General features: G+C 37.0%; 5 protein-coding genes and 1 pseudogene across 25 annotated transcripts; 5 read left to right on the top strand and 1 right to left on the bottom strand.

Moving 5' to 3' along the window:
- The first annotated feature begins 38,909 nt into the window (after positions 1-38,909).
- LOC132679155 (large ribosomal subunit protein eL30 pseudogene) lies at positions 38,910-39,245 on the top strand (annotated as a pseudogene).
- Positions 39,246-49,367: 10,122 nt separating this feature from the next.
- Positions 49,368-59,371, top strand: STEAP1 (STEAP family member 1). 3 transcript variants are annotated; one of them, XM_060633867.3, is made up of 5 exons: positions 49,368-49,481; positions 53,245-53,356; positions 55,621-56,133; positions 56,719-56,883; positions 59,010-59,371. In XM_060633867.3, exons 2-5 carry the CDS (start codon positions 53,276-53,278, stop codon positions 59,265-59,267), a joined length of 1,017 nt encoding a protein of 338 aa, XP_060489850.3. In that variant the 5' UTR covers positions 49,368-49,481; positions 53,245-53,275; the 3' UTR covers positions 59,268-59,371. The 3 variants fall into 3 exon arrangements, with proteins under 3 accessions (XP_060489850.3, XP_060489849.3, XP_060489848.3); XM_060633865.3 differs by having other exon boundaries at positions 49,390-49,481; positions 53,271-53,356; XM_060633866.3 differs by lacking the exon at positions 53,245-53,356 and having other exon boundaries at positions 49,384-49,481.
- On the bottom strand, positions 50,118-217,081 carry FAM237B (family with sequence similarity 237 member B). Of its 10 annotated transcripts, none has more exons than XR_009610371.3 (14): positions 212,032-212,862; positions 198,071-198,233; positions 190,477-190,622; positions 190,250-190,326; positions 187,655-187,747; positions 184,878-184,979; positions 182,249-182,354; positions 182,046-182,103; positions 120,860-121,040; positions 118,851-118,916; positions 101,191-101,353; positions 54,127-54,250; positions 52,922-52,972; positions 50,120-52,169 (listed from the first exon to the last, which is right to left on the bottom strand). XR_009610371.3 is itself a non-coding variant. In XM_078442487.1 (5 exons), the coding sequence occupies exons 2-3, from the start codon at positions 188,754-188,756 to the stop codon at positions 187,726-187,728; spliced, it is 408 nt and encodes a 135-aa protein (XP_078298613.1). In that variant the 5' UTR covers positions 188,757-188,759; positions 190,250-190,403; the 3' UTR covers positions 182,295-182,354; positions 184,878-184,979; positions 187,655-187,725. The 10 variants fall into 10 exon arrangements, 2 of the variants coding, with proteins under 2 accessions (XP_078298613.1, XP_060489852.1); XR_009610366.3 differs by lacking the exon at positions 212,032-212,862 and adding an exon at positions 216,606-217,081 and having other exon boundaries at positions 50,121-52,169; XR_009610368.3 differs by lacking the exon at positions 212,032-212,862 and adding an exon at positions 216,606-217,081 and having other exon boundaries at positions 50,122-51,580.
- On the top strand, positions 91,496-110,325 carry STEAP2 (STEAP2 metalloreductase). Of its 2 annotated transcripts, none has more exons than XM_060633838.3 (5): positions 91,496-91,603; positions 97,987-98,511; positions 101,521-102,048; positions 104,462-104,626; positions 106,582-110,325. In XM_060633838.3, the coding sequence occupies exons 2-5, from the start codon at positions 98,020-98,022 to the stop codon at positions 106,867-106,869; spliced, it is 1,473 nt and encodes a 490-aa protein (XP_060489821.2). In that variant the 5' UTR covers positions 91,496-91,603; positions 97,987-98,019; the 3' UTR covers positions 106,870-110,325. The 2 variants fall into 2 exon arrangements, with proteins under 2 accessions (XP_060489821.2, XP_078298611.2); XM_078442485.2 differs by lacking the exon at positions 91,496-91,603 and adding an exon at positions 93,932-95,372.
- Positions 119,476-180,758, top strand: CFAP69 (cilia and flagella associated protein 69). Of its 4 annotated transcripts, none has more exons than XM_060633834.3 (23): positions 119,476-119,815; positions 130,630-130,689; positions 132,517-132,582; positions 134,950-135,059; positions 137,696-137,772; positions 140,108-140,206; positions 143,605-143,754; positions 143,859-144,036; positions 146,097-146,220; positions 149,040-149,088; positions 149,180-149,301; positions 152,222-152,438; positions 155,295-155,459; positions 158,820-158,935; positions 164,113-164,231; positions 167,945-168,026; positions 170,937-171,129; positions 174,079-174,216; positions 174,843-174,919; positions 176,250-176,447; positions 178,150-178,236; positions 180,124-180,228; positions 180,541-180,758. In XM_060633834.3, the coding sequence occupies exons 1-23, from the start codon at positions 119,696-119,698 to the stop codon at positions 180,709-180,711; spliced, it is 2,823 nt and encodes a 940-aa protein (XP_060489817.2). In that variant the 5' UTR covers positions 119,476-119,695; the 3' UTR covers positions 180,712-180,758. The 4 variants fall into 4 exon arrangements, with proteins under 4 accessions (XP_060489817.2, XP_078298609.1, XP_078298610.1 ...); XM_078442483.2 differs by lacking the exon at positions 119,476-119,815 and adding an exon at positions 119,880-120,077; XM_078442484.2 differs by lacking the exon at positions 119,476-119,815 and adding an exon at positions 119,880-120,077 and having other exon boundaries at positions 143,862-144,036.
- A 32-nt stretch (positions 217,082-217,113) lies between the features above and the next one.
- Positions 217,114-243,550, top strand: GTPBP10 (GTP binding protein 10). 6 transcript variants are annotated; one of them, XM_060633859.3, is made up of 10 exons: positions 217,114-217,232; positions 219,785-219,978; positions 228,027-228,118; positions 228,891-229,032; positions 233,361-233,434; positions 234,864-234,916; positions 237,064-237,171; positions 237,741-237,818; positions 240,296-240,419; positions 242,225-243,550. In XM_060633859.3, the coding sequence occupies exons 1-10, from the start codon at positions 217,200-217,202 to the stop codon at positions 242,473-242,475; spliced, it is 1,149 nt and encodes a 382-aa protein (XP_060489842.1). In that variant the 5' UTR covers positions 217,114-217,199; the 3' UTR covers positions 242,476-243,550. The 6 variants fall into 6 exon arrangements, with proteins under 6 accessions (XP_060489842.1, XP_060489841.1, XP_060489847.1 ...); XM_060633858.3 differs by having other exon boundaries at positions 228,888-229,032; positions 242,225-243,549; XM_060633864.3 differs by lacking the exon at positions 242,225-243,550 and adding an exon at positions 241,896-242,204 and having other exon boundaries at positions 228,888-229,032.
- The last annotated feature ends 243 nt before the right edge of the window (positions 243,551-243,793 follow it).

A 243,793-nucleotide genomic window follows, 5' to 3' on the forward strand; every position in this document is an offset into this window, starting at 1 on the left:
TCCACTGTCTTCTGTCTCTTAGGCCTCACGTTTCCCCTTCTCTGCTTGCCTTGCTGCTCCCCGGCTCCACTTGGGGTAGGGAGCTTCTCCTGACACCTAAGCAATTCTAAGATTCAACTTTGGTCTTCATCCAATCATTGTTTTTCTTTTCAGATGTGTACTTCTAGGTACTTGGGTTGGAAATGATTTTTTTTAACTTTGAGCTGTGAGCTTTTCACCTCTAAAAAAGTTTTGCAATAGTGCTCTTTCAATCTGTCAGCGAATCATAAGGTGTTTGTGCTTTGTTCTATGTCTAGTTTATGTCAACATTTTGGAATTCAGCCATAAATCTGGAATGTCTCTCATAACTCTGAGATTCTGATATTCTGTGGCTATTTCTTAAATAGATACTACCTGCCTAGAATTATATCAGGCACTGAATTTTGGAATACAATGAAGGGAGAAAATATTGGCAACACATACTTATTAGATGAGGGAGTCACAAGAGGCTACCTGGGGAGTACTGTGAAAGAGGTTTAAATAAATGGGGTGAGAGATGGGGAGAGATTATAAACAGTTTAACCTCAATAAAGGAGTTCCAACATGATTGGTAACTTTGGACAAAAAGTTAACAAAATCCTTTCCCTTTCTGCACAAGATGCTAATCTTCAGTTAATTTACTATTCCTCTGATAACCTAGTAAGGGTAGGATTTTCACTGTATAGCTGCATAACATTACTTATAGGAACATTACCCTTGGATAAGGAAGGAATATAAATGAACTATAAAAAACTGATGAAGATGCCATACTTTGGACTTACCTGAATGTAGTAACTTTTTTTTAAATTTTTTTAATGTTTACTTATTTTTGAGAGAGAGACAGAGTGTGAGCAGGGAGGGGCACAGAGAGGGAGACACAGAATCTGAAGCAGGCTTCAGGCTCTGAGCTGTCAGCACAGAGCCCGACATGGGGCCCCAACCCATGAACTATGAGACCATGACCTAAGCCAAAGTCAGATACTCAACTAACTGAGCCACCAGGTGCTCCTGAATATAGTGATTCATAACTGGTATGTCCTTGCAAGGACCCTAGAAACTATGCCTGCAGGGTTGTTATAAGAGCAACTTGCCCCTGAACAGTAGAAGACTTCTAAACCAGACATCTTCCTTGCCCCTGGGCTTTTGAACTGCTACAATGGCCTCTGAAGAGGTAGACCTGATGCTACCCTGTGGCAACCTGTGTCTTGGTTCTTTAAAATAGGTTGGTATTAATCCAGTGTTGATAGTCAAAATGAGTCGGAATGTTTAGTTGGGCTTAAGAAGCCCACACAGGGCATGTTGTGATAGCCAATGCACATTGACCATAGTTTCTTGTATGGGAAGATGACCAAAAAAAGCACTTCAGGATGAGTTGGGTGTTGGAGGCTAAAGTGATGTTAGGATTCAGGGTAGATTAGAGAGAAGAGTGTGGGATGCATGGTTGATTAAAGTGAAGAAATACTGGAGGCATGAAATAAAGTTAGGTGGCTCTTTTTTTTTTTCTTTTTCAACGGTTTTTTTGTTTTTTTTTGGGGGGGGGGAACAGAGAGAGACAGAGCATGAACGGGGGAGGGGCAGAGAGAGAGGGAGACACAGAATCGGAAACAGGCTCCAGGCTCCAAGCCATCAGCCCAGAGCCTGACGCGGGCTCGAACTCACGGACCGCGAGATCGTGACCTGGCTGAAGTCGGACGCTTAACCGACTGCGCCACCCAGGCGCCCCAAAAGTTAGGTGGCTCTTAAGATAATGGGGGCCTAGGTTAAGGTAGTGTTCACCGGAAAATAAAAATAGAACAAAAAGGACAAATCTTCGGAGATAGCTTGCAGAAAAAAGTAACTTGGTAACAGATAAGGTAAAAAGATAAAAGCAGAAAATGTAAAAATGAATTCCAGCATTTCTAACCTGAGAAATGAGCATGGTGGAGAGGTCACTGACAGAAAAACAAGTGAAAAAGGCAAGTTGCTTATGAAGAATCAATTGACTTCTGTATCTGTCTTTGTGTAAGATAATGGCAAAGGCTTCAATAGGCAAAGACTTCATCATATTGACAGGACTGTGGTAGGTCTTGGCTACAGACATAACCATCTTTACATACGGTGGTGAAACCATGAAAGTGGGTGGGGTTTTCAAGACACTAACTGCATAGAGAGAAAAACCAAGGCTTAAACATTTAATGTTGGGGTAATACCCAGAATTAAAGGGTAGAAAGAGGAAGAACTAGCAAAAAACCCATCGAAGTAGGAAAAGAGCAGTAATATCCATGGAAACTGAAGGAGGGAAAGATCAGAGTAGTAATGGTCAAAGTTCTTTTCGGAAGGAAGAAAGGAAGGAAGGAAGGAAGGAAGGAAGGAAGGAAGGAAGGGAGGGAGGGAGGGAGGAAGGAATCAGTAGGTACCTTTGAAAAAGAAAAGCCAGTATAGAAGTAACATGTCGAGGAATTAAGAGGTCATGAGAAGAAGAAAATTGGAACCACATGTGTAGATCACTCACCAAGTTATTTGGCAGGAAAAGGAACAGAAAAACAGGATGGCAGCTAGGAGAGGCAGAAGGATAAGGCAAAGATCAGTTGAATATGTGATAGAATCATGTTTGAAGGCTGATTAAAATTAATAAATGAACAAATAGATAAATTAGTGAGGGATTGGCCAATCATCAATCAACTGAGCAATCAGTAAAAACATTATTGAGGAATACTGTGAATCAAGCAATGTACTAGATGCTGGAGGGACACAAATATGGCATTATTACTGCCCCCCCCCCCAAGTAGCTCACTGCAGGGTGGGAACACAGGGAATAAATACAAACTAGATGTAATGTGGCAAATGTTACCTATGAAAGGGCAGCCTAGGCTGAAGGGCTGAGGCAAGGCTTTGCATGGCAGATGGCTTAAACTGTGAGTTATAAGGATAGGTAGGGGTGGAAAGATGAATAAAATGGGCTATGTAGGCAGGGAACAAACATAGTGTGTGCAAAAGAACAAGGAAATGGAAAAGCTGGCAATTTTGAAAAACAATAATAGTTTTATATGCATGGCATATAGGATGGAAAGTAGGGACTCAAAAAAGACAAAAGCCTGAATTAATAAAGTCAAAATGACAAATGCCTTATAGTCAAATTCTAGAGCTCGATTTGTTTTGAAACCAATTGGGATTCACTAAAGGGTGTAAAGCAGAATACTATGGCCTTTAAAAGAGGTTTTTCTATGAATACTGTATTCATTTCCTATTGCTGCTCTCACCAATTGCTTCAAGTTACTTAGTGGTTTAAAACAAGATAAATCTATTATCTTACAGTTCTGGAGATGGGTCTCATGAGGCTGAAATCAAGGTGACAGCAGACTATGTTACGTTCTGAAGGCCTCAAGGGAACATCTATTTTTCTTGCCTTTTCTCCTTAAGGACCCTCCCACATCCCTTGGCTGTGGTCCCCTTCCATCTTCAAAGCCACCAATGTCCTGTCAAGTCTTTCTCATATCTTATCACTCTGCCACTTTCACTTCTATTGTCCTCTTCTACATTTAAGGACTCACTTTTAAGGACTGCATTGGGCCCTCCTCAGATAATCCAAAATAATCTCCCCATATCAAAATCCTTAATTCAACTGTCTCTGCAAAGTCCCTTTTGCCTCACAAAATAACATATCCACAGTTCCAAGGATTAGGATGGGGACCTTCGAGAGACCATTTCAGCCTATCACAAATGTCTTACATATTTTTACTCCCTTTATATCTGGCTTAACTGAAGGCACTGCATTTTCATATCTGTTTCTGTACTCCATGTGCTGTAAGAGCATACATCAAGCAGCCTCTAGAAAACTCCACTGTACATTTGTGAAAGAAGGGGAGTGAAAAAGGAAAATAAGGTTTAAGTATTATAATGAAAATAATTTTGATCTCATGAGCTGCTTGAAAGGGTCCTAAGAACCCAGGGATCTCAAGACACACTTTGAAAACTAGCTATACAAGCAATTTATAGACTACAAGTATCTGAGTATTACAGTATCTAGCAGAGTAATTCACAGAATTGTTGCAGTAAGGTGAAAGACCTTATTATTTCCTCTGAGAATGAATTCTTTTTGCTTGGAATATGAAGTTAGAATATTTAACTGCCCATCATCATTAGCTGTTTATAATGAAAATATATATATTCTTATGAACTCTATTATGGGAATATGTCATTTGTACCAATCAGAAATACCTCCCTCCTACATCCTATATGTATTTTCTCAATTCTTTTCAGAGCAATTTGTGGAGAAAGGATTTTGAGAAATGCACAGTTAGAAAACTAGGTGAAACCAGCGCACCACTGTATAGGAAAACAGCTGAAATAACAGGTATTCTTAAGGGTTTTCTCAAATTACTCAACCCTAAAAATCTGAGTGAGGAGAGCCTGGGTGGCTCAATCGGTTAAGCAACCAACTCTTGATTTCAGCTCAAGTCGTGATCCCACACTTCATGAGTTTGAGTCCTGCATCGGGCTCTGCTTGGGATCTTCTCTCTCCCTGTCTCTCTGCCTCTTCCCCACTTGTACTCTTTCTCTGTCTCTTTCAGAATAAATAAACTTGAAAAAAAATCTGAGTGAAACTCAGTAGGCAAAGTTCTAGATGAGAGGGAGAATGTAAAAGAAGGCAGGGTGTCTCACTGGAAGATTCATTTGCCAATGATAATGGAAAAACAAAGGCCATTGTCATTTTTCTCAAATCTAACATGAAGGACTAGCAAAAACGAAAACAATTCAGAATTTTTCACAGTCCCAAAGATCCCTCTGTCCTCATGTATGAAATGATATAAGCTTCCCAGGACATTATATATTAGCCAAATATCATGCTTGGAAAACAAAGCATTATTTGCAAAAATAACTACCAGGGGTTTTAATTAAAAATGGCACCTGTGGGAATGCAAGCTGGTGCCACTCTGGAGAACAGTATGGAATCTCCTCAAAAAACTAAAAATAGAACTACCCTACGACCCAGCAATTTCACTACTAGGCATTTATCCACAGGATACAGGTGTGCTGTTTCGAAGGGACACATGCACCCCCATGTTTATAGCAGCACTATCAACAATAGCCAAAGTATGTAAAAAGCCCAAATGTCTGTTGATGGATGAATGGATAAATAAAATGTGGTGTATATATATATATATACACACACACACACACACACACACACACACACACACACACACACAATGGAGTATTATTCGGCAATCAAAAAGAATGAAATCTTGCCATTTGCAACTACGTGGATGGAAATGGAGGGTATTATGCTAAGTGAAATTAGTCAGTCAGAGAAAGACAAAAATCATGACTTCACTCATATGAGGACTTTAAGAGACAAAACAGAGGAACATAAGGGAAGGTAACAAAAGTAATATAAAAACAGGGAGGGGACAAAACAGAAGAGACTCATAAATATGGAGAACAAACTGAGGGCTACTGGAAGGGTTGTGGGGGGGGGATGGGCTAAATGGGTAAGGGGCACTAAGAAATGTACTCTTGAAATCATTGTTGCACTATATGCTAACTAATTTGGATGTAAATTTTAAAAAAGAAAAAAAATGGCACCTGGCTTGAGGTGCCTGGGTGGCTCAGTTGGTTAAGTATCTGACTCTTGATCTCAGCTCAGTCCTGATCTCAGGGTTGTGAGTTCAAGACCCATATTCAGTTCCACACCCAACCTGGAGCATTAGGCTCCAAGGGCATGGAGCCTACTTAAAAAGAAAGAAGGTGATGGGGTGGTTCAGTTGGTTAAGTGACCGACTCTTGATTTTGGCCCAGATCACTATCTCCTGGTTGGGGAGTTCAAGCCCCATGTCAAGCCCCACAGAGCCTGCTTGGGATTCTCTCTCTCTCTCTGCCCTTCCCCTGCTCACACTCTCTTTCTTTCTCTCTCCCAAAATAAATAAATAAACTTTTTAAAAAATGCCACCTGGCTTTCTTTCCATGATGCAGTCTGTCCCCCCTTTCTCTTAGAAATAAAAAAAGAAGATGAAAGCCAACAAAAAGACTAATTGCCAACATATTGCTAGAAACAAGGAGTATTTTTCCATAACTATACCCTACCAATAATACTGAGCAAACTTATTGAGAAACACAATTTATGACTCATGAATACTTTGCCAACTGGAAAAAAAAGATTTCCCATCCTAAAATATGTAGGGAAGGTACACAATCAATCACTCACTCAAAAATTTAGGAGCTGTATGAGCTGAGTAAAACTGAGCAGTCACTCCATACTAGTGGACATTGTATTTTGAAGCAGCCAGAGTTGTGTACCTTAGCTCTCCCTTCAGTTTCTCTTTCTTGGACAGATCTACAATAAACAACAGCTCAAAAATAGAGAGGGAACCCCTATGTTGTCATATGCCTCTGGGGTAGTGTAGACCCCACTTGTAAGAACAAACAGAAATGAATAGAAAGATCTCGGGTAGCTGTACAGGTCCTGCCTTGCTTCCTACTACTGGATTTTTAAAGCAGAACTGGTAAGAGAATAATGCACACTTCATTCAGTCTGGCAAAGACAGATGACTGCTAGATATTAGGAATTAGACTCATAACTACACAGCTACCTGGTTTCCGTGGAGAATTTATGTGGAATTCAACTGCATCAAGTTGGCTAATTCTAGTCCAAAAATTTTGACTATTTATAAACATCTCATGTAGAAAGAGCTGTCTCCATTCCAGAGATCATAGAGAAATCCTGGTCTTTCAATGTATATGAACATGAATTTTAATCCTGGCTTCTGCATTCTAAGCCTTAGATTCATTATCTATTAAATGGAAGTAATAACCATTAATGCCTGGAAATATCCAGCACAGGGTCAAAGCTGGAGTCAGCACTCAGTAAGTGATGCCTATTATTATAAGAAAAAAACAAAGGGAGGAAAGTTACGATGAGTTTAAGCAAAAATATTGAAGATCAAGTAAGAGACTACAACATAATAAAAGGGAAAGCATGCCTTTAAAAATGATTAATATAGGAATTGGAGGAAAATGTTTACTTTTTTAACATTTTATTTTTAAGTAATCTATACACCCAACATGGTGCTCAAACTTAGAACCTCAAAATCAAGAGTCACATGCTCTACCAACTGAACCAGCCAAGTGTCCCAGGAGGAAAATGTTTAAATACAATTACACTTTCTCAAAAAATTAAAAAGACACAGCCTCTATCAAAAAGAAACAGAAATCCAAGGGGACAACAAAGTAAAGTTAAAAGTAAAGATGGCCAGGGGTGCCTGGATGGCTCAGTTCATCCAACTCTCGATTTCGGATCAGGTCATGACCTCATGGTTCATGGGTTGGAGCCCTGTGTTGGGCTCTATAGTGTGACAGTGTGGAGCCTGTTTGGGATTCTCTCTCTCCCTCTCTCTGTCCCTACCCCTCTCTCTCTCTCTCAAAATAAATAAACTTTAAAAAATAAACAAATAAATAAAAAAAGATGGCCAAAGGGAATCTAAAGGATACATTTTAAACGTGGGTATTTTAAAGGAATATAAGAAAAATATATAGATTGTTTTACTGGTGATAAAAGTTACAGAGATGATACGGAGGAAAATAGAGTAAGTGATGAGAAGTATAAACTTGAAATGATCTCACAGAATGCAGAGGAGAAGATTAAGAAATAAATGAAAAGGATGAGAGTAAAGAAAAGAAAAATGAAGATTAAAACTCAAACTTCTTGATTTTCCTGAAAAAGAAATAAGAATTATTAGAACAGATGCAATTTATCTAAGACTAAGAAGTTCCAACTATATGGAACTTCGATCAGAATGATGAAGTCAAGAGAGAAAAGATGAGGAGATTTAAAAAAAAATGGTGATGGACAGATAAAGACCTTACTGGATGATTAAACTACTATAAATTATGCATAATATAAAAAAACAACTACCTGAGCACGAGACAGTGAACAAAAGTAGACAGAATCTGGTAGGGAGCATACGTTAAAGGAAGAAAAAAAGGGAAGCTGTCGGAAGTAAATTTTGAGATTTCTCTGGTGTTTAGACTGAAAATAAGTGCAGTTGACATACACATTGGAGTTGGCAGGCACAGGCACCAGAAGAAAAATGCACAGTCCTTCCTACATAAGCATACATGTTTAGAAAATCAAAGCATTTTTCTCATTAGGTCTTATTGACCAGGATGAAGTTATCTCTGACCCAGAACATATTCCAAACTAAAATACATTAGTGTCAAATACTTAATCCATAGGTAATATGATTTTAACTCTCCCAAAGAGAACATAATTACAATAATAGTTTGTGGGTTACTCCTACCAGAAAACGTATGCTGGCACTGTTTTTTCTTTCTTTATCCTGAGATAAACAAAAATTTAAAACATCACCCATACAGTTATAATTTTTATGATTTTAGTTATTGTTTTTAAACAGAAAAAGCACAGTTATTCTTCAATTCAGTTGATGCTCAAAAGTAGTACAAATAAATGTCCAGTGACAATCCACGTTCAGAGATTCACAGAATATGGATACAAAACAATTGCCAAGGGAGTGTCAAATAATCCACCTGTTTCCAGAGAGTTTTCTTCCAAAATATATTTATCATAAAGTTCTAGTGTCACAGGCATTTTTAAGTTATATTTACTTACTGCTCAAGTAAATAAAGGAAATGCTTAACATATGAGGCATAATTAGATTTTCTAAGATCTTCTATCAGAGGTAAAGTAAGTTTATAAAAAATATAATTGCTTTTTTAAAAGCATTATAGTAAAATCATAATTTACATGATTTATAAGTAACATTTAAAGAAGTAAACCACTTTATAAAAGGACAGATGGGGGCGCCTGGGTGGCTCAGTCGGTTAAGCGGCCGACTTCAGCTCAGGTCACGATCTCACGGTCCGTGAGTTCGAGCCCTGCGTTGGGCTCTGGGCTGATGGCTCAGAGCCTGGAGCCTGCTTCCGATTCTGTGTCTCCCTCTCTCTCTGCCCCTCCCCTGTTCATGCTCTGTCTCTCTCTGTCTCAAAAATAAATAAAACGTTAAAAAAAATTTTTTTTAAATAAAATAAAATAAAAGGACAGATGTAATAAAAAATACTTAAGACTTCATATAAAACCATTTATTTTCCATTTACAATGTCCCATTTAATTACATTATCAGATACAAGCATTTATCACTAAGAACAGTTTTAAATCCTTTTATGAACAATTTATCCAAAGTACAAAGTGATATAATTATCTTTTAGGTGCATTTTGCAATAAAGTGAACCCTTTTCATGGTTTCCTAAAGATAAAAAGAAAACATTCACATTAAAACATTTTACCTGATTTATTATAATGGAAGATTATGTAAACAAAAAAGCTAATTTGATAAATCCAATTATAAAATTATATAGAAATATGACACCCTAGAAAAAAAACCATTCATTCTACTTCATATGTTTTGAAGAACTACATTTCATGACTTTGGGGGAAAAAGATACATTTCAAGTTGTTAAGTACTCTCCCCCCCGCCCCCGCCAAAAAAAAAAAAAAAAAAAAAAAAAAAGCAGTTGCTCATGTTGCTATTCCTACCTCCAACCTGGGTTTCTCTCTGGCTTTTTCAAGATGTTCTGATGTGTAGTCAAGTTTAAGAACCATTGGTATGGAAGACCACTCCAACACAGATCCAACTCTCAAGAAACCCATGAACATATCAACTGACATTTATTTACAGTTTTTGCTTTTTAGTCATTTCATGGCTATTGTATATTTTAATTTGTGTAAAAATATTTCTATCTCCTAGACAGAGATTGAAAAGTTAAAATCAAAATGTTTAGCTTTGTTCTAATTCCTTGAGTAAGCAATACTTCACAGTCAAAAATCCAAAATAACAAAATTGACTCAAAAATGGAATATTTGTATATCTTTTTTGTGTATTTTGAATTTGAGGTACATGGGTGGTTCAGTGGTAGAATTCTTGCCTGCCACACAAGAAGCCTGGGTTTGATTCTCAGCCTACACAGCACACCATCTCCTTGGGATGCCTGGGTGGCTCATTCAGGTAAATGATGGACTCTTGATTTTGGCTCAGGTCACAATCTCACAATCATGAGATCAAGCCCCACACTGGACTCCACGCTAGGCATGGAGCCTGTTTAGGATTCTCTCCCTCTGTCTCTGCCCCTCCCCTGCTCTCATGCACTCTCACACTCTCTCTGGCTCTCTCTGAAAGAAAGAAAGAAAGAAAGAAAGAAAGAAAGAAAGAAAGAAAGAAAGAAAGAAAGAAAGAAAGAAAGAAAGAAAGAGAAAGAGAGGGAGGGAGGGAGAGAGGGAAGGAGGGAGAAAGAAAGAAAGAGAGAGAGAACATAAAGGGTCATTCACATTGAAAATGGAGGTATCAACGTTGAAAATGGTGGCATTAAAGCAGACCAGAAAAATGAAACATTGCCATTATTAAAAGATATAATGCAAGAAGAAAATGTAATAGTTATGAATCCATACATCAAGTGGCAGGTCATTCTCCAGGGGGAAACAATAGACCAAGGACAATCATCAATGAATAGTTTTGTAAAGCTGTAAAAATTCAAAAATAATGAAGGAATAAATTGGGAATACAGTGGGAAAATAAGATCAAGTTCATTCATTGGTTCAACATCAAGTCAGTCTCAAATATTCTTGACATTGTTTCAAATATCTCCATAGTAAGATTCAACACTTAATAAGCAGTGGAGCAATTATAAAAACTGCAGCCCAAGACATAAACATAGCTAAATGTTTATTTGACTATAAAAGCAACATTCAACCAGTTTTTCTATTTCTAGCTACCTTCTATGTGGAGGGAGCTCCACTAGCAGAACATTCCTCCTCAATCTTTCTGCCTCATTCTCTCCTGAGAAGTGCCTTAGCTTATTATTCATGTGATGGAATTAGGAACTCACCATCAAGCCCCAGCCCATTTCTCTCTACCATTATGCTTGAGAGTTGCCTGAGTATAGAGAATATAACATCGCTTCTGGGCCTTTTGGCTAAGATCAAGTGGAGAATATAACATCCCAGCTCTTCTTAACCATATATTGGATCTAGTGCAGCCTTCCTTAATGTGGGCAATTCTGACATTTAGGGAGGGATAATTCTTCATGCATTACAGGACTTTAAACCCTGCTCTCCCTGTCCCCCCCTACCCCCTACCCCCCCACACACACACTAAATGCCAGTACTTTCTACTTATTGGGACAACCAAAACTTTATATTAAAAAATCAACTATAGAGAAGAACACCACCACTCCACTCTACCGCTCCCTACCCTCAGTTGTTGGCTTCAATAAAAGGCTCTTCCACAGAAGAGTCATGTGACTCTCCAGACTGCTCATGACCAGGAATGATATATTTGCCTAATTCTTGGATTCAGTATTAGTAAGCCCACCTGCCTGCAGATAATAAAAAATAATTGCTAACATTTATTGAGTGTGTACTATCACAAGCACAATCCTAAGCATTTAAATGTATGTAACATTGAATCCTGAAAAGAAGTTTTAAATTAAATACTACCATCTTCCCCACTGCATAGTACAGACACAAAAAGATCATGATCCTAGCACCAAGTACTTGGGCAAGGAACATTGAAAAAAGAGTCAGATATAGGGGAGTCAAATATTATATGCAGGCTATGTTTTCTGATACAGCCAGGTAATGGCTTTAAACTCAGGAAGTATTTTATAAAGCACTGACCAAAGAGAGTTCTTGACCTCTATAACATTAGTACTATGGAATGAATGTTTGTGTTCCCCCAAAATTCATATGCTGAAGCCCCAATCCCCAGTGTGATGGTATTAGACATGGGAGAGGCTTTGAGAGGTAATTATGTTTACAAGAGGTTATGAGGGTGGAACCCTCATGGGGTTAGTGCCCTTGTAAGAAGAGGAAGAGACCAGAGCTCACACACCCCCACCAATGATTGCCCTTGAGCGCTCTCTCTCTCTCTCTCTCTCTCTCCTTCCCTCCTTACCCTCCCTCCCTCATTCCCTCTGCCATGTAAGGATACACAGCAAGAAGGCTGCTATCTACAAACCAAACCAGTGTCTCTCACTAGACACTGAATCTGTAGGCCACTTGATTTTGGACAACTAGAACTATAAGAAATAAATGTTGTTTAAGCCACTCAGTTTATGGTATTTTGCTATGGCAGCCAGAACTAAGACAACTAGTGAAGAAGCATGAGAAGGAGAAAATATGGAAGTCATGAAGAGTATGGTACCCTGGAAGTCAAGTGAAGAAAGTTTTTCAAGGGTAAGGGGGAAATCTACCATGTCAAACACCTGCTGAAAAGTCAATTAGAATGAGATCTGAGAGTCAATGACTGGTGATATGGAGGTTACCAATGACCTTGAGAAAACAGTTTCAGTAGAATGGCATGTGTGTGTGAAGGGAGCAAAAGCATGATTGGGGCAGGCTCATAAGACTATTGGGAAGAATACAGATAACTTTTTTAGAGAATTTTTCTACAACAAAGAGCAGAAAAATGGGGCAGTAGTTAACAGCAGGAGTGGGGTCAAAAGAGGTGTTTGGTTTTTTGTGTGTTTTTTTGTTGTTTGTTTGTTTGTTTGTTTGTTTAAGATGGAAGAAGAGGGCCCAATTCCTGGCTCATAGGCAGCCATCTTTTTGCCATAACCTCACCTGGTAAAAGCTCAGGAGGGATCTCTCTGCTGTCTCTTTATAAAGGCTCTAGTCCTCTTTGTGAGGACTCATGGCCTAATCACTCCCCAAAACCCCACTTCCTAATACCATCACATTGGGTGTTAAGATAACATAAATTTTGAGAAAACAAATATTGTCTATAGCATTCCACCCCCGATCCCCCAAAATTCAGATCCTTTCACATGCAAGATACATTCATTCCATCACAACAGCTCCAAAAGTCCTAGCTTATTCCAGTATCAACTCAAGAGTCTCTGTCCAAAGTCTCTAGATATCATCTAAATTAGATATGGATGAAACTAAAGCTATCATTCATCCTGATGTCAACTTCTCTCCAGTTGTGAACCTGTGAAAACAAACAAGTTATGTACTTCTAAAATACAATGGTGGGACAGGCATAGAATGGACATTCTCATTACGAAAGGGAAGAATCAGAGAGAAGAAAGGAGTAACAGGTTCCAATCAAGTCCAAAACCCAACAGAACAAATTGCATTAGTCTTTAAGGCTCCAGAATAATCCTCTTTGGCTCAATGATCTGACTCCTAGGTCCACTGAGGTGGAGGTCCTGCCTTCCAGACATATTTGGAGCAGAGGGGCCTGCCTTCCAGACTGACTGGGATGTTGGTCTTGATCCTATATCTTTGGGTGGCCCTGTCCCCATGGTGTTTCTCTGCTGAGGACCACAATTTGGTGAATCTGCCAGGAGGCCCTGTCCTTTGAAATCTAGGTAGAGGCAGCCATGACCCCATGGCTTTGCTGGGCACAACCCAAGGCTCTGGGGCTCAGCAAAGCAGTAACTGGGCAGCCAGGGAACTGCAGCACTAAAGTGTGGAGGGTGAAGTCCCAAGAAGTGAGGCCACATGCACCAAGTTTCCAAAGATGCCAGACCCTCCTTTGAAACCTCTCTGCCTCCCTAAGCCATTTCAAGCCTTGCCCCACAAACCCACCCTGAATGGAAGTGATGGGAATGACAGCTCTGATGATCTCCAAATTGCCATATCTTCCATTTTCTTAGATCACAGTTCCTAGCTTCTGTTGAGATGGCTGATCCATATTAATCTTATCCAAGAGTCATTTGGCCATACTTCACATTCTCTTCCAACCACACTTTTTCATTTCTTACAATATGAATAGGCTGAGAATTTCCTTTGTCTTTAAGTTCTACTTCCCTTTTGATCAAAAATTCTGGTCTTTAAATCATTTCTCTCTTCTCATATTTTACTATAAGCAATCAACAAAAGCCAAGCTGCTCCCTCAATGCTGTCAATTCTGAATCTATTAGAAATAACTTCAGCTAAATATCCCATTTTATCACTCCCAAGTTCTATATTCCACAAAACACTAGAACACAAACCCAATTTGGGCAAATTCTTTGCTACTTTATAACAAAGATGGCCTCTCTTCTATCATCCAATAACATATTCTTCATTTGCATCTGAGACCACATCACAATGGCCCTTACCATCCATATTTCTAACAATATTCTGTTAAGGATTACTTGGGTATTCTCTAAAAAGACTGAGGATTTCAGTTCAGCTCTCCTCTTTTCTTTTTGAGTGTTCAGCAGAATCCCTTTTATTGGTCCATTCATAGCAATGCAGGGTTTTCATTCCATGCACTTCAAAACTCTTCCGGTGCCCACCCATTACCCAGTCCCAAAGCCACTTTCAGATGTTTAGTTATATGTATAGCAGCACCCTCCTCTAGGTACCAATTCCCTGTCCAAGTCTGTTCAGGCTGCCATAACAAAAGTATTATAGACTGGGTGGTTTATAAACAATAAGAACTTATTTTAGTTCTGGAGACTGAGAATAGATCTACAGTTTCAAAATTAAGGAACTGGCAGATTCAGTGTCTGGTAGGAGCCCTTTCCCTGGTTCTTAGATAGCTGTCTTCTTACTGTGTCCTCATGAGGCAGATGAATCTCTTTCATAAGGGCATTAATTGCTTTCAAGAGGGCAGAGCCCTCTCCCAAAGGCCCCACCTCTTAATACCATCACAATGGGCATTAGGATTTAACATACGAACTTGGGGAAGACAAAAACATTAAGTCTATGGCACTTCTTCTCCCACTCACTTATTCTATTCCAGCCACATTAGCTTCTCATTGTCCATTGAACAAGCCACACATTAGGGACTCTGTTTTAACTACTCTTCACCCAGAACACTCTTGCCCAACATTTGTTCATTTCCTGCAAGTTTTTGTTCAAATCAAGGCCATCATCTGGACCACTCTACTTATTACTCTAACCTGTTCTCCCCACCCAGAATTCTAATCCCACTTACCCTGCTTTCCTTTTTCCTTTTTCTATAGCCTTTAAAGCCTCCTAAACCTTTATTTATTTGTTAGTTCCATTGGGAATTGTCTGTTTCACCAACTAAAATGTAAGCTCCATGAAGGCATAAATCTATGTCAGTTTTGATCACTAATGTTTCCCAATGCCAGGAAAAAATGTCAGAAGTATTGGAAAAGAGCAAGAGTGTCTTTTCAGTGGAATACTGGACATTTCTAGTAAACCTTCTGAGGATTTTCAGATTCCACGAAACGTGTATACCTTTGATCTGTCTTTGATAGATTCTGTATGAGTAGAAGTTAACTTATTGAAAAACTAATAGTAATACAACTACCTTCTTCCATAGTAATGCAAATGATTTCTGTTCACAGCAATGCAAATGCATTTTGTTCCCTATTTCTTATTGGTTTCATCATTAATGAGTTAAGAAGAATATTTGAATGTGTTCATATTTTGTTTCTATCAATGTCATATTTTCACCTTTTTGAAAATTATCCTTTAGTACTTTTGCAAATCACCCACTGAGATGCCCAGCTGCACTGACTTGATGGAGCCAGGTAAACTGGGTTGCCTGGGTTGCATACTTCATTAGCTATTTACACCCAGCACATCTTTTCTTGGTTTCCACATGAAGCCAAGGGGCAACATTAACTTTGCTAATGGTTTCTCTAAGACTTTTGTTTCCTCTCTACTGAATGTGTTTTGTTTTTGCTTCTAGTTTGTACATAGTAAAGTTATTCCCTATTAGGGTGGCAGCAGTGACTGGGAATTTGTTTTACAGTCTAACCATTTGGTGAACTTCTTGGTGGATGATGAAGATGCATTTTCTGTGAAGCGAAAGATAAGAGAAATCTGATTTGTTAGTCCTTTTTGTTTGCTTGTCTATTTGTGAACACAAATCAGTTAGGATTTCATACCCATTGAGAAGAAGAAAGTTCTCTGAGATATGAACCAGAGACTTGTTTTTCTCTGTTTATTTTTGACCAGTAGCTAAAGTTATACAACTTAGGCTGAGCTATCCATGTGTCTGAGTATCTATATGTCTATAATTGACAAATGTCTTGACCTCTTGTTATGTGATTGCAAAATGTTTTCCTATCTCCAAATAGTATTAAGATATTAGATTATAATATCTCTGAAACTGAAGGAGTTCCATTCTAATTAGTTTATAGAGATTGATATCAAGATTGTCTAAGCAACCATCATCTGTAGCATTCCCATAATTCACAAAACAATAAGAAAATTGAACTTCTAAGGAAATTAAACTTCTAAATGTACTGGACATTTAAGGGAAAAAATCCTGTTATGGAAACTGTTAGCTCAGAAATCTTTTAAGAACCCAAGATCACATAATTAAGGTTTAGTTATATGGGTTTAATATTTTTTTAAATAAGCTATGTCTTTTCTCTAATGTATCAGAGTTACAGATAATACAAGTGTACATTTTATTTCTTTTCCTTCTGTGTCTGTTTTACATCAACTCCTTTTCTTTTTTTTAGCCTTTCAATCCCCAAAGTTGCCAAAGACTTAGAAATATAGCAGAAGAGATTACTGGGTGTCCTTATTCACCCCACCCAAGAGTTCTAATGTTCTGTAAATGTTATAAAAATTTATTTTAAAAATACTACAGAGGAGAGATATGTGTTCAAAAACACAGAGTCATATACAGAAACAAATATACTGGACAAAAAAACCCCACCATATATGCATTCTAGAAGGTAAGAAAACTATTAAACTATTTACCTGTCATTTATAAAAAAGCAAGTCTATAAAAGAACATAACGCCCTTCCAGTGGAATTTTGGTCATTTGTCTAATAAATTCTCCAGTAATATCTGATTCCATGGGGTGGTGCACCTTTGATAGTCTTTGATTGCCTAATCTATTTAACAAACTCTTCAGGGATAGAAGTTAACTTGTAGAAAACTGAACAGTAATACAAATGTTTCTAGCCCATAGGAATTTAAATTATTCCTTCTCATAGAGATGCAAATAAATTTCATCTGATAGAGAATATATATCTCTATAAATCAAATTATCTTTGAATCAGTTTTAACACTTTACTGGTTCCCTCATTAATTAAAGAGTTAATTTAAATCTTTGGCAGATATTCATTTTATATTTGTATGAGAACCATGACTTCGCCTTTTTAAAAATTACACTTTATTACCATGAACCTAGTACTTATGTAAATAAAAGACAATGAATCAGAAATATATTTTAATTGAATTTGATTATGTGATAGCAATCATAATAGTAACTACTCTTTATTAGGCTTTTAATAAATAGTACCAATACTATGCTGACACCAATATTTTAGTCATTTTTCCAATGACCCTGCATTTTTACAATACCCATTTTTTAGGTGAAGAAACATGTTCAAAACCATTATGTTGCTCAGGATAACAGAATTGGTAAATTGAAATCCAGGAATCAAGTGCGGATCTGGCTGATTTCAAACCTATTTCCACTAGCGGTGCTGCCAGACAACCTCGTAATCTCTCTGGATGTTAGTCTTTCCCCTGTTACCTAATGGCAACCTTTCCCACAAGTTTTTAATTTTTTTTTTAACGTTTATTTTATTTTTGAGACAGAGAGAGACAGAGCATGAACAGGGGAGGGTCAGAGAGAGGGAGACACAGAATCTGAAACAGGCTCCAGGCTCCGAGCTGCCAGCACAGAGCCTGACGTGGGGCTCGAACTCACAGACTGTGAGATCATGACCTGAGCCGAAGTCAGCCGCTTAACCGACTGATCCACCCAGGCGCCCCTCCCACAAGTTTTTAATTTCTGTACCTTTCCCAGATACAAGCCTTCATCCATTCAAGTGATTTCAAGTGTGTTCAATATATCATAAGGTAAACTTTTAATTTGAGAAGTCAAAAGATAAAAATAATACAACAGAGCACTAATTAAAGTAATTTAAGAAAATCAGCTAAAGTAATTAATAAAGCATCCAGTTAAAACACTTAGGCACCCCATTGTGAACGGGCACATTTGAAACAAGAAATAAATGTGAGGGGAGCCCCAATAAAAGAAATTAATAACCCCTTTTAACATAACAAGTGATAAACTGAAATTCAAGTAAAATAGCAATGCAAATTAGGTGTGAAGAGTGTTGTAAGTTTGAAATTAGGAGGTACAACAACAAGGTAGGCAAGAATGAAAAAGTGGAAGAGTCTGAAACCCAGAGAAAGCTGTCTGCAGGGGCAGTGAGAGATGGCTTCTAGACAAAGGTCTCTAGACTGAATCTTCACAAAATGATATGGAGGACACAGGAAAACTACCTAAAAAAACTTGGGTCCTCCAACCCTCTATCATATAACTGCCCAATTAATTCATCACCTCATTGTGCCTACATAATGCAGCCAGAAGTTATGATGACAGGTGCCAGCTTCAAATAAACATCAGAAGGGAAACATACACACACACAAGGAGAGTGATAATCCCATGCAAGCCTAAAGTATATAAATTGGGTAGCCTTTTCATTGGGAACTTAAGATATATCCTCAATCTTAACTTTTCATGAGGCAGATCCAATTCCAGGTGACGTAAAAAAGGGCTGCCCTAATTTGCTTCACTCCTGAGGTCATGTGATGGAGCTTGGAACTTCAAGTCATAGATAACTAGGTTTAAGTCTGGTTCATCTGCAGCTCTGTGACTGTGAGCAAATTTTTTATGTCTTCTAAATCCTGGTTAGATGAAGCAAAAGAGCAAAATAATACCTCCTTCATTAGGTTGTAGTGAGAATCAAACACAATAACATACTGAGTACCTGGCATGTGCCTACCACAGAAAGTCACTCAACAAATGTTCTCATTCCTTTCTCTCCTTCCTACAAAGTGTATCTGTTTGGGGAATGTTTGGGGGATCCCTTGCCTCATTTAAAATATTCTATTCCCAAGACAAGTTATGCCTACTGAGTTTTTCCCAAAAGCATCAAATCACTTGAAACCTTATAGTTCTATAGAATTGATTGCACCCCCCAACTTTTCCATGTCTTCACACATTTAGAAAGAAATACTATTTGTATGGTACACTGGGATTAAACATCAAGACTGATTACAGCCAGAGGTAACAGGCTCTTCCATGACCCATTTGAGGCACACAAGTGAGGCATGGATCACGTATTAGAACTCTAAAATGGTTCTCCAAGTGTGGTTCCTAGACCAACAGAAACCTGTTAGAAATGCAGTCTCTTCACCATCCAACTTGTACAGAATCAAAAACTCTGGGATTACTGTTCCACAATTTGTTTTAATAAACCCTGCAAGAGATTCTGATGCACACTGAAGCTTGAGAACTGTGTATGCCCTATACAGCTCTCTGAAGTTCTTAAATAACAACACTTTCCATTTTATTGAATGTTCTCATTTTTTAAAAAATCTGGCCTTTTTAGTGATACATGGGACCCTGAGTGGACTCTGATTAAGGGCCCACTCTCAGAGTATCTTTCTCCACATAAAGCATGGCATTTTCAAGACCAGTGACAGAGCTCTGTCCCTTCTACAGCCCAGCAGCAAAGTGTCCCTTCAAGATATGGAGGTTTAGTATTTGCAGAGACGGAAATAAAATACAATGCAACTGGAAAATACTTGATTCTTTAAAAAAATTTTTTTTTAATGTTTATTCACTTTTTTGAAAGAAAGGGAGGCAGAGCGTGAGGAGGGGAAGGGCAGAGAGAGAGGGAGACACAGAATCCCAAGCAGGCTCCAGACTCTGAGCTGTCAGCACAGAGCACGACACAGGGATCAAACGCACAGACTGTGAGATCATGACCTGAGCCAAAGTCAGACACAACCGACTGAGCTACCCCAGGTGCCCCTAGAAAATACTTGATTCTTAAAAGTCTTTTCCAGGGGCGCCTGGGTGGCGCAGTCGGTTGAGCGTCTGACTTTGGCCAGGTCACGATCTCGCGGTCCGTGAGTTCGAGCCCCGCGTCGGGCTCTGGGCTGATGGCTCGGAGCCTGGAGCCTGTTTCCGATTCTGTGTCTCCCTCTCTCTCTGCCCCTCCCCCCGTTCATGCTCTGTCTCTCTCTGTCCCAAAAATAAATAAAAAACGTTGAAAAAAAAAAAAAGTCTTTTCCAAAGGGTCTCAGGTCCTGTGCTGCCCCTTAGAACCTACTTCCTTGAGCACCTGTGTACCTTGATCTTTTGTCAAAGCCATTCTTCCCTAGAAGATGAATGAAATTTCCTACGAGAGGGGAGCCCTTGACCTTTCCTACTCCATTACATGATGAAAATTAAAGTTAAATAGCCTAATGGAGAAAAAGGGAATTTATTTCATATTTAATAATTAAAGTCATCATGATGATCAATTGAAAGTGTGCAGTGTATTAGGTCACAAATGTGAAAAAGAATTGTTCTCCAGATGAAAGTGCCATCTTTATTATAAAGTAAGCATTTTAAAAAAGGACTTTTACCATTCACATAGCATCTCTCTTATCCCCTCTGACCACAAAATGAGAGACTTGTTCTTTTGCTGTGAATAATATCCAAGTGAAGGAGTCACAGTAGGGATGAGACTAAGTACAGCTCCAAAAAATCTTAAAAGATTGATTCATCTTTTGACATTTTGGTTTCTTGTGTACTTATTAAAAAGTGTACCGGTTTAGTGGAATAGACCTTAACAAATGTCAACCTCAAGCTTTTTTACATTTTTTAAAAAACCAATTCCACACGTCAGCTGCTTGCTTATTCATACTTCCAGTTCTGGTCCAGCCTGAGGAGTGTGCACTTAGCGGTCACTGGTCTCCACTGAACTTTCATCAAAGAGGATTTAATGTCTCCCAGCACTCTGGTTAAAGATTTATCTTTGTTGTTACACTACATTATATTTTGTGTGTTCTCCTCCTCTCACAAATGAATGTTATTCATTTCTAGTTTTAATTTTGCTATTTTATACTTAGATTCTACAATATTCATTTCTAAAAAATGTCCTCTAAATTTCATAATGTTCTCTACCAAATAGTCTTTAAATTAGCCACAGTCAATAAACAATTTACTCTCCCACATGTTTTGCTGGATGTATTAATCTAAAAAGGGCTTTATTTAATCCAAATATGAAATTGAAATTTTACAGTGTTTATATCTCTGTCATTCATATGCAAAATAATGTCATTATTATTGGATCTCAAAAGATATAATCTACTTATTTACAATATTTAAAAGCTATGTTTTTCCATTACTTTGTTTTGTTTCTGTGTTTTCTGTTTGCTTGTTTGTTTGTATGTTAATTTCCACCTTTACCAAACAAATGAATTTAAAATGCAGGATGGGTGTCTTTCTGTCCATAATCCAATGTTTCCTGTATAAACATAAAGAATGGTAGCTTCCCATCCAATTAAAAAATGGGTAGAGGACTTGAATAGATATTTCTCCAAAGAAGACATACAGATGGCCAACAAACACATGAAAAGATGCTCAACATCACTCATCATCAGGGAAATACAAATCAAAACTACAATGAGGTATCACCTCACACCTATCAGAATGGCTACTCTCAAAAAGAAAAAAACTAAGTGTTGGAAATGATGTGGAGGAAAGGGAAACTTCATGCACTATTAGTGGGAATGCAAAATGGTACAGTCACTGTGGAAACCACTATGGAAGTTCTTCAAAAAATAGAACTACCATGTGATCTAGCAATTCACTTCTGGGTATTTATCTAAAGAAAAAAAATACATTAATTCAGAAACATATATACACCTCATGTTCATTGTAGCATCATTTACCAGCCAAGATATGGAAGGAACTTGAGTATCCATCAATAAATGAATGGATAAAGAAAATGTGGTATATATAAATAGTGGAATACTACTCAGCCATAAAGGAAATTGAGATCCTGCCATTTGCAACAACATGGATAGACCTAGAGGTTTTTATGCTAAATGAAACAAGTCAGACAGAAAAACAAATACTATATGATTTCATTTATATATGGAATCTAAAACACAAAACAAATGAACAAACAAAACAGAAACAGACTTAAAGATAAAGAGAACAATTTGGTGGGGAGGCAAGGAGGGAAAAGATGAAATAGGTGAAAAGTATTAAAAGATACAAACTTCAACTCATAAAATAAACAAAACAGGGGTGCCTGGGTGGCTCAGTGGGTTAAGCGTCCAACTTCAGCTCAGGTCATGATCTCGCAGTCTGTGAATTCGAGCCCTGCATTGGGCTCTGTGCTGACAGCTTCAAGCCTGGAGCCTGCTTTGGATTCTGTGTCTCCCACTCTCTCTGCCTCTCCCCAGCTCGAGCTCTATCTCTCTCTTTCTCTCTATCTCTCTATTTTTAAATAAAAAATAATAGTAAATAAAATAAAATAAGACAGTATGTAAATATAGCATATGGAATATACTTAATAATATTGTAACAATTTTATATGGTGATAGTAGCTAAATTTATTGTGGTGATCACTTCATAATACATATAAATGCTGATTCACTATGTTATACACCTAAAACTAATATAATATTGTTTGTCAACTAACAAAAATTTTTTAAAAATTTTTAATTAAAAGAAGAATGGTAGGCTTCCTTTGGTGATTTTATTCTTTTTTTTTCTTTTTTTTTTTTTTTTTTTGAAAGACAGGGAGCACAAATGGGGGAGGGGGCAGAGGGAGAGAGAGAGAGAAAGAGAGAGAGAGAGAGAGAGAGAGACAGAATCTTAAGCAGGCTCCATGCTCAGCACAGTGCCCAACCTGGGGCTCAATCCCACAACCCTGGGATCATAACATGAGCCAAAATCAAGAGTCAGAAGCTCAACTGACTGAGTCACCCAGGCGCCCCCTTTGGTGATTTTACTGAGAAATTCTAATTTACATAGCCGCAGACAATAAAATGTAATGAATTTGAAATCAGAGCTACCTAATTTCTAATTCTAGTTCTACCTCTTAGACAAATTGAATGACAATGAGAACAATGCTACATTTCCGGTGAATGGCCTATAGCAAGCCTGATAGCAATTAAAAAGTAGTTTTGGGGTATTTGGCTGAGACCTGTCACCCACTTGGCTGAGACCTGTCCGTGCAATCACCCAGAGTGATTCAGCCGATCTGGCTGGCAAACAATTATCCCATTTTTTCCTCACCACTCAGAAGCTGCATTCTAGGTTAAAACTAAAAAGAAAAACATAAAGGTATTCTTCCCCATTTAGAAAGAACTACTTTTATGTATCAAGAGTATAAGGACACGTAACCACTGTCAGAAGGATGACAGTGTAAGAACTGAGATGATAGAATTTTGACAGTAGATAATACTTATTTTCATCAATATTTTTAGAATCAGTTTCTTAAAAAGTACACACAATTGGAAAATTCTTCTCACACTAGAAGATTTATTCTTTATACTACCATAGCAAAGCTTCCAAAAAGTCCTACAATAAAGAAAATTTTCCACAATGTTTTAGCTTAGGATTTCCCAAGCTTCTGTAGTTATGGACCCCTTTTTCCCTTGGAATACCTCTAAACACTATGTTGAACTAGCTTCCAAAATAAGAGCATTTGAAGACTTCTGATCTGAACTAATCATTGCATACATCTGAAAACCTAGGGCCAATTCTCTATAAATACCTGAGTTCCCAGAAATCTATCCCACTTGGGGCCCCATTATCCATCTTCAGTGTTGTGAAGTTTTAACTCAATTATGGACTTTATTTGACCTCTGAAATTGTCTTTTCAGAATTAGATCATACATATATGTATTAAATAAAATAACCTAGCTCTTACCCACACTGCTTTGTATCACAATTGCACATAATACTACCAAACCTAGGTTTAAAGTCCTCTCAAATCCTTAACTCTTCCATGAAATTCTCCAGAATGCTTTACATAGACATCCAAATATATGTCCCATTTGATGACCCAGAATTGCAACATTATTTGAAGCTACTTGAGGAAGGAGGAAATTGAGTTTGTTTCCAACATTCCATCCATGTTCCATCTAGACCCACATTTACTAGACTACACTTCTTAAGACAAGAAGATAAAACAACATATTTTACCCTCTGACATTAAAATGTCATAGAGAAAGATCCATCTGTAGTTTAATGATTTCTGAGAACTAGGTCATATGCATCTTATTACCACATAATTTGGGCATTTCCATACAGTCGGAGTGAAGATTATAGTACAGCTAACAAATGCATTCAAATAAATGTAAAAAGTCAGTGCGCATTATTCAAATCCAAAATACATTAAGAGGGGTTTTATTGGCCTGTATCATCAAGAGAATTTCCTCTCCACTTAGTTTACTTGCATTGGCACAGCTTTAGGGAAATGAATCTACAGATAATGCTTTACTTTAAATCAAGCCATGGAGGAAATCCTATATTTCTCATTTATTTCCTGCATTGTCTTAACTTCCATTTCATAAGAAAAATATTCCCCAATAAACTAGAGTTAAAACTTGGATGAGACGGGATCTAGCCAAAGAGCTTCTTAAATTCTATAGTCCTCCAACAGACATAAATTCTGGGAACTGGAGAGTTCTCCTAACTTCTCGAAGACTTTTTTAAATTCCCTTTTATTGTTTGTCATACTCCTAGTCTCAACAAGTTCTCCAGTCCATGAGGATGACCTAATTTCCCTCTTGCAGCTCCTAAAATCGTGGCTCCGTCTTGCTTCAGTCTAAGTTCTTACCGAATACACTAAAATTGAGCTGTATTCTACTCTCCTGTAGTGCCAATTCTGTACTTTAAACTTAGAGAACATGTAAATCTCAAAATTCCTTAAGTGTGAGATTTTATCCCTACTTCATTAAGCCTATATATTAAGTTCATTAATAAATAATTTATTAAGAATGAAGGGAAGTGTATATCCATATTACCATCCTTGATATCTTTTTTTACACAGGCTTGGGGAAAATAATTTGAACAACACATTTATTGCTAATGGTAGTTCACATTTATTAGGCACTATTCTAAGTTCTTTGCATGGATTAGTTCATTCAATCTTCACAACCATCTCATCAGGCAGGTACAATTATTATCCTCATTCTATAGATGAGAAAATTGAGGCACATAAGGTTAGTTAATGTGACCCAGATTAAACAGTTAGTGACAGCCATGGTATTTGAACTCAAGTAATCTAGCTCCAGAATAAATGCTTTCAATTACTACACTATAGTACCTCTTTTGAAATCGTGAGCAAAAAAGTCAATCATTTGAAGTCCCCATATTGAGAGATACTAAAATTAATATTTTAAGTATTCTTTCAGGTCTTTAGATACATTTTCACTCCCAAGATGGCTTCTTCACTCATATGCCTGGCACCTTGATTTCTCTCTCCACATGGAAACTCATCTTTTAAGGACTCAGGGTTGTCACACTTCTTTCATTGTGGCTCAGGGCTCCAAGAGAAGAAAGTAGAAGCTGCCACTCTCTTTGGGCCTAATCCTGGAAAGTGGTGGGGCTTCACTTCTGCTATGTTCTGCCAGTCAGAGCAGTCACAGAGTCTGTCCAAATCTGAGCAGAGTTCATGGATGGCCACACCTTGATAGGAGGAACATCAAGAAATTCTTGGCCATCTTTTGTCTGGCACAACACAATTAATATATTTTAATCCGGCTTTCAAGTGCGTCTTCAGACACATAGCCACATATACTGTAAATTTGAAATAAATGGAATTATGAGACAAATGCTATTTTTGTGGACTCCTCTCTTTAAGTAGTTGACTTTTCTCCTCCCGAATACATGCCTACTTTCCCCAGCCTGGCAACCAATGTTAAAATCCTTTTCTGCAGTCATATAATCATATGTTTTACACACACACACACACACACACACACACACACACACGTCTTTATGTAGTCATTAAACAGCTGACAGGGGCGCCTGAGTGGCTCAGTCAGTTGAGCATCCAACTTTGGCTCAGGTCATGATCTCATGGTTCACGAGGTGAAGCCCCACATAGGACTCTGTGCTGACAACTCAGAGCCTGGAGCCTGCTTCAGATTCTGTGTCTCCCTCTCTCTCTGCCCCTCCTCCATGCACACTCTGTCTCTGTCTCTGTCTCTGTCTCTCTCTCTCTCTCAAAAAATGAAAAAAATGTTTTTAAAAAATTAAAATAAAAAATAAAACAGTTGATGAAGACTCTGCTTGATCAAACTTTAGTTAAGCTCCTCTAAAGCCCTCTTTTCAGCTAGGCTTCAACATTGAGCTTCAGTGTGTGTCTGTTTCATAGCCCAGTTGTAGCAAGAATCCTAAGTCAGTGTACAGCAAATCCATACCTGATATCTGATCCCACAGTATACAATAAAAGTCCTCATCCCCTACATCAGATATCTGATCACCTTGGCCTGCCTTCGGCAAGAGTCCTGTCAAGTTGGCGTAGCCAGAATCCTCCCTTACTCTTAATGTTTCCTCTTAGTCATATTTCACCCCTTGGCCCCCATGCTGCTCTTTGGCTATAAATTCCCACTTGTTCATGCTGTATTAGGAATTGAGCTCTGTTCACATGGAGGTCTTTTTTCCCCTATTACAACAGTTCCTGAATAAAATCTGGTTTTACTGCTTTACAGTTCTGGTTTTTCTTTAACATAATACCTCTCTCCAATGTACATGGAAAAGAGTTAACATTATTTTTATTGGATATATATCTATGTTATTAATATAGCAAAATGCATTCAACCATTCCCTTTAAAGATAGAAAGTGATATTCATGAAAATTATGGAAATAAAGTGCTGATGCAGAAAAAGATGGTGGATTAAACAAAGGTGTCTACTCCTACCCCTTCCTAAAGGTTTATTGAAATGCATTCACAGAGAACTTACTGTAATCTCAAACCTACAATGACAGGGAGAGTGTATAACAGCAACAAAATCTTAGAAGCTAGAAAGCTGATGATGTTTGGTCAATCATGTTTCAGACCCGAGAAAATGAATTCCTGTCAGTAGTAAGCAAAGCCAAGAACCAACCAATTTATACTGTAAAATCACCAAATATCACAATTGGTGATTGGAATATCTCTGGAGGAAGGGTTGAATGGGAAACTAAGGTGTATTGATTGTAAGCCTATTTAAGAAACAGGAGATATGACATCATCAAGATCACAACATGGGCCATTTCTGGCTTCCGTTCTCCTCTCAAGAAGAACAGTTACCAACTATCCACAGATAAGACACCATTGTGAAAATCCCAGAACCTGTAGTGAGCCTGAGGCACATCCCTGGGTGACAGGATCAAGGAGGACCATATTAGAAGGGTAAAAGGAGCAGTTTCACTTTGACTTCATTGCCCATCCCCCAGGCCAGCACAGCATCACAAGGATGTGGCCTTGTGGCCTCACCAGTGGGAAAACAGAGTCCAAAGTGGACATCAGTTGCCCCAGCATTGCAGGACACTTTTCAGGAGACCCGCTCAGATCTTTCATCAGGAGGATCACTGAAAGAATCTCCAGGCTAGACCACCACGGATCAGATAGGGAAAGGGGGCAGAGTTTATAGCAACTAGTGCTTAGAGCTTGAAGGATCACATTCTTTCTCACAGCTATGCCTGAACAGAGATTTCATCCAGCAGCTCTGCCCACCTGCAGAGCCAAACCAGTGGCCTGGTCTGGCCAGGGAGCTTGGTGGGCAATTCTGTCCAATTTGGATCCCCAGCCAATGGGCTCTACCTGCCATGGAGACTGTTCTATGGCCCCATCCAGTCAGGGAAGCAAATTCTCAGTTCTATCCAATGGCAGAGCATAGCCTCCAATCCTACCTGATCACAAAGCCCAGCCTACCATGTGATCCAATAATTCCACTTCTGGGTATGTAGCTGAATGAAATGAAATCACTATCTCAAGGAGATGTCTGCACTCCCATATTTATTGCATCATTATTTACAGTAGCCAAGATATGGAAACAACCTAAGTGTCCATCAATGGATGAATGGTAAAGAAAATGTGATAATACACACACACACACACACACACACACACACACACACACACAGAACTATTATTCAGCCATAAAAAAGACAGAAATCCTGCCACTCACAACAACATAGATGGACTTTGAGGACATTATGCTAAGTGAAAAAAGAGAAAAACAAATACTGTATGATCCCACTTTTGTGGAATCTAAGAAAACTGAATTCACAGAAAGAGTAGATTGGTAGTTCTCACGGGCAGGGAGAGGTAGGGGAAATGGATGAAGATATTCAAAGAGTACAAACTTTCAGTTATAGGATGAAAATTTTTTGGATCACAAGCTCCTCAGAAGCTTCCCAGGTGTAATCTAAAACTAGCCCCCCTACAGAGAGGGTAAAGAGACACTAAAGAAATAGGCAGGCCCCTCCAGGTTGGTAGATGGCAGTTTCACTAAGCAAAGGGAACTTACATACAAGGCTTAATTTGGGTGGCAAGACAAGTAGATCTCTGCACCTGTCTACCAAATCTTAAAAGTTTATATAGAGGCCTTAACTGGGTTCAGTCACACATACAGGCCAGATGGCTTCAGTACCATATCACTATCTTAAGGCTGTGTCCTTGGAGCAGCCTTCAGGAGCAGAGAAAGCAAGTGCAACTCACATTCCAAGGATAGGAGAAAGGTGAAGAGCCTCCAATTGCTAGGGTCCAGCTCATGGGGCAACTGCTGGTCAGGTCTTTTCAGTGATCTTCCCCAACAGTATGTTTTGGAGATTAATATATAGCATGGTGACTACATTTAACAATACCATAGTGTTTATTTTGAAGTGGATAAGAAAGTACATCCTAAAAGTTCTCATCACACACACACACACACACACACACACACACAGGTAACTATGTGAAGTGTTAGGTATGTTATCTAACCTTATTGTGCTTATCATTTTGCAATATATATGTATATCAAATCATCACCTTCTATACCTTAAACTTACACAATGTTATATGTCCATTACATCACAATAGAACTGGGTGGAGAGGGAAAGAAACAGATCTCACCTCCAATCAGAACAGGCAGAAGATTGCCTTTCTCCCACCCTGGCAGAAAACTAGAGGTTTAGTTTTTAAAGAAGGTAAAATAGAAGATGTGGCAGTTACTGCTATGTGTTCACCAAAATCAGTTTCCTTTTCCTTCCAGGAACACAGCGAGACAACATTTGCTGGTCTCGCCTGCAATGAGAGGCAACCATGGACTGAATTCCAGCCACTAGAATATATGAGTGGGAGTGATGTGTGCCTCTCATCAAAACTTCCCACACATTTTTCCCCTTTTGGCCAACCAGATGCAATGGATCTAGCATAAATTACAAGGCCATAAAATTGAAATAAACTGGTTCCCTAATGTGAAATAAGTCAGACCAGAAAAAGACAAATATGGTATGATATAACTTACATGTGGAATCTAAAAAAGCCAAACTCATATATACAGAGACTAGAGAGTGGTTGCCATGGCTGGAGAGTCAGGAAATGGGGAGACGCTGGTCAAGAGCACAAACCTCTAATTAAAAGATTAATAAGTTCTGGGGCCTAATGTGTAGCATGGTAATTATAATTAATAACACTGTATTGTATACTTGAAAGTTGCTAAAAGAGTAGAAGTGAAATGTTCTCACCACAAAAAAAGAAATAGTAATTACATAGCATGATTGAAGGTGTCAGCTAGAACCACAGTGGTAATCATTGCCCAGGAGGTAAGTGAATCAAATCAACATGCTGTACCCCTTAAATTTACACAATGTTAGGTGTCAATTATATCTCAGTAAACCTGGGGGGGAAAAAGAAATCTATAAAAGTTTCTTAAGTTGAAAAGGATGTTCACTAACTCCCCCAAATGGGTATAACTTTCTAATAGAGTAGGTAGAACTGGGCTTGAAGTTACAAAAGGAACTTATTGTTGACTGCGCTATATTCTCCTGACAGCATCGTTCTGTCACACAACTCTAGGGGACACTATTCACATGGATAATTGTGAATGATGTCCCCTGGATTTATGCAATATGGCGGCCTGAATTCCTTTTCAACTATCTCTGTTTTATTTTTTTTTTTTATTTTTTTTTTTTTATTTTTTTTTCAACGTTTTTTATTTATTTTTGGGACAGAGAGAGACAGAGCATGAACGGGGGAGGGGCAGAGAGAGAGGGAGACACAGAATCGGAAACAGGCTCCAGGCTCCGAGCCATCAGCCCAGAGCCTGACGCGGGGCTCGAACTCACGGACCGCTAGATCGTGACGTGGCTGAAGTCGGACGCTTAACCGACTGCGCCACCCAGGCGCCCCCAACTATCTCTGTTTTAAATGGCAATAAGTTGATTTAGACTTTTCTGCATTTAAAATAAATGACAGAGTTCTCAAGGACAGTGCCATTTGGGTGAATTAGTGCTCAAAATCTCTGCTCCCCAGTGCTCCATTCCCATTGTTCTCATCACATGGTATTGCAATTTCTCTGTTGATAGGCCAGTTTTCCTCACTCAATTCCTCAAGGGTAAAGAGAAGAAGATAACAGGGAGAAGGATGTCCCTTTGCTTTTCAGCAATGAGGACACATGATGAGGGAAAGAGCAATGTGGGGAGAGTCCAGGTTTTTCTCAAGCGACTATTTTCTGAAAGATCAAAGACGTATCCATGTAGTGTGTCAGGTGGATAAATTTTGGCCTTAAAAAAGTGAATCCTCTGGCTGCCTGAATAACCATATAGAAAGCATATAGAAAACATACTGAACATTACATTAGATTTTGGGTAAGCAAAGTGTGAACTTTTACTGTATTAAACCATTATGATTTGGGAATTTGTTTTAACAGCTAATATTCTTTATACCAACTTAGAACCTATCACCCCAAAGTGAGGAGCTTTCATAACAAAACAACAAAACCTAAATTATGTGAGGTTGACATGGGGTTCAAGTAAACAAACATGAGGGTATGAATGGCCAGAGACCCTTGTAATACCAGGCAAAACATTTGATAAAACTGCTGTCTGCAATAACTTGAAAGACAGGCGACTGCCTATGAGTCTGGAGCTCCAGGGGAAGTGGTTGGAAAGTGTTAGAGAGATCATACATAATGGCTACTATTGCCTGCCGTCGGCAAAGTATTGCATGTAAAAGATGAGCTCAGGTAAGAATTCGTCTGGTTTTCAAGTAATGACAGAAAAGAACAGAGAGTCCAAAGTCAGAATGCTTTTCAGGGTTGGAAAATCCGTCTCTTGGTTCACCAAATACTAAAAGATAAGATTTTAAAACACCTTAAGAAACAAGAGTCTTTTCGGCTAAGCAAGGAAATTCAGCCTTGCAGCAGATGCCAATAAGGGTGCCACCTTCCAACCAAGACACAACTCAAAGTAGTCATTCTTAAGTTGAGCAATGTGAGAGTAAAGAAATAAACAGGGAAAGCTTAAGAAGTATGTCCAGGGAATTTCTATGTGAGTGGTAACCAGTATTTGGAACTTATTGAAAGTAATAGTTTAAAAACTATCAAAATTTTGATAGAATTGCCAAAGAAATCATGACTCTGGTTTAAAGAAACCTGATTTGGAAAAGTCTTACTACAGCCCTCCAGAAGGAAAGGACAATGAGATTTACACATACTGCCAGAGAGTTACACATTCTCTGCCAGTATGCCAGAGAAGACATACTCATCAAAGTCTATGTCTGATGTGAATATAAAAGGTAATGGAGGAGAAAGAACCTCCTAGAAGGAGAGCCAGGGGCCATGAGGAACAGAGTCAGGGAAATTCCTCTCCAAAAGCAGAATAAGAGCCACACAAGAAATGTCTGTATCTTCAGGCTAGGACACTTCTATAATGCTTGCTTAACAAAATTTCAGAATCTATACACCAGAGATTGTTGTGTATCTCCTACCTTTTCTTTCCTGAATAGAATTTTCTTTGTGTTTATCCTGTCCCTGCTCTACCATTACTGGGGTAGAAGAAGAGTAGTTCCCTTGTTCACCTGTCAGTGCTTCACAAGTAACCACGTCCGGCCCTTGTAGGGGGACTGCATATCACTCAGAAATCCCAAAGTAGGAACTGGATGCCATGACCAGATGGGTTGTCTGCCTTGGGGAGGGCTGGAGGGTGATATGTTCTATGTGTGAGAGGAAAATAAGACAGATCCTAAGTGGCCAGCAGAGCAAATGATCGCAGAAGTCTCTTTATGTTCACAAAACCCTCGTTTTCTCCTCCTGGGCACATGCTAGACTACATGTTCCCAACTTGCTTACATTTAGGTGTGACTAACAGAGTTTGACCAGTAGGATATAAGTGTGATGATGTATACCAGTTCTAGGTCTGGCCCATTAAAACCTCCCGAGGTGATCCTCCCTCTCCTTTCCTATCTGCTGGCTACATTCAGAGATCTGGATGAGGATCCCAAGGACCTCGGGGATGGCACAGCCACAAGGTCAAACAAACACAAACAGACAACAAAAAACTTGGGTCACTGTAGAACCAGGAAAGAACAAGGACAGTGAAGAGGGGACCATCATCAGAGAGTTGAGAAAATTGTTTCCAGAACAAAAGAGTATAAGCTCTATCAAAGCAAAAATTGTACCAGATAAAGGTGAATAAGTAAAGAAGACTTTATTCAAGGCTACTGCAACAGAGAAGAGAGGCCAGAACCAAGTCTAGTTCAACTCCTCCACCAAAATAACCTTTAGGAGAGGCTTTAAGACCTAAGGTGGGGGTTCATAGACCACCTGTGTTTGCTAATTGCCTTACCCAAAGTAAGTAAATTTGCTTGTATCTTTATGATAGGAGTTAGTTTTATAACTTGAAGCAAAGTTGTTTACCAAAGTTAGACTTCTACTCTCCCACAGAGAAGGAGAAATGGGGGGCCTGATCTTCCTCAATGATTACATTTCAAAGGGAGGGTTCCCAGGTCCTTGAGAAAGACAATCAGGGATGTAAAACTGGCAAGAGGCCTTTTTAAAATTTTACACTGAGACTCAAAGGACATCAAAAGAATTTACAATTCCAAGTTTTCTAAACTAAATTACCTAAGAAAAGGAGGGAAGAGGCCTGGAGGAAGAAGTCTGTCTAACTAAAGTTTAGTCAAGCTGAGAGGAGCATGAAGTCCTTATTGCAAATGTCCAACAAAGTCTTAGGACAGTGGATGAAAAGAGACCCACAAGAAGGCATGTGATTGTGAAATTTCAGAATAGTGAGAGTAATCAAAGATCAAGAAGTTCCTACAGAGAAAAAGCAGGTCACATACAAAACAGAAACACAGATGACTGAATTTCTCAAAGTAATGCTAGAAGCTAGAAAACAATGGAGCAATGCTTTCAAATTTCTGAGGGGAAATAACATCCAACCTAGACTTCCATACAGAGCCAAGCCATCAAGCAAGTGTAAGGGTAGAATTAAGACTTTCATACAAAGTGTCGATTTGTTTCTCATGCCTTCTTCCTGAGGAATCTATAGTTCAATGTCAGTGAAATAGTTAACCAAGAAAGAAGGAAAAGAGGAGAAAAGAGGAGATTGCATAGAAAAGAGAGAAAGAAAAAAAGAATCTCTAGGTGCTAGTGAAAGGAGATCTCCAGAAAAGAAGCATGCCTCAGGCTGAGGGGGCCACCATTCCAGAGTGAAGCAATCAGAAAACACTGAATAGAATATCTGATGCATCAGAACATCTTGGGAGGAGGGGCACCTGGGTGGCTGAGTCAGCCGAGCATCAGACTTCTGCTCAGGTCATGATCTCACATTCAACGTATTGAAGCCCCGCATCGGGCTCTGTGCTGACAGCTCAGAGCCTGGAGCCTGTTTCAGATTCTGCATCTCCCTCTCTTTGCACCCCCCCCCCCCGCCACTGACGCTCTTTCTCAAAAATAAATAAACATTAAAAAAAAAAGAACCTCTTGGAGGAGATTTAGGCAATTGGTGCCAATTTGGAAATGAATTGATAGTGAATATATTAAAAACTGAGCAAGTCACAAAAATCACTGTTAACCCTTGGAAGACTAAAAAGTTGTATAAGAAAAGAAAAGTTATCATAGTACACTAAATATTTCCATTGTGAATACAGTTATAGAGTTATAATAATATAATCAGTGAATATTTCTCTAACCAAAAGTACAATATACATGTACATTGAGTGGGTGAGGAGATAGGCAGGGTCCATGTGCTGCAGGGATGGGGAACATAAGAGAGCTAAGTCCTCATCTAACATAATGGGATATCAACATGAAATTCAATGTAAAGTAGGAATCTGTAAGTTATTTAATTATTGCCTCTAACAGAGGGAAAGGGGACAACAGAGCCAACATGGACAGCTGGTTTTCGAAGAGACAAAAGTCTTATGAAATTATTATACTTTTATTTTAAAAATTTTTTTTTAACGTTGTATTTATTTTTGAGACAGGGAGACACAGAGCATGAACAGGGGAGGGTCAGAGAGGGGGAGACACAGAATCTGAAACAGGCTCCAGGCTCCGAGCTGTCAGCACAGAGCCTGACGCAGGGCTCGAACTCACGGACCGCGAGATCATGACCTGAGCCGAAGTCAGCCGCTTAACCGACTGAGACACCCAGGCGCCCCGAAATTATTATACTTTTAAACTGTAAGCATGTATAGTTTGATAAATCCAAAACAAAAATAGAATAAATAAAACAGAATAAAAGAGTAAGAGAGTATTTTCCTCACCAGAGAGTAAAGCATGCTATTAAGCCATTGTAGTCAAATCAATTTGTTGCTGGCATGGTAAAGGATGAATAGTTAATAAAACACAAAAAAGCTAAACCCAACTAGATTCCACTATATATGGTAACTTAATTATGAAAAAGGTGATATTTGAATTCTATAGGGAAAACATAGCTTGGCACAAACCACCACTCGTCTGAAAGAAAATAAAATCATACCCCTACCTACCACAACATATAAAAACAGCCTTAAGACACCTTAAAGACTTAAATATACAATAAGGGATTTAAATTTTTAGGAAAAATAACTGTAAGTAAGGTTTTTTAAAGAAGGTAAGATTTATTTGACTTTACAAAAACAAATTGTTATGTGGGCAAAAGACACTATAACAAAATCAGTGAAGAAATAACATGTGATCTATGAATATATGCTTGAACTTGCAGGCAATTAGAGAAAAGCAAATTAATTTTTTTTAACATTTATTTATTTTTGAGAGATGGAAAGAGACAGAGAGACAGAGCATGAGCAGGAGAGGGGCAGACAGAGAGGGAGACACAGAATCAGAAGCTGGCTCCAGGCTCTGAGCTGTCAGCACAGAGCCTAATGTGGGGGTCGAACCCACGAACCATGGGATCATGACCTGAGATGAAGTTGGATGCTTAACCGACTGAGCCACCCAGGCGCCCCAAGAAAAACACATTAAAGTAGCCATATTATGAGTTTGTACATATACCAGATTAGCCATTTTCTTTAGTGAAGCCTACTTTGATGGCATTGCCAGGAGAAGGCACTGCTAGCAGAAATGTGAGTCATTGTAAGAGTGTTTTTAAGAAACAATCTGCCATTACCAGATACACTTAAAATTCATGTAGCCTCAGACTCAGAAATCTCCTGCATGGATAGCTACCACATAGAAATAAAGTGCCAGTGGGTAAGAATATCAGTACAAAGATGTTTATTGTAGCATTGTTTGAAGAGGCAAAAACTGTCAACCTCTTACAGGGTTTTTTAATGGCACCACTGATGAAAACAGCTGTTTCAATAGGTTAAACCACAAAAACTGAATCAACAGACTCAGTTCCATTTAAACACCATCTCTGACTTATCAAGAAAGCTAGTATTTCCTTTTTTACACCCTGTCTCTTGGTTTCAATCATTCACACACTTTCAAATCTCTGGACCCCATGTCAGCGAAATCCCTGGAACCCACAAAAACGGTCACATGCCCAAAGCTTTTCATCAGAAAGCAACCACTCCATTTCTGTTTTCTGCACTAACCACTGTTTCCCTTTAGACCATGCCTCCTTTAATAATATATTGCTTTGAGAGTCCAGGAAACTGAGTAATGATTATATGGCTAAAAAGCAGCCGTATCTGGTGTAGTCCTACTCACATGTGAAAATATTGTCTTTCTCTAGAAAGGCACCACCAAATTCTCAACAGAAGAATAACTCCACTTGCTTCATGAAAGTACCACTCATTCTTACTTCCTTCTTTCTGTTCTACCACTTCCACATTTCATTCAATAAATACGTACTTTTGTCAGCGGCAACCACAATAAACATAATGTTATCACAGTTCCAACTTTTGTCTTCACCCATATTGATGTATATATCTGAGAGTGGGAAGAAAGGCATAATTGTTTCTAAAAGATACTTACTGGAATAGTGAAATGAAAAATCTCATTAGCAACATATAAAAATGACCTATAAAAGGGTACAGTGACTCTGGGCCCACAAATAAAATTTTGCAATGAAATTTTAAAGGAAATGGTCCTTCCATTTTAACAGTCTCTAAAACTTCAGAAACCATTCAAAGAACAACTCCCCACTTGCCTTTGTCCAGTAGCCATGTATATAAAAGATAGATGCTAATATACCTACATAAGTAAGATTTTTCTCTAAGGAATACTCAGAAAGCATAACTCTATCAAAAATATATTAGCCCATAAAATCAAGTTACTGCTATTCATATTTGGGATCTTACTGAGAAATAAGTCTCTATAAGGTTATATCATAAGTAAAGATAATAGAAAGCATCTTGAAGAGGTCACACACAAAAGAAGCCATAATTCTCTCATAATAGGGAACAATCACATTACAGGTAGCCTTTGTAGGAAGAGATGTATTGAATGCACCATGAACTTGAGGATACTATGCCAAGGAGAACAAAGCCTCCATGTAAGTTGTCCTTTTGATTTAAAGTTATAATACCTTGCCCTCCCTCAATTCCATATGGCATTATATTTCAGCAACTCAAGGCTCTGAAGTGAGCTCATATAATACAGGCAAAATCTACCTCAATCTCATGCTTGCAAATATCCCAATTAACATCAAGCGATGTGAGCAGTGGTAAAACAACACAAGAAGCAGAGTCAGGAGTCCTGGATTCCAGGCTGGGAGCTCTCACAGACTGACCTTGAGTAAGTCCCAGAATTCATTTTTCTTTCATGCAACGTGGTTAAATTAGATGATCTCTAAGTCTCCTGCCAGAAAGTCTACAACTTTGGGGCAGGTTGTAATCAGGACTGAGGAACTTAACAGCTTCTTCAGCCTCCAAATGCAACTGAGGGCCGCCCTTCCTCTGCCCTTCATTCCCTCATGTATCTGATCTTTCTTGCTTTACACTGCCCTTTCCTTCCTCCTACTGCCAATTCCCTGCCTTCATTCAACACTGCCCTCCATTATTCTCCAGTAATAATGGTAACATTCATTGAATACTTTCTATGCACCACACAGTTCACATTCATTTTCTCATTTAATCCTGAAAACTACCTCATGAAATAGGGTAAATTATTTTCTCATATAGACCATGAATCTGAGTCTTAGAAAGATGGTTTTTCCTTCACTCTACCTCTGATCGCCACATTCCAGTATATACAATAAAGTAATGAAGCAATTATTAAACACCTGGTATGAAGTCCTTGGCCACAGTGACCAGAATAAAAGGATCACATGGTGAAGGGTGAATAGTTAGTAAAACACACAAAAAAGCTAAACCCAAATAGGTCCTGCTATACATAGTAACTTAATTATGAAAAAGGTGATATTCTGTAGGGAAAGCATAGCTTGGCACAAACCACCACTCATCTGAAAGAAAATAAAATCATACCCTTACTTACCACAACATATAAAAATAACCCTAAGACACATTAAAGACTTAAATATATAATAAGGGATTGAAAATTTAGGAAAATAACTATAAGTAAGATTTTTTTAAGAAGGTAGATTTACTTGACTTTATAGAAACAAATTGTTGTGTGGGCAAAAGATGCTCTAACAAAATCAGTGAAGAAATAACCTGTGATCTATGAAGATATACTTGAACTTGCAGAACTTGCAGGTAATTAGAGAAAAACAAATTAAAATTAAAATAGCCATATTATGAGTTTGTACATATATCAGTTTAGCAATGTCTCAGCTCACAGCTGCTGTTCATGATTCTTAAACAAATCTTTTAAGTAATGCCTGAGGTTAAAGTGGGGCTGTGAAAGCTGCTTGGGGAATGGGGTGATTTCTTCCCTCCTACAGTAACCTGCATAGATCACGGTTGTGCTTCAGCTGTAGCAGAAGCTTGGGTGTGATGTGTCTACTTTGACCAAGGACAAGATCCCCATACTCACAGAAGCTAATATTCAACAGGTTAGGAACCAGAGAAAAACACTTTGGTCACGAAGACTTTGTTCCCTTTTTAATCAATTGACTATAAACTGCTCCAATTTTTCTATGCATATATTTTAGACTCACTAAGATGTTATGAAAGTTAAGGGGAACTATCAGATGCATCACATTGTTGTTGCAAAGAAAAGCTTTGTGCGCTTGAGCACATTATCCTCTCTAAGCATCAATTTCCTGATTTATAAAATGAAAAAAGTACCTATTTTCAAAGAGTTTTATGCACATTAAATAAAATAACTTCTATCACCTCTTAGCTGTTAGAATGGCTATCACCAAAAAGTCAAGAAATAGCAAGTGCTGGTAAAGATGTGGAGGAAAAAGGAATCCCTGTGCACTGTTGGTGGGAATGTAAATTGGTGCAGCCACTGTGGAAAACAATATGGAGGATCCTCAAAACTTTAAAAAAAGAAGTACCATAGGATGCAGTAATTCCGCTTCTGGGTGTGCGTTTGAAGAAAACAAAAATACTCATTCAAAAAGATATACACCCCCCCCCCTGCTTATTGCAGCATTATTTACAACAGTCAAGACATGGAAACAACCTAAGTGTCTGCTGAAGGATGACTCAATAACTAGAGTGTGGAATGTATGTGTGCACATGCATGTGTGTGTGCACACTCGCGCACAATGGAAAATTATTCAGCCATAAAAAGGAATGAAATTTTGGTGGGAATTGTTCCTTTCTTGCTCCAGCCATCTTGGCAGCTGCTCTTGGTTGGGTCCATCCCGCACCTAAGGCAGGAAGATGGTGGCTGCTAGGAAGACAAAAAAGTCACTGGAGTTGATCAACTCTAGGCAGCCACTCATTACAAAAAGTGGAAAGCACATGCTGGGATTCAAGCAGACTCTGAAAATGATCAGACATGGCAAAGTGAAACTGGTCATCCTTGCCAACTACTGCCCATCCTTGAGGAAATTTGAAACAGAATACTATGCCATGTTGGCCAAAACTAGTGTCCATCACTACAGGGGCAATAACACTGAATTGGGAACAGCACGTGGGAAATACTACAGAGTGTGCACTCCAGCTATCACTGATCCATATGATTCTGACATCTCATTAGAAGCATGTCATAACTGACTGGTGAAAAGTAAATCATGCAAAATTTTTCTTTAATAAAACTAGCCAGAGCTTGTTTAAAAAAAAAAAAGTGGGGCACCTGGGTGGCTCAATGGGTTGAGCGTCCAACTTCGGCTCAGGTCATGATCTCACGGTTTGTGAGTTTGGGCCCGCATTGGGCTCTGTGCTGACAGCTCAGAGCCTGGAGCCTGCTTCGGATTCTGTGTCTCCCTCTCTCTCTGCCCCTCCCCTACTCACACTCTGTCTCTCTCTATCAAAAATAAATAAAATGTAAAAAAAAAAAGAAGAGAAAAGAAAGAAAAAGAAAAGGAATGAAATCCTGCCATTTACAGCAACATGAATGGATCTTGACGGCATTATGCTAAGTGAAGTAAGTTAGACAGAAAAAGACAAATACTGTATAAGCTCACTTATATGTGGAATCTGAAAAAAAATTTAAAAACTGAGCTCATAGATATAGGGAACAGATTGGTGGTTGCCACAGGTGGGAGGAAGGGATGGAGAACAGGTGAAGAGGGACAAAAGGTACAAATTGCCAGTTATAAAATACATAAGCCACAGGATGTAGTGTGTAGTGTGGTTACTATAGTTAATAATACTGCATTGCATACTCGAAAGTTGTTAATAGATTTTAAAAGTTCTCATCACAAGAAAAAACACTTTTTGTAACTATGTATGGTGACAGATGTTAACTACACTGACTATGCTGATCATTTTTCAATATATCCGAATATCGAAACATTATGTTGTACACCTGAACGTAGCATAATTTTATAGGCCAATTATACCTCAATAAAAAATAATAACTTATGGAAATGCTTGAAATGGTAAGAATTTGGTACCAATAAAATCAGTGAATATTACATGTAGATAGTAAAGGATAGTATGTAACGATACGCATATATATGTATATGTATATACACATAAGCAAACATAGATGATGTTTAGACACACACAGGAGTGAACATACCGAATCTGATGCCTACTATAAGCCTCATGGAAATTCTTAAAAATTTTTTTAATCTCTATGTATTCTTGAGAGAGAGAGAGAGAGAGAGAGAGAGAGAGAGCCAGGGAGGGACAGAAAGAGAGGGAGACACAGAATCTGAAGCAGGCTCCAGGCTCTGAGCTGTCCGCCCCGAGCGGGGCACGGGGCTCGAACTCAGACACCATGAGATCATGACCTGACCCTAAGTCGGTCGCTTAACTGAGCCATCCAGGGGCTAAGCCTCATGGAAATTCTTTAGACCTTGGAATATGCGCAGCTATCATAATACCAACACAATCACAAAAAATGCCATCCTTCTCTCTTACAGTGAGTTTGAAAAAATCTGGTGAAACAATGTATGCAGAAAGCAGCAGAGGCAGATGCCCTGGGCTCTTCATGTTCACCACAAAGGGCTCTGGCGCCACCGTGTGGCCACATAGCACAGCAGCCCACCACTGAATCAACTCTGCAGAAGCTGTGAAGTCTGGACTTTGCAAAGGCCCCCTTTCCACACTGAGAAAATGAATATGGTTTCCTTGGTAAGAACCCTATCCCGCCTCAGACGGTAACAGTGCATAAAGTTCGCTTTAATTGTCCACCAACCTATTTCTGTGTTTTGTGTTTAATTATCCCAACTGACCACTCTCCCTGTGAAGTTCATGATGTTCTTAAGGATTCTGTAGCTGCCCTTATCAGGGGAGATAAGCATGTTGCATGATGGACTAGAACATGATCAGGAAAAGCTATAATAGAGGTGTGTAGACAAAAATGAGGGCGTTGGGGGAGGCTAACTTGAATACAAAAGCAGAACTAAAGACAGGCCGACAGTAAGGGCTGAGTGGGAGAATTCAACTCAATTTTTTTTTTTTTTTTTTTTTTGAGCTGCAGTTACTATGAGTCATGCTCTCTGCTCAGGGCTAGAGATATGAAAAAAGCTAACACTTTAACAAGCTCACTGAGGAACGAGAAATCTTCAGGAAGTCCTAAGGAATCAAAACCAATACACTTAGAAAACCTCTGGTTAACCCAAGGAAGCAGTGCTTTGGGGGAAGAACCCTACCAAGTTTATAAAGCTAATTTCTAGACATAAACATGTTGCTAGACAAGAGTAAACTTCAATCGATATATGCCACTTCTGGTTTTGGAGAGAAAACAAAATCTTTCTTTTTCCCCATGAAAAAACTTTCACTCTTCAGAGGCCAAGTTCAAGAAACATCCACTTCTCCACTATATTTTCCATAACAAACTAAATGCCAAATCATTGCTCCATCACTTCCATGAATTTTAGGCACCTCTGTCTGTATTTTATTACCCAGTTCTTGGTTCTAAGTGCTTCTGCAATTTTTTCACTAGTGAACTCAGTTATTCATATATCTTATCACCCCATTTTACTCAAAGGGCATACATTCTGAAGACAAAGAACAACTCATCAATTTTTGCAGTTTTTTTTTTTTATTTATTTAGAGAGAGAGAGAGCATGTGAGCAGGGGAGGGGCAGAGAGAGAGAGGAGACAGAGAATTCCAAGCAGGCTCAGCACTGTCAGTGCAGAGCCCCACACGGGGCTTGATCCCATGAACTGTGAGATCACGACCTGAGCCGAAGTCATGAGTTGGACACTTAACTGGCTAAGCCACCCAGGCGCCTCATCAATTTTTGCAGTTTCAGAGTCGTACCCTCCAACCCGTTCAGCTGGTCTTGACTCCCATCAGACCAAGGCTCACTCACTGTCCTTCACCCCTCCCCACAAGACTGTGGGCATCTCACATTTCTCTTCTTTCTCCTAATCTCTGAGAAAAAGGGGGCCCCTGCTTCTGCCCAAAGATAATTTTTCTGCCATGTTCTGCTTCTCCTCTCTGTTCACTTTTCTCCAGTACTTAATTCCATCAACTAATCTCTTTTTTTCATAGATCTTCAATCTCTCTCTACATGGAGCTCTCTTCTTCTCAGCCTATAAGAAGAATCTAATCTCTCTCAACCTTGAAAGAATGTTCTCTAGCTGCTGCTCCAGCTCTCCTTCCTTTTGTATCCAACCTATCGGGGTCTGTTCCCCACTTCTCCATTGCTGCACTCAGTATGGCTTCCTCCCTCAATGTTTGCATACAGTTAACTGAGTCATCTCAAAGGTTGAATCCAACAGTCTTTTTTACTTCTTACCTTATTTGACCTTTTCATAACACTTCACACTGTCGACCACTTGCTCCTTAAATTCTCCCCAAGAAGAAGCAATTTATCAGCTCTTTGCGATATACTATGTTCTTTACTAAGCCTGAGAAATCAAATGAAAAGAAATGGCCCCTGCCTCTGAACAGTTGACAGTTTAGCAGAGAACACTGAGTACAAAGAAAGGAAAGTGCAGAAGTCTCTGAGTCTTCTGGTTCTCCTACTGAACTTTTCCATGTTCCCCTTTCCCTACAACAAAGGTCTCTTCAATTTTTTTATCATATACCCTATCTATGTATACATCCCTAATATACTTATAAATATAAGCACATATATATACAATCATAGGCTAAAATCTGAACATAATAAGGTAAGATTTGTCACTATCTATGCTAGATATAAATCCACATTTCAAATGGTCTTCTGGATGGCTTTCCCAAAAATTACTTTGTAATGAAACTGACAAAGAGGTTTAACTTGAAGTAAGAAAAAATGCCAGCTCAAGGATATTTATACACTGTTGGTGGGAATTTTAACCGGTACAGCCGCTATAAAAAAGAAAAAGAAAAAAAACAGTATGGCAAGTTCCTAAACAAATTAAAAATAGAACTACCATATCATCCAGCAAGCCCACTTCTGGATATATACATATATATATATATATATATATATATATATATATATATATATATACACACACACATACACACACACACACATATATATGTATATATATGTGTGTGTATATATATATATATATATATATATATATGAAGGAAATAAAATCACCATATTGAAGAGATCTCTTGAGGAGATATATATTATGCATTTGATATATTATATATACTCAAATGCAAACACATACACACACATTGGAATATTGTTCAGACATAAAAAAGAAGAAAATTCTGCCATTTGTGACAACATATATGAAACTTGAGCACATTACGCTAAGTGAAATAAGGAAGAGAAAGACAAACACAGAGAAAGATATCACTTACATGTGGAACCTAAAAAATGAACTCATAGAAACAGAACAGACTGGTGGATTCCAGAAGCCAGGGCAGGGGTGGGGAGGTGTGGAATGGGCGAAAGTGGTGAAAATACAAACTTCCAGTTATAAGGTGAGTAAGTCCTGGTGATGGAATGTATAGCATGGTGACTATACTTAATACTGCATTGTATATTTGAAAATTGCTAAGGGAGTAGTGCTTAAAAGTCCTCACCACAAAAAGAAAATTGTTAACAATGTAAGGTCATGAATTTGTTAACTAACCACATGTTACATGTCAATTATATCTCAATGAAGCTGACAAAAAATAAAAACAAAAGACAGCAGCAACAAAACATGCCAGTTCTTTCACCTTCTTTTTGTTGGCTTATGCTTTCATTATAGATATTTATCTTCAAACTGCAATTTCTTTGCAAGAGTCTTTTAAATGACTGTTTAAGTTGACTTACAGAATTCAGCATAATGATAGATACACACACACACACACACACACACACACACACACACACACACTGCACTTAATGAGTATTTATTAACAAAGTAATATGCATTAGGGCTTTGGTATTTTCTGTGCTAAGAAAAAAATATGTTTCGGGTCCTTAGGAAGACCTTAGAAACCCAAGGTGCTGAAACTGGAAAAGCTGCTAAGAAGGGGCTCTGGGTCACTTTGCATAAATACTCCTCTCTCGGGAATATAAATAACATGTCATATAGATTTGCCTTCTTGGTACCCCTAGTATTGCTTTTCAGTTATGGCATCTGGCTATTTTTTCTAATTAAAAGGAAAAATTAATCCTATGGTAGCAAGGAGCTTCATAGTGGAACCAAGCAGTGTTCCCACTGAGTATTCACCACGTCCAGCCGTACCTGGCAAGCCAGCAGGAAGACCGTGTGAGAGATCCTCCACACAAGGATGCTCATGGTCAAGACATATAAGGGCTTGCTTTGGTACTAACACCCTCCAGTGTAAGACTAAGCTGTGAGTCACAAGTTTACCCTGAACCTTCAAACAGGCTTCAGAATGAGGAAGACATTAAGCCCAATGAAGGAAGAAATCAAAGTTCCCAAGCTTGGTATGAACACAAGGATCAGAGTTGGAGGTGAATGGAGAATGTGGCGGAGACTTCTAGCTGTTTGCCAAAATTTGCTACCCATTTCCACGCTAACAGACCTTAAAAGCTGGCCACTGGGCCAGAGACTACATTTCTCTGCCTACCTTGACACATGACTAAATTATCAGCAATAGAATGTGAGAGAAAGTGCAATTTCTGCCTCGATAATTGCTTTGGACTTGTACCCTCTCCTTTTCCTGCCAGCTAGACCATGGATCTGCCTATGCCACGCTTCAACCATGATGCCAAGAACAGTGCCCTAGGAGACAGCAGAGCTGCCAGATGGAAGGGGTCAGTATGGTGTGCCTAAATGACGTCGTGGAGCAGAACAACCTCACCAACATGGAATACCCGCTGCAGGACTATTACAGGACAGTGAAACCACTTGTTTAAATGCCCTATTTGGTCTTCTTTGTCCAAGTAGCTTAGCCAACACTCTAACGGATACCGAGGGGAAACTGAATGGATTACTGGATGGTTTCTGTTAACTGTTACTCTCTTGAATCCACCCTCCCCCCACCCTAACCAAGTACAGCCTGAGGAAACTTTGGCTGCGTTATAATTGTGGTTATAGAGGTAGTGTTAAACAAGAGAACTGGCATCAAGCAGACTTTGGCTGAAGTCCCAGCTTGACCTCTAAAAACTATACAACTTTGATTGAGTTACTTGAACTTTCCAAGCTTCAGTTCACCTGTAAGCAGAGGATTATAGCAATACAGTGGGGATACTGAGAGGACCAAACACAGTCCTGGGAAAGAGTAGGAATTTCAGAACTGATAGCGTCCTTTCTTCTGGAAGCTCAAATCCAGGAATCAGTAGGCATGGTTCTTTATGCCAAGGACTTTTTATAAGCCAGAGTCCATTACAAGAGACTTTAGGTCTAACTCTACCAATCAGCGTTCTTGAACTATCTATTGAACCAGCTCCCCCTATCCAACACTCTCCAGCTCCCCATTTCCTGCAACCCAAAACAGGTAAGGCTGTGATTTCTGTGACAATGACAACTCTGGACCTACATGTTCCTATAGTAGAAAACAAGAAGGATACAGACTAAGGAAGGTGGGTAAGAGTGTGTCCTGTGTGAAAGAAATAAGTAACAATGGATATTTGCCATAGTTTTTCTCTAAATGATGTCTAGACATTCATAGGCTCCATATATATGTGCCCAATACAACTTTTCTGAGACCAAGGGCTAAAATCACCTTCCACAAACATTTACAATGAGTCTATTCCATCAATCCCTATGTTACAAGAGATACAAGGATTAAAGTTGGCAAGGTCTCTACTCGCTTAAAGTTCACATTTTAATGAGGATAACAGAAACACATATAAAAATCTTTAATATAGACAGACTCTAAAAAGTGCTATATCAAACAAGCTAGGGTATGGGCTTAGCTACTATAACAAAGAGGACCCAGATGGCATGGTTTAAACAAGAGTGTATTTCACTATCACATAACGTCTGATATACACATGTGGTGAAAGGAGAAATTGCCTAGTTTAAGTAATATTATGGAAATTGTGAAATCTATCCCCTTGGTCCTAGTGCTTCTTTTTCTTCTAAGATACAACCCTTTTACAGCTCCCCAGTGTAAATCTTCAAGTTACTGACATTTCACTCCCTATACTAGAACATATTTTCAAAAAAAGCACTGAAATATTTATTTATAGTAGGATGTAAATAACTGGTGAGGCTTAATATGGTACCATTTCCAGGGACTTTAGCCCTTTGATGAATTACAACAGATACAAAGACAATAGGGGTGCCTGGGTGGCTCAGTCGGCTAAGCATCTGACTCTTGATGTCAGCTCAGGTCATAATCTCTTGGTTGGTGGGATTGAGCCCTGCATCAGATTCTCAGGCTCTACACGATGGTGTGGAGCCTGCTTGGGATTCTCTCTCTCTCTCTCTCTCTCTCTCTCTCTCTCTCTCTCAAAATAAATTTTTTAAAAAAGATCCAAAGAGAATAGAATATATTTCGTCATGGAATTCTGAGCATCATTAAACAGTATTTGGGCAGAGATAGATCTGTGAGCACCAAAATAAACCAGCTATTCTTAAAATCTATCCAGAATAGATGTTGAATGTTAACAGTGTTGGTAAAAGAACAATAAATTGGGTTGGGGTAAATTACGTGGAAGAATTTTTTAATCCCAAACCCAACAGTAGAACTTCTGTCTACTCCCAACCACCTTCACAAACAGACTTGGGGACAAACTAATCACACACAGTACTTTGATCATTAACAGGAAATCTTGAGAGAGTGAAGAGAATTTATCATAGAAGGGTAGCAGAATTAGAAAATTAGGCCAGTAGACCTTTACCATGTGTGCATTAAAATGATCATTTTGACAAAATATTTCTTCATGAATTTCAGGTAATTTTTGCCTTGTCTTAAGATATATCTGACCATTCTTAGTAAGTAGACTTGGAAGTATGTTGATCATAATTTGAATTACTGTGCCCTTAGGAGTTAGTTTGATTTCCCAAGGAGATAAACTAAATAAAGTTCTTATCATCAACTTACAATTTACTGTGTATTGCTCTTGTGATTATTTTTAATGGTGCGATCATTTTTATTTTATCTTTTACACCATCATACTCCATTCTTCTTAAATGGCAGTCATCCCATCAAGTTCTAAGATTAAGTTGCTTATTGGTCAGAGAGAAGTATTCATAGATACTAAATTATTGTTACTTTCCCCATGACATGTTCGTGTGAAATCACTAGTTTAGTTCAAATAACACTGAAGAACTGTTTTGTTAGTATACTCTCTTGCTATAGTTTAAGTTCATCACAAAATATTCTGAATCATCCATATTCGATTGTAGCTCACAGTTGAATTCCTATTTTAAAATTCTCTAGTGCTTATGTGTCATGCCAAAACCGGTAGTCTGATTTTCAAAATTTTCAAAATTCAAACCGGTAACACTGTTTTCCACAAATCATACTGGTTTTAAAAAGTTTGTGCTATATAGAGGTTGACTCAGAACATTTTACATGCTTTGGCTTTGTGTTTCTCAAAAAAAACAAAACAAAAACAAAACACTTTTTCTTTATCTCATACCCAAATCACAGGTCATTTGTATGCAAAAATTGCAGAAATTTCATTTGTAATATTAACCCCTGATGACTCAGAAGAAGTTCTTTAATACCATGGTTTTTTAATCCAACATTGTGTTGCCTTTATAATATCTACAAACTAATTTGTAAACAACCTCATATTTTCAATCTTTTCACTTTGAAATATAGGGTTGCTGGAGAGGAGGTGGGTGGGGCAGATGGGCTAGATGGGTGATGGGCATTAAGAGGGGCACTTATATGGGTGTTATATGTACACCATGTATACATGGGTGTTATATGTAAGTGATGAATCACTAAATTCTACTCCTGAAACCAATACTACACTATATGTTAGCTAACTTGAATTTAAACTAAATTAAATTAAGCTTAATTTAATTTTAAAAATTTTAGTTTAAGTATAAAACAAAACATTTGGGCTTGATTTTACAGGTTTTAATTAGAAGAAGAAAAACAGTTTTAGTTGGAATTTTCTATAATTAGCCAACTTATATTAATATAATAATAACTTCCTTATTCTCTTCATGTGCAAAACATATTATTAAAAAGAGAATGACCTTTGTTCTACCAAAGCTTAAAAAATGAAAGCAATATTGCTTTGCTCAATCATTTAAAACCCAAGATCATTTGAAAAATTCAACAATGCTTAGACTCATTCTTAATTCTTTGTGGTTTGTGCAATAAATACAGAGAGATTTTTTTTTTCCAAAACTTTTTTAAGTGATTATTTTCTAGTTTCACTAGAAATAAAGTGTAAGATTCTATTTCTACCACAAGGCGTCAGTCCATGGTAATTTAATCTTCAAAGGGCTTTAATATTACCCTGTGGAAAGTCAATGAGTACAAAAAAAAATACATATTAAAACAGGCACAGCCCTTAGTTGATTACAATCATGAAATTGCAGTTGAGAGTTTATCTTCCTTTGTTTTTCTAATCAGGTTAGCTCTGGGGATGTTGTGCACTAACTCCCCAAATGTTGCAATTCAGGTTTCAGACACGCTAACCCTGAGGCTGGTTCCAACTCAGAGTTAAATCCCCCGCACACATTCTCTTTCTCCATAACCCTCATTTTTTTAAAAACACCCCAACACTTTTAAATAGTGACAGTAGCTTTAATTTCAGTTTGGAGTACCTGATTGGGTTAGGTATGGGAAGTTGGCTTTAATATATCAGAGGCGAGGAAGAGGAGCTAGCATGGAGTTGAAGGGCTTATGACAGAGTTTGTGCAGTTTAGCGTGCAAGATTTGCACAATTTAGGGGGCAAGTCACTCTCAGAGATTCAGATTCGGATTCCTCAACTGTAAATAGCAGTCACTTGCTGCGAAGTTTTAAATGGACTAGCTAAGCTCTAAAGCAGTCCATGTCATAGTGTGATCTGAGAGTGCTCCAGCATCACCTGGGAACTTGTTAGAAATGAGGAAACTCAGGTCCCATCCCAGGCTTGAGGATCAGGAAACCCTGAGGGAGGCCCCAATCAGTGTGTTAGCAAGGCCTGCAGGTGATACGCATTAAAGTTTGAACACCACTGCTCCAAAGAATTACACCAGTGTTCGTTACTTAGATTAACCAAAGTGGGAGGCCGAGGAGCAGACCTGAGGCAGGAGACAGGGCCATTTGAAAGAAAATTGGGAGCAGCCAGGTTGCAATGTGGGGATACCCTTGATTGGGTCTCTGGGACCTCCGAGGAATGCCACTCCAAGGAGCCGCGCGGACTCCAGGCACCTGCAGGTGGCGCTGGACGGGCCACTGACACGGAGGCGGGGTCTGCAGCCAGAGTGCAGGCTTTGGACTCCCAGGGCTCGGACGCCGCGTGGGGCTGGCACTTCCCCGCAGCAGTTGCGCCGCAACTTACCGTCCGGACGGTTGCGCCTAGAAGCGGGTGAGTCCCTAGAATCGTCCCAGCTCGCCGCTTGCTCCCCGTCTCCGGGTGCCCCTGGGAGGGCGGGCGCGGGCTCCCAAGTCTCGGGAAGGGTGTAGCGGGTTGCAAGCCTCCCAGCCCTGGGGCGGAGGCGCTCCGGGGCGAGTGTAGCTCAATTCTCCCCTTATGCGCGGCTCCAGGGCGCGCTGCCCTCCTGCCTAGCTCTCCCCGGAGCACACTGCTCCGTTGTGGCCGGTCCAGGGGCTGGGAGCCAGGGACTCACAGGAAGTCTTTTCGCTAGGGGCTTGGGGAGTATGATGGGTTATTAAGTTTGTCCTTCGGTTGGGTTCTGATGGCAAGTTTTCCAGCTTGGCAAAATCGCGGCGGGTTTGCATAGCATTGAAGAATGGTACATGGTGCTTAAAATCGTGTGACTTGACTTCAGGTTTCCTAGTAACAGGAAGTTTTCATTTTAAGTTCTGGGAACATTAGTCCTACTCTTTCAGGATCTGGTTTGAGATTCAAGTTCTCTCCAAATAGTGGATCAAGGCTTCATATATGTCATGGGTCAAACCCACCAGAAGGGATTTATAGACATAAACATTTACAAACACTTCTAAATTTCTTTCCCTGTATTAAAAAAAAAAAAAAAATCCCACAATATCCTGACATTGACTAAGATTTATTTAACACAGATATTAAGCAATGCTTTAAAAAAAAAAAAGAAAAAAAAACAGCCCAGTGAAAAAAACATCTCTTTACATAGTTAAATGTGGTGAAACAAGTATATGCTTGAAAGTTTAGAAGGTTTGGAAATGCAAAGCAATTCATATTGTATTCTAGTCATCCAGTTTCTTCATATTCTAAACTCTTTGACAAAAACATGAGTCAGTTGGGCTGTGTCAATATTTAGCAGGAACGTCAGGTCAGCAGCCATCCTGGTACAGCAAAACAGAACAGTCGCATCAAAAATATGTTTTGCTTTTTAAATGGGATGAAAGTTAGAGAACTTTGGGTCAAATCTGGAGTTCCAAACATCTGAACACTATGTAGTTTCCTGGTTTTTTTTTTCTTTCATGAAAAGATTTTACTGTAGAATTTAAATTATACATTTGGTTAATGTCTGATGGAAACCAACATATTTGATTTGACTGGTATTTTATTTTCTTGGTTTCTGGCACAAATCTAACTGTGGACCACAGAGCCAACAGGCTCCCTCACTGCCCTGGACTTTTCCTTGGCCTTGCTCTTCAGTATGGTCTTCCTACAGTGCAGATGAATGGGTGGATACTTCTCCAAGGCCACTTTGCCTTTTCACCCAGATTCTGTATGAAGTGGCCCTCACTCAGCAAATGCTGCCAACTTGCTTGACGCCCCAGGACCAGGTCTGCAAGAGAGCCCTCACCCTTTCCGTGCCACAATCTGTCTATAAAACTGCCTTCCTTTAGAATTCATTGCATTACCATGCGGTTAGTTGTTGAAATTTCTGCCCTCTCCCCTAGACTTTGAGGTTTTGAGAGCAGAGGCTCCATCTCATTTAACTTCACATTCCCACTGCCTAATATTATTGTTCACAATAGAATTAATGAGTTTATATTGAATGAGTGTAGATTTGTGTGTTAACATCTTTGCCATCCTACAACTCAGAGTTAAAACATCTAAACGTAGTGCATTATATTTTGTTCGATTACAGTAGATAAAACTTCTATTCTTATTCGTAGACACACACCCACCTCCCAGAGTACTCTATAATGTTGGTTAAATCACTAAATGATTTGGAATAATATTTATTAAGGAAATAAACTGTGAGCTCCTCCAGAACAGACATAAAGTCTCATTTCTTTTTCCTCAGTGTCTATTATAAAGTTGAGTTCCATAAATATCTGATGATTGGCATATGCTTTACTCAGGAGTCTTTAAAATGCCAGTGATAGATACCCTATTGAAACTAAAGCAAAAAAGGAAATGTATTGGCTTGTGTGACTGAAAAATTCATTATCTGGTCTCCGGAACTCTAAATACTTAAAATATATCACCAGGACTCTTCCGTGTCTTTCCCCATTTCTTGCTTGTACTTTCGTGTGTTGGCTTTCTCCTGTTCTGTTGAAGATCTCTTCCTCCTTACGGCATGTAGAAGAAAGCATAGAAGGCTCCAATCATCCCAACTTAAAAACATGTTAAAGACATCTCTTTATCTTCCACTTCCATTTATAAATATCAGAGAGGGACTCTAATAATTCAACTACGGTTGTATGCCATCTGTAAGCCAATCAGTGCCATCAAGGAAACAGAGAACTGTGATTAGCCAAGACTGAGTCATATGCCAAAGGAGGGCCATTTCTCCAAATGGAGAAAATGTGGGCAGAACAAAACAAATATCCTCAGCATGAACACTGCAAATTTTCAAGATAGATAATATATGGAAAATGTTCTCAGAGCACTTCAACAAAGGCAAATGGTTGGCATTATATAAAGATGGCTCCTCTTTATTTTTTGAGAAAAGCAAACCTTTAAAAGTTGGAGAATGTGGGCGCCTGGGTGGCTCAGTCAGTTAAGCATCTGACTTCAGCTCAGGTCATGATCTCACAGTTCGTGAGTTTGAGCCCCACTTCAGGCTCTGTGCTGACAGCTTAGAGCCTGGAGCCTGCTTCAAATTCTATGTCTCCCTCTCTTCCTGCTCCTCCCCCGCTCATGCTCTGTCTCTCTCTCCTTCAAAAATAAATAAAAACATTAAAAGAAATTTTTTTTAATAAATAAAAGTTGGAGAATGTTTAAAGTATTTTAAGCTACTCCTGGAAACAACTTTGCACTTAATAAAGTATTATAGGTGGTCTAAAATTCAGGAACACTTGGAATGTTTCTGTCAGTCAAGTTGTTGTATATCTAATCTGTTTTTCTCATTGAAGTGCAAATTGGTGAGGTAATCCTCAGAAATAAATTTAGAGCTAATAAAAAACAGTGAATAATATTGTAATGTTTCTCTTCCTTAAAAAAAAATAATAATAATAATGCCACCCCAAGCCTGAGGAGGACCTGTGAAGGGTGTTAAGAAAGAGATTCTTTTGTCAGGCAGGAAGTTTGGAGAATTGGCATGTCAGTGATTGAACACGATTCAACAACCCCTGTGGAAATATACTAACAGTTCATGTCTTACCTACAAAAACCAACCTGTTACTCCAATGAGAAAATGACACTCTGAACATACAGCTTTTGGTCCTTTATGCCACTATCAGGGTCCACCTTTCCAAAAGTGTCTGTTCTGTTTACTGTCTGAACCTCAAAATACATTGTCCCCATAAAGTCATTTAATTATTTCAGATTCCAGTATCAACCCCAAAAGTCTATTCAACACAACTTCCTAAAGGATAATCTTACATCAGCCAATTCCAACCTCTACTGATAGCATTGTGCCTCAAAAAAAAAAAAAAAAAAAAAAAAAAAACATTCCTAATTCTATTTACCTTTGAGCAGAGTTGGCTTTCCTCTAAATGAGCACCAGGAGTCAACTTCTTCTAAAATAAAAGGTGACATCTGACTCTTTGAATTCCCTATAGACATGTTTGTCACTCATTGCACCAATAGTCAACAAAGAAAAGCAGTTACTGTTGACACAAGGGCACTAGTTTGAGATTCTTACAGATTATGTGAGGTTAAATAGTAAATCAGTCACTATCTGTATTTTAATTATACTTTCTAGGCCACTCACGTCCTAATGTGAGTAAATTTTTCATATTGCCCTATCTATCCAACATTAGACTCAAAGAAGATAATTGTGTTTTCATAGGTGGCTGAAGCAATTCTATTTTACAGAATTAATGGAGAACAGACAAGACATTACAAACCAAGAACCTTGGACAATGAAACCTAGGAGAAATCTAGAAGAAGATGATTATTTGGTAATATAATAATAATAATTAATTAAAATCTAGAAACATGATTTTAATGCTGTCCTCCATCTCCTAGGGTTGTAAAAGTGATTTTCACCCTAGCTGCCTGATATCTTGACTCTGATTCCTGTCACTGATATTGTGATGGGTGAAGGTATAGTGTGGTATGTAAGAGAAAGTCTACCTTGATTGACTTGTCATGGACTTAGTTGAATAACCTCAAATAAGTCACTGAAAATCCTGGGTCTTGGTTTTTCAATAAAATGAGAGAGTTGGACTAGTTCATCTCCAAGGCCCTTCCAATTCCTTCTAACATACTGTGGGTCTAAATTTGTAGAAAGAGTCACCAGTGCCCATATAACAGTAATTTTGTGAGCATGCATTTTTTTTTCCATAGGTATTATGGCAGCTTACCAAGAGATCATCAAGTTAATTGATGATTCACCATTTAAACAAATAAATTCCATTTTGGAATAAGAATCATTTGTCCCACTTTTGTGCCACCTTACATTACTCGACTGAAAAAGTGTTGGAAATTTTTTGTTCCAAACCCTTTTCACCTTTCTAAATGGTATTGCCTGCAGTTGTTACAGAAATTATTTTACCTTAATTATTTTAATAGGAAAAATAGTATATATAATAATTATATTAGTGTTACTTATTTATATTATTTTTGTTAATTATTTTAATGGGAATAATAAGATAGTACTAGCACACATTCTATAAAATAAGTGTGCATAAAATAAAATCATCTTCATTTTTCAAGTTAACCATCTTACCTGCTGTTCTATAAATCTTCATCATTAACCAGAAAATTGATCTCAGTCGATTGTACTTAGATTGTTTTAACATGCAGAGATGACAGAAGCTGTATCATGCTCAACTCCCTTCTAAATGGAGCACCTGGAAAAAGCATTGGATGTAACAGTGATTTATCACTGAAAGTAAAAGTCAAATGGCAAGAGGCTACTTTTAAACACTAAAAATGATAGAGAACTATGTGAATTAAGGTTATTCTGCATAAAATGAGGAAATGAACAAGATCATGACTAATATTTTGAGCACTAAAATTTTATGGTTCTACATATAGAGCTCTAAGAAATGAGAAATAACATACTGGGTGAAAAAGCAAATTTATTAATTAAAGCAATACAATATGAAACATTCTAAGTTCTTATTTAGAAGTGTTGTTTTGTTTTGTTTTGTTTTGTTTTGTTTTGTTTTGTTTTGTTTTGTTTTGTTTTACTTTGCTGGTATATCAGTCAGTTGGGGAAATGACCAAATATTCAAAGCATTCTTCTTTTGAGTTGTTGACTGCTTAGAAATGCAACTGGGTAAAGAAGTATAACTTTCTTAGGAAATAGATCATCCCTATGGGATTTAACTACTTATATAAACTTTGCACCTTCTGATAGAGTAGTTGTCAATCACTAATTACACAAATGAGATATTTTAGAAATATAAAATCAAAGTATATCATGATGGAAATTAGATATTTTCATAATTGTAATGACTATATTCTTCTTGATCCTTTGTACTTGACTTAATGAAGAATTCACTCTTTAATTCTTTGTGGAGAGTTGCCCAGTAACCAATAAAAATATTATAAAACAAATACAACTATCTATGTAACCTACAAGTATTATTTTTACCGAGGATTCCTGAATTTTTTTTTAAGTTTTTCAATTTTAGTTTCCCACTTACATTATTCTATTCGTTGGTGCCTTCAACATAGAAACACAATGGTGTGAGCTTTAATGGAGATATCTTCGGTCTTAACAAAGCATGTATCCTTCTGTCTTACAGAAAAATGAGTAACAGAAACTAATGGAGAATCCTAGAGGCATGTGGGTGGCTCAGTAGGTTAAGAATCCAACTCTTGGTTTCGCCTTGGGTCATGACCTCACAGTTAGTGAGATCGAGCCCCGTGTTGGGTTCTATGCTGGCAGTGCAGAGCCTGCTTGGGATTCTCTCTCCCCCTCTCTGCCCTTCCCCACTTATGCTCACTCTCTCTCTCTCTCTCTCTCTTTCTTTCAAAAAATAAATAAATAAAAATTTTTAAAAAATTTATAACGGAGAATCCTAACATAGCTAAGTCTACCTTTGATCAGTGCTACATAGGACTATGACATCTTCAGCTAACCAGTATCCAAAAGCAAGGTTCTGAATGTCCTTTTTTACTAATAAGCACAATGAGCAAAATAGGTAATTAGTTGAAGAGAAATCCCATTATTTTGTTTAATTTTTAAATGTTTATTTTCTTTCCATTGTAGAATAAGGACTCAGGCGAGACCAGCATGCTAAAAAGACCTGTGCCTTTGCACACGCACCAAACAACCCATTTTGATGAATTTGATTGCCCCGCGGAGCTTCAACACAAACAGGAACTCTTTCCAAAGTGGCGCTTGCCAATTAAAATTGCTGCTATCGTATCATCTCTGACTTTTCTTTACACTCTTCTGAGGGAAATAATTCACCCTTTTGTAACTTCCCATCAACATTATTTTTATAAAATTCCAATCCTGGTCATCAACAAAGTCTTGCCAATGGTTTCCATCACCCTCTTGGCACTGGTTTATTTGCCAGGTGTGATAGCGGCAATTGTACAGCTTCATAATGGAACCAAATATAAGAAATTTCCACATTGGTTGGATAGATGGATGTTAACAAGAAAACAATTTGGGCTTCTCAGTTTCTTTTTTGCTGTACTGCATGCAATCTATAGTTTATCCTATCCAATGAGGCGATCCTACAGATACAAGTTGCTAAACTGGGCATATCAACAGGTAGGTGACAATATTGATAATATCACTAAACTAAAAAGTCTAAGTCATCTACAGATTAACTCTATCTTATTTTAATATCAATACCCCAAACCTGTCTTGAAATGCTGTGCTGGGAATGTAATCTGCATTTTTAAATGTTTTAGTGTAACTCTTCATTGGGGCTTGTTATAAATAGTTTTACGCTGAGGATTTTTTTTTTCAGTTGAAAATAGTAAACTACAATTTGAACAACATAAATACGTGTTTTGTTCATGGACAGAGCCACACAGCAACCTTCTGCCACCCTCATGAGATTACTTTGTAACTCTAATTGTTCTTCACCACATAAGCATGCACATTACAATTCTAAGCATCAAATAACTATTACATAAATTAATAAAACAGATATGTAAATGTTGCATTCAAGGAAAGAGACTGATGTCTCCTATGTCACTTGGCTTAGAGGAATGCAAAAAAAAGTCACAGATTTGTGGAAGCTCCAAGTTAGTAGGCCCTCCCGTCATAGACGGAATGTAGAAAGAAGGAGGCTCATCTGCCAGAAACCAATGTTGTTTGCATGCCTTTCCTCTTTTTACCCTCTGGTAGGTCCAACAAAATAAAGAAGATGCCTGGATTGAGCATGATGTTTGGAGAATGGAAATTTATGTGTCTCTGGGAATTGTGGCACTCGCAATACTGGCTCTGTTAGCTGTGACATCTATTCCATCTGTGAGCGACTCTCTGACATGGAGAGAATTTCACTATATCCAGGTAAATTATATACAAAAGAACTCTGGCCCCTCAGAGAGGCAAATCTTTTTGTACTTATAATATCATCAAGTATATTGACTTTACACCATAAAAAAATGACAGATGGTTTTCCAATAGCAAAAATCCCACACTTGTTCCAATCAATAACGTGCTCTCCAATCATTTTTCCCTGTTGCTTCTAAATAGAAGTGTTTTCTAGACATAAATAAAAAGGCATTACTCGAAGAAAAATATTCTAACACTTGAAACTTGTTAGACAATTTTCTACTCACCTACTAACTACAAAGGTGATATTTTAGGAATTTAATATCCACAGTTTTTAAGTTCCCCCAAAATGAAAATATTCTTTTGCCTGTCCCCTGATTTTATTTATGCCTTTAAAGTTACACAGCTTGGTACTATCCATAAAAAAGCATCTCTCCTTGAAATACAGAGTTTTATCTACCGAAGATATTCTAATATCTAATTTTAAAGGCTGCTTTTTCCAACTTCCATTTCATGTAGCTCTCTCACTGGAAGTTGCTGTATTCTTGGAATTCAAAACTGTCTCAGATTTACTGAGGTTAATCTGCTAGTGGTAGATTACACCCTAAGAAGAGCAATGTGCCAGAATTCACATGGGGGATTCATGTCTGACCAGAGTCAAGGGACTACATTTAATTTAGTCACAGGCATTGCCAAGATTTTTTAAAGTATATTGCTTTAGCTTTTATGGGTGGGCATTTTTGGAAATTCCCACAAAGTCAGACATTCCCCACTATCTCTTCTACAGGTCTATACATATACTTCTACAGACACTTTATCAGGACATCTGATGAGGTTGGAAAATATGTCTCCATCTGAATTTTTCCAGTGGAGCTTAGAAATGGCACCACATTTTCCAAGCACAGTATTTGCTGATTTTGTAGGCTCAGCATGATAGGCATTAGAGTTCTCCATTCCTCATTAAATAACTTTCTTCTTACATTTGCTCTGCCTGTCACACATATGCTGAGCATCGCTTCTCAGATTTAATTAGGAATTCACACACTGCATCTTGACATTCCAGCCCATTCCCACTATGTACACAATACCTAACCCATAATAAGAATACAGTACACACTTGGTTAACTTGATCTTCAGCCAATCACATGTATTTTTCAATTAATAACCTAGAAACTTTTCACTTACAATTCAAGAACTAGTTACTGCATGATTTACCTTGGAGATTTATATTTGAAAATATAAACTTAGCTATTTGATTGTATTCGTTGGGGCTTAAGAGTGCTTACTGCTGAATAATTGTGAGTTGGATTCATTCTGGCAGGCTAATGACCATTTCCAGTAAAATGAATCAAAGTCAAAACTTATCTGGAAAAGCTATTGTCAGAATGCCATAAAATTACGTAGGTGAACAACTGTTTTTAAGCAACTTTTTCTGGATAGTGCCGGGTATCCCAGTGCAAGTTGAAAATTTTCTTCACATCTTCATGTCTCTATGTGTTGTTCAAACAGTGGAAATAATTGTTGGTGTTTTTCTACTTTATCAGGATGTTTGATTTTTAACATGGGCCAAGTTTATTCACTTTAGTATCCATGTACCAAAATCAGAGTCACTTACTTTAGTTGCTTTCATAATTGGTAAAGATCACTAATACCAAATTGATTTTTGCACTAATCTTCAGTCAACCCATTAGTATTTACTGAGCACCCAAAATGCACAAATCATTGTGTTGATTCTGCAGGGACCCTGTGATGAGTAAGAGTCCCTGAACGTAGATGTCTCTTGATAGAATGAAGGCAAATGCTCAAGAGACAAAGCGCCATCAAATAAATGTCATTAAGACAAATGAACAAAATGTGGAGAAAAGGAAGACAGTGTTATTGATAGGCTGAGACTGAGAGGAGAGTGATTGTGGATTCTCTTAAATAACCTGGGGACAAAGACATTACCCAAAGTAAGGCGGGGATATGTGAAAAGAATGGAAAGATGTGAGTGGACGTTATTGAGAAATATGATAGGGAAATAAACACAGGTGAATGAAAGAATTGCCAAGCAGCAGAATATATCCAGAAAAGGTCAGAAAAAATAAACTCTTACTGAACCAATCCCACCAACATAATCTTTTTTTTTTTTTCTTTTGCAGAGCAAGCTAGGAATTGTTTGCCTTCTGCTGGGCACTATACATGCATTGATTTTCGCCTGGAATAAATGGGTAGATATAAAACAATTTATATGGTATACACCTCCAACTTTTATGATCGCTGTTTTCCTTCCAATCGTTGTCCTGATTTGTAAAGCCATACTATTCCTGCCATGCTTGAGGAAGAAGATACTAAAGATTAGACATGGTTGGGAAGATGTCACCAAAATTAATAAAACCAAGATGTCTTCCCAGTTGTAGAACTACTGTTTACAAACATTTTTGTTCGATACTGATGTATTTTACCATAAACATTTCAAATTTGTATTTGTTTAATAAAATGACCACTTGAGGGTCTTCATGTATCTCTTTGGTTATGAGTCATGAGTTTGAAATATGTGTAGTTCTTTGTAGTTTGATTCAAAGCAATAAATAAAATAATCTTCAGCACATTCTCTATGTTCAGTAGAACTAACCATAATAAAACAATCGCATCTGATTTGTCAGAATGTATAGCATATTTATAAATAACAAAAGGCCATGAAGTACAAGTCCTTACTACTCACTAAAAGATATCATGAGACATTAAAAAATGTATTATCTGAATCTACCATGCAAGTATATCTAGTATTTATGACTGTTGTTAAAGAAGTTTCATTTTCCTGTAGTGTCTGAGTGGCTCATCAGTTAAGTATGTGACTCTTGAATGCAGCTCAGGTCATGATCCCAGGGTCATGGAATCAAGTCCCATGTGGGGCTCTGCACTGAACATGGAACCTGCTTGAGATTCATTCTCTCTCTCTCTCTCTCTCTCTCTCTCTCTCTCTCTCTCTCTCTCTCTCTCTCCCTTTCCCTTGGGGCGCCTGGGTGGCGAAGTCGGTTAAGCGTCCGACTTCAGCCAGGTCACGATCTCGCGGTCCGTGAGTTCGAGCCCCGCGTCAGGCTCTGGGCTGATGGCTCGGAGCCTGGAGCCTGTTTCCGATTCTGTGTCTCCCTCTCTCTCTGCCCCTCCCCCATTCATGCTCTGTCTCTCTCTGTCCCAAAAATAAAAAAAATAAAAAAACGTTGAAATAAGTCAAAGAGAAATACCATATAATTTCACTCACGTGTGGAAATTAAGAAAGCAAATGAACAAAGAAAAAGAGTCATACATAAAAACAGACTCTTAAATATGGAGAACAAACGTGGTTGCCAAAGGGGAGTTGGGTGAAATAGGTGAAGGGAATTAAGTGTACACTTAGCGTGATGAGCCCTGAGTAATGTATAGAATTGTTGAATCACTATATTGTACACCTGAAACTAACATAACACTGTATGTTATACTAGAATTTTAAAAATAAATATAAATGAATGAATGGATGGATGGATGATGCCATGAAACAGAACAGGGAATTCTACAAGAGAAGATTTTTTAAACAAAACAAAAACTGTGAGTGTGTTCCGTATGTTGTATGCTGTTTACAATCATCTCAGTTGCCAAGGCATGCGGTGTGGTGTTTCAGTTTCAGCATATACACATGTAACTATGAAAGGCATACCGTTTTGGACAATGGGGGAGGGGGGAAACGAAGGTATTTCCCTGTTCCTTTGATAAGCTGATTTTCTTTTTTGAAACTTCTGATACAATTAATATGGTTGTGGAGCATAGTTATACAGGGTCTCGCCAAAGCACAAAGAACAGTACCTAGAAAAGCTGCAGGCCAGGAGCCCAAAGTCTTTCTCCTCACAGCTCTCCTTTCTACTTAAAATGAAGTCTACCTAGGGTTTATTTTCTGTGAGCATTTTTTCTTTAGGAATTTTACAGTCTTTCATTAAAAAAAAAAAAAAAACTGTTAAAATGATGTATTTTTATTATTTTAATAATAAATTCATTTAATGCTGTTTTAAGATAATACGAAAGCAATTTATGATTCTGATCTGATTTTCAGACCATAGACCACATGTCTGAGGAAGCCTGTAAAGAATTATGGCCTATTAAGCACAGGATCTGTAAAATTAAACATATAAATTAGTAACAAAAATATGTGGTTTTCATTGGTAACATTAACTCTGGAATTGTCTTCCAAGAAAATGAACACGTTTTAGTAGCTCCTTTTTCTAAAACTGGTCTTCAAAGCACAAGTGTTAGAAATTTTCCAGTTTGGACTTAATGTTAAATTTTACTCGGTTAATTAGAAGTCCTCTTTCTTCATGCCAATTTTTCCAGGTGTTTTCAAGATGCCCTTTGAAGAGGTAATAAATTATTTGATCCATTTGTGGAAAATAATCCTGTGCTTGAGTAAATTAATGAATCACTGATTTGTGACCATTACACATGACCTGAGGCTAAAGTTCAGTCCCTTCTCAGCTAATTCTACTTCTTCAGCTGGTCAGGGGGTCCTCACGTTTATTGTTAGTGAGTATGTGACATTCCCAGGACTATTAATGGATGCCCACTTTAACTGTGCCAAGAACAAGTTGCCAGTTCATGCAGCTGTAAAGTTATTGACCTGGAAGAGACCAATGAGATCACCTGAGCTGCTAATCCCTTGCCCGGAGGCATGACCTCACTGAAATGAGGCTCCCTCAGCAAAATGTTTGTATTTCTGGACAATACTAAAGAGAGAGAAAAAGGAAAAGAAAACACAAGTGCCGGTATTGTAATGTGAGGAAGCTGCTGATCTTCCAGAACCCATACTCCCCTGCACATCAGCCAGATCAGGGAGTGGCTGGTTGGACAAGATCTGAGAGTCAGAGAAACAGGAAGCTAAGCTCAGGGATTACTGATGCCTTGGCCCATGACCTGGGAAATGATTTCAGACCTCCCCTGTCTTGTAACTTGAAGCTATTACCACAAAAGATAAATATAAATGGACTTACACCGTGGAATTATATAGTGTAAGAGTTGGAAGAGTAGGTTCTATTTCATTTTGTTAATACAACCTTTTTAAGCAAAATCCCTAACAAAAGCCCAGCGTGTAAGAGAGGTCAGTGTTGGAGTGGGCTTGTAGAACCAGAAGTGCCTTGTTACTTCTTCCATCCTGTTCCCAAGCCCCTGTGACAACTCGGGCTGCAGGCCCACAGTTTGAAAACCACTTCTTTTTACACAGAAGAGGAAACTAATCTTTTTGTCAAAGATGACTTATTCGCAAACACAGAAACCTACTCAAAGTCTCTCAGGTAACGGAGGGAAATCTTGATAACATAAAGGGGGCACTGAGGGGCACCTGGGTGGCTCAGTCAGTGAAGCCTCTGACTTCAGCTCAAGTCATGATCTTGAGGTTCATGAGTTTGAGCCCTGCATCAGGCTCTGCACTGACAATGCAGAGCCTGCTTGGGATTCTCTCTCTCTCTCTCTCTCTCTCTCTCTCTCTCTGCCCTATCTCCCCCACAAAAAATAAACTTAAAAAAATAAATAAAAGGGAAACGCTGATAGGACCCACAGGTAAAGGGAATGATTTATCCTTCCAGGCCCTAGGGCTGGATCCCACAAGACAGGATCTAAGTGCATCTGCTTGTTCCATCTCTGCAGACAGATGTAACCATGATGTGAAGTTCAAAATGGGTTCTTCCCCTTTTCTCAAGTTTGGCAACTAGGCCCACAGCTGAGAACCAAAAGCGCTAAGTAGTCCTCCTTCTAATTTCAGAGAACAAGCAGCTGTGGATCAGATGGGGTTTGCCGAGAGGTGCTTTTCAGCAGAACCAACACTAAAACTTCTCAACACTGCCAATACCTGTAAGAGGACAGAGGGAGGGGTGAAGGCCTCCTTTGGTCTGGAAGATGTAGGTTTATAAAAAGAAACTATGCAGACGTCTTACCTCACTTTACCTGAGCACAGATTAAACTCTTTACCTACTCTTCATCCTCACTCCAGATGGGCTTGTCTGGAAAACACATACAACTACCACACTGACAAGCTTTGCTTTAAATTGATGATAACAAATGATACATGAACTCTCAACCCTCAGCCTACAGCCTTTGTGTATTTCCATAGTCAGTTTGTTTTTCCTCTTGTTAAAACTGTATCATGCTGTCTCTCTGCTCCGACAATAATAACCTAATAACCTCTCCTCCTACACTTAACTGGTACTTTTGTTTGTTTGTTTGTTTGTTTGTTTTGTTTTGTTTTGTTAGGAAATAGATGTACTCAAAAGAGAACTGTCTCATCTTCTAAAAAGATCTGTCTACCAATGTACCTGCACCTGGTACCTGGCACCTGCTTGGTAAAACATTGTCCCTGTCCCTAAGGCCAACTCTTCTGTTTCAGCACCAATCTCATCCCTTTTTCTACTCGAACAGCTTATACACATCTTTCCTGTGTCATCAGTCTCCACATCTCTGCTGTAGTCTTCCCGTCAGTATGTGAGCATTACAAAATAAATAAATAAAATAGTTTGAACCCCCTCTAGTTCTTGACCCATTCCTCAGAAAACTTAAAATTCCTCCAAAGACTTGCCTACTTTGATATTAATCTATTCAGCTTTCTTTTGATTAATATTTGTATGTCATATATTTTCTCATCCTATTATTTCTACCTTTTCTGTTTTCCCATATTTTTAGGTGTGTCTCTTGAGAGCAACACACAGTTATTATTTTTTATCCAATCTGGTAACCTTTGCTTTTAATGATAGCATTTAGGGGTGCCTGGGTGGCTCAGTCAGTTAAGTGTCCAACTCTTGATTTGGGCTCAGGTCATGATCTCATGATTGGTGAGATCAGTCCTCACACTGGGCTCCATGCTGCCAGAATCCCTGCTTGGGATGTTCTCTCTCTCCCTCTCTCCCTGCCACTCCCTCTCTCTCTCTCTCTCTTTCTCAAAATAAATAAATAAATAAATAAATAAATAAATAAATAAATAAATAAATAAAATACTAAAAGGAAAGAAAGAAAGAAAGCAAGAAAGCAAGAAAGAAAGAAAGAAAGAAATCTAGTCTGGGAGTTATTTTTTTTAGAACTTTGTAGAAAGTTCCACTGTTGTCATGAAAGAAGAGAAATCTCATTCTGTTGCTTCATGCGTTTCCTACAGCTACTTTATGATTTTTTTTCTTTTTGTCTTAGTTTTAGGAAATTTTACTATAATTGGGCTAAGTGTGGTTTTCATTCTACTTATCCTAGTTGAGGTTTTTAGTGCTTCTTGCATCTGTGGTTTGATATTCATCAACAGACTTGGAAAACTCTCATTGTCTTTTCAAATACTGCTTATGTCCCATTTTCTCTCTCCTCTGCTTCTTCCAGGTCCCTAATTATTCACGCCAATATTCTCACTATAGCTCCTATTTTATGACATTCTTTTTGTATTTTCCATACCTTTCATCTCTATACTTTATTCTGGCAATCACTTTTGCCAATCTCATAATTCACTAATTCTCTCTTCAACTCTGTCTAATCAGTTATTAAATCCATTCACTGAGGGGTTTTTTAGGTTTATTTATTTATTTTAAGTAATCTCTACACTCAGTGTGGGGCTCAAACTTATGATCCCGACATCGAGAGTCACATGCTCTTCTGACTGAGCCAGCCGGGTGCCCCCCATCCATTGAGTTTTTAATTTCCGTAACCACGTAAATTCAGTTTTAGAATTTCAGTTTGTTTGTTTTCATGGTTTACAATTTCCTGTCAAATTCCCTAATCTGTCCTTAATCTCCTTGAATGAATTAAGAATCCTAAAGATAAGTTCATGATGCTCCTATGAGTCTATTTCTACTATTAGGAGTTTCCCCCACCCTTGGTTTTCACTCCTGTCATTTTATCTCCTCATACGACATGTTATTTTACTGATTGCCAGACACTGTATATTACAACATTGTAAAAAATAATTTGAGGCTTTAAATTACGTTGTCTTACTCCATAACAAAGTTATGTTTTCTTCTGGCAGGTAGTTAAGAGCACTAGCAATGTAGTGCTTAATTTCATTTTAAGAATTGAGATTATTTGAAGCTGGGCTACAGTCGCTGCCAGACTTGAACTACTTTTGATTTATATTTATTACTTAGAGTCAGTTCCTTGGGATTCAAATGCAAAACCTGGTAGAAGGTGACTACCTAGCTCTCTCCCTTGGCATACTCTGGATTACATATTTTGTCCTAACAGTCTCTTGAGGCTGTTAAAAATCCTGTTGAGTTTCTCAACCTCTCAGCTACCTCATCTAATTAAAAAATAGACTTTGGTGCTGGGTTTGTCTCTCCGGGTCTCTTTCTTCTTCCAAAACTTATTATCCTTCACCCTTTTGTTAGCTATCCAATACCTTCAGGCAAATAGTTTTTATAATTAGGCTTGTTTTTCTAGTGGTTCTCAGTATTGGTACATATAACTCAGCAAGCATTACCAGAAGCAGAAGTCACTGGAGAGAATTGACTGTTTATTGTCATCGGTCCTCTTCTTCCATTTTCTGGCTTCTATTCTGAACAGCTTTCTCTCTCACTGTTCCACTGTATGCTCTTTTGTCAAGATCACCAAGTGATCAAGTGTCAGCCCTCATCTCATTTGCTCACCCAGTACCATTTGACAAGTTGGAGACTCTCTCTTTCTGGAAACATTTTCATTACTTGGCGTCTGAGAAATCATACTCTCTCCTCCATGCTTTCTCTGTGTCTTTTGCTGGTTCCTCGTCTTCCCATCATCTCAGTTAGCAAGGTCAACTCCTTGGCCCCCTTCTCTATCTACACCCACAATGTGGGTGATCTCCTTTAGACTTGTGCCTTTAAATATAAAACACTGGAAGCATATTGATGTGTCCCAAATTTCTATTTTATTTCTAGCCTTGACCTTTCACCTGATCTCCAGCATATTACATCTAATTACCTTCTTGACAACTTTATTTGAATGTCTAAAATGCATCTCAAGCATAAAGTGCTAAAAATAAAATCTTAAGCTCCTTCCCATCTCCACCCAGTTATCCAAGATGGACACTCAGGAGTTCCTTTAATACTGCTCTTCCCTCACATTCCACATCCAATTTATCAGCAAATTCTGCTGGCTCGACCATCACAATATAATTTGTATCCAGCTGTGTCTCATTACTAAAACCCATATCAGTCCAAGCCACTGTAGTCATACTTGCTATTCCCTCTTCCTGGAAATCTCTACCTTTCCCATGATTAACTCTTTTACATCATTACATCTATGTTGAGATGTCATCTCTTCATAATGACCTTCCCTGACTGTCCTGTCTAACATCGTTCTCTTCCTGTATCACTGTCTCCTTTTCCTTGGTTTCATTTGTGTAGTTCTTATTACTATCCAATATTGTATCTTGTTTAGATATAACTTGTGTTTGTCTGGTCATCTGGTTCCCCCACTCATGGGAACAGACACTGTGTCTAGTTCATGACAAGGTTCTCGTGACCTAGAACAGAGCCTGGCACATATTAAAAGCTCAATAAATACTAGTTGAGGGGCACTTGGGTGGCTCTGTTGGTTAAGCATCCGACTTTGGCTCAGGTCATGATCTCGTGGTTTGTGAGTTCAAACCTCCCATCAGACTCTGTGCTGACAGCTGAGAGCCTGGAGCCTGCTTCGGATTCTGTGTCTCCCTCTGTCTCTGCACCTCCCCCATTTGTGCTCTCTCTCTCTCTTTCTCTCTCTCTCTCTCAAAAAGAAATAAACACTTAAAAATAAATGAATAAATACTTGAATGAACCAACAAATGAATGGTTGAATAAGGAACACAGTTGTATTGTCAAAAAATGGTTGAGATGGTGGTGTTTAGGAAATAAAAATTATTTAGATGAGTGGTTCTCAAAGTATGGTCCATAGACCAATAGTATCACATCACTTGAGAGCTTATTAAAATTGCAAATTCTGGGACACCCCCTCTAACCCCTGACCCACTGAGTCAAAAACTGGAGGTGAGGAGGCAGTCTGTATTTTATCAAGTCTTTCCATAGATTCTGTTGCAAGATAACTTTGAGAACCACTGATTTCAGGGATAGGCCAAACCTGGCCCACTGCCTGTTTTTCTAAGTAAAGTTTTATTGAAACACAGTCACTTGCATACATTTACATCTTGTCTATATATTTTTGCACTAAAACAGCATTGTCAAAAATTGCAACAGAGCCCTCATAGCTCCAAACGCCTATAATATTTACTATCTGGCCCTTCGATGACTTCTAGTTTAGATCAGCACCTTACGCTGTGTCATGATGGTAGCATAAACTCATACATCTATCTCCTTCCCCACTAAATGCCACTGAAATTAAAGAAAACCTGTGGTTAAAGAAGGATACATAACAGAAAACAAGAAAGGGTGGTCTCAGTGGACCAGAAAACTTTAGAAATTTCTAATACAAAAAAAAAAAAAAAACATTTTGGGGAGGTAAGGGGAAACAGATGAGATCAGATTAACAGAGAAACAAGTGGGAGAACCTGCAACACAAGATTCAAATACAAGCTATTGCAAAAGGAAGCAAAAGTTCTTAAGAAAACCCTGAATGAGTTTTATGCTCTAAGCTAACCAAACCAAAGCAGTCCTGGAGAAATCATTGGATGAGTCATTAAAGGACCAATCAGAGAATCTGGCCAGTGACCCTTTCTTCCAAAGATCTGAACAGCTGGCCATAAACCTCATTTATAAACAAAGCTAAAAAACTTTGGGAAAGGCTCCTGGCTTCAGTGCTGGGGCCTGAGAAGCAGAGTCCAGCAAGACTTCCACAATGGCAGCAGAGGACAGAAATAGAAGGTCATCCTGACTCAAACATTTGCACCATGATAAACTGGCATGCACAGGTCTCCAAACTGAGTTCCGGAATTAGAGACTCCCAGAGTAGTTTCTGGTACTGCAGAAGCAGGACTATGTCACAAGGGAAGGGATGAGAAGCCCACTTTTACTAAGTGGACAAGCTACTTACCCACTGTTGTAGGTAAAATTGTGTGCCTCAAAAAGATATGTTAAAGTCCTAAACCCTGGTAGCTCGGAATGTGACCTTATTTGGAGATAGATGATGGCAGATATAATTAGTGAAGATGAAGTTATACTGGAGTATAATGGGCCCTTAATCCAATATGATTAGTGTCCTTTTAAGAAAAGGAGAGAGACACAGAAATGAGAAGGCCACATGAAGACAAAGAGACACACAGACCATCACAGTGAAGACAGAGGCAGAGGTGGGGTTACTTTGCTATAAGCCAAAACACTCCTGATGCTACCAGAAGACGGAAAAGGTAAAGAAGGATGCCCTCCTAGGGGCTCTGGAGGTTGCATGGCCTTGCCAACACCTTGATTTTAGATGTTTAGTCTCCAAAGCTGTGGGAGGATAAATTTCTACTTTTTTAAAGCCACTCAATTTGGGGTATTTTATTAGGGCAGGCTTAGAAAACTAGTACACCAGCCCTCTGGACCACATATTCCACTGTGTTCCCCTTTATCACCAAAAGTGGAACCTGCCTTCATAGACAAGTAAACAGAGATTCTCATGCGGCCAAGGAAATAGATCCACACCAACAATAAGAACAGTCAATCATCACCAAATATTTGAGGAAAATTAACACCATTAGAAAGGTGCCTGGGTGGCTTAGTTAGGCATCCATTGTCAGCTCAGGGCATGATTTCATGGCTTGTGAGTTAGAACCTCACGCCAGGCTCTGTGCTGCCTGCTCAGAGCCTGAAGCCTGCTTAGGATTCTGTCTCCCTCTCTCTCTGCCCCTGACCAGCTCGCACTCTTCTGTCTCTCTCTCTCTCTCAAAAATAAATAAACATTAAAAACAAGAAAGAAAGAAAGGATCATCTTATTCAAATAACAGAACAACTAAACCCTACAGAAAATAATGGAGGCAACAGAATAAGACTTATATAAATAAGTATAAGTAATTTATTTGGAGAGATCTTAGAAGATACTACATTCATTAGCAAAAACAGGATTGCTATAAAAAACAGAAACAATTGGGTGCCTGGGTGGTTCAGTTGGTTGAGCTCAATTGGTTGACTTTTGATTTTGGCTCAGGTCATGATCCCACAGTCATAGGATCAAGCCCCACATTAGGCTCCGTGCTGAGCATGGAGCCGGCTTAAGATTCTCTCTCTCTCTCCCTCTGCCCTTCTCCCTCTCTTCCCCACTCACCTGCTTTGTGCTTTCTCTCTCTCTCTCTCTCTCTCTCTCTCTCTCTCTCTCTCTCTCAAGCAAAAAGAAAGAAAAGAAAAAGAAGCAATTGGAGTTCTTTGGAATTAGATCTTCACTGCAAAATTTTTTTAAAGCCATGCTGCATAGCACAATACTGTCTATCAGTTCAGGAAAAAAGCATGCAGAGAAGACAACACAACATATTTTGGCATGCAGAATTACATGCACATTTAAGAACATACATCAAACATCTTAAATAAAAACAATGGTAGGAAGAATGGGAATGCAAATCAGGGAGGAAGGTTTGAAAAACAAGAGAATGAAATAAGACTCTTACACAGACAAATGATAACAACATTGTGCTGTGAACTGAGGTGTTACAATTAAGCCAACTCTTTATACTCGGGATTCAAAAAGGAAAAAAAATTAAATATTAATGGAAGAATGGAATTCCAGAATAGATATAGTTGAAGATTAATTTACAGGTTTCCAGAAGGCAGTGCAAAAGAAAAAATTCATGAAATGGAAAATGTTAAAGAAAATTTAAGAGACATGGAAAAGCATCTGGGTGATTTCAAATACCTCTCATGTAAGCTTTAGCAGGATGGAATGAAAAAAATAAAAAGAGAAAATAAATAATAAAAGAAATTTTCTGGAGCTAGAGACTGTATAGGTGTGGATTCCTGCCACCTCTCAGGCCACCAAGGATAAGGGGGAGAAAAACCAAAAACTTCTATAGGGAAAAAACAGATTATTTACTTTAGAGAAAAAGTATCTAAGGTTCAAGCAATTGAGCAGAGAGTAGGTGGTTATGCAGTGCTAAAATTTGGCTTTAGAAAAAAGCTGGGTAGTAGATGGTATAACTCGAAGGGGTGTCATTAATAATGAGCTAAGGATTCTAAAATTATTACTTTCCTCTTAAAGCTTCATGTTCTGACAGGAATGAGGCCATCATAATTCTGGTCTCTGCTGTAAATGAACCGGTGCTAAAATATCAATGCACTGTTGCCCAACTTTTCATATAAAATCAGTCTAACATCCATCTCACATAAGAAGCAGAGTTTATAAAATCACCTCCTAATGTCTACATATCTGTAATCCAAAATAATTTCTGTAAATTCTAATAAGTAGCATAATTTTGTATCGTAAATCCTCCATGAAGTCCCATTTTACAAATGACACAGAGGCCAAAAAGAGGAGACTCTTCCGGAATCACACAGTTGCAGGTGTCAGAAAGAGGCCTGAGACCCAGGGCCCCTGACTTTGTAGCCACTGTGTCATGCTGAGAGCTTAGCACTGATCCTTCTATGTGCTTGTGTTTGGTCTCCTCTGTGATGAAGGATGGGCATTTGTGTCATTGCAAGTGTCAGCAAAGAGTCCAGAGACTTAAAACAAGCACATTTCCCTGTATTTTGCAGAAATCCTCACCAAAGCTTACCACTCAGAGGCAGGAAATCTGAATTTGCTTCAGATGGGTGAGGGGCATAATAGTGCCGGGAAAAGGGCTACCTGAAAACCCAGGGCCAGGAATTATTCAATGACTACTAATAAATACTTTGTGGCAAAATTCTTCTTTCTGTTGGGACAGAAGGCTAGAAGCAGTTTCACACCCCCATTAATCACCACCATGATTTCCTGATTCATCTTGGTTTTCAGATCCCTGGGCCTCATAGGTAAAATTTAAACAGTAACTCTAGCAATCGTTCCTCCTCAGAGCAACCCTAGAATAATCAGCAAAATCCCGTGGACTCGTCAAAATAGTGAGGTATGCTTTTAAATTAAAAGGCACTGCGTTTTGAGAGAGAGGCAAACCATAAGAGAATCTTAAACACAGAGAACAAACGGAGAGCTGCTGGTGGGGTGTTGGGTGGGGGGATAGGCTAAATGGGTGAAGGGCATTGAGGAGGGCACTTGTTGGGATGAGCACTGGATATTATACATAAGTGATGAGTCACTAAATTCAACTCCTGAAACCATTATTACACTATATGTTAACTAACTTGGATTTAAATAAAATTTAAAAATTAAAAAAAAATAATAAACAAACGGTACCATGTCTTCCTTTAAAGAAAATATTTTGGGTGGACTCCTGGGTGGCTCAGTTAGGTAAATGTGCAAGTTCGGTTTGGGTCATTCTGTGCTGACAGCTCAGAGCCTGGACCCTGCTTCAGATTCTGTGTCTCCCTCTCTCTTTGCCTTTCCCTCACTCTCACCCTGCCACTCTCTCTCTCTCTCTCTCTCTCTCTCTCTCTCTCTCTCAAAAATAAACACTAAAAAAATTTTTTTAATAAATAAAAAAGTTTTTAAAAAATTTAAATCTTCTAAAAAGCAAATATGTGAAATTTATTAAATATTGTTTTAAAAACCTGAAATTCAAATGCAAAATAACCTATTAATGTCTAACTTTTCAATACTTACTGGAGTTTCCTAAATCTATATTACAGTGATTATAAAATGAAATATTGTCTTTACCTAAATAAGGCAAATTTAGTTTTTCTGAATTTTCTTTGAGGGCAATTGTTTTAATATAGACCAGCACACTACCCACTTTTCCTATCTCTGTTAGTCAACCCAAACCACGTTTCTTTCTTCATAATAGTCCTTTGAAAAACATCTATCATTTTGTTCTTTTCAGACACTAAGACAGAAAGTGTGACTAATGCATAAGAAGTCAGTGAAAACCAAAATCATTTCAAGTTTTCACTACATTTGTGCAATGTCACCAGTAGGGAAGGAATGGCTTTCCAGACAACTTTCTGGAAGGAAAATATGAGTGGGAAATACACCAGGCCTGTATAGTTAAACAATTCCAAGATAGAAATCACTTTTCTCCCTGGAAACCAAAGGCTTGATTTTCATAATTCAACATATAATTTTAAACTAGGGCAACCAGATTTGCAACATGAAAACTGGAATTTTATTATTAAATTACACAAGTATACTGCACAAATCATACCAAAAGAAACAGCAAAATATTTCCAAAACAGTCTTATACAATGAACGCTTAGGAATCTTCTCCCTGAGGTAACTATAGACAAAGGAACATTTTGTCTGTTGAGGGCTCAGCTAAATTTGTTCCACAAGAGCTGGTGAGATTTATTTCTCACCTCTAAGGGGATAAAGAAAGAAGAATGCACATCGTCTTTAAGAACATCCAGAATGCTGCCAAAATTCTGCCTCCAAATTTGGCATTCTGCCTTTATCCTGAAAGATAATATCTTTATGTTATAATAGCTTATGGTAAAACAAACTGTCAACAAAAAGGAGGGAGGCTGGAGAGGCAGAGGGAAAGGAAAATTATGAAGTCAACTGAGTCACAATACTCTCTTGGTTTGCATTTTATTTATACAAACAGAATTAAAAAGTCAAATAGCCCTGTTAGCCAGGTACCGTGTAGTTAGAAACGGCTGATTGGGAAACTCCCTACTTTCTTTAAACAACTGATGAGTGACTATTGCATCAGCCTGGTGTTTTGAACGTTCCTAGGTGGCATAAGAAAACCTTAAAATGCTAAGTGTATCACCAACGATGAACAAGTCTCTTGTGTGATTTTACAAATCATTAAAAGTATCACTGCTTTTGCTAATCCTTTTACACTTGCCAAAACAAATATTTTTAAAGATAGCCTCTATTTTTCATTAAAATATTCAAGTGGATGCAGGGAAAGTACATAATAAATCTCTAAGGCAGGCATCTACCAAATCTTGCAAGTGGAAGAGATTTTTCCAGAATTGAAAGAAAAAAAGCATTCAGTGAATCCAAGGCATGGATTAAGGGAGACAAGAGAATGAGGCAAGACTCTGATGGACCTGCTTTCTTTGCATTGTTGCACTTCCTTGTTTTCTGTGTTGCACAAACGCTATTGAATATCAAGATTTGGCTTCCCATGAATAAGACACTTAATAAAGAACCATGTTAGCCCTTTCAAGCCCATAAATGCCTTTTAAGTGTTCACAGAATTTTACAACAATTTGATGAAAAAGCATTTAAAAATATAGCTTGCATAATTGTATCACTACAAGTACTTGAAACTATTACTAAAGGGGTTCAGTGATGCTACATACAAAATCCTTAGGACTTGCTATTTAAATTTATGAGCTAAGAGGAATCTTAGCAATTATCTAGTCTAACTTCCTTGTTTTACATTTCTGTTTTATTTTCCCCAAGCCATGTATTGTGTTTGCTTCAGGATCATGTTAGAGAAAAGGAGAAATGTTTTTAGAAAAATGGCCCAGAGGATAACATTTTTTTAAGGGAAAAGAAACTTCAAGGAGAAGGGAATTGAAGTGTATTGGGCACTATCAGAAAAATGTTTACAGGTCATAAACTCATAGTGGTAAAAACACATATAAACAACACAGTTTGTCCGTTTGCTGGAGTGCCTGTTGGTTTCCCCTGTTTTTCTGAGTATTTTGTGAGAATGCCAATTTTATACAGCATGGAATCAAGTAGAAATGGAGCTAAAGTAGTTTGCAAAGTTAAGGGATGGATGTGACCAGGAGTCCCCTGATCCTGGTTCCAGTCTGTCTAGTAAACTGGGGTAGGTGCTCCAGCAGAGATTATAATTCACCTGAAGCAACAGTGAGAAACAAGGAGAAAACTGCTAAGAGCTCTATGATTGGAGAGATTATGGCTATTGCCTCCATTTACCTTTACCTTTAGTGTGAGTGTGAGTGTGTGTGTAACAACTAGTAGCAATCAAATCACTCACTCAGAAGTGATTTTAGATGCTGTATTATTATAAGTCCAGTCTCCAACATCTGCAATAAGGAATCGAACAGTGACAGAGAACTCACTATTTTGTGAGTCTACCTCGTTTTTCTAAATACCAACCATTGTTCCTAGAACTGCTACCTAGAGCCTCAACCTGATGATAAATTTCTTACCTCCTATTCATCTAGCACAATATAACAAATCCTCCTTCCAGACATTGTTACATCTGCTAATGATATAACCATTTTGTCAAAGTTGAAAACTTTGCATTCTCCTACGTCTAAAAATCCAATCAATTACCAAGTGTTGTTGATTCCATTTTGGAATCTGTAGCTTCCAGTTTCACATATAAAATACCACCACTTCTGCTGTATACTCATGTATCATAAAGACCAACCCTAATACAACACGAAGGAGACTATACAAGCATGTGAATGTCAGGAGGGAACTTTAGGACAATGCTGGGGTCTAGCTAGCAAACAATGTGACAGGAAAGATGAGCACTGACAATGTTAGGGTCCCCGAGGAAGAAGGTATCTTTCCTAATAGGTCTAGCAGAAAAAAAATTCTAGAGGTAAAACTAATTGGCTCAATTTATATCATGTGCCCATCTGTGAACCAATAATTATAACCTAGGAATGGACTCTCCTAGTTGAGTAGATCAGGGTCATGTGCCTACCAGTGGCTCTTGAGGGGAAATTGTGCCCTCTCCAGCTGAACCACTGAATCAGAAAGGAAGGAATACCAAACAGAAAAATATCATTATGTTTGCTGCTCTACCTTGCACTTCAACTGCTTGTCTCGAACAGCCTCATATTACCCTGTCTCTTAGCCCTCCTTTTCTTTTTTTTAATAACTGAAGTTCAGTTTATTTTCTGCATATTCTAATTATCAAAGGAATTATGCTTGCTTTATTTTTTTAAATATAATTTATTGTCAAGTTGGCTAACATGCAGTGTATACAGTGTGCTCTTGGTTTGGGGGGTAGATTCCCATGGTTCATCGCTTACATACAACACCCAGTGCTCATCCCAACAAGTGCCCTCCTCAATGCCCATCACCCATTTTCCCCTCTCCCCCACTCCCCTATCAACCCTCAGTTTGTTCTTTGTATTTAAGAGTCCTTATGGTTTGCCTCCCTCCCTCTCTGTTTGTAACTATTTCTCCCCTTCTCTTCCCCCATGGTCTTCTGTTAAGTTTCTCAAGTTCCACATATGAGTGAAAACATGATCTGTCTTTCTCTGACTGACTTACTTCACTTAGCATAATACCCTTCAGTTCCATCCACGTTGCTGCAAATTTTGCCCTCCTTTTCAAGTGGTACATAGCTGACAAACTACTCTTTCTGAAACCCAACTTGGATCAAGCTTTTTCTTTTATCAAGATCTTCCCCAAATACCTCCTCACTGCTTACAAAATACTTAGTCCTTAATCTGGCATTCACATTCTTCCACAATCTTGCCCAAAATGCTTTTCTAGCCTAATCTGCAATTTTTCACCTTTCTGAAAAACTGATTTACTCACTCTCCTCCAAAAATGTCTTTGTCTCCATGGTCTTGCTCACACTGTTCACATCCTTTATTCTCCAAGAAAGTCTTTCTCACCTTTCTTTCATTATTCAAAATCCACTCATCCTAAAGTACAACTCAAAGTCTACTTCCATTTAATTTTCTAAAGTCATCCTATTCATCCCAAAGGAACTCCTCTCCCCTTCTTCCTCAGAATAACATTTTTGTTGTATTATTATATGACCAATATGATGCACTACTTTATTCTATCATGAATTCATATTTCAATAAATAACACATACTATCTACCTATATCTACCTATCCAGATTGCAAACTTCTTAAAGGCAAGGATCATGGCTTGTATTTCTTTTCAGTGCAAGTAAGGCTTAGCTTACAATTAATAAACAGGTGTTTATTTGATTTTGATCATACAACCCTGTATATGTATAGGTATGAATGTCTTTAACCCAGTTTGGGAATCTGACTCTGATCAATGTACTATAAGGAAAAAAATACCAAGTTTCTATTGAGTCTTTAGTCACTGTACAATGACACTCACATGTATTTTTTTTAATCCATTTAACACATTTGCTTCAACCAGAGAAAGAGCTGTTCAGTAATTAGGAAAGTACTGCAGTTCTAAGAATCTGTGTACTTTTGGGGTGCCTGTGAGGCTCAGTCGGTTAGACATCCAACTCTTGGTTTCAGTTCAGGTTATGATCTCACAGTTCGTGAGTTCAAGCCCAACACTGGGCTCTGTGCTGCCAGTGTGGAGCCTGGTTGAGATTCTCTCTCTCTCCCTCTCTCTCTCTGCCCCAACCCCACTAATACTCTCTCTCTCTTTCTCTCTTTCTCTCTCTCTCTCTCAAAATAAATAAGCTTTAAAAAATATGTATAATTTCTCTTACATATCTGCATAAAATGAATTGCAACTTTCTAAAATGAAGTGAATTGTTGACACAATAATCTAGATGATTTTAACCAAGAGATAAATACTGCTACTCCAATCTAGTTATCTACAATGATTAGATTTACTACATACTGCTATGTCACTTTTTTAAATGTTTATTCATTTTTGAGAGAGAGACAGAGACAGAGAGATAGAGAGACAGAGTGTGAGCAGGGGAGGGGTAGAGAGAGGGAGACACAGAATGCAAAGCAAGCTCCAGGCTCTGATCTGTCAGCACAGAGCCTGGCACAGGGCTCGAACTCACCAACTGTGAGATCATGACCTGAACCAAAGTTGGATGCTTAACCGACTGAGCCACCCAGGCGTCCCAATACTGCTATGTCACTTTTAAAGGAGGCTCTTTGGACAAAAGCACAGTCAATGCAAATTGCTTCCAGGAAACCATTTCTGAAAGAATTTGGCTGTTTATGTCTTTGGCCAGAATGATTTGAGTTTGGCTTACAGTCTCTATTTTGCTTTCCTGATGGAAACATCTACTCACATTATACTCACTGCAAGGATGCCTCGCCAAAAGAAAACCCACACTTCTTCATCATGAAAGGATGATAACAGATAGACAACTGGCATGTACTCTAAATGAAATCAACCCAGCCATCATTTCATTCTTCTTACCAAGTGTCTAATAAAACACAACACTGTTCTAGGTATTATGATAAACACTGTACGAGGTGTTGCAGATATACAAAATCATCCAAAGGTTATTCTAGAAAGAGAAGCAATACAAAATAATAAGCATGCTCTACATCAATAATAGGATAATAAGTGCCATACGTAATTAGAGAGAGAGTTTTGTGTGGGCTGGGAAAACACAAGAGAGGCTTCCTAAAGGAAAGAGATCAAAACAGTAGATCATTAGTAGAGGTGGGTCGAGTCTCATCAGGGGATAGGACTGCAAATGACATATTGTAGGCCAAAAAGATGTAAAAAGAGAGATTACACAAGGGCATAGTAAGTGAAAGAAGCTAAGTAATTTGGAAGTACACTAGAGAAGAGTTCTAATAGTCTGTGTTTTATCCTATAGACAATGGAGATTTTTTTTAAAATTTGGAGCATCTGTGAAATAGTGTTTTCATATCAAAATGAGAAATAATTAAATCACTAAACTAATTTTTGGAGAAAAAGAGACAATTAAAAATAATCTTTTTAAACAAAATCACAGATAGCTTAGAAAGGAAGTAATAAAGGTCAGAGTCAGCATGATGAGGAGAAAGCATAGATTCTAACAGTATAGTGGTTAGACCATAAAAAGTAATAATATTATATAACTGAAATAATTTAGCACTTTTATTCACATTTAGTGCATTTTCCTGATTATAAAACAATGCATATTCATTGCCTAGAAAAATCTCTTAGAAATTTAAATGTGTAAAATATAACTGGGAACTTGGTAAGAAGGAAAATTTATAAATAAAAATGTAAAAACTCTTGTGATATAAAAGGAATGTATCAAAAATCTTTGCTCTAAAATTACATTGTTTTTAGGGAGAACGTCATTCAAAACCCATTTACAGATACTTTTGACGTGGTTATATCAAACTTTTATCTAGTTTATCAGTTTATTGCACTTTGGATACAAGGACTTAGAGGAGTTTTACTGCTAGGTGCTGGCATATTAATATCAGAAAGTTAAAGCTCATGGTGAGAACAGTCCTAAAAAGTATGAAAAATGTACACTCGTTGTTAGAGTCATCCCCTTACATATAAAACAAACAGCTACTTGCATCTAAAAACATTGTAATTATAACAAAGTAATTTACATTCCTAATGACCTTGCATCATAAAGAAAACATAAAATTACATAGCATTTAATATGTCTAGTACGGCTTGAGAGATTACTATCAATAATATTTTTTTAAAAAGTTTTCAGACTTAAGGGGCACCTGGGTGGCTCAGTCGGTTTAGCGTAGGACTTTGGATCAGGTCATGATCTAACGGTTCATGAATTTAAGCCCCGCGTGGGGCTCTGTGCTGACAGCTTGGAGCCTGGAGCCTGCTTCAGATTCTGTGTCTCCCCCTCTCTCTCTGCCCTTCCTCTGCCTGTGCGCTCTCTCTCTCTCTCTCTCTCTCTCTCTCTCTCTTAAAAATAAAACAAAATAAACATTTTTAAAAAAACCTTCAGACTTCAAAGAGAAATTTTCAATTATTTAAATAATTTCATAATTATTCAAAATAATAAGCTGTGACAATAAGAGTTTGGGAAAGTTGTCTATTACAACATTTTAACAATTAGAATAATATTAAAATTTTAAAGAAGAAGAGGGGAGCCTGGGTGGCTCAGTCGGTTGAGTGTCCGACTTCAGCTCAGGTCATGATCTCACTGTCTGTGAGTTCGAGCCCCGCGTCGGGCTCTGTGCTGACAGCCCAGAGCCTGGAGCCTGCTTCGGATTCTGTGTCTCCCTCTCTCTCTGCTACTCCCTCGCTCATGCTCTGTCTCTCTCTCTGTCAAAAATAAATAAGCATTAAAAAATAAATAAATAAATAAATAAATAAGAAGAGAATGAAAGTTGAAATTATATCAAAAGTCAATATGACTCTAAGAATGACCTATAGAAACATCTGGAACACAAGGATACAGGCATAGAAGTCACTATTTCAACAAGTTTTTAACACTATTTCTTGGTCCAAATGCCAACACACTTAAAAGGAGCTTTTCTTATTGAATCAAAATCTCTTTCTAGCAAAAATTTAAAGCATAAATTTGGAATTCTTTAAATTTAAAGCACAAAGTTGGAATGTTATGGTTATAGACTAATAGAAGGATTTAATAAAATCATTATGCCTCTTAATAGGTTCATTATAGCTAGAAATTCAGGTTAGCAAAAGTCAAACAGGAAAAACAAGGATTTTAATAGTTGGGTATAAGATAAGAAGTGCTAACTGAAATACCTATCATACCTATTTTATGTTTTGTGGCTCTGAACATTTACTAATTTTTCCTGCCTACATTTTTCCTCTTTCAGTAATTTCATCATTCTGGCATTCAGCCTTTCCCAAAGCTCTTTGGCTCTGAAGGAACATGACCTGTTCCCCAAGCTACAGGAGTGCACTCTGGATCAAACCATACCTGAAACTCTCTCCTATTGGATTTTCAATTATGAAAGTCAGTATATTTCTTTTATTGTTGTAGTCATTTTGAATAGATTTTTGTCACATTATAAAAATGTTTTTAATTATATATTTGTATGTGTGTATGAAATATGTACATGAATGCACAGTTAAAATAATAATGAAATTAACACTCATGTGACAGACATCCAGCTTAAGAAATAAAATATTAGTGTCTCAGAAGGCCCCAAGTGCCCCTCCTTATTGTAGCTTGCTCCTCACTCCCACCCCCAGAGATAGACAGCAACCTGAATTTTTGGTCAATCATTCCCTTGCTTTCCTTTATCATTTTAGCTCCTATGTATAAATCCCTGTACAAAACTACTTTTAAAATAATACTAAGATGTTATTTTACTATTTTTTAAAGATTTTTTTAAAGCTTATTTATTTATTTTGAAAGAGTGTGAGCAGGGGAGGGGCAAAGAGGGGGAAAGAGAATCCCAAGCAGGCTCTGAGTTGTCAACAAAGAGTCCGATCTGGTGCTCGACCCCACGAACCATGAGATCATGACCTGAGCTGAAATGAAGAGTCACACACTTAACCAACTGAGCCACCCAGGTGCCCCAAAATAATACTACGATGTTATTTGACTTTTTAACTTTCATTCTCTCACAAGTGAACAGTGGAGTTTTCCAGAGGCTACATGACTTGTGGTATTGCAACAGACTGAGTACAGAAACAACTAGGAGAATCAGGCTGCCCGTTAAGCTCGGCATTACAGAAATCTTTCAAAATATATGAAACAGTGCCACTTTTCTCACTTTTTGTTTTGGAAAATACACTAATTTTTCAAAAACTTATTTATGTTCACATGTAATTGGTCTATTATTGTTATTTTGAAATTAAATAATAAATATTTTTTAAATCTCTCAGGTTTAATTTGGTAAAAATTGATAGATATAACCCACAGAAACAAAAACTCTTAGGGGTTCTCCAATAATGTTTAAGAGTGTAAACAGGTTCTGAGACAAAAGTATCTGAGGCAAATAACAGGAATAGTATTGCTAGGGTGAATACCATGCACATGTTTTCAACCATTTTTCTTTTGGATTGCCATTGCTCTTATAAATTTGTACAGTTTTTATTTTTGGATGCTAATAGTTTGCTTATACGCATAGCACGTATGTTTTTACAACATGACTAGTACTCTTCAATCACTTTATGGTTTCTTTTGGTCATAAGGAGCTTTAATTTCTGCATCAAATGGATACATCTTTTCCTCTTTCGGTTCACATCTTTGTACATATGTCTTATTTAATAGATCTATCCCTACTCAAAGGTCACAAAGATATTTTCCTATGTTTTTTCTCTTTTTTAATTTTTATTTAAATTCTAGTTAGTTAACATACAGTGCAATCAATATTGGTTTCAGGAGTAGAATTCGGTAATTTATTTCTTACATCACTTACTGTGCTCTTCGTTACAAGTGCCTTCCTTAATCCATGTCACCCATCTAGCCCATCTCCCACCTACCTCCCTCCATCAACTGTCAGTTTGTTCTCTATTCTTAAGAAACCAAAGCAGGAGGAATCACAATCCCAGACTTTAGCCTCTACTACAAAGCTGTAATCATCAAGACAGTATGGTATTGGCACAAAAACAGACACATAGACCAATGGAATAGAATAGAGAACCCAGAATTGGACACAAATGTATGGCCAACTAATCTTTGACAAAGCAGGAAAGAGTATCCAATGGAAAAAAGACAGTGTCTTTAGCAAGAGGTCCTGGGAGAACTGGATAGCAACATGCAGAAGAATGATACTAGACCACTTTTTTACACCATAGACAAAAATAAACTCAAAATGGATGAAAGACCTGAATGTGAGACAGGAAACCATCAAAACTCTAGAGGAGAAAGCAGGAAAAATCCTCTCTGACCTCAGCCGCAGCAATTTCTTAACGCATCTCCAAAGGCAAGGGAATTAAAAGCAAAAATGAACTACTGGGGCCTCATGAGGATAAAAAGCTTCTGCACTGCAAAGGAAACAATCAACAAAACTAAAAGACAACCGATGGAATGGAAAAAGGTATTTGCAAATGACATATCGGACAAAGGGCTAGTATCCGAAATCTATTAAGAACTCCCCAAACTCCACACCCGAAAAACAAATAATCATGTGAAGAAAGGGGCAGAAGACATGAATACACACTTTTCAAAAGAAGACATCCAGATGGCCAACAAACACATGAAATGATGCTCAATGTCACTCATCATCAGGGAAATACAAATCAAGGCCACACGGAGATACCACCTCATACCGGTCTGAGTGGCTAAAATGAACAAATCAGGAAACTATAGACAGATGCCAGCGAGGATGTGGAGAAACAGGAATCCTTTTGTACTGTTGGTGGGAATGCAAACTGGTGCAGCCGCTCTGGAAAACAATGTGGAGGTTCCTCAAAAAATTAAAAATAGAACTACCTTATGACCCGGTAATAGCACTGCTAGGAATTTACCCAAGGGATACAGGAGTGCTGATGCATAGGGGCACTTGTACCCCAATGTTTATAGCAGCACTTTCAGCAATAGCCAAATTATGGAAAGAGCCTAAATGTTCACCAACTGATTAATGGATAAAGAAGATGTGGTTTATATATACAATGGAATACTATTTGGCAATGAGAAAGAATGAACTATGGCCATTTGCAGCAACGTGGATGGAAATGGAGGCTATTATCCTAATTGAAATAAGTCAGTCAGAGAAAGACAGATAGCATATGTTTTCATTCATATGTGGATCTTGAGAAACTTAACAGAAGACCAGAGGGGAACAGAAAGGGGAAAAATAGTTACAAACAGAGAGGGAGGGAGGCAAACCATAAGAAATTCTTAAATACAGAGAAGAAACTGAGGGTTGATAGGGGGTGGAGGAGAGGGGAAAATGGGTGATGGGCATAGAGGAGGGCACTTGTTGGGATGAGCACTGGATGTTGCATGGAAGCCCGTTTGACAATAAATTATATTTTAAAAGAAAAGAGCCTCGTTTCCCTCTCTTTTTTTCTCCCTCCCATATGTTCATCTGTTTTATTTGTTAAAATTCCACATATGAGTGAAAGCCTGTGTCTTCTTCCTTAAAGATATTTTCCTAGGTTTTCAAGTTTCCCTCTCATAGTAAGTCTTTCGTTTTCCTAGAACTAATTTTTGTGGGATAAAGTACAACTTCACTTTTTTTCATAAAATGAATTTGTGTAAGAATATAAACAATAGCACTTCCTTCCCACTGACAGACAAGGCCTGCTCTGCCATAAATCACACTTTTTTTCTCTGTGCCCAGGGAACAGATGTTGTCTGTTCTATTACCTTGGCCTGTTTGTCTAACCCTATGTTATACAGTTTTCACAGTTTTGTATTAGCCTTGTGTCTGAAAGGAAAAATCATCTATATTCTTTTTCTCTGGGAATTTCATGCCTGTCCTTGACCTCTTGCTCTTCCGTGTCAATCTTGGAGTTAATGTGTCTAGTTCCATGAAAAATCCTGACAGGATACCTATTGGAGTCACACTGAATTTATAGATATATTTGGGGACAATTGCATTTTCATGATACTGAGTCTTTCTACCCAAGTTTACGGAAGAACTTTATACATTGAAGATTAGAAAGTCTGGAAATTTCTTTATTACATAACTGCATAATAAAGGTGAGAACAAAAGAAATGTTGTCCCAGCATTTTTAAGCCAATGGCCTACTTAAGGTAAAACCTTAAGGTAAAACCTACAAAGGTAAAACCTTTGATGATTTGCATAAATACTGGATTGTTCAAAATTAACCAACAGGAGAAGAGTGAAGAGATTATGAAAGCCTATAAATGGTATCTTTCCCAGTGTCTCTGTTTATTAAACAATTTTATATCTTCTTTATTAAAATGTTCAATTCTTTTGTGCTTTTATTGGAGCCTAAAGTTGCTTCTGTTTTGAATTTGTGTGAGCTATTTAAATATTTGACATTAATCTTTTGTTAAGTTACAGCAAACATTTCCCCTCAGTGTATGTTTTTTAAAAACACAGAACTTTAACTCTTATTTAGTTGAAATTATAATTCTTTATCTTTGGGATTGCTTCCATTTATTCAAACACAAAGAATCCTTTCCCCACTAGAAATATGACTAATGTTCACTTTGGTTTTATCTGATTTTCTTTATCATATAACTTAAATTTTGACCCTTTGACCTAAATAGAATTTATTTTGGAGTGTTATAGGAAATTAAGTATTATAAAACAATTGTCATGTACAAATGCTGTGGTCAGTTCTTATAACATTTGTATAAAATGAAATGGCCATATCTTTTTTAGAGATAGTTGGATTTACAGTGATAAAATTCCAACATTTCAAAGTGCATTACAATTTTACTTAAATGTGTTTTAAAATAAATAAACTAGGTTAAAAATAACTTTAAAAAAATAAAAGTGATTATAAAATAGACTCCTGTTTTATATCTCTTCCTTTCCTAATCTTCTCTGATCCCTTTATAGTCATAGGGTCAAACATTTATGTTTATAGAACTAGCACTTGGGTTTTGTTTCTTGAAGCTGATTTCTTTCATGAGTATTAATGACAGGATTTGTAATGTTGGAGATAACTCAATTATTCCGGAAACCTACATCTTAAACCAGGCATTAAAAAATGATGAAATGACATGAAACCATGAAATAATGTCTTTGTGATTTTTTTAAAATAATAAAACAAAGAAAGAAATAGTCTCCTGAAAAAAAGTGCTAATGGAGATATTTTTTAAGGAGTTCTTATGAGAGAGATGTAAAATGGGTATTACTGATCAAAAAGAAAATGAACTTTTTTTGGTCCTTAAACAAGCTACTGTACCACTGCATAACACCTTGCCCCAATATTGACAGTATAAAACAACAATTGTTTACTTCTCACAGTTCTGTGAGTTGACTGACCTCATTCTGGTGATTCTCCTTTGGAGTCTTTCATGCTTTCATCATCCGGTGGTAGCTGGGGCTGACTTCATCTGATGTTTTGTGTTGGACATCCAAGACAGCTTCTTCCCTCACATGATTTACACCTTAACTGGGCAGACTGGTCAGGTGTCTGTCTCTTTATGTGGGCTCTCAATGAGTCTAGATTGGGTTTCCTCACAGCATGGTGGTCTCAAGGTAAATTTCAAATGGCTGCTTGCTTCCCCCAGAATAAGAGTTCTAAGAAACCAAGGCAGAGGCTACAAGGCTTCTTGTGTTCTATCCTTAGAAGTCACAAAGCATCACCACTACTGCAGTCTATTTGTTAAATGGGGCCAGCCCAGGTTCAGTGTGGGGAAAGACTACACAAAGGCATGAATACCGGAAGGTGTAATTCACTGGGAGGCCATCTCTGAAGACCAGCTACCACAAGAACTTTCTACAACATTTTACATGGTGGCTGTTAAGATGGTGCCTAAAATGATATCAAAAGAATATGATGGGTTAAAAAAGAAAAAAAAAAAAATCAGGAATGACTCTTTAATACTGTGCAGCCAAGTGTGAATTTTCTAGTTAATTTTTCAATCTTTAAATAATCCATATCTTCTCTACTTCTGACCATTTTACCTTCTGCTACTTTGGAGAATCTTGCTGTGTATTCAAACTGATACCAAATGAGAAAAGGGCAGACCACTAATCACCTTCCAACTAGGTGATACCACATGAAAGTTTGGCACCTTGAAAGGCACATCTCTCTATTAAGTACTAGGTGACATGACAACTTATCACAGAACAATAGTTGGTATACTGAAAATGTCAGAATTTTAGACCTTGAAGGGACTTGAAGATCAGTCTTCGTAGTCAAGACACTATACCTAAGACCCAGAGTAATAAGCAACTTGCTAAAAGTTCACATAAGTCATTGAAGACTTTCTAACTCCTATTCCACAAATTTGCACTGCAACATGCTGCCTTTTTCATTTACCTACTAGTATTTCAACTCAAACTCTAAGCTATGAACAAGGCGACTAAACTTGGGTATGGTTGATCTTTATTAAATTTTAAGACTTAAAAAGTGATGGCAGTGAGGTAGTGGAGAGTATAGAGTGATGTATGGAGAGAAAAAACAAAAACAAAAAAACCTAAGCTTCTTCTAAACCAGTGTTTCCCAAACTTGAAGTATGAAATCTTTTTAAAGAAAAAAGAAGGGGGACAAGTCCTCAATAGCCATGTTGTGGACTTACATTTTTTTATTAAAAATTACAGGAATAGGGGAGCCTGGGGGACTTAAGCACCTAACTTCGGTTCAAGTCATGATCTCATGGTTCATAAGTTCAAGCCCCGCGTTGGGCTTTGTGCAGACAGCATGGAGCCTGGATCCTGCTTCAGAGTCTATGTCTCCCTCTCTCTTTGCCCCTCCCCTGCTCACATTCTATTTCTCTGAAAATAAATAAACATTAAAAAAAAACTTTTTAATTACGAGAATATATTCCAATGTAAAAGTATAAATTTGTTATGCTTAGAGCATGTACACAACTATAAAACCAAACAAGTTTGCAAGTTGTTAAATAATATCTAGCATTTACACTAGTTAATAAGTACTAGGCTCTTTACTTACACTGTCTCATTCAATATTCGTAACAACCACTGTTAGTTGGACACTATTATTATACCCATTTAATAGATGAGGAAATTGAGACTGAGACAAGAGTCAGCAACAGACTGAGCAACTTGTTCTGTGTCACACAATTGTAAGTGGGAGAACAGGCTTTCACAAAAAGTTCAAAGCTAATTAAGTGAATGTAAAGAACAATATTGTTTGATAGAAGTTAAATGACTGCTTGTAAAAGGTGGGCATGGTACTAACTATAACTCTGTAGATCTTCAGGGTTTAACATACATAAATTAAAATGTAGGGCGCCTGGATGGCTCATTTGGTTGAGTTTCCAACTCTTGATTTTGGCTCAGGTCATGATTCCAGGGTCATGGAATTGAGCCCTGATTGGGCTCCTTTCTGAGAATGGGGCCTGCTTAAGATTCTCTCTCTCTCCCTCTGTCCTTTTCCTCTGCTTGTGCTCTAAATACATACATACATTTTAAAGAGATTTTTAAAAATAAAATAAATAAAATAAGAGTGAGTAATTTCTTCCATCACTTTTTTCTCTTCTGTCAACCGCTAAATATACCTTAGTAGAGCACAGATTTAATGTTATCTGGTCTTCACTCAAAGGGGATGCCTTGTTAGAAATTGTCTACATCTGCTCACTCATTAAGGTTTTGGGGGTTTTGGGGTTTTTAAATTTTTTTTAATGTTTTTATTTATTTTTGAAGGAGAGAGACAGAGCATGAGTGGGGGAGGGGCAGAGAGAGAGACACACGCACAGAATTTGAAGCAGGCTCCAGGCTCTGAGCCGTCAGCACAGAGCCCAACAGGGGGCTTGAACCCACAAACTGTGAGATCATGACCTGAGCTCATGAAGCCGGACGCTCAACCGACTGAGCCACCCAGGCGCCCCTATTTTGTTTTGTTTTGTTGAGACAATCCCTGATTACTATTTTTTTTAATTATTGAGATATAACTCACATACTATAAAGTCAACTATTTTAAAGTGTACAATTCAGTGGTTTTGAGTATATTCACCAAGTTGTACAACCATCACTACGATTTAATTCCAGAATATTTTCATCATTTCAGAAAGTAAGCCCCTACCCATTAAATGGTCATTCCCTACCCCTTCCTCACCAGGTAGTAGATTAGCAATTCCTAATTCATTTTCTGTCTGTATGGATTTGCCTATTCTGGACAACTTATATAATGGAATCATAAAATATATGGGCTTTTGAGTCTGGCAGCCTTCATTTAGCAGACATTGTCAAGATTCATCCACACATTGTATCAGTACTTCATTCCTTTTTATAATAATATGTGAATAATATCCCCTATATGGATATACTACCTTTTATTTATACATTCCTTATTTGATAGACTTGATAGACATTGGGTTCTGAGCTATTTAAATAGTACTGCAATGAACGTTTGTGTGCAAGTTTCTGTATTCTGTATTTCTGTAGACATGTTTTCAACACCAAGAAATGGAACTGTCAAACTGTTTTCCAAAGTAGCTGCACCATTTCACATTTCCATCAGCAATGTATAGGGGTTCTAAATTCTCCCCTTCCTCGCCAACATTGATATTATGATACTGACTTTTGGATTACACCCATCCAGTGGATGTGAAATGATATCTCATGTGGTTTTGATTTGCATTTCTCTAAGGACTAATGATGTTGAGCATCTTTCCATGATCTTATTGGTCATTTGCATATCTTATTTGAAGAAATATGTATTGAAATCCTTCATCCATTTTATAATTGGGTTTTTTGTCTTTTTTTTTGGTCAGCTGTAAGAGTTCTCTCAGTAAGGTTTGACAGGGTAATATTGCTAGGTACCAATGCAATAAAAAATGCAAAAAAAAAAAAAATGGGATCTGAAATTGCATGGTTATTGTGAGTTATAAGATGGTCATCCATGAGATCCAGAATCAAATCTGCTTGTACCAAAATTTTTTTCATTATTTTTAAACACACATTTTTAGGGGTGCCTGGCTGGCTCATCAGTAGAGCATTGTTAGTCTTTATCTAGGGTTTATAAATTCAAGCCGCATATAGGGTGTAGAGATTACCTTAAAAAGTCTTTAAAAAAACACATTTTTAAATGTGTGTGGAGAAACAGGGGATGGGAATTAAAGCATACACTTATCATGATAAAACAATAAAAATGAGTTTAAAATATGCATTTAAAACTTTTTTTAATGTTTATTTTTTTTTGAGAGAGAGAGAGAGAGAGAGAGAGAGAGAGACAGAGTATGAGTGGGGGAGGGGCAGAGAGAGATTGGAAGACAGAATCTGAAGCAGGCTCCAGGCTCTGAGCTGTTGGCACAGAGCCCCAACGTGGGGCTTGAACCCACAAGCTGTGAGATCATGACCTGAGCCGAAGTCAGATGCTTAACTGACTGAGCCACCCAGGCATCCCTTAAAATATGCATTTTAAATGTTTAATAAAGAAATATTCCCAGGGACGCCTGGTTGAGTGTCCAAATCTTGATTTTGGCTAGGGTCATGACCCTAGGGTCCTGAGATCAAGTCCCAAGTAGGGCTTTATGCAATATAATGAACTATATGGTGATTAAGAATTATAACTATCTAGACCATGTTTATATATGGAAATACATTCTACAAAATACCTTTTAATACAGATGCATATTCATATACTTTAATAGATTTAGAAATATTCTGTCATTTTTTCCTCAGACAATATCCATAAAATATATTCTTATAAATCTATTGAAATATACAAATGTACTTATGTTTCTATATAATTTTGTCTTCAAACTAAACCTATTTTAAACAGATGGTATGTATATTTATAAATCTATTAAAATATATGAATGTGCACTGACAAAAAAAGTATGTTCATTGGATCCTTTGGTTTCAAAAAAGCAGTTTCACAAAAAATGGTTCTATTTTATGAAGAAGTATTCCTCACAAAGTTTCAGTGCTCAAAATAAATTTGGGAATTTGTGGAAAATAGATTAAGTAAGTCTTTACAGTAGAAATTCTGAGCCTCTAATCCATAATATGCATTGTGAATCATGAAAATGAAAAAGTTCTTTTTATTATTTATCTCAAAGTCTGTTGTTTTTATCATGATTTATATTACTTTACTTGCATAAATCAATTCGTATAAATCTTATTTGCATTTGTTTACTAATTTAGCTTCCCCACCAAACTATAAATTCTAACAGGACAGATAAGTTTATCTGTGTTCTTCATTGTTTCTAGTGCCGCAGCCAGGGGATATAGTAGGAGTTCAATAAATATTTTTGTAGTGAATGAATTACTGGCAGAGCATCTTGAGGAACCAGTGCATGGTTACACATCTTAAGAACTACCATTCTAAAGTTACTCAATTGTGTAATAACTTCAAAAAAAACTTGTGTTAACACCTCTAGGCCACTAGAGATCCATTTAATAAAATTATTGCTGCACTTGAGTGGAATCAATTACTACTTCAGGGAACTGTAGAGATTTCTCAGAGAGCACATCATGACCTGGAAAAATCTTGCAAAATAATTTTTATATTCTAAAACTCCAACTGAAAAACAGTAGTAAAAATTTCAGTTACCCTGGAATAAGCTGAAAGGAATCATGCTTTGCATCAATGCCAACAATTTTGGGGGACACAATTGGCAACATGAGATTTTCCATCAGGGATATTTAATAGTTCAAATATGAAAAGCAGACATTCCTTCTGGCAATTGCAAATTATTGACTGATTCTCTTTTAAGTGATTTTGCATATAACTTGACCTTTGGGTGGGAGGGGGATAGTCCAATGTTAAGATAGCTTTTAAAAATACTTAAAATACATGGTTTAGGGGTGCCTGGCTGGTTTAGTTGGTAGAGCATATGACTCTCGATCTTGGGGTTGTGAGTTCGAGCCCCAGGTTGGGCGTAGAGATTACTTAAAACAATAAAATCTTTAAGAATAAATAATTAATAATAATAATAATAAAATATATGGTTTACCTACATGTTTTGCACAATAATTAAGAGCTTTAGGATAGTTAGAAAATGCTTCATTTTTAAATAACCCTTTGTGAAAGTTTATAATGCTATTGTTTTTTCTGAAAAAACACATGAGGAAGCTGCATGCTTTTCATTAACAACTAAGATTCATGAATTTCCTCCCCTTGTCCTCCAGAGTGCTAAAAAATGCTAATTTCATTGAGAGTACAATTGAAGCAAAATAATAAAAATTGGTATAAAATTTAACTATTTTTTTTCCAGTTACCAAAATGGAAAGAATTTCACCAGCTGTCAATACCCCAACATCACTAAAAGCTTACCTTATGCCTAAACTTTAAACCTTAATAATATTTGGCGGTAGGGGACGGGGCAAATGTCAAGTCAAACAAAGAATGTATTTCCAAACCAGCATTTGCAAAGGTTAATCTGTGAATGGACTACAGAGGGGAAAGTGCAGTTGTCCAATGATCGATCAGAGACCCCCTTCTCGGTCCCCCCCCCCCCCACCTCCGGTTAATAAACCACCAGGAGAGATCATTTTTAAACTAAATTTGCTGAAATGAGAATTAACGTATGAAAAAAAAAGTTACCCGAATTTCAGAATTTTCCCAAATTGATTTTAATTGTGAAAACAAAGATCTCTTGCAAAAGATAAAGGAGTCCTGACTAGGTAATCTGCAGGGAGAAAATTTACAGAATCCCAAAGCCAAAAGAGTCCTTACAGCTCAGAGATTCCCTGGGCATTCAAGGCCATCGAGGCCCCAAGAGTTAAGTGGCTTTCCTAGGAACACAGTTCTCCTGACTCCCTGTCTAACCCCTCTGTTCCCCAACTCCACAGCTAGCTCGGCACCAGCTACAGTAAAGGTCAAAGTCAACAGACTAATCTGCATTCCGCAGGCTGTGAGGATCCTTCTATCTGAGGGAGTTTTTAAATATGGTTCATGAAAGGGCATTTCTAAACATTTTATTACAAGGACACAATCCAGACAAAAGACGGTTTGGGTGGGTAAAGGTGAGGGAAGGAACACGCAGAGGAAATAAAGCGCAGTTTCGTGGAGACTTGTCAGGAACTGAGAGTATGGAAGAGGGAACGGGGAGGGGGTGGTGCACGGCGTAATAAAAAGCAAAGTCTAGAGTGGAAAGGAGACTACGCAGCACAAAAGCAGTGGAGTAGAAAAGTGGGCTTGATTTTTCTAGAGCTGCTTCTAAAGGAATCGAGGGGGAGCCTTGCAGAGACTGAGGGCAGAGTGGGGGCCGCAGGCGAGAGGCGGATTCTCAGCAGCTCCCAGTCCAGGGGATACTCAAAGCTGGAGCGAGGCAGCCGGGCTCCCCGCGGCACTGCTTGCCTGGGTCGGCGCTCTCTCTCAGTCCTCCCCAGCTCTCTCCGCGCCCTCTCCTGACCCCGCCGAGCTCCCTGACTCCTCCAGACGCCGCACGGCTCCACACCTCCGCCCGCTGGGCCCTCCAGTTAGCGTTCCCGGCCCGCTCAGCGCCCTCCCCGCGCGCAGCCCCTAGCGGCGCGTCACTGCGAGGCCGGCCTCTGCGCGCCTCCCTCGTCCTCCTCCTCTCCGGCAATACGCGATCCAGCTCGGGGAGGCGGGGAAGCCGCCGGAGCGCGACTGCCGCGGCAGCCACCCTGCAGCCGCCGGTCGGAGGCGCGGTCCCTAGGCCCTAGAGCGCGGACGAGCCCCTGGGGTGTCGGCGCCTTGTCCGCAGAGCTGCCAGGCTCGTCCCTGCCCGGCGCGGGAGGCGCAGAGGTGAGCGGGTCGGGTAGGAGCGCGAGACCAGGTGGTGGCGGCGGAGTTGAGGGTCAAGATGCAGTCGGCGCCACGCGCTGCGTCCGTCCTCCCCGGATTCCGCGCCCTCTGCGGGCGTCAGTCCTGATCTCTTGGCATCTCGAGGTCAGGAGTGGGAAGGGTGGAGAAGGGTGTCTGTTCCACCTATTCCGCCCTCTACTCCTCTTGGTCTTCCACGAGCTCCCAGAAAGTCCTGAGGTTGGGCCCAGGAGAAAGGCCAGGAGAGACATCGTCCCAGGTAGGATGTGCCCCAAAGGGAAAGGACGGGCAGGTTACCTTAGCCTTCCTGATCGTCTACCTATCACTTTGGGTTCATGTAGCGCATCTCACTGAGTATCACGCGGCGCTGCTTTGCGAAAAAGTATTTCTAGTAGTCATTCTGTTTATTAGCCAATTATGCACCCGTGGGGTGTTTAGGCCATTATGTGTTAGGAGGTAATTGGCTGCTTCTTTGAGTGTCCTAAATCGTCTTTCAGCCTTGTGTTCAGCCTCAGCCAAAACTTGTTGAAAATTATGCCCTAAAAATCTTGCTCTTAAAATAGAGCAGAGAGATAAAGAGAATTTTGTCCAGAGATTTCCATTTATTATCTTCCCCACCCCTTGGAGAAGGATTGGTGTCAGTTTTTACTCCTCAGGCAGTTCATTTTTTAGATGGAAAAACTTATTCTGAGCCATGGTTATTATCACTCATCACTGCGGGTGAAATTGGGAGAAGCAGAATTTGAATTTGAACTCCTGCCTCTTCCCCCACCCTCAAGACTGATTAGATTGAGTCCTGGTAGCAGCTCCACTACTGGGAACCCTGAAAATTCCAAACCACCTCCTCCACCCCATCTCACGCAACTCCACCCCCACACACTCTTACCACCTTTATTATTTCTTTGTTGTGCTGATCTGCTGTATTTATTTTTTCTTTCAGGAAGTGTTTTTTGTTTTGTTTTTTTACTCAGCATTTCCCCCTCTGTTGTTTCATAGATTAAAAGCTATTTACAGAAGAAAAATACCCATCCTAGATATTTTGCAGGGTATTTAGAAATGGTTTGCAATTTCTTTCTCTTAGCTAGTCAGTCTTTCGGGGGGGGTAAGAGGTTGAGACACTTTTATAAACAATGATAAATTGAGCTAATTGTGCAAAAAGGGAATGAAAAACTGTATTCAAGTCACTTTTTATTTTACTGGAGACATGGAAAATAATACTTGTAATAAATAAGCATAATTATATTTTAATACTGAAAAAGACGAAGGCAACTACATTTTTTAAAGAAAGGATAATAAGTAAGGAAGGTGAGAAAGAGGGTACACCAGTTTGAAAGACTAGGACTGAGGTTTCAATAAAGGACACAATCAGGACAATCAACATCAGGATGTTTTTTCTGCGCTCAGCCAGTGACCATGACACTGGCATATCACTTACTCACTTTGGGCTAACATGTCTAGATCAGCAAAGAGAGGGATCTTACCTATAGACTTTTTACATCTCTTTAGGTCCTCACTTTTTTTTTTTTCAACGTTTATTCATTTTTGAGAGACAGAGACAGACTGTGAGTGGGGGAGGGGCAGAGAGAGAGGGAGACGCAGAATCTGAAGCAGGCTCCAGGCTTTGAGCTGTCAGCACAGATCCTGGCACAGGGCTCGAACTCACAGACTGCAAGATCATGACCTGAGCTGAAGTCAGACACTTAACCGACTGAGCCACCCAGGTGCCCCTGGACCTCACATTTTTTTTTTTTTTTTGATACATTCAACAAAGATTATTTATGGCATTCTTTTTTTTTTTTTTTTTAAGTCGTCTCCACGCCCAGCATGGAGCCCAACACAGGGCTTGAACCTATGACCCTGAGACCAAGACCTGAGCTGAGATCAAGAGCCAGATGCTTAACTGACTGAGCCACCCAGGTGCCCCAAGAATATTTATTGCATTCTTATTTACAGAACAGATTCAGGTACCACTTCCTGGTTCATGGACTATCATCTTGTTGTCCTCATATGGCAGAAGGAGAGAAAGAGTTCTCTGAGGTCTATTTTATAAGGGCATTAATTCCATTCAAGAGGGTTCTACCCTCTTGACCTAATCACCTTATAAAATCCAGACCATCTGATACCTTCCCATTGTTAGCATTTCAACATAAGAATTTGGGCGGGGAGGGATACAAACTTTTAGTCCTTAACAAGAGTTAATCTTTTTAAGCAAGTGACAATAATTATATCCTTTGGAATTTAGGATGGGTAAAGAGAAACCAGGAGGAGGTCGAAGGAGAGTGAGAAAACAGTGGGTCAATGCATCAGATTTCTTCTGCTGTCTAGAATTATCACTTTGAATATTTGACTAGGATTATTGGAAGGCTCAGAAAATGAGTGACTGAGTGGGGTGGAGGCAGAGATTCATTATTTTTGATGAATAAGTGACAGAAACAAGAGGCCATGAGGTTGAATGGTTTATCCATTTGAATGATGACATACTGGAGAAGGATGACCACTGTTGGTGTAGAGAGGAAGACTGTGTATGTATTGGGGGCCAAAGGCACTAAGTGATAAAGAATAAGCTAGAAGTCAGTAGATAAAAGCAGTGCTTATAAGAAAGTTTTATGAGGTGCCACGAGCCTCAGTGGAGCCAAGTGTTTGCAGGAGAGAAGAAAGGTTCAGATGTGGCCTTGCAAAGTCAAAAATACACCTACCCCACATCATGGTCCTGGGGGATTACATTTTCTTGGTAGCATATCTAAATCATCAGGTTGTGAATGTTATCAAGATATCTGAGGTCAGCCTTTTCAGAGTTACTGTCATCAATAATGAATGCCCTAGATGTTTATATGTGAAACAAATTAGGTTCTATTTATGTAGCATAACAGCTGCCATTCAGCCAGAGGAATGTCAAGGAAACTCTTCTAAACAAAATCTTAGGAGGGAGGCCACATAGCTGAGTATAATCCAATTTTTTTACCTTGATGGTAAATACACTTCAAGTATTAAATGCAAACAGCAAGTTGAATGGCCATTCAAGAAAAACTGTGACCTTGAAATTTCAAGGAACCCACCCATGTGCTACTTACATCACACTTAAATCGAGCTCATAAAGTTGAAGTGTCACAGTGTGAAATATAAAGTAGTGATATTACTATTATTATATAGCCTTAAGACTTGGAGACAAAGGATTTTAGTATTGGACTGCAGGAGTCAAGTACAACCTCTTTGTTTTCCATTTAACAAAGGAAACTGAGACTCAGGAAACAAGGTGATTTCGGAGGCCTCAGCCTGTCTTTTCTCCTCAACACCACATAAACAAAACTTTCCATAAATGACATAGTCTTCTCAATTCTTTGATCTGAGAAGGTAGAGAGACTCCAGGACCTTGCTAATCAAATTATAGCCCATGAACTACAAGGACCAGGGCCATCACCCAGGAGCTTGGGAGAAACACAGAATCTTGAGCCTCACACCAGACCTAGTGCATTTTAACAAGATCTCAGGTGATCATATTCACATTAAAGTTTGATAGACATTATTCCAGAGCAAGTCAGTAACTCCCATCTGCTCCAATCAGCAGAACCCCTGATGCCTGGAGAGTTGAGGAGTCCCTTTGCAGACAGAAAGAAAAGATACCATCACTGACCATTCCAAATGTTGAATGTGATGAAACAACAGGAACAAAGTATGCTGGGCAGTGGGATGACACAGTTTCAAGAGCAGTACTGCCCTTTCCAGAAAGTGGAAAAAGGGAAATTGCAAAATAGTGAGTGGACCTTCTGATTCTGCTCCTGCCCAAGAAGGAGAGGGGAAAGGACAACGTGCATTTCCTCAGCTTCCTCTGCTCCAGAGGGCAACCGTTACTCTGCTAGTGTTACTTTTCATTATTACGAGCAACAGTGTAAAAACGAGCATAATTGAGGATCAAAAAGCCACATTTGTTCTTTCTAAATACCAAATTTAAGTATTAGCTTCAATCCTGAATCTTTTAGTAGGGTTGTTTTCAAGCGTGGCTGCATTTAATTAAAACACTTGATGATCTCCAGAAACATAGAAACAAACAAATCCTGATGCCCAAGCTGGACTGCAGACCAGTTAAACAAAAATGGGTGGAGTGGTGGAGGTGACTGGGTATCGCTGGGTTTGAAAGCTCCTCAGGTCATGTCAGTGTGCAGCAAGAGCTGAGAACCACTGCTTTAGCAGGCCATTCTCCCTTGTGGGAAGAAGCAGCTCTGAGATTGGATTTCTGCATCTTCATTTACTCAAGTGCTGGGATCCCCTACTACTCCCATAGCACCAAGCAGAGTCAGCAAACCTCAGGTCACGCCAGTGGGGCAGTTTTCGTATTTAGGAGATGCCACAATCTCTACTCAGGAGAACTCAGGACTGGGAAACAGGACACTTGGGTTCCTGTGTGTGAGTCTGATAACTCTTTCCCCCTTAGGTAACATATACGATTAGGGTCAAGTTGGCCAGTTCACCTTGCATTGTTGAATGAAATGACCATTGATTTAATTATATCTGTTTTTTTTAACTGCTCTTGATTCCCAAGATAGCCCATGATTTCTCCAAGAGGATGTTGATGTTTTGTATTACTCTGGTGCCTCTGACCTCTGCCTGGCCTTCTGAGTGCATGGGAAGCAGATAATTACCACCCCCTTCTATCTTGAAAAGTGTGAAAGGAAACGTGTAATAGATTCAAAAATAGGGAGTTTTCTCCCTTCCCAGGATCTGAGTTAGACATTAAGATCACTAGCTAATGCTGAGGAGCAAACCATGGCCAGAGAAGGAGAATATACTACTCTGTGGTTGAGCACAACCATAACTAACTATTCCATGTCACCCCCCACTCAAAGAAAAAGCCCTCTCTTAAATTCTTGACATGCACCAAAGTGACAACATGCCTTAGCTGGACTGCATGGGTTCTAATCATGGCTCCTGACTTTCTCACCTTTCACCTTGGACAAATTAGTCATCTACTGCATGTGTGGTGCCTCCTGTTCACAGTGGGCATGGCAACATTAGCACCTGTCTCACAGAGTGGTTGCAGGGTTCAGTCAGTGAATAAAAAAAGCACAGTTGGCAGATAGAATGTGTTATGTGAGTATTAGGCAATATTATTATTGTTTTTCTGAAGATTAACTTACAGGTTTTTTGAGTCATTGTGATCCATTTCTAGGGTAAGAAGTTGAGTTTTTCTGGCTTTCTTCTACATTTCAAATGTCATTTAATTAAAACCCCAAAAACATGTTTTTTGAAGCATTCTACCTGTTCCTGTAAAATCCATTAAATCCATCTGCTGTAAGCATAAAAGACATTGCGCAATGGGGATGGAGTGGAAGAGTGTTTTTTGTTCAGATCCAGCAGTGACACTGATTCATGGCCATCTGATGTGTCTTCTTGAGCAAGTTATTACACATATCAACATTTCAGATGTTACTTAAGTAAAAAAGAATTTGATAAATTTTTTCAGGGAAAATAAACTGCATCCTATTCTGTGAAGCCAACAAATAAAAGGGGAAGAAAAAGATTTCATAAGTATTGTGTAATTTAAGACCATAAACACATTACTAACCCCGTTTTCATTGGGAAGCTGTCTTTCTCAGTAAAGTATAGGATATAGGGTGAATGACAGAAGTCAGTGGAATCCTTTGTTATATTTTAAAGCCTGTTTTTCTTTAACTCTTATTTAAATGCAGGGGTTCATTTTTTATTAGCTGATTTATCTCTCATTTAAGAATAAAGTCACTCATTAGCTGTGGAGGTGTATAGGATCATTGATTGACTCCATCCTAAATGATTCTAGCCAGTTTTAGTTTAAATATTTTTTTTTGTTTTTTGTGGCTTTTTTGTCTTCTGTTGTCATGTGGGCTGTCACATGCCAGCACGGTCCCCTCTACCTCTAGTGGCATTTCTGATTGGTTCCCTCTGACCTGTTGCCAACTGGGGAATCAGACTTGTTAGAACCATGTTTCTAGGTGAAAACTTCAGTCTGGTTCCTTTTGTGCCATGGTGTCTTGCTGCTCAATGAGGGGTCAGCAGACCAGCAGCATCAGCATCACCTTGTTAGAAATGGAGAATCTTGGGCCTCACTCCAGACCTACTGAGTCAGAATCTGCATTTTAATAAGATTCTTGGGTGATTCATGTGTCCATTAAAAATTTAGAAGCCACACTTTAGCATATCAACTTTGTGACAGTTCATTTTTCTACTCTGACATCCTTTTTTAGCTTACAAATTGTGTCTTGCTGGGTTCTAGGTTTTATACACCTTGCCAAAATATTTCACCTCTAGAAATGAGAGGTAGTATTTTAATGTCTAGAAGTGTTTGAATGTTTGGTCATAAGTAATTGATGAAGATTTTATTTTCTCTCCCCTAGGATATCTCTGGTGATCTTGAAAGAGCCTGTATCATGGAATCGATCTCTATGATGGGAAGCCCTAAGAACCTTAGCGAAACTTTTTTGCCTAATGGCATCAATGGTATCAAAGATGCAAGGAAGGTCACCGTGGGTGTCATTGGAAGTGGGGATTTTGCCAAATCGCTGACGATTCGACTTATTAGATGTGGCTATCATGTGGTTATAGGAAGTAGAAATCCTAAATTTGCTTCCGAATTTTTTCCTCATGTGGTAGATGTCACTCATCATGAAGATGCTCTGACAAAAACAAATATAATATTTATTGCTATACATAGAGAACATTACACCTCCCTGTGGGACCTGAGACATCTGCTTGTGGGTAAAATCCTGATTGATGTGAGCAATAACATGAGGATAAACCAATATCCAGAATCCAACGCTGAATATTTGGCTTCATTATTCCCAGATTCCCTGATTGTCAAAGGCTTTAATGTTGTCTCAGCTTGGGCACTTCAGTTAGGACCTAAGGATGCCAGCCGGCAGGTATGTGTTTTTTGTGTTTTTTTAAATTTGTTTTTAAATTTTCGTTTCTTTGTTTTAATTATTGAAGTATAGTTGACATGCAGTGTTCTGTTAGTTTCAGGTGTACAACATGGTGATCTGACAATTCAGTACATTACTCAGTGCTCACCACGAGAAGTGCAGTCACCATCTGTCACCACACATTAGTACAATACTATCGACTATGTTCCCTATCTCTACTTTCATCTCCATGACTTACTTATTCTATAACTAGAAGTTTGTACCTCCTAATCCCTAATTTAAGTGGTGAAAAAAATGTCATACTTCTAAAAAGCAAATTCTGACTCTCCAAGGATTATCATTTTGAAAACTATATAGGAGCATCTGAAAAATCGTGTCCTGACCTTGTAAGGGTACATTTCTACCCCTATAAAATAATGTGGAAAGCTAAGAAAATTACTTGGATTTTCCTGTCACTTGACTTTTCCTGTCACCAGCTAATTCAGGGAAAGGCAAAGTTGGCTGATGAATAATGGGACACATTGCCTTGAGTCTCTCCTGGCTTCCACAAAAACAGAAACAATAACAAACATATCTTTTTTCTTCCTCTATCTCCCAAACTTTCTTCCTCCCTTCTCCTTCCTGGCAGCTGTTTGATAACAGGATTCCATCTCATATGAAACACTATTTAGTAGGATCCTCAAGAAGAATTCTTTAGTAGTACCTTTTTACTTTACATAGATTCTTCATAGAATTTAAAATAGTGCAGCCCATTTTATTTAAAGTGTAAATTTTAATCTGTGTGGAGAGGCAGACTGGATTTCTTAGGTTCTTTTTTAGTATATGGGTTCTATCTAGTTCAACTTGAGAATAAAGCAGATGGGAGCTCCATCAATGCCTATATGGAATGAGAACTTTTAGAAGTAAACGTGTAAAATAGTGCACCTTAAAAATCTTTTAAAGGTGTAGTCATGCATCATAGTTAATCACGGTGGTAAAAGACTTTTATTATTTTTGTCGATAAAGACAGTTTATGCCTTAGATTAAATGCCTTAAAAAATAAATTCAAGTATTATACCACTGCATGCATATCCAGTCATGATAACCATTCACTTTCAGGTCTTTGATTTGGAAGAGTTGGAAAAGATTATATACTTTCCAGCTTTCCAAAGGTCATTTCTAAATCCTTTTTTCTTTTGTATATCTATCAAAGTTTAGGAATGGATACATACCAAACTTAAATTTGTTTAAATTTAAACCTAAATTTAATCCTTTGCCCATAATTGTGATAATTGTTATTTATTCATTTATTTTGAGAGAGAGACAGAGAGAGCAAGCAGGGGAGGAGCAGAGAGAGAGGAGGAGCAGAGAGGCTCTGTCAGCACAGAGCCCAGTGTGGGGCTTGAATTCATGAACTGTGAGATCATGACCTGAGCTGAAATCAAGAGTCGGATGTTTAACCAACTGAACCACCCAGGCACCCCTTGATAATTTTAATTCATCAACAACAACTGTGGAACAAATAATTAAATTTAAAGTGAGTTACATAAATAGTTTTGTTTGTATTTCTTGGCCCTCTGCCTTTATTACAAAAGTTGGATTTATACGTTTAGGTTTATAAATTAAATAAATTTTAAATTTATTTAAATTTAAATAAATGTTATAGTTTATAGGTTATATCTATAATTAAATTTTATTACTTTAGGGTTTTTTAACAAGAAGTAAAAAAAAAAGGTCACCATTGTCAAAACTGTAATAAATTACCTTAGAATGCTTTTCCTTATTTCTTTGGAATATGTATTCTTCCCCACTCCATTTTAGAAATTTGTGAACATTTGTATAATAGTATAGAGTCTGTTACTCCTCTGGTTAATGTTAAGTAAAATTAATAATTGGAAGAGCTCTACATTATTAGCATAATGCAAATTTTAGCATGCAAATATTTTAGTGTGGTCTGTTCCAGAGACCTTATATAAACATCTTCAGGGATATATTTAGGAATTTGTTTTCCCCAAACATTACCCAGAGATTTTATAGCAATATTTTTCTAGCCCTGAGTAAGATGACCTCCCCGTAAGTTATACTGGCTCACTTCAGCAGTGAATTGGTGACAATTCACGAATACTTGTTAAATTCTCAGTTACAGTAATTTATCTAAGAGGTTTGTGTAGTTTGAAAGTCCACCCTCACCCCCCACTCATCATGTCATTATATTATACAGAGGTAACATCTTAGTGTTAGAAAATGGCAGTTGCTTTACTATTTAAATTAACTAAACCTTATAATACCATTTTTCCCCCACATAGGTATAGTATCACTATTTATAGATGAAAGAATTTCATATTCTGACCAGTGAAGTAATATAATAATAATAATAACTTGAGATTCATGGTTCTTCAGATACTTGGTCAATCAGTTTCTAAACCAAAGATAAATTTTATAAATAGTATGTCATTGTGACGTAAGTTAGAGATTTTAATTGCAAATTCAACCACCCAGAATTCATGCCCATCTTCTCTCTTGCTGAATATCTATAAAGGACAGTACTTGTAATCCCTCTACTAGACAGAATCACTACAGTCCTAGAACTGAATATTGTCCTCGAAAGTCCAGGAAGCCAACCCCACCCTGATGCCTGTGAGAGTGAGAGCTGGAGTGGGCAGGAGAGGGCCAGCAGCCCAAACTCCACCTCAACCTTACCGTGCCACTGCTGCCGAAACACGTGGTCTAGAAACCTTTCTTTCCTCCTGGCTTTCTTCCCGTGAGGACTTCCCGATCCCAGGCTCTAGCAGGATTGTTCTGCATTTTATTTTCAGGTCACCACAGGTAGCAAGGACTTTGTTGTTTCTATGACAGTTTTAACCTATTAATAAATAGACAAATATGTTAATAAATGCTTTACCTCCTTAACTTTTTGCATCCCTCAAGGTCGTCACAAATGACGTTCCATGGGTGAAGTGGAGCATGCGATCATCACTGTCACCATTTTTACAAACAATAGTAATGATGAGTCTTTTGTTTTTGCCACAGGTCTATATATGCAGCAACAATATTCAAGCTCGACAACAGGTTATTGAACTTGCCCGTCAGCTGAATTTCATTCCTGTTGACTTGGGATCATTATCATCAGCCAGGGAGATTGAAAATTTACCCCTGCGACTATTTACTCTCTGGAGAGGGCCAGTGGTGGTAGCCATAAGTCTAGCCACGTTTTTCTTTCTTTATTCCTTTGTCAGAGATGTGATACACCCATATGCTAGAAACCAGCAGAGTGACTTTTACAAGATTCCTATTGAGATTGTGAATAAAACCTTGCCCGTAGTTGCCATTACTTTGCTGTCCCTGGTATACCTAGCAGGTCTCCTGGCAGCTGCGTATCAGCTTTATTATGGCACCAAATATAGGAAATTTCCACCTTGGTTGGAGACCTGGTTACAGTGTAGAAAACAGCTTGGATTACTAAGTTTTTTCTTCGCTTCGGTCCATGTTGCCTACAGCCTCTGCTTACCAATGAGAAGGTCAGAGAGATACTTGTTTCTCAACATGGCTTATCAGCAGGTATGGAATGTGCTCGTTATTTACTGGATACTAGTAAAATACCTTATCAGTATCATCTGTAAAATGTAAGATTTAAAGTCGTGTGAGCTTTTACACATCTTGTAATAGAAATTTTGGTATATTTAGGGAGGGGAAAGAATTATTCTTCACACAGTGTTTCTGTTTAAGAATTACGTGGCTGATCCAAAATCATTTAGGATAAAAACTGCTACTATACCTTTCTTTGAAGAGTAAGAACAGAAATAAAGGATTCAATTCTTTCATTTTTTTTTTTTTGATGTTATGATTGCAGTGATTGTTTTCAGCATTAAACACTGAGTTAATGTTTTATGATTGGCCATGTTCCATGAAACAATGAGGCATCTCTCAGTAAACATATGCGACAAAATTACAACTAGTGAAAATACAAAACAGAATAGGAAGCCAAGATCAGGAGACATACATTTATAAGGTTTTTGATATCAAAAAAGCTGAAAAGATACTTTGGTGAAGGTTTAGTTCCTCAGGTGAACCTTTATAGCACTTAGCTCTTCAAGAAAATCTCAGGGAAAGCTTCATGGAAGGAGCTTGATGATGGAGCCGAGTATGATTTTCCTCAATAATTCCCACTGAGCAAATGTAACGTAAAGGGTTTCACTGAAGTTATCTGCTGTAGCATTTACCTGTGACAGCCAAGGACACTGCACCAAAACAAATGTGAGCTTTTGCGTTTTATAAGGAACCAAGGCATCATGATCCAGCTTTGTAGCACTAGATACTTAGGCCTGTTTCAACAATTTCAACCTAAAATTATTTGAAAAAAATTTGGTAAATTGATGTTCTTGAAGCCATTGTCTCTGTAAAAATACCCCTTCCGCTAACTGAATGCTAAGGCTTTGCTATCTGCTGCACCAGCTCCCTCACTGGTTGTTAAGTTGTTTGCTCAGATCTCACCTCCTCAGGGAGGCTGAGCCTGGACACCCTTTTAAATTCTGCTATGCGCTTCTGATTCAACCCCTAGATTCTTCCTCCTCCCTCCAGTCCCTCCTCCTCCCTCCAGTCCCTCCTCCTCTGCTCTACCTTCACTCTTTTCAATAGCATTTATCACCTCCTAATACACTTTATGTTTTCCTTGTTGATTATATTTACTGTTATCTGCCTCCTCTTAATCAGAACATTATTTCATGAGAGGAGGGACCTTTGTCCATTTTGTTCACTGATAGATGCCTAATGCCTAGAACTGTGCCTGGCACGTAGTAAGGCACTCCCAAAGTGTATTTGTGGGATGAATGAACGAACCAGGAGGCCAGGTAGATCCAGGTTGTAAGCTGTAGGTATGTCCTGCTGAGGTATGTCCTTGTTCTGTATTGTTGTATAGATGTCAAAAAAGGTATCAAACAAGAGCCTTTTTCCAAAGAGGAGCTCTGTGGCTTTCTTCGGGATGTTGGTATGATTGTTCCAGGGACCTCATGCTCAGAACTAGCTTTTCTTTTTTTATTTCAAGTTTGTTTGGTTAACTGGAACTGGACAAAGTTAAACTGTTTTAAGTTAGAGTCTGTTATCCATGAACAGATTTTATTTAAAACAAAGCTTTAACCCAAGGAGTCCAACCCTTGATGTATACTCTAATCATATTGTTTACATGTAAATAAACCTTTTTTTTAAGTAAATAGACAATTCTAAAAGTAATCCCTGTGCAGAATACCACACATTCAGAGTTAATCAAGTCAGACTTGATTATATATGTATTATCAATGTAAGGGAAAGACATTTGGAAAAGTACTATATCTGAGTGAGGCAACTGAATAGTTGGAAAAGTATATTGATGAGGCAATTCAAGAGAATAAATATTTGCGTTCGGTATGATTTTATCCATATGGAAATCTCAGCTTCCTGAAGAAAAGAAGTTAAAAAAAAAGAGATAAATTAACATATAAATATTCTTCATGTGAGAGAGGAAGATAGAGACATAATTTAGAAATTCTCTTCCTGGGTTCTAAGTTGATCTAAGACCAGAATGTATCCAAAATATTTAACCGAGTTTAAACCAACTTGGAGAAGTCCCTCAAAACTAATTGTAACTGCCAGTACGTTTTTTATGTCACCTTGGAACCAACCACTTGGCATTCATGGTCTTGGGACTTCAGGCCAGGAATGGTGGTGATTTATAATGCAGATGGTAGATTTACTCGCCCCCTTACACATATGCAAGGAAAGAGAGAGTCTTAGTCCTCCTTTTATTTAACTCCCTCTTCTCTTTTCCCCACACCTGGAACAATAACATCCACTAATAGGTTCTCCATCATAGTCTCTTAAATTGAAATAATGCAACTTGAATATATCCATATATGATGTATTCTCATGCCAAGAGTGAACGGTGCTGAATCAGTTAATGTTCTGCCAAATAAAAGAAATTCACATTTGCTCTCATTAGGTTCATGCAAATATCGAGAACTCTTGGAACGAGGAAGAAGTTTGGAGGATTGAAATGTATATCTCCTTTGGCATAATGAGCCTTGGCTTACTCTCCCTCCTGGCAGTCACCTCTATCCCTTCAGTGAGCAATGCTTTAAACTGGAGGGAATTCAGTTTTATTCAGGTATGTGGGTTGAGGGATTGGGCGGCATAGAATTTAAGTGTTAAATACAGTTTAATTTTAAATATGCTTCTTATAAAAGAGTGCCTTTGGGGCTGCATTTATACATCTAGCTCAAGGAACAAAAACTGCTGGAAGCCAGCTTAGGACCATTTGGGTTTAGTAAGTAAAAGACCAGTACAGGATTCTACTAGAAGACTCTGATAGCACTGCTTACTATGTTACGGGTTAAGGTTATTTTAAAAAGAAAAAAAATGAAAGTGGGGACGGGTAAGCTTAGATCAAGTTTAGTGCCAAAAGTCAGTTTGTTATTAGACCAATGAGTGAATAATTATTTTACATTTTGAGCCACCTTGATCTTTCTAGAAAAATCTCATTAATTTGAATTCAAGTTGGGGAGAAGGTCAGTCTGAATATCGTAAAAGAAAGGTGTGTGTATACACACAAACACAAGCAGTGGCAAATTAGGTAACTGGGCTGCTGGGTTATGACAAGCAACCAGCCTTATGGATCTTGTTAGTATATGTATTTAATATATGAGTTGTATATATGTGTATATGAGTACATATAAAGGGTTTTCAAAGTAGCACTGTGTTCTTTAATAAACAATTCACCTTCTCCAGTAATGGTTATTTAATAAATTTGCCTATTTTTAAAACATGTAATTCAAACTTAGACCCTACCTATATTATCACAAAGTCAGGAATGGTTGTATCCAAATGGTTTATAGCACAATATGTGGATGACTGTCATTGGGTAGTACACTAAATTTTGTTTTGTTTTGTTTTTGCCTATTTGCTCAATTCATCTAAAGAACTCATTTAAGTTAAGGGCATATCCCTGTCTAAATTAACTTTTCCTTTTTGAAGGCAAGAAAATGTGAAAACTTTTCCCATTGTTAGCTTAATCGCATCTGAAAAGAGATAGAAGGCCCTCTGATAAAGGGTGTTAGACGGATGCAAATTATCATTAAATAGAGATGAGTAACTGCCAAACAGGACAATTTTCTGCTAGTTGATCCTTTCCCAGTGAAGTTAGACATTACATCGTTATACTGATGTAATGTTACACAGACCATTTTGTCAAAGTAAGCAATCAAACGTAATAATTTAGGGAACCCAGAATGCTGACCTTTTAGATTTTTGCCTATAAACTAACAGAAGTACTCTTAATATAAATTTCATTTAATGTGGTCAATAAAGCCACATGTTTGAAATGCTATTCATATTATATACTAATACTATAATATTTTTCATGTTCAATATTTACATGTTTACCTTCAACTAGTATATTTATGTGAGGCAGGGTGTGGGGGGGGAGTGTATATGAATGAGAATGCCCTTCAGCATTCACACACACACATACATACATACTATTTTTTTAATACACACAACTGGTGGAAATGTGGATAACCTTCATAAAGAAGTTTGGCAGTTTTCATCAGTATCCTTAAGGAAAACCCAGATGTTTTCACCAGTAATCCCACTATTAGAAACAAGTTATAAGAAAATAAACCAAGATATAGAGAAGGGCTTATAGTTGAGGAAAGTTGGAAACAGAGTAAATGATCTGTTGGAAACAGAGTAAATGAGTAAACAAAAAAGGAATGGTCAAGTAAATTGTAACACATCCATTCAGTGGAATATTACATAACATTAGGGTCAAATTTTTCATATTTAATGACATGAGAAGAAAGTTCTTGATATAAAATAATCACAGTATCAAGCTATATGCAGTATGGTCTTATTTGTATAAGATGTGCAAATATATAAATAAATATATATGAAATATATGAAGATATTAAAATTCTTTAATTCAGGAGAGAACAAAGCGTAGCTCAATAATTTAAGATGAAATAGTTTTAGCACACTATAAACATGGGTGTAGCTGGATAGGTTAATTTATGAGTTTGAATAACTTCTTATACTTTGTTTCTTTTTCTTCCTCCTCTACTCAAGTCTACGCTTGGATATGTTGCTCTGCTCATAAGTACTTTCCATGTTTTAATTTATGGATGGAAACGGGCTTTTGAAGAAGAGTACTACAGGTTTTATACACCACCAAACTTTGTTCTTGCTCTTGTTTTGCCCTCAGTTGTAATTCTGGGTAAGATCATTTTACTCCTTCCATGCATAAGCCGAAAGCTAAAGAGAATTAAAAAAGGTTGGGAAAAGAGCCAATTTCTGGAAGAAGGTATTGGAGGAGCAGTTCCTCATCTCTCACCAGAGAGGGTTACAGTAATGTGATGATAAATGGTGCTCATTGATGCCATATAGAATTCTGCTCATGCCATCATTTTTATGACTTCCTTTATGTTCATTTGCAAGTGCATTGTCAAATTGACGTGGGCTGAAATCCTTACAGTAAGATCTCAATCAAATTAGTGGCAGAACTTTCTTGAAATTAATTTTCACAGAGATCAATTTTGGCAATATGAATTTTTGTGGTCAACTTATATGTTTTGTTTTACACAACCATAACACTCTTGTTATTTTAATAAACTGTATTCCATAATCAGGCAAATATATTTATGGCGAATAATATAGATGTAACCTAATGTTAAAAAAACTTTACAAACCAGCAGAATTTTAAGTGTTAATATAATTGAATGGATGCATTTTTTTCCCTGAAGCTTACTTAAGGTTTTGTCATCCAGCTTAAGAAATAGAAACACATAATCATACATTAACTTTAAGAAAGGACATGTGACATTAGCATCTAGGTAAGGGTGAATGGTAACATTCCTATATTTTTCTCATAAGATAGGGTTTGAAGAATGTAATTAATTGTATGAACCAGTGTGCTTTGTGAACAAACACAAATTAAAAAAACAAATTGAATCTGACGTATTTGAAATGCAAAGGAGACATGAAATACATACTGATAATATGTACCTTATGAAAGATTTCATTCCTTTTTACAGAGCAGTTTCATTTGCATATTAATATGTTGATTTGGGAGAAGACCGTGATATTTGGCTTCCAAAACTGATTTTTTTACTATAGTACCAATCCAGGGAATCTTACAGTTGTTTCTAGTGACAGGGAGGGTATTAAGTTTATACACAAGGGGTTGTTTGTCAGCTGATCTATGTTGTTGTACATTAGCCAGTCCCCACTCTCTCTGGTATATGATTTTACTGATGTTCATTGAGGGATTATAATATGCCAGGCACTGTTCTAAGCACTTTACGCGTACTGTCCCATCTAATATTTACAACTCCATGACAGAGGTTGTTATATCCTCATTTTACATAGGAGAAAACAGAAGGACAGAAAAGCAATTTGCCCAAGGTCACACAGTTAGTAAGAGCCAGAGCCAGCATTTACTATGTAGGCAGTCATATTTCCGAGGCTACGGTTTTAACCACTAGGCTAATGGCCCCTGCTCCATCCTTATGCATTCATTACCATCATGATGCCAATCTAGATGCTTCCTCTTTTGTCAGTAAAGGCACTGACATTCTTCACAGTGTGTTGTGGGTATCAAAAATATATGAAAATATTACAGTCATAAATTTATTATTGATTGTGGGATAATCTACAGTTCCTCACCTTGCAAGAGGCTCTTGCTTGGGACCTGACCCTGGAGACCTATGGCAGTCCATATGACCCTATGCAGTGAGGGACTCCAGCAGGGTAGGACCATAGCAGTTTTAACGAATGGCTAAGGACCTGCAGAATCTTAAAAGTCCCTGAAGAGTTGGTCATCCCTTTTTTCTCTCCCTGAGAAGTCCTCCTGCCTGTTCAACCATTCATGAGGGAGCAGTTTGGAAGCATGAAGGATATTAAGAAAAGTGGTTAATTATAAATCTACTCTAGAGACATATAATCATACAAATTATTCATAAAAATTTTCAGTGCTGACACTCCACATTAAAATTGCATTTAGTTCAAACTTTGATTAGAATGCCCTACATTTTTTTCATTTGTTCCTTCCTTATTAAAATAGAAAACTGCAGATAAGATACAATTATATGCATTATGTAATTATATATCCTGAAATTATAACATTTCTAAACTTATACCCACTGAAGTACTACTGAATGCAACTGCCAAAATAAAAGGAGTTCTATTTAGTGGAGGCTACCTTTCCCATCATTGGCTCTTTCCCTCCTACTGCACCCTGTCAATTTGGTAAATCACTCATGATTCTCTGGTGTTCTCTTCTTGGTGAATTTTAGTATCTTGTACTTCTTAATTGAGCTCCCCCTTTTTAAAATTTTAATTCTATTTTTTCCCTCTTGATAATCACTTCCTTGCTAGTTTTTAGTAGGAACTACCTTGGGTGATAACTTTTAAAGGGAAACACCCATACACTGTTGTAGCACACTAGTGAAATTAATAGCATATTTTCAATTTGTTCCTCAAGTTACCCTCTGTCAAGACCAGTGCTTTCACCATTTAATGTGAAAATACAATGAGACATTTTTAAAAGCTATATGACTATTGAATTATATTGTTGCATGTGTATATTAAGTAGCCAATAATATAACACTATTACAGATAAATGGGGCCTTTGAAAATGTGAAAAAACAAACTTTATGAAAATGTATATAGTATATAACTTTTGTTTCAAATGATAAATTCTTCTTTTTCAGTACTACAAAGATGAAATAATTTTGAAGTTTTAGAATAAATGTAATATATGCATTCTAATTCTAATTCTAAATGTTTAAAAACCTTTCTAATACTGCAAAAATATTGACTTTTAATTTATTTATTTAATTGACTCTTAATTGCTTTATTTTACCATTTTCTACCTGATTTTTTTTTCTTAATCATTATTTCTCATAATCACTTTTTTTTTTTAATCATTACTCTGGCCTCAGAAGTAGAACTGAATTCTGCTCTTGCTAGATGTGAGAAAGTGGTAGGAACTTGAAAGTAGTAGGGGTTTGTATTTTGAGAAGTGCCCCTGAGAAAATTATAAGAATGTAGAAAATATACCCAGTCTTAATCCTATGCAAAAAAACTAAGTAAGTTTTTTCTTAACAGGGAAGTAATCACGAGCTGAATCATGCTACTTAGCTTTTGTGTGCAGATTTCATATGTCTCCTCTATGAAGAATATTTAAAATCATGTTTAAATAAGAATATATTCATGCTAACATATATTTTTCAAAGCACATATGGAAATTTAGCCCAGATTATCTACATATAGAGATTTTTATTTAAATTTTAAAATATTTTAAGGTATGAAGAAATTATATTTATAGGTATTTATGAGATAATTATTTTCTGCTACATACAGTATTGGCTAGTGAACTCCGTTTTAATCTGATTAATTTCTTGTAAATTAGCATAATCTTGACTTGATTAAGGAATTTTACTTTCAACATTAATTTGATAATAGCAATTTAAGATATATTCATACTTTCAAATTATGAAAATTACTTGTGTAAAAGGGCTTCAAGAATATCATATCTGATTTTTGTATTGTTTATCTCTTACATAATATGATAAAATTTTAATTCTTTTTAATTGCCTTTTGCCATTAAACTATTTCATAATAAATTCTGTACAAAGAGTTTTTCCCCCAAATAGAGGTTTATTTGTGAAATGTAAAGGTTTCTTATGTGATGTTTTAAATAAAGTACCATAAATGTAACTCATAAGTATTTCTTTAGGAATATTATAAACACTGAACCTGTGTCAGCCTAGAGAATCTCTGTTTTGAAATAAGTATTCAAATAGCCTAAAATGTGGTGTTGAAATTATTTTGTGAATTTTTGCCTAAAGCATTGCTACATGTGCTCATGCCTTGATCCGGTGTTAACATTTCTATTTGTGATGTGTCATCATGAAAATGAGATGCTCTACCCTTAATTGTTTATAAGTGAGTAAAAAAATATTCTGGTGGATATTCAGTATATGTAATTGCTCTAAATGAACATGTCCTGATTTTAGTGGAAACACAGTCTGTTCTTACCTTTGAACAGTGGATTTTATAGGAATGAATGGATTCTTTAATTTTTTTAATGCAAGAAAATTATAAAGTGCTAATAATCACAGATTCTGTCCATATGATACCAAAAACAGTATTTTGGTTAGTTCAGCCTAACACACAAACATACCAAGATTTTTTTAACTTTCCAAATCACTGGCTTTCTATCATGCAGTCATGCACAATTAGAGCAGACTATACATATAGGACTCTCCCCATGGCTGGACAGGCTAAATTAAATCACTAAGACAGGTGCTTTTTTATGACTTCAAATTGTCAACTTCAATCTTAATTCTCTTAAGATTTTCCTTGAAGGTCTTTCATAGCTTTGCAGACATTCAGCCTACACAGGGCCTGGAAGTTGTCTCCCAATGTCTGGTTACCCTACTTCTTTAAAAGCTGCTGTCCATCACATTACTCAACTGCCCTGGCAGTTGGGTGTAACAATGAGACTGAGAGCTGGTCAGTGAGATGTAGGGGCACTGTGGTTGACTTCCTGGAAGTCTCTTCAAAGAAAAGCAGCACGTGTTCTTTATCTTATTCCTCCATCTTGCTGCCGTAATTGTGGATACAATAGGAGACCTGGCAAAAGTCTAAGAGGACCAAGGCCACACCCTAAGGAAAGCCTATTAGAAACTAAAAAGATCTTGACAACTTCTACTTCACTATTTGACTCCCTCTGCCTGTATTTAACTCACTGTGCATTTGGGTTTCTTTATATGAAGTCAGACTAATCCATTCTGGTGTTCTGTTCTTTGTCATGATTCTATTTAACACTGAATGAACTAGACTGCAATAATTCTTATCTTTAAAAGTTTTTCAAGGATAATGTGCAATTCAAATTGGAATTGATTTTCCATTGTTAATTAATGATACTCAATTTCTTGCCTTTGATCTTTCATTTGATATTTTGTATCTGCTTGGAAAATACTGTTTTCTTTATAACTGTGTAATAGCTATTTGCTAAAACTCTGTAATAGCCAAAATATCACTATCAAATTACATGCCATTTTTTATATCATTCTCATAGATCTGCCTTATGAGCATCTAAATAAAAAGTATTATTTAATGTGTTTTAACCTCTTTTTTGAAGTGTTACATACAAATGAATTTTTCTTTCTTACTGAATAATACTTCCCGTATTTGATGAAGGCCGTCTGTTTCTTTCTAGAAGCATCTGGAAAGCAATACATGAAATGGTTTTTGGCTTTTGGAGGTTTTGTTTGTTTGTTTTTGCCAAAGTAGTCATTTAGGAAGATATCTATCTAATGAGGTGGTATTTTAAAAATTATTTCAGGGCACCTTGGTGATCAGTCAGAAAAGCGTGTGACTCTTGATCTCGGGGTTGTGGGTTCAAGCCCCACGTGGAATGTAGAGGTTACTTAAACTTAAAAAAAAATTATTTCAGGGGCGCCTGGGTGGCTCAGTAGATTGAGTGTCCGTCCAACTTCGGCTCAGGCCGTGATCTTGCAGTCCGTGAGTTCGAGCCCCACATCAGGCTCTGTGCTGACAGCTCAGAGCCTGGAGCCTGCTTCGGATTCTGTGTCTCCCTCTCTCTCTGCCCCTCCCCTGCTCATGCTGTGTCTCTCTCTGTCTCAAAAATAAATAAAAACATTAAAAAAATTTAAAAAATATTATTTCATTTCACTAGTGTTAAGTATCTTTAAACCAGGACTCAACATAATAGTTGAGCTGTATTCTGTAAGCAGAAACTGTATCTTATTCACTGCTGTATTCCCAGTGTCTAATGCAGTATGGTCCTGAAGATACTAACGAGATAATGAATGCTGACTCATCTTTAGAGAAAATTATGTTATTTATCACCCCACATGCATGCAGCTGTGCCTGCATCCTCCTGCCCACACCCCTCCCCATCACTGTCTCTACCTCCTGCCTTGCTTCCTGGCTGCCACCATCGCCACACTGCTGTACTGAGGAGAAACCAACCTTGGTGCCTGTGCGCAGGATCTGTGGAAGCTCTGGCTTCCCTGACAGCTGCCAGGGAATGCATGGGCGTTAATGTCCTGAGAGTAGGGTTGCCAGGCAAAATACAAGACACGCAGTTAAATTTGAAATGCAGACAAACAATGAATAATTTTTTATTTAATTCTATTACAATTGCACGGGACTTTTTTGTTGCTAAATCTGGCAACTCTCCCTGAGGAGTGATCTTTGACCAAAGAGATGCAGCACAAGAGGGAGCTGGTAGACAAATTCTCCCTTCCTTTCCCGCAGATAAGCTAGCTATTCCATAGTATAATAATGCTTAAGGCCTCCATGAAAACATCATAAAAGACTGAGCAATTGGCTGCATTTGTTCCAAAGCTATGGCCAGCTCAAGTAACACCTATATTTGCCTGCCTCAACTTCTATCTTTTCCTCACCTGCTTCCCAGAGAGAGTGCCCACTAATAAAGTGGCAGCAAGTAAATGTTTGTTTGTTTGTTTGTTTGTTTGTTTGTTTAAGGCAGGCTCTAGGGAACCTAGGCTGGCAAATTAACTTTGGTAGAGGATTCTTCAAATGGAAAATGCGACATGACATAAATGATGTTGACAAAGTCGTGCACAGGGCCCCCCGCAGGCTCAAAATCCTGATCACTTGAAAGCTCTGAGAGTGGATGCATCTCCCAGGGACAGATTCATGTAGATCAAATGTATAGTGATTGTTAAATCAGAATAGTCATTTGTCATTTCTGTGAGAAATAATCAATGTCCTATAGGTAAGAATACCAGTATTGCCTTAACTAAGCATATTCTATCCTTTAATTTGTTCTTAGAAGAATTCAAATTATAGCCCAAAGTATGTTGGGATCTGTTATGGGATGAATTAAATCCCCCTAAAATTCATATTAATTCATAGGACCTTTAAAGAGGTATTTAAGGTAAAATGAGGTCATATGGGTGGGCTCTAATCCAAGGATAACTGGTGTCCTTAAAAGAAGAGGAGATAAAGGGGCACCTGGGTGGCTCAGTTGGTTAAGCCTCTGACTCTTGATTTCTGCTCAGGTCATGCATGAGCTCATGGTTCCTAAGAACAAGCCCCGCATTGGGCTCTGTGCTGACAGTGCAGAGCCTGCCTGGGATTCTGTCTCCCCGTCTCTGGCCCTCCCCCACTCACTCTCTCTCTCTCTCCCGTTCTCTCTCTCTCTCTCTCAAAATAAATAAACAAACATTAAAAATAAAAAGGAGATAAAGACACTGAGGGAAGACTATGTGATGACAAAGGGACAAAATGTCCACCTACAAGCCAAGGAGAGAGGCCTCAAGAATGAAACCAATTTTGGACACCTTATGGACTTCTAGCCTCCAGACTGTGAGAAAATAAAATTTCTGTTGTATAAGCCACCCAGTCTGTGGTATTTATTTTGGCAGCCCTAGCAAATTAATACAGAGTCCATGGAATTGGAGCAAGTCAAGTCAGTTATAAACCTTGAATAATTAATGTCATTGGAATACACTTGTCTGATTAATCCTGCTCCACAATAAAGACAGTTCTATCCTGGGTTTACTACACTGTAACCCCCACCATGTGAACACAATAGTTCTTTTTAGTTCTAAAAGCTGGAGAACATTTTCATTTCATGGAATATTCCTAAGTCACAGGACTGAAGCTTTGGTTAGGTACAAATCACTCCATAAATTCATTTCATTTACATATTACCATTTAGCTTCTCCATTAAACATGAATAGCTCTTCTATCTTCCTATTTAAAAGTCACTTGCAATTTGGATTATTAGTACACTTTTTATTAGAATAGTTGACTTCAGAGGTGGCTGATCTTTTACTTTTGTTCTGTCCCATGTATTTATTATGCCCAAATTTGCACTAATGATTCTGTCAGAAAGAGGTAATTATTTTGTTTCTCTTTTAAGCTTTGTTTCTGTCACAAACTGAAAGATTTTTTAAAACACTGAAGTAGATAAAATGCCAGCTTTATATGTTTTCTTTCTGTTACATAATTCCCCTAAAGCTAACCTACAAAGACTATACTCTAATTACATTTCTTATGTGCTATAAAAATTCTATTTAAAATTAATTACTCTGACTCACAAAAGAATAACATTTGTTTGAACATTTGGAACATCTGGCATTATTTAGAGACTACCGAATTCATATGTAATCTAAAATACTTACTAGAAACATTCTTAAGTTGTGCTAATGAATAATTACAATTTTACTAAATATTGCTTAATTAGGCAGTGTGCAAACAAGTATCAGGAAAAAATATCAGAAGAACAATGTTATTTCTTAATACTACATTTATTAATGTTCAAAATATCCTTAGTTTCAGTGGGAATGCAAACTGGTATGGCCACTCTGGAAAACAGTATGGAGGTTCCTCAAAAAGTTGAACATAGAACTACCCTATGACCCAGCAATTGCACTACCAGGTATTTACCCAAAATATACAAAAATACTGATTCAAAGGGGCACATGCACCCCAATGTTTATAGCAGCATTATCGACAATAGCCAAATTATGGAAAGAGCCCAAATGTCCATTGATTGATGAATGGATAAAGAAGTGGTGTGTGTGCATGTGTGTGTGTGTGTGTGTATGTGTGTGTGTGCACACATACACAATGGAATATTACCCAGCCATCAAAAAGAATGAAATCTTGCCATTTGTAACAACATGGATGAAGCTTGGTGTATTACACTAAACAAAGTAAGGCAGAGAAAGACAAATACCCTGATTTCACTCATGTGTGGAATTTAAGAAACTAAACAGATGAACATAGGGGAAAGAAAACTAGAGGGAGGCAAACCATAAGACAGACTCTTAATGACAGAGAACAAACTTTCTGATGGAGAAAGGTGGGTGGGGGGTGGGCTAAATGGGTGATGGGCATTAAGGAGGGTAGTTGTGTGAGCACTGGGTGTTATATGTAAGTGATGAATCATTAAATTCTATTTCTAAAATCAGTATTATGCTATAGGTTAACCAGAATTTAAAAACTTGAAACATTAAAAAAAATCTGAACTAGAACCAAAAAATAAATAAATAAAAAATATACTTAGCTTTATTTTAAAAGTAAAAAATGTACATAGGACAACATATTATTAAAATGTCAAGTTAATCTTCAATCTATAGCTGCTTTTAAGGAATTGCAATTTGTAACTAAACAGATGTTTAATTCTGCAAAATTGTTATCAGACTGAAACATTTCTATTCTCCATAATTTATTTCACATACATTTCTCTACTATTAATTTATCTTTTTGCTGAGATAATTTACCATTTCAATAGTTAGTCATTTTACCCTTAGATCCTTCTGTGTTGTGGTGTCAGGAAACTGTCCTGTGCTCTTAACTTAGAGTCTTCAAACAATACATTTTAAAAGGTTCAGTGAATGATTAAACTTAAATCCATTACCGGGGCCCTGGGTGGCTCAGTCAGTTGAGCATCCGACTTTGGTTCAGGTCATGAGCTCATAGCTCATGAGTTTGAGCCCCGCACTGGGCTCTGTGCTGACAGCTCAGAGCCTGGAGCCTGCTTCGGATTTTGTCTCCTTCTCTCTCTGCCCCTCCCCCACTTGTGCTCAGTCTCTCTCTCTCTCAAAAATAAATAAAATATCAAAAAAAAATTAAATTCATTACCTAATATAAACAATTAAAGCTTTTTAAAAGCTTAAACTTGGTGCACTTAACAAAAAGAAAAACAAATATTATCACCAGTAAGAAAACAAAGGAAATGGAAAATACACAGATGGATACTCAGTGAAAGCCAATTTTATGGAGATCGTTAAAACTACTCCCAAACAACATTAATGAAAATATACACGCATCACGCTAGACCAGTGCTTCTCAATTTCAATATGCACACTAATCACCTGGCAGTCTGGTTAAAATGGAGATTCTGATTCAGGAGGTCCATCCTGGGTAGAACTTCTGTATTCCTAACAAGCCCCTAACTACCTAACAATGCCTATGTAGGTAGTTCAAGGACCCATTTCGAGCAGCAAGGACTTATAATTTACCTTACTCTGGGTAACTTATGAAATGCCTTAATTTGGCTTCAGTTAAAATTTAAAAACCAATTTATAATCGTTGAAATCTTTAATGTACATTTGTTGAATACCATTAGCCTGACCAAGAGCATAACATCACTTAGGAACTTGTTACACATGCAAACCCTTGGACCTCCCCTAGGCTTAACTGAAGCTGACTCAGGAGGTGTGGTTCAGACAGTCGGTTTTAATTAGTTTTCCAAATTATTCTGATGCATGTTAAGCTTTCAGAAACACTATTCTAGATACTATGCTGAGGGGTTGGGGTGCAAATCTGGGGAAATGACTTTCCTTGCTTTCAAAGTCTCTAGAGGAAGGGGTTGGGCACCTGAGTCAATAAACACCATTAAGTATGTGGTAAGAACAAAACCATAATGATAAAGTGGCATCCAACAGAGGATGTAAAGAAGGTTCCCCCAAAAAGTCACATGAGCTGGGTTTCACAGGGAGCTAGATATTTGAAGACAGTCCCATGTACAACAATATGCAAAGGTAATGCAGGAAGAAGCTTGGAACCTTCCTGAAACAACAAATAATTCACTCAAGATGGCTTGCATGTGGGGTGTTAGGATTTCCATCCTGGTTGTCTCTCATTTGTCAAATAATAAAAACAAATACCATTAGGGGCACCTGGGTGGCTCAGTGGGTTAAGTGTCTGACTTCAACTCAGGTCATGATCTCGTGGTTTGTGGGATTGAGCCCTGTGACAGGCTCTGTACTGACAGCTTAGAGCCTGGAGCCTGCTTCAGATTCTGTGTCTTCCTCTCTGCCCCTCCACCACTCACACTGTCCCTCGCTCTCAAAAATAAAATAAAACATTAAAAAGATTAAAAACAAACAAAAACAAATACCATTAGAGCTAAAAAAAAAAAAATTACAAAGTTGAATCTATTAATTTCCTAGGTAAGGGAACCCCTTCCTATGAAGAATTTCACTGACTTCACTGAGCAGGAAAAGAGTTTTTAAGTGCTAGAAAGGGAGCGTTCACAGGAGTCTTGCTAATTAAGCATTGGGAACTGGTACTGTGGATATAGGACAGAATGAATATATAGATTTGTAAACAATTAAAGTAAAATAAAAATCTTTTTGTTCATTTGTTAGGAAAGTGTCTGCAATTAAGTCCAGTGAGGAGAGTGTGACTTTCCAGTCACTGAGGTTTATGGATTCTCATCAGATTCACCTTTTGCACTGAAACACTATAGTCAGTTGATAACTCCCAGATAAACTTTGCTTTAAGTGGAAAATTTTTTTTGACAGTCCCTCCTCTTCATCTTTACTCCTCCGGAGATGCCAGGCTCAATACACAAAAAAAGATTAAACAAATCATCCGACTGTCAGCTCTCCACTACTATCTTGGTTTTGGGTGCCATTCTCACAGGATCCCCTTGTGTTTACTCAAGTGATTTCAGTCTCCTTTTGATATAGTTTACTTGGAATGTGCAACAGCAATTTAGCTCATGTTAATACACTTGACACAACCTTTATACTCTCCTGGAGTAATAGCAATCTTACACCTATTGGACCCACCTCTAGGTGTTAAGGCCTTCAAGGAGCTCTAAAAATGCCAATGAGTAAAGATAAAAGGAAAACAAAAAGAGAGCTGAAGTCCAGGCAAGGGAGTTTCAAGAAGGGGAGAAATACTAGAGATACGTACAAGATGAGGACAAGAAAGGGTCCACAGACTTTGGCCACATGTAGTGGTGACCCCAGGGCACTTTCAGGGGATAAAGGATGAGGAAAGTGGAAGAATGAATATAAGTGAGGAAATGGAGACTAGAAACACTCAGTTCTCTTTCAAAACAGCTTGGTTTCTTTGGCTATGATTTACATCAAGTGCTGGCATGCCCAATCTAGTTTTTCCATTTCTTTTTATTTGTGTCATCAGAAATGTCATTCAGTGTCTGAACTGGTTAAAGAAACTTAGAAATGACTGATCGACCAGCTCATTCTACAAATGAAGAGAGAAATGCTGAGAGGTGAAGTGAAATTTATTTTCATGCAGTTTGTTATCCGTAATTTTTAAGGCCATAAACTTTATAGATAATATAAAAACACATATGAATCTTGAAGAGTTTCTTCAGGCTAAAAAAAGATGAAAAGGTTTAAAGGACTTTAAGATATTTTCATAGCCATGGCCTTTGGGGTGATTAAGTTATACTGATGATTATCATAAGCAGCTTTCCATTAAAGTCGTGACCCTCCTTGTGTCATCACTCAGAATACAATGGATAGATAACAGTAATAATAAAGATAATGATAATATTGACCATTTACCTGGGTACTTAAGTGCAAAACGCTAATCTGCAAACTACCATCTCATTCTGTCTTCTCACAGCAATCCTATTGAGGAGAAATGTTAAAAATTTATGAGAAAAGGGGGAACGTGGGGCTTCCAGGGGTTAACTTGCTCTAGATTCCATGATTTGACTCAAAACCTCTAACACTGTGTACTATGCCTTGTTTGTTATTTAACTATCTGGTAGAGCCACGAAAGCACAGAAGAGGGAAAAGGCAGGGATTGTAGGTGACACGGGTCACTCCTCTGAGGTGAGATAAACTGCTCCACCTCTAAAACTACCTATCCATCATCCATCACTCTTACGACCCACATCCACCCCTCATCTCTCCACCCACTCTTGCTTTACTTTAAGGCCCGGCGCAAACTAGCAAGACTGAGAACACATGACGCCAAGCTAACACGCCACTGCCACGTACCGGGGTCGTCTACTCCCGCCTCCCTCCCGCCAGCGACCAAACTGAGCTACTCGCAACTTGGAGGTGCCTTTAGGGTTTGGGGTAGTTTGGCTCCCCAGGCTTCCGTAGGAGCCGACGATTCTGCCGCCCCCGACCCCGCCCCTGGCAACGCTCTGGCTTGTTAACAACCCGCCAGCCCGCGGGAGCCGAAGTCCGCCGGTGGGCTGCGGTGGCTTGATAATAAGGGTGGCGTCGTGGTGGCCGAGGCCACTGCCGGACTCCCGAGGCTTTTCGCGACCCTAGCGGCTCTCCGGCGGCTTTCTCTTCTTGGTGGGGGGGACTTTGTGGATCTTGAGGCTAAGGGAACTGTGTAGGACTGGAGGACCACCCCCGCCCCCCACCCCTCCCTGCCTCCCACTTCAGCCATGTCGGTAGCTGAGGCCGCGGGGACCTCCGAGGTCCCGGAACCGGGCCGCAGGAACAGGTCCGGCAGCCCTCGCCAAATCCCGGTGGTCGGGGTGGTGACGGAGGACGAGGACGCACAGGTATGGTAGGGTGTCTGTGCTTTGGGAAGTGTGGAGGGGAGGTTGGGATCTGGGGGGGCGGGGAGAGGCCTGGGGGCAGCAAAGGGCGGAAATGGGGGCCGAAGTGGAAACAGTCGGAGCCCGCGGGACGGAGGTTCCCAAGGCAACGCCGATCCTTCCGAGAACTGCCGCCGGAGGGAGGGTCCAGCTGTCGTCAGCCAACCTGTCTGGGGACTGTGGCGCGAGGTTCTCCCGGACCGTCCCACTAAACAGAATAAGCAAGGTTTTGCCGCTTTTCTTCGAAAAGTGTGACCACGAAGGGCGTGGGAGGAAAGGACACGTTTGTAGCAAAATCATGAATTTAATGAGCATTTTGTTTGCAATGGGCTTGTACGTAGATACCTGTTACTAAGTGATGTTCTTGACATAGGGGTAAAATCTCTCGTGTTTAAATTAGCTCCCACTTTAAAACCTACACCTGGAGGGAAGGAAAATCTGTCAAAATTAGAAAGAAGCCTCATTTTCATATGAAATTGGAGGCTGGTTATGGAGCCGGAGTTGAGAGAGAACAGAATTTACATATTTTACTGTACTTGTATTTGGTTTTGAGTTTATTTTTATTAGGAATACAAAATTAGTTCTTCTAAGTTGGTCTGTTGAGATATTTCACTTCGGAACCCTCGGCTGGATCTCCATTCGTGGCGGAAGTGTTTGTAAACTCCACGTCGTTTGTTTCATACTAGGGTTCCATTGCCCCTCCCTAGAGAGTATTGATCAAACCCTAAAGCGTGATTTCTCTGGAGGAATCCTACCCTACCTCTTCACACTGATGACGTGGGGTCACTATGGGAATTCCTGTGGAGGTTTTGCGAGTCCCAGGCTGCGTCAGGAACCCTGTCTCCTACGTCCACATCCTGGAACCTTGGAGAGTTCCTTGGGAGTGGCCAGTTGACTGGGGACCTCTTCTTTGGGAATAAGATTGAACTCCCTGAGGACTCTCTGACATTTGCACGGTTTTAACTGTGGGCAACAGCACTTTTGCATGAGGAGGAACGGGGAATTTACCTTATCAGTTTTGTGGACGTATTCCAATAGGGTAGGGAGAAGAAAGACTTTCAGGAGCAGCAGCTCTCCACTCCCAAGGCTGCAGGGGGGCTCAACGTTACCGCCATTGTTGTGCCCAGAAACCGGGCACAACTGAGAAGTAGGTGAATTTGGTATCTAATGGCTCTTGTTCCTTCACTCGCTGTAAAAGAGGTGGCAGGGATGGGGGGCACAGTTACACGAGGCAGGCTAGCATGGGTTAAAAAGAAAAAAAAAAGAGAAATGCTTTTAACAGGCCAAAGCCAGAGTAGTCCACAACATATCAAGTAAAGCAAAACTAGTAAACCTGTGTATATGTGTGTGTACTTTCTCCCTTCCCTTTTCCCTTTCTTTTTTCCTTTTCTTTCATTATTACCCCTCCTTACAGAGCCTTGGATTCTCTTTCAGGTAGAACTATTTTTGTATTAATTGGAGTTCCTAGCTTGTTAATAAGTACTTGGAGAAGCATTAATATTTTTCAAAGTACTGGAGAAGGCCGTTTCTACCAAAAGAAAGGAGATAAAAACTTTTTTAGAGCTAGGAGAAATGATCACTCAACCTTTTTGGGTATTCTTTGTAGTTGTTCTTACAAATGAGGCCATGAGAAGTTAACTGAGAGTTACTTAGTTTCTTTAATCGGAGTGAGGTCTAGCCATCTTTGCCATCATTGAAATGATAACCTTTTAGACCTCTGCCTTAGACCAGTAGAGGAAAGACTCATGGAACCCTTGGAACACTTGAGAGACAGTAAGTATATACTGGTAGCTAAAAGTGACTTTGGAGAGTCTATCTCAGTGCTTTAAGTCAGCTCCATTCTATGCTTGAAATCACAAATTGTTTACCTTTATGTCCTATTTTTAAAATTATTTATTTTGAGAGAGAGAGAGAGAGAGCGCGCATATGAGTGGGGGAGGGCCAGAGACAGGGGGAGAGAAACCCAAGCAGGCTCCATGCCATTAGGGCGGAGCCCAAGGCAGGGCTCAAACCCACCAACCCGAGCAGAAATCAACAGTCGGACGCCTAACTGACTGAGCCACCCAGGCGCCCCAATTTCCTATTTGTTTTAATGTTGTTCTCATTCTAAAGAATCAGAAGCCCTCTAGAGGTGCTTCTCAAACTTTAACGTCCATTTGGAAAACCTGGGGATCTTATCAAGATCAGACTGTGATTCTGTAGGGCTGGGGAGGAGCCCCGGATTCTGCTTTTCTAACAGGTTTCCGGGTGATGTCATTGCTACTGGTTGAAGGACCTCATTTCCCACCTGAAGTAGCAATGCTTAATTTATTATAGCTGCAGTAAAGTATGAACAGTGCTACAGAATTTCACAACATTTAACTCCTGGATAGCTGTAGGAAGTAGTTTCATGTGGATTCAGATTATAAAACAAAATAATAACAAAAATAAAACAAAATTCCAACCCTACCCCCACTGTTCCAGACTGTGTGTTAAAAAACAAGAGATGTCAAATGGAGTTTAAAAGAACTACTTGCTCTCTTTTCCTGTCACCACAAAGCTTCAGTTGATCTTGGATGAATGTCACATCCTTCTAGTCAGTACCTCTTCATCTCTTCCCAAACTGCTTTCCATAAATACCACTTTATGGTCCTCCTTCTTCCCTCTGAGCCTCACAACCTCTTTCAGGATTCCACAGTAGTTTCTTATAGCTTACGTCACCACACAGAATTACCCTGATCAAATCACTTAATATTCTATTTTCTGTAAAGCAAGCCTGTTTGAGAGGAGCGTGCCCCAAACCTGGGTGACCATCATAGTCATCTGAGGGGTTCAAAAAACTGTACATAGCTCATTCCTAACCCAGATTTACTGACTCATAATCCCCAATGTGGAGTCTGGTACTTTTTAAAAAGCTGTCTCAAGGGGCTGGGTGGCTCAGTTGGTTAAGCATCCGACTCTTGGTCTCGGCTCCGGTCATGATCTCTCCATTTGTGAGTTCAAGCCCCATATCAGGCTCTGCCCTGATGATGTGGAGCCTGCTTGGGATTCTGTCTCCTTCTCTCTGCCCCTCCTCTGCTTGTGCCCACCCACTCACTCTCTCTCTCATTCTTTCTTTTTCAAAATAAATAAATTTATTTTTTTTAAACTCTCTCGAGTGATTTTTAGCCTCAAAACCACTGAACTAGATGATATCCAAGGTCTCTGCCTTCCCTAAAGTGCCTCAGGTCTACTTCTCTGTTGTGTTTTCAGGGTTTCCCAATGTATTATTTGTACTTAATCTGTACCAGATTCTCAGTTTAGTGCCACCTCCAAGAAGATAGAATTCTTGCCTGTTGTCTTTTCCTGTGGTGTCCCCCATTATCTTCCAGTATTCCCCAGTAGCACCCAGCACAATATATGGTACACAGGAGGTGATATTAAATATTTACTAAATGAATGCCCTTCCCCCTTTTCTGAATTTAAAACTTACCCTACCTCCCTACTCTCCAACGTAAAGTACTCTCCCAATAGGAAGCATTTATTTTCACCCTCACAGATCTTCTCATAAATGAATATAGTCCTAGGTCTCAGTCACACCATTTGTCACCTAATTATCACTTGTGTTATGTTAGCAACTGTTTCGTTTGTCTAAATTTTGCCTCTTTCCCTAGAATATGGATTCCTTAAGTGTAGGAAATATATCTTAATACCTATGTGTCCTTCCTTCCTTGACTCTGAGCTCAGAGTAGAAATTGAAGTTCATATAAATAACTTACAAAGCCTTTTGTGTTCCACACTGGCCTCCTGGCTTCTCTTCAACCTTGCCGGGTGTATTTTATACCTCTGCCTGAGGGCCTATGCACTTGGTGTGCCCATTGCCCGGGAGTTTTCCCCTATTTTTCATACCTCCTTCAAGACTTTGCTGAAATGTTACCCTCCCTGTGAGTCTTTTGCTGACCGTTGCTTAAGCATCTTAACACTTCCTACTTTCTTTCCTCCAAAGATATGTCATCTTGTAGTAAACTATATAACAGTGATTTTTGTCTCCTCCAAAGCATATTAATTCACTTTAAATTTTTTTATTTGTGGGTTACCTGGTGGCTCAGTCGGTTAGGTGTCCAACTTTGGCTCAGGTCATGATCTCGTGGTCTGAGTTGGAGCCCCCCTCCTCCCCCCCCCCCCCCATCAGGCTATGTGCTAACAGCTCAGAGCTTGGAGCCTGCTTTGGATTCTGTGTCTCCCTCTATCTGCCCCTCCTCCACTCGTGTTCTGTCTCTCTCTGTCTGTCTCTCTCAAAAATAAAATAAACATTAAAAAACTTTTATATGATTATAGGTAACATGATGTTACATTAGTTTCAAGTGTACAACATAGTGATTTGACAAGTATGTATATTATGCTGTGCTCACAAGTGTAGTTACCATCAGCTACCATAAAATGCTGTTACAATATCAGTGATTATATTCTCTATTTCATCCCTGTGACTTATTCATTCCAGAACTGGAAGCCTGTATCTCCCACTTCCCTTCACCCATTTTTTCTATCCTTTCCCTCACCCACCTTCTCTCCATTGGCAACCATCAGTTTGTTCTCTGTATTTATAGGTCTGATTCTGCTTTTTATTTGTTGATTTATTCATTTGTTTTATTTTTTCATTTTTGAGAGAGAGAGAGAGAGAGAGAGAGAGAGAGAGAGAGAGCAGGGGGAGGGGAGGGGCAGAGAGAGAGGGAGACATAATCTGAAGCAGGTTCCAGGCTCCGACCTGTCAGCCCAGAGCCTGATGTAGGGCTTGAACCCATGAATTCTGAGATCATGACCTGAGCTAAAGTCAAACATGTAACCGACTGAGCCACCCAGGTGCCCCTATGCATTTGTTTTTTGTTGGATTCCACATGTGAGTAAAATCATATGGTATTTGTCTTTCTCAGTCTGACTTAATTCATTTAGCATAATACCCTCTAGGTCCATCTGTGTTGTCACAAATGGCACAATCTTGTACTTTTTATGGCTGTGTAATATTCCATTACATGTATATACCAAATCTTCCTTATCCATTTGTCTATCAGTGGATACTTAGGTTGCTTCCATATCTTGACTATTGTAAACATTACAATGCTACAATAAGCATAGAGGTGCATATATCTTTTCAAATCAGTGTTTTTGTCTTCTTTGGGTAAATTCCCAGTAGTGTAATTATTGGATCATGTGATAGTTCTTATATTTTTAACTTTTTGAGGAACCTCCCTACTGTACCAATTTATGTTATTGCCAACAGTGTAGGAGGATTCCTTTTTCTCCACAACCTCACCAACACTTGTAATTTCTTGTCTTTTTTTTTTTTTTGTGCTTGTTTTTAGCCATTCTGACAGGTATAAGGTGATAGCTCACTGTGGTTTTGATTTGTATTTCCCTGATGATTAGTGATATTGAGCATCTTTTCATGTATCTGTTGGTCATTTATATGTCTATAGAAATGTATTCTGTTTAGGTCCTCTGCACGTTTTTTAATTGGATTATTTGGGGATTTTTGCTGTTGAGTTGTAAAAGTTCTTTATATATTTTGGATATTAACCCCTTATCAGATATATCATTTGCAAATATCTTTTCCCATTCAGTAGGTTGCCTTTTTGTTTTCTTGATGGTTTTCTTTGCTGTGCAAGACAAAACATATTGATGTCATAGGAAAGCAGGAGATTTTGTGTTTTATTCAATACCATATCCTTAGCAACTAGAACAATGTCTGACACAGTGTAGATACTCCAAAATGTTTGTGGAATAAATAAATTGTGATTACTTGGCCTGCATAGGTATCATGGCTTAGCTTCCTTGCCCAAATTTGCTCTTCCTCTGAGAACCTCCACAATCTTCTAGTTGAAGTCCTATCCTGCCACTGTATGTAATACTGCCATGGACTGTCCTTAAAATTGCCTACCCTGGTTTTGGGGTAATTGCTAGACATAACCTCTGTGGTCAGTTGAGAAGTCAGGCAGAGAACTTAGGTGCAAAGAACCAGCACTCCTGCATCAGACAGACTTGCTAGCCCAGGTACTAGCTATGTGACCTTAACAAGTTAGGTCTCAATACCCCAGTTTCATCAACTCTATATGGTAAAGTCGAGGACTACTTAAGATATAAAGTTTAAAAAAGGGGGTGGAGGGGCCTGCCTGGCTCTGTTGGTAGAAGATGCAACTCTTGATTTCAGGGTTGTGAGTTCAAGCTCCATGTTGGGCATGGAACCTACTTAGGAAAAAAAGAAAAAAAAGGATATAAAGTGCCAGAGACAGACACATAAAAGGACCACAGTAAATATTAGTTCCTTTCCCCATAACCATGTATCAAATGAGCAGGATTTCTCCCCTTTGACCTGTCCCTTGGTAAAATGGGAAAATAAATTTATCCTGTAACTGTAAGTAAAGGTTTAATTTTCTTCAAAACAGTTTATTAGACTTGATCTTAAAATGTTTTGTTAAATGTTTTTACAATTCTCTATAAACATCTTATGTTAACAGCAATTATTTTCATGTTTACATCTGTATGTCCTCTTTTGCTTCATTCTGCTGTGTGATCTCATTTACCCAAACTCTTCCAATTATTACTTTAAGTCTCTGATTTGGAAATCTCTGCCCCCCAATTTAACTTATCTCCAGCCTCAACACAGGCCTCTTCCTCCAGCCTTCCCTGTCTCAGCAAAGGGTGACACTACTTCTATAATTGCCCAAGCCCAGGAGCATCATCACCTTTTCCTCTCTCTCCCACCAAATCAAATCACTCTTTAAGTCCCACAGACTCTACCTCCTTGATGTTTTTCATTCCATTCCCTGTTGTCGGCCTGGGTTGCCAGTACCTTAGTCAAGGCCTCAAGTTACAGATGTCTCCTACCTCCTTTCCAGTTCAGCCTAGACCTTTCCAGTTCAGTCTCTACTCAGCAAACAAAATTGCCTTTTTATTGTTACACTCCTCTGGTTAAAGCCTGTGGAAATAAAGACCACCCTGATGAGAATAAGCAGGCACTATTTAATATACAGAGCTTGCTATATAGGAAGTCAGCTAACATTACTTACATTTGGCAGAGACTCTAAGGCAGGCAGGGAAGCTTTGTAGTGAAAAAAGGGAAAGCTTCTGGTATGCTCTGTTTGGAGGTTGTTGCCATGGGGAAGCTGGAGGTGGGCTAGCTACAAACAGGGCATTCTATGTGATTGATTTGGGAAGCATATTTGGGTTTCTCTGGTGGTCCTACATAGCAATATGAGGGGCAAAAAATAGGGAATCTGGCAATCATTGCCAAATTCTGACTTTCCCGAGCAAATAGCTCCTGGGTTTGGTTGCTGCAGAGATTACAGGCTAGAGTTCTGTTGCCATATGTAGTCTGGCCATTGTCTGTTTATATATCCAGTCTCTCAAACCATTCAATATTTTTGAAGATCTTTAGCATAGGATACGTACAAGGCATTCTGTAAAGTGGGGTTAATAATAGTATCTACCTCATACAATTCAATTAGCAAATACGTGGAAAGTACAACTGTACCTGGAAATAGACATCACCATCATTGTTATGATCATTATTGTTATTATTCATGATTTGACCTCTACTTACCCAATTAGCATCATCTGTAGCCACTATCCTTTGTACTATATTTTCCTCCCCATCCTCAAAATGCCTTTTCTTTTGCCTCCAGGCCTTCACATATGCTACTCCCTGTCTCCACCTCTCAAACCTTCAGTTCATCTCACAGATCCTACTCCTTCTCACCTCTCCCTGCCAATTACTTTTTACAGCAACTGTGTCATGCCTTCTGTGCTTCCAGTCTGTGTGCTTCCAGAGCACGCCTTTCAGCATCCAGGGAGCATTTTGTAGCTTTTTATCTGTATTACTTGTATTCCATGCCAGACTGATAGCTACTTGAGGTCAGAGCAGTGTTGTTCCCCACACTTAGCACAGTTTCTGAAACATAGAAGCTGCTTCTAAATATTGATGCAAGGAGGAACGGGCTAAAGGAGGGAGGGCAGGAGAAATCTTAAAAATATAATATATGCTAAGCAAGTAACACACAGAGTAGCATGAAGTAATCAACATAAATCTGAAAGGAATCTATGCTTTAACCTTTACTACTCTCTGTTTCTTAATAAAAGTTATACCTGCTCATTTGGGAAAAACAATTCTGGTAATACATGCAGGTATTAAAAAGAAAATGTTGCATTGACTTTCATTTCAATATGCTTTCCAACCTTCAAAAACAATATTGCAGAAAATCTTAAAACAAAAACCTATTTTTTCCAAGAGGAAGAAAGAAGACAACTGAGGTAGTGGCAGATGGCACTGAACTCAAATCTTAAAAGACAAAATTCTATTCATCAAGTTTTTTGGTAACAGTAAATTTAATAATTTAAACAATTTAACAGTAAAATATAACAGTTTTTAAGGATAACCATAATACCAGGTAAAGATCAGTATTTAGAAAATCTTTTTTGATTATTAATTTTTTTGGTAAAAAGCATTTGGAGTTAAACTCACTCAGATACCCTACAAACTTAAAATTAGAGCACTTTACTGAAAATTGTTTTTTTGTTTGTTTGTTTGTTTTTAAGTTTATGTATTTGAAAAAGAGAGAATCTTAAGCAGGTCTCTGCACTGATATTGTGGAGCCGGATGTGGGGCTCGAACTCGAGCCATGAGTTCACAACCTAAGCCGAAACCAAGAGCAGGACACCTGACCAACTGAGCCACACAGGCACCCCTGAAAATTGTTTTTGAAAGACATTGCCTGAGATTAGAATATATGAGTTTGTAATTGTGAAAGGAAAGGAAATTCTAGACTTAAGAGGCAATAGAATAATATCTATGTAGACATAGGGAAAGATATGTATTATAGATTTAGAAATCAAAATACAATGGTGTTAACACTAAGTTAAATTATATATTTATACATGTAAACAAAAAGTAGCATATAAAAATAAACATATAAAAACAAAATTATATATAAAAGTAGATGTATTTAGATGATAGGAATAAGTAGGATTTTCTTCCCTTTTGAATTTTTTTATATCATCATCTTTTATATAATTTTTTTGAAGTTATTTTTTTATTTAAAAAATTTTTTAATGTTTATTTATTTTTGAGAGAGAGAAAGCCCACATGAGCAGGGAAGGGGCAGAGAGAGGGGGACAGAGGATCTGAAGTGGTCTCTGTGCTGATGTGCGTGCTCTCTCTCTCTCAAAATAAATTAATAAACTTAAAAAAGGTTAAAAAAAAAAAGGGAAGAAAACGTCATGCAACAAAGCATTAATCCCCAAAACTGAATTTAAAATGTGGAGATTTTTGTATAAGTACTTAAATTTGGGATGATAGCACTTCCTGTTTCCTTCTCCGCTTACCTACAAATAACTTCATATGCCAGGCCCAGTTTCTGGAGCTGGGGTGCCAGAAAACAAAAGTCTTTGCCTTGAGTGAGCTTTGGGTAGGGTGTGGCGGGGGATAAACATGCAAACCATTCTAGAACCATAATGGGAATTGTAGTGGATAAGGAACTTAGGGTGCTATGGGAGCACAAAGGAAGGACATTTGTTCTTTTTCCTTCCCTTGAGGAGGCAACACCTGAGCTGAGTTTTGAAGCACCCGTGGGGTTTAACCAAGGGAAGGAAAATAGAGGAGGGGTGAGGGGCACTAATGGAGAGTAACTGAATGATTTAGATGGGTTATGTTCAGAATTGAGTTTTATTATTCACCATAGAGTAGAGGACCATGAAGGGTGGGAGAGTAGAGGCACTGAGAACAGCAGGATACCTTCACAACTCTGTCAATAAATCAGTTGCGCTCAAGAAATATTTAAAATGGGGCGCCTGGGTGGCTCAGTCGGTTAAGCGGCCGACTTCAGCTCGGGTCACGATCTCGCAGTCCGTGAGTTCGAGCCCCGCGTCGGGCTCTGTGCTGACAGCTCAGAGCCTGGAGCCTGTTTCAGATTCTGTGTCTCCCTCTCTCTGACCCTCCCCCGTTCATGCTCTGTCTCTCTCTGTCTCAAAAATAAATAAACGTTAAAAAAAAAAGAAATATTTAAAATGTAAAATCTATAGAACTTGGACATTCTGTTTTCTAATGTTGATGACTGTAAGAATGCTGATACCAACTGAGAAAGGGGATACCTAGTTCAGGAAGATGATCTCCTACCTGTAGTTTAGAAGCGAGTCTTATGTATATCTGCATAGACAAACTCAACGTATTGTGCATGTGTGGGATGTGGAATATATATGTACCAGATCATTTCATTTTCCAAAGCATGCAAGTGCGATTATTACAGGTGTTTTGAAATTTAAAGACCATAAGATTATAAGATAATACTAGAATTCAAGAGGCATTTTTATTATTTTTTTCAACTCCAAAATTTATTTACTCCTATAAGGTCTCATCTGCTTTTCATTCTCCCCTCCATATCTTTTATAGAAATTGAAGTATAGTTGACATGTAATGTTGCATTAGTTTCAGGTGTACAACATAGTCATTCCACAAGTGTATAGTTAATGCTATGCTCATCACAAGTGTAGCTATTGTCTGTCACCATGCAATACTGTTAGAATACCATTCACTCTATTTCTTATGCTGTATGTACTTTTCATCCCTGTAACTTATTCCATAGCTGGAGGTCTCTATCTCTAACTCCCCTTCACCCATTTTGCCCATCCCTCCATTATCCCTTTCTCCTCACTATCTTTTTGTCATAAGATACTTTTAAGTTGCTGAGGGATAATATCATAGGAAAATAGTGTGCTTGATGTGATTTCTTGACTCTCATGACACAGAATTGTAAGAGTTGTATGTTTTTTAGGGTGCTTTCAAGACCATGGACCTAAATCGCATCATCAAACTCCTTGAAGAAACTGATAAAGTAAGCTTTGAGAGAAAATTTCTGTACTGTATCACTTATAAACTATGATTTCCCTGAAAGGTAACATGTATTCCCCCCAAATAAGTCTTGTTTATTCCTTTTTGTTGAAAACATTTCAAATAGGAACATTTCTCATATTCAAGGACTGTTTGAATTTAGCATGAATGTGTTTTACCTGGTATGGAGGCTGGAGGAGGAGATTTCATTTGGTTTTGTGGGATGGACAAATCCATGGTAGATATAAACAGAAGGTATCAAGAGTACAGGAAGACTCCTCCAGCCTCTATTAATTGCTTGTTACCAAAAAGGATGTGGGGAACAAGAGTAGAAAAAGTGATTCATGATGTACTACTTAAAATTTCCTGACATGAAATCTGGATATATACACACTCAGACATATTCATAAGTTAATCTACTTTGAGAGGGATCTTATACAGAATGGAATGGAAATAAAATTATTTCAGATCTGAGCCTCAAAGTGGAGAGTGTAGGCATTGGGAGGAAGGATAATAAATGCATTTTATGCATGCTCACACACCACACTCTCCTGACATTACCTAAGAATCGCTTGCATGCCTAAAAGCCAGCACACACTATAACATGACTACAGGATGAAGATTTCATGCTTTTAATATGTGGAAAATGGGTTGATCATGGTAGAGCCAATCAAAAAAAGTGTCTAGTGATTAGTAGGCCAAAAATTTAGTTACTGTGTTAGCATTTTTTAGTCTCACATTTTCACATAGAGAAAAAGCACAATAATAATAATGGCCCTTATAAGAATAATTTATCTCTTGCTGGCTGTGTTTGTTGTGAAAGTTATTTTTAATTTTGAATGTGCCTTCATTAAAAAAAAGAAAACCCGACTACATAAAGTTCCAACTAGTTTTTAAATAAAGGCAGACCAAAAAAAAAAAAAAATGTATAGAAAATGCCACAGCTTCTTATGAACAATTTAAGTAAGAACTTTAAAAGGACAGTGTGATTCAGTTATGAAAACAAACATATCACTGTATTGAGTTTTGTTTTTGTTTCTTTGTTTTGTTTTGTTTTTTGAGTTTTGTTTTAATTTGCTGAAGATGTTTGAGCCATTACACTGGGCTTGGTTTAGAAGTTAAAAATACAATTTCTACAGTCAGATAGCCAACTTTGACTCCTAACACCTCCAGTTACTAGCTAGGTGATTTTGGACAAATTAGCGTTTCCACTTGAGTTTCCTATTCTGGAAAATAGAGATAGTAATGGTACCTTCCTAATAGGGTTATTTTAAAAATTAATTAAATGACATGCATCAATAGAGCATAATGGTGCATGGCATAGAAAAATGCTCAGTGAATTCAAGTATTGTTAATATTATTAATGGAAACAAATGCTGCTTTTATATTAATCTAGTTTTGATTCTCAATTTCCTAATCAAATTAAAAAAAATATTTTTAACGTTTATTCATTTTTGAGAGAAAGTGCGAACAGGGGAGGGACAGAGAGAGAGGGAAATATGGAATCTGAAGCAGGCTCCAGGCTCTGAGCTGTCAGCCCAGAGCCCAGCCCAACACAGGGCTCAGATCCACGAACTGTGAGATCATGACCTGAGCTGAAGTCAGACACTTAACCGACTGAGCCACCCAGGTGCCCCTTCCTAATCAAATTTAAATGATATATTTATTTTTACCTTCACTGTTTGAGGAAGTATTTTATAATGCTTGCATTATAATATAGTAATTTAATAATTAACAGTTTCAATTTACTTTCTTTTTATATTCAGGAAAATTTTTAATATCTCAACATATTTAACAGTACAAAAGAACTAAAATAGATAACTTGTTTTAGGATGATTTAGAAGAAGAACAACTTAAATCTGTCAAGAAACTGGTTCAGTGTTATCAGAATGGACTTGTATCCTTTACATATATCTATATCTGTATCTAGATCTTTACGTGTTTGTTTCATTTATCCTGAAATGGGAGAATTTTTATTAGAAAATGTATTCATTTCCTCTTGCTGCTATAACAAATTACCCCAAACTTAGTGTCACCAAACATCCTAAAGCTTTTTCTTACAGTTCTTGAGGTCACAAGTCCAAAATCAGCCTCACTGGGCTGACGTCAGGTGTTGGCAGGGCTGGTTCCTTCTGAAGGCTCTAGATGTGAATCCCTGTCTTTGCTTTTCCCAGCTTTTAAGGTGGCCGGCATTCCTTGGCTCATGGCCCCTTCCTCAGAGTAGCACCACTCTCATCTCTGCTTCTGTGGTCACATCTTTTGTGATCCTCTCCTGCCTCTCTCTTTCCCATGTAGAACCCCTGTGATTACTTTGGGCCTACCTGGATAATCTTGGATAACAGTCCCATCTCAAGGCTTTTAACGTAATCACATCTGAAAAGTCCCTTTGCCATGTAAGGTAACATTTGCAAGTTCTAGGAATTAAGGTATGGACAACTTTGGGCAATCCATTATCCTGTCTACCACAGAAAATATCTAACATTTTGTATTTTTCACAGAATTATATGTTTTGTTTACCAGGGAATATAAAATTGAAGAAACACTATAATGCGATTAACTCTGCACAGATAGTGGCAATTTTTAAAAAGTATATTTATTTATTTTGAGAGAGAAGGAGCACAAGCAGGGGAGAGAGGCAGTGAGAGAGGGAGAGAGAGAAAATCCCAAGTAGGCTCTGTGCTCCACACTGAGCCCAATGCAGGGCTTGATCTCACAACTGTGAGATTATGACCTGTGCCAAAAGAGTCACTTTACAGGTGCCCCAGTGGATGTAGTTAGGAGGGTCAAGTCAAAGTCTTATTTTTACCAACTTACCTGATTATTTGTACTGTTGATAAATGTATTAACTTCTCCACCTCTTAAGAAAATCGGGATAACAGCACCTCATCATGTTGTTAGGAAGGCTAGATAATGTACATGCAGGTGGTTGATAACCTGCAAAACATTGTATAAATATATTATTCCCACTGTATATACCACCCTGATCAGAATATGTGGAAACCAGTGCAGCTCAAAACTGTGTTTAAGAACCAGTTTATTGTTGGGTTGTTGTTGTTGTTGTTGTTGTTACTGTTTTAACCTTTGCATATATTAGCTATTATAAAAGGCAATGCAATTGTCACAGGAAACTCTCACTCCCTGTAGTCATCTTACCAGATTGGTAACAGAGAGTTCCAGAACTGGCTGTTATGCACCAGGTGGGGTTTTGTTTGTTTGTTTGTTTGTTTGTTTTTAATGTTCATCTATTTTTGAAAGGGAGAGAGTGGGAGCAGAGCCAGGTAGGGGTAAAGAAAGAGGACAGAGGATCCAAAGCAAGCTTTGTGCTGACAGCAGAGAGCCTGATGTGGGGCTCAAACCCACCAACCATGAGGTCATGACCCGAACCAAAGTTGGATGCTTAACTGACTGAGCCACCCAGGCACCCACCAATTGGGGTTTTTAAATAGATAAAAGGTGCTGTTACCTCAAGATTTAGAGAAGATAAATTTTGCTTTTAGACTAATATAAAAGCAAAATTTTTATTTCATTAGTTTTTTCTTAATGTTTATTCATTTTTGAGAGAGAGACAGAATGAGTGGGCAAGGGGCAGACAGAGAGGGAGACACAGAACTTGAAGCAGGCTCCAGGCTCCCCACTGTCAGCACAGAGCCCCATGCAGGGATCGAACTCACTAACCATGGGATCATGACCTGAGCTGAAGCTGGATGCTTAACTGACTGAGCCACCCAGGTGCCTCTCATTTCATGAGTTTTAAATGAAATAAAATCTCAGCCAATTTACAACATAAAAATAAGAACATGCATCTGAATAATGTTAATAAAATAAATAAGGTAGGTTTGGGTTGCTTATTCTGGAGCAGTGTATGTTTTGTGTGTGGGTGGGGGAAAAACAAAGTATAAAATTGAGCTATTGTTTTTTTCTATGTGTTATTTCTTATTGCCAATAGTAAGTTATTGATCAGCTGAATCCATGGTGTAGTAGTTGGTAATCAAATTCTAAAGGTGTGGTAAGGGAAAATGATATTTTGAATAAGCGATTACTGAGACAAAAATTAAATAATATGCCTAAAAAATATATGGTTCCAAGTTTTCCTCTTTAGACTTCAAAATTAGTATAATTAAAAGTGTCAAAAAATAAAAAATAAAAGTGTCAACCACATTTAACAAAATAGATGGAATTCTATAGACTTTCTTGAGAGAAGTGCTATAGAGTATGTTAATAAAAATATTAATCTTAATTTTATTTCTTAACTAAAATATTAAAGCCCCTAAGGGATTTAGCACAAATATTTAAAATTCTGAATCTGTGTGCAGAAAAAATTGAAAACCAGCCCCACTTTATAGAATCTGCATTTAATATCCTAAAATTATGTGGGTAAGTTTTTTTCTTTAACTTTATTTTACATTAGCATGTAGCATATTATTTTATTTTATATTACAAAGATATGCATCATGGTATAGTATGTGATAAAGAACTCAAAACTTCACTGGATCACTTGATTCCAGTTGATATTTCAGAGGTGGTCAATTTTATTGTAATGGGAGATTCTAGCCACAAGAGATTAAACTATAATAAAATTTTTTCTCACAATAAGTTGCTCTCAAGTGAATGATAAATGTGAGATGAAAGCAAGAAATTATGATTTTTTTAGAGAATTTTTGAGAAAATTTATGAACAATACTAAATAGTTTGCCTAGTATTTTTTTCTCTGTTTAGAAAATTTGGCTCTCAAAGATATATTAACTTCTGAGTCATGTTTTATTGATTTTTCAAATTCCAATGAAGAATAAAATGTCACCAGTTATTTTTCTATGTATATTTTAAATGTAAATTAGAGGTCAGCATTATAAAATTAATATATTCTATCCTCCATACTATTGTTTCTTCACCCATTTGGGGCAACTAGGAATATCTTCTGCTTCCTTGCTGCCACATAGTAGCTAATCAAGACATCCATTTTTAGGTTTCAATATAATATAGTAGAGGAGATTTCTCAAAGTAGCAATAAACCTTTCTGATAATTTAACCTTCTAAATCTTTCTAACAATTCAACTTTTTAAATAGCATGTTTCTTTTAACACACAAATAACACTAGTAGGAGCATATATATATGGTAGTTTTAACTCTCACTTTTAGGTTTAGTAGCAATAATATTTTAAAATGTTATAACTATCTACATTTAATTTCTTTGATATCTGAATAAAATAACCAAAAATCATTTATTGAATACCTTTACCATACCTTACTTTTTAATACAGACCATGAAAAAAAAAAGAAGTAAATTATTACTCTGGTGCTTTTAAAGAACTTTTTTTTTTTTAATATGAAATTTATTGTCAAATTGGTTTCCATACAACACCCAGTGCTCATCTCAACAGGTGCCCTCCTCAATGCCCATCACCCACTTTCCCTTCCCTCCCACCCCCCATCAACCCTCAGTTTATTCTCAGTTGTTAAGAGTCTCTTATGGTTTGGCTCCCTCCCTCTCTCTCTTTTTTTTAATGTACTAATTGCAAATTATGATATTGATGTGGATTATATTGTTATCATTTCAAATTCTGAGGCTCTGCAAGTCCTAGAATACCAGGTTTATAAGCATTACTTTCAACAGCAATGCTCTTATGGAGCTTGACCAAGAACTGGTTCTGTGTGAAAGCTGCAACTGAATATTTCCTTACATAATATGACAGACTTGAATTGCACTCTTCACTTTCCCTCATATTTCATAATTATTCAAATTATTTAATAGTTTTCTTTCATAATTTCTGCTTTCATCCTGCATTTCTCCATACCTCACCCTCACATGATTGATTCTTTCCTCAAGACATTTTTGGGAGATAAAAACATTGAAAATAAAAAATAAAACCTAGCCTTTCTGTTTTTGGTGCCTATGTTTTTCTCACTACATCAGAGATATAATGCATATTATTTTCATAACCTTTTGGGGGGAACTTTTCTAGCTTTATCTTTTAGGTTGTTTTCTTTGGTAGAAAAGTTTGAGGACAAAAAGTAATTTTAGAGTTCTTCACTTTAGAGATTCAACAACGAGCTGGATAACAAGTAATAAGTTATTGGTTTCAAATGAAAAGTTCTAACAAACACTAAAAATGAATCTCTGTGGCATTTATAAAATTGTGCTTTTCAAAGATTTCCCTTGAAATACCTTTAAATTTTTCTTGACAAGCATGAATTAAAAGTCCTATAGAGAGGATATATTATACTTTATATAGTACAGGAGATTCAAATTTTGAACTCATGAAATGCCAAAATAGTTAATATTTTGTATTTAAGAAATAACTTTTATCTCTCCTTTCACATTTAGACTAATGACTTAGGTTTGAATGCCCTGCTTTTTATGATTTTTAAATAAACTATTTTCAAATAGCTTTGCTATAGTAGCTGTGAAATAGAAGTCTAATATAATTAATATTTGTTAACTTGGATTCTTTAGAGTCTTAAAAAGTGTATTTGTTATTTTGTGGATGGTAACAAGGATCCAGTTAATCCAGTTAATAAGGAAAATCCAGTTAATAAGGAAAAGGTCACTAACCTTTGAGAACAAATAGACCATTCATCTATCAGATTTTCAGAACTTTAAAAGCCCCTGAGCAGAGCAGTTTTCAAGTTCTAGGTAAGCCGAGGTCTGTGATTTGTATCTGATTATTCAGTGTCTTCCTAATTTTGATAGAGGTATACGTGTAATCCATTATTACTTTGCCTTCAGAGAGAAAAGAGGATTCTTAAGGTTTTTATTTATACAGTGTTGCAAGATGGCTTTCTTAACCTTTGCCTTTTATGTCCATCTCTCTTTATTTTTATAAACCTATTTTCCTTTTGGTCACTTAGTTAGAAACAAAAATTTTTTTGATAGTTGCCAATTCTCCCAGGGCTACAGAATAGGATATTATTTTCATTGTTTCCTTTAGAAAGGAAAATTTCTCATACTTTACAAATGGCTCAATTACAGACTTTATTAAACATAATTCATTTGTTCTTCATTCTTATTGAAGCTTGCCATTTTTGAAAAAGAAAGTATCGGATGAAATAACATATGCTGAAGATACTGCTAATTCAATCGCTCTTCTGGGTAAGTTAAGATTTGCTTAAGGTAGAGGGGTGTAACATATGACAGGCCCTACTGTCAAGAAAAAAGTGTCTTATATACTAAGTCTTAGAGTCCCTCAAATGTAGGTTCTTTTCTTGTTTTTGGTTGGGAATTAATCATAGCGTGCTTGATGATAATTTTTGTTATCATTATCCACTTAGGCATTTTATAATACCAACAAGATTCTGTGTTCCTTAATTTAAGGACTGGCAGATGTTTATTTGTCTTGATGTTATTTAGTTTGTTGAAATATTTAACTTTTTTTGTAAATCAGACATGTGTTCCTCTCAGTAATCACAAAAATGTTTTCAATGTTAAACTCTCATAATTGCTAGTCTAATTGATTGCTAGAATCATTGGGATCCAAATTGTTCATTAAATAATCTAAAATTTTATATAAAATCATAAAATGGTGAGACATCCTTTTATATCTAAATAAGTTTCATTAGTCTTCTATGGTAGATTCTGGGAGAAATTATTATGGGCTAGAATGGAGTAAGGGTGTCGAGGAAATTAGAATAAATGTGGGGAGTTAGATAAGATGACCTTAAGGAGCAGGCAGGTTGGAAACTAATAGGAAACTTGAACTCTGTGAATCTCTACCATCAGTGGAAATTTACAATGGGAAGCCAACCCAAAGGAGGACATGATAACATTAATACATAAAATATGTAGGTTTGGGGGCACCTGGGTGACTCAGTCAGTTAAGCATCTGACTCGTGATTTCAGATCAGGTCATGATCTCATGGTTTGTGGGACTGGGCCCAAGCACAGAGCCTGCTTGGGATACTCTCTTTCCCTATCTCTTTGCCCCTTTCCCTTTCTCTCTCTTTCTCAAAATAAATAAATAAACATTAAAAAAAAAAGATGCATGTTTGGATGATAACATTAAAAAATGCCTCTATTGCCCTTATTGTTTTTAAATGTTGCCTCCATAAGAGTGTTGGCAGGCATTTGTATGATAAATACATGTCTCTTTATTACTGTGTCAGTCTGGTCTTTGCTGAATAACTGCTTGCCTGCCTATAGAAGAGTGAAGGAAGTATGAACTCTTTGCTTAAAATGAGCTCCCTTCACTGATTATTGACTGCAAATACTACTGTCCTGTCCCTTATTTTTTAATTGCTGAAAAGATGAGTTTTAAGCTAAAATAATTATATAGAGTATAAGGGATTGAACAAATGTTCATTTTTACTAATAACTTCCAGCTTCTTCCTAGTAGTAAATCATATTACTTTTTTCTTCTAAGTGATAATTATTTCTGATTCAAGAGCAGGATTTTGGAAACGTATGAGGGAAAATGTTGGTACTCTGTCCTGAGATAAAACAGGAAACCGTGAGAAATGATCTAAACTTACAAGAACTAAAAGGGTGGGGAGCAGATGAGAAACCTTAGAATTTCCCGTAAACTTGTTTAGTTTTGTTGGAAAAGTTTAGTTGTTTCTGTTGACTAAGTTTTTCCAAAATGTAATGATTTTTCAACATAAAAGGAAGTGTTCAAAAAATTAAGGGAATCATCTGGAAATTGTCTTCTTTTCTTCTTCTTCTTCTTCTTTTTTTTATTTTAGTGGTATTTTTTGCAGATAGATACTCCTAAAGCAAGTGTGAAGCTTTCCTATGTGCTTTCTCCTTTGGTCCATTTGTGTCCCTACTCACTGACCACTCCCAGAGGTGAACATTGTGCAAATCCTAATGCAAATCACAGATTTTCCAGGAACACCTCATTATCTGTTTCCCTCACAGATTCCACCAAGATCTGGTTCAGCCCTGAAGTTGATTCTCCCAACTCCAGTCTCCAGTTGGGACACACACACGAACACATGTGCATATGTGTGTGTGTGTGTGTGTGTGTGTATAACCTATATCTTGCCAAAATAATAATAGTAACTTATTATATGCCAGACTCTATTCTCATCTTTTTCTCATATTAACTCATTTAATCCCCACAGCAATCTTTAAAGTGGAAACTGTTGTTATACAAATTTTATAGATGAGAAAACATACAAGTTTACATAGGTAGTAAACGGCAGAGCCAGTATTTAATCTTAAAACCATCTGGTTCCAGCATTTATGCTATTAATCACCATTCCTTTCTCCTTGGGAAGAAGAGGTTGAGTTGATTGAGGGGCCAAATGTTATAAGGATAGACCCAAGGTATTTCAGGTATGGATGTTGTGTATGTGTGTGCATGTATAAAATACATGATCCAGCTTGAATTTCCAGTGAGGATATTTTTAATCATATTACTCACACATTTAAATTTGCAAATAAACTTATGACAGTGTTATTAAATAGCATTCATTTATCTTTCTGGCAGGTGAATTAATGAAAATACCAAATTCTGAATTGAGGATACAAATTTGTAAGTGTATTGTTGACTTCTATCATGCAGAACCACCAAAGAAGCATATTACAGGTGAAGTTTTCAATGGTCTTTTAGTAACAACTTACGTCTACAAAACATTCTTCTGTCTCTTTGAACCTACAAAGACATGGTGGGATTGATGCAAGCTAGTGGGATCCAAGGACCCAGAGGTATTCCCACAGGACTCAAACACAAGCTGAGAGGTAGTAAGAGCAGAGTTTATTGAAGACATAGAGTGTAAATATGGATAGAGCATCTGGGAGACTCATAAAGGAAAGAAGAATGAGTCTTGTCTTTGCTTGGGGCCTGTGGTTTTTATTGAGGATTGTGGTCCTGTGCACATCTCCATAAGTCACTTACGCCCTAGAGCCAGGGGTCTTGATGAGTCAGTGGTTCTTGGAAAACCTCACCCAATTACTCTTAAGATATTGTCTGTTGTTCTGGAAGACTCCAAAGAAATCATTAAATCCATGACCTTTATAAGAAGGATATATATGTATGTATGTATGTATGTGTATATGTATATAGATATAGATAGATAGATACACACACACATGTATATATATATACATATATATGTAATTATTTGCATGATATTTTTATTCTAATACTAAATATTTAGGATACAGTTTTAAAAGTAATGCCTAAATTAGTTTAATTGTAATTATTATTATTAATGTTATTTAATACTGTTAATGATATTATTTATTGTTTTTCTAACCCTTCTATAATTATTCACAATATCTTTTCCACCCAATTAGATGTTAAATTCTAAATGCTAATAACATTCTCACTCATCTTTGGGAAGAAAGTTCTGTATATTATAGCTAAGGGATCTTAATATATAATGGTAAAATGAGTCACACTGAAATGGGTGGTATCAAGCCAGGGGGCACTTGCATTGTGGATGATATTATTTAGGACATAGTTCCTACCTTCATAGTTTCTATAATTTATAATCAGTATAGGAAGGGAGAGAAGACATAAATAATTTAAGTGATATGTTTCTTAAGAGATGAGGAAATAAGCTATGGTAGTAAAGAAAGATTACTTATGACTAAGGAAAATGGAAAGACCTCTGAAGCACAGAGTAAGGAGATTATTAAATGTCACATTTGAATTATTGGTGATATAGACAGGTAGAAGTGTTTGGTAGATAGTAGACAGTGGATACTTAGAATAGACCAGAAATACAGGTTTGGAATTTATACAAATAGAGATGAAAGTTGAAGCTATCAGGATAGTTCAGTTTGCCTGGAGATAGAGCATATGAATAGCCAAGGAGCAAGAATGGCAGCATGGACAGTGCCCATATTGACATGTGGAAAAAAATGACCCAAAGAAATCAGCAGTGAAAGGCTCAATGAGGAGAAAGAAAACCTCAGGACTGTTATGTCTTAGGCGCCAATGAATGAAAAATTTGATGAAGGAAGAAGTGGTTTTAGCATCAAATACTGTAGTAAAGGCTTCGGCGATTGATGAATGAAAAGGCCAAATTAATATGGTACCTGAAAAGTTGTAGCTAGCCTTTGGTGGATGTATTGCCATGAGGTGGTCAGGGCAGGTACAGGATTGTCAGAAGAGAGGCAGGGGGAGTAAGGGAGTAGAGGCAGTGAATGCTTACTTAAATTGTGAGATCAGGTGGTGAAGAAAAAAGAAGAAGATGGAGAAGAGCTGAGCTGGTAGGAAGATCAAAGAGGGATATTTGGGTTTTACTGTTTTTTATTTGTTTATAGGAGAGGGGAAAATGAGGTTTGTAGACAGAACAAGAAGCTAGTAACTCAAAAATGGGAGGGTGAAAGTCCCAAAGAAAGCATGAAGAGGATGGAATTAAGAGCACAGGGATAGGGTTAACCTTGGCAAGAGACAGGCACCCTTTAATATGGAAAGAAAGGGTGACAAATGATGTCTAAGATAAAACAGAGTAGTTAAAGTGTGGTGAGGCTGACCTTAATTTAATCAGGCTCCAAAATTTAGGAGCCCTAGGCAATGCTCTTACTGTCACACAGTTGGTTTTTAGTGGTAGGCATGGCTGGACATCTGGAACCACAGAGAAAACTCCTCAGTAGAACAATTTAAGAGACAGCCCTGGAGACAGGAATCCAGTCCATGAGCCTTAATATTACTATATGCTTCCATAGAACTAGAACTCAATAGAAAAAGATATAGGGAGTTTGAAAGTACATTTTGGTCCATCCATATGATAGATTAGTATGGAATTAAAAATCATGATTTGGGAAAATATTTTACAGAATGGGGAGAATCTTAAAAAATGTTTAGTGGCTGCAATCGAATATAAAATTCCACATATAAGTATATTGTTAAAATTATATGCGTACATTAAAAATATTAGCAAGAAATATACCAAAATCTTAATGTTGCTATCTCTTGATAGTGAAATTACAGGCAATTTTTGCTTTCCTCTCCATACTCTTTTTTTTTTTCTTCTCCATACTTTTTAAATTCCTAAAGTAAGTAACTAGGGTATACCATAGAGAACCCATCCCAGAAATGAACAGGGCCTTGTCCATTGCCAAAGATGAGATTCAGAAAGATAACACAAACTGACAGACCTCTCAGAACTATGGCAAAGTCAAAGAACTTCATTGGTTTCAAAAGTGAAGAAGTCAGGGAGCTAGATAATTCACAGCACCAAGAGAGGAAATAGCTGCATCAAGTGAGCAAGTACCCTCTAATGTTTATTTAATGTTTCTCATTGAATGTAGTCAGGCAGGCACCTGTGCAATTATGTCAAAAGAGGAGGTAATGTTTCTCATAGGAACTAAGGCAGAAGGAAATTCTTATGCGTTGCCAAGAATCACACTTCCCTAAAATACCATTCTATTCACTAGCATTTATCAAAACAGCATTATATTTTCACTTATGTCATTGTCATGTCACATCATCATTTTTCCTTGAAAGCAACTGAAGTAATGCATTGACTTAAATAGTGAAAACATTTAGTATTTGTAATCATACCACTTTTCTTTATGGGGAGGCATATCTATGGACAAATAAGAAATATTTTGCTCTTTTTTAGAATTCAAGATGTGCCCCCTCGGATCTGCAGTCCTATTTCAAATTTTACACCAGGGACCAGCAAACTATGGACCCCAAAGCTAAAATCAGCCCACTGTAAATAAAGGTTTATTGGAACACAGCTACATCCATTTATTTTCTGCATTACTTATGCTTGTTTTTTGTGCTATGGTAGCAGAGTTGAGTATTTGAGACAGAAACCTTATAACTTGCAAAACCTAAAATACTTATTACTTGGCCTTTTACAGAAAAAGTTTTCCTGTCCTTGTGCTATACCATTTTAAAATGCCATACACTTTTTAAGTTGTTATTGCTGTTGTTTATAATAATAAATTACTCATTCCTTTGTCTGAACATAGATGATTACTATGTGAAATAACTGTACATATTTTTTAACTAATTGTTTTTAGGTTACCAGCAAGCAAGTTCATCATACAAGATTAAGATGGCTGAAGTTGGAGGATTGGCAAAAAAAATGGTCCAGTCATTGGCCTTACTTGAAAATCAACTTGTTGAGAAGCTTTGGGTACTTAAAGCTCTGCAACATCTTTCAACTTCTGGTTTGTATATTATTAAATTTAAATACTTCATTCTCAACTATTTTTGTTTTTATTTAATAATGCCAAAACTATACAACATAAATAACTTTTAAATTTATTTTAAGAAGTTAATTGTACTTTAATGATGAAAGCCCAAGCAGCCAGTGGAATCTGTGCCCACCTCAATGACCCAGATCCCTCTGGACAGCTTCTGTTTCGTTCATCAGAAATACTTTGGAACTTATTGGAAAAATCTTCAAAGGAAGAAATCATACAACAGCTTAGTAACTTGGAATGTTTGCTGTAAGTATGTAGTTAGATAGGAATGCTTTTTAACCTTAAAATGATAGCCAGTGACATCACTAACATCCTTGTTTGAATATGTATTTAATTAGGCTTTTGAGTCATGTAATGGCTATGTTTCAGGACATCACTTTTATGCTGTGGTATAAATGCATCTGCACATCAAGCCATTTTTTTTCTATTTGGAAAGCTTTTAAAGTAGATTAATTAAAACTAAGTTATGTCTCTGAATAAGTATAAAGTAAAATTAGACATTTAAAAGAACTACTTCATTTGTTCATTCACTAAACTTATTTTTGAGTACTTACTGTCTTCCAGATGTTGCAATAAGCATTAACAAGAAATATAAGTGAGCCTTTAAGTTACTTATTCATTTATTCATCAAGTAATTGTCTTCTCTGTGCCAACTTCACTACTAGGCCATAGAAATACAAATGAAAGCAATGCAGACATGGTCTCTGCTTTCATGGAATTTGCATGATGTTAGGAGATGGACAAGTCAATAGCAACTAAATGTTATGAAAGACATTATCACAAGGTGCTACATGTTCTTTAGAAAAGAGTGAATCAGCACACCCAGACCAACAGATTTAAACCATTTAGGATATTTATGGGCTTATGTAACTACAAAGTCAAGGATAAAACTTGTTTCGTGGGCAGTTGTAGTCAAGGCTCAGCAAATAAAAGGAGTTGGGCCCTCGTCATCCCTTTGCAGTCTTCCAGTGTGTTGTCTTTATTCCCAAGATCCACATGGTGAGACCTAGGAAGTGTACGTTCATATCGTCACAACCCCAAATGAAGCAGAAAAGACTTGCTATTCTGAAAGTCCAAAGAAAATATTTCGAATTGAGTCCCTGTAGGCCCTGCGTAGTCTGGATTGGCTATATGCCATTCCAGAATGAATTACTAGTGACAAAGAAATGTTCTGGCTAAAAGGAAGCTGAAGGCATCTTTGCAAGACCAAAAATGGGGAAAGAGTAAATGCCCAAATAAAAATAAGGGTAGTGTTATCATAAGAAGGGCAAGTGAGGGGCACCTGGCTGGGTCATTCGGTACATCATGAGACTCTTGATCTCATGGTTGTAAGTTCAAGCCCCACATTGGGTGTAGAGATTACTTTAAAAAATAAAATCTTTCAATAATAATAATAATAATGAGAAGAAGAAGGAGGAGGAGGAAGAAGAAAGGAGAACAAAAGAAAGAGAAGAAAGAGGAAAGAAAGAAGAGAAAGAAGAAGAAGGACAAGTGAGTGCTAGAAGACAAAGCAACAAATGCCCATTGTACAGGAAACCTGATGTAGATTTAGAGAGTTAATAAATACTTCCTGATGAACCTTAATTTGGTATCTGAATGATAAATGTGAATTGGCAACAGAGAAGAGTTTTGCGTCCTAGACAGGGGAACAGAAGTGAAAATAGAACCTAGCAACATTAAAAAAAAAAAAAAAAAAACTGAAAGAAATTCAATATATCGAGAGCAGAAAATAGTAGAATAGGGAGAGATGAAGCTAATTAGCAGGGACCATAACATGAAAGGCTTGATTAGCCTTGGTAAGGAGGTGTAGGACTTTTTAATATTAACGACAAAGAAAAGCCTTTAAGTAGTTTACAAAGGAAAATGATATGAATTAATCTTTATTTTAGAGCACTGTACCCACCTTGTATAGATTTGGATTGATGGATTCTTATGTGATAGAGATTTGAATCCTATGTAGAGGCAGATTTGGAAATGTAGAAAAGATTACAAATACTTTGAAATGAATAGCATAATATGAAAATGGGGGAGGTGCCTGGGTGGCTTAGTCTGTTAAGCCTCAGACTTCAGCTCAGGTCATGATCTTGGGGTTTGTAAGTTTGAGCACTGCATCAGGCTCTGTGCTAACAATGCATAGCCCACTTCGGATCCGCTGTCTTCCTCTCTCTGCCCTTCCCCTGATTGTGTTCTATCTCTCAAAAATAAATAAGCATTAAAAAATAAAAATAAAAAGGGGGCTTTTGTTGGTAGACACTTAAGTAGCATTTACAAAAATATGGTTTTAAAGATATGATTTTGCTTTCTAGGACTTTGAAGGAAGTATTTAAAAATCTGTTTATGAGAGGTTTTAGTCATTATGATCGTCAGCTTAGAAATGATATATTAGTAATCACTACAATTATAGCTCAAAATCCTGGAGCACCAATGATTGTAAGTATGAATCAAATTGCATTAATTTTAATTGTGGAAGTAGTTGGTATGGGGGGAAGGAGTCCTAAACTATGTTGTAATAGTTATGAACTTTGTTGTGATGCCCAGGTATATTGTAATGTCATTATGGTCACCAATACCCTTGCACTCTGCCAGTTCTTCTTTGCAACCTTTTGGAAACCTGAGATTCTCTTAATATTTTATAATTTACTTACATATTTACCATTTATGATACGTTACTTTGCTTTCTGATAATATGAGTTTATATCTGGCATCATTTCTCTTTCACCTAAAGAATTTACTTTGCCATTTCTTGTGATGGAGATCTGCTGGCTGCTGGCAGTAAATTCCCTTAGTTTCTTTTATCTGAGAATATCCTTAATTCAGCTTAATTATTGAGGTTTGTGTTCACAGAATATAGAATTCTTAAGTTGAACATTTTTATCTTTTAGCATCTTCTGGTTTCCATTGTTTCTGATAAGAAATATTTATTATTTCAACTTGTTTCCCCATGGACAGTGTATCACATTTCTTTCTGGCTGTTTTTCAAGATTTTCACTCTATCTTTGGTCTTCAAAAGTTTCACTATGATGTGCCAAGATGTGGTTTTCTTTGTGTTTGTTTATCCTGCTTGAGGTTCATTCATAGAGCTTCCTGAGTATTTAATTTTACTAAATTGGGAGAATTTTGGGCCATTATTCAAGTATTTTTTCAGCCCCTCTCTCTCTCCTCTTCTTCTGTAATTCAGATTACATGTATGTTTGTCATGAGGCTCTGTTCACTTTTTTCAATAATTTTTCTATTCTTCAAATTCAATAATTTGTATTGGTCTATATATGTAAATTCACTGACTTTTTTTTTTATCCTCTTCATTCTGTTATTAATTCCATCCAGTACATTTTTATTTCAGATGTTACATTTTTGGGATTTTTAAAAAAATTTTTGTTTCCTTTTTTATAGTTTATATTTCTCTGCTGAGAGTTCCTGTCTTTTGGTTTATTATGAGCATCTATACCATGGATTCTGGTGTACTCCTCTGACAAATATATACTTTTTTTGTATTAATAGGCATTTAGTTTGGCTACTCATCCCTATGGTGGATGACAGGTCAAATCTGAGTTCATTTCTTTTGGCCTCACTTGGGATGCTTGAGAATTCCCTGCCCTGGCATGATTCAGGCATTAGCCAGAGATTTGGGAGTTTATACACAGAAGTTGAGGTTCCCTTTCTGTGGCTCTCTCCTTTATGTGGGATTTCTCTCTTCACATTCCAGTAGTAGCAGTTGCCCTGAGATTACCTCTGCCCTCTGAGTCTTCAAACCACTAAGATTACAGCTTTACTCTGAGTTGTATCATCCATACAAGGTGTAGACTAGGGCCTGGCCTCAGTCTAAAAGCCATTTTTTTAAAAAAGGGAAACCCATGCAGTTTGCATTTTTTAAAAAATGGGAAATCCATTTCTTTCTTCAAAGTTCTGAGTCCCTTCCAGCGTCTGCTTGGTTTTGGTCACAAAACCATTGTTTTTATATTTTGGTCAGGGTTTATGATTGTTACCTGAAGAAAGGTTTTTTATAGGAGCTACTCTGCCATCCCAGAAGCTGAGCCTTCCCACATTTTATAATGTAAACCTCACTGAATGATTGACATCCCAGAGTAGAGATCTTTGGCAATGACATTCACATATCAGCTACACACTTTCTAAGTTGTGCTTAAAGGAAATTTGGGAGCGAAGGCCTCAGTCTCATATCAATGGTTATCAAATGATCCCAACAAAGAACAGTCATGGAATTTATAATGTGCAAATGGGGCAACAATCCTCCATAGCTTCCTACTCAAGGCTGCAATGTATGGGTAGACCTGTATGTTTCTCTGGAAGCCCCTGGTTAGTTAATAAGTTCTCATTAGCATCTTTGCAAACATCCAGGTGCATTTTATGAGTCATATAACATCTTCACATTTAAACAAACTATAGGGGGACATCTGGGTGGCTCAGTCGGTTAAGCATCCGACTTCGACTCAGGTCATGATCTCATAGCTTGTGAGTTCGAGCCCCACATCAGGCTCTGTGCTGACAGCTCAGAGCCTGGACTCCACTCCAGATTCTGTGTCTCCCTCTCTCTCTGCTCCTCCCCGGCTCGTACTCTGTCTCTTTCTCTGTCAAAAATAAACATTAAAAAAAGTTTTTTTTAAAGAAACTGTATGGATCCTAAAGCAGTACAAATGAAATGCTGCAAGCTCTAAAGCCCAGGGTTTGTCCCTGTAAACTCTCCCTAATTACAAAGTCCAATTAGGATATCTCTGTCTGTAATGAGTTACCTCATGCTGAAATGTTTGCAATTCTGTTTATTCTTCAGGGCTTTTAATGTTAACTAGGAAATGTTATGTTATCTCTTGACCAAACCTTTGACATACTGAGATTGGTTGGGGTAAAGGTGGGAAGCAGGGTTGTTTAAGAAGAAAAGCTGTCGAAAATAACATCTTTCTCCCTCATTTTGTCACTTAAGGGTATAAATAATAAATTACATGAGTAATTTATAGTCTTAATACATTTTGGGTTCTTACCAAATTTTAAATAGCATCCTATAAGATATAGAATAATCTAAAAATATTTCTTAGAACCAATAGAAGGAAGTTTAAATTAAATAAATTACAAGTTTATCTGGCTTCACATTTCTTGCTTTCATCCCTTTCTATTATGAGTAGTTTATGAAGTCAAATAAATGACAAAGGGAATCTGATAAAGATAGTTAAATATTAAGTAAATATAGACATCTGTAACTTCCATCTAATTAAATCATCCTTCTGTGTATTTATTATTAGGAATGTGGCTTTACCAGGGATTTGATACTATTTGCAACTTTTAATGAAGGTAAAAACTATAAAGCTTTCAACCTATAATTATCCTGATGAGTTTTATACATTATTTTAGCTGTTATTTTCTTTTTTTTTTCTCCTAACAGTTAAAAGTCAAAATCCTTTGGTAAAAGGTCTTAAGCTTTCTAATTCCTATGAAGATTTTGAGTTGAAGAAACTGCTATTCAATATAATTGTGATCTTATGTAAAGATTTACCTACTATACAGGTAAAAAGAAAAACAATCAAAACAAAGCTAAAATTGCCTCACTTTGTAGTGTAACTTTTTAAAACTCATGACTGCAAATCTTTTATCAACACATAGGTTTACTATAGAAAGTAACTTTTATTGGGCAGAATTTCATCTTTGCAAAATTTCTTTTGATTACCTGTTTAATAAACAGTGAATTTACCTAAATTTAAACCACATAAACCAAATAAAAGCAGGAGAACCTTACTGATTTATTTATGTATTTAGATCTCTTGAATAAGAAAAAAAATTAAAGAAAATCCATATAGGCCCATCCAGCCTAATAGTCTGTCTCTGATCATATTATGACTAAGGCTTTAGTCAGGCAGAATGCATTGCTGCCATTTTCTAGCAACGTGATCCCACATAGGCTGTCTAGTTTCTAAAATTCCCAGATATCTTAATTTCAAAATGGGTATAACACCTACCTCATGGAATTATTATGAGGGTTAAAGGAGCTCAGGATTTTTCGGTATTACAACTTTGAAAAACATACACACACACTAAAAAAGCCCAGAGAAAGAAAAATTGTCTTTAAAGTTATGGCTTTTTTTAAAATTTTTTAATGTTTTACTTATTTTTGAGAGAAAGAGCGACAGAGAACAAATGAGGGAGGGGCAGAGAGAGAGGTAGACACAGAATCCAAAGCAGACTCCACGCTCTGAGCTGTCAGCACAGAACCTTACATGGGGCTTGAACCCACCAGCCATGAGATCATGACCTGAGCTGAAGTCAGACGCTTAACTGACTGAGCCACCCAGGTGTCCCATAGCTTTATTATTTACATCAAAAATATATACTCTATAGAAACTAAGTGTATTTTCTGAATTGCCAAATAGAAAATCATTCCATAAAATATGGTTTTATTAGTACAGTGGAGTCTTCTATAACTATTAAAATGATAGCTATGGAGACAAAATGTACACTACAATTTACAAACCAATTTTAATTGACAACAGAGTCAAATAGCATAACAACTGTGGTGAGATTCTTAATACAGTATGTAAGCAGTGGAATCAACTAATTTGTTTTATGTCGTAAGTTTGTGGTCCATTAATAGTAATGATGATAAATATATGTCCTATTATTTGAAGTTCATGGAGTATTTTGAAAACATCCACTTAGGGGCACCTGCGTGGCTCAGTCGGCTAAGCTCCCCACTTTGGCTCAGGTCATGATCTCAGGGTCTGTGAGTTTCAGTCCCACGTCTGGCTCTGTGCTGACAACTCAGAACCTGGAGCCTGCTTCGGATCCTGTGTCCCTCTCTCTCTCTGCACCTCCCCCAATTGCGCTCGCGCTCTCTCTCTCTCTCAAAAATACATAAACATTGAAAAAATTAAGAAAACATTATCTACTTAGTACTTATAGTAATGCTAGAACTAGCCGTTGTTCTTATTCCTATTTTCTCACATCTATATCTTGTGTTCATTCCACATGGACTAGTAGAAAATTTAGAAAATAATCATAGATGTTATTGTGAAAAAATCTTTATAGAATAATACCAAATGAAGGGGCGCCTGGGTGGCTCAGTTGGTTGGGCATCCAACTTTGGCTCAGGTCATGATCTCATGGTCCGTGAGTTCGAGCCCCGCGTCAGGCTCTGTGCTGTCAGTTCAGAGCCTGGAGCCTGCTTCAGATTCTGTGTCTCCCTCTCTCTGCCCCTCTCCCACTCATGCTCTGTCTCTATCAAAAAATGAATAAATGTTAAAAAAAATTTAAATAGGGGCGCCTGGGTGGCTCGGTCGGTTAAGCGTCCGACTTTGGCTCAGGTCATGATCTCGCGGTCCGTGAGTTCTAGCCCCGCGTCGGGCTCTGTGCTGACCGCTCAGAGCCTGGAGCCTGTTTCAGATTCTGTGTCTCCCTCTCTCTCTGCCCCTCCCCTGTTCATGCTCTGTCTCTCTCTGTCTCAAAAATAAATAAATGTTAAAAACAAATTTAAAAAAATTAAATAAAAAAGAATACCAAATGAAAAGAAAATTGAATAGAATATAGCATATCATGTGTTGCTATCTTGTGAACCATATATAAGCATCAATCAGAATTAGCCGTGGGGCACCTGGGTGGCTCAGTCAGTTGTGTGTCCAACTCTTGATTTCAGCTCAGGTCATGATCCCAGGGTTGTGGGATCATGCCCTATGTTGGACTCTGAGCTGAGTGTGGAGCCTGCTTGAGATTCTCTCTCCCCCCACCTCTGCCCCTCTCCTCTGCTGGCACACACTCTCTCTCAAAACAGAAAAGAAAAAAGAAAAGAAAAGAAAAAGAATTAGCTATAACATTGACAATTGTCAACTGTCAACATTGTCCTATTCTAATAGCTATACATTTTTGTTCTGTTTTAGTGAAATAATGGATTCAGTACCATTTTAAAATTCTAGACATGTAATTATAAATATGGCTTGTGACCTGAGTGGAATTCATTGAATAGAAAATTTATATAAGTTATATTGCAGGTGCTTAAAAGTTAGCCATAGTCGTTATTTTGGATAAAATTGATTTCTTTATAGTATACAATTGAGTCTGTGAAGTGTTTCTTTTTCAAAAAGTGAAGGGAAGAGAGAAATGGCAGCAGTTTGTTTGCTCCAAATTTTCTGCTACTGTGGTTTAATAATAGGCAGAAGCTAAATTACATATATAAGCAGCATATATGAAAACGTTAATACTTGCTTTATACAATTGTCAGCTAGAGAGGGCATATCCCAGATAAAGGGGATCATAGCCGATTGCTGTTTTTGTTTTTGTTTTTTGTTTTGCTATTTAACATAGGCTGGGATCTTTAGGAAGGAAATAATTTTTTAATGATCATAATAAAACATAATATTGGAAATTTTTAATTTTCTTAGATTAAATAAAACTGTTTTAATTATGCTTCTAATAAAGTACTTTTTGCCCTTTCTCATAGCTATTAATTGATGGCAAAGTTATCTTGGCTTTGTTTACCTATGTTAAAAAACCTGAGAAACAGAAAACACTTGAATGGTCTGCAGCACAGTATGAAGAATTACAACTGCACGCAATTGCCACTTTGTCATCAGTGGCTCCTTTACTAACAGAAGAGTATATGTTGTGTCAGGGAAATGCTCGAGTCCTTGCATTCTTACAATGGTGTGAGAGTGAAGGTGAGTGATCCCTGTGAAAATTCTAATTTACAAATTTCAACGGAACTCTCAATATATGCATAGAAAAAGAAATAAAATTAATTAAAGCAAAGAAATAAAAATATATATCTGGTTTCTTGTGATTTATATTCATGTAAATATATTCATGTGTTTACATGTTGTTTTAAGGGAAAAAAATCTGAGATTTCATTTAAAGTCTGACACATTAGTAAATATCCTAACTATAGGTAACGCGTACCTCTCAGTCAAAGAAATCATTCATATAACCTGATTTAAATTTTTGTATCATTAGGCTTATCCAACAATTATACTAAGTCCTGGAAATATTTTAATTATTCAACAAATATTTGTCGAATACTTACTGGGTATAGATATTGTTTTAGCTGCTAAAGATACATTTATGTTCAAAAAAATAAAATCTCTACCTTCATGGAGCTTAAAATCTCCAGCCAGAAGTAATGACTCCACAAATAGCCTACCAAATTAGCAAACTCCCAATTTATACAAATACTTTATTTCAATTCTCATCATTCTCAGAAAGGAAATGAGAAATGACTTTCTTTAAAAAAAAAAAAAAAAAAACGTTTATAAGGAAGATACTGAATTCTTGTAGTAATTTTGCTCTAGAAATAATTTGGTATGATACATTTTCAGTAGATCAAGAAAATCATATATCCATGAGAGAGGGAAAAAATTATAGCTGATTTTTTTTATCCTCTATTTTCTAATATGCTGAGTTACTAATTTTTTTCTTGGTAAACTGCTGTGCATTAAATAAAACAATTCTTCGGTCTATTCTTTATATCATTTATGTTTACAAAAGATTATAAGGAAAAAGAGGAAATGCTGCCTAATATGAGGAAGACTTAGAGCTAACAGTTATTGAGTACCTACTGTGTGGAAGGCCTTAAACACCTAACAAGTATTAACTCATTTAGTCTTCACAACAAATCTAGGGGTTATAGGTACTATTTCTATCCCTGTTGGTCAGATGGGTAGAACTTAATCAAAAAAGTTAAACAACAGGGGTGCCTGGGTGGCTAAGTCGGTTGAGTGTCCGACTTCGGCTGAGGTCATGATCTCACAATCTGTGGGTTTGAGCCACGCGTCAGGCTCTGTGCTGACAGATCAGAGCCTGGAGCCTGCCTTGGATTCTGTGTCTCCCTCTCTCTCTGCCCCTCCCCTGCTCACGCTCTGTTTCTCTCTGTCAAAAATAAATAAACATTTAAAAAAATTTTTTTAAATAAATTTAAAAAAAATAACATGTTCTTGGTCACACAGGAAGTGGCACATCCAGGATTTAATGCAGGCATTCTAGCTCCAGAAACCCATTTTTAACCTATACACAATACTCACAACAGTACTTTTTTGAACGTTATTTTAGCTTTAAACAAAATGCTACTTCTAAAGACACTTTTATTTTTTAAATTGTTTGTTTATTTATTTTGAGAGAGAGAGCACGCACAAGCAGGAGAGGGGCAGAGAGAGAGAGGGAGAGAATCCCAAGCAGTCCTAACACTAGGTGCGCGCCCAACATGGGGCTCGATCTCACAACTGTGAGATCACAACCTGAGCCAAAATCGAGAGATGGACAATTAACTGACTGGGCCACACAGGTACCCCTAAAGAACCTCTTAAAGAATGCATATTATTGTAAAAAAGAAAGGAGAACTAGCCTTGCTATTTACCAAGACCTACCATAAAGCTATAGTGATTTAAACTGTACGGTATTAGACAAGGAATAGATCAATGAAAATAGAATATATGGGAGGTTGGCATTATCAGAGATGATATTGCTTTCAGTGAAAATAAAAATTAGGTTCTTTCACCTTGTTAAAAAAAATGAAATGCAAAATAAATTAAAGCCCAAAATGTGAAAAGTTAAACTGTAAAAATCTTAGAAGAAAACATGGGAAAATATCTTCATGATAACAGGGTAGGGAAAGACTTAAAAACCAGAAGAGCCTAAACTATACAGAAGATGAATGCATTTAATAATAAATTTAAGATGAATGCATGTAAAATTTAGAATTGCCTGTTTGACTAAATCTGAATAAAGTAACAATCTACAAATTGAGAGAATACATTTATCACTTCTGTGAATAATAAAAGATTAGAGTCCTGGCTCATAAAGAACTCAAGAAGAAAATAACTCTGTAGAGAAGGTGACAAAGAATAGTGACTGCCAAATCACAGACAAAATCTCAAATTTAAAAAAAAGGAAAAAAAACATTAAAAGATATTCAACCCTATTGGTACTCTCAGAGAAATGCAAATTCAAATAACAACAAACTATCATTTTCCATTTAACAGATTGGGGAAAATCTATTGGTCTTATACATTGTATCCATATAACCACTTTGGGAAGCAATTTAGGAATTTAAGTAAAATTCAATGTGGGTATATCCTATATGATTCTGGTGTCACGTGGCAAAACCTTTCTCAGTGGGAATAAGAGACATGAACCAGAATGTTCACTGTAGCAGTTTGTACTACTGAATGGATAAACTGTGATTTATTTATAAAATGAATGTTGAAAGCAATTAAATATTTCAGTCTGTAAGAGTGTGACTACTTTAAAAACCGTAATGCTGAAGAATAGTAGCAAGTTACCACAGATAGACACAATATGATACATTTGAGTAAAATTTTAAAGCATATTTCCATTCTGGGAAGAGAAGGAGAAGGGGGAAGGGATACTATTTATTTCTCTAAAAAAAACAAGTATGACAAAATTTTAACATCTTTTTAAAATTAAGCATACATATATAAGGTATTTGATGTATTCTATTTTATTTGAAATGTTTTATGCTGTAAGTTGATACAAAGTATTAAATTATTAATATTTCTCCACAGATTCCTTCTTTAGTCATGGTAATAGTTATCATGGTACAGGCGGCCGTGGCAACAAGTTTGCCCAGATGCGTTACAGTTTAAGACTCTTGAGAGCCATGGTCTATCTTGAGGATGAGACTATAAACAATGATCTTTGTGAAAAGGGAACAATTCAGCAACTGATAGGTAAACATAACATGTTTGTATACTTATGAAAGTAGAATATTTATAAACTAGAGGTTTTGTTTGAAATATTTCTTACAAATTTATTTTGTCTTTATAGCTTAAAAACCCCTGAATACTCTCTTGATTTTTGTTTCATATTGTTGCTATATAAGACAGTTTGTCTTTACTAAAACATCATGATCACTCATTCTGTAAACATCTGTTTACTCAATTCAGATACTATTTCATTTAGGATTATCTTTTTTTTTTTTTTTTTTTTTTTTTTTTTGTAATGGGCTACTGTTTCATTTTTCTAGTAATATGATCACTACTTTTTGGCCAGGAAGAGGATAACATTCCATTTTCCAGTGTATCTGACATACCAGAACACTGGTATGCTGGGATATACAGATATGTACATAGGATATTCTTTTCTGTTATGAAATATCAGGATATCCTTGATTTAAAAAAAAAACAATGTTCATTTTTGAGGGGGCTATTTTGAGGGAGAGAGAGAGCGTGCAGGGGAGAGGGAGAGGGAGAGAGAGAGAGACACAGAATCTGAAGCAGGCCCCAGGTTCTGAGCTGTCAGCTTAGAACCCCTGACATGGGGCTAGAACCCATGAACTATGAGATCATAATCTGAGCCAGTCAGATGCTTAACTGACTGAGCCACCCACGTGCCCCATATCCTTGATTTTCAACTTAGATTTGACTGTTGAATCACCTTACCCCAAAGTACATACATGTGAGCTCAGTATAAACTCAGAACACCTTAAAAGCTTTTTACCTTTTTCTAGTTAAGAAATAAATAGTCCTCTGGCCCTAACCTTTCCTGACTTTGAAAAGAGCTATTTTGGTTATATTCAAATTCAGTAATTGCCTCATGAGTAAGAGATAATTTGTTGGATGTCAATTAATTACAAATGCCTACTCAAAAACTCTTCTCAATGTTAAGTTAAAGTGCCTACTCTTCCATCATTAGTGGAGTAGAGTGGTACCCTTTAATAGCGGTGCCTTTTAAAATGAGGATATTGAGAAGGGTGCTAAGCAAAAACACTCACTCTCTTGATGACTTTACTCAGGATGACCAAACCCAAAAGTAGATATTATCACTTCTATGCACATTCCATTGTACAGAACTCAGTACCAGCCTAACTGGATGGAGTCTAGAAAATACAATTTTTCATATGTCCAGGAAGGAGTATTAATCTTGTGTAGGAAGTGGGGTAGAGACAAGGGAAAACAAATGTAGAAGGATTCTTTTCTTCTTAAAATCCTTTCCCTTTAACTTGAAAGAAGCTGATCTTTATCATGTGAGTTCTTAGAGGCAGTAGTGGCCTTCCCTTACTCAATCCAACAGAAGGCTCAACAAATAGTTTGTTCAACAAATAGTAATTGCATTGTAAATGCAAATGTTTATAATACTCTTTGTGCAGGCACAGGACCTTGGCCTTAATGAGAACAAAAGAAAAGATGTCTATCATAGAAAAATAGCATGTGTTACCTAACACCATCAGTAAGGCCCCTAATGAGTAATACAGAGAGTAAATACCACAGAAACTAAGAGGTTATCAATAGTTTTTAAGGCTGGGTAATCTTGGCAGGATTAAGCCGGAAGCTTTATTGAGCTTGGGTAGGAGGGTAAAGCTAGTTTTGAAACAGAAAAATAAAGGAGATGGTTTTTCAAGCAAGGGAAGAGCAGGGGCAGAGACATGGTGTCAAAATATGTATGATAATGTGTGCTGAACTAGCTTAAGTGAAGTCTTCATAAAACTGAACATATGCATCAACTATACTTCAATTTAAAAGTAATAAAAAACAGAAATTGAAAATAAGTGTTTTATGAAAACAAATAATATGAGATATAATATGTCTAGTTAGGAGCCAAGCTAGAAAGAGTTTTGAATAGCATTGTCTTTAGGCATGGGGAGCCATTAGTGGTTTTGATTAGGGAAGTTAAGTATAATGATGTATTAGGAAAAGGAACCTGGAATAAATATATCTGATGACTTAGAAAAAGGAGAGGGCGCCTGGGTGACTCTGTCGGTTGAGCATCCGACTTCGGCTCAGGTCATGATCTCACAGTCCATGAATTCGAGCCCCACATCAGGCTCTGTGCTGACAGCTCAGAGCCTGGAGTCTGTTTCAGATTCTGTGTCTCCCTCTCTCTGCACCCCCGCCCCCCCCCCCCCCCCATGCGCACACTCGCTCGCTCGCTCTCTCTCTCTGTCAAAAATAGACATTAAAAAAAAAAAGAATAGAACAAGGAGAGGATAAAGGCAAGGAGCTAAAAGATACTGAAATATGAAGGAAATAATTCAATATTAACATAACATGTGGGATAGACAACATGAAAAGTAACATACCTGCACTCAAGTAGGAAGGAAAATGAAATCCTCTAGAAAGGAGAATCTGACCCCTGGCTAATGAGATTGAATTCCTAGGTGTTCCTAATAAAGGAGCATTGGCCCATCTGTCCCTGGCATGCTCCTAAACCGGGCCTCCAGCATGCTCAACTAGCCCCCTAGAGATTGATCCAGCACCTGTCCTTCATTCTAATGGGACCAAAAATCATCCCTTCAGGGCTAGCTATGGAAATAAGCTGTGATTTCTGTGGCCCTCTTACTTTGTTTGGAACATAACTCCACCCCTTCCTGCTAATGCCAAGGACTTCTTTAACAGAGAAGCAATGACTTTTGTTCCTCATTTAAAGCTTGAAGGAAAACTTCTTTTTGAGGCAAAATTTTATTGTGATTGTCATTCCATCAGTGTAAGTGGCTCTTTTCCAATCTTTCTAATTTTTTATTAAAAGCAGGGGAGAGATTTCAAAGGACATGGGAATACTGCTATCTAAAGTTGTTGAAGACACCTCCAGGTAGACATAAGGAGAAAATGCAGAAAGAAGTAACAGAGAAATAAAACATTTAGAGAGATCTACCTTTGCCTAAAATTGACCCTGTTAACCATAAGGAGATGAGCAAGTTGGGATCAGGCATTTTAGTCATATATTTGCAGCAGCACTCATCTCTGCCTCATGGCACTCTGTATATTTCTAAAGAGTTTTGTTTGCTGGGCAAAGTATCAGGTTGTTAGGGCATCTTTTAATGTCACTCCATTAATTCTGTACTAGACATGCTCTACATATGGGGCTACTGACTGTAGTCAGTGTTCAAAGAGTCCCTTTATCATCATCTGTCTACAGCTTCTAAGTAACTGTGCAATGAAAACAGCCCCTTTTAAAATAGTTGCTCTAGCTGAAATTTTATAAGGAGTTTCTTTTTTTTTCTTTTTTTAAGAAGAGATTTCAAAACAGTAATTGATCAAAATAAAAATACAATGTCCAGTAAGTTTACATTCTTTCGATTTTTTTCATACCAGGCATTTTTAAAAATATAATCAAGTCTCATGACAAAGAAGAAGCCATTGTTTTGGAAATTCAATCTGATATATTACTTATCTTATCTGGTCTTTGTGAACATCATATTCCTAGAAAGGTAAGTATGCCTATGAATCCAAGTTTTGTTCAGATCTCCCAATCACCTAGCACTATGAACTTTTTTTTTTTTTTTTTAATCTCAAGTTAGCTAACACAGAGTGTAATCTTGGCTTCAGGAGTAGATTCCAGTGATTCATTACTCCCATATATACCCAGTGCTCATCCCAACAAGTGACCTCCTTAAAGCCCATCACCCATTTTACCCACCTCCATCAACCCTCAGTTTGTTCTGTATTTAAGAGTCTCTTATGGTTTGCCTCCCTGTTTTTATCTTATTTTTCCTATCCTTCCCCTATGATCATCTGTTAAGTTTCTCAAATACCACATATAAATGAAATCATATATCTGCCTTTCTCTAACTGACTTATTTCAGTTAGCATAATACCCTCCAGTTCCATCTGTGTTGTTGCAGGATTTCATTCTTTTTCATCACAGAGTAGTATTCCATTATATGTATATATATCACATCTTCTTAATTCATTCATCAGTTGATGGACATTTGGGCTCTTCCACAATTTGGCTATTGTTAATTTCACTGCTATAAACATTGGGGTGCATGTGCCCCTTCAAGTCAGCACTCCTGTATCCTTTGGAAAAAATCCTAGTAGTGCAATTGCTGGGATGTAGGGTAATTCTATTTTTAATTTTTTGAAGAAACTCCACACTGTTTTCCAGAGTGGCTGCACCAGTTTGCATTCCCACCAATAGTGCAAGAGGGTTCTCCTTTCTCCACATCCTTGCCAACATCTGTTGTTTCCTGAGTTGTTAATTTTAGCCATTCTGACTGGTATGAGGTGGTATCTCATTATGGTTTTGGTTTCTATTTCCCTGATGATATGTGATGTTGAGCATCTTTTTCATATGCATATTAGCCATGTGGATGTCTTCTTTGGAAAAGTGTCTATTGATGTCTTCTGCCTATTTCTTCACTGGATTATCTGTTTTTCATGTGTTGAGTTTGGTAAGTTCTTTATAGATTTTGGATACTAACCCTTTATCTGATTGGCCACTTGCAAATATCTTCTCCCATTCTGTTGGTTGCCTTTTAGTTTTGTTGATCATTTCCTTTGCAGTGCAGAAGCTTTTTGTCTTGATGAGGTACCAATAATTCATTTTTGCTTTTACTTCCCTTGCATTCAGAGACATGTAAGTAAGACGTTGCCGTGGCCGAGATCAAAGAAGTTGCTGCCTGTTTTCTACTGTAGGACTTTAATGGTTGCCTGTCTCACATTTAGGTCTTTTATCTATTCTGAATTTATTTTGTGTATGGTGTAAGAAAGTGGTCCAGCTTCCTTCTGTATGTTGCTGTCCAGTTCTCCCCTCACCATTTGCTAAAGACACTGTCTTTTTTCCATTGGATACCCTTTCCTGCTTTGTCAAAGGACAAAGGATTTGTGTGTCCATTTCTGGATTCTCTATTCATGGTCGATGTGTCTGTTTTTGTGCCAATACCATACTGTGTTGATGGTTACAGCTTTGTAATAAACAGGAGAAAGTCCAGGATTGTGATGCCTCTACCTTTGGTTTTCTTTTTCAACATTACTTTGATTATTCAGGTACTTTTGTGGTTCCATACAAATTTTAGGATTGTTTGTTCTAGCTCTGTGAAGAATGCTTTGATAGGGATTGCACTGAATACGTAGACTGCTTTGGGTAGTATTGACATTTTAACAATATTTATTCTTCTAGTCCATGAGCATGGAATATTTTTCCATTTTTTTTTTGTGTCTTCTTCAATTTCTTTCATAAGCTTTTCATAGTTTTCAGTGTATAGATTTTTCATCTCTTTGGTTAGGTTTATTCCTAGGTATTTTATGGGTTTTGGTGCAATTGTAAATAGGATTGATTCCCTGATATCTCTTTCTGTTGCTACATTATTGATGTATATAAATATAACCGATTTCTGTACATTGATTTTATATCCTAAGACTTGGCTGAATTCCTGTATCAGTTCTAGTAGTTTTTGGCAGAGTCTTTTGGGTTTTCCACATAGAGTATCGTGTCATCTGCAAAGAGTGGAAGTTTCACTTCTTTGCCAATTTGGATGCCTTTTATTTCATTTTGTTGTCTGATTGCTGAAGCTAGAACTTCCAACACCAGGTTAAGCAACAATGGTGAGAGTGGACATCCCTGTTGTATTCCTGATCTCATGAGGAAAGCTCTCAGTTTTTCCCCATTGAGGATGGTATTAGGGCCTTTCATGATGTTATGTTATATTATAACATATAATATGGCTTTTATGATGTTATGGTATATTCCTTCTATCCTGACTTCTTGAGGGTTTTTATTAAGAAAGGATGCTGTATTTTGTCAAATGCTTTTTATGCATCTATTGACAGGACCATATGGTTCTTATCCTTTCTTCTGTTAATGTGATGTATCACATTGATTGATTTGTGAATATTGAACCAGCCCTGCAGCCCAGGAACGAATCCCACTTGATCATGGTGAATAATTCTTTCTATATGCTATTGAATTTGATTTGCTAGTATCTTGTTGAGAATTTTTGCATCCATGTTCATCAAGGATATTGGCCTGTAATTCTCCTTTCTAGTAGGGTCTTTGTTTGATTTGGGAATCAAGGTAATGCTGGCTTCCTAGAATGAGTCTGGAAGCTTTCCTTCCATTTTTATTTTTTGGAACAGTTTGAGAATAGGTATTAACTCTGCTTTAAATAGCTGGCATAATTCCCTTGGGAAGCCATCTAGCCCAGGACTCTTACTTGTTAGGAGATGTTTGATAACCAATTTAGTTTGTTTGCTGGTTATGGGTCTGATCCAATTTTCTATTTCTTCCTGTTTGAGTTTTGGTAGTGTGTGAGTGTCCAGGAATTTGTCAGTCTGAAGAAAGCCACACAATTTTTAAAACTCCGATCCTCAGCTCCTGGTGCTGTTTGCAAGGTAGAAACTGGCACTCTCCATATTTCTCACTCCCCAGTCCGTGGTCTGGAGAGGTTTTACTCTTGTACTAACACAATACCACAATTCCACAGCCTCTGTCTTTCCCTTTTGTCTCTCCAAAGAAGAGGTTCCTTCCCCTCCATGCCTACACTGTTTTATCTCCCCCAGTTTGCATACATGCACCTCTGACCCACTAAGCTGTCTCCCTCAACCCGTGGAGATCCTTCTGCTAACCCCCCCCCCCCCGCCCCCCCGCCAGATTTATTTCCTGGTGTTCCAAATGCTCTAACCTCAATAGAGCTGTGTTTGAGGGAGGAGGGAAATCCTGGTCCCCCTACTCGTCTGCCACCTTAAGTCCTCCCTCTAAACTTTTTCTTGGTGTTCATAAATGTTGGTGTTTTTTTAATCCTGTGAAGTTTTAATATTCTTTTTTGTAATTAGAGTATTCTTATATACGATAAAATATATATTTTGTGTATATTTTGATAGGTTTTGATGAATGTATATACCCATTTAACCAGTTCCCCAATTAAAACAGACTATTGTTATCTCACTATAAAATTCTTTTTTTTTAATTTATTTATTTTTGAGAGACAGAGGGGGAGAGAGAGAGAGAGAGAGAGCAAGCACTAGCAGGGGAGGGACAGAGAGGGAGAATTCCAAGCAGGCTCCATGCTCTCCACAGAGCCTGACGTGGGGCTTGATCCCACATCTGTGAGATCATGACCTGAGCCAAAATCAAGAGTTAAATGCTTAACTGACTAAGCCACCCAGGTGCCCCATCCCTATAAAATTCTTTCATGCCCCTTAGCAGCCATCCCCCCACTTGCCTTCAGGTAACCACTATTCTGATTTCTATCCCCTTAAGTTAATATTGCCTATTTATTTACTTTACATGAATGGAACCACATAGTATTTACTGTTTTATAACTGGTTTCTGTCATCCAGCATTATATTTCTGAAATATATTGATATTGTTGCAGGTATCAGCAGTTCATTCCTTTTTATTGCTGAATAGTATTTCACTCTGAATATACCAAATTTTTTTATCCATTCCCCTATTGATAAACACTTAGGTTGTTTCCATTTGGGACTATTATGTAGAAAGCTTCAGTGAACATTTTTATAGTAGTTTTTTGTGGACATCATTCTTTCATTTCTCCTAAATACCTAGGAGTGCAATTAATGGTTCATAAAATAGGTGTCTGTTTTTAAGAAACTGGAAAACAGTTCTTCCAAAGTGGCTGTAGCATTATAAATGTTTTTTTGAGTTTACATTTGATTCAGGGTGATGGGCTTTAAGGAGCACTTGTGTGAAACCCTGGGTGCTGTATGTAAGTGATGAATCACTGAATTCTACACCTTAAACTAATATTACACTGTGTTACTAAGTGGAATTTAAATAAAAACTTGGAGAAAATTGAATTCATAACTAGAATTAAAAATTAGAAAAAAAGAGCTTAATTCCCTTTGATCTTTTTAAACTCTATAATAAACTCTGAGTCTCTAAGATTGATAAATAGCAAAAGATAGAATTGGAAAGATAAAAATTAAAGATTATGAAGTTTTCAATAGAGGGGTTTTAGGGAAAGCCAGCAAGAACAGTAAATCCACACCTCGCTCTGAGCTTTGGTGCAATTTTTCCTTGTATTCTGTCATCCTGTGCCTGTGTTCTTCTGGAAAAATGCTCATAGTCTTGCTTACTGGGTAGCAGAACTGAACAACAAAGCAATGGGAAAGGTAATTGTTAAGGGAGAAATATTAACTGGTAATAACTTGATATAAATTATTAAAGGTTTTACAAAACCTTATATGAGTCTCATATATATATATGAGAGAAATATATATATGTATACATATATGTATGTATATTTCTCTCTTGGGAGCATTAAAAAATCTTCCATGATAGAATTTTAGCCTCTTAAATTAGTTTTTGCTATCTAGCATTCATCTGACAGGATATTGGACTACATTCATTATAATGTGGAAGAAAATCATGGGGCAAGCTTATGGTTTATTTTTTTTTTTTAAAGAAAGGGAAAAATAAAAATTATAAAGAGACATTAAGCTAGCATAGTGATTGATGCCCTTTCTTAAAATGATTAGCTTTATAATAATAATTTGTCCTAAACTCCTGAGACTGAGTATTAATTCAAAAAATTGTGTAATAAAGTAACAGTGTTTTCTGCTTCTCTGGTAAAAAAGTTTTAGGGGACAAAATGAAATAGAAAAGGATGAGATTATTTCAAAACATAATTTTAAATAAATCTCTTAGGAAATTTTCGGAACAGAAGGAGTGGATATAATTCTTCATGTAATGAAAACCGACCCCATGAAGTTTCAGAGTGGATTAGGCTATAATGTACTTCTTTTTAGTACACTGGACAGCATTTGGTGAGTATTACTGTAACCAAGTTAGAACTGTAATACAAGAAAATTACCTCATGACATTTGTTGGCTTGAGGTCTGATTTTTTTAAATAGATTTAAGATTTCTATCTAATTTTTTAAAACTGCACAAATTTGTATGGAATAAAAGCCTAGAACAATTAAAACTATAGATTGGATAATAATTGAAATTAACTCTAGTGTGTATGATAGAGGAGGGAAAATTTTGTTGCAATAATTTCTCTCTTAAATCAGTTGAAATGTATTTTTGTACCACAATTTAAGCTTCAATAAAAGTTTTGCTAAATTCATAAAAAATTTTTCTTCCCTTAAAATCACACCATAAAGATAACTCTTCCAATGCCCCCCCCCTTTTTTTTTTTGCCTTTTTGCCTTTTTCTTTTTTCAATAGTCCAGAAATGATATTTACTAACATCCTTTGGAAAGCAATCTTGTCTGTAACTCAGGATACAAGTTTGTATATAAACTTAAATTCTTGTTTTTGTGATTTGAATCCATTCCATTTTGGCCTGGTCTGGAAAAACACAAGCATCTACTTTTACTCATACAGTTCCTCACTCATTTCCTCTTTGAAGAGTCAAAAACCAATTGATTAGGTATTTCCTAACCAATATTTTTCCCCAAATGTCTTAGCATTCCTAAATAGCAATAAATAAATAAATATTGCTTTTCTTAACATTAATTTATGAAATTTTGTCTTGGAGAAAATTACTTGAGTTTCAAATATCATTAACACTTAACATATTTCTTTTTTTCTGCTTGGGTGGGATTCATGACAGCCCCACTGCGGCATATCTGGGGGGAAAAACTGACTATAGATCTAACACAAAGAGCAATGAGAACATCTTTTGTTACAATATTTGGTCTTTTATTCTCAGTTCCTGTAATAGCTCCAGAGTAATAATTTTTGAAGGCTGTGTCTTTTGTTATATATAACAAGCCCCTTTCAACCACATCTGAGTTTATGTCAATGAGGTAGTTTTTGGAGAGCGCCTAGATAACCACAGGATGGGGGGCTGGTTCTGCCTACAAGGTCACAGACAAGTCTTAACAAATTTAAGAAGACTTAAATCATTCAAAATATCTTTTCTGACCACAATGGAAGAAAACTAGAAATCAATACCAAATGGAAGTTAGGAAAATTCACAAATGCATGGGGATTAACACACCCTTGAACTACCACTGGGTCAAAGACAAAAGCAAAAGGAAAATTAGAAATTTCTCAAGACAAACTAAAATGAAAGTATAGCATAACAAAACTTATGTGATACAGCAACAGCAGTGCTAAGAGGGAAGTTTATGGGGATAAATACCTAGATAGAAAAGAAGAATGATTCAAACAACCTAACTTTACACATAAAGGAACTAGTAAAGGAAGAACAAACTAAGCTCAAAGTTGGCAGAATAAAGAAAATAATAAAGATTAGAACAGAAATAAATGAGGGATTGGGAAGAAATCCAGAAAAATAAGAGCTGGTTTGTTTTGAAAACATATCAAAGTCTACAAAGCACTAACTAGACGAAGAAAAAGAAGGAAGATGATTCAAAATAAATGATGTAAATGAAACAACATATCACAACAGATGCCATAGAAATAAAAAAGATCATAAGGGATTATTATGAACAACTCTATGCCAACAAATTGGACAATATAGAAGAAATAGGTAAAATTCCTAGAAACATACAACCCACCAAGACTGAATCAAGAAGAATTAGAAAGCCTGAGCCTCAGTAATCAAAAACCTCCTGGAACACCTGGGTGGCTAAGTCAGTTAAGTGTCTGACTCTTGATTTTGGCTCAGGTTATAATCTCCCAATAGTGAAACTAAGCCTGTGTGGGCTCTGTGCTCAGCGTGAAGTCTGCTCAAGATTCTCTCTCTCTCTGTCTCTCTCTTTCTCTCTCTTCCTCTGCCCCTCTCCCCAGCTTGTGCTCTCTCTCCCTCTCTAAAAAACAAAAAACAAACCTCCTAACAAAAACAGCTCAGGACTTGAGAGCTTCACAGTTGAAATTTACCAAACATTTAAAGAAGAATTAATACAATCCTTAAATTCTTCCAAAATATAGAAAAGGGAACACTTCCAAAATCATTTTATGAGGCCAGCATCACCATGATACCAAAGCCACACAAAGATACTATAAGAAAAGAAAAACTACAGAGCAATATTCCTGAGGAACATAGAAGCAAAAGTCCTATAGAAAATATTAACAAACTGAATTCAACAACAAATTAAAAGGATCATACACCATTACCAAGTGGGATTTATCCTTGGCATGCAAGAATTGCTCAATACAAGCAAATCAATCAGTGTGATATACCACATTAACACAATGAAGAACAAAAATCACAATCATCTCAGTTCTAGAAAAAATGCATGTGACAAAATTCAACACCCTTTCATGATAAAAACAAACTCTCAACAAATTAGGTAGAGAAGGAACTTGCCTTAACACAATAAAGGCCATAAATGAAAAACCCACATTATACTCAATGGTGGAAAGCTAAAAGCTTTTCCTCTAAGATCTGTAACCAGGCAAAGATACCCACTCTCACTATTTCTACTCAATACTGTAAGTACTAGCCAGAGCAATTAGGCAAGAAAAAGAAATAAAAGGCATCTAAATCAGAAAAAAAGTAAAATTATCTCTTGATGAGCTTACATGAGCTTACATGAGCTTATAAAGTTTCAAGATACAAAATCATCTACAAAAATCAGTTGCATTTCTTTACACCAATAATAAACCATGCAAAAAGAAAATTAAGTAAATAGCATCAAAGAGAATAGCACCAAAAAGAATAAAGTACTTAGGAAAAAACATAACCAAGGAAGTAAAAGACTTAAACCCTGAATACTATAAAGCACTGATGAAAGAAATGAAAGCAGATACAAATAAATGGAAGGACTTCTTGTGTTCATGGATTGGGATAATTAATATTGTTTAAATGTCATACTAGTCAAAGTGATGTATAGCTCCATGTAATCCCTATTAAATCCTAAAGATATTTTTTACAGAAATAGAAAACACAATCCTAAAAATTCATATGGAACAACTAATCATCAGGAAAATGCAAATCAAAACCACAATGAGATATCACCTTATACCTGCTAGGGTGGTTATTCAAAACAAAAATAGGTAAATAGATAGACAGGTGGGTAGATATATATAGAGAGATATAGATATAGAAATGTTGGCAAGAATATGGAGAAAAGAGACTCTCTTGACATTGTTAGGAATGCCAAGTGGTGCAGCCACTATGGAAAAGAGCATGGAGGTTCCTCACAAAATTAAAAATAGAACTACCACCTGATCCAGTAATCCCTCTTCTACGTATATATCCAAGAGAATTGAAATCAGGATCTTAAAGAAATAGCTGCAGTCCCATGTTCATTGCAGCACTATTCACAATAACCAGGATATGGAAACAACCCAAATGTTCCATCAATAGATGAATGGATAAGAAAATATGGTATATATACACACCATGGAATATTACTCAGCCTTAAAAAAAGAAAATCCTATTTATAGCAACATGGATGGACCTGGAAGACACTATGCTAAGTGAAATAAGTCAGTCACAGAAAACTCTTATACATGATTTCTCTTAAATGAGGCATCTAACATAGTCAAAGCTATAGAAGTAGACAATATATATAGATAGTAGAATCCTTGTTAAAGGAATAACTTCCTTTTTATTTAAGGTGCTGTATTTTGGGATGTTATCCCTTAGAGGATTATTTTCTTGAAAAGGAAGGCATTTTTCTCCTTTTGGATTTACTGGCAGTAAGTATGATTGTTAACAATTATAAAATACTAATAATAATATGTCTTTATTAAAGCTTTCCAAAGCTAAGTGCCACAGAACACTATTCTGTAATTAAATGTGTCCCCAAATCATGTTTAAATGTTTGTTTTAAATAAAATCTTGGTGGCTCAGTCAGTTAAGTGTCTGACTTGGCTCAGGTCATGATCTCACGGTTCATGGGTTCAAGCCCTGCGTTAGGCTCTGAACTGACAGCTCGGAGCCTGGAGCCTGCTTTAGATTCTGTGTCTCCCTCCCTCTCTCCATCCTTCCCCCAGTTGTGCTCACTCTCCCAGTCTCTCAAAAATAAAGAAGTAAACATTAAACAAAATCTCACCTGGAGATCATAATTTGCATTTGTATAGGTAAAAGCTCTGAAAATCCCTCCTCTGAAGAAACCAGTGTACTTAGGTCAGAACTCACAAACACATAACAAAAGATAATTTGTTTTATGGGATTTCTTTTCCCCACCAACCTTTAAGGAAATAGTGTGTGAAGTGCTAGACAATATCAAAATGTATAATCATTATTGATAACTTCTAGCTTCTTTTAGTATTAAAAGTTAAGGGCTACATTACACAAAGGAGTAAAGATCAGTATTTTTTAAGAATTGTGTATAGTTTGTAGGTTATGCGAGGAATTAGTATGTCATAGACCATTTCACAGAATGAACAGGAATGGATATATTAAGCCTGTCAGGAAATATAGTTGCCATCTAATACCAATTAAGAATGGCAAAGACCCTCAATTATCCTCAAAGTCATTTTCTACTGGCCTGAATTCTAAGTAAGTCCATAGTCAAGACAATGTGGGAGGAAAAGTTATTTTGGTTTCAGCAAAACTTTGAGAGATATTCTGTCCCTGCCTGTGATTGCCACCATTCATGATTTTATTAACAGAATAATGAACTTAATTGGATTTAGCAAATGTACTACAGTTATTTGTGTCCCTTCATCTCTCTGAAAGAAAATTAGCTGGCATTACAGATAGGAGAGCAAACTCATTAGATATAAAAAATTACATACAAAACATAAATAATGATAAACTTTGATAAACAGGAATGAATCATGACCAGAAACCCTTGGAAAATTCAGAGATATTGGACATAATATGGAAGAATATATGTGTGGCTCTACTAAATGATGTATACCTCACCATGCTTCTCTGATGAGAGTACAGGTGTGCCCAGAGACACATGGTGATGTGTCAGGAGATTCTCAAAGTCACAGAATTAATTTGGCATATCTTCCTAGAATCTTTTTATTTAAAGACTCAAAAGTAGGGAGTTATATAATAGGGGCACCTGGGTGGCTCAGTTGGTGAAGCCTCAGGTCATGATCTCGCTTGTGTTCTCTCTCTCTCCCAAAAATCAACATTAAAAATAATTATAAAATAATAAATTCTATAGGAATATTTAAGATTATATAAAAGACTTCACAGACATTTCTCAATTGTGTTCACTCTCCTTCACCACTAGGGTTTCTCTGATGGAAAGGCATGAAGAAAACTGCTAGGAGAAGCCATATATAGCACAATGGTTATGAGCATAGGCTGCAATCAGTCTGATTGAGGCCTCCAATACTTGTTAGCTGTGTACCTTGGACAAGTATTTAACATCTCTGTAATATGTTTCTTCATCTATAAAAGAGATAACAGTATCTACCCCGTGCACTGTTGGGAGATTTATATGAGTGATTATATATGCGTGTGCACGTGTGTGTGTGTGTATAGACAGACAGACACATACACACACATACACACTTGTTTGGAATAGTGCCTGACATATTTTTACCATGTAAGTGTTTTCTATTATTATGAATATAATTATTAGATTGTACTTAATGTGGATCAAACCAATCAAGTTAATTACAGATAAAAAATATTCTTTAATGAAATTTTTAGATCAACTCCAACCTTTGACATTTGCCCCTTTTTTCCTGAAAGTGATGTATAGGAATAAAAAACTCAGTTGAGAGTTCTGCTTAATACAATCTGCTAAAATATTTATTCAGTATGCAATAATTGCTAATTATGTTACATATTATTTAGAACTTTCTATGTGCCAGGCAGTCTTGTATAATTCATCATAATAACTCTTTAAAGCAGGTAATATTATAATCTTTCATTTTATAAAAGAGGAAACTGATAATGTTTGCAGTTCAAACAACAGGTTACATGTTTCCTTTGCTATATTCTATTAGTGGTATACTATGAGTTAATCAACAAAAAATATTTCAGACACAAATTATTGTGTGGAGGAGGCTATTATTGTGGATGGACTTTTCTATACCTAAATTTTGGTTTGCTGAAAACTAGTAGCAAAACAAAGGAATAGCTTGATGATTTTTCTTAAATGCTTACTGTTTTGGATGCTGATTTTCAAAATACAAAATTACATCTCATTTGTATCTATTTTCATATATGACTTCCACTTGCAATTACCATCAGTTATTTTCTTAATCACAATGAGATTATAGTTAATATGAGTCTTTATAAACCTTAATAAATCATGTAAATTGGAAAGATCTTATAAATACAGTGAACTATGTATAGTACTGTTGCCATTGCTCTACCTAAAATGAACATTTTCATTTATTTTTATAATCTCTCTTTTTCTGACTGAACCTAATCATTACATTTTGGTCATGACATATATTCATGACTATATGAGAATTATATTGAATCTTTTTCTTTTTATATTTTCTAATTCTTAATGTTTGAAAACATACTTTTTAATAGGAGATTGTCCCAAATCATACTTCAGTCTGAATTTTAAGGCAGTCATTTAGAAGAAAGTTACTGATCAGTAATACAAATGTTTGTTTTCTTTTTTGAAGGTAATAATTTTTAAAATTTATTGCATTTTTTTCTTTCCTGTTTCCTTGCAAAAGTTGAACCAAAAAAAATTCTGTAATCTAGTACTTGGAATAATGGTTGAATTTTGTGATAATCCCAAAACTACGGCTCATGTTAATGCTTGGCGAGGGAAGAAGGACCAGACAGCTGCTAGTCTTTTAATTAAATTATGGAGAAAGGAAGAAAAAGAACTAGGAGTAAAACGTGATAAACATGGGATGATCATTGGTAAGTGTATTTATAACTGTTATAATAGCAATTAGATGCATATTTTTAATTGAGATATAATTGAATTTTACATTGCATTAGTTTTTTAGTTTTTTATACATTACAAAATTATTACTACAATAAGTTTAGTTAACATCCGTCACCACACAGTTACAATCTTTTTCTTGTGATGGAACTTTTAAGAACTACTCTCAGCAACTTTCAAATATATAATAAAATATTGTTAGAATAGCCACCACCCTGTTAATTACATCCATAGGACTTCATCATCTTTCACCCATATTTTTAGAAAGAGATCTTTAAGATATGAGGGAAGTATGAGAACTTTCACCCCTTTGTTTAAGGTTCTTTTCACAAGAGTTTGAAGAACTTGCTATCATAAATTCTGAATGAATGGAAGAAAAGTATATTATCAGCAGATTCATATTTTTATAGATATTTTCAGGAAGTGGTATTTGATTATATTGTTTAACTCAAAACAAAACAAAACCTAACACCATGTCCTAAAGAAGTTCCTTTGAGTTACCTGCTTTTACAAATAGATTCAACCCATTTCATTTACTGATAAAATTGGGGATATAAATAGAGTGCCTGTATAGTATTTTGCACATTTCTGTTGATTCATATTCATGCAGTTTACTTTTTTTTTTTACAAATGAATAGTCTAATGAATTATTATAAAGTCAACATCTATGTGACTAATACACAGTTTACATTATACATTGCATATGTATATGTAATACATATATAAAATGTTACAATTATTTTATTGCATGTAAGTTAAACCACAATAGGAATGATTTTTAAAGGAAAAACAAAGAGAAATGATCTATTGTAAACACCCCAGAAAGACCCTACTCATAGACCCTTTCCAAGCACAACTGGATCTCTTCTATTCAATATTGTTCTTAAGATTCATCCACATTAGATTTAAAGCTGTATTACAAAGCTGTGGTCATCAAGACACTATGGTACTGGCACAAAAACAGATACATAGATCAATGGGACAGAGGAGAAAACTCAGAAATGCACTGAACTATATGGTTAGTTCATCTTCAACGAAGTAGAAAAGAATATCCAATGGAAAAAAAGACAGTATATTCAGCAAATGGTGTTGGGAAAACCAGACAGTGACATGCATACACCATACACATGCTTACGCCACACACAAAAATAAACTCAAAATGGATGTAATACCTAAATGTGAGACAGAAAACCATCAAAATCCTAGAGGAGAACACAGGCAGCAACCTCTTTGACCTTGGCCACAGCAACTTCTTAGTAGACACGTGGCTGAAGGCAAGGGACAAAAAGCAAACGTGCACTTCATCAAGATAAAAAGCTTCTGTACAGCGAAGGAAACAATCAAAACTAAACCTCAACTGACTGAATGGAAGAAGATAATTTGCAAATGACATATCTGATAAAGGGTTAGTATCTAGAATGTATACAGAATTTATAAAACCCAACACCCAAAAAACAAATAATCCAGTTGAAAAATAGGCAGAAGACATGAATAGACACTTTCCCAAAGAAGACATCCAGATGGCCAACAGACACATGAAATGTTGCTCAATATCCCTCATCATCAGGGAAATACAAATCAAAACCACAATGAGATATCACTTCCCACCTGTGAGAATGGCTAAAATTAACAACACAAGAAACAGGTGTTTGTGAGGATGCAGAGAAACAGGAACCCTCTTGCACTGTTAGTGGGAATGCAAACTGGTATAGCTACTCTGTAGAACAGTATGGAGATTCCTCAAAAAAACTGAGAATAGATCTACCCTACAATCCAGCAATTTCACTATTAGGTGTTTACCCAAAGGATACAAAAATACAGATTTGAAGGGGTATGTGCTCCCCAATGTTTACAGCAGTATGCTCAATAATAGCCAAACTATGGAAAGAGCCCAAATGTCCAGCAACTGATGAATGGATAAAGAAGAGGTAGTATGTATATATATACAGTGAAATATTACTCAGCCATCAAAAAGAATGAAATATCATTTGCAATGACGTGGAGTAAAAATACATTGTACCAATAAGCAAAATAAGTCAATCACAGAAAGACAAATACTATATGATTTCACCCATATGTGGAACTTAAGAAACAAAACAAACAAACATATGGAAAGGGGTGGGGGAAGAGAAGAGAGGGAAACAAACCACAAGAGACTCTTAATGATAGAGAACAAACTGAGAGTTGATGGAGGGAGGTGGGGGGAATGGGCTAGATGAGTGATGGCTATTAAGGAGGGCACTTAGAGAAGCGCTGGGTGTTGTATATAAGGATGAATCACTTTTATTTTTTTAAGTGTATTTATATATTTTGAGAGTGAGAGAGAGCATGAGCAGGGGAGGGGCAGAGAAAGGGAGAGAGAGGATTCCAAGCAGCCTCCACGCCACCACTGTAGAGGCCGACGTAGGGCTTGAACCCCGAACTGTGAGATCTTGACCTGAGTTGAAATCAAGAGTCAGATCCTTAACTGACTAAGCCACCCAGGCACCCCAAAAGTAATTTTTTAATGTTTATTTATTTATTTTGAGAGAGAAGAGCGTGAGAGGGGCAGAGAGAGGAAGACAGAATTCCAAGCAGGCTCTGCCCTGTCAGCACAGAGCCCGATTCAGGGCTCAAACCCATGAACCTTGAGATCATGACCTGAGCCAAAATCAAGAGTCAGACACTTAACTGACTGAGCCACCCAGGCACCCCTAAAATAGTTATTTTGTGAAATTTTCATATTGTACGTAAATAATAAAAAAGCTTTAAATTTTGCCATAGAATGGGGAATAACTGGATTACTTATGCTTTCACAAGAATAACCATATACAATGCACTATTTTATAATATATATTCTATGTCTGGAGTAAAATTTCAAATTAAATTAATTTACTAATGTTTTTACCTGTCCTTTCTGTGTTTTCATGATATGCAATGAGTAGATACAAAGAAACCTCTATTTACTAGTTTCCAAGAAGAGCAAAAAATCATGCCACTGCCTGCAAACTGCCCAACTATTGCAATTATGGATGTTGCCGAGAATATCAGAGCAAAAATTTATGCTGTGCTGGGCAAACTAGGTAAGAAGCTACTTGTCACATTCATTAGAGCCTCTGTTTTGCAGAGTGTGCAAGTTCATTTTGCTTTGGAGTCTATTTTTCAGACATGATCAAAAAGTCCCCTGATACAGATAAATGCATGTTTCATTGTTACTCTAATGTCCAGCCTACACCCTTGATGAATTAGAATCAGAATCTCTGGGTATGGAGCCCAGGCATCAGCATTTTTCAAAGCTCCCCAGGCAGTTCTAGGTGCAGCCAGGATTACAAGTGGTTAGTTTAGATGATTAGGCTTAAACACAAGAATTCTGAAATACTTGCATTTTTAAAGTCCTTCTTTTTTTCCCTTTTCTTTTTTTTTCTAGTCCTTGCTTCCTATTAAGGGAAAAGGTACTCAAACATTATTCAGTCTCTGAAAATACAGTATCATTGTCTTGACCACAGCAGTGACTCAATAAGGATGACCTGGCAGAGGTTTCTTATAGGAGGAAGCCAAAAGCTCACAAAACTAACTTTTCCATAATCAAGATGAAACAAAAATAACTGTTTGCATTAGTTTTTATGATAGATATATGGGGTTATTATTATTTTTTTTTTGGAATTACTTGCTTTGTTACAGTAATTCTTTCTTTATAAACTTTGTTTAGATTTTGAAAATTTACCTGGCCTATCTGCTGAAGATTTTGTCACTCTTTGTATCATACATAGATACCTTGATTTTAAAGTGAGTACTTTCTTATAATCTTGTTATTACACTCTGATATGACAAAAAAAATCAATTGGGAAATAAAAGATCTATATTCATAGTTGTAAGCAGTCAACCATGTATTGTAAGCAGTCAACCATGTACTGTATAGTTTTTATTTTCCATTTTGCATCTGATACTGTTCCAGAAACATGCAATTAATTAACTGGCTATTTTCCATAGGATATGATTTCATCTAACTATTTATAAAAGAAGATGGATGTTACTGACAGAGGCATTCAGAAGTTTTACAGAATTTTTAAAATATAATTTCTTCTGTTTATAGAGCATTAGGAGCTATAATTAATTGAATTATTAATGAATTATTGCTTATTAAAATCAATTAATATTTATTAAAGATTTTATTATTAGTTTATATGGTAATCAAATATCAGTTAAAGGATATTAGGTTGCTCACCCTGATGGTTATATCTTTATTGGCAAATAAATGCTTTTGAAGTGTCAGCAACGTCTTTTTAAGTACATTTTCTTCTACTAATATTAGTATTATATATTTGAATGTTGCCAATGAATAAACCTATTTTCAAATGAAAACTAAGCTCCTTTTCTTCCCAATCCTGGATATATAAATTTTCTGCAAATATAAGCATACTCAAGCACATTAATTTCCAGACAACCTAGAATATGAGCTGTCAGTATGATGAAACCATGGAGTTTTAACAGCTTACGATTCAGTCTTAGGTAGAAAATAAGGGGCAAGAGACAGGACTCTAGATTCTCAGGAATCCCCATGCTCAATGTCCTACAAGTTCAGCCTGACTTAGATTTTTTTTTCTTTCAAGCAATTTATATTCTTTATTGTTTTATTTAAGTAGGCTCCATACCTAGTGTGTGACTTGAACTCACGACTCTTGAGATCAAAAGTCTCATGCTCTATGGACTGAGCCAGCCAAGCACTCCTTAACTCATTTTTTAATACATGGGTTTGGGGAGGAAAACATCAGTAGTTCCAGAGGATGAGACTAAAGCAGCAGTTTCTGCAACTATGAAAACAGTGTGACTATAAACCAGAGGGCAGTGACAATGACAGTGAACTAGACTTAGATAGTAGAGCCTCATCCACAAATACCTTATCACTATAAAATATTTAATAAATTACTTCTGAATACTCAAATGTAACTATTGCCTCAAATTATTCCCAATGCACTTATTCCCAAGTAGTAAGATGGGAAAGGGTAGTTCAGTAGATGTTAACTTTGGAACAACCACCCAAATAAAGGATTACCTAAAATTATATCATTTATTTTTGGTTAATTTAACTTTTTAAACTTAAACTTTATTATAACAGATTGGAGAAATATGGAATGAAATCTATGAAGAAATAAAATTAGAAAAGTTAAGACCAGTCACTACAGATAAAAAAATTTTGGAAGCTATTACAACAGCATCAGAAAATATTGGAAAGATGGTTGCTTCTCTTCAAAGTGAGATGATTGAAAGCCAAGCACACCAAGATGTGCAAAATGAACAAAAAGTATATGCAAAAGTAAGTCACATATACTTTTAAGGCAGAAGATAATTTCATTGTATAAGCTAGTTGACCAGAGGATATATTTGCCTGATTTGTGTTTCAGCACTTAGAGTTATTGTGTAGTTTTTTCTTATAGTTATTTTCAGTGTTCTTGTGAAATTTTTAAAGAAACCATGGAGTTAAGAGCCTGAGATTCAATTACTATATTCAGTATGAATTTATGGCATTGTAATTTGATTTCTACAGGCTTACATTTTAAAAAATAGACAACTGAGATACATTTTTTGAAATGTCAGTTCCAAAAATTGTGGTCTATTTAAGGGTATACACTTGGCAAATTGTGTCTGATAGTGTATCTCTGTGACTGTACATTTAACCTCACTGGGAAAGTTGGCCCTCATCCATCCCTCTGTGATAGGCCCTTACTGGCATGCCAACCATAGGCATATCCATAAAGCTTCATCCTCATTTCAGTACCATAAAACTTACAATGAATGTTCTATCTAAAAATCCAGAGGTAAGCTGGCCTCTGACTTTAATCAGAAAAACCTTCCAGGAAAATATAAACCATTCTCCTAAAGCTTTGTGTTCAGTCAGAAACTGAATACAACAGAAGTTTTGAACAAATAGGTTAAGTAGCTATTTAGCTTGTCTCCAGATACAAAGGTGATGCAGATTCCCCACTTCTGGTTGGTGACCCTTTATGATTACAATTAAATGTTTACAACTCTTTAAGGTGATTTCCAAAGTTTTCTATTGTCTGATCTTTCACATAGTCTATTAAACGTTTGTATCTACAGCCTAGTAGGAATTCTGTCTGCATCCACCTGTGAATTCTGCTCCATCTTAGACACCAATTTGCTTGAAAGTTTTAAGAGGTTTTATTGCATAGATGTTGCCATTTAAGTAATTTATTTCTCTTAAGCGGGAGAGCCCTCTTGGAAGTCCTGCTGCCTCATTAGTTCTGTAGAATGGTAGAACGTCTGCTGTGTGGACTAACAACTGTTGATTTGTTGGTTATTTTTGATGTGTTATCATGGCTTTGACCCCATTTATTTTTAAGTAGTTGTTTAATTAAATACTCTTAGGTTCATAATTCGTAAATTTAATAATATATGCTAAGGGCATGTGTCCTCTGATTATAATTTAGTAAATAGCCTGTTGAGAATTGTTTCTATAATTTAGAAGTAGCCTGCAGTTAGTGGTTACCTCCCTAGACTGCATCACCACAACCAACACGGCACTCTCACAAAACTGCTTGTGTTAAATTGCTACAGTCACAAATTAGTAGTTTTCCTGAAGTAACCTCGCGTAAACTATTATCAATGGCAGTAGGAATCTATTTTCTCCCGTGAATTTGCCGTTGGGTCATTTACTTAGCTTGTTCTGGATTATGATGTGTCTTCACAAGTGATAATCACATAAAGCAATCAGTCTTTGGAGAATGATTATTGTTATTTTATATTTTATATTTTTATAACAACAGTTTTATATTACGTTTCATGGAAAGCAGTTCAAACCTTAGCCACATAGTGAAGGAAGGATTTTTCCTCCATATTTAGACTTTTGCTGAACTCTGAATATTCTAATCCTGTGCTAGTCATTCTAAAATTTACATTGGCAAAATCTAGGTCTTCCTTCAAAGTAAGGGCTTTAAAAAAGCGCTTTGGTATTCTTCCATAGAAACTGGAATTCTTACTTATCTTTCTCATTTCAGATACAAGCCACACACAAGCAAAGAGAACTGGCTAGTAAATCATGGGAAAATTTCTTGGCCAGAACATCAAATGCTAAAACTTTAAAGGTAGGACTTTTAAAATCTTGTGATATCCACAACAAATAGTCAACTCAGACAAACAGACTTTTTCAGGAATATTCATTTGGCCCTTCTGCTGATCTTTTTTTTTTTTTTTTTTAATGTTTATTCATTTTTTTTAGAGAGAGAGACAGAGCATGAGTGGGGGAGGAGCAGAGAGAGAGGGAGACACAGAATCCGAAGCAGGCTCCAGGCTCTGAGCTGTCAGCACAGAGCCTGATGCAGGGGTCAAACTCACAGACCACGAGATCATGACCTGAGCCGAAGTCAGACGCTTAACTGACTGAGCCCCCCAGGCACCCCTTCTGCTGACCTTTCTATAGAATACCAACACTGTTAGATCCTCACACGCAATGTAGCATAATAAGTGAAACTATGCATTTTCATATTACAGAAGACGCTACTTGGAGTTTTATTTGATCTAGCAATGGGAATCAAGGATGATTTCCTGGATTGCATAAAGGAGATGATAGTTAGCCAGCAATGAGCAGGAGAAATGTGCTCCTACTTTCCACTTTGAGTCTTCTTATTCATTGGTCATTTCTTTAAGAAGTAGAGTGAAGGACAGAAAAAATAATTGTCTGTACTCTCTCCCCTAAGGGTATTTCCCTTCCATGACTGTCAAAAGTAACGTTATATTAAAGCTTAAATGAGAATTGAGAAGAAACATCCCTTTGGAAAAATGTGGTAAGCTGTTTCAGGAATAAGTTAGAAACTAATCTAAAAAGTTTATAATGTTGAATGTTTACTTGAGATATGTGAGAAGCAGCAAGTATTTCCAAAACCTCCTTTTTCTATTAATACTTTTGGATATACTTTTATGTAAACTTTTTTTATATATAAACTTTTCCCACTTTTTCCATTAATACTTTGGATATGCTTTTATGTAATGTTACAGTTCTTCCACTAGATATGAAATTGTTGAATGTTAAGTTAGGCCCTGAAAATAGTGAAACCACATTAAGGTAGCAAAACCAAAGTTAAGAACAAAAGCTCACTTGAGGTACCATGTCTCCCCCTTCTCAATAAAAATTCTTCCCAACTTATAAAACATCCTCACAACTATCTGTACTTTTAAGGAATAATTAATGAAAATCATCCCCTCATTTGTTTAAGAATGCAGATCATTTGTTACCTTGAATTTCACCTGTGGCAGTGCTTCAACTATTGAGTTTAACTATAGGTGCAACAGGGGCACCTGGGTGGCTCAGTGATTAAGTGTCCAACTCTTGATTTTGGCTCAGGTCATGATCACGCAGTACATGGGTTTGAGCCCCACATTAGGCTCTGTGCTGGTAGGGCAGAGCCTGCTTGGGATTCTCTCTTCCTCTCTTTCTGCCCCTCCATGGTTCTTGTGTGTGCATGCTCGCTTGCTCGCTCTCTCTCTCTCTGTCTCTCCCCCACCCCCCAAAAATAAATAAATAAATTTAAAAATTTTTTAATATAAGTGCAACAAATTATACAATTTATATTATTCTGTTTGAAGCATTTAAGTGTTCTGATTAGTTTAATTTATGAAAAATATTTTGAAAATATGCATCACCCAAGTTAGTAGCTTATTAAATTATGTGCTAAAAATTGAACATGATTTCCTTAGGACCGCCTTATTCCTTGGTCATATATGACTGGTACCTCTGGAAATTTCAGTAATGGTTTTAGGTGACTGGTGTCTTCTGCATCGTATAAAAGATATAACTTACTAATAATGATCTTTTTAGCCTAAGGGAGTAAGTGTAGGTTACAGGGCTACTTAATGAACAGTCTAAGTATAAGCCAGGCACAATTAAATGTACTTCATATACTTCATTCTAAGTACAATAGTTAATGCTTTAATAGAAATTAATACTACTTTCTTTCTAATTTAAAAATCTTCAGAAAGCAAAGAGGCTTCAGGAAAAAGCTATAGAATCCTCTAGATACAGTGGGCAACCTCCAAATGCAATATTTCATAGGACAGATATTAAAGGCCTTAACACAACGGTAAGGGTTTTTGCTTCATGACTTTTCTTAGTAGATACTGAATTTAGTCTCCATAGAATGTTATTTCCATGGGGTTTTGTCTCATATTTGTTCTTTTCACTGGTCACATTTCCCATAGTTAAGGCATATTTATCTCTAAAGTACCTCCACTCTCACCCAGTACTGGTTTAGACCAGATCAGCCTTCCAGGATTTCCAAGAAACTGCTATAATTTGGTATCTTTTCCAAAGTCAGCTAAAGGATGAATGGGTTTCTCTCTTATTGGGAAATTTTGCAAATGAACTCTTAGATATATACCTTTTGCTTTTCCAGGTGCCTTCTGGTCGGGTAGTAACAGTGGAAAGCACTCCTGCCCGATTACTGGGAGGACCTCTGGCTGATACAGACATTGCTCTTAAAAAACTGCCTATTCGAGGAGGAACCTTACAAAGGGTGAGAGCAGCCAAAACTGTGAATGAGCCAAAGAAGATCGCTCCTACATAAGACAGTATACAGACTGTCTGAAATAAAGTCTGTTTATTTTAGTTAAATACATGTTTATTTATAATTATAAAGCAAATATTTTGGAATATTTTTGTAGGAAATACTAAGAAAAAATAAAAGTAAGCACACAATTTATTTGTACTGAAAATATCAACATTTGGCATCAGAAGAGCTGTCATCAATTTCTTTTGAAAGATTGCTAATTCTCTTAATTGTAAAACATATAGTATCAGTTAAAACTCCTTTGGTTGCATGACTACTCCATCTGGTTTAAGCCAATAAAAACTTTTACAGGCACTCTGTAGCTATCAAATCTAGGAGTAAATAAGACTGCAGGCATTGTTGGATCCAGGGACTAAAGCTCTGAGTAGAATCTCCTTCCCTAGCAGCTACTGGATTATATTTTCCCAAATTGATACCCAGTACAGAAAAATACATGCCTGTCTCTCCACAATGTCTGCAACTGCCTCCACATGTTGGGACCCTTGATTGGTCACATGCCCACTGAGCCATCCACCATGACTTTGGCCAGATCTAAGTACTGCCTACTCCCAGAGCCAGAAGCAGGCCAACTCCAAACAAAATATAGAGATGGACTGGAAAATCAGGATATTGTTATCATATGTACATGTAAGTACTGGGCAGAAAAAACATTTGCAACAATTTGTTGGTCAAAGTAAAATAAATTATGTCTGTTATAAAAAGCAAGTGTTATTCATGAGCTAAACAATAAAAATAAAAATACAGATGGTTTTACTCTTAATATATAAATATGCAAAGTTAATTCTAATGCTATTTTCTTCTTTAATGGGGAAGGGAAGGGGAGAGTTGGGAAGTGTTTTCCCTCCTTTGGTGGTGGAGATATCTTTCCAAAAAACAGGAGATAGATGCCTTAATGCTGGATGTGGAACAGAGTGTCCATGTATGTATGCAATTATGAGGTTTCCATAGACTGTCTCCATTCCCATCAACTCCAGGGAAGCCACAAAGTTGAATTCATGTCCAGGATATGGAGAGACAAGAACCTGTTTTCTTTAATAGGAAAATATGCTGGTATTTGAGTCTAGATTCTAGGCCCATAGGCACACTCAGCAATATACTGGTAATTGTGTAGCAACTGGTTCTTCAAGAGGAAATAGCCCTTATTTGTAGTGTTTGCCAATTTGCATGGTGTAAATACTCCCACTGTGACCAGTTACAAGCTACCAACATGATGCTACTGAATCCAAAGTTGGGAAGACCTGCATAGAGTCCATGTTATCAAATAAGAGAAGGCTCCATCACCCCACTGGACCCACCTCCTCCAACTTCCTCCTCCCTTCTCCTCCTCTTACCTCATCTCACATTCCACCAGAAACTTTCCATTATCCCCATCTGTGAAGGTAGTAGCATCTGCAAAAAGGAGAGAAAGTGCAACGTTTTTCATGTTCTAATTAAAATGAGTTGACAGTATACCATTGGCCAGCAGCTTCTAATCCTGGCCCAGCTGCCTATTCTCCTTGTGGCCCACAAGAATAGATAACATGCATCAGCTTACCATGCAGCTTTGTCTCTCCCGAATCCTTTTCTTTATTACCACCACCACCACCACCACCACCAAGATATTAGAAATCATAATTTGTTCCTCTTCTTGACAGGAAGCCCTAAGCACAAAGAGTCCATGAAAGAGTAGTTACTGGGTCAAGAAAAGATGTGGATAAGAACACGCAATGAGATGTCCATACAAAAAAGCAACAGATACACCTCAAGTATGTCAGATACACACACAATCAAAATGAAGTGGTCATGGCTAAGAACAACAAATCTTGCCTCATTTTGTAGACTATATGCTTCTTCCTCAGATGCTAAGCTCCCTAAGCACAAGGTAGAAACTACATTTCATTCATTATTGAAACCAACACTTCAGTAAATAAATCATTAAATCAGTGTAATGGTGGCCCCAGCTCCTGACAGCCTTTCCCTTGAGCTCTGCAAATGCAGCAAAGTTCTGAGCTCAAAAGGAAGATTCAGCCAACAAAATACAGGTAATGCTAAACACAGGTATATTAAGGTAGTTCACATGTATTTACTCCATAACAGTGATAGACTTTATCCAAAATGAATTTTAAGTATTTAAGACATAAATACTATTACATTAACTGATTACACAAACAATGTGTAGAAATAGAATTGATATTACTTGGTTGAATATAATTTTTTGTATCTAGTACAATGCGGTATCTCCAAACTGATTAGGACAGACTACAAAGTAGTCTGTGATATCGCTGGACCTTTCCCCTCTGCTGTGTAGATCTTACCCATCAGGAAGAGGAAAGGTAAAATAGGGCAGGTTGTTACCTAGCAGCCATTTAACAGCTAAATAAATGTAGGTGGATGGAGGATAGTGTTGCTTCATACAGACACTTAACCTTGGTAGACAGATGTGCATTGTGTTTGCATATTACAATTCCAGCCACCTTTGTAGTAAGCAAGTGAACCAGTATGACAATGTCACTAACTATAATAGGTCTCTGTCTCTCCTCACATCCTGTGCTCCTACACCAATCTTGAGCCCTCTAGTCCATCCAGCCTGGCTGAAAGGCAGACAATATATTTTCTTCCATGAGTCAGTTGAGACAAAATTTCAAGCTCTCAAACTGAAACTTTTGCTAATAAACTAAATTCAAAGAGAGTCAAAAGAATAAAAATGGAGTTTAGTGAATACAGATGAAATGGTTTCAACATGCTTCAATAATGAGATTTTTACCACATGAGGGAGCTCATCCCATGGTTAAACTCTATTAGCCAGTTCTTGCTTATATTGGATGAAAACCAGTGAATAATTAGGTGAATAACTCATCTCTTCCTCTGTCTTCTGGAGCACAAGATATGTTTCATATCACAGGAAAAAAACTATTGTGTTCAGCCTAAGTCTTTTCCGGTCAAATATCTATTTTCTGTAATCATTCCTCTTTTTTTTAATGTTTATTTTTGGAGAGATAGAGAGACAGAGTGTGAGCAGGCAGAGAGAGAGGGAGACACAGAATCCGAAGTAGGCTCCAGGCTGTAAGCTGCTCTAAGCTGTCAGCATAGAGCTTGACATGGGGCTCAAACCCATAAACCATAAGATCAAGACCTGAGCCAAAGTTGGATGCTTAACCGACTGAGCCACCTAGGTGCCCCTTCTGTAATCATTCTTATTTAATCATTCCAGACTTTATGAATCTGGCTAGCCCCTTCTGAAGTGCCACCATTTATTAATTTTCCTTTAAACTGTGACCAGACAAACTAAACAAAGATTTCCAGGTGTTGTAGGTCCCATGGAGGTTATAATGAAAACAGTATTCCTCATTTTTACATACTTTCTGCCAACAGAACCTAAGCTTACATTAGTTTCATTAGCAGTTATGTTTCATAGTTGCTTATATTGAGTTTACAGTCAAAGATGCTTTCTGAGAAAGAGAAAAGCAGCCCCTGACAGTCAGGAATTGGCCTGGTACTATCAGGTCAAAATTCTATAGATACACCTAGTGCCTAGATATTGATTTCTGATAATATTCTCCAATAAAAGAAACCAGGGCTCCTTGGAGAAATGGCTGGTTCTGGGGATGGGGCAGAAATACACAAGATGAGTCTGGAACATCCTATAGAGCTCCCAATGACCAAAGATGGAACAATTTCAGCAACAAAATAAGTAATGTAGTAGTACTGGATTATAACCCAAAGTATAAATAAATGCCTGTTAAGTTCCTACTGATATGATGACGAATGATATGATAAATGGTGAAAGAAAAGGAATGAAGGAAGAAGAAGGGGGGGGAGTGAGGGCAGACAAATCTCCCATATAAATTATCTACAGATAATTTATGTAGATATTCCCTCCTTCAGCATGTGGAACATAACTTCCCATTCTCTTACATGTGGGTTATACTTAGTGACTTGCTTCCAAAGAATATAATATAGAAACAGAAGAGAAAGTAACATGATAGCGGAGAAACCTGGGATACACTACCTTAGCCAAGGTTAAACATCATCAATGATAACTTATGTTGATAGCATATACCCTTGATCTGAAGTACTGAGAACAGTACTTTATTTTTGTGGTCTTCACCCAAAAAACCTATAAATTCAGTCTAACTGTAAGAAAAACAATCAAGCAAACCCAAATTGGATATTCTGTAACATACCTTATCAGCACTCAAAACTGTCAAGGTCATTGAATGAAAACACCTTCTTAGAGCCTAAGGAGACATGATACCTTAATATATTATGGAGTCCTGGATGGGATCCTGGAACAGAAAAAGGATATCAGGGAAAAACTAGTGAAATCCAAATAAAATATGAAGTTTGGTTAATAATGTATCAGTAATGGACCATTAGTTATGACAAATATACCATACTAATGTAAAAAGTTAACAATAGGAAAAAAATAGGTGAGGAGTATACAAGATCTCTGCATTATCCTTGCAACTTTTCTGCAAACTTAAAACTATTCTAAAATAAAGTTTATTTAAAGTTTAAAAAAATGATCTTTTGAATGATCTAGTCAGATGATTTTGAACAGGGCAAAAGTGAAATACATATTGTCCCCCACTCAATCACATTTGACCACCATTTCTCTTTTTTTAACTTACATTTTCATATCATAAAATTGTTTTTGAATTAGTGTATTAGTTCCTACTGTACCTATGTCCCACTGCAATGGCAGCTCTGTGAGTCAAGGATTATTCAGCAGTATACCTACAAGCTCAATACGTTTTTGTGAATGAATGAACGATGAAAACATAATAATATATCTTTCTATATAAAAATGACAGGATTTGTGCCAAAAATTGCTGGGGAGGGAGGGGATTTTTAACAGAACATGGTATCTAAGTACCAGCAAAAAGACTTAAGATGAACTGTTCTAAAACCAGACTGCCCGTTTTGGCAAATGTCCTTTTTACTATTTTTAATAATCCAATGTAGCCTGTTAATTCAGTTAGGTGATCTAGGAAGCCATTTTCAATTAACCTATTTTGGATAGCTAACAATTAATTTTATTAACACTGAAAAGTTAATAATTGCTGCAATAAAAATTTGTATGACAACTCTGATTGATAACTAGTTGAACGATTTTTTAGGCTAAAATTATCTGGTTTTGCTTTATGATATTGAATTTTTGAGCTTCAATCATTTGCCCAAAGGTTGTAAAAGAGAGATATCCTCTAAGGAAAGTCATGACCCTATGCCTCCACCTGCAGGAAATGAATTAGGCAGTTTTTTATGTATCTTTCTGGTCATCTGAGCATAAAACCTACCCTCCAACCAGCTAATTTGATGAGCTTAGGGATCTGTCCTTAATTGGCAAGATAAAATATTTTCAATATAGGAATTTATTAGACTGACAACCTTATATTATCTAAAACCTCATTATACAAAACTCAGTTATATGAAATAATTTTTATAAAATAATACTTGAAAGCCATGCAAACCATTTATTCTTTAATATTGGAGATTCTTAACCTGGGGTTCATGGACCCCTCCCCCCAAAATCATACACAAAATGATGACACTGTGTACATAAAACTCCTTGTTAAAGTGTCTATAGCTTCATCAGAATTTCAAAGTGATCCATAACTCAAAGAATGTCAGCCCCCACTCCACCATTTAATGTTTATTCTTGGATCAAGTCAAATCATCGGACAGTTGCCCATTTGTTCAGTATTATTTTTGCTACTTTTAAAATTATTTATATTTAATTGAGTTTGGGTATGCTGACATCAGCTTGCATTGAAGGGAATCTGTCATTGCCAGGATACTTGAAAACACGGTGCTGTATCCCATGGTAGCCATTATGAAAACCTGTGATCTTTATTGGTGTTTAGTCCTAGCAAAGGCTGGGCTTCTCCTAAACATGTTGTTTGGTTTTTCTTATCAACAGAGTGAGGGCACCTGCGTGGCTCAGTCAGTTAAGCATCCCACTTTTGATGTCAGCTCAGATCCTGATCTCAGTTCCTGAGTCAAGCTCCATGTAGGACTCTGTGCTAACAGTGTGGAGCCTGCTTGGGATTCTCTCCTCCTCTCTCTCCCTCTCAAAATGAATAAACGTTAAAAAAAAACTTTTTAAGTGTGAATCTTGAAAATGCTCATGAGTCCTTCACCTTTAGAAGTAGAAAACTCAGACCAAACTTACAGCTACCTTTTTATCAAAGGTATAGGCTTTTATAACATGCATTTAAAAGTATTCATCCAAAATACAACTACATATTATTAGTTTCCTGTCTTTATTTCCCATCATCGAAATTTCCTCATCCACTTCATGTTATCCTATTGTTTGTTATATATTTTTAAAGCTTCACATCCTCTTTGGAATAAGATGTGAGATGTATGTAGGAAATACATTTAAAAAGAAAAACTGAGCTAGTACCTAAAAACCAAAATTCTACCAAACTTCACTTTACTAAAATGAAGTTTCTTACTACCTTTCTGTTTTTTTTTTTTTAATTAAGCCAATAAAAGTGAGAACATAAAAATTTTAGTCCTTAATGTATAGAAAAACACTTTAATATATAGGATGGCTTGGAGATGAAATGCACATTTCAGAAGCCACTCAGTACATGACATCAAAATCAAATATTACTTTTTAGGACAATACTGGCATTTATTTTGGCACAATTTAAAGTCAATATTACGTATAAGATACCTTAAAAAATTAGTTACAGCATTACTCCCTCAACTATTATATTTAGTAATATATTGCATTTGCATTTTAAATGTTTTCTTTAAAGATGCTTTACAGAGATGCCTTCCAAATAAAAAAAAATATTGACAAATTACCTGAAAAGATGGAAATGCTAATTCAATAGCCATAAAGCATTTACACATCACATCAACAAAAATACAACTTTCATAAATATTAAAGAACTAGAAATAACAATTTTGATAAATACTATAAGAAATATTTGACTTCAGAAATACTGACAGAATTAAACCTTCAGGTTGATGTCACTTTGCTTGAAGTATTTTCCATGTTCTCTATCTTCTATGTAAAACTCATGTTTTGTAAAATCCAGTCCTATAATATTAGAGAGGAGAAATTGTTAATACTCACTATAAAATGACTTTTAAGATTTCATCCTTTTAAATAACCCTATTGAAAAACTTAATTTAAAAAGCCTAATTATATGTCCTATCTTTAAAATTTCTTCAATAAATGCAATATGAATAACTATGATGTTAAACAGATTTCTCATGAACTATTTGTGGGAAAAAATAAGGTAATAATTTTAATGATCTACCAAATGTATTATATCTCAAGATCATTTAGATCATGTGTCTGTACATCAGAGCTCCTGCGGTTTCTAAATAATATAAAATCAGTAAAAATGAAAATCAAAGTCAATCATTAGGAAAAAATAAGGCAAATTTGCTAGCTTATTGGCAAAAATGATTAAATGTTGAATTTTTAAGAAGGCTGAACTGCTGGGGGCACCTGGATGGCTCAGTCGGTTAAGTGTCCAACTTCGGCTCAGGTCATGATATGAGAGCCCCATGTGGGGCTCTGTGCTGACAGCATGGAGCCTGCTTAGGATTCTCTCTCTCCCTCTGTCTCTTTCTCTCTCTCTCTCTCTCAAAATAAAAACTCAAAAAAATAAAGAAAACTAAACTTCTATTCTCTTAAGTATACATTTAAATTACCTCCTGTTCTGCGGAAAATTATACTTGGGAGGCATCACCTGTCTTCTGCCCATTCCATGAGATCGTGAGAGCAAGCAGTCTATATACATGTCCCAAAAATCCTGAGCTATGCTTAAGAAGACATTATAATGTCTAGGCTGCTGGGATTTTTGCAAAAACAACATGAAATTCCAGAAAGCGTCCACATTGTGCTGTATCTTGAGTTCCTTGAGATCTATCAATGTCAAAGAGCAAGAATTCCAGCATTGGAAATCAATATCTTCTGTGATGCCTGGGCTGATACTGGCAAGCACCCCCTTTTGAAATTCAAAGTCAGCATTAATCAGATTGATCAGCATCATGCAGCCCAGTGGTAGGTAGAACCGTCCTCTTGTGGCAAAACCCATATTCTATAGAGAAAAAAAAATGAGGGAATATATTTTTAAGTTAAAAAGACAATTACTCAATTATTCAATTATTCAATGATCTATTTAAACCTAAAATTTTACAAAGACATATGTGTTTTTGATCAAGCCAAATTTGTCTACTATGTATTTGTTGATTTTCCTCTAAGTTGCTGACTCTCAAACCTTGTTTTGAAAAGATACAGTTACAATCTGTTTACCAATGTTCTGATAAAGTCTTCAGCAGCCACTGAAATGCAATACTTGTTTTTGAAGACGTGATGGATTCATTTCATCACAGACTTTTAGAGCTGAAAGAAATCTTTGTTTTAAATTTTTTTAACGTTTATTTATTTTAGAAAGAGAGACACAGCACAAGCAGGGGAGAGGCAGAGAGAGAGGGAGACACAGAATCTTAAGTAGGCTCCAGGCTCAGAGCTGTCAGCACAGAGCCCGATGTGGGGCTCGAACTCACGAGCCGTGAGATCATGACCTGAGTTGAAGCTGGATGCTTAACTGAGTAAGCCACCCAGACACCCCTGAAAGAAATCTTTAAAAACATATGCTCCAACCTTTACAAATTAGAAAAATTCTCAACTGATATGACTATGCACATTCTCAGGTCTCCTGTGTCCGTATCTAAGACTCCTACCACAACACATTCCAACTAAGTGAATCAGCACAGGCTATTCCATGTGTAACCATGAGAAAAAGGTGTTTTTTCCCCTAAATTTTAAATGTAACCAATCTATTAACCCAAGTGGTGTTGGATGTTCGAGCACCATTTAAAGTTTCAAAGTTACTGACACTTCTTCCATTTCTATTCATTGAAAAATATTTGTTACGCACTGATGTCTGGTGGGTCCCTGGATACTCTCAGGTTGTTCAGGATCTGTTTGCAGAAGATTAAACAGACATACCTTTAGGAGCAGGAAGACAATAAAGGTGATATGAGCTAATATGACATAGTGTAGGGCCAATGACATTCAGCAAAATCTTGCCATTTTCTAATGGTCTTTGCCCAAGTTTCCCTGCCAAATCATCACTCAGTAAACTGGCTACATGAGTGGACATCAAGGACTAAATTGGCTTTGAACTGCTACAGAGCTGGCATTGGAAAAGTCCCTGACACAACCTTGACAGCCATGGCCGAGGAGTGGAGAGGGGGGACAAATCCAGAAGACTCACCACCTCCTTACCCATATACCACCGTCTGACATCTCCTCCAAAATAATTTAGGGTAAAGAGACAAAAGAAAAAAACAAAACAAAAAACTTTGCTTATTCAGGTCTTTTCACATCGTCAAAATCTTTGCAGATTCCCAAACTGAGCTGGCAGTGTCAAATGTATGATAGAAGTTCTAAAAGGAAATGACTGGCTGGGGCCTGAGAATTTTCTTCACGAGAATTTCAGGTTACACTCCCGACCAGTGCCCTCCTCCAGGTAGGGTCATCTGGACTCGCTCGGAAGAGGGAGCCCGAGCGGAAATGGAGTACCTCTTGTCTGCGCCGAGGCGCGCGTCCAGCGCGGTGTTCTGTGCGCGCCGAGCTCACTCGAAGGTTGCAGGCGGCTCCTGCCAGGTAGGGACAAGAGGACTCAGAAGGCTCCAGACGACCCCCGGCCCTCCCGGCTCCCACCCCCTGCCCAACCAGGTCCCACCCCAGTGGCAGGCGAAAGGCGGGAAGCTGCCCTCCACGCGATCCTCTACGCGCGCCGCGAGCACCTCAAACTCGCCCAGCTGAAGTGTGTCCGCAGTTCGATGCTCCGGGGCTGGAAGGCTCTGGCTCGCCGATGGCGGCGCTGCGGGCTCTGTTGCGGCCTCGCGAGTGGCGCCCTAGTCAGCGCGCAGCCCGAAACCACGCTCCTTTTCTAGGGAAAGAGTGAGGGGGCAGAGAGTGGGTGGTCACGCTGCCGAGACCCAGCTCTCATCTTGCCCACCTTCCCACACTGGGCACCCACTGGACCCGCCACTCCCTGCCCTCTGTTGGTGCTCCTGTCATACCCTCCTCCCAATTTTGAAATTACAGTTGCTCAGGTCTTCCTCGCCCTCCCCCCTCCCTTCTACCTTTCTGCCTTTGAGAAAATCCATCACAGCAGTCAGTCCACTATATATTCCAGCTGTCTCCTCCCTGCACCCACCCAGCCTTCTCACCCTATTCTCCTATCCAGAGAAAAACTTTCATAAGGCTATGGACCCTATTGAAATGAACCTCCTTGATGAGTTCTAACCTCTAGCGAAGCACCATTTAAATTATTAATAGTAACACATACACATTGCAACGTATCTTCCCCTCTACCTAAATACACAGTGTTTAATTTTGAGAAGATAGTTTTCTTTAGTCTTTGGCAGAATGAAGACTTTGGGCAAGTCCCTTAAATATCTGTATATTGTGCATCAATCTCAGCCTTGACACATCGTTTGGACTATATGTTTAAGTCTGACTTCTATCCCCAAATCCCAAAAGCAATCATCACATGGAGCTGTAAGGGAAACCAACCCAAAGCTAGTTGTCTTAACCCAACTTACCCTTAAGCAGGTCACCCTTTCCTCACTGGTTCTTGAGCTGGGATGGTTAAGATTATGGGCCAAACTCAACAGCCAATTTCCCAGCAGTTGTCTTCCCTAAAGCTCACTTCTCCCAACTCTACCATTATACAAAAAGCTGCACTCTGCCTTCCTCATTATATGAGTGCAGCCATCATTATTAGTCTTGCCCTGGCAATACCCTTCCATGTCCCTTCCATCTCTAGGACTAGCTCCTGTACAAAACAGAACTGCAAAGTGAGTCATTTACTCTGATTAGGTAGAACACACACAAATCCATCTCATACCAGATTTTCTTCAGCTCTAGGTTTCCAGGCATTTCAGTCCACTATTAACCATGGCCTCTTAAAGTTAGCAGAGACATTAAAAGTTACCTAATCCAACATTCAGCATTCTATCTGAAGTTTAAACCCTGCACTCTCCCAAAGAATTCTTCACCCACCAAAGCTGTTGTCCAATTTGACTGGGCCTTGGGCATTCCACTCCTATATACTAAGGATATAAACCATCAATTCACAGAAGAGTAATACCCCAAATCCAGCATATATGAGAAAAGATGCTCACATTCAAGGAGATAATGCATTGTTTTCTCTCATTAAAGTTTAACAAAAATTGAAGCATTTGATATTATACAATGTTAGCAAATGTTTGAGCAAATGAATATTTTCATATACTTTTGAGAAGAGTGTCAGCTAGTAAGTATAAGCACCATAGAAGAAAAGTGGCATAATTTCTTTAACCTGAAAATGATCCAGAAATTCTGCTCTTGGTTCTACCCTCAAGTCAATGAAAAAACATATCTACAATGTGACTGATTTCTCTCCAGGGTCCACTGCTACATTATAAATAGAAACTGCCTAAATGATGATAAATGTACTTTTTAAATTATTGTTGAGTAATCAAGAAAGTGAAATCTCCAAGGAAAGAAGAAGGGAATAGAAGAGAAAGAAGAATCAAAGGGTAAGGAAAAGAAAGCAGAGGAGAAAAAAAAAGGAGGATCAGAAAAGTGAGACATAGTAAATTTGGAATTTGTCAATAAATATGTATGGTGAAAGGTAAGATATAGATATTGAATTACACTTTGTAAAGTTGTTAAATATGTATGTAAAATTTCTTTGGTAGTTTCTAAATGACAGAAATAAAGAACAAAGCTTTTGAACAGGTGGAAAGTAAAAACTGAATATGAAAAAAGATTGATTTGTGAGCAGTATAGGCAGTCTTCCTCTGTGCTTTGCTGTAGGCTACATTTTTGTCCTTTGAATCATCTAGGGTTGACTGACTTTTCTCCCAACTCTAACATGACCCACTGTTACAGTGAGCAGGCCACTGCAGGCCCTTCCTCCTGGAGAATCCAGAGAAGTTCCAGAAGCAGAAGACAGCTCTGCTAGTCTACAAAGGAGTAGTATCACCTCAGCCATGAAGCCTATTGTTGAACCTCTACCTCCTAGGTGTGGTGCTGACTCTGCTCTCCATCTTTATTAGACTGAGGGAGTCCCTGGGGGCTTACTGGAGAACCTATTTCCTGGGAGCTCCTGGACCACCAGAGGTCAACTAGCTAGCACACAGCCCCAAGCGCCTTCCAGAGGTGTGGGGTGTGGATAAGACCTCCCTCCACCAGCTATAACCTTGTAACACTGACCTAAGCATATCCATCCAGGTGTCAAATGGCTGGAAAGGCAAGATGAGAGTATCAGTGTTATCAGAATTATTAATGGGTCCTTGAAGGGCCTCTCTCTCTGGATGCTCCTTGTCCGGGATAAAGAGCCTGTTTAATACATAGGTGTGAGTGTGTTGCCTATAACTGTGGGATGGAGTGATGTCACTCTTCTCCCTGGGTTCTGCTGTAAGATTTGCTGCCCTTGGCAACATGGCTCTGACATCTCTTAGACGGCGGTTTGTGCTTCACATTCAGCTTTTGGGAGATGGTGTCATTTTCATCATCGTTTCCTCAACATCTGCCAAGAGTTCCTTTGGACTTGGGTAACTTATGGTCATCTTATTTGGTGTTCAGCCTCTCTTCCATGAGAGCTTGTCTATGTGCAGATAACAGTGAAGCAGTGGGTGGGTTGGCTATAGGGAGGGGGATGAGGGAGTAGTCAGTGTCCAAGTCTCATTGTTTCACATGTTAAAGTCCCTTCTTCAACATAGTGTGTATGTTCATACATTGGTCTGAAGGGGACAGTGGAATGGTTAAGCCAGCTCAGGACATAGCATTATGGCCACCATGTAGCTTAAATGAATTTTTCTAATGAAATAAAGTTGAATATATATTTTTTAAAAAGAAAGAAAAACAGGTTAACAAATAGGAACTCAAGAAAGCAAGAATAGAGGTGAAAGAAAGCATAGAAAAAATGACAAGTAGAAAGTACATTTAAAATGGAAGAACTAAATCAATAATCACAATAAATATATATGGTCTGAATTTGTCGATTAGAAGAGGGAAGATGTGGGGTGCCTGGGTGGTTCAGTCGGTTGAGCGTCTGACTTCGACTCAGGTCATGATCTCGCAGTTTGTGAGTTCAATCCCCGCGTCGGGCTCTGTGCTGACAGCTCAGAGCCTGGAGCCTGATTCTGTCTCTTCAGATTCTGTTTCTCCCTCTCTCTCTGCGCCTCCCTCGCTCATGCTCTGTCTCTCTCTCTCTCTCTCTGTCAAAAATAAATAAAAAAACATTGAAAAAAAAAAGAGGGACTCACAGGTAATTAAATAGGGTGCTATTGCCTCAGAAATAGATAAATCGACAATGGAATAGGTTAAAGAGCCTGGAGACAGACCCACACATTTATGGAGACTGTGTATGTGATAAAATCAATATAGTAGATCTGTAGGAAAACAGTGGTTTCTTCAATAAATAAGGCTAGGACAATTGGTTATCCATTTGGAGAAAATAAAAGTGGATTTCTACCTCATACTATCACAAAAATCAATCACAGGTAAATTAAGAATTTAAATGTGAAAACAAAGCATTACAACTTTAAGAAGAAATTCAGCAGACTATCTTTCTGATCTTGAGTTTGGTAAGAATTTCTTACACAAAATACAAGTAGTGCCAACCATAAAAATTACTATATTTAACTACATTTAAATTAGTGTTCTGTTAATCACAAGACATCATAAGTAAAAATAAAAAATAACTGTAATCTGGGAGACAATAATTACAGTACACAAAACCACAAACAGATTACAATTAGGATCCAAGAGTTTTCCATGGAATCAACAAGAAAAGCACAGATACCATAATAGAAAACTCAGCAAAAGGCTTAAAGAGCCATTTTATAAATAAAGCATAATGAATGAATACATAAACATATTCATAACCTTACTACAAGCAGAAAGTGTAAATTAAGACCACAATCAGATATGAACTAATACCTTTCAGGCTGCAAAAATAAAGAAGTCTAGCAATATCCAAGTATTGGTAAGCATGTAAAGTATATTAGTCAGGGTCCTCCAGAGAAACATAGAAAAAATATACATATGACTTTATATATTTAAAGAGATTTATTACAAGGAATTAGCTCATGTGATTATGGAGGCTCAGACATCTCATGATCTGCCTTCTATAAGCTGATGATCCAGGAAATCTGATGGTGTAGTTTCAGTCCAAGTCCAAAGACCTGAGAACCAGGAGAGTCAACAGGACTAAGTCCCAATCCAAGGGAAAGAAAAAAAACCAATATCCCACCTCAATAAGTCAGGCAATTCTCTCTCCCTCTGCCTTTTTGTTCTATTTAGACCCCCAAGAGATTGGATGATGCCCACCCACATGGAAGAAGGCAACCAACCTTCTTTGCTCAGTTTACCAATTCAAAAGCTCATCTCATCCAAGAACACTCTAATAGATTCACACAGAAATTCCATGTAACCAAATATCTGGGTACCCAGTGTCCCAGTCAAATTTACTCATATAATTAACCATCACATGAAGCAACAGGCACTGTCACACAGCTAAGAAAGCATGAATTGATTTGATTAGTCTAGAACACAAGTTGGCACTATCTTGTAATTTGAACAAGCACATAACGTGCAAGATGTCTTTTCACTCCAGGAGTGAGTGAGTGTATGTGTGTGTGTATTTAATTTTTTAATATTTATTTATTTTTGAGAGACAGAGAAAGGCAAAGCACATGCAGGGAAGGTCAGAGAGAGACAGAGACACAGAATCCAAAGCAGGCTCTAGGCTCTGAGCTGTCAGCACAGAGCCCAATATGGGGCTTAAACCCACAAACTGTAAGATTATGACCTGGGCTGAAGTTGGATGCTCAACTGACTGAGCCACCTAGGCACCCCTTCAGGAATATATCTTGAAGAAATTCTTGCATGTGGGTACCAAGAGACATACACTAGAATGGAATATTCTTAGCAACACTGTTCATAAAAGCAAAAAAACTTAGAAACAGTCAAAATGACCATTAACAGGAGAAAGGATAAATTAACTATGATATGTTCTCACACTAGGATGTTACTGTGTAGTGAAAATGAATAGACTCCAGCTATACTCATTATAGATGAAAAAATAATTTTCAGAAAATACCATTTTTATAAATTTCAAAGATAAACAAAATGAAACCATATTTTCTTTACAAATACATGTATATTATAAAATAATTTTAATAGTAAGAACATGATTAACATGAAATTCAAGAGAATGGTTAAGTTTGGGTATACAAGGGAATGAGATCTAGAAAGAGTGGGGGCACCTGAATGGCTCAGTCAGTTAAGAGTCCAACTTTGGCTCAGGTCATGACCTCACAGTTTGGGAGTTTGAGCTCTGCCTCAGGCTCTCTACTGTCATCACAGAGCCCGATTCTGATCCTCTGTCTCTATCTCTCTCTCTCTCTGCCCCTCCCATGTGCACTTGCTTGCTCTCTCTCAAAAATAAATAGACATTTAAAAAAAAAAGATCTAGAAGAATGTATAAAGAGCTTCAATGAATGGTGGATTGATTAGTCATTATGACTATGGTTTCCAACATATGTATGTTTTGTATATTCCTTTCTATTATTGAATAGAGTATAATAAAAGTGTTAGGATAATGAGAGCCTAATATATTTCAAATACAGAAAGACAAAACTTGCTGACCGGTCACAATGATTTGAAATGGAAAGAGAAGAAAACTAATGTTTTTAGCATACCTCCTTATGGGGGTGACAATAACAAATATGAAAGATGGAAAGGGAGGTGATTAGTGGGGAGGATAAGTTTGATTTAGTATTTGTTGCATTAGAATTGATTTTGGATTTTCTGGAATATCTAAAATTTAGCTAGAAATATAATTAAGTTGAAAGGTCTCTATTTTGATAGAAAATTGCTGCTTTGAGAATATACGTTGATAAGATACAGTTGAGAAGATGGAGGACTATGCCCAAATTTAGGGAGTCTATGAACTGCAAATGGAATCAATGAAGGAAGGACAGAAACAGCACTCAGTCTATATAAGCTCTAGGATAGTATAATATCACAGAACCAAAGGGAGGATGCTATGGTCTGAATGTTTGTGTCCCCCCAAAATTCATATGTTGAGGTCCTAACCCATAAAGGTGATGGCACTAGGCCTTGGAGAGACTTAAGTCATGAGGATTGAACCGTCATGAATGAGATTAGTGTTTTATAAAATGGGCTCCAGAGAGATCCTTAGTGCCTTCTAACATGTGAGGACACAGTAATTACCCAGTCTTTGGTATTTTGTTATAGCAGCCCAAACAGACTAAAACAGAAGATATAATTCAAGAAGCAGGGGTGCCTGGTAGAGTACGTATATACCTATTGATCTCAGGGTCATGAGTTCAAGTCTAACACTGGTCATGGAGCCTACTTAATAATAGGAAAAAAAAAAGGAGAAGGCAGAAAGAGGAAGAGCAGGAGGAGGAGGAAGAGGAGGAGGAGGAAGAGGAAGAAGAAGAAAGGAGAAAGGAGAAGGAGAAGAAGGAAGAGGAGAGGGAGGAGGAGGAAGTGGATGAGGAGGAGGAGGAGGAGGACCAGAAGACAGCAGTTAGTCAAACACTTTAGAGAAGGTTAGGAGACTGGTCTTGAAATAAGAGTTTTCATTTGGCAAAAAGAAGGCACAGTAGTGAAATTCAAAAATACACAATACATTTTAAAATAGCTATGAAAAATTCATGCAGTTTAGATTTAACAGTCAGTATCTGTAAAGCCAAGTTAACTAATCCAACTAATTTATCATTATATCCAAAGCAAAACCTTTAACTAAGCAGATATGTTTTCAAAGACATGCATTATTTTTATTAAAATCACCGTCACCAGCAGCAGTATATTCATCACCATCCTATCATGATCATCTGTTCGCAGCACAACCCTGGCCATCACTCCATCTCTGAGTTGTATGATAGAGCATCTCTCATTTTCTGTCACGTTAGGCCCTAACCTACTTCAAAGTCCCTTCTACTTAATTCAGTCTTACTTCTGCAACTAGGTGTTCATTTTCATTACATTCCTTGGCATCTATTCCTATTGTATTTGGCATCTATACTACCTATGGTGACTTTTTTCTATGAAAACGTGTCATCTTTCCTACTAGTTTATAAAAAATACTATGTTTATTTCATATTTTTCTAGTTACTGGCATATAATACAATAGGCACTCAATAAATATTTTTAGCTCATTTCTACTTCATATCCATAATATTCCCTCCATGTAGGAAGATCTGTCAAACCCAAGTCTTGCAGAACTCTAGTGTTGCCTGTGAAGACTGCCTGGTTTAGTCAGGCCAGTAGTAGCCTAGTCATTCCCCCCCAACCCACCATTCTTCCTACCTTCCAATCACTTAGTTGCAGTTCTGTCACACTTGTGTTTATTCCAGTTCTCCTTTATACAGCATGCTTCTCCAGGAAATACTGCCATCATCACACCCCACAGAATTTAGAAGAGCACTCCACACACACAGCAGGGACATGTTGACTGACTAATGCTGAATACCTACAAAAAGAATAATTTTCCAATTCATTGATCTTCTGACTCATTATAATGAAAGACATTAATTTAAAACATCTACAATTGCAATTGCCTCTAGTAAACCTTAATAATGATGTATTTATCAAAATGTGATTCAATGACCTTAGGGAGAAAGAGCAGGAAATGAAGTTGAAACCAATAAGTACCCTGCAGAGAAAACAAGCACTCCTTGACTGTGACTAATTGAAGGGAAATTAGAAGGCATAATTTTTTCAGGAACACAGAGACAAAGATGAACTGAATACTGTCTCTGGAAATAAGAGAAAAAGTTCAGGAGAAAAGTTGAAAAAAATCACTAATCCTTACTCTTGCCAAAAAATTAGTAGAAAATATTGTTGACATTGTTTAAGAAGAAAAAGAAATAAAAGTGTATTTTAGGTTTACTTTATCTTTATCTTTAGCTGCAATATAGAAAGTATACAAATATTATGTATTCCAGGATCCTAATTTTACCTCTGCATTATTTTGTAGTGGTTAAGGATCACAATATGTGTCCTTCACTTTTCACAGGATATTTAGGATTAATATTGAATTGATTCATGTAACATGTAGAAATCTTACAAAGTAGTTCATTTACTCACCCTTGCATCCTTTTTGCTAAAGTTGTCAAATGTACTACATCTATGTACATTATAAACCTCATGATACAATGTTATAATTTCCAGTGCTCTTCATTCCCCCTCTGCCAAGACCTAAATTTACATGTTTTTATTTCTCTTTAGCCTGAAGAGCCTCCCTAATATTTCTTGTAGAAAGAACTGTAGTTATAAATATAGGGCTTTCCTAAGTTCCATGAGTCATCCTAGTGAATTGCAGAACTTTAAGGGTAGTGGGAGCCCTTAAATATATAGCTAGGGGGTCAAAAGCACAGGTGGTCTAGGAAGCCTGGAATTTCAGATAATTTCTAAAGTGAGGGGAGGATTGTGCCCTTAACTTGTGAAATTTGACCTAAATCTGGGTACTGAACATTACAGTTGTAGTTGTAGTACACACAAGTAGGCATATTATCATTAAATTTTAGAAAAGTAACATATTCTAAAAGATGGCAGAGAACAATGGTACATTACATACAAGGGAATTATGAACTGAATGATTGGCAACTTCTCATCATAAAAGTAATGCAGACTAGAAAACAGGTGGAACATCATCTTTAAAGTGCTGGAGGGGAGAGGGGAACAAAACCATATCAACTCAGAATTTCTACATCTTGTGAAAATGATCTTCCAAGAATAAGGGTGAAATAAAATATATTTTCAGATAAAGAAAACTGAAAGTATATGTTGACAGTGGGCTCCCTTGTATGCAATGTACTATGGTTCTCTGACATCTTTCAGAATTACATGGTTACAAGTAAATTACATAGTTAATCTCTCTGGTGTGGCCAGCCCCCATCCTGAGTCATCTCATTAGCATAAACTCAAGTAAGGTCCCAGGGGACCATAATAAATAATAAAGACATTCCTGTCATTCAAAGAAATTCCAAAGATTTAGAGGTTACCTCCTAGGAACCAGGGACAAAGGCCAGCCAATTCTTTATGATAGGTGCAGTTTTCTTTGTATTTATACTATTGGGTTTGTTGTACTTCTTGAATGTGTAAACTTGTATCTTTCACCAAATTTGGAAAATATTCAGCATGTTTTCCTTAGATATTGTTTCTGCCCATTTTTCCTCTCTCTCATCTTCTTCTGAGACCCCCAATTACATGCATCTTAGACTTTTTGATATGTGTTTACTGTTTATTTTTATTTCAACATTTTTTGTGTTCTTCAGGTTAGATAATTTCTATTGACTTATTTTCAATATTGCTGGCTCTGTTTTGTCATCTACATTCCGTTGTTAAATTCATCTGGCGACTTCTTAAAACAATTTTGTTGTTTGAGACAGAGAGAGAGAGATTGAGTGCAAGCAGGGGAGAGGGACAAAAGGAGACAAAGAATCATAAGCAGTCTCAGCACAGAGCCCAACACAACAATTAAGGGAATTTTCTTTTTTTTTTAATTTTTTTTTTTGATGTTTATTTATTTTTGAAAGAGAGACAGTGAGAGGGGAGGGGCAGAGAGAGAAGGAGTCACAGAATCCAAAGCAGGCTTCAGGCTCCAAGCCATCAGCACAGAGCCCAACGCGGGGCTCGTACTCACGGACCGTGAGATCATGACCTGAACTGAAGTCGGACACCTGACCGACTGAGCCACCCAGGCGCCCCAGGGAATTTTCTTAAGTGTAATAAATATCACTAGTTTGAATTCATTGGAGTGACACCCAGTGTTAGTCAAAATTCTATATTATAAAATATTGCCAAAGAAATGTTATAACTTTTCATTACTTTTTAAGGACTTTGCTAGCAAAGTGCTAAAAACAGAGCTTCAGAAAAGATATATTTTATTAAGTATCTTAAAACTGAAATTAGCATACACACATACAAAAAGATCATCTAATATTAATGTCTATTCCAAAAGCTAAAATAACATATACAAAAATAAGTAATTGTTACTTCTCTGGATGATAGAATTTAAGGTTTTTTTTTTCTTTTATTTATAATATTTTGAGTTGTATTACTTTGTAATAAAAAAAGAGTGATTTTAAAATGGAATACATTCTAAGGACATTTTATTCATATTAAAGCATTTTAAAATTCTATTCATGATTTTCTCATAGACAGCAATTAATGCTCCATCCAAATCACTAGAAATTCTAAATTGTTATGGGCTCCATTGAAAATACTACTAAAATGAAAGCAAATATCTAACTATTCGCAATTAATTTCCTTATAAACTTATGTCCTTATACCATAAAAATCTTTAAGCGGTGAAAGAATTAAAATGCTTAATTTTTAAAGGAAAAAAATGTTACATATAAGAAAAGTAAGCAGATATTTTGAAAGCAAAGATCTACATTAGTAGTAACCTTTTAACCTTTACTTGTACTTAAAAATTAGCAATGATTTCCTAGTTTTGAAGAAAAAATTAGGCTTTACATCTCTTCTCAATAAGCAGAATGTTTTTTGAACCTTAAGAATCACTGTCACAGGTTGACTTCTCCAGGAAGCAGGTTCTGTGATAGCATTTGCGGGGCAGAATGTTTGTTACGGAGTGATCTTGGGATCAATACCTGTAGGATGGAGGGAAAGGAAGCAGGACTGGGCAGAAGGAAAAGCTGAGCTGTGATGAATTCCCAGTGAAGTTCTCAGTGAACTCCATGGGAAGTGCTGAAGCTGAAATGGCCCATTGGTTAGCCATGTTGTCAAATGGGTCATCCCTTTTATCCCTTCCTCTGTTAGTTATTGGAAGACCATATCTGGATGGATACAACCTTGGGCAAAATGGCTTTTGCAGCTGAGACAATTCTTGAAGGGGCCTACAGCCAAAGGCTATTTGTTAATATCACTCTCAGAAGGTGAAGCAACATGTTCTTCCTTGAAGAGATCTGGGTGCTACATCTCCACATTTATCTCAATTGTGAAATTTCCTTTCTATTGGAAGTTTCAACTAAATGCTAGGTTCAGTATGAAACAAGTAAAATTATACCCAAATTTAAGGAAAATTGGAAATCTGGGTTATCTACCACCATAATAGGGTATAGAATTCTGGGCCCTATTTATGAAAAGTAGTTGAAACAATTATTTTAACTAAAAATGAGAGACCTATTAAGAAGCAGATGGGATTATCTGGCAAAGTGTCTAAGTATAAATATTGTATAAGAATAAAATAATCTTCTAGAGCCACACTTTGCTGCTAAATCTCTTTACAATGATAAGAGTTGAAAACAGAATGCATTAACCAACACTCTAGGAAGTGAAGCTTCTGCACCCAGAGGGTTGCAGCTCCCTCTGTGCGCCTTCTCTATAGGTCCACAGTGCAGGCACAAGGAAAGGCTGTACACCAGGAACCAGACAGAGAATGAAGAATGCAAAAGAGTAAAGAACGTCCAGCAACAGAAAAAGATACCAGGCATAAAGAAGAACTGTTCTGCAAAGTCAAATGGCAAACTAATATAACACGAATACAATCTTTATTCGGATCAGGTCATCTGGTACTCCACATGACCCAGACTAGATACACATTCAGTGCCCAGTAGTGTAGGTCTTCTCACTGACAGAAAATGTCAAAGGGAGAGAGTGCTTTCTTAAAACCTTCTTAGTCTATCACCATTCCTCTTAATATTCCCTAAAACCATAGCTATTCCCAGAAACTCTAATTCTTCTCCACTCTGAGCTCCCAGCCTCCCAAAACTTCTCTGACAGTTTCCCTGTATGCCCTTTCTTACCACCTTTTCTCTTTCTTGCTTCTGTAGCTTTTTATTATGTAGCTGCACATAGCCTTTCTGGTTTCAGAAAGTGTGTTTGTTTAGACCTACACTTGAATGTAGGAGACCAAATGATAGCCCCAAGTGACCAAAAAAAAAAAAAAAAAAGAAAGAAAAAAAAAAAAGAATCCTTTCTCTTATGTGTAGGCCAATTTTCAAGAAGAGATAGACTACAAATGTTCACAAATCTAGTAATTATGACTTCCCTATACAATTAAGTAATTAATTAAAATGTTTATCTGTATTATACTAATAAGAATAGAGCACTGTATTTTAGAGTTTCCCTATTAGATGTGGTGGATTTTGTTAGAGGTGATTGGGATCTAGATCTAGATCTATCTGTGAATTCTGAAATAATAGATACAGAGAAGCTTCCTGGAACTATTTTACAGACTATGACTATTGGGTTCCTCTAAACTATGCTGGGTAGAGATAGAGAACGATTTGATGCTTAGTCTTTCTGAGATTAGAGGAAATAATGTTTTCAAATTCATATCTGATGTTAATTTTTTGCTAGAATCCCTGAGTAACATAGCACATTCAGCCCCCTAGATTTCGTTTTTTTGGGGGGAGTTACCATTTAAAAGACCTAAAGTGGATTGGACATCATCAAAAACACAGCCAATAAAAAACAAAGTATGACTAATTGGGGATAATTGTGGGCCAGGCAACGCCATGGTAAATTTAAGGGCAGAAAAGCCAAAGGACAGTTTTAGGGTTCAGGGGTTTACATGTTTCCCATAATGATGGACCAGCTTCCTGAAGGGGACAGTTATAGGAAGAATGATATGCTGGTACAGGAGGCATTTAGACAGCAGTTGGAAAAGGGAACTACAGATTCTTGTTATTTCTAATCACTGTGATTCTAAACAATCCAGATTCCCATTACAGGCAGGCAATATAAGTCTTCACAGTAAATATATACAGGTTTCTGTAAGTTTCTATAAGAACATGTTCTAAAAACTAGGAATGTAATTATAACAATATAAACAAATTCCATATTTTTTTTATAAAGGAAAATCACCACTTCATTCAAAAATACTTGATAAGCACTTCTTGCCAGGTACTGAGCTAGGTTATGGGGTTGCACTGGCAAACAAGTAGACAAGGCCCTAGGGGAGAGAGACAGACAATAAATTAACAACTATACAAATAATAGGGATTATTGCAGACAGTGGCAAGATTTATAAAAATTTAAAATACAAAGTGACTTATAGGTCACTATCTTAGACATAGGGGTTCCAGAAGAGATCTCTGAAAAGATGACATTTTATGTTGGGGCTGAAGTGGTAACAGTTGGCCAAGAAGATAAGACAAGATAAGACACTTGGCATGTGTTAGAACATGCCAAGCAGAGGGAATAGCTAGCAAAATGGGTACACACTTAATGTGTTCAAGAGAGCATCATAGACAAATTGCCAGAGGCCAGGACATGTGGGACCTTAAAACTGTGGATTTTATCCTAGTTGCAATTGGCAGATGCCGGCAAATTTTAAGATAGAAAAGAAAATTATCTGATTTATATGTTCAAAGGCTCCCACAGACCACTCTGTAGAGCATGGACCAAAGGGGTCAAGAGTAGAAGCAGGGTTATCAACTAAGAGGCTTTTACTACAGTACAAGAAGAAGGTAAGTAAGTGTAAGAGTAAAGGTGGTGAGAGGTTATTGGAACTTGGAAATATTTAAGTTTGGTCAGATTCACTGATGGTTTGGATGTGAGAAGCCAGGAAGAGTTGGAAACAAGATTGACTAAGGATTTTGGCTTTATCAGTTACATGAATGATGATGCTAATACCAAGACAGGGATCCTTGAATGGCCTTAAATGGAATGAAAACTTAGTGTATATGTTCACACAGACTTTAAGTGGGAGCATGCACAAGTTTAGAACTTTGGAAAATAAAGTTAGGCACTTCTTAGCATCTTGCCTTCTGGCTTTTCTTTTTCCTTTCTTTTGCATCTACAATTATGTGAAAGCAGAGAATAGAGATTAAGTTATTAGAGAATTTAAAACATATGTAAAGAAAAGGGCACATTTAAGAGTTAGTCTTTTTAACTTTATTTCATTGAGAATATAAATACATATAAGGTAGGTCTAAAAACTTCTGGATTCCTTTTTAATTTTCTTGTTATATTTAAGATATTTTGGCATTCCTTGGTATAGGCTATGCAGTGGCCTTCCTGGTCTCCCTTGCCAAGCTAAACAGACATCTTATTTGCCATGTCCAAGGGACATCTTTTACCTTGGGTTTTTTGAGCTCTCCCACTGAGGTATATAACTAAGGGTATCTCTTGTGATCCTTTCTATAAATAGGCAATATGTTAGCTGCATTTCAATTGGGAAAACAGAACACTGTGGAATAAGAGATTTACTATAGGTTTTAGAATTTACACAATTGTGAGAGAAGGTGAGGAATGAAAGATCAGAATGCAAATAGTTGCAAGATTAGAGAAAAGGCAATTACAATGGACCACAAAAAGAGGTGTGAAAAACTCTGTGGAAGGTAATTGCCTTTGTGTCTGGGGGAGGTGAGGGGGAGGTTCTAAAGTCATTGTGAGTCAGTAGGTCAGAGAGTCAGGAATAAAAGCTGGACAGACAGTAGGGTGAAGTAAGAATGCATTTTTCTTCCATAAGTACAAACTGGAACCTATGCTGGTCACTTATATCAAACTCCAAGGAAGCTCCTTGGACCTGCAGAAGAAGTTGCTGTCTTTGACCATCTTGCTATCCATACCCAGGAACTGGAAAAGCTGAAGGAGATCTCATGGGAGCTAGAGAAACCATGGGACTGGGTGCTAATCCATGTGAACATGGTGAACCAGCACATCAGTAACCACACACACACACACACACACACACACACACACACACACACACACACAAGTTCACAAACGTGCAAGTATGCAAGCATGTATCGAGCAATGTTGCCTGGGGCCCTGCATCAACCTTCTGAGTATAATGGCTGTTGCTGCCCCCTTCCAAATCTCATGCAAATTTTTTTTTATGCTTTATTTATTTTTGGGAGAGAGAGAGAGGCAGAGCGTGAATGGGGGAGGAGCAGAGAGAGGGAGACACAGAATCCAAAGCAGGCTCCAGGCTCCAAGCTGTCAGCACAGAGCCCAACGCGGGGCTCAAACTCACGAACCGTGAGATCATGACCTGAGCCAGTCAGACACCCAACCGACTGAGCAACCCAGGTGCCCCTCATGCAATATCTTTAATGGCCAACTCTAAATTGAAACTACTAAAGGGAAAGAAATTCTAGAAACCATAGTTACAGCTGAATAGACATGGTATGAAATTACCAGTCATGCCCTTCACGAAAATACCGTGAGAAAGAAGACAGTGATTCACCTAAACCCCAATCATGGCCCTATTTAAAAAGACATGAAGTGAAGTTGGATGTATTTAAGACTTACAAAATGTGATGGGACAAAACAACTCAATGAATTCAACTTTCTGATTCCAACCACCCTACAATTTCATCTGAAATTCTCAGATATTATGACTAGCACTTGCATAACAGTTTTTATCAACTTGGCTACTGTTGTTAGTAAAATGTTGACCTGGGCGGATCATAGCTTTGACTCAGTCGCAATTCCTATCTGTCTATGCAAATAAAATGGATCAAGATTATTCAATTTTATGTCCTCTTTAATTCTGTTACAGCCTTTTATATCTAGCTTCAGAGTAACGTTTTATAAGTAGTAATCTTTGTTTTCTTGTTGCAACACTTTAGTATCTTAGAAGGAAGTAATACAAAAGTGATGCAGTTGTTTTCTCTCCTCTTTGAGCTGTAATTTCCATACATGACAGATCTCACCTTCTTTTAACAAAATGCATTCATTAGTTATAAGACACCATTTTTCTATGATAAAAGAAAACACCTTTCATCTATTGGAGAATATTCTGTCAGAAGTCTTACATGGCAAGACAAATGACAATATTAACATTTTTTTCTAAGATGACATTTCATATGAGAGATAATTTCCTTAATGAAGAGATGTGATCATTCCCGACACAGTAGGCAAAGAGAAGTCCAAATTTGAAATTAATGGCATACAAGAGAGCAGTTCTTATAGCCCAACATCAGCCCATAGAGGTTTACTTGAAGGATTATTAATTCCTTCACATTTCAGAAGGGGAAAAATGATAACAAGGGAGGAAATTTCATCCACAAATAAATATGCTATTGTAACAGAAAAGTTGTAAAGAGAAAACAATTCATATTAACACATTCTTTAGTTCCCCACAACTATATTATAAGGTATTATTAAGAAGAGAAATGACAGGATATAAAACCAATGCAAAGAAATCAGTTGCATTTCTATACACCAGTAATGAAGCAACAGAAACAGAAGTCAAAGAATCGATCCCATTTACAATTGCACCAAAACCCATAAAATATCTAGGAATAAACCTAACCAAAGAGGTGAAAAATCTATACACTGAAAACTATAGAAAGCTTATGAAAGAAATTGAAGAAGACACAAAAATGGAAAAAATCCCATGCTCACAGATTGGAAGAACAAATGTTGTTAAAATGTTAATACTACCCAAAGCACTCTACATATTCAGTGCAATCCCTATCAAAATAACACCAGCTTTCTTCACAGAGCTAGAACAAACAATCCTAAAATTTGTATGGAACCAGAAAAGACCCCAAAAAGCCAAAGCAATCCTGAAAAAGAAAAACAAAACTGGAGGCATCACAATCCCAGACTTCAAGCTGTATTACAAAGCAGTAATCATCAAGACAGTATGGTACTGGTACAAAAACAAACTCTCAGATCAATGGAACAGAACAGAGAAGCCAGAAATGGCCCCACAAATGTATGGCCAACTAATCTTTGACAAAGCAGGAAAGAATATCCAGTGGAATAAGGACAGTCTCCTCAGCAAATGGTGCTGGGAAAACTGGACAGTGACATGCAGAAGAATGAACCTGGACCACTTTCTTACACCATACACAAAAATAAACTCAAAATGGATGAAAGACCACGTAAACCTAAGACAGGAAGCCATCAAAATCCTAGAGGAGAAAGCAGGTAAAAACCTGTTTGACCTTGGCCGCAGCAACTTCTTACTCAACATATCTCTGGAGGCAAGGGAAACAAAACCAAAAATAAACTATTGGGACCTCATCAAAATAAAAAGCTTCTGCTCAGCAAAGGAAGCAATCAGCAAAACTAAAAGGCAACCGACAGAATGGCAGAAGATATTTGCAAATGACATATCAGGTAAAGGGTTAGCATCCAAAATCTATAGAGAACTTATCAAACTCAAACCCAAAAAACAAACAATCCAGTGAAGAAATGGGCAAAAGACATGAACAGACAGTTCTCCAAAGACATCCAGATGGCTAACCCACACATGAAAAAATGCTCAACATCACTCATCATCAGGGAAATACAAATCATTATCACAGTGAGATACCACCTGACACCTATCCGAATGGCTAACATGAACAACTCAGACAACAACAGATGTTGGCAAGGATGCAGAGAAATGGTAGGTATTCAAACTGGCACAGCCACTCTGGAAAACAGTATGGAGGTTCCTCAAAAGGTTAAAAATAGAACTGCCCTATGATCCAGCAATTGCGCTAGTAGGTATTAATCCAAGGGATAATGCTGTTATGTTTGGTGTATGTATGCTGTTTCGAAGGGACACATGCACCCCAATGTTTATAGCAGCACTATCAACAATAGCCAAAGTATGGAAAGAGCCCAAATGTCCATCAATGGATGAATGGATAAAGAAGAGGTGGTATACAGGAGTATTACTTGGCAATCAGAAAGAATGAAATCTTGCCATTTGCAACTACACGGATGGAACTATAGGGTATTATGCTAAGCAAAATAAGTCAGAGAAATACAAATATCTTATGACTTCACTCCTATGAGGACTTTAAGATACAAAACAGATGAACATAAGGGAAGGGAAGCAAAACAATATAAAAACAGGGAGGGGGACAAAACATAAGAGACTCTTAAATACAGAAAACAAACTGAGGGTTGCCTGAAGGGTTATGGGTGAGGGGATGGCCTAAATGGGTAAAGGGCATTAGGGAAGACACTTGTAAGGATGAGCACTGGGGTTATACATAGGGGATGAATCACTGGAATCTATTCCTGAAATCATTGTTGCACTATATGCTAACTAACTTGGATATAAATTAAAAATAAATACATACATAAAATAAAATAAAATAAAATAAAATAAAATAAAATAAAATAAAATAAAATAATGACAAAAGTTCATGTAGAGAAAAAAGAAAATAATGTGTTCGTGTTTTGGTTGATTCAATTCATATTAAATTTAATATTTCCCAAAAAAGAAATATCTGAGGACATTGACAAGTTATAGCTGACACATCAAGAAGTAGTAAGAAGTCGGACACTTCATACTAAAGTAAGGTGTCAGACTCAAATTCAGATTTCTTTTCCTTTATTATTAATTCCAGTATAATTAATGCACAATGGTATATTAGTTTCAAGTGTACAATATAGTGAACAAATTCATATTTTGAAGAAAATGGTCACAAAACTCTTGGACCTCTGAGGTCTTCCATCCCCAATGGGCAGAGAACAGGGAATGCCTGTTCACTTTCCTCACTTTCATTTGGATGTGCAGAGGCCTCCAAGAAGCCTACTGAGAGAGCACACTACTTTACTCCTACAGTGGTGAGGCATAATGAGTAGTCTGATTCCTGTCCAGAGAAATCAAGAAGTCAAGAAATTGGCTCACCAATTGCTATGGTGCTAAAGGAGAAGAGTTTCTATTGTTTGGATATTGGCCTGCACTCTAATTTGCCAAGGTAAAGTCTATGTGAGGGTTTCCCATGACTGGAGGTGGGCCATATATGAAGAAGAGCTCACCCTGGATTCAGTTCAATAGACCTACTGAAAGGGATCAAGGGGCCCATCCACAAGGATAGGATCTAGAATAGGATTCTCATAGGAAAGAATATCAAAGAAGTGTTCAAACACAGATTTATCTACTAGGGAACAAGAGGTGAGAGACCTCAGTGGTAGGACTCTTCTACCATCTTCATAAAAGCATCCATGAAAGAGTTAGCTCTAAATACCTGCCAAACCCAGGAACTCAAATCTAGCCCACCAATGCCAAGTTCAAGTAAATATATTCTTATTATCCTTTCTTCCTCTGTCTCATGGTCCAAATTTAGAATGGCCTGAAGTCAAGGTCAGCAAAATGGCACCTAAGATCAGCACTAGCTGAAAGAAGGAGGAAAACTGTAACTTTGAATTAAATGCAGAGTTTTGATTATTATACAAGAACCAACACTCTAATTTCTGAATCCAGACTGTTTGGGCCCTGAAAATGTTTTTAAGGAATGTTTATTATCTAAGAGTGAGTAGAAAATAAATCCTGGAACTGTAATTTAATAGTGGAGGAAAACTCCCACTACTGGAAAGATTTAAAGAGATAATGGGAAGCAAAAAAAAAAAAAAAAAAAAAAAAAAAATGTGTTTTGTTAGGTCTTGTGCTTAGAGTTGTTCAATGTAAAATTAAAAAAAAAAAAAAAACAAAAAAAAAAAAAAACCACTCACATATAAGTCTTAAACCAATTCTACCCTAAAAGGCTCCCAAGAACTTGTACTTGCCCTAGATACAGACTCATCCTTTCCATTGTTCAACTATTGCCACCTCATTTTGACTCATCAGAAACTTTTTTAGCATTGTTAGGTCAGGGGGGCCAATGCTTAGCTATAATTGCCAAACTGGGTTGTTTTCCACTCAGTTTTGTTACACATTGGGATTTGAGCCTAATTTTTCTTACTAATAATTACATAAAATAATTATATAAAATCAAAAGTTCTATATTACCTTTTGATATCTTCATTTTTTTCTCTCTTGTCAGTTTGGTCATTAAAATTGGGAAAATATCCAATAACTGTAATTGCCTCACTAATAGCCATTTCCAGATCTCATAAAATATGAACTGAGAAAAGGGCCCAGTGAGTGCAATTTTACTGAAATACTAAGAACATAAATAAAGTTCTAGTAGGTTGAAGAGTGAAAGGGAGATAGGGAAATAGGTATCAGAAATGAATACTGAAATTTCTGGGAGCTCTGCAGTAATCAAATGAGAAATTTAGCGCTGTTGGAAAAGACAGATTGAATGAATCAATGAATTTAAATGAATGAATTTAGTTAAATGAATGAATTAGATGAATGAATTTAAAGTCCAACCAGAACTATTGGACTTAATGTTTTAAAATTGTCTCTTTAGAGGTGTCTATGGCCCTTTAGAAAGATTAAAAAACTATATATTTTTTATGTTCTATACAACTCTTGAACAAAATAGGTTCTTAATACACTTCATTTCTACACACACAACCATGTCCTCTAATAAGTTATGTGTTGTTCACCTTCTCAGAGTACAGTCTCTGCCATGTGTTTATGTAGGCTATAGAATGGGTGCAATGTGCACAAATGCTATTCCATTTCAAAGCTGTAGCTTACCACGTGTGGAGTGATAGTCTAACACACACGTATAGTGTAACAGCACTCCAGCTGGTCTTAAGGGCTAACTTGCTTCAAGTTAACACACTCCTTGCCTGCTGACTTATGGCCCTTCATCTGTAACAGAACTAATTTGCTTTCTTTGATATTTGCAGACCACTGGCCTCGGGGAATAAGGAGCCAAAACTTTCCCAGGCCACTGAGGCCAGCATGTCTGCTTGAAGCCACCTTGGCTTTGTGTTTAGCCCAGCAATCTTTTAGCAAAATGTTTTTTTCTGCTTAAAGTCACACAAATGACTTTACTGACCTCTGTGAATCTATAGACCTTCCCCTCCTTTGTAAAAATAAGAGTGCTCTTGCCCAACCACCGTCTGGTACCTAGGAACCAGACCTTGCACAATCAGTCCTGGACACCAAAAAACCAGAATTTCCTGCAAAATTTCCGCGTACCAAGATAACTCTGTAGCTGGCATCATCGAGTCTGCATGTAATCAAGAAGTGTCACAGACCACTATACTCCCTTAACTGATTAAACCCATTTAAAACTCTGGGCCAGGTAGAAACCTAGGAGCTGGCCTTTGGACAAGAGTCCACCTTCTTCCCAGGTGGCTGGCCTCCTGAATGAAACTCATATTCCTTTCCAATCAAAACTCATATCTTGAGTATTGGCCTTTCAACTGATGGGCCGCTGAACTTAGGTTTCGGTAACAATAGGACAATGACTTACATGTTCTTACAATACTTCCTCCTACAAGAGAATATTCTAGATGATTAATTTATGATGAGGTAGTAATAAAGACTTAAAATAATACATGAGTATGTTAATATAAATATTTGTTTCCTTATTTTGTATTATTATTCAAATTATCTAAGAATTCTATTTTACTATTAAGTGTATATTGTTCAGCAAGTATCAGTAACAAGCAACAAAGAAAATGTGTTAGATAAATGAGAATCTTGAATATATTACTGAATTTCCTGCTGTATGAGTGCTCTTGTTTTGGATAAGCAGGAAGCAGTATTATCAAAGGTCCTTCTGATAATTCCACGGCCATTCTTATACATGTAGATGATTACAAGAAAGTATTAAAAAGAGAGCAATCAATGACTCATAGTATAGTGGAAGCCCCTTAAAATACTTTTATCCTTCTAGTACAGGTGGTTGACACTGGGGGTCTTAAAAACATGATTCAACCATTTCTTAGGATTTCTATAAATATTTCTAAGAAAATAACCTTTCAATAACATTCTTCAAATTAAAAACAGGGTGCATTAAGAACAAAGCAAAATCATGTTCAATAGGAATAAGTTTCTCCATTCACTATGAATTCAGGTATCAGAAATATTAGTATTTACTTCTTGCTTTCATTAATACAACTACTCTGCTTATTCTTGCTCAGTTATTCCAGTAACCATGGCAGTGTTCCAGCCCACAGATGAGTATGTGGGATAAATTTGGAATTCAGTAATTGTTATGTGAATGAAAGAAGGAACAAACTATAAATCCCTAGGAAGAAAGGCAATAAATCTACTATTTTTCTTCACATGGGTTTTGTTTCAGGGCAATAATTACATGGCCAGAGGCCCTCAGTTTGACAATACTACATTTTAATCTAGAAAGATGAACCTTAACTGGTATATGGCTCTCATTTGTTCAATATATTTGCCCTTATTACCTAGGAGAACTTGATTTAATCACTGAGTTTCAGACCCCAATTAATAATTGTTCTCAGAGTAACAATATTTTTAATGGCATGAAACTAAAATAATTTATGTTATGAGGATAACAAGAATAACTCTGTGCCCCACTTCAGGTGATTCATATGTCATAGGAGTTAGCAATATAGCCACCATATTTCTTAAGAATAAATTAACAAATGCAGGGTGCATATATTGAGTCTGAGGCCTGGGCCAAATGGACCCTGTTAGGAAATACTAAAAAGAATAAGACATATACATCTAAACAGCTGGAGATGACAAAGTAACCACCTTATTAAAAATAAAAAAAAAAATTAAAAAAAGAGCTTTTCAAGATAGAGGTAGCAATGAGACATAAACATGGAACTTCCAAGAAAGAAATTTTATAAATGTTCCCACCTGGAACATGGATATGATGTCTGGAACAATAGCAGTCATTCTGAGATCATAAGGGGATCTTGAAAACAGTGGTATGATCAAATGCATTGTGTTTAAGAGGGAATAAAACACCTCTGGAGATCATATGGATAAAGGATTACAGTGAAAAAGACCTTTGGGTTAAATTATTTCCTCTGTACATGAAAACTAGTGAAGCCTGATAACAATTTCACTATAGAATCAATAAAATAATTAAGTTTAGAATGAATCTTATAGAAGCAATATAAGCTGCCACCTTCTGTTATACTGAAGCCTTACTCTTTCCATATATTCCCCCACTGGAGGATCTCCCACAGTAAAGCTTTAAATTGTTTTAGTAGAAGTTAGGGCCTTTTGTTCATTCCACAAATAGAGATAAAAAACTAAAAGCAGATGCCCTGAGAGAATTAACACATTGGGTTAAAATCATGTCAGGTTGTAAAATCCAGGTATCATATTCATGTCTGAGATCCAGTTTTCACGGGTACTGCGAGAGGATAGCAGAAGGGTACTTAGTACCTGTAGTAAAAAGTAATTATAGTGTCGGCAGTGGGGGGGGGGGGGGGGGGGGGAGGAGTGCAAAAAGGGAAGGTTAAGAATACTAAAAACAAACTATTATTTCAACACTTTGTCCTTGGGGTGACTCTGGAAAAGGAAATGCAGAGAGAAAACATTTTATTAGTAAGTACTAGTAAATCTAATCTAATGATTACTTCTTGCTAGCATAATATTCATAAAAACTGTAGATGCTAAAAAAAAAAACTGTAGATGATGGAGTATCAGAAAGTTAATTCATAGCAAATTCTGGGATAAGCTATTCACCTCCTGAGTAACTATTAATAGAGAGAAATGAGATGAATAATGTAAAATTGTTTATTTTTGTAGTACTATAGTATAATATAGAACTATATTTTCAATTATGTGTTATATATGAAATTTCCTGCAAATCTGAGTAGTTATTATAAAAAGAAACAGGCTTGAGGCGCCTGGGTAGCTCAGTCAGTTAAGCATCTGATTTCAGCTCAGATCATGATCTCACGGTTTAGGAGTTCGAGCTCCATGTCAGAATCTGTGCTGACAGCTCAGAGTCTGGAGCCTGCTTTGGATTCTGTGTCTTCCTCTCTCTTTGCCCCTTGCCTGCTCATGCTCTGTCTCTCTCTCTCTCTCTCAAAAATAAACATGAAAAAGAATTTTTTAATTAAAAAAAAAATAAGAAACAGATTTATTTATTTACATGCTTAGCCTCCTTCTTTCCCATCTAGCTCCAAGTCCATCCTGGTTTAGGCCTGTGATTGATATCACAGGAAGCATCTGCCTTAAGTAGATCTGGAAGACCTGCCCATCCACCAAAAACCTCTTCCATCGACTTGCCATGGTACCTGAAAATTCCAGCAATGGAGTTATTTCTCCTCAGTGAAGTAACCGGAAGCCATTGAGTACATATCTTTAGTAGGAGTAACTTTATGCCAATTTCACCTAGAAACATCTTGACACAATTATTTTGTCAGAATGGCTAGGCTGTCCTTGGAAATATCCTCAGGAATAAGCTGTAGGCTTGCTAAGTTTTGATATGAGAGGAAAAAAAGAGGGAAATAAAGAGGCCTGTTGGAGGAGAAAACACCACATTAGGAGTTCCCTTATGTATCCTGGGAAATTAGTTTTTGGTATAGAGAAGAGGCTGGCATTTCCGGGAAATTAGTGAATACCCTAGAGAGTGGTATAAAATTGATGACAGACTCTATCTTTGCAGTTTCACATATAGACCCTTTAACTTAGCTATGTTGACTTCTCTTGGAAAGAACCAAAAGCATGATAGACAAAAGGTAGGAATCTAATTAATAGAAGGTGAGAGGGCAAAAGATCAATTTAGATAAACTATAAAGCAAATAATCAAGTTAGTTCTCATTTTAGTCTGCTGACAAAATTAAACAGTACAAAATCATAAAATGTTAGATTTGTTAATTACATATTTGTTCATTTTACACTTAAAATAATAGCTACACTAAAATATTTATCAGATTAAATGTAATGTGGTGTCCAAGATTATATTCTGGAACAGAAAAAGGTTGTAGTTGAAAAAGTAAAGAGATCAAGTAAAGTCTATCATATTGTACCAACATAAATTCCATAGTTTTGACAAATGGTTAACATTAGGGCAAGCTGAGTAAATGGTAATATGAAAGGTCTTTGGGCTATTTTATAACTTTTTGCAAATTTAAATTTATTTCAAAATGAAATGCTTATTAAAATTTTTTGTTAGAATAACTCTAGCTTATATTAAAGATTTTTTTGAAATCAAATTGTGAGTTATGCCAATGGCTCATTTGGGACTATCATGCCTATTATGCCAAATTCTCTAATGCCACTAAGTTTAATGTTTTTCCTATACTTTTATCTTCCTAGCAGCAATGGGTAAGGTGTTTTGTCTTCTCAATTGCAGAGGTAGTAATTTTTTTGTCCAATAATGACTTCTGCATCAGGTCTGGATAATGCCTTGGGTCATTTCACCTCATGTTCATTTTATCTGCACATTTTTAAGGGGGCAGTTTCTAGTTTCATGTTTCTTTTACTATCTGATAACCAGAGCTGTAATAAATATCTCAGGCTCTGACCATGTTTTGTTCAAACAAAATACGCTTTCTCCTTTGCTTATAGTACAGAACGTTCCTCTGTATTTTAGGATGTTTTAATATCATTTTCTCATTTGTTTTTATTTGCTGTTATCATTTTCCTGTGTATATATTAGGGGAAAGAAAATCATTTTGGCTTGTGTCCATTAACAAGAAAAAAAAATTTAGAAAATAAATAGATTGGGCTTCACACTGGTCTGACAGAACAGAAAGACCCAGTGAAGACAGTGATCCAAATGGCAGCAAAAATTATCAAGATTAAGCTAAGTTTCTACATACTAACAACCTAATGTTCTGATTAATTAATCACAGGTGAAACAACAATCCCAACTTTATTGACTAGTGGGGCAGAGTAAGGTTCAATAGCAAAAGAGCAACAGAGAGGGCTTTTTTCTTTCTTCACATTTTGTATTTCCAAATAATCATTTTCATAAATGAGGGGTAGAAGTATGAAAAGGATTTCAGAAATAAAGAGCCGGAGTGGTTAAGAAAGATTACTGTACGACTAGCAGCGTGGTGCAGGGTCGCCTAACTTGGCTGTAGATTTTTTTTTTTTTTTTTTTTTTTTTTTAAATTACAGAAGGCCATGGGGAGAGGAGGTGAGTGAAGCGGCTGAGATCTGGCCACTCTCTGCAGGTCCTGTCCCGGCAGAGAAAAAGTATGCTAATTCTCCCAACGGCACGCTTCAGACATGAGGTGGAGAAAGCCCCCTGTCTACACACCTCCAAGAAGCTACTGTCTCACAAACGGTTGAAGACAAATTCCCTTCCCCACTACACACAATGAAATTGTTACAGACCTCAGGTCCTGACACTTGTGTCCCAAGTTTTAAATGCATTGTCTCCGGGCTTTTACTAGAGATTACTCAACTCGTCAATGAACGAACAGCCTTTCGGCCTCTTCTTTCGCCGCTCAATTTCTGTCTTTTACGCGTTTGGTTTTATTGTCTGTTGGTGGTTCTTCTCGTGTGTGTGTGTTTTGTTTTTTCCACTCCGCTTCACCGAGTGAAGACTGACTGGTACCTTTGGTTTCCTCAATTAGCGGAAAAATTCCTTCATGGCCTTTCAGTCTCCAGTCCCTTCCCATGCAAAGTATTCATTCCTGAGGTATCCACTGTGCACCCGATTGTCCTTTGCCACAGTGCCCCTCGACATTTTCTCAGTGTTTTTCGTTGCTTTACGCCTAAACAGAAGTCACTCTCTCCCACCTACCAGTAAGGCAAGCCGCTCAGCGCCTGCGCCAGTCGGTGGGAGTCCATCATACAGCGCGTGCACCGTCTCCGCCGACGCGTGCGGAGGAAATATCGCGTTGGCGGCCAATGGTGACGTAAAACTTCTGCGCGGTGAGTCCGTGTGTATACTTTCGAGGGAGTCAGCCCTAGAACGTCGCAGTCATGGTGCGGTGCGGTAGCGTTTGGTTCAGAAAGGTCCGTGACTGTTGCCTCTCAGCCTGAAGCTCGACAGATTGGTGCCTGTAGCCCCACCTTTGGTTCCCCTTTCCTCCCTCCCCTTTTTCTTTCTGGGGGCCTTTTTCCTGCTTGTTCTACTGTAGTTTTCTCCTCTCAGTCCTTCGGAGTCAGACTTGGCTTTTGAGAAGTGTGAAGAATATATCTACCTGGAACGGTTAGAACTGTTGTTTGGGGGCCCAGGTGTGGAGGTTCTTCAAGGGAATTGTGTGCACGTGGAATGGGGAGCTAAGGAAATTAGGTTTTAGATATGCAATATAGTATACGTACCGTGTAAGGCTGACTTTTTCTTTTGGCTCAAATAGCGTGTCTTCTTTCTTTTAGGTAGTAATATACATAGCCTTTTCTTATAAAAGTTTTCCTCAAGTTCAGGGTTTTTAAGAGCTTTCTAAAGACTTTTCATCAGAAAACGAAAATAATGTAATTGGCTTCCTTCTTGCAAGAAATTTCTCTTTGTATGCAGTGCCTGTTGTAGAATCATTTCTGTAAAAATTTAGTTGCTTCAAATAAAAAAAAAAATCTCTTTAAGAGCTTTACTAGTAATGTTTTTTTGAAACTTAACCGGCATTATTAAACAACAAAGAGAGTCAGATACTCCTAAGTTTGCTTTCTAAACCTCTGAGTCTGATGAATCTGGAGGAGTAAAAAATGTGGCACTGTTGAACGGAACTTTAAAAACAGAAACTTTCTTTTTATTGGAGGTAGAGGTATGAGTAATATCTCTGAATTATACTTTATCCAACCCTCTACTTTTCAAAAAATAGGTAGTCAAAAGAAAAGAGACTTGTGAAAGGTAGTACTTGGGCATATGAGGGAACTAATTCTTCAACTAAAAAGAAACTGCTACATTTTGGGGGGGGGTGGGTAAGTCACGAAGGGCATGGTTGCCATGAACAGTCACTTCCTCTCCATGTTGTTTGCAAGGGGAATCTATTCACTTATATGTGATGCATTTCTGGCATAGCCTGGAAGAATCAAAGCATAAGTTCTTCACCCTCAGAGAAAAATATTTTGTCTATTCCTCAAGTTCTTCTTTTCCATATTCCTTCTACCTTGTTTCCTTACAACATCCTATTTCATGACTATATTTGCATACTCAAAGACTAATATATGAATCTTTGTTGTGTACCTATCCACTGCAATCTGAGATCTAAACTGCATCAGAATCACCAAGGGAGTTTTTTCTAAATAATCCTGGTGAGACCTAGCTTCATCCCCTCCTCCAGAGTATAGCAGAATGGTCAGTGGACTGTGTAGTTTAAAAAAAAGTTCCCAGATGTTTTTGATATTTAAACTATGCTAAATGACTAAGGGCCATGAGTTTAAGAAATTACTCTGTAAGGAATTTTGATAATTGAGAGGTTAATACATAGGATCTTTACCTACAAGAAGTTTAGTGAGGGAAACAAGTAAACAGTAAATGCAGTGTAAGTTTTCAAAGGGTGTAATAAGAGATAAGATCTAATTGCTGAGAAATCCCAGCAAAGTTAGTGGTGTTAGTTAGCAGCATTAACAAAGATATCAGAAAGTAGGACATGTAGGTAGGTTTATGACAGAAAACAACAAATGACTTTGAAGGAAAAAAAAATGAACAGTGGCACGGAGATGTGACAGTAGGTCATGTACAGAGCAGAGTGAGGAAGGAGAGATAGGAGGGGTTGAAGGAACAAAAATGAAACTGTAAAGAGCAAAAACTAAAAAAAAAAAGAATGGTTTTTTACTCGGGAGAAACATAATTAGAGATCAGACCCATTTTCAGAAAAATAGCTGAGGCAGCAAGACAAAGAATGGGTTGAGGAAGGAATGACTAAACACAGCAAGAGCATTTTAGGAGCTAATATGATGGTCAAGATACTAAGTTGTACCAGAAAGGGAAAATAAATAGAGCTTTGGAGAAAGAAGCAGGTATAGTCAGAGATTCCCCTACGTAGTCTCAATGACTAGATAAACTGTGGTTCCATTATTTGGAAGAACACTGGGGGAACAGAATTTACCTAAGGAAAAGTTTGTGTTTTCATATTATCATGGTTGTATCTGATGTGACTATTATCTTTTCAACTAATATCTAGGAAAAGGTGGATTATTTAAGGGGTTTCAAATATAAATTAAGTAGTGAGTTTTGCCCTTAGTTGCTTTAGACTATTAAGCTTACCTCCTGGTGGAAATGTTCAACAGACTAGGCATAGAGAATATCTCACCTAGGTGATAGTTAGCTGGTATAGTCTGAGGTCACCCAGAGGAAAAAGTCTAGATTGAAAAGTGGGACAATGTCATAAACCTTCAGACAAAAAGTGGAACAATAATTGATCATTGAAAAAAAGAGGTATTAGAGGAGTTAATCAGAAGGGAAAGGGAGGTCAGACCAGAGATGAACTAAGAAAAGATTATGGATTTGGAATTCACAAAGTGGTATTGATTTTTTTTAGGAGCTTTAGTGGCAGCAAAGGACTAGAAAGGAGTTCTAAGTTGGTAAGCACGTTTGGTATCTTAATGCTCTCTCTCTGTCTTTAAAGTATGGAAACTTCATTGATAACCTAAGACTCTTCACCAGGGGAGGAAGTGGTGGAATGGGTTACCCTCGTTTAGGTGGAGAAGGTGGAAAAGGTGGTGACGTCTGGGTTGTAGCCCATAAGAAAATGACTTTAAAACAACTTAAAGACAAATATCCTCAGAAACGGTTTGTGGCTGGAGAAGGAGCAAATAGTCGGTAAGTATTGCCTGAATGACTTTGATTTTTGAAAATTTTTCCCAGGGGAAAAAAAAGTTAGAAGATAAAAATTGAATTGGTAATTTGAAATAAATTATATCCTCTATTCATAACTGAGCAAACATCTACAATAATTATCTCAGCTCTAGTGAGGATAAAAGGTAGAGACTATGCAATGTTTTGAGACTCTTAAACATTTTTATTTTCTTCTCGCAATGTCTGTTTATATTCTTTTGCACTTCTCTGTAGAAACAGAAAATGATCTGAATCCCCACCATTTTCTTCTAAAATTAAATTGTCATTGACAGTCTTTGGGAAAACTTCTTCAAATCTCAACTGTGCTACCCACTCCACCGTCACCAGTAGTTCTACCAGGATCTTAAGGTTTAGAGCCTGTTTCACTGATCTGTCTCTTGTGTATTTTCCTTTGGCTTGTTTTGGTCTTTTCTCTGTGACATCAAAATATTCCCTTTATTTTTTTTTTTTTTTTGCAAATTTTTGTAATTTTTTTTACGGAATATATGTTGCTCTCAAAATATGGGGAAAAAAACTTTTTCTTCTATTATAAAGAAATTGAAGAAAAATCTTACTCAGTTACCTAGATTTTGGAAGTGGTGCTTGAACCAAGTCTTGAAAGGGGAATAGGATGTTGCCAGACAATCAAGGCAGGAAAAGGTGTGTTGGCAAGTGTACAACATTTATAAAGGCAGTGGTTAGGAGGGAACAAGCTGTTTGGTGACATAATAAATATTTCTAGCATAACTGTGGTACAAGTGGGGCAGCTTGTTTTAAAATAAAGACATTGTAGTCCAGATTATGAAGGATCTGATATACTGTGTTACAGTTTGAATATTATCTTAGAGTGACGGGAAGCCATTGAAGGATTTTAAATAGGCAAGTGACAATACATTAGTGTTTAGGAAGATCACTCTAGGGATAATGGGTTAAAGAATGGATTGGACGTGTTGACTGAGGCCAATTTACAGAATATCGCAATATTTTGTAAGTGACAAAGTTCTCAAGGTCTGGCCTGTACCTATCTTTCTAGGTACAGGCCCTCTACATTCCCTTCTACATTCTATGTTTTCTGCATTCCAGCCATGTTGGCTTTCTTTTAGTATCTTATAGTGGTATTTGTCTTCTATCACTGGTCCTTTGTTTGTGTTATCTCTCCTGTAATACTTTTTCCTCACCTTCATCTGGTTGCTTCCTATGAATCCTTTAGATTTAAGCTCAAGTCTTTCCTGATTTCTCTGATTAAGTCATAATTCCCATACCTACTCACATGTGTAAGTTCTAATTCATAAAACTTGTCACAGTTATAATTTTCCATTTTTCACATAATGATTACTGTCTGCTCTCTTACCAGTCTACTGTTGAGGTCCATGAGAGCAGAGAAGAGTTTAGATCATCATTTCTCCCCAGATGTATAGTACAGTGATTGGTACATAGTAGATATTCAGTTAACATTAGCGGAATGATGGATTGGATTGACAGATGGATGGATTAGAGCTAGGTTAAAAAAGTGAAATAAGTTAGACTTCGTGATTGATGAGAGTACTGAAGGAGAATAATAAATCAAGGATAACTTCCTGGTTTTGACTTGAGTAGTAGGTAGATAGATAGTAGTACCATTCTTTGAGAAGGATTATGGTAGAAAGTGGCAACTGAGATGTAGAGGAAGGGGGTTTGAAGGGTCTATAAAGATATAAGCAAGCACTTAAAATATAGGTCTGTCATTCAGGAATATGGTCAGGTCTAGCGATAAATTTGTTGATCATAGGCATGGACCAGGGTACGTGTATTACAGAAGAGGAAAGGATTGAGGATCAAATTCTATTATTCACCAACATTTAAGGGAAAAAAGCAGATGTGATCTAAAATAGTCAGGAGAGATTTAGTGTCATAGAAGCTAAGGAGGAGGTGACAGTCTTGTTTATCTTGTAGAGTTCAGGTAAATTAAGTCACGAAGTTGAATAAACTTACTGAATGCCAGAATTTATTTTATAGCTCTGTGAATTATGTCTTCATGTGTCTAAATTTGGGTCCTACAAGAAGTAGGTACCAAGGTAGGATGAGATGAATGAGAGATTTTTTGGGGAAAACACTTAAACACCTGTAAAGGCAAATTGGGGAGGGACCTGAGGGGTAGTTGGGAAAGCTGTCTGACCACTTTGCAGGTCTAATGCCTTATGGAGGAGAGTAGGAAGGGCAAAGTTTTAGTCTGCTCTGTAGTTCTAAGAAAGTTTAGGCACAGCTGATGGTGATTCCTTAATCAAAAGTTGCCCATCAGAGGAATCTTAGTTTCCTACAAAGGGGTTGCCTTAGTAACCCTGCTGTACCCAGTCATTGGCTGGAAGTAGACTGCAAGAAGTATCATCTCTTTAAGATTTCAGAGCACAGCAGCTGGACCATAGGTCAGTTATGTTCCCTGCAGTCAGGTCTAGGAGATGCATTTTTATGGCCCACTATGTTACACAGTGTTCAGTGTTTTTGTAATCAATTGTTCAGTGTTGTTTTTGTCAACTCAGAAATCTACAAGCGATTTTCAAGTTACCTTATCTGACATTTGGTTTCTGGTTATAGAACCAAAAGATGAGACTCTTGAATTGATGAAATTGAGCTCTCATTTGTTTTCATTTTGCAGTGCTAACAGGGATAACACACTTTTTGAGAATCAAGAATAAACTAATGCCTTACATGTAGTAGACTCAAAGATGAACTCCTACAATGGGGTATCGTGTATCATGCTCTGATTTTAAGGTATCGCTTTGTAAATTTCAGTTCAAAAACTTTGTATAAATCAGTTAAAATCATGAATGATTGATTTGAGAATAGATTGGTATTTTAACTTTTTGAAATATTTTTTGGAGTTTAATATTTACTACAGAGAATTTTTTTTATGCACTAATATCTACACATTGCTTCATTTATCCCCCATTTTACCTCAAGAATATAGTACTTTCCAACCAGTCTATGTCCTTACCCCAAACAACTAAGTTTTATCAGTATTTTGTTGCCAATTTTCCCCCCACCCACCTACCTTCACCTCCTCATTTTCTGTTTTTCAGACAAAACTCAATTCCATCTGAAGAGATTTGTTCCCTATTGAATATAAATCTTAACTCCCTTCTTTTCCTTTAAAAATTGTTCATGTGCTTTAATTTTGGGGAGGTGAAAAAGTTAGTCCTGGGAAGAAGATCTCGATTATTAGACTTCCTTTTAAGTGCTCTAAGTCAGTGTTTTCAGACTGTGTCTCTCGGTTCTTTATTGTACTACTTTCAAATGAGTTTTACTGCCATCCATAGTGAGAAACATTTTAGACTTTACCTGACCATGTATGTTATGTCTATTTTCTGTTCTATTCTGTGGCATATTGTACATTGTTGTTTTCTTGTGGGAAAATATACATTATAACATGAAATTTGTTTTAACCATTAAAAAAATTTTTTTTCAATGTTTATGTTTTGAGAGAGAGAGAAGACAGAGTGAGTGAGGGTGAGCAGAGAAAGGGGGAGACACAGAATCCAAAGCAGGCTCCAGGCTCTGAGCTGTCAGCACAGAGCCCGATGCAGGGCTCGAACTCACGGACCATGAGATCATGACTTGAGCCAAAGTTGGATGCTTAACTGAGCCATCCAAGCGCCCCTTAACCATTTTTGAATGTACAGTTCTGTGGCATTGTTCTACATTCATATTGTTGAAGTGATCACATATCTTGTTTTAAATGCTGGTTGTGACTGTATGAATGTCACACATTCTGTGAATGTTTGAAAAACATTGCGTTAGGATTTTAAAATCAATTCATTAGATTTCAAATAAAAAGAATAGGAAACAGTATCATGTATCACCTATTAAATACAGTTTCACAAAACTTTAAAGTCACACACACACACACACACACATGACTGTGAATTTGTGTGTGAGTATCTATATTATTTCTTATTGAGTTGCAATTGAAAATTGACAGCTACTTGGATAAATACCTAGTAGTGCAATTGTTGGGTCATAGGGTAGTTCTATTTTTAATTTTTTGAGGAACCTCCATACTGTTTTCCAGAGTGGCTGCACCAGCTTGCATTCCCACCAACGATGCAAAAGAGATCCTCTTTCTTTGCATCCTCGCCAACATCTATCATTGCCTGAGTTGTTAGTGTTAGCCATTCTGACAGGTGGTATCTCATTATGGTTTTGATTTGTATTTCTCTGATGATGAGTGATGTTGAGCATTTTTTCATGTGTCAGCCATCTGGATGTCTTTGGAGAACTGTCTATTCATGTCTTTTGCCCATCTCTTCACTGGATTATTTGGTTTTGGGGTGTTGAGTAAGTTCTTTATAGATTTTGGATACTAACCCTTTATCTGATATGTCATTTGCAAATATCTTCTCCCATTCCATCTGTTGCCTATTAGTTTTGCTGATTATTTCCTGCGCTGTGCAGAAGCTTTTTGTTTTGATGGGGTCCCAGTAGTTCATTTTTGCTTTTGTTTCCCTTGCCTCCGGAGGCATGTTGAGTAAGAAGTCGCTGCAGCCAAGGTCAAAGAGGTTTTTGCCTGCTTTCTCCTTGAGGATTTTTTTTTTTTAATTTTTTTTTTTTTAATGTTTATTTATTTTTGAAACAGAGACGCAGCATGAACGGGGGAGGGGCAGAGAGAGAGGGAAACACAGAATCGGAAGCAAGCTCCAGGCTCTGAGCCATCAGCCCAGAGCCCGACGCGGGGCTCGAACTCGCGGACCGCGAGATCGTGACCTGAGCTGAAGTTGGACGCTTAACCGACTGAGCCACCCAGGCGCCTCTCTCCTCGAGGATTTTGATGGCTTCCTGTCTTACATTGAAATCTTTCCTCCATTTTGAGTTTATTTTTGTGTATGATGTAAGAAAGTGGTCCAGGTTCATTCTTCTGCATGTTATTGTCCAGTTTTCCTAGCACCACTTGCTGAAGAGACTGCCTTTATTCCATTGGATATCTTTTCCTGCTTTGTCAAAGATTAGTTGGCCATACGTTTGTGGGGCCATTTCTGGCTTCTCTATTCTGTTCCATTGATATGAGTGTCTGTTCTTGGGCCAGTACCGTACTGTCTTGATGATTACAGCTTTGTAGTATAGCTTAAAGTCCAGGATTGTGATGCCTCTTGCTTTGGTTTTCTTTTTCAAAATTGCTTTGGCTATTCGGGGTCTTTTCTGGTTCCATACAAATTTTAGGATTGTTTGTTCTCGCTCTGTGAAGAATGCTGGTGTTATTTTGATAGGGATTGCATTGAATTGATTGATTGCATTGATTGCTTTGGGTAGTATTGACATTTTGGCAATATTTGTTCTTCCTATCCAGGAGCATGGAATCTTTTAAAATATTATGAAAAACTATATACTAACAAGTTGGGCAACCTGGATGAAATAAATAAATTCCTAGAAACATTCCTACCAAAACTGAAATAGGAAGAAGTAGAAAACAGACCCATAACCAGCAAAGAAATTGAATCAGCAATAAAAAATCTCCCAACAAACTAAAGTCCAGGGCCAGATGGCTTCACAAGTGAATCCTGCCAAACCCTTAAAGAAGAGTTAATACCTATTCTTCTCAAACTATTCCAAAAAATAGTAATGGAAGGGAAACTTCCAAATTCATTCTATGGGCCAGCATAACCTGAATAACAAAATCAAAGACCCCACTAAAAAAGAGAGCTATAGGCCAATATCCCTGATGAACATGGATGCAAAAATTCTCAAGAAAATACTAGCAAGTCCAGTCCAACATTCTATTAAAAGAATCATTCATCACAAGTGGGATTTATTCCTGGGCTGCACAGGTGGTTCAATATTCACAAATCACTCAAATGTGATGGACCACAATAATAACAATAAAAAAAGATAAGCATATTATCCTTTCAATAGATGCAGTAAAAGTATTTGACAAAGTACAACATCCATTCATAGTAAAAACTCTCAACAAAGTAGAGTTAGAGGGAACATACCTCAACATAATAAAGGCCATATACAAAAAACTCACAGCTATTATCCTCAGTGGGGAACAACTGAGAGATTTTCCTCTACAATCAGGCAAAAGACAGGAATGTCCACTTCCACTTCTTATTTAACATAGCACTGGAAGTCCTAGCCACAGCAATCAGAAAACAAAAAGAAAAGGCATTCAGATAGGCAAGGAAGAAGTCAACCTTTCACTGTTTGCAGATGACATGATACTGTACAAATAAAACCAAAAAGACCACCAAAAAATTTCTAGAATGGATACACGAATTCAGAAAGTTGTAGGAAACAAAATCAACCTACAGAAATCTGTTGCATTTGTATACATTAGTAATTAAGCAGCAGGAAAAGAAATCAAGGAACCAATCCCACTTAAAATTGCACCAAAAGCCATAAGATATCTAGTAATAAATTTAGCTAAAGAGGTAAAATATCTATATTCTGAGAACTATAGAACACTGATGAAAGAAATTGAAGATGACACAAAGAAATGGAAAAACATTCCGTACTCATAGATTGGAAGAACAAATGTTAAAATTTCTGTGCTGCAGACTATGAGTCTGGAGTTCTCTCTTGTCCAGTAAGCGAACGGATGCAGAATTGAATATGAGAGAAGTTAATGTCCAGGAGAAGACAAGGGCCTGGAACAGGAGTTTTATCTCTGTTTTTATTGAGCTCATAAGATATTACTCACCCGGTGAACATGAGGAAAACAAGAGCTTGCACACATGAAAGTGGAGAAAACAAGATCTTACACATGTGGTGAACGTGAAGAAAACAAATCAGATAGTAATCATTAACGTGTGTGTAAGCAAAGTGGGGGGGGGGGTGTAGGTGGAATTTATACATTGGTGCCAGATGGAAAGTAATTTCCTGCAGGTGATACAAGTTACTCGTGATTCCATTACAATATCTCCTGGGACTCTCTCTCTCTGCCCTTCCTCAGTTTGTGCTCGTTTGTATGTGCTTTTGCTCACGCTCTCTCTCCAAATAAACATTAAAAAAATAAAGCTGTTAATAGTGCCTGGGACATATTATTGGCTGAAAAAGTAGTTGATGATTATGTAATAGCCTTAGTATAGTTATTATGTAACTGTATAGTCTAATCTCTTTGTATATTTTTGTTCATTTTGTCTCTGTATAATTCAAGCTCATTGTAAAAATATCAGATAAAGTAAAAAGATGTGAAAAAAGAAGTCAGTCACCTATAATTCTTCCACCCATAGGTAACCACTATTAATCATTTCTTGACTTTTCTAAGACTTTTATGTACATTTATGCAAATTGACTTGTGACAGCTTGTAATTATATGGATGTATTTGAAATTTTGGGGTACAAAAGTGAAAGCACAGTATTTTCCGACCTTTTCTTTTCACTTAACGTTTTTTTTCCGCACCGGACAATTGTTCAAAATAGCTGCATACTAATATACTACTGGAAATAACATAACATTTGTCATTCACTTATTGAGGTAATTATAGATATTTTTACTGTTATAGTCACAAAGTAATATATATCCTTGTGTATATAGTATTTTATATGGTTCATTTTTTTTTTTAGGATAAATTTCCAGAAATAGAATTGCTAGTTAAAAGTTTATACCAATTAATTTTTTCATGAACAGTATGAGACTAGTCAGATGAGCCTCCTATAATTAGTGTACTCTTTATTTGAGATCAGAGTTAAAAGCTTTCTTATTCAATGGGTTTTCCTTTTATTTCTAGCTTATTTGTGTTGTAGCAATGATCTCTTCAGATATACAGTATTTTAGTTCATTATGGGTTAAAATGACTTTTGGTGATTAGCTTGGTAACTTAAATCATTATGTATTATGTATTATTTGTTTTTATTATTTTATTTTTGTTAAATTTATGTGATAGTCTAAAATGCAAGTAAACAATTAGGGACAGTTTTCTCTTCCACAGATATTTGGCCACTTAACATCTGCATTAACAAGAAAACTTTGTTGCTAGTCTTTGTAAACCATTATATTTGGTTGGGCATAGACCATTTGATATAGTGGGTTTTCTCTGTTTTGATTTAGCTTTATTTTTTTGTAGTGTTAATGCACTGAAAGGCTCCAGAGGAAAAGACTGTGAAATTCCTGTACCTGTGGGTATTTCAGTAACTGATGAAAATGGTAAAATTATAGGTAAGTGTATTATAGATTCTAAGGTTGAGAAAAATGCATATTTTCTAAAATTGTTTGGGAGCTGTGGGGCATAGCTTCTCTTGAATTTCAGAATTTTTTTTCAGCTTACTTGCTTATTTATTTATTTATTTATTTATTTATTTATTTATTTAAAGCCCATGAGCTAGGGAGAGGGAGAGAAAGAATCCCACTCAGGCTGCATACTCAGCGTTGAGTGAGGCTCAGTATCACAACTATGTGATCATGACCTGAGCCGCCAAAATCAAGAGTCTGTCAGTTGAGTGTCCAACTTTGGCTAAGGTCATGATCTTCCAGTTCATGAATTCAAGCCCCACATTGAGTTTGCTGGTGTCAGCCCCAAGCCTGCTTCAGATCCTTTGTCCCCCTCTCTCTCCTCCTCCCCTGTTTGTGCTCTCTCAAAAATAAATAAACATTTAAAAAAAACAAAACAAAACTATTTCAACTGCTAATTTATAAAAGATTTTTAAAACTTAATATAAACATTATCAAAATTAACTGCTAAATTTAAAATTATTATAAATATAGAAGAGTATTTACTCAGTTTTAAAATATATAACTAGTCTCTAATCAACTGCTTACAAAATGTTTTCTGGGATCAAACTTTTAATAGAATCTTAACCCAGTGGTTTAGTCCTGTAGATTTATAAACTGGAATTTTCTGGCATCTGTTTATAAACAAAAAAATGTCATTACTGATTAGCTCCACTTAGTAATCTTTTCTCTAAGTATCTTTCTCTGTGTTTTTAAGGAGAACTCAATAAAGAGAAGGACAGAATTTTGGTAGCTGAAGGAGGTCTTGGTGGTAAATTACTTACAAATTTCTTACCATTGAAAGGCCAGAAACGAGTCATTCACCTTGATCTAAAACTTATAGCTGATATAGGCCTAGTAGGGTAAGTATCATTTATATTTTTATTTTTATAATTTGAGAGCGAGAGTTCATGAGTAGGAATTAAATATAAATGGTAATTTGGGACCAGTGTTACTTATGGAATATATTTATGGACTTTGTGCACTGTATGTATACTTGAGAAATGCTGCTAAATATAGTCACTTTTATATTGCAAAAATAGAGTTTCATAGTTAATATTTATTTTTAAAAAGAAAGGAAGATCATAGCAATTAAGTAGGCTAGTGGGAATCTTAGAGGATGAATCAACAAAGAAAAAAATCAAATGCAATAGTATAAGAAGGTAAAAAATGTTACCAGATATTAAGGAATAAAATTACAAATCCAAACCACATTTTAAGAAATGTATAGGAGAAAGTAAAAAGAAAAGAATAAAATGATTGAGATACTCTTACAAATCTTAATAGAGGTACTGATATTTTATTTATCAGGTGGCTAAAGGCCAATCCAGACCATCTCAACCATCAGATTTAGATCCTATTGTGCACCAAGTTGGATCTTGCTATGACTGTTTCCCTGTCCTTCTTGTTCTACTTAGGATCTGTCCATTCTCAGTACTGCAGCCCCCACAATGTTGTCCTCCTTCACCAGCTTCCATTCTTTCATCAAGCAGTGCTGTTTAGCTGTAGGGTTTGCAGTGCTGACACCTGACCAGAGGGGGATGGATAGCAAGATAGAAAGGAAAAAAATGAAGGGAAAATTTTAACATTACATTTCTCCTGTCCCTTTCTCCCTGGCCCCACTTTAGCATTACACAGTAGACAGATAGAATACCTAAGAAAATGGTAGGGAAGACTGCCTTATTGCTGGCTTTACTTGAAACTGCCAATTCCATTCCTCACCTTGCATAGCTTCTTTCTAAGCTCTTTTTATTTTCCACTCCAGCGATTTCACTGCTTCTTTACCAGACTCCTCAGTCTGAATCCCTTACCCCTTGCCATGCCTGTCTAGCTACTAGGTCTTAACAGCAATGGCTGAAAGTTCATAAAGGCCCCATTCCTGTTCACATTGTAACAGGGAAAGATGTGATCCTGGTGTTCACATTTAGTCTTTTCCATAAACCTTAGTTATGAGCCATAGGTTTTATATTACTGTATATATTTCACAATGTTGTGGGTTTAGTAGGGTTTTGTGGACTGAGAATATAGCCATTTACAGTCTCATTTGACACAAAAATGTGTTTCAAGTTCCATAGAGACACCTCTACAAACTAAGAATAGCCTCACAAGGCTGAGTAGTAAAGTTGGAATGAGGATGGGAGACTCAAGTGAGAGACTGTTTGGGTTAGAATCTCATATTCTTTGGAGGCCACCTGGATGGTGTCGGGTAGATTGTAGAACATCTCTAAGCCTTTCTCATTTTTAATAGTGGATTTAGATGTTGGTAAAATATTGCTGGTGAGTAAGATAACACATTTGCGACATAATATATGCCTTGGATTTATGAATGCTGAATGAACAATTGGTAGTTGCTATCATTATCATCAGTATATTGTCAACTTATTGGGAGTACATATAGTTAAATATTAAGCTTTTCAGAGATGTATTAGTCAATATAAAGCATCAAGTTTCTTTTTTTAAATTTTTTTTTAGTGTTTTGAGAGAGAGCGAGAGCGAGAGAGAGCAGGAGAGGGGCAGAGAGAGAGAGGGAGACACAGACTCTGAAGCAGATTCCAGGTTCTGAGCTGTCAGCACAGAACTCCATGTGGGGCTCGAAGTCACAAACTGTGAGATCATGACCTGAGCCAAAGTCGGATGCTTAACTAAGCCACCCAGGCAATCATCTTTTTTTTTTTTTTTAAAGCATCATGTTTCTTACGTACAATACTTAACATATGTATTTTAGTACTTTTAAATTAGGCACCTATTATTAAAAAGTTATTGCTGTGAATACCAGCATAAACAGATACCTGTTTGCTGGTTTCAGGAATGAACTGAACCTTAGAAGAAAGGTGTCATAACTAACATACTTGTATGGCTGTTGTCAAATCTGATCTTTGCATAGGTTAGATTTCAGCTTCTAAAGTTTTTGTTAAGTACTTCCCAGGAACTCTCAAGTATCAGTTCTTCAATCATTAGCATTCTTTCTCTTCTCTTATTTTGATATCTTTGGAAATAGTTGCTGGCATTTTTCTATGTTTAATACTATTATGAAAATATGAAGATAATGGAAAGAAATAAGTTCAGTTAGTGATAATCATGGATAAAAATGATTGCAATTTGCTTTCCTTTTTTTTTTCAATTTGCTTTTCAAAAAGTTACACGAGGGGCACCTGGCTGGCTCATTTGGAAGAGCATGCAACTCTTGATCTTAGGGTCATGCATTTGAGCCCCACGTTGGGTGTAGAGATTATTTTAAATAAATAAATAAACTTTTTAAAAAAATTTATAAGAGTCTGAGTGAGTATAATAAGATAAAAGATGACTGTATTTCCACAGGAAAATGAGTCATTAAAAAATCTCACATTTTATTCTAAATTCATTGTAGGAAGATCTATTTAATAAGATATTTTAATTAGATTTATTTTTAAAGTTAAAAGAGTTCTACTAAGAGGTAGAATTTTTATTGAATTCTTATAGAATAATTTTTTATAGAATTTATGTAGGATTTCATATTAATATTTCCAAAGTATTACACCATTATTCCAAGTGCAAGTTTGGCAGGTTTTGAAAGAAGAACTTTTTCCAATTTCAGTGAAAAGCATAAAAGCAGGGATCACATTTATCTCCTTGATTGCTTTATTTTTGATGCCTAGTATATTGCTTGATATAAGTTAATGCTTAATAAATATTTTTTGGATAAATATAATGAAAATATCTGAATGGAACTGAGGAATCCTCTCTTAAGTGATGCCTGTTCCTAGTACTTTCTTCCTTATATGGTGGGCCTTTCTTAAGGTAAATTTAGCAATAAAATAAAAGCCTTTAAAACAAACATCTATTTTTTATTTTATTTTATTTATTTATTTTTTAAAGTTTATTCATTTACTTAGAGTACACATGAGCAGGGAAGGGGCAGAGAGCAAGGGAGAGAGAGAATCCCAAGCAGGCTCTTTACTGTTAACACAGAGCCCAATGCGAGGTGTGATCTCACCAACCATGAGATCATGACCTGAGCCAAGATCAAGAGTTGGACAGTTAACTGACTGAGCACCCAGGTGCCCCTACAATAAACAGCTATTTTAATTCAGCATTTTCTCATCAAGAAATGTATCTCAAGAAGGAGGTTAAACTGTGTGTAAAAGTTCAACAAAAATAACTGTAGTATTTAAAGTTTTAAGAAAAAAGCTAGATAATGAATAGATAAGTAAATGCTGAAAGAAAATTTGCCAAAAATAGTTGTTTATTAATTCTAGCACATGCAGGTGACTGTACTGTTGATATATGTCTTTCTAGCTATACATATTTTTTTGTGTGTTATTCCTAATAAAAAATTGGAGATAACCTAAATGCTTAACAATAGGAAATTACAGTGGGCCTTGAAAGGTGTTCATCATGTATTATTCAGTTTAAAAAGCAGGCCAACTAACTATGAAAGTAGTCTTTCAGGAAAAAAAATCAAAACTAAACCTGAACAAGGCTTTATATCAAACTAACAATTTATAGAAAATCTGGGGCACAAGGAGCATGCTAAAGGACATCATGGGGGTGCCAACAACAACAAAAAAAATCCAGACTATGGGAAAGAAATGCTGCTATAGGACAAATGACCCAGTTTCCTTAAAAATAAAATTGCAGAGGGGAAACAAGATGGAGGACCTTTACCATAAGAAATTTAACAGATATATCAACCAGTTGTAGTGCACCGACCTTGTGTGGGTCCCTGTTCAAACAAACCAACTTTAAAAAAGTTTTGGGAATGTGTTATTTGTTGAAGCTAGGTGATGGCTAAATGGGATACATTACTTCTCTCCACTTTTGTATGTATTTGGAAATGTTCATATAAAATGTTTAAAAAATCTACAAAGCAGTATAAGCAATATTTTGTCATTATTTGGCTACAATTAGTGGATTACAGATATTTTTATTAGTTTCTTTTTGTTTTCCTATGATTTGCAGGTTTTTTAAAGATAATTGAATTATTTACTCTCAGAGATACTAAAACATCTCTAGTGTCCAGCATGAATTTGTTTTTACTTTTTTCATATGTATATTTTGTTGCTCAAGTTTTTCAAGATTATTTTTAATTTATATTCTACTTTTATTCTCAGAAAATATCCAAGAAATCTACTTCCTGAGGTGTTAAAGATTCAGAGATAAGCAAGTATTAATAATACTTGTTTTAATACATTATTTTATTTTTCCATTTCAGATTCCCAAATGCAGGAAAATCCTCTTTGCTAAGTCAGGTTTCTCATGCAAAACCTGCAATCGCAGATTATGCATGTAAGTATAATTTGTTGTATATTTTAATGTGTGTAGGTTAACTTTTAAAGACTGCACTTCCTTTGAGTATGAATAAAATGACAACTCTGACGTCGCTTTAGTTTGAAAACTCTTGGCCGATACAATACATGCATTTCCCATTAATCCTTGAAACCTCTGTAGCCCTCAGCAAAGTTCCTAGCACTTGTTAGGCACTTGCTTTGTTGCATTTATTTCTCTGTTGCATAATCATTTATTTAATTTAATTATGATTTTATGAGCATCTACCCTTTATTAAGCACTGTACTTTCATTTAGCAAGTATTTATTTCTGTGAACTACAGTAGGTACTGGAGTTACAAAGATTGGTAAGCAGAAACAGATACCGTTCTGACTCTTACTGAGCTTACAGACTAGTAGGGGAAGGCACATATATCACACATGACTATGAGGGAATATAATATTCTATGAAAGAGTGTAGGTGGCTGCTTAAAACTCCTTTGGGAAAGTGTGATGCTAGGGCTGAGGTGTAAAGAATACATGAGTGAATCAGTGACACACAGTGGATGTGAAAGGTGTTTCAGCTAGAGGAAATAGCATGTACAGAAAAGCTCTGTAGTAGCAGGGAGATTTGTGTGTCTAGAGAGCATGTAGTAAGGGAAAGAAGGAATCAGGATAAGGCTGGAGATGTAGGTAGAGACCATATCACATAGACGGAGTAGCCTTTTAATCAAATCTATAGCCTTTTAATCAAAGGATAAAATGATTAGATTTGCTTTTCAAAAACATCTCTCTGAATATAATATATAGAGAATGGAATGGCATGGGTCAGAAAATTGGTCTGGGAAAAATATGCTATTGCAGTAGTTAGATGAAATATAATGAAGGTTTAGACTAATGAATGAATGTGATAGAATCTTTGCCATAATTAAACAAAAAGATACAAAACATACATTAACCTGGAAAATAAAAGCCATTCTAAAATTAGACTCTGAGGGAGTAGAATTAATTTTGGACTAATTGCTATAAATTACATAACCAATATTTATTGTTATGATACAAGGACTCTTGAGAAGGAAAGAGGAAGAAAAGCTCAGAGTTGTAGGAAGGAGGCTAGTTTCTAAACTGATGAGGCTTGAGGATAACTGAATGAGAAAAGGACTAGATAAGTTTCATCCATAGACCCAGTGATAGAAACCTAAATTCTCCTCTACCCACCAACACCTTTACCACATCTTTAAAGTACAATAAAAGAACTTCGAAGCCCTCTAATTATATTAGATCTATGGCTATGCAGATTATAATTATATTTTCCATAACAACAAATGAGAACATAATCTGAATTAAATTGTTCACAAAAAAGAAATATTATTTATTTTATACATGAGGCTAAGACAATTTTGAGAGTACCAGCCTTTATTCTAGCCTTAATTTATTGTTTTTTCTTTCAGTTACAACATTACAGCCTGAACTTGGAAAGATTGTGTATAATGATTTCAGACAGGTGAGTATTTTTAAAGTAACACAGTTGGTTAGAAGGGAAAGTACTTGCTTTTGACACTTGGACTTTGTAATATTTTATTGTTTCTGTGGTGTTAGGGGGAGAAAAATTACCAGGATTTTGTTTTTGGTAAATGGAACCATTAACAAATCAATTCTATTGACTGCAATGATAGTAAAATATTGTATAAGAATATAACTTCCTTCTCCTTCCAAATTTTAGGTCCAGTTTATCATTACAGCATCCTATCTTCTTTATCTCTTTGATCTCTGTTTGTTCTCATTGCAATTCCATATTTTACTGCCATATTTGATTATTGATTTTTGTTTCCTAAAAGCATTTTCTAAAGTTCATGGAATTGATTTTATTCCAACTTTCTCTTTCTAAAAAAAAAAAAATGTTTTAATTGAAGAGGATTCTGGTCTAGCTATTAAGTTATTTTTCCTTGATAAGGAAGAACTGTAGATAGTTTGAATAATTAGAGTAAATAAATAAAAAATGGAAGTAACAAAACTTTTAAAATATATAATGTATGATCAGTAATTGTGCTCCTTAGTATTTACCCAAGTGAATTGAAAACTTAACATACACACAAAAACCTGCACATGGATGTTTGTACCAGTCATATTCATAAGTGCCAAAACTTGGAAGTAGTCATGATATGCTTCAGCAGGTGAATGGATAAATAAATTGTGGTAATAATGGAATATTATTTAACATTAAAAAGAATTGAGCTATCAAGCCATGAAAAGACATGGAAGAACCTTAAATGCATATTACTAACTGAAAAAAGCCAATCTGAAAAGACTGCATACAGTATGGTTCTAACTATGTGACATTCTGGTAAAAGGCAAAACTATGGACATAACAAAAAAATCACTGGTTACCAAGAATTAAGGGGAAAGAAAGAATGAATAGAAGAGCACAGACGATTTATAGGGCAGTGAGACTATTGTGTATGATACTGTGCTGGTGGATGCATGTTATATGTTTGTCAAAGCCCATACAGTGTACAACACCAAAAGTGAACTCTAATGTAAAGTATGGACTTAAGGTGATGATGTATCAGTGTAGTTTTATATAATCCACTGACCTAATTAAAAGACATTAAGATTTATATTCATTTTTAATGGTGATATAACAGTAAAAAATGAAATGCTTCCAATAATTATACAGAATATTAAATAATAAAGTTACAAATACAGGATAATATGAATATGGAGAGCAATATTTAGAGGAAAAGAGTACATTGTAAATTTTAAGGGAAACTTAATTCTCAATAACAAAATTCTCAGTGGAGAACCTCCAAACAAAATTTTAGGACATGAAAAAAAAATTTAGGACATGAGACCTCTGTTGTATTTTGTCTAGGTAACTACTTTGTCACTTAGCCACAATTGCCTTTAAAATTCTGAAATCCTATCCACATGGGCAGTTTGTGTAGAGCAGTGCTTCTCATCAATTACTGCATATCAGAATTAACTGGATGGCTTCAGGAGAACAATGATAAATGAAGCCTGAGCTCCAGAGATTTGAAACCAAATTCCTTAGTGGTAGGGCTTGGGCATCTCTACTTTGTCAAAGATCCCTGGGTGTTTATAATGTGCAGTGAGTTTTGAAAACCACAAATGTAAATTAATGGTTAACATTTCAAAAAGGAGTTATAGGAACATTATGTCCTTTACTTATCAAGAATCTTCAGTAGTCCTCCTGGTAGAACATGAACAAAAAAGGAACAATGGTGCCAAATAATCAATTACATATAGAATTTAAAACTTGAAATGACAGAGCTATACTAAGTAAATGCTGAATTAATATCCTTCTGTACTTTTAAGAATTTACAAAGTTGAAATTCTATGACAGGTTCATATTGAACAATATAATTAATGTAATTCTAAAAAGGATTTATGTTATTAATGTTAAACTAATCCCTAGAATTCTTAGATTATTAGATTAACAAGTAAAACTGGGACTCTAATTTTTGATAACAAAGTATTTTGATTCTTAGAACATTTATTTTGTTATAAAGGTATCTTGGCTTTATAAAGAGTCAGTGGTAATCACAAATTAGAAACTATTTATATTTGAAATATGAAAATCTATGGATATAAGTGTTTTCTTTTTCATCAAACTATTTAACTTTGTATTAGATATCAGTAGCTGATCTTCCTGGTTTAATAGAAGGAGCACATATGAACAAAGGAATGGGCCACAAATTCCTCAAGCATATAGAAAGAACTAGACAACTACTTTTTGTTGTAAGTCATATGCATACCAATGTAATATACAAATGAATGTGAAAATCAATGAGTTTTGTTTTCCTAGAAATTGTTTATGGCAATAAGTTCTAAAGATAAGGTAGTATCATATGTTATTCCACTAAGTGTTTAAATGGGGGTCAAATACAGTAAATAATTCAATTATATTGTAGGGGTGGAAATGGCATTACTGTATCAGATGTAAATTTAGCTCTACTTTTCGAGGTTTAATTCCTTAAGATTGTCAACATTCTGCTATGTTGTATAGTATCTCTCTCCTACTTCATTTGTGGTGCTAAAGCCATACATTAGATTATCTGTATAAGTACATACAAATTGCCTTATCTATACTATTTTCTCATTTCATTAATGATTGTAATTTTATCAGAATAATTATAGCTATCCTAACACCACAGTTTCTCTTACTTATTTTGAATTACTAAATTACCAACAGTGTATAGGTTGAGAAATTGTTTTTAACTTGAGAGAGTAAAACATTTCAAAACAAATTTATAACTATTTTTATGTTGTTTTTATGTTAGAGACTGTCTCTTTCCATCTTTTTTTAGGTCGATATTTCTGGATTTCAGCTTTCTTCCCAAACTCAATACAGAACTGCCTTTGAAACCATAATACTTCTTACAAAAGTAGGTTTTCTGTTTTACTGTGTTCTGCATTTGGTCTAATATGTAGGCATATAGGACTGTATTAAATAACAGATAATTAGAATAAATATATGTTCCACCTCTACTTCTTGAAGCTTTGATGTCAAAGAATTATCTAAACCTACTTTCTCCAGTTCTTCTGTATTAATCCACTCTTCAAACTGTTACAACCAATAAAATCTTGTTTGGTTCCAAATCCTTGTTACATATTTCTCAGACTTTATTTTGCTTGAACTTTTATTCCTACTTTTTAGATTGTTTCTTCGTCTATTTTTTGTGCTCTTTCCTGTTCATTGTTTAAGTAGCATTTGGTTACAGTTAATATACTGATGACTGCCAAATCTGTTTCTGATGCTTAGATCTTTCGGTTGTGCTTTCGATCAGCTGCCTAATAGATATCTTTGATTGGATGCCCCATTAAGTTATCAGACTTATAAAATAACTTAGTTATTTTAGTTAGTATAAAACTTTTTTTTTTTTTTTAACTCTTCATCCTCCCCAAGAACTTTACTGGGTATATAAACCAGAAACCTGCGTGTTGGTCTTGATTCTATCTTTCTCACCACCTGCATTAAGCCCTGTCAGTTCTATATCTTAAATCTCTCTGAAATTCATCTACTTATCTTCATCCACACTGTTACAATCAATCCCCCCTTCACTAGAATGTAATCTCCTTGTTTCCAGTCTCACCTCCAGTCCATTTTTTTTTAATTGAAATTTAGTTGACACACAAAGTTATATTATTTTCAGGTGTACAACATAGTGATTGAACAAGTCTATATAATATGCTGTGCTCACCACAAGTGTAGCCTCCATCTGTCACCATATAATGGCTATTATTATACCATTCTCTAGTCCATTTTTTATTTGGCAACTGGAGTGATCTTTGTGAAAGAATCAAGCTGATGTTTTTTCCTTGTTTAAAATGCTTCAATGGTCCCCCACTGCTGTTAGGTTAACATCTTACCCTGAACATGGTTTTTGAGGTCTGGCAAGAGTTAGCTCCTACCTAGCAGTTCATCTGTGCCCTTCCTGCCTTACTTTCTATTATCAGCCATATGATTTCTCTTTACCACAGCATGATGTCTCTTACTTCCAGGACTTTTTATATCTTATATCCTTGTTAATTTTTGTCTATTATGAATAATGCTTCTGTGAGCATTTGAATACAGGTTATTGTACGGACATGTTTTCATTTCTCTTGGGTATATACCTAGGACTAGAGTCGCTAGATAATATGGGAAATCAATGTTTAACACTTTGAGGAACTGCCAGACTTTAACAGAGTGGCTGTATCATCGTACTATTTTATAATCGGACTAGCAATGTTATGTGAGGCATTCCATTTTTTCCACGTGAATGCCAACATTTGTTATTGTCTGTCTTTTTTATTTTAGTTATCTTAGTGGGTGCGAAGTGGTATTTCATTATGGTTTTGATCTGCATTTCTCTAATGATTAATGATGTTGAACATCTTTTCATGTGCTTATTAGCCATTTGTATGTCTTTGGAGTAATGTCTATTCAGAATACTTTGCCCAATTTTTAATTGGGTTACTTGTCTTTTTATGCTGAGTTGTAACAGTTCTTTATATTTTGGAAATAAATCCCTACCAGATATATGATTCACAAATATTTTCTCCCATTCTGTCAGTTTTCTCCACTTTTTTTTTTTTTTTTTAAGTTTTTATTTATTTATTTTGAGAGAGAAAGCGTGTGAGAGCAAGCACATGCAGGGGAGGGGCAGGGAAAGAAGGAGACAGAGAGAATCCCCAGCAGGCTCTGCACGTCAGCACAGAGCCTGATGCGGGCTTGAACTCAAAAACTGTGAAATCGTGACCTGAGCCAAAACCAAGAGTCAGACACTTAACCGACTAAGCCACCCAGGCACCCCAACCCATTACTCCATCAGTTGTCTTCATTTTCTTTATATTTTTTTGAAGCACAGAATTTTACATTTTAATGAAGTTCCGTTTGTCTGTTTTTTCTTTTGCTTGTGTATTGGTGTCATAGCTAAGAAACCTTTGCCTACTCCATGGTTATGAAGATTTACTCCTAAGTACACTTACTTTTTCCAAGAATAATACAAGTGTAACATTAAGTTGTCATTATTTACTTCTGAATTTTATCAGTGTGCTTAATAGATGTCTGGATATCTGTATTTGGACCTTGGCACAAAATCACAACTGTGATTTTGAATTAAAATATTGGAATTAAATTCAATTTGAATTTAAATATATTGAATTATTTGAATTAAAATATATTAACACATGACCTAACCAGTAAGCATTTTATGAACTTTGTCATTTAGTTTTGTGGCTGTTGGGGTTTATTGCATTTCAGGAATGTGAGTGGGCTGTAGATTGATTACCCAGGCCTGCATAGTAAAGATATTACCAAATAGGTGATCTATACAGATATTTTAATACAATTGTTTGGTTTTTCTTTTTTTATTTAAAGGAGTTGGAGTTGTACAAAGAGGAACTTCAGACAAAACCTGTACTCCTGGCAGTTAATAAAATGGACTTGCCAGGTGCCCAAGATATGTTCCATGTACTGATGAATCAACTCCAGAATCCTAAAGGTAAATACATTTGTTCATTTAATGTCAATTTAATGATTACCTCCTGTGTGCAGAGATTGCTAAATGGTATAATCAATGGATAAGAAAACTGCCAGTTCTACTCTTAAAAAAAGTATGTCTGAAGAAAGAATGCATACCATATGAAACTTTAACACTGTAATATAATCAAGTTTCAGACTTGTGATGTGGACAGTAAATTAGAAGAGACGAAAGAAAAGGTCAGGCTTCATGAAGAAGTAAAATTTAAATTGGGCCCTTAAAGAATTAATGGGATTTGGATCAGAAGAGGAAAAAGTCAACATCTTACCTGTAAATTCTTTTACTTTAATGTACTTAACAAGCTCTAGAACTTCATTACCCTAATACACCACAAATTTAAAACCAGAGCAGATAGTTTTAAAGAGGTATGTATCTTTGCAATGCTAGCTCTATAGGTCTCTGAAGGGTACTAATCTTCTAAAAAGAACTTGAATACCTGTGTATGTGTTACATAGAATAATAGAAGCTGTTACTGCAAAAGGATTTATTTGTTTGAAAATTTGTTCCTAAATGGACCACTTTGTGTAAAGGAACTTAAAGAGACTCTCTACAGTTTTGAATATTGACCTTTGCAGAACACCTCGTATCCTACAGTGATGATGCTTTCACTTTTCTGAAGCTAGTAGAGGACCTCTTCACAAATAAGGAAAAGTAGGGTGGACGGAAGGTGGCTAATATGTTTGTAAATGGTACTAACTTTTCTGTTTTTATCCTTGGCACAAAAATTGGGGAAAATAAACTCTAGTGTACTAGGACTAGCAGAAAGCACCAGAAGATCCTTTCTCTCCTCTCAAAAATCTTTCCACTGTGTCATTTATGTATTGGAGATGACCTTAAGTTAATAAATTACTCTTAGGATATAAATACCCTTGGAACTACTCAATAATCTTCATTCCTTAATGTCACTTGCTTTATGAAGTCATTAGATCTGTTTGCTAATTGTTCTTGCAGAAAAGGGAATTTTTAGAGGCGGTATCAGAAGGGAGGGTAACTCAAGGGTTTGTGCCTATTTTGGACTGTCGTAAAACAAAACATAGTCCCCTCAGTGATAATTCCTGAGTTAGCTTCTTTAGATTTCTTTGGGGGCATATGAATCTCAGAAACCAAGCTCCATGTTAGCTTGTCCAGTCTCTCCCAGTCTAGCCTTTCTGTTAACCCATGTTAACCCATCCCATCAGGGTGCCATTCCCCCGCCCATTGTCTTGGAGGCAGGGAAGTGGACAAAAAGTAATATGTCAGTCCCTTTGGGGTGATAAACCAGACTCATATGAAATCATCTACCATTGAACTGTCCCCACACCCTTTTCAGTTTTAGTATGGCTCCTACCACTAGTGATAAGTCTGTATTTTAGGGAAGCTAAAGGCCACCTATATACTGAGGCAAGCTAGAATGTCCCACTCGTGAATGATGTTATTTTTATACATAATGTCTTTCAGACATATGTTGTCTGACTTCATTGAACTCTCCAAGAAAACCAAATTTATTGCTTCTGTAAGTAAATCATATATGATTTATCTTTAATTTATTCTTAATTTGGTTTAAAACATATTCATCCAACAAATATTTGCTAAGCACCTATCATGTGCAAAGAATCTTATCATTGTCATTTGTAAAAACAAAAGATTCTGAGAGCTTATTAATGAGGGAAGGAAAAAAAGAATTAAAAATGCCAAGTTTTTGGTTCATAAATCAAACCTCTAACATAATTTTAACTTCTTTTCAAAGACCATGAAAATCAGCTTAGTTTTGAGTTTCTCTGTTTCAGATTTTTTGCATTTATTTAAGAAAAACATGATTCCAGAGAGGACTGTGGAGTTCCAACACATCATCCCCATCTCTGCAATTACGGGAGAAGGAATTGAAGAATTAAAGAACTATATAAGAAAATCTCTGGATGAACACGCCAACCAGGAAAATGGTGCATATCATAAGAAACAGTTGCTTAATTTACAGATTTCTAATACAATATCTTATAATGAGCCACCACCAAAGAATGGTGTTACTAGTCCCAGATAGATGTAATTTAAATCTATTAAAAATGATATCAAGGGGCCCCTGTGTGGCTCATTCGGTTAAGTGTCTGACTCTTGGTTTAGGCTCAGATCATGATCTCGCGGTTCGTGAGATTGAGCTCTGTGTCAGGTTCTGCACTGACAGCATGGAGCCTACTTGGGATTCTCTCTCTCATTCTCTCTGTTCCTCCCTTGCTCACACGCACGCATGCACACGCACACACACACTCTCTCAAAAAAATAAATAAGTAAAATAAATAAATAAGATATAGAAATTGTGTTCATTTCAAAGACCTGTTTTTTTAGGTTAGTTATTATTAACCTTCTGATATATATGCCATCATTCAAGAACCATACTTTCTTGTTTTGTAGTTAAGTGCATTGATAGTAAAAAAAGTAACTTAAAGCTAAAAATGACAATTTGTAATTTTATGGCCAATTCACCTAAAACAAAATCCTGATATTCCTGTATTATGATGTCTCTAGTGAGGTCATTTATATATATATATATATATATATATATATATATAGAGAGAGAGAGAGAGAGAGAGAGAGAGAGAGAGAGAAATTGTTTTATCCTAGGATATTATTAGAATGAGCAACTAGGTTTTGTTTTTGAGTCTGTCTTGTACCTGATTCTACTAAATATGTGATAGTTCGTTTAATTGGAATACCTCAGAACCCTAAATTTCAACTTACGTTCAGTTGTAGTGAAGATCACTGATAATGTTTAACAGAAACTAGCAGGTAGATGTTTGTAATTTCACCCTTTAGACACTTTTGTTTCTTAAGTGTAAGTATTTTTTCCTGCTTTGGATCAGACTGGTGTATCTCATTTTGTTGTGCCCATATCTGTTTTGTTGTCTATTCTCATATTTTAGTAAAGAGAAGTAATAAGAAGTGTAAACTTTAAACAGTATTATCAATCATCAATATATTCTAAAGAGATTAAAATTTCTAAATTTCTGTTGTAGTTTCAAAAATTCAAATTGGATATTTTTTCTTAATTAGTTTCATTATAATATATATGTTCATTGTAAAAAAAATTTGAACAGTGCAAAGCATATATATCTTAATTAGTTTTATTATATATATATATATATATATATATATATATATATATATATATTCATTGTAAAAAAAAAAACAAAATTTAAACAGTGCAAAGCATATAAAGGGAAAAAGAAAAGTTCCCATCTTTCTGTGTACGGCCATCCGGTCCTTCCCAGAGAAAACCACTGTTAATAGTTTCTTATATTCTGGCAGAATTTTTTATTCATTTATCTTTTTACCCAAATGAGTTCATTATGTAAACCTAAGGT

This window comes from Panthera onca, chromosome A2, assembly GCF_046562875.1.
Source record: "Panthera onca isolate mPanOnc1 chromosome A2, mPanOnc1 haplotype 2, whole genome shotgun sequence".
NCBI lineage: Eukaryota > Metazoa > Chordata > Mammalia > Carnivora > Felidae > Panthera > Panthera onca.

Excerpts from the sequence above, each read along its gene's own strand:
- STEAP1 (XM_060633867.3), top strand. The coding sequence starts at position 53,276 with ATGGAGAACAGACAAGACATTACAAACCAAGAACCTTGGACAATGAAA. Across the intron at positions 53,357-55,620 it reads TAGAAGAAGATGATTATTTG|AATAAGGACTCAGGCGAGAC; the intron begins GTAATATAATAA and ends TTTCCATTGTAG. Across the intron at positions 56,884-59,009 it reads GAGAATTTCACTATATCCAG|AGCAAGCTAGGAATTGTTTG; the intron begins GTAAATTATATA and ends TTTCTTTTGCAG.
- STEAP2 (XM_060633838.3), top strand. The coding sequence starts at position 98,020 with ATGGAATCGATCTCTATGATGGGAAGCCCTAAGAACCTTAGCGAAACT. Across the intron at positions 98,512-101,520 it reads CTAAGGATGCCAGCCGGCAG|GTCTATATATGCAGCAACAA; the intron begins GTATGTGTTTTT and ends TTTTTGCCACAG. Across the intron at positions 102,049-104,461 it reads TCAACATGGCTTATCAGCAG|GTTCATGCAAATATCGAGAA; the intron begins GTATGGAATGTG and ends TGCTCTCATTAG.
- CFAP69 (XM_078442483.2), top strand. The coding sequence starts at position 119,907 with ATGGGGGCCGAAGTGGAAACAGTCGGAGCCCGCGGGACGGAGGTTCCC. Across the intron at positions 149,302-152,221 it reads AAGATTTACCTACTATACAG|CTATTAATTGATGGCAAAGT; the intron begins GTAAAAAGAAAA and ends CCTTTCTCATAG. Across the intron at positions 168,027-170,936 it reads TCCTTTTGGATTTACTGGCA|TTGAACCAAAAAAAATTCTG; the intron begins GTAAGTATGATT and ends TCCTTGCAAAAG.
- FAM237B (XM_078442487.1), bottom strand. The coding sequence starts at position 188,756 with ATGGGTTTTGCCACAAGAGGACGGTTCTACCTACCACTGGGCTGCATG. Across the intron at positions 187,748-188,370 it reads AATTTTCCGCAGAACAGGAG|GACTGGATTTTACAAAACAT; the intron begins GTAATTTAAATG and ends CTAATATTATAG.
- GTPBP10 (XM_060633858.3), top strand. The coding sequence starts at position 217,200 with ATGGTGCGGTGCGGTAGCGTTTGGTTCAGAAAG. Across the intron at positions 228,119-228,887 it reads TGAAAATGGTAAAATTATAG|GAGAACTCAATAAAGAGAAG; the intron begins GTAAGTGTATTA and ends TGTGTTTTTAAG. Across the intron at positions 237,172-237,740 it reads CTAGACAACTACTTTTTGTT|GTCGATATTTCTGGATTTCA; the intron begins GTAAGTCATATG and ends ATCTTTTTTTAG.